This window comes from Emydura macquarii, unplaced genomic scaffold (genome assembly GCF_026122565.2).
Source record: "Emydura macquarii macquarii isolate MOO-44397 ecotype Brisbane River unplaced genomic scaffold, CSIRO-AGI_Emac_v2 contig_3220, whole genome shotgun sequence".
Taxonomy (NCBI): Eukaryota; Metazoa; Chordata; order Testudines; family Chelidae; genus Emydura; species Emydura macquarii.
Window position 1 is genome coordinate 7,474,094 of NW_027133357.1, and position 287,574 is coordinate 7,761,667.

The window sequence follows — 287,574 nt, forward strand, 5'->3', positions numbered from 1 at the left end:
ATTTTATTCATTAATCACATTTCCTTCATGGATTTTATTTCAGGGTTTTTTTAACTCAGGGGGTTGATCATGAACAGTTGGCTGTGAGAATTAGATATTCAATTTTCACCGTGCCAGCTGTGTGGTCGGTTATGATGTGTAGGCTAAGTCACATGGCATTGTATTTCTCTGCCTGATTGGATGAGAATACTAGTTTAACCCACACTAAGAACACGTGGCTCTTTGTCCCCCTCTAGTGTCTAGTCCTAGACATTTAAAATTTGGTGTTTGCAAATACTTGTGCATACAGCTTTGAAATTTGCTTTCTGCCAAAGTTTGTGCCATTGAAACGCCATGTCTGAAATGCTGGCAAGATGAAGCACAAAAATAGATAAACCAGCTTGGTTTATAAATACAAGCAAATATTTGTGGAAATGTTTCTGCAGTAGAAATTTTGCTCTAGTGATCATAACAGAGAGCTTTAGTGATAAAACTTCTCTAGTGATCGTAATAGTGAGCTCGAGTGATACATATACTCTAGATGTAATAATATCTCGCTGTCAGGGATGTTGTGAGCTTTCCTTTGGTCACGTTTGTAAAGTGGCGTGAGATGCCCTGATGAAAGGCTGAATGTTATTAGACGTTGATTCCTCTCTGACCAAAACTTATTCAGCTTCACTAAGGACATCTCCATTACTGGGAGAGCTGGTCTTTGAGCGCCAGAGACCATGCTCTGTGCTAGTCTCCACGGCCATCATTCTGCAGTGACGCCCATCTTGGGCTCGCAGAGCTAGCAGTCACTGGCTCCAGCTGACCGGGTGAAATCATATTGTGAGTATTTCAATTGCATATATTTAAATTAGCCATGCTGGGGTGCCCGGGGCAGGGATCCACCGTATCCTGGTTGCAGAGAGACACAGCTGATGTTATATCCTGCTCCCCAAGTTTGAAGGTTGGAGCATGGCATCTGACTGTGTATCTTTCATATCACACCTGCCACCCCATCAGTTAAAGCTGTCACTTGGCTTCAGGCTCGGTATCCCTTATATATTGTGCTCAGCGCCTCATGTTTGAAGGCTTTTGCATGGCACCAGGCTGGGTGACCCTTCTATTCTGTCCGACAACCTAGGTCTTGAGGTTGTCACATTCCGACAGGTTTGGGGACTCCTTGCCTCATAACCTACATCACATGTTTTAGGTCTGTTGCATGGCACGGGGCCGGGCACCCCGGCGTTGTGCCCGTGTTTTTTAGGCTGTTGTGTGCCTTTGCCCGGCTCTCATCTGTGGCTCCTCTATTCAACACTTGAGCTCATTGAGAGATGCCTGCAGCATTTTAAGACCAGGGCCTGAACCCTGTTTCTCTTCTAAGGCCATGGGGAGCCCATGCTGGCTGGCCAGCTTCCCAGAGAACTCCCTCTTCCATCTCTGGAGCTGGTGACCCAGGGCATCCGTCCCACATGCCTCTTCTTCCTTCCTTCCTTCCCTTCCCCCTCCTCCCCACCCCAAAGAGCTGTCTGCAAAGCGCGTGTTTGTGAGCTCACAGGGAACGGCGGGACACGGGCCTTTCTCTCGGCTCTAATGAAACCCTTTAATCATATTCAAATAGGTTACTGTTCAGGGGGAAAATAGAAATATGGATTTGATAGCAATAAATTTCCCTGGCTGGCTAAGCCCAGTTCTTAATTGTCCTGTCCCAGGGCTCGCACATTTCATTGTTCGTTAGGTGCTTAAGTCCCTGCTCTCATTTTGTGGCGGTGACATTACCGCTGATGGCTCTAATACTCTCATAATTTGAAAGGGGATTTGCATGATAGAACGCAGAGTATTAAAAGAAAAAGAAAAAAGGAGAGTTAAAAAAAAGGAGGGAGGGGGCGAAGAACGAGTGTGGGGAGGCGGGGGAGGACTGGTTCCAGCTTTCACTTAAAAAAAAAAGTCACTTTCTTCAAAGTCAAATCATTGTTTTCATTAAAGTGAAAAAAAAGAAAGAAAGAAAGTGTCTCCTCTGCACAGTGAGTCCGTCCGGCCGCTGGTATTATCCTTATTGTTGCTAATGGTTATTAATTATTATTATCCTGCTGCACAGTGCACTGCGGACGTGATGTCCCCAATGTCCTTGGGACTAAGGGAAAAAAAAAGGAAGGGTGTCCGGACTGGGGAGGGCTCTTCGCAGCGGGTGACGTGGAGCAGAAAGGGTTTGGTCATCTTTTTCAGTACGTGCTGGTTCCGAACCAGCGGAGGATCTTATAGGTGCGATGGGGAATGCGACCTCATTCTTAGTGGGTTTATTTCTCTTTGGTCAGTCTCATTGTGCTCCCTTTCTGCGAGTACCAGTTGATGTCCTGGGTTGGAGGAGTGTTTGCTGGAGGGTGGGCAAAAAAATTGGATCAGTTTATCCCCTCATGCCGCTTCTTTGCCCCCCAGTTCAGATAGAATTTAGAGATGAGCACAAATAAATAATCAGGAAAATTGAACAGCTCCCACACTTCCAGGGAGATTCAGAATCCAAACTCAGACCCCAACTACTACTACTGTAGCATCTATCATGAGCCGGGCCAAAATATTACATCCAAACACGTGGAGGTGGTTGAAAACCCAAACCCAAATCCAGATCTGAATTTTCAGTTTTTAAGGCCAAAAGCGGTCGTCTGAATTTTGTAAATAGGTCTGGATCCAAACACCTTAAACAGCTGAGGTGTTAGAAATCCTGATCTGGATTTTGTGTCCTTGAGCACATCACTGGATAAATATAGGACACAGATCCCCTAGGTGCGGTTTCGTAACAGAAAGCTTTTTGGAGCAGGCACTACGGTCTTTGTTACTTGTCTGTGTGTCACCAAACACAATGGGGCCCTGAACCTTGACTGGAGTTCCGGGGGGCTGCTACAATACAGATACATAGTAATAACAATAATATCAAATCAACCTCTGGGTTTGCCAGCTAGTTTTACCAAGAGATTAGGGAAATAATCCAATTCATGATGGTAACTCTATGGTTAATTGCCTGAAAATCCTTCGGAGCCACACAGGACGTCCCCCCTTCCGCCTGCCTTCTGGCTGGGCCCTTTAAGAAAAAAAATTAATGAATCTAGAACCAAGACTCTCTCTTACATACTGGAAATTGTCCTATTCTTCCTGAATCCCCAGTTGCCTCCAACTGTATTTACGGTTCGAGAATGTTCAGCTGGAAATCCTTGGCTAGTAAAGATGGACTCCAGCCCTGAAATTTGGATCCAGATTTTGAACCAACACCTAAGTTTGGATCTGGAGATTTGGTTCAGGCCTATATCTGCTAATTGCCTTGAAAGAAGACTCCTTCTTGCTCCCATCATAACATCTCCAGTGCCCCTTTCGCTTCCAGTCTAATTCACTTGATGGATATGACACCAGACTCCCCAGGCTACGAACTAACTTGAGGTCTCCAAATCACCAGCAGGAAAAGCCCCCTTACAGGATCTTTTCATAGACACAATAGTTATATCCTGTGCTTGGCCAGGAACTATATAGCTATGCACTGATACATGGAGACTTACATTCTTAGCCTACCCTCCATAGGAATCTTTATCTATCAGTCATTTATTTTCTAACTGATAAAGGTATGAGGAAATGTATTCATTGTTAGAACATAACGTAAGAATGGCCATGTTGGTTCAGACCAATGGTCTCTTTAGCCTAGTATCCTGTCTTCTGACAGTGGCCGGTGCCAGATGCTTCAGAAGGAATGAGCAGAAGAGGGCAAGTCCAAGTGATCTATCCCCTGTCATCCAGTCCCAGCTTCTGGCAGTCGGAGGTTTAGAGACACCCTAAGAATCGCGTCCCTGACCATCTTGGCTAGTAGCCATTGATGGACCTGTCCTCCATGAACTTAGCTAATTCTTTGCTGAATCCAGTTATACGTTAGGCCTCCACAATTTCTCCTGGCAACAAGTTGCGTAGGTTGACTATACGTTGTGTGAAGAAGTAGACTCACAGACTATAAGGCAGGACGGGACCATTGTGATCATCTAGTCACGTGATCATCATCTGTACATCATGAGCCACAGAACTTCCCCCACCTTCTGTAATAGACCAAATTACAGAGAATCCACCATTTACTCCAGTTTAAACCAGCAAGTGACCCATGCCCCATCTGCAGAGAAAGACAAAAAAAAAAACCCTGACCCCTGGGTCTCTGCCAATCTGACCTGGGGGAAAATTCCTTCCCGAACCTCATATATGGTGATGAGTTGAACCCTGTGCACGTTGGCAAGACCCACCAGCCAGACACCTGGGAAAGAATCCTCTATAGTAACTCAGAGCCCTCCCCATCTTGGGCCGTTGAGGATTTTTGCTACTAGCAGTCACAGATGGACCACATGCCATTGTACTTCCTTTTGTTTGTTTAAAACCTGCTGCCTATTAATTTCATTAGGTGACGCCTGGTTCTTGTGTTATGTGAAGGGGTAAATAACATTTCCCTTTTCACTTTTTCCAAACCACTCATGATTTTAGAGACCTCAATCATATCTTCCACTAGTTCTCTCTTTTCTAAGAGCAGAATAGCCTTAGTCTTTTTAATCTCTCTTTGTATGGAAAGTTGTTCCATACCCTAATCACTTTTGTTGCCCTTTGCCTGTACATTTTCCAATTCTAATATATCTTTTTTGAGATGGGGCGACCAGATCTGCATGCGCTATTCAAGGTGTGTGCGTACCATGGATTTATATAGTGGCATTATGATATTTTCTGTTTTATTTTCTCTCTCTTTCCTAATGGCTTCTAGCATTCTGTTAGCTTTGTTGACCGCCGCTGATGTTTTCAGAGAACTATCCACAATGATCCAAGATCTTTTCTGAGTGGTAACAGCTAACTTAGACCCCGTCACTTTACATGTATAGCTGGGATTATGTTTTCCAATGTGCATCACTTGGAACTTATCAGCATTGAATATCATTTACCATTTTTCATCCCCTCTTTCTTTTTATTTAATATTTTTAATAAATTCTGGATTGTGAGTGGATCTAAGGAGTGATTTATTCAGCACATTTAGCCCCTTTTCTGTTCATGCTTTGTCTGTGAACACACTTGACTTTCTCAGCATCCATTCATGATTTGAAATGGTTCCACAAACTGTTAATGTGAATGAATTTCAGCCTCAGACCACACACTGATGAGGCACCATGACTGTAGCCAGAGGGACGTTGCTATTTGCACCTGTGTGCACTTGGTCGCTTAAGTCACATGGTGTTGCCTCTGCTCCCTGACTGGATGAATGTTAAACCTACTGAGAGCTTTTCAGAAGGACACATGAACATCTGAGGTGTGAGGACCCAGGCAAATACATGTTCACAACAGCATTTGTAACCCTGTCTCTGAATGTCTCAGCAAACAACATTTCACTCATACTGCATGTGAAAAGTGAAGAAAAGGGCTCCTGAACAATCAAGAAGAGAATTAATATTTTTATTGCAGTCGGGCTGAGAGGGCCACAATGTGCTAGGTGCTGTACAAAGACACAGTCCCTTTCCAAAAGATTCTAATTCCCAAATCCTATTCAGATGAATGTTTGCTGATGTTATTCGGCACTGTTCACTCAGCTCTAATTGTAAGTAAATCCCCTACCAAAGAGTTTTCTTACCCTTCTCATCCTACGGGCTTGTCTACACTTGAAATGTAACAGCAGCACAGCTGCGCTACTGTAGTGCTTCAGTTGTAGACCCCACCTACACTGCCCATTGGCACAGGTAATCCATCATCCCAAGAGGTGGTACCTAGATTGACAGAAGAATTTTTCCGTCAACCTAGTGATGTCTACACAGGAATTTAGGTCGGCTTAACTATGCCACTCCGTGGTGTGCATTTTTCACACCCCTGAGCGACGTAGTTATGCTGACCTAATTTTCTAGTGTAGTCAAGGCCTCAGAATAGAAGTATAGCAGAATGTGAACAGGGTCAAATCCAGAATGGGGAAGGAGGTGGTGTGGGGGGCTATCCCAAAGCCAGCCAAGACGAGAGAGAGGGACAAACCACAGAGTCCCAGAGAGAGGGACAAACCACAGCCTTGGCTTTGAACCTTTCCTGAACTTTGTGGGCCAGGTGGAAAAGAATCTGAATGCAGAGCTGAATGTTGTAGATGGCCCCAGGCTGAAACGAAACCACAGATTGGAAGGAGCACCTCCAGGCTTTTGGGGGATTTTCATATAGTGAGACTAATCAGAATTCTGTGGCTTGGGCTTCTATTCTGTTCTATTCTATTCAGGTTCTTATTCTGTGCCCATCACCATAATATCAGGCCACCTTCCGGTAATGTATTTATTATGCAGTGTGACTAGCATCTGTCAGTTCTCTGTTTAAAAAGCCCCTTGATTTTCATGAGCCCTTCTCCTTGGCAATAGAAAGAAAGGAAGGAAGTCAGTTTAAGAGAGGACCTGGAAATGGGTCACACCCTCCAGGAAAGTTCTCAGACCCTACAAAGTGGAGCACTCCGAGAGTCCGGGGACTTGGCGTTTTGGATTCAGCTGCACAAATGATCCTGAGGCATTTTCTGCCGATAGCAGCAGTTTCAATCAGCACCATGTTTGCGGCCAGCCCCACCGTGCAGCAACCTTGGTTTCAGCTAAAACAATACTGCAAATTAGCTAAACGTGTGCTCCTGCCCCCCACCGCCCAATCTTCTAAGGAACAGGGGCTGCCTGGTTCAGATGAGGAGGGCAGGTTGAAATTAGACCTGCTCCAAGGTTCAGGGGATTAAGTCACTGAATCCGATTTTGTGGGATTTACAAAAACACCCATTTCTTTTGGGCAGGAAAAAAACCCCTTTGAAAACAAGACCCACCACAAGAGGCATTCAGAGCAGTTGGCATGCACTAGGGAGGACCTGCAGTCCCAGCACCTCCAACCTCCTGCACCTTCCCAACCCGCAGACCCCATTGCCCTGCACTGCAGGATCCTGCATCTGTCCTGCAGTCCCAGTGCTTCTGGCTTCCCAAGACCCCTGCTCTTTCCATCCAGGAGATCCAGTGCCCTCCCCGCCAGGATCCCTACATTTTTCCATCAGGCCCTGTGCCCACAGCCCCCTGCACCTCCCAGGCAGCAGGATCAGTGCTCTGTACCTGAAAATCTCCATCCGTCCTGCACTGCCAGTTCCCCTAGCGTCCCAAGCCTCCTGCACCTGCTCTTCCATCAGAGCCAGTGCTCTGCATGCCAAGACCTCTGCATTTCTCTTGCAGTCCCAATGTCCTCCCGTCTCAAGGCACACTCCCCACACACACACACCTCCCCACTCAGCAGACCCCCTCATTGCAGGATCTCTGCACCCTGCATTAGAACCAGTTCTCCCCACTCTGCATTCCAGGACCCTTCTACCTTGTCCATCTCGCTGGCCCAGTGCCCATACCTCAGGGGCCACCAACCCCTTCCAGAGGACCCGAAGCCACCCTTCCCCGCCATCCCAACTCCTTCCTACCCCGCCAAGCCCGACAAAACTCCAAGGCAATACAAGGCCAAAGCAAAGCTTAAATATTTTTGTTCTCTCCGTTCACTTGGGGAAGCGGGGTGGGGGAAGCGAGAAAAAAGGGGAGGGGGGACAAAGGGGGTTTAATAGGCTTCAGTGACAGCACAATGTCCACATTGGGAAAAGATTAATGATGAAAATTAATCGCATGACCTTTCTTTCGAGGAGCTGGAGGTGAGGCGAGCCATTAAAGCCTCTTATGTTGTAATTAACGTTTGAGGGGAGAAAAGACTGGCTTCAGAATGGATGTGATCATTTAATTAGGGTTATGCGTCAGTGCCACAACAGGTTCAGAGAAGTCATAATTTAACTATAGCTTTAAATTACCCAGTCAGAATGCGGATGGCAGGGTTTAATGGCAGAAGAGCCGTGCCACCGAGGAGTAGGGAAAACAATTAAATAAACACCTCAAATGGGAGAGGGCAAGGGGGGACAGACGCAGAGGCAGAGAGGGGATTCTGGGCAGGAAAATCACCAGGATGACAGCGTGGGTTTGTTTTAAAGAGAATAGTATAAAATCAGAGCGTGAGAAATCCTCAGTCCTCCCGCATCCAGATACACCGTCAGCCTGATGTGTTCCCACCAATGCTGGCATAAGCCAGGGGCTCCAATGGGCCCCATGGTCCTCTCCTTCTCCCCGATGTAAATCAGGAGTAACTCCACCGACATCAGTTTTGTACTAGTGTGAAGCTGGTGCAATTGCAAAATCAGGCTCTTTGGAACTACCTGGGCTCTGTGATGAGCCCCCTGCTAAATATTTATAAACCAGAATATGGAAATTGCCACACTGGATCAGAACAATGATCCATCTCCTTCGCTATTCTGTTTCTGACGGTGGCCAGTATCAGATGCTTGTGTGAAAGGTGCAAGACTCCTGATAGCACACAATTGTGAAATAAACGAATACCTTCCCAGTGATCAGAGCGTTGTAATCCCATACAGACAGCCTGTGCATACTGGTGAATGGTTACTCCCATAAATCATCCCATGACTGTAAATGTGCATGAGTAACTGCTAACCAAGGTGAGTAAAAGGGGCACAATCTACCCCATAATGCACTGCAACAGAACCTTTAAAATCTCAGCAGTCCTCAAATGTCCTTTTGAAGGAACTCAGAGCTATTCAATGGAATTCACCCAGTGGAATTTTTAGGCACCAGGGCTACTTTTCAATCTCAAAGGCATTTAGGGATAGAGTTTATATGTAGGATGCTCTGCAAAAAATGACCAGAAAGCTGAGGCAGAATTGCCATATATGGTACATATATTCTACAGATAAAAAATATATTTTCATGGTTGTTCATTGTCTTGTGCTTAAATGATTCAAGAACATTAGAAAAGAGTAGTTATGTTTAAATATATATAATACTAGAGGTTAGGATGGGTACTAACTTTAGAAAAGAAAAAATAAATGAAAAAATATAGACAAAGAGAGACGTGAGCTTTTTTTCTCCCAAACATGCAGAAATGTCCACATGGCAAGTGCACCAGCAGTTTAAACGCCACTGAAGAAAGCACCTCTTTTCAGTCAATGAAACAGGAATTGAGTCCTGCAGGCCTGCTAACAACAATGCAAGGTTCTGTTGCAAAAGCCCGACATGCTGACAGAGGCAGGCGCTCTGAGCTCTGTCAGGCTCTACTGTGGGGATTCTAAAGAAAAAGTTGTGTTCCGTTGGATTTTGGTACATTTAACAGATTTATCAGCTCTTTGGTCTAGTATGGATAGGCCTATATGGTGGATGGGAAGCAGAGGTGGATGTATAGAATCTAAGGAAACTATATATGAAAAATATATATAATGCAAAAGAAAAAACCTCTATATGTTTAATGGGTTGTTAAAGGTCAAAATTAAAACGTGCGCGATATTACCGAGCATGCAAAAATCATGAGTTAGGTCTCCCCATATCAAGAGATTGCCTTAAAAATAATGAGATTTTTAAAACTAACACATTGGAGGGGGGGGGTTCATATGCCTTCTGGTTTTGGAGCCTTGAGGGAGCACGTTTTTAAGTTTTTCTCTGCAACCACAAGGGCTAGATACTTACCATTTATTTCTGAAATGAAAGCTGAGATTCTCATGTAATTCCGTGGCTCTGTGAGCTGAGGCTTTAAGATAAACGCCAAATATTATGAGAGAGAAAATCACAAGAGTTGGCAACCCCATGATTCAGAAGTAAGGAAATTGAAAAATTAAGATTGCCCGGCAACAATGCTAAATCAGACACATTGCATAGACTGTAAAATTAAAAAAGACAATGTCGGGTTAAATATTGCAGGTCAGATTCTGTTCTCATTTAGATTGATATAAATCTGAAATAACTATATTGACTAATTCAGTGGAGTTACACGGAAGTAAAATTGGAGTAAATTAAGATCAGCATCTAGCTCCATATTTCAAAAATATCCTTATTAATAATAACAGCTGAGATTGGTGAAAGTGAAAGAATTTTAAAACTTTCCTTTACTTTTCACCATTTACTTTGTTTTTCATTTCATTTCATTTCAGCCCTGGGGACTTAAAAAAGATGTCTGAGTTTCACTTTGGTTTCTTGTCAGCTTCACTTTCTGGTTCTCCAGTCCTAGTGTAGTGCCGCAAATAAAGATGGGAGGAAAAAAGATCTCCCGTCCTGCAAATATTTTCAAGAATTCAAATTTTTCTTCTTTCTCAGATCGGGATAAAACATCAAAATATTTAAAATATGTATATATACATATATATGTTGTTTTTAATTTTGGGCCAATCAGAATGTTTAATTTCAATTTCAAACTTTTTAAAACGCTTTTTTCAGTCTATGTAGCTTAAATTTTGAAACAAAAATGTCATTTCAATCCGGAAAACCAGATTTTTTTCATTTTTAAAATGTTGAAACTGAAATGTTTTGACAATTTCAAAACTCTTTTCATGGTTTTTTTTTTTTTTGAATCAGGAAACTCATTGCCCCCTGATTCTGTTTCACAAACAGGTTCGGTTTTGACAAATTGGTGTTTTCTGGACCAAAAAAATAATTCATCAAAAAATTCCTAAGCAGCTCTAGCTGGACGGTCTGGGTTGCAGACTGCAAGGGAAAACACTGGCATTTGAACAGAATAATCAATACAATTATTTAAACAAGGTAACCATCTGAGAAAAAAATCTTATTAACAAGCTATAAACATTAATATTAGGCTTTGGAAAACATTTTTTTTTTAGAAGAAGAAAAGCTAATCCGATAATCCGAGTGTGTCCTTTTAACATACTATACATGTGCTTTGGGAATAAGTTACTGTTCTTGGAAACTTCTGGATGTACTGTGCTACTACTCATGCTACTTTAGATTAATTGATTCCAAGGCCAGGAGGGACCATTGTGATCATGTAATCTAGCCTGCTGTATAACACAGGCCAGAGAACGCCTGCAAAAGACTTCAGAGGTTCTACTGATTTACATCCGTGTGAGAGGGGATTAAACCCCTTGTCTTTTCTGCATTGTGGTGCCATTAAAGTCAATGGAAACTTTTCCCCTGACTTCAGTGGAAACAGTATCAAGTCCTAGCCTCAATGTTGCTTCAATATAGGATTTGCTGGGGGAGGGCACATTTGCATTTGTGTTTTGCTTGGTTTTCCTAGAAGGCAAATGAAATAGAGAAAAAGATGCATTTGAACCATGGTCCGTGTTGGCTCCAGCCATTCTGCACTCTCAACGTTTTTATGCGAAAGCAGGAATGCAGCCACTTTGCCCCTGACCTCCAATCTAGGTAGTTCTAGGTTTTTGCAAGATTTGCTCCCAACCTGGAAGCATTCATTTTAATCACTCTGCAATATTGCATTTCCTCGCCCCACCCCATATCTAATTAGCGGCAGTCTTGCTGTAGTTCCAAACTGCTTCTGCGCAGAACTGCCTCTGCTAGTCTGAGGCAAAACCTTGCACGTAGTAATCAGAGCTGCGTTGGGAGGAGTGGAAGCAATGGGATGCTGCCAGCTGTATGACAGGATCAGAGGCACCCTGTGATAGAAGGATGTGTTCTGATGTTGGCGTGAGAGCAGAGCTGCATGTTTCATGTCACCATCACAGACCAGAGATGGGTGGCTAGATGTCCCACACTGGTTTCCATGGCCCCAATTCAGCAAAGCACTTAAGCACATGCTTTACTTTAGGTATGTGCTCCAGTCCATCCCTGTTCGGTGAAGCACTTAAGTGTTTTGTTGAATCTGAGCCGAATGCATACACAGAGGCATCCAGTAATCAAAGTGACTGCTCAGATGCTTAAAGTGAAGTACATGCTTAAGTGCTATGCTGAATCAGGGCCTATATGTGAAAGACAATCAGTATTGCTCACCATTGCGTCTCAGTGGTTTGGTTTAATTAGCAATCTGGGACACCAGCGGTGAAAAACAGCTCCATTTATCTGATTCTACTTTGGCTTTGGGTCAGATGTGAAAGAATCCAGGATTCATCCCTTAAAAGACCTATTTGTGGTCTGCCCATGATTTTTAGCTCTTGCATGGTCTCATAACCATGACATACAACTGTTTTTTTCTCTACTAGCTGAAAGAGGGTTTGGGTTTTTTTCCCTAACTCTTTCTCTGCTATTAAATCGATACAGAATAAGTAACAAGCAGGTATAAATTACAGGCTATAATCCCATCATGGGGTCTTGAGGATATTGGAAGCTGTGGGAGTGACAAGCGAGTGGCTTTCATAATCATCCCATTTATAATAGACAAGCATGAGAGAGGTTGCATGATGTAGTGGGTTGAACAGGAGGCTGGGTACCAGGGCATTTCGGTTCTGTTTCTGCCACTGTGTTGGGGTGAGTCACTGCTCCTGGCTGTGCTTCAGTTTTCCCACCTGTAAAAGGAGGATAATGAGGCTCATTTCAGGGGAGCAGCAGACTAGGAGGCGTCTCCTGTTCAAATATTTTAAGATCATGAAAAAGAAGCACTTTCTTCAGCCAGGATTTGGGCCTGCATCATGCAGAAATTGAGTACTAGGTGGGTAAGCGCAGAGGACCCCAGCCCTGCTTTGCTGCATGATTGCCAAGTTCCTCCTGTCTCCCAACAGGGTTGTGACCTAAGCCAGGTGCGGATAGCTCAATGCCTTTGTTATTATTGTTTGTATAACAGCAGCACCTTTAAAGGCCCCAAATGGAAATCAGGGCCCCATTGTGCTCGTAATCTAAATAGACAAGAGGGACAAAGGGTGGGAGGGGAAACTGAGGCACGGAGTGGGGAAGTGGTTTGCCCAAGGTCACCTAGCAGTCAGCGGTGTAGCCAGGAATAGTGCCCAGGTCTCCTGAGTCCAGTGCCCCACCCACAGGACCAGACTAGCTCTGGGTTAGGAGAATGGGGATCCCACTGAGGGCCCTGAACCAGCGCACCATGCAAACAGTCTCACTGACATCAGGCGGGCTGCTCACATGCTAACAGCTGAGCACATGTTTAAATACTTTGCCCTCATCTCCTCAGATCTCCACACCCTGACCCATGGGTGACAGTAGCAACCGGGGCTGAACCAATCCGCCCACCCCCAGAATTCCTCGCGCCCTCATGGCTGCAAGAGGATTCGGGTCTTGAGCAGACACATGCTCAGAAAGCCCTTCTCCCTTCCCTGCCCTCCAAGATTCATGCTGCCAAGGCCAGCTTTATGGGTCCACATGCCTGCAAGTGGAAACCTCGTCAATCTTCGCCGCTGACTGCCCCATAAACCCTGACGCCCTCAAAAACTGAAAAAAAGGAAACTACTTCTCTCCTTCACGGAGGTCTCGTGGCCTTAAAACTTAATAGTCTCTCAAATGCCGTAATGCAAGAAGGGACTTTTATGGACTCGACAAGGGATAACATTATTAAGGTGTGTTATTATCTTGATTCTGGTATTTCACAAGTTTTAGGGGGGGGAGAGGGAAATAAAAGCCTTTGGCTGGGGAGTTCTAAGTTCCTGCCTTTTTCACCTACTCTGAGCACCGCGGAGGTGTTCCAGGGTTGTTCTCTCCAGCCAGGCTGGACCTATTCGGCCAGCTTTATCATGCCATCATCGTCACCAAACGATCCCCCTTGTTTTTAAAACAGATGGTCAGGGTCCTGGTGGGAGGTACAGCCCTGGGGCAGCTCTGCCACGTTTGAAGCGTGACGGGTTCAGACGAGGAGGTTGGGTAAATAGCCTGGTGACTAATGACCAACAATTTAAAGCTTGTGATTGAGTCAATGGAGAGCAGATGGAGGGGCTGGGGGTGGAGGAACTTCGCAGCAGTATCAGGAGGAGCTGCAGGCACGTTGGGGAAGAGAGAGGAAGAGATTTTCCTCATCGGTGCCATGATTTTCTCCTTGGCGATGGGCACTGGCAGCTCCTCATGTGTACTTAGGGTCTCTGAAAATCTGTTCCCAAGAGAGAAAGATCTAGGTAGGCTTCACATTGCTACACAAGTGTAGACAGCTATGGGGCAACAAGAAACATACACTTTAAGCAGGGGCCTGAGCGTCAGAACTCTGGAGTTTTATTCTCAACTCTGCTATTGATTTGTCCTGTGATGCTGCATGAGTCTTTTCTCCTTGTGACTGTCCTCTGTAAAAATGTGGATCATGCTTTTCGCAAAATGCTCTGAGATCCTTAGATGAAGGACACTATTATTTTAATCGCAAAGATGTACAGGTGAGAGAGAACAAACACACAAGTATCTATCAATCTATCTATCCTACATTAAGACACTAGATTGGAAGCAAAGGCAGCCCCAGCAATTTCCTACTGCCCTGTTCACACTTTGAACTCGCACCTCTCTGTTGCTTCCTTTTCCATCTGTTTCTTTTGCTCTGCCTTATTTTCCCCCTTTCTCTCTCTTTTACCTCTCTGAGCCAAAGTGCCTGCCAGGAAGGAACTGGGATGTTGGAGTCCAGCCACTGCCCAGCTTTCAGCGTGTGTGGGCAACACCAAACAAACAGTCTGTAAATAAAATACCCTCTCTCTCACATGCATATTTTCTCCATTACCTCTGCTAATACTGTCTTTCTTCCATCTTGAGTTCAATGTTGTTTTTTGTCTCTTTCAAACCCCTCCTCCCTCCCCGCACCCCTCAATTTATTCCAGCTGTGAAAACCTTTTTGCCATCTCCTCTGTCACACAGGCAGATAGGTGAGTGGCAGGGAGAGAAGCCTCTTTAAGCCACTGTGGATAATCTATTCCACATGTGCATGCTGGCAGGCGTTCCACCACCAGCGCTAGGCTGGATTGCATGGCCCCTGCTGAAATCATCTTGGCCGTTAACAGGCGCTGGCCCAGACGCTTCGCCTCTCGTGCTGGAGGAAAGCAGAAGCATCTTCCAACATTTTATTTCATGTCTCTATTATTATTTCATTTCATTAATAAGGCTTCTTGCTTTGAGGGGTAACACACAACAACTTCAGGGAACCCGAGGAATGGAGGAGAACAGGCAGGGCTGCAAAATTGAGAGAGAGAAAGAATGAAAAAGGAGGCATAATGTGAGGTTATAGTTGGGAGATTAGCCAAATGCCCAGCCCTGACCACCCCCAAATTTTGTGGGTTCATACGTTGAACCTGGATCTGTATTCTGCAGCCAGGTTCCATCTCTGTTTCATAGATTTCATAGAGTTGAAGGCTAGCATGGACCAGTACAGCACATAAGCAGACCTCCTGCATAACACAGGCCAGTGCATTTCACCCAGATATGTTGAGCCCAATCATTTTAGTTAGACTAAGAAATGTCAGTTCTTAGGAGATTGAACTGTTGTGTGCTACAGGCAGAGACCAGGGGAGACTGAGATGCACCAATGCTGAGGCCCCTGCAATGGTAGGGAATTGTCAAGGCGAGATATACCCAGGTGATTCATGCCCTGTTCTTCAGTGGAAGGTGAAGTATTCTTTGTCCTTTTGCAGCACCTGCCACACACAGATATCAAAGCACTTTAGAATTAATCCTCACAAGGGCCTGCTGTGAGATAGGTGTATTCTTCCCTGTTTTACAACAGAGGGGCAAAGAGATGAAGTGGCTTCTTCAAGGTCAAACATAACACATCAGTGGCAACAGAACCCAGCATCCTGACACCCTGGCGCCTGCTCCACCCACCAGGGAACACATCCTCAGAGAGCTGGGCACAGAACCCAGGCGTCCTGACTCGCAGGCATTATGTGCTAACCCACTCGGTCCCTTTGGGGCTGACAGAGATACAAGAGAAATAAACCACATACACTATTACAGTCACATGATGCTACATGAGTCAGTAACGTGTCCTTGATCATAAGAACAGATATGCGGAGAAAGTTCAGACAGTCAAATCCAGCCCTTCTCTCTCTCTCTCGTTTGAAATATATTTTGAGGTTTTTGAAAAATAAAATGAAAGCATTTTTGGCAGTTGGCAGGGCTTTGTGCACGAGCCAACGTGAACTCCTGCCAGCCAGATTTATTTGTCCATTGCTCTGAGCTGCCAGTCAAAGAGGTCCAGGGGACGGATCACTTGGTGATGGCCTGTTCTTTACATTCCCTCTGAAGCACCTGGCATTGGCCACTGTCAGAAGACAGGATGCTGGGCTAGATGGACCACTGGTCCTGACCCAGTGTGGCCGTTCTTATATTCCCCGGAAGAAGGCTGACAAAACAGGCCCTGGAGATTGCTGGTGAGGTTGGGAGTGGGTGGAAGTGAGTTAAAGCTTTTAGTAAGGGTTCACTTTATTTAAGGGATTGTTTCTATCAGTCTGTTTATATGGCTCCCATTAGCATGGTTTCGGAGCACCTTACAAGCATACATGAATTTACCTTCACAGTCTCCCTGTGGGCAGGGCAGGACTATTATCCCCATTGTACAGATGAGGAACTGAGGCCCAGAGAGATTAAAGGACTCGCTCTTGGCACACAGGGAGTTGATAGAAGATCTAAGACTCAAATCAAGACCTCCTCATCCAGTGCCTTTAGCTACAAAACCCTCCCTCTGTATTTATACCCCTGTATTTATACCCTACACACTGTTGTAATAATCTTTGTAGGAAATATGCCTTGCTTGGTATCATTTGAAAACTAATAACTCTCCGGTCAATAATAACATAGTGAAATGTATGTAGCAACATCACATGTAAAGTTATGAAATCCCCCGGTATGAAATTATTAACACAGGTTCAAAACCATATAGCCCTGCCTACGCAAAAGTTGTCAAACAGGTCTATCCTAAACAGAAGAATGTGTGTTTACCTCAATTTACATATAAGCAGTAAACAGGGGCCTCAAGACAGCAGGGGGAGGAAATGGCAGGAGACAAAGCAAATTTGCATTTCAGCAAACGCAGGCAAGAAGAAAGAACATAGAGTCTCCTTCATCATCAGACTCCATGTTGCCTTCCTCACCCTCTGAATAAATTTTGCTTTGAGAGGTAATCTTCAGAAAAATCCACTTTCAAGTCTCACTGGACTATAAAAGAAAGGGGCAGAGAACCCCAAGTTGTCTCTCTCTTTCACCTAAGAAGACAAAGGCACCAGCACCTTTGGGCCTCTGGGCTTTCTTCCAACTCAGGATGGAAGAAAGAGAGTATTAGCAGAGGTAATGACCAAGAAAAGGGTCTGTCACCATCTTGCTAGAAGACTGTGGGTGAAGAAGACCATCTTGAACAAAACCTTAAACCAAAACCTGCTAGATTAAGTTTTAGACTTTTAGATGCGGGCTTTCACTTTTATTTGCTTGTAACCATTTCTAACTTCATCTCTTATACTTGAATTCACTTAAAAGCCTATCTCCTTTGGTTATTAAACTTGTTTGATGTATTAATCTAAACTAATCTAAACCAATCCAGGGCTGTGTTTAAACTGAACTGTTTGGTAACTCCAGTTCAAGTAGCAAACTGCTGCATATTGACTCTGAATGGGGGCAAGGAACCTTAATATCTGGACTGTCAAGGAGAGGGCTGGACATTGCAGAATACACATTTTTGGGGAAAATTCAGGACTGGGACTGGGGCTGAGCTGGAGTCACCCTGCAATTAGTAACCAAGACTGCTGGAAGCCAGAGGTTGGCTAGCGTTTGCTCTCACAGGCTGCTGGGGTCAGAGCTGCTGGCCCAGGGCTGCAGCTATACAGCGATGCTCAGGGTGTGATCTGCCTGCTGGGAGGCTGTTGTGAGTGGTCCAGGGAGGAAGCTTCCACAGCGAAGCATTGTGAGGTACCCAAGGTTACGGGGTGGGTGGTGACACAACCTCTCACTGGTCTGGACTGCACACTGGAATGCAACACCCTCCCATGCAGTTCTAGCCTGCTTCTGTTCCGTGTCAACTGGGAACGTGAATCCACCAGAGCTATTATTGTAGTAGCTGATCACCTCTTAATGTATGTAGGCTCACAACATCTCTGGGAGGCAGGGCAGGGCTATTATCCCCATTGTACAGATGCGAAACTGAGGCTCAGAGAGTCTGTGATGGGAATCTGTGATGAAGCAGGGAACTGAACCCAAGTTTCTGGCTAATGCCGAAACCCCTGGCCCCCTGCCCCTCCAGCCCAGAAAGGATGCTGAAGGTAAATGCATCCTCAGTGCCCCATGGGAATGTTTTACATTGCTACAACACCTTCTATGCAAAGACCTCAACACGCTTTGCAAGCACCACGAGATGAAGGAGTCTGGGCGTAGTGTTGGGAGCAGGTGAGTGAGAGGAGGCAATCCTCAGTACAGCCAGGAAGGTGGTGCTGATTGAGTGAGTTGGGGAAGTCTCACTGGGGAGCTGGTGGGTGAGGAGCAGTCCTCACAGGGAAGCCCGTTGCAGGTGAGGATTGTGCATCGGTTTCCCTGTCTGTGAAAGGGAGGCGTGTGCTTTGCACACCCAATTGGCACGCATCACTCCACTCTGACACTAACGCACCTGTTTTCTGACCAAATACCACCTGATGTGTTGCTTGCACCCATGTTAACCGTGGCGCTGAGTGTGGTCTGGTGGTGTCCGTGAGAGTTTACCCAGTCTGCTTGACTGACCTAGTTGGCCTAGTGAGTTTACACGCATGCCCTGAACCCCTTTTGCCCTTTATTCTTGGTTGAGACCCCAAGAGTGGAAATAGTGAGATCCTCCGAGAAGGTGTTTTCTAGCTCTATTTCCAGCTGAACAAGGGGGTCTGCAGGCTGAAGAGGGTTTGATGCCAGATGAGTTTGGAGGAGCAGATGAAGTTCAGAACGCTTACCTAAACTAAAGTGAACCGCAAACTTTTGACAATTACTAGCAAAGATAGAGCCTCCTGCCAAACACACACACACATAACTTGCAAGATGCACTTTCTAGATACATGCATCTGTCTAATCATCAGTTAAGGCAACTCATTTATCTCCACACACACAAAGGAGAACAAACTCAGCTCTATCTATCTACCTCTCTGCCTATCTATCACACACACATTTCTCTGGTGTCCTGTTCAGTTCATTCCCTCTGAAGCATCTGGCACCAGCCATTGTCAGAAGACAGGATACTGGGCTGGATGGGCTACTGTCTGATTCAGTATGGCCATTCTTATGGTTTATCTCTAACCCGACTTTAATGGATCCCTTCCTGTTTCTCTCCCTTCTCTGTGCCATGGATTCCAAGCAGGAGCCAAGGTGGGGAGGCGGTGGTGAAGAAAGTAACAGAGAGCAAATGAAATGGTGGGACCATAAATTACCAGCCAGACTCTTTCCTCCTTCTTGGCCTCCCATTTTGTTGCCCATCCTTCTGTCTCTCGTTGCCAGCTCTCCTTGACAATCTCTAGGTGCAGACCCCCGTCCATTCTCATCTCTCTCTTTCTCGATCTAGCGTTTTGTATTGCCCAGCAGTGACCCCTCTGGTCATTCCAAAGAGCAGCAGTGATGGCTCTGAGAGAAATCCCAACCTGCCCCAGGGATGTGAAAGCCCCCCTGATTAGAAAAGACTGCTGGGGGATTTTTTTTCCTTAATTTTTTAAAGTGTATTTAGTGCCAGGGAAAGGTGCTGGCCTGTTTGAGCCTGGTATTAGGGGTTGGACCTGTCAAAGCAACAGAAGGACTGCCCATCAAGAGGCCAAAGAATCTAGGCATCAATCTAAGACTGGGGACAATAAAATTATGGGGATACAGGTTCAAAATAAGGGAGACAGAGGAGGGATAGAACCGGCAGTGCGTGACAAGATGAGCTTCCTGTATGTGGCCTGGATACTGATTTGGATGATCCCTCTAGTGGAGAGAGAACAGTTGTTTCCAAGCTCATACAGCCTCCCTGGACCAGCTTCTGAGATTACAACAAGGCACTGTCGTATGTGGTGCTGGTGCATTTTTTGACATGGGTGCTGGGGAACTGGGCCAAGACAGATGCTCATTTATGGGCTACCAAAGAGCCATGAGGTGGTGGCAGCTTTTGTTTCAAATACTGTTGGGCCTGGGTTGATTTCCAACCTGCGGTCTAGGTTTGAATGTAATGTGGGGAGGTGCAAAGCACAGAGAAATCAATGTGTCTAGGGGGCAGCTTCACAGCTCTAGCAGGACTGCATAGCGTCCATGGGAGGAGAGGAAAGCTACTCAACTGCTGTTGCAGTACTCCACATTGGGATGTGGTCTACAGAGTTACACAGAGACCCTGAGGCGGAGAGAAGAGAGGAGGATAATCTCCCTGGATTTCCCCCAGATGTGTGGTGGGCTCACATGATTGATGGCATCTGTCTTCTGCTTTATTAAATTTGTGCAGCCATGTTCGGCCCCGGATTTGCAAGTGGCTTAATGAGCATTAGGGAGGAATCTTTGGCAGGATGGAGTGATTTCAGGGGCTGGCCGAGGCAGTGGCAGGAAATGTCCTGTACAGCATAGTGCGTCCTGTGGGAGAGCTCTAACCAGGACATTGGGAGGAAAGGCCAGGGCAGGAGATGGGGGTGACATCTCACATTCTGCACTCTAGGGTCCTGATCTGTAGCTCGTGGCAATCAGTGGAAAGATTTCTAGTGCACTTTGAAGCAGTTCCTATGCAGGGAGCTCCAGATGGCAAAGTTAAAAAGTTTGGAATAGGTTTGAAGCCTTTTCAACCCAGCCAGCAGGGATGAGTGAATGAGCCAGGGCATTGGCAAGAACTGATGATGATGCCTTTTTACTTCCCTTCTGGCATCCCGGTTCAACCCAATAGGATCAGTAGTGACTAGCATCTGTTACAATTCAGTAGCCTCGATGGAACGAGTTGGTGCCTCCGTCCATTTTCCAGTGGACTCGAAAGCCGTGGTTGTGGCTGGCTGCCTGTCTGCAGTCTCAACACAGAGGCCAAGGACTGGGCTCAGACTCATCTCTGCTTGCTGCTGTTAAGCCTGATCTTCCAGCTTCACTCACACTTAGCAGTCCCTCACTGTGCAAGCCAGCTGGTGACTTGGACTGCCAACACAGGAGAGCATGAGGAAGTCAGAACCCCCTCCGCTCCATAGACCCATACAACATCGATTCCCCCGACCTTGGGGACGGGCATCCGGGATTCATCCTGGAGTAAGTAGGATGTGAAGAGGTAGAACTTTGAGTCCGCCCCCTGCAGTGACCAATGGGGCCGCTGCAATTCGCAGCTGATGTAGGCCAGCAGGAAACAATTACCACTTGACTAGAGCAAAGAGGAAGTGGGGAGGGAAATGCATCCGAGAGGGGCATCCCTATAGCACAGCGCCTCCTGGGGTGGTGCGCCTTACATGGATCCCTTGTTCGGGGCTCTGCCTAAACAAAATGTATAGCCCATTTATTTCGGCGGTAAGGTACCACTTAGCCTCCCACCCATCCTCCCCGTTCACACTATCTCTAATATGTTTTCTATATATATATCATCCCTTTCTAGCCTTCCCTCCTTACTCCTTGACTCCGGCTGAGAAAACGTTTCTGTGTGTGCGCATATAGGTGTAGATATATCACTTTTCATATGGAAACATTCATTCATTCATTAAAAAGCTAATTAACCGTAAAACTTGCTCAGCTAAAAAAGTATGTTTTGCTTCCCCCCCCACCTCAGCTGCATCCATGGGAAATTACTTCAGGATGTTTCTAAAAAGAGGGCTTGACACATCTCCCGGCATAGAACGCGATGTAAAACTTACACATGCCAGATCCACCCCTCGTCTATGTTCACTGAGTGAAATTCAGCCATCTGCAGAGGGTCTGGCACAAGACCCATGCAAAACTAGGCCCAAACAAGACCTCAAAGTAAGCAGGGCATAGACTTTGGGCTAGATCTCTGCATTCAAGGTGAACTGCACCCATTGGTCATAGCTCCTTCACGAGTGATTCACCTTCCTCTTTTCCTATCTGTTCTCCTTCCAGGGACTCTTCTATTTGTCTTTCGACTGTTCTCTTCCTAAGCTTACTCCCTGAGCTTGCACTGTCTGTTCCCAATCCTGCAAGCTTTCTCTTGCTCCTTTTTTATTATATTTTTTAGTATAATTATTTTTATTATTATTTGCAGTACCATAGTGCATAGGAGGCCTAGTCATGGACTGCAACCCCTTTTGCTAGGTACTGTTCTTCTTCTACCTCTGCTAGTCTTTTGCCTTCAATCCTGTTCCGACGCCATACTCTCTGCCTTCTATCAACAGTATAGCCAACCCTCAATGTCGAAAAATCATGACTCAAGCTCCTCACCCCACAAAATCACAAGATTGACATAAAAATCACGAGATTTTTTTTTTTTAAAGAAATACATTTGGAGGGGGGTTCATTCACTTTCTGCTGTATGCATGTTTAGGGGTTATGTTTTCAAGCTTTTCTCTGCACATCACAAGGGCTAGACACTCTTTCTTATTAAATGAAAGCCAAGAGTCTTGGGTGATAACATGATTCTATCAGCTGGGGATTTAAAAACCGCCTCAGTCCCCCTCTCTCCCCGTCTCACACACACCCCAAATATCACAACAAAACTGTGAGGACTGGCAACATTACCATCCATCAGCTTGGTTGGCACCTCTCTCATCTCTGTGCCAGAAGGCTGTGGCTGGATTCAAGACCCAGGCCTACGGGGCGCAGGCTCATCTTTGACAACATAGGGCAGCGTTTGGGGCATCTTGCAGTGCCTGGAATCTGCAAGGAGCCACGTTAACAGAAGTCCCAGCTCTGTCCCAGCTCTGAAATTCAAGTGACTTTGAAATTTACCATTGGCCTGTCTCTCTCCATTTCCTTTTTTGGCATCTGTGTTTCCTCTCTTCTTTCCTGGCCATCTTGTTCTCTTCCTCTGCTTTTAAGTGCCTCCCCACCTTGCTTTCTGTCTCTTGTTTTTTTTTTTGTGCCTCCCTTTGTTGGAATTAGTCAGGGCTCAACTGCCTCCACTCCCCAAGGAGACCCTATTTCACCCTGCCTAAAGTTCACCGCCTTGTCAAACCAAGCTAATCTCCTGCAGGGGAGGAAAAAGCCTTATTTCAAACTGCTACACATTTGGGGAAGGGGATGGGGGTGGAGGAGGAGGAGGAGGTCTTCCTGGCTGCAGCCTGAAAAGACCCAGGACAATAATGCTTCTTTTGTTCTAAGCCAGTGGGGGGGGGAGGCGGTAGAAATGAAAGATGGGGAATATTAAAGGAGCAGGTGAAAGACATGTGTCTTCAGCAGTCACAGATAAGAACCTACCCCCTTCTAATCTGACTGAAGCTTATTATCTTACTGCCACAGTCATTACTATTAATATTAAATACAAAAAAGAAAACGGCGTGAGACAACAATGTTAAAGGGCTGGCTTAAGACACCAGCAGATTCAGAGGTAAAGCTGGCAACTCAGGCCAAATTCACCACTGGGGTAAACAGGGCCTGGCTCCATTGATGATAATGGAGTTATGCCTGCCTGTAAATGAGCTATTTGGTCCCCAGCCATAACTCGCTCTATATATTTGAGACTGCAAGCTCTTGGAATCAGGGACTGTTTGTTACTTCTCTGTCCTGTGCCTAGCACAATGAGGGTCTGATCCTTGATTGGGGTTCCTAGGCATATACTGGGATACCAAAATATAATATAGGATCAAATCCTGACATTGTTTCTTGGGCAGAATCCTCTCGAGGAGTTGGACTGAGAGAAGACCATGTTAGGCGTTCTGAATCTGACCCTGAATCTGTATGTAAGACCAACCTTCTCCAAGGCAAGCGCTTTTCTGAGCAAATCAGAAAAAAGGTAACAGGGCCTAGTGTCTTGAGCATTCCCTGGAAGTTACACATTCTAATCCTACCACTCCCATTTCTTCTAGCCTCAAACAAGCCACTCATTGTTAGAGCTGTGCAAATAACTGATTTTTTTTGGTTCTCAGGCCAAAGCAAAAATTCAGGGAGGAAAAAAATTGATTCGGGTCAACCTAAACATTTTGTTTTATTTTTGAGTTTTAAAATAGAAATAGAAAGACACATTTCTTGCCCAGAAGAGCTCACATGCTGAATCTCTTTGCCTCCATTCCTCTGTCTGCAGAGTGGACATAACAATGCTTACTGGTGCATTTTGAAATTTCAACAAAAATTTGAAATTCAAAATTTAATGTACAAAAAAACGGGAACATTTCTGACAACATTTTCACCCCCGTGAATTTTTCAACCAACTATCAAGCAGATTGGAAATTTGTACCTTTCAAAATTTTGTTAAAATTTCCAGTTGCAAAATTTTGAATGGAGGGGGAAAAAATCTAGAAAAATAATAGAAATGTTTGCAAACTTTCTGCCATTTTCTTTTTCAGCTATGCCTGCTCCCTCTTCAGGAGGCAGGTCATGAAGATTATTCCATTAAAGGGGACTAGCCCCATTGTAACACCACGGACATCAAGAGAGTTACAGGAAGGAGGAATCTGGCCCATAGTTTGTGGATTGTTTTACGGTTGCTGGAAAGGAAGAGTGGTTTTGCAGTTAATACCCTGGTTTAGGATGCCAGAAATCTTTATTCAATGCCTGGCGCTGCCCCGACTCAATGGATGACCTTGGGCAAGTCACTGCATCTCTCTGTGACTCATCTCCCCATTTGTAAATTGGGGGAAATAACATTTCTTTTGTCTATTTAGAATATAAGCGCTTCAGGGCAAAGACTGTCTGTCTCTGTATATTTGTGCAGCGCTTTGCACAGTGGGACCCTGATCTCAACTGAGGTGCTCTAGGTGCTATGGCAATACAAAATAATACTAATTAAGTGCTAAGAATCTGTAGAGGAGGCCATTTGATATTAGGAGTCATGGCCTGGGCAAGTTGTTGGAGGTGAATCTCAGCTATCATGGCTCTGGTTAGTCCGCAACGTCCCCTCCTCCCCAAGCAGAGCTGGGTGCACAAACAATGAATAAAAGGAGCTGTCTAGCAACGAGAGGGTTTGTTTTTGTAGTTGTTTGACAGACCATGTTTCTGGAATGCGTGTTGCCTGTGGCTAATGCTTTCTGTGCACTGGGGCATGAGCCGGTGGACATCCAGTAACGAGGGTGAGTTTGGGAGCCTGGTCCCATTGTGCATGTGTGTTTTCCGAACACGGGAGGGGCGAGAATGGCCAGCCACTTCTGGTGGGAGGCATCTAGGAAAGGGGGGGGAGGGAAGATGAATGTGGGGCAAGCAGGACTGAATTAATCATTGCCCTTCCCCAGCCAATTCTTGCTCCTCTCTAAAACCGTATAAGCCGGGCACTGACTTGGAGCGGTCTTGAGGAACTCGCTGGTAGGAGAACTGATAGCAGCAGGCCTAGTGCAATTAGGCTGCACCGAAATTTTGCAGCACATCTGAGCCCTGGCGTGCAGTGCCCCCTGCTACTCCAGGATCTTCACTCTGCCCACGCAGCTCTGCCCTCACCCAGCAGCACCTTTGGCTTTCCCACAGCCTTAAACCCTCTTATCCCATTTCCCCGCTCTGCCAAGGTACCTCTACCCTGCTTCAATGGGCCCCATGGGTCTTTGTAAGGATAAACCAGTCACACCTACCCGTTCCCCACTGCAGCCTGGTCTCATCCCGAGTCTTCCTTCTCCCTCTTCCAGCCTGTCCCCGTCCCACCGTGGGCTGTCTCCACACCTGGAGTTGCTGCACAGGTCGCACACAGCTGATTGAACTGGCTCTGCACCACACTCGTGGGCTTCCTGAAGTGGGGGGTATTCTCTGAGTCTGGGGGTGTGGGGGGGCTAATGTCTACTGTAAGTCCCCTTTCGCACCAACCTAACTCCCCCAAAGGGGCCCAAGGGCCTAGGTTAACTGGGCCCTCGCTGTTTCCCTGCAGCACACCCTCCTCCCCCGCGCCAGCAGAGTTGCTGAAGTCTTTCGGGAAACGGCGGGGTGAAGGTGATGACGACGAAGGCCCACCCTCTCCCTCTGCGCTTCCAGCACGCCAAAAGCAAATGAGGTCGGGGTGCTGAAGAGGGAGTTCTCGAGGAGAGACCTCTCGCTGCATTCCTGGCTCTCGAGACCGACCCAGGAGCTAAGCAGACACCAGCCCCTCGAGACTCCTCTCAGCACAATTCCTCCTGCCACAACTCCAGCGTGGCAAGCTGCTGAAAAGGAAGATAATGAACTTGACTCCTGAGTGAGCTCTTTGTTGCAAAGGCTGAAGCTCAAACAAGCGGCGTTTCTGGCACAAATGGGACGTTTGCTCCCCCCGCTGACCTTTCCGTTCCTTCTTGCGTCCTCCCTGCTCCATTCCCAGCTTGTCCAAGGGGGGGAGGAAGGGGAAGCAGGGAATGGGGGCCTCCCTGCCAAATGTACTCAAGCAATGGGTTTCCCTGCTCGATGACATCAGGCAGACCTTGACTGCAGCTGCGCTGGAGCTGGGAGAGGATCCTGAGAGTGGAGTAGCAGTGCTGTGATGAGCGGTGTTCCCTGATGTGTTAGGGTCCCTGTTCATCACTTACACAGGGCCACATTGTGCCCTGTCTGACTCAGTCGAAAGGGGAAAGAAGGTCCTTTTCACACACACCCAGCTCGGCCAAGTGCGGTCTTGGGACCAGCTCTAATTCACAGGACGGCCCCCTACTCCACTGCCGGAAAGTGAGGAGTGGGGAGAGGATAGAGGCTTGACTAGTCACCGGCCAGGTGACCTTTTCCAAGGCTGTTGCAACTTGCCACTTACCTCCCGTGAGCAAGAGAGGAGCAAGGGAGGAATTGCGACTCTGGCGCGCCTCTACCTTATTCAGGGCTCAGCCTAGAGGCTGAGTCTAATCCACAGGGCTCGTGGTGCTTTCTCTCCCATCTAAGGTCCTGATCCTGCAAATACTTCCAGTCTCATTCCTGCTGGAGAGGTAACAAAATGCCCCCTGCTGCCAGCAGCCACCTGGGGGGTCAGTGCCGGCCTTGGCTTCCTTGCACCTGGATAACTGAGGGCAGAACTGGGTCTGTAGATTTCAGCCTCGCCAGGCAGCCGTTCCCAGGGATACCGGGGCTGTCGGACTCAGTGGGAGGGCCGGAGTGAGGGTGAGGCAGCAACGTGGAATGTTTGAAAGCGGCCTCCTTCTCGTACAATAAACATGAACAGATGACCCCAGAGCAGCATGCGAGGGTTTGAAATAGTCTGTCTGTGCACTGCAGAGGCGTGGGAATGCAAGAGCCGGTTATGTCATGCTGGGGACACAGGGCAGGCTCAGGGACCACATTTGTAAGTGTGGCCTGCGAGTCAGAGCTACAGCTCTTCTCTCTGCACCGGCAGGGTCTGTGATTCACCCAAGTGCCTCTCCCGCACCGCACCACAACTATGATCCACGCATACTAGACATATTTGTGTGCAAACAGACTAAATAGATCTGAATCAGAACCTTGGGCCCATCCCCTGATCTGGATGCAAACTTTACCACTTGGGCCCTTCTCCTTTGGGAGCCCACATCAAAGTCCCAAATCCATTCAATCTTCAACTATAGGAGTCAGGGCCAAATCTTCTTGAATTGGGCTCGTTTCAAATCTATAGTCAATGGGAGTCGATCTGATACTATATTAAAAGCACAATCTTTAATACAGATGCCAATTAGTGATAAATGCAGCAGATCTTAATGTTCGGTGTTTGAATTCTATCGGGGTAAATACCCAAGGCTTTGTCTTCCCTACCCAAAATGGAGTGTTTATTAACCCCAACCAGATAATACATATTAAAATCACAACTGCCTTGTCTGCACTAGGATAATAACATGTTAGCAAACACCTGTTAAAATACCCGTTTCTCCAAATGGCCCGAAAGACTTATCCAAAAAACTCTACAAACTTGTTTGGTCTGCAAAACTGGCCTGACTATTTCAGGAGAATAGGTTTGCTCATGGCTATTTGATGTTCTTGGTTCTAGTCCCAGATGGAAATTTGAAACAATTGGGGGGACCCATATCCAAACAGTTCTGAACCTTTAAACTTCAGAATTTGGTTAAACTGCATTTTAGAACAAGTGAAGTTTCAGAGAGGGAACACAGCCTTGTAGTTAACATGCAGGTCAGAAGGCAAGAGAGCTGTGTTCTGACTCTGTTATGGTAATATACTATTTTATGTGTTTTTCAAAAATCTGATCTGGGCTTCTCCTGGCTTCTGGACTGCTATTTTTATTTCATAGAAAAAGAGCAACCCAATAATTTCATTCTGAATTAATTTTATTTTAGATTAATCAAAGCAACAAACAAGAAAGAACAACTATAATGTCTCCATGAAAGAGCACACTGTGTGTGTCTCTTGTTTGACAGTCTGCATAGAACTGAACCTAAAATGGTTGCCTGCCATATGAGCAGAAGGGTAGAGCTTTAAAGATGCAGTACACAGAAAAGAAAAGGCATGACAGTTCTCATCCATGACCAAACAATACCTCAAATGGCTCAATTTCAATTTTATAACCTTATCTGCTTCAGATTGAGGAAATTCATCAAATTAGTATTATGAGACTCAAACTAGAATCTGGACACTTTTCTGTAACCAGTATGGATGACTCAAAAGATCATCAAATTTTATGGTTCTCATTAAGTTGCATGTTGAAAGATGACTTGCTTAGTTTAGCATCCATCGAAGTGGGTTTCTGCCCACGAAAGCTTATGCCCAAATAAATTTGTTAGTCTTTAAGGTGCCACAGGACTCTTGCTGTTTAGTTTAAAACAGATGTATGCTTTCACAAACTCAGTCCGTTTAAGCAATGATAGAGACCAAAATAATATGCATTCCGGCAGTTTTCCACTCCTGTTTTTCAAAGCTAGGTACATTTTTTTTTTCTCTAGACAGTCTGAATGTGCTGTTTCTTATCTAATCTTGTATTGATGTGTTTGTTAGACAAGGTATGCAGCATGTGTCACTTCTGAATGCTGGCATTCAGGATTGGTGAACCAGTCTGGATAAGCTATTAATACTTTGCACTTCTGCCACATAAAAGTTTCTATTTGCAGATCTTAAAGCACTGAGTTAGTTAATTAGTTAGTTAGTCTTTAGATTTATAAAACAGTAACAAAACGTGCCTATCTACACACAGTAGATGCCTCTGACATGTACATGAAACCACATCAAATCAAGGAAATAGACAGCAACACCATACACATAACAATGCTAAAGAATCAGACAAGCACAAAAAATAAACCAAATTCCCCATATTACATTAAACATTGCCCAGCAACGTTTGCTTCTTCCATAGCTCTCCTCAGAAGATAGAAAGTGCCTGAAGGTCAGCAGGTTGGGGCTATTTTGGACTTAACAAGCATTAATTAAGACTCCTGAGGTAGGTATTGGCTGTGGCTTTTGGTCTTTCTACAACAAAAACAATATGAAGAAACCACACAGACGCATTTGCGTCCCAAATAACCATGTTTGCTACATACACACAAACATGAAGACCTGGCTACATACATATTGTTGCTTTGGCTGGTTTCATCTGATGGATTCTAAAACCCAGAACATGGTGAACCCGGGTAGACAGCTCATAAACTATTTCAAGGGATGCTACCGTAAGTCCCCAGGCTACTGCATTAGCTCTGTTTTACAGATATGGAAACTGAGGCCCAAAAACAGTTAAAAGCCAACATTTTCAAAAGTGGCCTCTGATTCCAGTTGCCTCAGTTTTGAGGGCACCTGCAGCTTGACTTTCCGAGATTCTCCCATTGACTTCAGTGGGAATTCATGGGTTCGCAGTCCCACAATGCCTTAAACTAGGCTCTGAGATGCAGAGTCCATGCTTCGGCATGTATATTTTTACTGATTCATTGATATTTTACTCTTCTCGCCCAGAGGAGGGATGCCAGGCATTGAGTCTGATTTGAAACATCGCAGGGCCGGTGTCGATCTGTTTCTGTTGTACATTGTCCCTGCATATGTGTCCTATCCCAGCTCAGCTCATGCAGCTAGGCATCTTTTCAACACGAGTATTTCCACTCTTGTCCCTACTCTGGGCCTAACTTGGGAGACATCAGGCTAAATTCACTCCTGGCAGTTACTGACTTCATTGGAGCTGTGTGTCTTATTCCAATAGCAATTAACATGAGCATCACCTATTCACAGAAGTCTTTCTCCCACACTGGTTCGGATCTCCTGTGCTTGTGTGTTCTGTCTGTATGATGTCTAAGTATGTTTGTGTGTAGGTTTGTGATGCTAATGCAAGTGTGTGTGTGTGTTATGTATCTTTACATGTGCTTCTGAGCATGTGCTGCGTGTGTGGCTTGCTAAATGCCATGGGTGAAATGCTGACCCCACTAAAATCAATGCAAAACTCCCATTAATTTCACCCCTGGACCTTCAAATAAGTTAAACTACTGGTATTTGGATCAAAAAAAACCTCCCCCTTCTATGTGATCTTCAGCACTTCTGTTTGTATAGATATGTGCTCCATTATTGTGTTGGTATTATTATTTAGTATTATCAGCACCAACATACTAACAGTGCGTTAGGAGTAGACAGTAGGAGGGCAAAGTCTTCATTTCATGTACTGCGGCTTAGATAATAACATGAGAGGACATCATGTTTCTAAAACTAAACTGCCTCTAATTAAGAGAACTGTTTATAGAACTACTACAGTGGCATGGAAGCCAGCACTGCGGACATGTGCATGTAGACTTGCTTCTGGGTGCCTCCTGCAAACTCTTCCCTTCTGCAACCTGTATTTCTCCCTCCCCATTCCATATAGGTTGCTAGATTCTCTGCCCTGAGGAGTTTGAAAGTTACATCAACAATAAATCACAAGAACGATGAGATTGCAGGCGTGTATACGCGTGGGAGTGAATTCTGTACTTCCACTCTGTGTTTACAATAGTGCTGGTCATAAAATGGTGGGAAGTTTTGGAAAATGTTGACTTTTGAGCAAAAATATCTAGATCTGAAATAGTTCAGCTGAAAACAGAAATATTTCAATTCCCAAATGGTGCCACAGTGTCTCATGGGAGTGGTATTTCAGGTGCTTCATGCTCCCATCCTCTACTGTAGGACAGACTCGCTGGTCAGACTACATCTCCCATGGTGCACTACAGTCACCATTTTTGGTAGAGGAGCCAGTGTGTCTTAGCAGATGCTTGGCCACAGTGCATCATGGGAGATAATGTCTGGCTGGGGAGCCCAACCCATAGAGCTCAGCAAACTACAGCTAAGCTCCTATGGTGGTATTTCAGATTCAAACTATTTCTCTTTTTCAGGCATTGGTTTTTTTGACAAGAAATTGAAATTTTCCACTGAAAGCAGACATGCTTCACAAAAAGCATTTAGTTGAAAACCAATTTTCCATTGAAAAACAGTTTTGACTGGTCCTAGCCGACAGTCAGTCTGGGCTGAGTGCTATGTTTATGTGCATATACATTTATGCATCTATGAGCTGAATGGCCAAAACTTTCCAATCAGAGTGCCTAAACTTAAGCACCTAAATCCATATTTAGGAAGCTAAATAAGAAGCCTGATTTTCAGAGCCATTGAGCACCCACAGATACCACTGAAGTTAATGAGAGCGGTGCCTTCATATGCCAGGGCTGAAATCAAACCTCTGTGTTTGTGCATGTGTCTGAGTGGGCACGGATAGCATACTCTGTGTTTGCCTATACGTCTGAAGGCCTGTGCGGGCTGGGTGTTGGTCTCTGTGGGCTATGCATATTGCATATGCCATGCTATTCACCGGAGCCTCAAACAGAGCCTAGCAAAAGAAAAAAAGAAGCGGAATTAATAAAAAGTGGGATTTTTTTTTTAAATACAGAAGTAAAAAAGCTCAAAAGGAAAAGTAGCTTCACAAAGTGACACTTAATTCAAAGCTTTTACTTTGGTTTTTCCACCTCAGAAGCATGAAAGCAGCTAAATTAGCAAAACAGAAGTAAACTGTTGACTGCTTCATTGCAGGATTAAGTGTGATAAATGGGGGTTTTGTTCAGCCTCTGTCCAGATGTTGTGTCTACGTTGTGGTTTTTTTTTCTTTTTTTTTTTTTTTTACATTCTTGGCCCAGGGCCCATATATATTTTGGATACTGCAGGGAGTATATAATATCATTGGAAAATGATGTGGTCTGGTAACCTTTTAAATAACATTTCCTCCCTCCTCTCTTTTCTAATAGTTTGTTTTTCTTTCCATGTTTTCCTTTTATTGGGGGAAATTTTTTTTGGAAATTAATGAGGCCAAAGTTTTAAAACAAAACAAAAAAGTTTGCTATTTTCCTCCCTTAAAAAGAGAGAGAGTAAAGGGACTCATAAGGATGCTGGCTAAGGATGAGTTTAAGGCTTCTTTTTTTTTTTTTTTCTGTCTAGAAAACTTTCCTGATTATTTTTGAACATTCACAGAAAATCAGCCCATCAAGAACAGTAGGGATTTCTGCAAAGATTTCAGGTTTTTCTCACCTTTCCCCTTCTGTTTGCATTCTAAAATCTCCAGGCATGCTGCTTTGAGTTTTGAAGGAAGTACCTGCCCCACTGCTGGAAGCTTCATGTGAAAAGGGGAAGTTGACGGGTCTTTCACAAGTTTAAAAATATGGTATCCAGCAGAAATTCAGACCTCCCAATTTTAAGAAAAACAAACAAAGCAAAGATTATCAGAGCAGGCCCCAAAGAGGTGGCCTGGCCTGCCACCATGCAAGTCACTCTCTGCATTCTTTTAAACCTGGATCTGACAATGCCCATTTTCCCGACATTCAACTCCAGCATCCTGTGAGTAGCATCCAAAGGGGAGAAGGTCAGAGATGTTTTTTCTGTGTCCATAACAGAGGTACAGGGGTCAGAGGCCTGGAAAGTGCCTCCTGGTTTTGCACTTTCTCCCCTTATTTCAATGTCCCATTAGGCAAAGTGACAGTTCTGTATTTCTGCTGCATTTTTCCACAACAGGTGGGCTGCAGGGAACCACATTACCTAGCCTGGTTCACTTTCCACAATGGGGGCCGCAGAGGGCCTGGTGAGCATTTCTCTGATTAATTTATTGTATAAATATTCAGACTTTTCAGAAGCATTGTGCACTTGTGATCACGTGAGCCTTCCAAGACCTCAGATTGCAGTACAGCGACCAAGACATCCTACAAACTTCTTATAACCCAGTCCACTTTCCAAACTCCACCATGTCCGTCGACCCAGCTGTAACGTAAGAGTGCCCAAGTTAGCTAAAGTACCTTTTGATTTCACTTATGGAGATGAGACCAGCCCGTGCTAAAATCAGGCTACAAAGGCTGTTTACACTACAGAGACTATGTCGGTACGGCTATGCCTGCATAGCCCTGTAGCACAGATGCAGCCTACACCAACAGATGGTATTTTTCGATTCAGATAGGAACGTCCCCAAACCAAGTTAGCTATGTCAAGAGAAACATTCTTCCATCAACATAACTACATCTACACTGGGAGTTAGGTTGGCATAGCTGTGTCGGTCATGGGGATAGCTTTGTAAACCGTGCCTGAATCGCATGTCTGCACTGAACCTTGCAAGACCATCACACAACTTGTTCTGACAGTTCAACCCCATTTGGGTCCATCTACACTCCAAGACCATGCTGTACTGCATGGAGTCAAGGTCCCCTGATGAGACCAAGGACCTTTGCTCTTGTCTGTACGGTGTTAGGAACTGGTCAATGATTAATCACAGTTTCTAACACAGTTTGGATAGCCAGTATGGACAGGGCCAAAGTGTATTACAAGAATCTGATTTAACTCAATTCCAGTCAGCTGAACAATGTTAGTAACCAATTTATCCCAAATCAGATTTGAAGCAACTTTAACAATACTTAGCATTTTCATAGCACTTGGTGTGTCCAAAGCATTGTACAAAGGATAATAATACTCCCACTCGCTCACTGTTTGTTTGTCTTGGCTGTTTAGGTTGTATACCCTTCAGGGCAAGGACAGTCTGTTACTAAGTATATGTACAGCACCTAGCACAATGGGTCTCTGATCTGACTTGGGGCTTCTAGGTGCTACCATAATACAAATAATACATGAACATCCTACTAGAACATCCTCCCAGCACCCTAATGAGGTGGATTTACAGACGACACCTTCCTACCATGGGGTAAAATGTTAGCACAGAGAGCGCCTGGGGTCTTTATCACTGATCCCAGTTCCAAACCATCCACAATGAGCTAGTGCAGTGGTCCTCAGCCTTTTCCATTCCAGAACCATGTCCTCGGGGATCTCATCCCACCAAGGTGAGTTCTAGCCAGGACCCACCTCCCAGTACGGGGACAACTAGGTGCTTGCAACCTCCTGACACCTCTTTGAGTCCCCCAGCTTGAGAGCCCCTCACACTTTAGCGTGTAACCCAGACTCATAGGTCAGGTCTCCTTTTTCTTCCCATGTAAGATTCAGGCCTTGTTTGCACTGGGCATTTGCCCCAGTTTCAGCACCCAGCATAGCTGCACCAGTTGCAAACCCCTTGATGTAGACTGGGCAAAGCTACCACAAGCTGCAGTTTGCACTGATGCTGTTTCAAGCAGGGGTGAGCTGTGCCAGCAATAACAGCAGCTTTCCCTGCCTGCACCAGAGGTTTGCACTGATGCAACTACACTGGTGGCTGGAATCGAGGCGAAACCCCAGTGACGGGCAAGGCCTCATGTGCTGTTTATTCAGGTTTGGGGGGGAATATAAAAAGGTGAGAATTTCAGAAGATAAAACTGAAAAGCAGCAGCCGTTCGCAGCAGTAAACACCTTGGAAATGTGCTCCCAGTTTTTCTTCCCCCCTCCCCGCCCTTCTCTCTTAAGGTAGCAGCATGGGAGCTATGCCAAAACATTGCGGTCCCGTGGGGAAGCTTTCCTCTCACTGAAAGAGTTCTTGCGCCTGCCAGCCCAATTAAAACAACGTGAAAGGAAAGCAGCATCTGGAATTGCGCTGCCTCTCACAGCCAAGTCACAATTGTTTAGTCTGAAAGTCGTTTCAGGGAGAGCTGGGCTGGCTGGCTGGCTGCGCAGCGGCCCCCACATCTGGATCTGCGGCTAGACGGCCTCTTTGGCTGCCGTCCTGTGTGCATGTGCATTTTTAACTTTTAGGATATGCTGACAAGTTAAGAAGTCAGAAAGTCAGTCACAGTAACAGCCTCAGTGGCCCCTTCCTCCCTCCTCCCCTTTCTAACACACACCCACAGAGTTGACTAAATACAATTTTCTGACATCCTTTCATCTGGAGAGAGTTTCTTCCCATTCCAGCCTGGAGCTCTGGTCCCATCTGAGTTATTTGAGCCAAGCCAACACATATGAACAAAAGTCCTCTCTTTGGTTTGCGCTCGGAGCTCTGTCCAAGCTACTCATGTTCCAACTAAAGTGGGCTTCCATCACGCTTCTTGCGTACCTAGGTTTCCTTGAGGAGGGCAGGCAGGAATTCTCTGTCTGAGACTCACCTTAGAACTATATTATAGATGACCTAAGAGGTGTTGCTCATTGCTTGATTGTCTAGCATGGTCCTCAGGGAAGCTATGGTAGCAGTGATCATGATTTGCTAGGATTGTAGCCTCCCATGTACCAGAGCCAGGGATTCACGTGACACCCCATGGCTTCTCAGCAAGAAGGGAGGCCATCCTGGTACCTCATGGGAGATGTAGTCTGGCCCAGGGCCCAGCACACAGAAGAAAGTGGGGGCACATGGCACTAGACCTGCAACTGCCATGAGGTACCACAGTGACATTTCCACATTGACATTTTTGCTTTTTTCCATAAGGTTTTTGCCAAAAAAATTTTTGGTTTTCAATATTTTGCTGAAAAGTCAATTTGTTCCTCATTTTCTGACCTGTTCTAATAGACAAGACCAGAGAGGACCTTTTGATCATGTTTGTCACTAGGTTATCAATTAATTAATTAATATATGCGTGTTTATTTTTACAGCACCCAAAAACATACCAAGTCCTTTACCAGTATGGGTCCTCTTGCCCTCTCAAGACTCAAGACCTGCCCGAAGCACATGGGAACTTGCCCAGATTTTCCCAGAATGCATCTCTCACAAATGCAGCCATGACAGCCTGGTAGGTGTGAGCAGGCCAACTTGGCTGCTGTGAGATGTACTCACAAAAACCATGACAGATGAGCACATCAGACGCTGATTACACTTCCCACAGTTCTGCAGGATCGGTTGTGTAGTGAGAAGCCTAAGAGAAATCCCTTCTTATGACTGAAATTCTTCCCTTTGTGCTACCGAAAATATCACCGCAATCTAGCTAGCGGCTCCTTGCCAGCCTTTCACTTGTATCCTTCTCTTTGCCAAGCTGTGCTTCTGTGGCATTAATCCGCATGCTGTTTCAGAGCAGTAAAAAGACAATAAAATAAGGGAAAGTTTCCATTTTAAGAGATGCAGTTGTAACAGACTGGAAGGCCCTGTCTGCCATCTGCACCCTTTACTTAGCAGCATTTTAGTCTCAGATCCAAGTATGGCTGCCTAAGATTTCTCAGCGTATTCATTAAGACCACACATTTTCAGAAATGCCCACTGATTTTGGGATGCCCAACCCGGGATATCTTGGTCTTGATTTCCCGTTGCAGCATGCGTTCAGCCCCCCCTGTCTCCAACCAAGTCGCCCCCGCTAATCTCATCAGAGGAAACGCAGTGACTGCAGGATCTGAACACTAGAGGCTCCAAAGCTCTGGGGCGTCCCTTTGTGTTTGATATGTTTGTATCATTTTCATTTCCGGGTCACGTTGGGAACCTACCCGCATCCTCGTGAGTTCCGCTTTGAGTTTTAGGTTCAAATGGACAATAAAACTCAAATAGACCCTCAGGTGATATCACGCCATTTTGCTGGATTTCAGGTTCAAACTCTCTGTGGCCACCATATGTTGCTTTGTTTCCATCTAGTACCATACATTATCCCCCAGCTACCCAAACCTCAACCCAAATTCACTCAAACCATTGGCCCAGATTCACTCCACACTCGTTCCAGGTTCATTGAAATGTCCAGGAATCTGGCCCAAGTTCTGGGTTTGTAACAACAGGTTTGCTCAGCTCTCACAAAGGCTTGCTGTTTACACAGATGGGCCTCCGTAGGCTGCAAGAGAAAGCCTGTAGCCCCAACAGGTTTGGGTTTAGTTGTTTTTATTCTGATCAGTGCATTTATTTTAAAATGTTCCTTGTGTGTGTTTGCGTATATGGCTGTGTCTACACTATAAACTATTCCCCTTGTCATGTACACACTGTCGCACTAGTGCTCATCCCATTAGCACAGGTATAAATAGCAGGGTAGCCGAGGTAGAACAGGTAGCAGCAGCGGAGATGTGCCGAGTACACACCACTGGTTTCAGTCAGGTTTGTACTCAATGTGGCTTGACTGTGACTCCGCTGTCACTGCCTGTGCTACATTGTTATTTACACTTGCTTGATAACAGCTAGTGCCAGTAGGGGTACATGAGGAGGGGACTCACACCCCTAGGTCGTGGTGTAGCTATAACTATGTGAGTGTGCTCATGTGTATATGTGCATGGTTGTTATATGTGTGTGTCTGTGTATATTTTTTGTGTGACTCTGGTATACATGCATGTGTGCACAGAGCTAGATGTGTGTGTGTGTGTGTGTGTGTGTGTGTGTGTGTGTGTGTGTGTGTGTGTGTGTGTGTGTGTGTGTGTGTGTGTGTGTGTGTGTGTGTGTGTGTGTGTGTACACCAAACAGGTTTAACAGCTCTTTATGTTGTTTCCAAAGTCTCACAAAATATATGTTGTTCACCAAGGTCTCCTGTATAAATAAATACCCAGCATTTTCTCTTCTGACCTTTACTCTCTTGCCAGATTTCTTGTAAGTGCAGAGCATACAAAATAACCTTTTATCATTAAAGAAGCCTGAGATACTGCACCACTCTATTTTTTGCATGCGATTATAATGCAGGGTAGTTGCGGGATCCAGTCTTTCTTCACCTAGTGTCCTCAGTATTTAGAACACTAAGTTTAACAAAGGTGAGAAAGAACCTGGTGGGCCATGTCAGATGCTGTTCCTGGGCCATGGGAAGAAAGGTTTTGGAGTATTGTCAACCCCAGCATTCAAAAATCATGAGTCAGGCCTCCAAAAATCCAGAGATTGGGTTAAAAATCATGAGATTAAAATAAAATAATAATAGTCATCAAGTCCAGCCCCCTGTGCTGAGGCAGGACCAGGTAAACATAGGCCATCCCTGACAGGTGTTTATCTAACCTGTTCTTAAAGCCCTTCATTGACGGGAGTTTCACAACCTCCCTTGGAAATCTATTACACAGTTTAAGTACCCTTGCAGTTTGAAAGTTTTTCCTAATCTCTAACCTAAAAATCTCTCTTGCTGCCCATTATGGCTCAACCTACCTCAAGAAGTAAAGATCCAGCAACCGGGATGGGAAGGGACGCAAATACATCACATAAACTTCTTAAAAGACTAGAAAGCCCACGAAGGCCTGGTTATAGCCCCATACCCACCAGAGTCCAAACTGGGGTCCTAAGTGACATGCAGGGAACTACAAATGCATTGTTTATAAAACCTCAGGATTTTTAAGCCAATCTCATGATTTTAGGGGCCTGATTCAAGATTATGGAATGCCTGGGAATTCATCTCCTGTGACACAGTCGTCATGTGACTGCTATGATACACCAAGAGAGGAGACCAGGGCACATTATGGGAGATGTAGTCTGACTACAGAACCCAGCCTACGGGGGAGAATAGGAGCATAAGGCACCTGAACTACAACTCCCATGAGGCACCACAGCAGCATTTTAGAATCAAACTATTTCAGTTTTGGGCCAAAATATTTTACCAAAAACTTGAAATTTTCTGTTCAGTGACCCTCCTCCACCAATTTCTGGCCAACTCTAGAACAAACTGTGTGACGTAACCCCACCCCCTCATTGGTGCCTCCATTTTCCTATCTGTAAAACGGGGAATAAAAATGACTCTACTCATGAAAAGTGCTATGCAAGAGCAAGGCATTATTATTACAATGATTTAAGTGCCCCCGAGGGAGTGTTCACTGATTAACTAAACTTATTTAAAAAAAATTTTTAGCTAAACCAGTGCAACGTTGTTTGTAGACCAGACCTTCGGTCACAAATTTGCCATGGGATGCTAAATGTAACTCTGAGATCTCTGAGCCAGTTGCTGAAATGAAAAACTTCACAGGAAGAGTGGAAGCTGGAGTTGCGGCATAATGACATGGGATGCATTAGCCAAGGAGGAGGCATGTCATGTGCAAAACTAACGAGAACCAAACTTTTCACTCCCCCCAAACCCCCACCCACACACACAGTTTCTGGGTTTATTTTATATTTTTCCTCATAAAGGTTTGGGCCTGTGTTACTCTCCTATCAAAGCCAGTGGCGGCCCCTAGAATAAACATGTGGTCAGAAGATAGAAAACTCCAGGCTAAAACACTGTTCATTTCACCCATAGCTGCATAAACTGAGAGGCTTTTAAGAAGGGCGAATGGTTTTCAGTAAATCTCTCATATCAGCAGAAACCTTTGAAAGCGTTTGTTTAAAGGCTGTGGAGATAAACAGCCCAGCCAAGTGTTTGTTTAAGATGTATGTACTCTGTGTCGACTGGTAGGCTGGTATTTATATCAATGGGGGCAGGAAGGAGAGCCGGGATCCTTTTGACCCTTTGCTAGCTCCAACTGCATGAGCTGGGTGTTCTAAGAGCTGGAGGGACACCAGCCTTCTGGCATATTGCCACGGGCAGTCTCATCGGGGTGTTGTGAAGGGAAACCTGGATGCAGCTGTGGGTAAAATGAGGCAGCAGGCTCAGAGCCTGTGAAAAGAACTGAAAGGTTTTATGGAATCACTCTTATTTCTTTGTCCTGCAGTTGTGCCTAAAGGTCCCATCTGAATCTGGGGCCCCACTGAGCTGGATGCAAGCAAGTGCATGGTAAAGACTCCCTGCTTTGCAAAGCTTGCAATCTAAATAGACAAGAAGACAGGAGAACGAAGGGATCTTTCACTCCATTTAACAGAGTGGGAATTGAGGCACAGACTTGCACAAAGGGAGTTCGTGTCAGAGCTAGGAGTTGACCCCAAATCTCCTGAGTGCTGGTCCTGCGCTTTAACCATGAGACCATCTTCATTACAGTGAAAGCAAATGGCGATGCCGAGGCTAACAGGATTAAGGTTCATACAAGATTATTCCATTTTGAGTGAAACAGATGGTTGGGAAGGAGATGCTAGATGGGACTAGACGTAGCCTAGCGGCAAGCTGGCCTAGCTTGCTTTTATGGCCAGATGTGATTCCAGAGGGAAAATACCAGGATAATGGATGAGGTACAGAACCCGAATAGAACGGAGAGAGGCCAGAGCACAGCATAGTAATTATGGAGGAGCAGCAACATCACAAAATGGACAGGCAATCAAAGAGAGGACAGACACCATAATCTAGGGAGAGTGAGAACATGGTAGAAGATTTTCTTATTATATGTAGTGCAGTAGAATGAACGCGCCCCAGTCATGGACCAAGACCCTATGGTGCTAGGCACTTACAAAAGAACAAAAAGCCTTGCTCCAGGTGCCTGTTCAGAAGAGATTAATGCAGTGAGAGGGATGAGCGATGAGATGATAAATTAGCAAAGATTCCATCATTCTAGCCATGAAATCCACAACAGCAGAGCACTGACTGACAAGCAAAGCAGTTCAAAAAAGTGTAATTGCATTCCCCGGAAAAGTTTGGAAATCTATTTTGTTAAAAATTGTCACAGATTCTTTTTATGAAAAAAAAGTCGTTTGGGATTGTTTCAAAACACCAGAAAAGTTGGCAGAAGGGGAGAGAGAGACAATTTTTTTGCACCCAAAAAAAAAAAAAAAAAAAAATCCAAAAAAGGCCTTTTTTATCCCAAAATTATTTTCACCAGCTTTACTTGTATCACAAATCAGGTGAAGAGGAAGGCATTTGAGAATCATGAGTAGGGCAAGCCCAGAGCTGCCTTTGAGTCATATTTCTAGCTTTCCTTCCATTGCCTGCTAAATTGTGTGCATGTGTGTCACACACATACAGCCTGGACATGGCAGAGAAAGTTGCTGGTCACAGCCAGCTCAGCACCTGATCCTGTAAGTTACTTGCTCTGAATCTCTGTGCAGCACAGGTTTGGGAGGTCAAATTGCCCTAGTCTGACAAGTTGGGAAAGCCCAGTCAGCCAAGACAAAAGGATTTCAGCCTCTCCGGGCGACACGCCTGTTCTGTCACCCTCCCTCCCGTACCTTCCCCTGCAAATTGTCGTGATTGCTGTTGTAAAAACAGGAATATAGACCAGGAAGGAACCTCCTGGGCCACTAAGTCCACTGCCCCGCTATCACAGACAAACCAGTCATAAACTTCATCCCCTTCATAAACTTATCAAGCTCTGTCTTAAAACTAGTTCTCCCACAACTTCTATTGGGAGACTGTTCCAGAGTCTCAGTCCCCGGTGGCTAGAAACCTTCTAATTCCTAGCACTAACTGATTTATCCCCATTTGTTCTTGGGCCAACATTTTTCTTTAGCTTCAGCAGCTCTTATTCCTCTCTTGTGTTTGCTCTCTCTAGATACATCAGAGAGGTAATCATCAATACCGGCCAGTCTGTTTCCTAATGATTCACTGCCAAATTGTGCTCTCAGGGCAGGTCTAAGCTTAAAGCACTGCAGCAGTGCAGATGTGAAGATGCTATTATTCCAACAGGAGATCTTCCCCCATTGGCGTAGTTAATCCACCTCCATGAGAGGTGGTAGCTATGTTGATGGGAAAAGACCTCCCATTGATATAGAGCTGTCTACACCAGGGGCTGAGGTTAGTATAACTGTGTCACTCATGGGTGTAGTTTTTCACACCCCTGAGCGACATCATTATCCTGATGTAAGTGTATAGTGTAGACCTGTCCTCAGCTGAGTGTAACCTCAATGGAGTTACTCTGGATTTACACTGGTGTAACTAGGAGCAGAATTTGGCCCACTTCCTGTGATTGGGTGGTATGTGGAGTTCCATATGGCTGTGTTAGGTACATTAACAGTTGTAATCTCTTGTAACACCAACGCCCCTACGTGAGTTGTCAGCAGCGGAGATGTGATTTGGGACCTCTAGAGCTTAAGACATGAGCCTCTACTACCTGAGCTAAAAAGCCAGCTGTGTTAACCAAGGCTGTAGCCAGCTAGCCAAATCTCTAGTTGGCCTAGCCACCACTAGAGGGGACAGAATGCCACACCAAGCAGGTATGACTTATGTTATCTTATCTTTCATCCTAAAGCGTCCCTAAAGCTCTTTAGGAAGATTAAAATATACAGGCACTACTACATGAACCGCTACTGGGGTGTGCAATGGTATCTATTTAATAGCATATAGCAACACTGTGCAACGGCTTAGGATAGGAAGCAAAGGAAAACACTATATGCAGGTGAAACTGTAGGATGGAATTTAGACACCGTGGGCCAGATCCTTAGCTGATGTAAATCAGCATAATTCCACTGACTTCAACGAAGCTAAATCAATTGACATCAACCAAAGAATGTAATTACCCAAAATGGAATCTAGCTAGGACGCCAGGGTTCACCCGCTTGCCAAACCTGCCATGGGATTTCCAATGGCGCCAAAGGGTCACAACTGTGGATTTAAGTCTCATCAGGAAGACAGAACCCCCAGCAGACAAGAGACACTAACACCAGCCAGGGACACGAGGGTGATATGGTTTTTGTCTCGGTACGTAGCTTGCCTTATACCTATAACTCCTCTTAGAATTAGTGAGTTATTCCTGTGGCTTCCTGGATGCAAAGCCATCCTTGAAATAAGTGACCTGGATGATGTAATTCTATTAATGTGCAGAGCCCCAAATGCCCTGCATGGGAAAGAAAAGTCACCACTGTAATTATACCTGGAGCTTTACAACCAGTAAAACATCCTCCACAAATTCCTCTGCCTTACTCTGAAGATTATTATTTGTTTATATTGCAGTAGTATCTGGAAGCATCAACTAAGCTCCAGCCCCATTGTCACAGGCATTGTACACACCTCAGTAAATGACTGTTTCTCATTCGAGCCCAATAAGAATAACCAGGAACAAGGGGAGACTGAGCTTAGAATGTCTGCAGGGGCAGAATCCCAGTAGCCACCCTTTGGATCTCAACACCATGGTAGAATATGTCTAGGAAGGAACAGAAGGCTTCTGCCAAAGACGAGAATGGGAATAGAGAGAAGCTGGTGGGTTTGCCCTGCTGCTGCCCTGCTGAAGATAAAAGCTTTTGAAACTAAAAGCAGCATAGCAGAATTAGGCTCAATTGCTTATCTAGCTGTGGCATTATCTAGCCTCCATTACTGTAGTATCTGAGTGCCTCACATCTTTAATGTATTTATCCTTGCAATACTGCTGTGAAATAAGAAAGTGTTACTATTCCCAGAGTACGGAGCAAGTACAGTATGGCCTAAATTTAGATCTTTAGGTTCCTAAATGTCTTTGAGGCTCTGGGCATAAGTAATGTGCCCAAGGTCACACAAAGAATCTGTGGCAGAGCCAGGAATTGAATGTGGGTTTCCCAAGTCCCAGACTGGTGGTCTAACCACTGGGACATCCTACCTCACTAAGGCTGCCTTGTGAGCATCCAGATCTATAATGACAAATCACATGTCCACCGAAGTAATTGTGGGTGTTGTCACTGTGGTCATTTAATCACCGTTTCCATATTTAAACGTTCAAACCGAGTTTGGGGCTGGCAAAAGGTGGTGGTTTGAAAGACTGAAGGTGAAGGCTGAAGACCTTCATTTATTCACGGAACAGGTACAGCAGAGGAAGAAACAATGCAAGCTTCTCCAGCACCGCTGTGACTTAGGCGTGAGGAGAGTCAGTCTGTATGGTCCATTTGATCCTTAGCCTGTAATATGTAACCTATCATTTAAATTAGCTTCTGTACCTGATGACTGGAGGATAGCTAATGTGATACCAATTATTAAAAAAGGCTCCAGAAGCTATCCTGGCAATTACAGGCCGGTAAGCCTAACTTCAGTACCAGGCAAACCGGTTGAAACAATAGTAAAGAACAGAATTATCAGACACCTAGATTAAAACAATTTATTGGGGAACAGTCAACCTGGTTTTTCTAAAGGGAAATCATGCCTCACCAATCTCCTAGAATTCTTTGAGGGGGTCAACAAGCATGTGGACAAGGGTGATCCAGTGTATAGAGTGTACTTAGATTTTGAGAGAGCCTTGGACAAGGTCCCTCACCAAAGGCTCTTAAGCAAAGTAAGAGGTTATGGGATAAGAAGGAAGGTCCTCTCTTTGACTGGTAACTGGTTAAAAGATAGGAAACAAAGGGTAGGATTAAATGGTCCAATCTCAGAATGGAGAGAGGTAAATGGTGTCTGCCGGGGGTGTGTACTGGGACCAGTACTATTCAATATATTCATAAATGATCTAGAAAAAGGGTAAAAAGTGAGGTGGCAAAATTTGCAGATGATGGAAAACTATTCAAGATAGTGGATAGTTCTATTCATTATGGATAGTTCTCTGAAAACATCCACTCAATGTGCAGTGGCAGCCAACAAAAAAGTAATGATGTTGGGAATCATTAGGAAAGGGAGAGATAATAAGACAAAAAATATTGTATTGCCTCTTTATAAATCCGTGGTACGCTCACATCTTGAATACTGTGTGCAGATCTGGTCGCCCCATCTCAAAAAGATATATTGGAATTGGAAAAGGTACAGAAAAGGGCAACTAAAATTATTATGAGTATGGAAAAGTTTCCATATGAGGTGAGATTAATAAGACTGAGACGTTTCAGCTTGGAAAAGAGATGACTAAAGGGGGATATGATAGAGGTCTATAAAATCATGACTGGTGTGGAGAAAGTAAATAAGGAAGTGTTATCTACTCCTCATAACACAAGAACTAGGAGTCACCAAATGAAATGAATGGGCATCAGGTCTAAAACAAACAAAAGGAAGTACTTCTTCACATAACACATTGTTAACCTGTGGAACTCGTTGCCAGAGGATGTTGTCAAGGCCAAGACTATAACAGGGTCCAAAAAAAGAACTAGGTAAGTTCAAGGAGGTTAGGTCCATCAACGGCTATTAGCCAGGATAGACAGGGATTGCTGTTTGATAGAAGCTGGGAATGGTTCATGGGATGCATCACTTGATGATGAACTGTTCTATTCATTCCTTCTAAAGCACCTGGCATTGTCCACTGTCAGAAAGACAGGATACTGGGCTAGATGGATCATTGGTCTTACCCAGTATGGCCATTCTTATGTTCTCTGCTGATGATGGCTAGGAGCTTAGTTAATAAGGTGGTGAAGGCCATGTGAGCATTTAGATAGCAATGGGTTTTGTGGTGATGGCAGTTGTCAACTAGGATAAGGGTAGAGACCCACCAAACTTATTTCTAGCCGGCCACTTTAAAGGGTGGTGGCCCCATCTCTGGTCTTTGTCATGCTCCTCTTCTAATTGTATATTTATTTAAGATGATACTTCCTGAGAAGCAGCTTTCCCCATGCAACTGGAATTCATATCTCCAGGGTTCTTATTGCAGTTCACAAAACGCCCATTTCCCCCCACTAATTTCTGTACAAAGGAAAACCCTGTGTTAGAAATTGATTTAAAACCTAGAAGCTGATACTTTACTTTTCAAGCCTCTGCATTTCATCTTTCCCCTAAGAAGGGAGGAAGCCCCTTCTGTTGAGTATACAACCTGTAATTTCCCTGTCAGATCCCAGCCAGGAGGTCAGTGTTGTGACTGACTGTGTGAGAATAGCTCCCTTAAGGGTAATTATACTAAATTCCCTTTTGAAGGACAGCTTTCTCTGGATATGATACAAGGAACCTGCTTTTTCCATTCACTTAAATTCATGGATTCAGCATCTGTCACTAGGAACCCAGCAGTTAGAGACTTACATCTATTCCAACTTCAAGGTGAGTCCTGAAGAGGAGATAATGACAGTACTGGGGACTGTGGGGCTAATAATTTAACACTGGATATGTTGCTTGGAGGAGAAAAAGGGACCAGAAAGCATGGAGAAGGGAAACATCTTCTCAGGTCTGTCGGCAAGTGTGGAGAATGGTAATGTTTTGATTTCCAGGACATCCTGTATTGAGAATGTGGATGGTGGAAAGCCGTTGACTCTCGGATGTCCTGAGATGATGTGTGGAGAATGGCTATGACTTGACCCTGGAAGCATTTTCAAATGGAAAGTGAGGGAATGAAAACGCCTTTCTTCCAGGAGACTCCGTAAAAGAGAGCCAAAAGCTAAGGCTTTCTTTCCTCTAACTACCCAAGTGGAGAGGCTGTGAAATTTGAAAGAAAGATGCATCAGATTGGATATACTTGAGGAACTATGGTAAAAGTCTTGGATCTGGAGCCAAGTGAACCAGGGGACTATCTCAGTCCTGAAATGGTCTAGAATGGAGACTCCAAAAAAGGGATGGGGAGTGCAGAGAATTGGAAGGTTATGCCAGAGCCGAGTACACCCAGCTTAGAGACAGCATAGAGCTGAGATTTCTAATTCCTGGAAGAAATTGATGAGGATGGAAGAAAGCTGGGAAATGGATCCAAGAACAGTCCCTGTACATATATGAACTTCTTTCTTCCCAAGGCTTCATTCCTTATTTCTCTGAATCCAGATAGTTCCTGGGGGTGCACCCAGTCCCTCGCCAGGCGTCCAGGAGTCGCTCATCAACAACAAACAGTTAAAAGGAAGAAAATAGGCTGGAAATATCAATGCACTTTGGTAACAATAAACCCTGCTTTTAATTTATGCTAATATGTAGGGTTGTGGTGACAGTAAGAACAAAATTACAGAGTGGCTTTCTAGCTGGTAATTATCCCCCCATTTTCGTTGCTTGGGAAGATGGACACACAATTATGTGCTCTTGCTGTATATTAATACGGATTCTTGACATCTTCAGCAGACCTGGAGCTGTCATCAGGCTTTTTGTCTACTTTAATTGAAAATTAATGGTTACTGTGTTACCACGGAAACCGTGGCAATGGACGCCAATAGCGCTCACATATCAAACAGGCACTGGTGGCATTATCTGTCCTTGTTGACCTTGAAAGTTAAAAGAAAAACTTAAATAAAAAAGGGGGGGCAACCCACCCTGAAAACAGAGGGTTGAATGTTGTATATCGAGGGGGGGGAAGAGGGCAGGGAAGAGAGAATAAATTTGGTGTCTTTTGTATCTTGAAGGGGAAAAGGGGGGGGGCCCTAAAATGAAAGTGTCAGAGTGGCGAAGCGGAGAATTATGTTTGAGTACAAAAGCATTACGGCCCATCTTGTGAGCAGCTCTTGGTGCAATATTGATGTTCTGATGGGGCTGTGAGGTGTATGTATTATACCATCAAAATGCAAGGGATAGGCCCAGGCTAAAGAGTCACTGTGGAACTGACATAACATTGCGCAGACAGTAATGATGGAGTGAAAGAGTTGTGTCTGCCGGGCCATCAGTTTGAAGACCTAACAAAAGAGCTCAAATGAGTCGGGATGAGGTTGGGGGATGGAGTTAAGAGGGGTGTGTGGGAAGGATGGGGGGAAAGGGTTAATGGTTGGTATGAAGATAAGAGACTTTAAAAAAAGAGAGAGAGAGAGAGAGAGAAAGAAAAACTAGAGGGAAGAGAGTCCAGATTTGCTTTGAATGCAAAGGTTGCCTGAATGAAAGGTGGCTGCAGCAGCGTTTAGTTAGGAGGGGCCAGTAACAGCTCTGGAAAGGGTGTTTGGACTGTCCTACCTTCCAGTGCTTAATTTGTAATGAAAGAGGTGCTAGAGCTCAAGCCATTTTTTTTTTAAACTTTCATAACTGATGCGGCAAGTCCAGAGATGCCAGGACTATGAACTGCCAAGTCTAGATGTGCTGGGACTCAGCCCTGGCACAAATTAAACGCTGCTACCCTCCCTGTTTTGTAAGACACAGCAGCTGGGACTCTGAAACACTCCATGCCCACAGGCCAGAGGGACTCAGAGACTCAGCTTGCCGGGGCACAGATAGCTCAAGACCTCTGCTAGGGAAAGCTGCCTTTCTTTGCAACAAGACTGGATGTGAGGGCCGCGATGATTAATGATAATTTGCGGGTCTGACCTTGCTCCTATTACAGTCAAGGGGTGCTTTGGCGTTGAAGTCAATGGGTGAAAGACCAGAGTCACTGGAATTCAAGATTTAAGCTCTGTGGCTAGATAAGGCCCTGACACAGCTTTGGTCAGAAGACAGAAGGCGATGTGGTGCATGGCCAGCAGTGGGTGCTTGTGAGGGAGCCCATGGTCTCATTGCAGCCACCCTGTAGTTCCCATGACTTGAAGGAAAGGGGAGATGGCAGAGGAGTGATGGGATTCTGTATCTGCCACCTTACACAGTGCCCACCTCTTCTCTCTGTCTTGAGAAAGGATTGTCCAGTGATTAGGGCACCAGCCTGGGACATGAAAGCAAAGCTGGTTGGAATTTTTTTTTGAGAAAACCATTTTTTGTTGTTGTTGAATTGTTTGAAACCAGAACTTTTTGCGGGAAAGGGGTTGGTTTCAACCAATTTTTGTTGAGAAAGATTCAAGATGGGATTTCTTGTCAAAACAGAAAGAACCTGATTTGGAGTGAGGACTTCAATCTGAGTCTCCACATCCCAGGCGCGTGCCCTCATCAATTGGTTATTCTAGGCCTGGTCCATACTTACCGGCAAATTCAGTGGCAGTCGACGGGAGTTATGCAAGCTACATAGAGTCGCTTGCATAACTTACGTCAACTTCCTAAATTCTGTTCTGTGTGCCGTCTCCACTGCACTGCGCTGACGGGAAAAATGGAGGTGGTTTTACTAAATCGACTTCTAGATCAATTGAGCGGAAGTGAAGACCCGCTCAATCGATCTGGATAAATCGATCTGATGGTGGTGAATTTGCCATCGTTTATGATCTAGTTTGTATCCACACACAATAATCCTTGGTTTGTAACCATGACCGCTAACCATTGCTTAATTTGTGCCAGGGGTGAGCCCCAGCACCTCTAGGTTTGCCAGTTCATAGCCCTGGTACCCCTGGGCTTGCTGCATCAGTTATGAAAGTAAAAAAAATGGCATGAGCCCCAGTACCTCTTTCATTGCAAATTAAACACTGCAGCTAACGATTGACTTTTGACTTTGCCCACAACCTTGCCCAGGGCTGTCTCCCTGTACCCAGTTCTTGCACTATAGATGGGACCACCTAAACACGCCTATATAGTTGTTTTGGCCTAGCTTCTTCATTCTTGCTCCCTTTGAGGTAGGACATCCCAGTGCATTGGTCCATGTGTTGCTGAGGCTGCTCTGTACGCATGTTTTCCTGGCACTCCATCCCCTGCTCAGGCACTAAGAGACAGCTGCCCATGTCTTCCCAGAATGCATGGTGAAGCAGAGTGGACCCACAAATGTGACTGACAAATGTTCACGGTTATGAAAAAAGCTTCTATGTGAAAACAATTGAACTGTGCTTGTTATACGCAGGTTGGGTGAGGAGGTCATGACTCGTGATTTAGCTATAAAATATGGTTGTACTTATAGAGATCTGCTGATGAAAAGTGCTATATAAAAGCTAAGGGTTATTATTCGTGCACGTGAGACTTAAGGAAACCTAGATGGGTGCACTTTACATGCCGAGGGGCTGGAAAAAGATATAAATTACACCAGTTTTAGACACCAGCGGCCAAATTCACCCCTGGTGGGGCTGTACCAGGAATGGCTTAGACCTCTTCCACATCATCTCTGGATTTTGGTCCAGAGAGAATCATTTCTCAAGACATTGTCCAGCCCAGTTATCCAGACCCAGGAGGTTTGGGTGGGTTGAGAGAAACAGCTGGGAGTTAGGTGCTTATCCTGAGGTCTGAACCTTCAGAGTTTGCCTGCCACGTACTTGTTATGTTAACAGAAGTCTTTGGAGGCGGTAGCATCTAAGTGTTGCTGAGGTGAACACAGGGTCTTTCAGGAAGGTGATCTGGGGCCTTTTAAAGTCGAATGCCCAGGGAGTCCATCTTCCTTTAAGAACAAACAAGAAGACAAACACAATAGAAGCACGCCTGAAAGCCAGAATCTGTTTTCATTTTCCCTGCATCCCTGATCCTAACCTTAATCCCTGCTCAGAATCCTGTCAGCCCGATTGTTCTAGAACTGACATTGCTGCAGGCATCTTCTCTGCCGACTTCCCTCAGATCTGCCTCCTCCTGGGATGTCTAAAGAGGACTCAGAGATTTGTGTGTTACCGGATGATTCACTCAGTGCCCTCAAGCAAAGCGCTCAGGGTCCCTGGAGGGAAGAAGCAGTTTGGGGAGGGGGGGGGAAGAGAGGGAGGGGAAGGAGGGGTGTACTGCCATCCCCTGCTAAGGGGATATGGGTTATGCAGCGTAGTACGCGAGATGCCTGATTGCAGAAGTTGATCAGAGCTGGCTCTGCAGCACAAGCGGCTGCTGTGTTCTCTTTCCAGTCTCGCAACTGACTTGTGGCCTGCCCATAGGGGCAGGTCCGTTTTGGAACAATCAATACCTGATTCTGAGAGAAGGTTTGGGAGGTGAAACTGTCCTAATGGAGACACTTTACCAATGTGGCTGTCCGGCAATGATAACTATGATCCTCTGCCCTTCTCCAGAGTCTTTTAATCTGATGCTGTATATGTTCAATGGTAGATAGGCATACGATCATGCTAGAAATTAGAACTAGACAGCAGATCCCAAAGCGCTTCATAAACATTTATTTATCATCGGGTCTCACAACGCCCATGAGGTAGATGAGTGTTATCATCCCCATGTTACAGACGGAGGTGGGGGATGAGCGCTGGAAAGGCAAAGTGACTTGTCCATGGTATGTGGTGAGTCAGTAATGAAGTCAGGAATAGAAACCAGGAGTCCTGTCTCCCAACCCTGTATTCAAACAGATGGATACCACTGACTGCCATAAGGAAGGAGAGTCTTGTAGTTAAGGCATGGAAGCAGGGAATGGGAGGGGCTTCAGGGTTTGGTCCCTGGCTTTGCCGCAGACTCCCTCTTTGACTTTGGGCAAGTCACTCAGTCTCTTTGCTGCCGGTCCCCACCTGTAAAATGGGGCTAGTTACCCTGCCTTGCAGTGACGCTGTCCTCAGGGAGCCCAGTGCCATAAGCCACGGTGTTACCTCTCTGCCTCTGCAAGAGTGAGCTTTGCTGGAGTTTAAACAGCGCGACAGCTCCCTGCTGCACTAATCTGTCTAACTTGCCAGCGAACTCCTGGAGACTGCCAGGTTCATCTTGCCTTGCAAGTCACATCCAGGGAACCCAAGTGCCCCAGAGGCATCTTTCTGCAGTGTCCAGGCCCTCACTGGACATTCACAGACAATATTCAAGTTTGTTGTCTTCAACCAGACACCATACACACTAGCCTGTTGCTTCAGTTGGGATGCACAGCTTATTTCAATAGAACAGCACTGAGATAGCTTATCATAAAACTAGTGTATTAGTAAAGAATACAGATTTAAGTGATACTAAGCAAGAGAAAAAGAGACAGGCCTGGTTACAAACAAAAATACCCCACTTTCTAGTGTCTGAAACTTAATGCTAGCAAGCTATAGCTTTGCCTGAAAGAGTTTCTCACTTACAAGAAGCCATCAGCATGTCCAGGTAGGAGGATCTGCTTTTCACAGAATCCAAGGGTGCTGTTCTTTGTACCCTATGTGATGGGTAACTAAGCGGTTCTCTTTCTTCCCTCTGAGAGTCCAGAAAACCTTTGACAGGTGTTCTTTGAAAAGGAAACCCAGACAAAGTTCCTCTACCCTGCAGCTTGTTCTTCCGAGTGCAGGCATCAAGCTCCTTCATCCTCAGGCAAAGTTTTTTTGCTTGGCTTAATCACTTTGTTTACCTTATATGTAAATATACTTTCCTTGTCATTTGCTGTAAAGCCAGGCAGCTCTGTAACTCCATGTTCCTTTGTCTAGGACAGGCTTGTTTATTTACGGCATCCCCAGTATATTTTAAAGAGCATATTTCCTCCGCGCATAACTCTTTATACGCAACCCATACATACATCACATAATGCTATTTGTGACCAGCGTGCCATTGGTTTTTATGCACCTGGTAAGTGCACAGATCTTATAGTGATAAAGTGCAGCATGCTGGGTCTGGGCTGCAGATAACACTGGGATGGAGCTGATTGTGTAGACATAATGGAAAGAAGCATAATGTTGGCCCCAGAGCTGCATCTTGCGTACACTGAACTGTAGCATTGGTTCCATATTAGGAGGAAACTCATTGGTCAATATAAAGAGATGTTCTAGAGAGCTGGTGAGGTATTGCAACACCCAAAGTAACACCTTGGCCTGACTCTCAGGAATGGGAACAAAAAATTAAAGAAATCTTTTACTTGAAACCACCTAACAATGGGGGTTCAGGTTGCAGCCAGAAAGTTGAGCCAAACTTTCCAAAGTCTGGGATTGTCTGTATACGCAGGGGGCAGTTGGAGACCAGGCGGAATGAAAAGCTGGATCCACAGCATCCCTTTGGTTTGAAGACTGGAAACTCCAAATCATTCTATAGCTACAAGAAGTAACAGGCCTGCAGTTTAAGCAAGTTTCCTCAACAAAAGCCAGCCAAGCTGAGCCTGCAAACTCGGCAGTAAACACTCCTACTGCAGCTTTAGAATGACATGAATATTTTTCACATCCACTCCTGAGCTCCAGGCGTTCTTTCCTCTTTCACTCTGAAGCCCTCTGTGGATGGATGGCCCGGGACTGAGGCCATTTCTGGGTGCACCGAAAATGGATGGGTGCCAAAAATGACTAGGGGAATGATGAGACCTTAAACATACAAAAAACAGAGCCCCCTCTGTAATTGATTGGGGATGTGACATGTGACCTATAGCATCCCTCATGGTAGAGAATGGGGGTTGGACTATCTGTTTCTTCCATGTTTGTACAGCACCTATCATCCTGGAGCCCTGGTCCATGACTAGGGTTCCCAGAAAAGACAGAGCTCAGTTATAATGAAAAATAAAGAGGATTCTGCATTGAGGCTGCTGGTCAGAGACAGACCCTGTTGTTCTCTCTGGCTTTCTAGCGGCCAGCTTGTGCTGCCTGCTGTCCTCACACCGTGTCTCCCTGTGTCCCAGCCTGAACAATGCAGTCATGGAAGGCGCTGGGGATCCCACTACAGAATCAAGACTTTGGAAAACTTGAAGTGCTAATCACTAGGAAGTTAATTTCAGCCGTAGAGTGGTGCTCCCAGATCCCAGCATGTGGTGAGGATTTGATCCCTGAGATACTGAGCCTTGAAAGGTTTTCTGTGAAGGATAAATGTGCAGGGAAGGCATGCTACATGTGAAATCAAAAACCCTTGCAAACGGTTATTATCATATGCTCTGGTTCTCCTGCTTTGCTCGGATTGCGACGGTTTGTCTTGATCTCATGGGCCTGCCCCACTTCAGTCCACTAAAGCCTGAGGCAGGGGAATCTATTTATTCTTCCCTTAAAACACACTCAGGGAGGCTAACCAAAGCAAATTAGGAAGTGCTTTTGCTTCTGAGCTGCTGATGCTTTGCAGTCTGGAGAACCAAATTCAGCCTGATGTAAGCAGGTGTAATTACACAGGAGTTGAATTTGACCCTAGAACTCTGACAATGAAAGGAAGGGGATAATAAGGGACTATACAGACTAGTAGAGGGATCTGAGGCCTTTTAGGCTGGGATTTTCAAAGGACCTAAGGTAATTAGGTGCTCAGATCTGGAATCAGGCACCTTTTAGGCCTTTTACTCACCAGTCAACTGTTCAAATGCAGTCCAGGCCAGTAGTAGTTCCCATCAACTGATGGATGTTCAGTTATCTGTGGGAAATTGCACTACCACAATACAAATAAGAACCATGATAATGCAAAATTACCGCTCAATTAATGATTGATTGATCTGCAAGTTTGCAGATGACACTATGCATAACTTTGCGGATGGCATTAAGCTGGGGGGAGTGGTAGATAGGCTGGAAGGTAGGGATAGGATACAGAGTGACTTACACAAATTGAAGGATTGGGCCAAAAGAAATCTGATGAGGTTCAGCAAGGACAAGTGCAGAGTCATGCACTTAGGACATAAGAATCCCATGAACTGCTACAGACTGGAGATCGACTGGCTAGGCAGCAGTTCTGCAGAAAAGGACCTGGGGGTTACAGTGGACAGCTTGATATGAGTCAACAGTGTACCCTTGTTGCTAAGAAGGCTAACAGCATATTGTGCTGCATTAATAGGAACATTGCCAGCAGATCAAGGGAAATGATTATTCACTTCTATTTGGCACTGGTGAGGCCACATAAGGAGTATTGTGTCCAGTTTTGGGCCCCCTATTACAGAAAGACTGTGGACAAATTGGAAAGAGTCCAGCAGAGGGCAATGAAAATGATGAGAAAGTTGGAGCACATGATTTATGAGGAGAGACTGAGTGAACTAGGCTTGTTTAGTCTGCAGAAGAGAAGAGTGAGGGGGATTAGATAGCAGCCTTCAACTACCTGAAGGGGGATTCCAGGGAGGATGGAGCTAGGCTGTTCTCAGTGGTGACAGAACAGGGAGCAATGGTTTCAAGTTGCAGTGCAGTGGAGGAGGTCAAGGTTGGATATTAGGGAAATCTTTTCCATTAGGGGGGTGGTGAAGTACTGGACTGGGTTACCTAGAGAGATGGTGGAATCTCCATCCTTAGAGGTTTTTAAAGCCTGGCTTGACAAAGCCCTGGCTGGGATGGTGTAGTTGGAGTTGGTCCTGCTTTGAGCAGGAGGTTGGACTAGATAACCTCCTGAAGTTCCTTCCAATGCTAATCTTCTATGATAGTCATTTTTGTGTAAATGCTGAAATGAACTGATGGTCTCAGACCAGATCTTAATGTTCAAGGGCCCTCATCTCAAAACCACCACTAGGGCTGGTGCTGACTGTTGATCTCAGCATCGAGACCAAGGACTGAATGGATATGGAGACTGAGACCTTCTCACCCTAAGAGATGGTCCTACCATGACTGGCTTGATGGGCATATTTGTGGGAGATGTACAGCTTGCTCTATGCCTAAATAGAGGCTGAAGCATGGTATGCAACTAAAAGGAAGACTGATAGCACTGGAAACTGAAATCTGGCACTAAATTCTCTTTTTTAAAAGAAATGATGATAAAGGAGATGGCACATAGGTAATTGGATTTATAGCTACTCTTTTAAATTATGGTTCTATTCTAGTCTGTTCAGGTTTTTGTACTGTGCCTAACACCACGATATCTGAGCACCTAAGAGAGCACTCTTAAAAATTGCCATTGTTGGATTCCGTGCTTATTTGATCTTGGTGATTTTGAGTTCAGATCTGCTTAGCTTACAAGTGATAAGATGCTTTTTGTCTGCCAAGGCCCACTGGGATCTGTGAGTCAAACTGGGTTCTTTCCTTCTAATGGACCGTAAGCAGTAGTACAAATTCAACAGACTAAATTCTGCCCTAATGCCTTGGCAACCCTCTTGCCTTTAGTGTGGTGGCACAGGAGTAACTGAGGGCCAAATTGGACCCTACACATGGAAGTTAATTGACAGTTCTATGGATGATGTATCATCCAGAATGGAAAACAGCTCCCTCTCCAGGGAGCATCTTGATTCAGCAATGTATTAGTAAGAGGAAAAAGCAGTGGCCAACTTGCTTTTGTTTCTAAGTCAGCAGATCTGACTCATGGTACAGACAGGGAGAGGAGCAGTTCTGTGAGGTCAGAAACTGAGGCCCATTGGAAGTTGCACAAAAAGTCCAATGTTGCACATTGAATAAAGGAGTGGCACTGTGACTGGGACCCAGGAACTACCTTCTCCCACTGCAGTGTTCAAGTTAATCAGTCTCCAGTAGGAGTGACCTGAAGAACCTCCACTGTTTGGTAGGGTAGTGGAGTAACAGGAGGAATAATAGTCAGGAGTCTTGTCTGATGAAATGCTATACCTCATCCTGGGTTTGCTGGTGTGTTGGACATACCAGACAGATGCTTAGCTGGTGGTGCATATGTGATTACAGCTTTTGTTGACCATCAACGGTTGTAGGATGACTTTGGCAGATGGAGAACTAGCAATGTAATCAGGTCCTGTTCAGATTTGCCTCTGATTTTCAAATACCAAAGATCCCCTACACTGCTAAAAGACACTTGAAGTGCTTGAATCTAAGCACAAAGGGACTAATATATTGGGGTCTTAAACCATGGCCCTGGCCTTCCTGGAATAGTGCAGAACTCATAATAGAAGGCAGAGAAGTCCAGAGCAGAGGAACACAAGAATTAAAATGTAAAATGTGTGTATGTGGGGTGCGGGAGACTGGTTATGTTCTCACCAGACACTTCAAGATTAATATACATGAAATCACTGGAGAAATGTCTTTCATACCTTTTAAAAATTTGATCAGCCATATGAGGAGGTGTGTTTGCTAGATTTAATTGATGTAATTCAAACACAGCAGACGCTTTCAAATTATGGTTATACAGAGTAGGTGTCATAGCTAGCATCATGTAAAAGGTATGATTAAATGCTAAGTAACAGGACCTGGACCTCAGTCTAAGGTGGACCGTGTGATGGGTCAGTGAGTCTGATTTCAAGAGGCGTATGTGATGGAGACATGACACTTAAAGCTATTTCATGACAATGGCTCACTTTTGGCCCTAGTGTAATTCTAGTGAAGTCCATGAAATTACATCAGAGAGTGATTCCTCCCCCTCCCCCCCCACACACACACCCCTACTCAGCCCAGGTTCTTACACAGTTCCCATCACTATGGTATCTGAGTGCCCGGCATCTAATTTGAACCTAGAACTATGTACTGATGCCCTGACTGTTTACTCAGCAGTGGAATTGAGCTCCAAAGCAACAAGTCAAGATGCATGGGGATGGAACAACTGATTCAAGCTCATTGGCACACATCACAGGGAGCTACCTAGGTGCAAACTACCTGTAAACAATGGTTACCTCATCTGTAGAGAGGTCTGATGTCCCCAGGTAATTGCTTTCCCAGAACTATGTGTCCTGTAGGAAAAGGGTGTGTGGAGTTGGAGAACTTGCTAAGACAAAAATGTGCTGAGTGCTGCTAGGGAAAACAATCAGAAAGGCATAACAGGACTTCTGTACCATAGACTGTGGCCCTGTACTCAAGGAGCATCACAGAAAAGAAACCAGTGACTGCAAAGGGATGGAGGTTGGCCGAATCTAGAGGGACAATTCTATTAGAGAGACTAACGTGGTGCATTCACAGCATTGGCAGACAGACACACAGATCGAAAATGATAAAAGTAGCTTCCACTGAAGAATAGGAGCATGACTGAGCCCGAAGTCTGTAAAGTGCTCTTGGGTATTTCAGAGCGAAAGGAGCTATATACATGGGAGATTTTTCTTCCTTCTACAGCACCACTACCACCCCTCCTCACTACCCCTGCTCCTCCTCTTCCTCTGCTTGACACCATCACTCTTCCTCATTTTAGTGCTAGAATGCAGATTCCCCCCACACACACCCTGACAAGGGTTCTCTGGGAGTCCGAGGGAGATCTAGGTGTTGTTGGAGTTCTTTGCTTCTCTTAGTACGCTCTAACGAGCAACAGTGAAGTAGCCAGGGGCTAGGTCCTGGGACCAGGAGCCAGCAGACTTGCCCACCTCTGCCACTGAGTTACTGGATGAGTTACTGGGACGTTGGTTAAGTCATTTGACCATTGTGCCTCCACTTCCCTACCTGTAGAATGGAGATAATGATACTGATCGGCCTTTATACGTCACTTTCAGATCCTTGGATGAAAAATGTTGTAGAAGTACAGCTGTTATTATCTACTCTCACCTACTCAGGCCAGATACTTCTCTCATGCTGGTGTAAACCAAGAGTAATCTCATTGAAGTCAACCAAGTGTAAAACGAGTGTAAACTGATAGAGGATCAGGCCCTCTATCTCTGAGCAGCTCATCGCTTGCAGTGTCTGAATGCCCGTTTTCCAACTGGATTTCTTCTCCATAGAGCCATGTAGCCGGAAGGATGCCCCCAGCTATTGGGTTGGAGGAATCCAACCCCCAAAACTTTTGTCACGGGACCAAAAAAATAGCCCAGTGTATGGAAAAAATCAACTCTTCCCTGAAAAAAGCATTAGAAAAAATGCCGGCGTATTGAGCTGTGACATATGGTTACACAAATAGAAACCACAGAGGGGAAAATCATGTTTTGTCTTTCATTATTTATCACTCTCTAACCATCTCCAGCTGGGTGAGTAAACAGCCTCATTGGTCTGTAATGAGAACAGCCTGCTGCCACTGTGCGCTCAGCTGCTGGATTCCAATGGTGTGAGGTGTGTGTGTGTGTGTGTGTGTGTGAGAGAGACCGACCTCGCCTAGCCACTGTCTTAGAAAGTAAACATGGTCCACAGCAGCAAATCTCCAGGCTGTTTCCTCCCACTCAGTGCTACTGCTGTCCATTGTTTCTCTTTTTCACTCCCTCTCCCATCTCCCTCCATCCCTCCATCCTGTTTGCTCTTTGCCATCCCCAGTGCAAGGAGGACTGACACCATTGCTGTCGCAAGCAGGATGGGTGCATCGCAAGCTGCACCATGCAGCCCTGTGCAGTATGCCTTCGGCATTCTCCTCCGATCAGCTGCTAACTCACTGCCGACTTGGCGTGAAATTAACCACGCAACTCCCTGTTATTGTTCAGGGGAATTATGTGCCCAATTTCCCCCCTGCACTGCATTGCAAATTGACTCCTAAGTGTCCCGTGAAATGGCTGCATAATTCGCCATTTAGGAACTGGTGGCACAAATGTGTTCCAAGCTGGGAGATGAGGGAGAGCCAGATGCTTTATTTTATTTTATCTTTTTTGTAGCTGTCTCACTCACTTTAACCCGTCTCTTTTTAAACTGATCGCTCATTATTCTAGAAATTAGATATGAGGGGAAGGCACCCACTCCCCTTGCCCTATAGCACCTTCCATCTCAGTATCTCAAAGGGCTTTAAACACCTTAACAAATTAAGCTTCACAACCCTCCCTGTCCTGTGATGTAAGGAAATATTATCATCCCCATTTTACTGTGGGGTTGAGAGCTGAAGGGATTGACTGAAGGTAACAAAATAAGCTGAGACCAGTTTCCACTCTTTAAACCCCCCTGTGCGACCCCAGAGACTCAGAGCTAGGAATAGACCTCACGTGCCCTGGTTTCCATTACTGTATTTTAACCACTAGACCGTGCTTCCCTGGCTATGAGCCTGATCCCGCTCCCATTGGAATTAACAGAAAATCTCTACTGAGTTCCAGAGGAGCTGGATCAGGTCCTATCAGTTCATGAGCGTTTTAGCATTGTCTTTACTGGGAGCAGGATTAACGTCTAAGGGCCTCATCCAAAGCCCACTGCATCCAGGGAGAATTTTTCCACGGGCTACAATAGGCTTTGGATCAGGCCCTTAATTGGGTCAGAATCTTGTGGTGCTTCATCCTTTTGCCCCTCGCTGCATTCCTATTTTACACCTATATCTCTCCTATGGTCAATACCAAAAATGGCTCAACTCCAGCAGGACCAAGTTCTGTGGCTTTACTCACCAATAGGCAACTCACTCAAGTAAGCCCAAGAACATGAGCCATAACACCAACAAGCCACTGACAACATAGGGCAACTAAACACTCTTGCAAAAAAGCAGCTTCAGCTAAGAAGAATGATGCACAATCCGTAGCGTGAAAAGTGATGAGGAGAGAAGTGCAAAGTCACAGACTCCCAGCAGAGACATCTCTTCTTCCTAGCTTCTCTAAACTGTACTTAGGGGCAGGCAGTCTCCTAGCCTCTGGGTTGCCCAGTAACAGAGTCAGGCCTATTATCATAAGCAAATAACTGTGAACATTTTGCATCTTGTTGAAACATTGAAAATTGCCCGAATTTGGTGTGAAAAGTGCACCAAAAATTAATGAAAATAGGCCACTTTTAGTGAAAATTGACCCATTTTTCAAGTCAAGAAGGGCAAAACTTCCATTTAAAATGGCCAGTGTTTTGAATGAAATTTTAGTCATTTATGAAATGTATTTGTAAACAGATTAATCTGAGTGAAAATTGACCCAATATTTCCAGTCAAACAAGGGCAACATTTCCAACAAAAATGGGCCATATTTTGATTGAAATTAGGTCAGTTTGGAGCAAAGACCAGGAAAATGTGGGAAATGTTTTGTGGGTGTCTTTTTTTCGACAGGAAAATTCTGGTTTTGTGACTTTTAATGGAAATCTCCCAAAACAAAATTATAAATAAAGTTGCAAAAATGGTGTGAAAGCAAATCTGTTAATGTATTTACCCACCATGCCCAGTAGGGAATTGTCTTTTTAAAAAAAAACAAAAAAAACCAACCAATTACAAAGTTCATTAGTGCTGGCCCTGGTGTATATTTTCCAGTGGTTTTGGAGAAAGGCACTAAAATTATCCCCGGTGGAAATGTTTAAATCAGATCTGATTTTTCAGACCAATATGTGACTCCTTTTGTACACAGTTAGCCAGGCCATGATTATACAAATCTGGTGGTATACTGTAATTATATTCACTTTAAGGCTCCTTTATTTTAGTAGCACAGCATAAAGCACATTTCATGTAACTGAGAATCAGGGATCTTATCTAAGGTTAGGCACCCAAAATTACCAGCACCATCCCCAAGTGAAAGGTCAGTTTAGAAAGTTTGGCCTTGGCTCTGATTCAGCAAAATGCTTAAGCACATGGTTAACTTTAAACACACATTTATGTCCCATTGACATGGCACTTAAGCATGTGCTTTGCTGCATGGGGGCCTTTACACAGTAAATATTCACATATTTATCATATTAGGCCTGATCTCTGCAGATTTTCCTCTAAGCTGATTGCTCATATATGGTCTTACGCAGCTCATTGCTTTTGAAATCAGCTGAGGTTAGAGGAGCAGCAAGTTTGAAAACAGGGAAGAAAAATTAAAACAAAACCAAAGGTAGGTTGGATTTAGAGTCTTCGGGGTTTTGAAAGGAAGATCTAAAAATAATGTTTTAAAACTTCCAAAAGGGACACTTGAGAGGGACACTTCTAGGGATGAGAGCCCTGAAGTGTTTGTATTACATTTCATATTCTTGGGTGACAAGCTGTTAGATTGGAAGTCATGTCATCAGTGATTTCTGCCCTGCTACTCTTCTCATTTTGATGAGTGGAGACAAAAGAACCTGATTTCCCCCCTTTTCCTTATGCAGTGTGTCATCATTCACTCCTGGACAATGTGGATGTGAAGCGTTACTCTCCTAATAATGCAGCATTTTATCCTCTGCACAAGTGTAAATGCCGGCACATGGTGCAAAGAGAGAGCGAATCAGGCGGAGAAACTCCGTTTTGCCCTTGGTGGAGGAGAGAGGAGACAGGGAGATTTGGTTAATTCCAGGGTGAAAATAGCTCTGATCCACTCTGCTAGAATGAATCCCTATTAACATCTATTTATTTCAAAATTTTCCTCTTTTTCTTCTGATTGTAACAAATAAATAAAAATCCAAAACTTTATTGTGTATGTGCTTTCCCACATGCTTAAATGGAGTCGTGGACTTATGTCAAATTTGACACACACTGGGAGGGCTCAGTAGCTGAATTGTTTTATTCTGCACTGCAGCTCAGGATATTTGTCTTTGCTTCCCAGTCTTGTCTTCAGTTTGCTTGAGTCAGCAATGGGCTTCTTCAGCCCCAGCAGCCCATCCCTCCTCATGCACTTAAGCACATGCCTAACTTTAAGCAAGTACGTAGGCTGCACTGAGGACAATAGGATTTAAGCATTTGTTAAGGTGCTGTGCTAAACGGGGATGGATTTAAGCATGTGCCTAAAGGTTTTGCTGCATGGGAGCCTAAAAACGCTGTCATGTACAGGGCATTTTTGTCAGAACAGACTTCCACTAGAAAATGCCATTTTGATCAAATCGAAATTTTTTGTGAAATCAATTATGATTTCGACCTGCGAAAAAAGTTGCCAAAATGTCCTCTTCTGACATTTTCAGAATGAAGAGTTTTTCTTTTTCTTTTTGAAATGACTCTTCGTTTTTTAAATTGCCTTTATTTTCTATTTCAAAGCACTGAAATAGAAATGAAATGTTATGAATGTATTGAAGCAAAACACTTCAGCTGATCTGTGATTTTATTTTATTTTTTACCAGATCTACTGCCAGAAAAGTCACTGGGACGGGGTGTGTTTTGTCCTATGTAACCTGCCTTTATATTGACACTGCCTATAAGAATATAGAGCATGGCCCTGATTCTGACCTCAGCGCGGTATAAATCTGGAGTAGTGCAATAGAAGCCAATGGAGTTACAGCAATGTAAAATCAGAGGGAGAGAAGAATCAGGTCCCATCCATCTTGTACAGTAAATAGATGAACTCCAGTTATGGAACAAAGCATTCTTGTGTCACCCCATAACTGTAAGCTTTATGATTGCTTCCTGTCACAATGGTGTTTTAGAATGTCTCCGTTTGGGGAGGGATTGTTTCTGGTTTTTTTGTTTTTGTTTTTTTTTCCAGAGCAAACTCATGTCCCGCTGCTGTAACTTCGGGGACATTAGTTGGTCCCATAATAACTTTCAAGGGCCACAAGAACCTACGATGTCTAACACCGTGCTGTGATGACGTTCTGACAAAAACATGCTTTGACATAATGTCGTTGCGCTGCGCTGCCATGTGAGGATGCGAAGAAATGATGTGACAATGGTACACTGTCAGGCTGGGTCATGGTCAATCCATGTGTACCACTAGAAAAATCTCACATCTAGGGAGGAGGCAATGTGGGCCAGGGTAGGGCACTGAATTGGAAGCCAAGAGATGGGGATTCTATTTCTGGCCCTGACACTGATCCTGGACCAGATTTTGAAATATGTTTAGTCACCTAAAGACGCACATAGGACCCTACTGGGATTTTCATTGGTTCCAATGGGAATTAGGAACCTTGGGGTTTTTGAAAATTTCACTAGGAGCCTATTTGTATCCTGAGCCAATCTTTGAAAATTTGGCCCTCTGACTCAGTTTCCCCACCTCCAAAATAAAGACAATGGCATTGGCCTTCCTTTGTAATGTATTTTGTATAAGAACTGAGTATTATTACTAAATAACAATCCTATTTTTTAAAAACTGCCTGTGTTATACGCAGTGTTGTTACAGCCATGGTGGTCCCAGGATATCAGAGAGGCAAGGTGGATGAGAGAGACAAGATTTTGAGCTACATGGAGCCCAGACCTGAAGAAGAGCTCTGTTTAAGCTCAAAAGCTTGTCACTTTCACCAGCAGAAGTTGACCCAATAAAAGGTATTACTTCACCCACCTTGTCTGTCTGTTATAAGAAGTTTTGTGAACTCCGTATTCCCAAGCAAATCCTTCCCCACCTTTTCACTCCATGGGGACAGATGCTGATCTCAGTCACACTGGAGTAACTCCATCAACTCAGGATTTATACCTTGGCATCACAGATCAGAACCTGGCTCCCATGCATCTCACCAAGCCAGACTGCTGAGAGTGTTATAACTGTCTCTTTTAGCTTTGCTGACTTTTTTCTTTTTCCCCATTTCTCTTCGTTACACTGTTAACATTCTCTCCATGTAAACTTTAATGAACTGTCGTCAGACAAAAGTAATCACCAATCAGCAAAACTTAATTTTACAAAAAGACAAAAAGAGGCTTCGCTCTAATTGATGGAAAATTGGTCGTTTCTTGTCAGGTTATTGTTCATTTCCTGGTCGTTAATGACTGTTTTCCACCAATCAGGGTGCTGAACAGGGATCCCATAAAATAGCTCTTAGTTTCTTATGCCACTGAATTGTACATTACTTGCTGCCCTTTAAAGTAACCTTGTCAGGTCAAATTTGGTCCTAAATGTAGTTGTTACAAAATCTAAAACCAACAGAAGTATTTCCACTACTAAACTTTTAATGAAAATTCCAATGGAAATATATATTTTTAAATAAATATATTTCCTACCCCACACCAGCAGTCAAAACCTTACTGCATCTCCTTGCTAGTGTATGAAAACCCAACAGTGAAACTGACAAGGAACAAAATGAAGACGACTAATCTATATCATGGCAAAAAAACAAAATTAAAAAAAAGCAAACATCAAAAAGGAAGAATCAATTTGATTTTTTTAAAAATTCTTTTCTGTTTTAATAATCAAAGGCAATTTTTCTCAAATGGGGGATCCTGACCCGAAAGGGGGTTGCGAGATCACAAAAAATTTTGTGAGAACTTTTAGATCCTTTGCATTTCATTACAGTGCTTAAATAGTTAACTTAACTAGAGTTACCATATGTCCAGGTTTTCCCGGACATGACCTCTTTTTTGGTCCTCTGATCTCCGTGTGGATGGATTTTTGAAATATGAACAAATGTCCATGATTTTGAACTGGGCGGCCGGAGAGCAGCGGCTGCTGGCCAGTTGCCCAGATCTGAAGGCAGTACCGACGCCAGCAGCAGTGCAGAAGGAAGAGTGGCATGGTATAGGTATTGGGGGCGGAGGGGAAAGGGAGGATTGTCAGCCTGAAATATTTTCAAAGGGGGCCCAGAAAAAGAAGTTTGAGACCCCCTGATCTACTGTGTTACAGGGGATATAGGTAAATGAGATTTCAGGTCCAATTCTGATCTCACTTGTAAATCAAGAGTAACTCCCCTGGCCTGAACACAATGGAATTACAATAACAGTATAAAGCTGACATCAGAGCAGAACTGGTTTTGAAAAGATGGGGTTTTTTTTAACTACCCATTGTCCTTTATCGTGCTCTTCTTGGGGAAAAATAAGGCACCCACCGTTTTCTTTTCCTTCAAATATTGCCACTTGAAATTTTCCCAGAACTGCCTCACACTATCCTAACCACTATTATCCATTATCTGTGGTGCAGTGGTGCCCAGAGGCCATGATGGGCCCCATTTTGCTAAATACTGTACAAATAAATATAGATCAGTCAGTCTCTGTTGCTGCTATGATCGGTCCAAAACTGGAGTAGTTATAGACCAGGGATGGGGTAAGCGTGGGAAATGGGAGAGAGAGAATAACTATGAGACATCACGTCCGCTGAGCCATCTCTGTTGCCCCCTCCACAAATACACACACCAACCCTCAGAAGCTGCTCTGGAAAAATGCATGTTCTACACAGGCTATTACGGTAATTTGATAAACCCATTCTTCGTGATATGAATCTTCGCCTTCGTTAAAGGCAGGAAAAAATAAAACCATTGCATTTTGATGGCTCACAGGGACAGTTCATTAAGCAATCACCTCTTTTAATGAAATATTTCTTTGTTAAAATATTCATTGATCTGCTGCAGTTTTGCATGGAGAAAGGAAAAGGCTGTGTCCCAAATGCTTTTCCATCGGAATCCTCCCAAGCACGCACTTAAAACCAGAGGATTGTGCCCGCGCATTGGAAACATGGTAATTCATACATCAGACCTTGTCAGGCAACCTTCAGGGAGTCCAGCTAAGACCCCAGGGTGAAGCAAAGTTCCCCCCCCCCCCCTCTGTCTCACCATTATGCCTAATGATCACTGAGATTTTACACACCATGCCCCTGGTCGTCTTCTGAGCAAAACAGCCGTCAGATAGACAGCAGCAGACGGAAAGTGGGATGGGCAACTGGCCTATATTGCAGGGGAACGACAGCCCCGGTTTAGATGGTGTAAAGTGAGGATGCAGGGGCCGGCTGCTCCGCTGGCATAGCTTGTTGGCAGAGCTACAGCGAAGTCAGTTTACACCAACGGAGCAATCAGCCCTGGCTGTCTGTTGCTACGTGGTCACGGGGAGAAAGTTGAATTGAGAGTAAGGAAAAACAGCTGGACATAGGGTGAAGAAGAAAGCGCTGGCCTGAGGAGCAGGGCTAGCAGCAGAGAGAAGGAGAGAGCAGGAGGACGTAAGAATGGCCATACCAGGTCAGACCAATGGTCCATCTAGCCCAGTATCCTATAATCATCAGGTAATCATCAAGTGATCCATCCCGTAGCCCATTCCTAGCTTCTGGCAAACAAAGGCAGGAGAACAATGGGCAGAGGGTGGCGTAAGGAGAGAGAGAGAGGCAGAGAAATAGACAGAGGGCCTGATTCTCTTCTCTGACTGGTGCAAATCAGGAGGCGCTCCTTCAAAGTCAACGGGCCTAATCCCCAGTAGGTGTAAATCGGACAGCGCAGTTCCATGTGAAGTCAGTGGGCCCAATCCTCAGCTGACATGCATGAGGCCAGGGGTGCTATGCCAGTTTACTCCCAAGGGAGATGTGTCCCAGCGCAGTGACGTGAGTGTAAACAAGAAGAGAATCAGGCTCAGAAAGCAGGAAGGCAACAGAATGAAGAAAATCTTGGAGGGAGAGAGAGAAAGAAAAGGAGGGAGGGATATTAAAATTCCCAGCCAGAAGGATGAATTCTGCCCCCCTTTACTCATGCTGACTAGGGCTGAGCACTATGAGTAACCCCCCTGCTTTTAAAAGGGGGGGGGGCACTCAGAGTGATGTACCGCTCCCTGTGTGAAAAGCTCTCTCCCTAAGGAAACCATGCAGACAAACACCATGAGTGGTACGTACTGGCGTCCTGATCTGTATGAGTAACATTATTTGAAAAGCAGACAAATGAAAAAAAAAAAAAAAACAACAAAAAAACCCAACCCAGGCACACAGTGTCTAAATGAGGGAGTGATAAAGCATTCACAGCTTCAGGCAAGTGGTACTACAACCCTTGGTCCCGTTCCACCTGACACGCCATCAGCATTAAGCACAGATCAGCTGTACATAGTTCTGGAATAACTTTTTGTTCTCTTGAGTTCAGACGCAGCCCCCTTAAACACATCAGTTTTTCTTCTTTCGGTCAGGGAAGCAAACTCCCCTGCTGATTTAAGCCTCCGTTCCAGGGATGAGGATTCTCACATGAAGCAGGGATGTTTAGAGAGTAACATCCCAGTCCCGGAGAGCCCAGGGCTAGTGTCCTTTGGGAGCATGGGAGAAATGGCTATCACTGGAGCTATAGGGCAGAAAAAGAGAAACCAAAGAGGGTTTATTTTTAAAGGGATAATCCTTTTAGGAACATTTCCCTCTGCCCTCCTCTGTCTAAACTTGGTTGCAAACCAGTTACCTTGACACCAATTGACTTCCCCCACTCCCTCAGTTATAAGTAGCACTTAAAAGCCTTCTCCAGGTTAATTAAATGTCACAACCACCCTCCTCTCTCCCAAGGCAGGTCACTATTAACAGACTCATTTTACTGAAGGGGAAACAGAGGCACAGAGCGGTGAAGGGATTTACCCAAGCTCCCAGAGGGAGTCAGTGTCAGTGCTGCATTCGAATCCATGTGCCAGTTTGCAGTCCTGCGCGTGGGGAGCTACGTAACCCTATGTATTTATCCCGTATTCCGGGGGGGGGGGGGCAGGTAAAATACAGCTCCCAGCGCTGCTCACACTGGATTCTCCCTGCCCCCACGTTCCTAGGTTCAGAGCTAGTAAGGGGAACTGCATCACTTGAGGATCTTAGCTTGGGGAAATGCGATAGAACCTTTTGTTGCCTAATGCCAGTGGAAGGCCAGCCGGGTGGGATGGGGCAGTGGTGCAGGGGCGCGAGATCTGCTTTGAACTCACAGCAAATAGGTGCCTGTTGCTTTAAATGTGGAGCCAGGAACCTTCTCATCACTTACAGTAAATGCATCACATCATTTCACTGCCTTACGCAACATGAGCTCAGTGTCCAAGCGGCAAAGCACTGGCCACAAACCCGACCCGCAGACCCCAGGCAAATGCAAGGATTTCACACTGATTACACAGAGCTCGCAGAGGCAGCCACACACTAGGGGGATGCGTGAGCCAGGGACATAGGCATGTCTGGCGAAGACACCAGCCACCTTTGCTCTCCCAGAGTCCCAGGAAATCTGAGAAGACCCTGACTTCAAACCACCCCTTGTTTCTCCTCAGTCCCGTGATTCTGGCCCTCCCCACGCATGTCCCAAGATCCAGTGGGACCACAGGCCCCATACTTCTCCTGGGCTCCCGTGTTCTTCCCCTCGCCTCTACTGGGACCAAGGAGATTCTGCCAGTTCTTTAATCCTCCTGAGAATTCATGATGCTGGTTTCCTCAGGTGAAAGCAGCGCTCCTTTTCCAGTCAAAATTCAAAGGAGTCAAGCCTCCTACATTGGACAAACGTCTGTCTCCTGAAGACACAGCAAAGCAGGGACGGGGCCCAAGCAGGATGGATTTGGGTTGTGCAAAAGTAAAGCAGTGGTGGTTTGAATCCAGGTCACAATAATATCCAAACCACCAAAGTTGATGGCAAGGAATTGGGATAAAAGGTTCTGGGTTTTAGCCCAAACCCACGAGAAAACACCCAGGATGACTGTGGGAATCAAAGGAAGAGCAGGACATCTCAAAAGGCAGAAAGCAGCTGTTGTGCAAAGTGACTCTTGCAGGTCGAGGGCACACAGGACTTGACTCTGTGGCAATTTCAGGAGTTAATATTACAGCTGCTCAAAAACTGGGGAGTGTGATTTGTGAAAAAAGGAATTATCATTTACATGAAATTTTTATTTACAAAAATTGAAGTTTTCTGATTTTTCTATCAACTCCCACTCCCCAAAAGAAACAAAATGCTTTGGTTTTCAAAACCAAAAAAGAAAAGTTTGGTAATTATCCATTCCCCCCCCCCCCCCTTCCCTTTCTCTGTCTTTTTCCATTCCTCAGTGATTTTTATTTTCCTTTCCACCTTTCTGGGGTTGTTGTTGTTTTTTTTTTTTTGTTTTTTGTTTTTTCCATTTTGCCACTGAAAAAAGGTTAGAAAGAGAAAGAACTGGAGGCAGAAACCAGGAAACTGAAAATTTGGGGGTGGGGGGGGAGGGTTTGGATTTTATCTTTTTGTCAAATAATCAGAAATTTAACATTTTTAATGAATTTTTATCTGAAAAAAAGGCCATTTTTAATAAAAAGAAAAAGTTTTGAATGAAAAACTTGGACCAGCTGTAGCTCATATGCTCTGTACAGCACGTTAGAGTCACAACCCAGTGAAATTTGTCCACCCCCTACAGCTGGCACGTGATTGCCACACTTTCTTTGGTGCCATAGTCTGCTACCCTGTCATCCTGTGCACATGCTGGGTCATCAGTGGGAACTGAATTGGGACCTCTCTGTCCAAAGCACAGGCATTCTCACCACTTGAGCAAAAGAGCTATATCTGCTAGCTGGGAGCAGTAGTTCTGTGGAGCAACCATAGAAAGGAGCAAAGACACACTGGGCCAGTGTGTTACTGTGAGGCTTTCTTGGGGTGGCCGGACAGATGAGTGACCTTGTTATCCCTCTGCCTCAGCATAAAAGAGATCTGCTGGTGCTAAATGAGTGATGATTCCTTGCCACGCCAGTTTGTGAATCAGATTCCTTAGGTCTCTGCCAGTCCTAACTTTGCATTGCAGGGCGCCCAGCTCCCAAACCCCCGGGAAGAGCATTCTCCTGCAGTGCCTAGTCCCTGTCCCTGGACACTCACAGACATTACCAAGTCCGCTGTCTACAAAAGGACAGAATACACACACCTGTCTGCTGGCTCAGCTGTGTAGCGCACCTCACTCTAATGTAGCAGCGCTGAGGTGAATTTAAAAGAAGCATAAATGCATTAATAAAGAACAGAGCTTTAAGTGACACTAAGTAGAGCTAATAGAAACAGAAAATGGTTACAAATAAAATAAAACAAAAGCATAACATGCTTTCCAGTGATTAAAATGTTTCCCAACAGGTTACAATCCTTTTCTAAGATACGTTTCTCACCTAAAGCAACCTTTCAGCATCATGCACCCCCATGGCTGGGGATCCACCATTCATGGAGCGCAAAAAGCACTGACCTCTTTATTCCCTCAGTGATGGACACCAGAGCGGTTCTTTCCCCCTCTTACACGCCAGTAAACCTTTGAGCTGTGTTCTTTTGAAGTGTATCCTCACAGAAAGTTCTTCTCCCCCGCTGTATATGTTCTAGGAGCAGACACCAGGCTGTTTTCTCATCCTCTAGATAACTCACTCTTCTGTTGACTTAAAATGCAAATACAGAATCCTTTGTGCTGGTTTCACAATACTTGATTCACAACCGGTGTCTTGGCAGACAGGTAAATCAACTTTCCTTGGTCTGAGGAAGACTTGTTTATCAACCCTGCTTGGTGGCATGGTTGAAACATATTTTTAGTATACGCAGACAATTTTTTAATTAACATCCATCCACACATCATGCAACGCCTATGATGACCAGTACAACATATGTTTTCACTTAATATCTTACATGAAAATTCTTCATAGATAAATACCCTGAAAACAATGTGTTCGGTGTAGCGAGTTTGTCAGGCTTGGTAGGAGTTGCTATGACATGCAGTGGGCACTGAGGGGCTGTTATGGTCACAGTTACCTTTATGATGCCATCACATATATGAGTCACTAACCCTCAGAGAGCTGGAGACTGAATTCAGGATGCTCTCTGTCTTCTCTGATTGTGCGCTACCCAGAAACGTTATGCTCACTGCTCTTAGTTTTCCCCACTTCGAAGCGCTGCCTTATTGGCTGAGAACAAATAAACCTCCCAGGAGCCAGCACGAGGGGATTGATCTAGAGCCCATGGACTTCCATTAACTTCAGTGGGTTTTGACTTTGGTGCCAGATTAAAACTGTCCTGAAGAGTGAAGGGCGCTCCTGTTTGTAGCGGCTTTGCCCCAAGTGGTGTTTGATGCTGATCTGAAAATGGAGGGTTTTCTCCACGGACAATTTCAACATTTTGTCGAAGAAAAACCTCAAAAGCTGAATGCTGAAAGATTCGAAATGCTAAAAGACAAAAAATCTTTAGGGCCAAAACTGCTGAAAACAGCAACAACAAAATGTGATTTGGGCAGAAATCTTTTGGGGTTTGAATTTTCACTTTTTTTTTTTTTTTTTTCGTGAAAAATGAACATTTTCAAGCTTAGTGGAAAACCCAATTTTCCACTGAAAATTTGAATGGAAAAATGTGACCAGCCCTAGTGCTGTTGCCTAAAAGAGGCTCAGGTGTCATGACCCACAGTCCACAAGAGCAGCCGTGCTTCAACCCTCCATTTGTCAACTTGCTGGCAACTGGCGACCTGAAGCCCAGCTCCATTTTGAGGCTCCACCCTGATATCTTGTTGGCAGAGTCCCAGAGCAGCCGATTGGCCCTCTGGCCCTATTTAAGCCAGCAAAGAACAGGAAGCTGTCCGAACAACTGGAATCCTGGACTGCGTACCTTGTGCCTTCTTTTCCCCCAGCTTACTTCCCGGCATCCCTCCCAACCTGGCTTAGCTCCTGATCTCTGACTTGTGGTTCTGGTCTCTAGTTAGTCCATTGCCTCTGACCTCCTGGTATCCTGACCTGGCCTGACTGTGATTACTGACTCGTGGTTTCAATCCCAAGTTTGGCTCCTTCTTCTGATCTCCTGGTATCCTGACCCAGATGAGTCTTGACTCCTGACTGTGGACTCTGGCTCTGACCACTAGGGATGGCTGCCTGTGACCCAGTCCTGACATCAGGCAACAGAAGAAGTTTGTCTCTGTGGAAAGGGCTCAAACTGAGATAAGCAACTTTTCTGAAAAACCAAAAGACTGTGACTGTATTTGGGACGAGCCTCCTTCTCCTGCAGCTAAAACTATACGAACTCTTTGCCCTTCCAGCTGAGGATCTCGAAGTACTTTATCACCATTAGTAAATGAAACCGCACAACATCCCTGGGTGGTACATTAAGTAATTAGCATTCAATTTGTTTCATGGAGGAGTGAAGTGAAGCATAGAGGGATGGAGTGAGTTGCCCCAGGTCTTACCAAAACTCTGTGACAGAGGCCTGAACCAGCGTCCATGGAAGGCAATGAAAAAGTCATGTTATTGTTTTCTGTCTACCAGCTGTAAAGCCCACTATGTGTCTAAACATCTTCACGGACTTCCTGTAAGGGGAGATGAAACATGGCTAAATATTTGCACACCACAGTGAAAATATCTTTCTTTCTTTCTTTGGTTCATCACTGTGATATCTGAGCACGTATAATGGCCCTGCTAGAACACTGGGCATGTCCACACTGCCATTGGAGGAGTAATTGCAGCTCAGGAACACATACACGTGCTAGCTTTAATATAGCTAGCACGGATAAAAATAACAGTGAAGACATGATGATGTGGGCTTAAGAGAGGGCTAAGGATGTAATAGGCTGTGACACTCTCCGCAGGGGCCCAGTAACCTAAGACACTGTGTTACCTCTGTGCCTCAGCAAGAGTGAGCTTTGGTGGACCTTTAACGGTGTGACAGCTCCTTTGCCTTGCCAGCAGACTCCTCGAGACTCGGCCAGTCTAAACTTTGTCTTGTAGGTAACATCCAGGGAACCCCAGTTCCCAGGTTCCACAGAGGTGTCTTTCTGTAGCGTCCAGTCCCTCTCACTGGACATTCACAGACATTAACCAAGTCCACTGTCTCCAAACAAACAGAACGCAACACCAGTCTGTGGGTTGAACTGGGACTGCACATCTTTTTAAATAGAACAGCACTGAGATGTAAAACGAAGTTTCTTAATAAAGAATATAGACATAAGTGATACTAAGCAAGAGAAAGAGAGATGGATCTGGTTACAAACAAAACAAACATAACCTTCTTTCTATTGTCTATAACTTAATGCTAGCAAGCTATATCTTTGCCTAAAGCAGTTTCTCATTTACCTGAAGCCATCCGCATGTCCAACTTTTCACAGAATCAGAAGGTACTGTTCTTTGTTCCCTAAGTGATGGGTAACTAAGCGGTTCTCTTTCTTGCCTTTTAGAGTCCAGAAAACCTTTGATAGATATTCTTTGAAAATAAACCCAGACAAAGTTCCTCTCCCCTGCTGCTTGTTCATCAGAGTGCAGGCACCAAGCTCCTTCTTCATCCTCAGGGCAAACTGCCTTTTCAATTGGCTTAATCACTTTGTTTACCTTATACGAAAATACACTTTCCTTGTCATTTGCCTGTAAAGCCAAGTGGACCAGTAACTTCACATTCCTTTGTCTAGGGCAGGCTTGTTTACCCACTATTTCCCCAAGATATTTTAAGAACGTATTACCAGCACAAATAAATAACTCTTTATACACAACCCATGCTTTCATCACGTAATGACAGTCATGACCAGCGTGTCATCAGTTTTTATATGATACCTTATAAGACATTGTTTGGCTAAGTATTTTAACAACAGTGTGTTAGTGTGCTCTTTGCCAGTTGGCATAAAGATGCTCTTAAGTAACACAGGTACTCTTAGAACCCTAGACACGTAGGCCTGGAAAGGACCTCTAGAAGTCACCAAGTCCAGTGCCCTGTGCTGAGACAGGACCAAGTAAATCTAGACCATGCCTGGCAGCTGTTTGTCCAACCTGTTCTTAACAACCCTCAATGATGGGGTTTCCACGTGGTTCTCCCTTGGAAGCCTATTCCAGAACTCAACTGTCCTTATAGTTGTAAGGTTTTTCCTAATATCTGACCTAAATCTCCCTTGCTGCAGATTAGGGGATTACTTCCTGTCCTACCTTTAGTGGACATGGGGAACAATTGATCACAGTCCTCTTTATAACAGACCTTTACATATTTGATGACAGTTATCAGGTCCCCCCGCCTCAGTCTTCTTTTCTCAAGACTAAACATGCCCAGTTTTTTTAAGATTTCCTCAAAGGTTTTCTAAACCTTTCATCATTTCTGTTGCTCTCCTCTGGACTCTCTCTAGTTTGCCCACATCTTTCCTAAAATGTGGCATCCAGGACTGGGCACAGTACTCCAGCCTCACCAGTGCCGAGTGGGACAATTATCTCCCGTGTTTTACATACAACTCTCCTTTTAGTACATCCCAGAATTATATTGGCCTTTTTCGCAACTGCACTACCTTGTTGACTCATATTCAATTTGTAATCTACTATAACCCCCCCAGATCCATTTCAGCCGAACTACCACCCAGCCAGTTATTCCCCTTTATGTGGTTGTGCCTTTGATTTTTCCTTCGTAAGTGAAGTCCTTTGCCTTTGTCTTTACTGAATTTCATCTTGCTGAGATCAGACCAATAACCAGTTCTCTAATTTGGTAAGATTGTTTTTAATTCTAATCCTGTCCACCAAACTGCTTGCAAGCCCTCCCAGCTTGGTGTCATCTGCAAAATGTATAAGCATGTTCTCCATTCCATTATCCAAGTCGTGAATGAAAATACTGAATAGTACCGGACCCAGGACTGACAGCTGTTGGACTCCACTGGATATACACCCTCCCAGTTTGACGTCATTCTGGGCAGGCTTGTACAACCTGTGCTGAAGCCCGTGCCACCACGTCTTCACTGCTATTGTCTGGAGTAATATTAGAATGAGTACGTCTACCCAAGCCGCAATTGTTCCTCCAAATGACGTGGAGGCATACCCAACCTCTGGAATCTTCTTGGTGTTACTGTGGCCAGCCTTAAGGTCCTACGAGTGATGGCAGTATTGTGTAGCACCTTGGAGCCCTAGGTGGAATCCATTGTGCTTGATGCTGTACAAACAGAACAAACAATATGACCCCTGCCCCAAAGAGCTTACAATCTAGGCGGCTAAGCAAGTTTTAGCTCATCCAAATACCTTTTAATTAATGTTTTCCCTCACTGTCATATGGATCATGGCTAGACCCTTGGCCTATGCCAAATTCATTATGCCTGAAAGCTCTCCCAGCTGCCTGTCAGGTGGTTCCTTCCTGCCTCTGACCTCCAAAGTAATGTTATTTAATATGTCACCAAAGTGGTTAAGTATCTGTTGAGAAATGGGGGCAAACGTGTGTTTTGATGGGGATCTTCACTCAAAGAGGGGTTATTTTCATTCAGAAACGGGGCTCGTTTTGAATTAAAAATTCAGCCTCTTTTCACGGGAAACCAGGGCAATATTTGGTCAAATAATTCACAAAATATCACCTTTTATTCAGACACAGGTTCCTTTACCAGAGCATGAAACTGTGAAAAATCTTCAATTCTGCACTGGTTTGCATATTGTTAGGAATACTTCACACCCCTCTTTAAAAAAACCCACTCAGCGCTGCGGATGAGACAGCTCTCCGGATAGGATTAAAATGGGACTTGGGTAGGAATTTCAATTGGAATTATACAAAATAGTACTAGGAACATGCACAAAGCAACTGTCTTTAGGGGGCGGACGATGGTTCTTGGTTCTTTAAAGGGATTGGACCTGGCCTTCACCTGTGACTCATCAGCTGCCTCTCATGTAAATAATGTGAGGTGCAGGTGACCTGGTCCTTAGATAAAAGGCCTATATGCAGTTCAGTTGAGAGTGAGATCTGCAGGGAGGCTTATGTAGGAGATCTTGGGTCAGGGGTCAGTCAGCAGGACCTGGTTTACCTCTTTAATATGTTGCGTGGTTTTGTTTTGTTTTGTTTTGTTGTTGTTGAGAAATAAGCCCTTCCATAAAGGCAGGGAAGGAAATTCTGCCAATGTTGGGAGTTTTATTGGGTGTCCTGGCTGATGGGATGGCCCCTCTGGCTTATACCAATCCTCTGGCAATGTTCTATCTCAATGGTGCCTTCACCCAGTGGCACAAAGCAGTGATTAGTGGAGGTGGTTCCAAGGAGAACCCAGTTCCCCAGCTTTTCCTAGGGATTGTCTTCTCTGGGGTTGGCTCTGCATTTGCTAAGCAGCAGAGGTGTCTCCCAGGCTCTTGAGAACCGTCCCAGGTGTTCAGTTTCCACTCTGCAGAAAAGAAAAGGTCAGCGAGGAAAGGGCCTGAAGATGATCCTTGTTCTGTCCTACAGACTGCAGTGTGAGGCTTGAACTGTGATACTGCGATGGAAGGTGGGGGCAATGGGGTATGGAGCCTTTGGAGCAAAGGTGATGAAGGCCATATAAGCAGGTACTTCTCCAGGAAGCTGCTGCTATGAATCCAGCTTTCAGCAGGGATTGAAGATTATTACCACCTTGTGGCTGTTGGACTAGTGAAATGAGTTTGGATACTGTCCCTCTCCTAGCAGTGAAGAGTCCATGTTGAAAACTATGGATATTAACCAGCAGTGTCAGCAGAAAGGTCACGGACTGGCAGGATGTGAATGATGAGCTACGCCCTTACCCCTAGAAGCAGTGCGTTCCCGCCAGGTCACGTCTGAGGCAGGGGAAGCAGGCGCTGCCATGTCTTGGATTGTCCATGCTCTGTGGCTCACTGGAGGCCTTCGGTCCCCAGGGCAGAGTATTGAGCGCCTTTTGCCAGCTTGGAATTCGCTAGGAACATTGTGAAAGTGCCAGAGAGATTTGCAGATCTCAGGTCTGACCCAGCGTATGCTCACTAATGGGTGGGGGTGCTCATGGAACTGGCCAAAGTTCTCATCAACGCTTCTTTCAATGGCAAAATGACCCCCCCCCCCCCCACACACACACACACACACACACACACACAAAACAGAAAAAGCTGGGTGGGGAATTCCAGGGTATTTTTCCAAATATTTTTGAAAACTTCTTTCTCTCTCTTTTGCAACACCTCCCCTGCTGATTTTTGGGTTTTCAGCAACATGAAAACATGTCTGCCTTTCATCAAAAGATTTTGGGGGCAGCCATTTGCCCAATCCGCTCTCATGCTCGCTAGCTGGAGTAGTCCCACTGACGCCTCGGGCTGTTATAACTTGCGTTAGCAGGTAATGGCTCTCAAGGGGCTGCTTTACCACCCAGGATTGCTGGAGCACATCGGACTTCAGCCCTGTGCTATTCTGCACCTGAAATGCCCCCTTTGTAGAGGCCCTGGGAATAGGAGGCGGTGGCTGCTTCTTACTCTTCCTGGAGAATCCTTAGTTGCTGTCTTAAGGCACTAAGTTCCCTTTGCACTGCCCGACCCACACAGAGGGGATTCAAGAAGGCGTGAGGATCTGGCCCATTATATGAATGGCACAACCCCACACTTCCAAATGATCAACTAGGGCCCCTTACTGCGAGCAAGAGTGCCTCTTGCAAATGGCTAACGTGCCCTCCCCTCCTGGTTTGAAGGGGAGGGGAGGGCATTCAGCCCCTTGCAGTACCAGACCATTAAATGATACGTGAACCTGATGACTGAATGAATATTATCTGCTAAGTAATATTTCTAGAAGCTCCCCAAGCTCAGGGATGCAGATGGTTCCCATCGGGTGGGCGGGGTTGCTAGGAATTTCCTGACACCTGCTCTGGACAACTTCACTCCAGGCACCTACAGGAATCACTTCTCCTGCAATAGAACACAGAAATTGAGGCAATCAAATAATAGGATGCCAGGGAGTCGAGGGCTTTGAAGAGCCCAACCAGTGCCTTGAACTGTCCCCAGAAGCCTAGAGGTAATAATACATAGTTCTTGTATAACACTTTTTGTCTGCAGATCTCAAAGTACTTTACAAAGGAGGTCAGTAGCCTTATCCCCATTTTACTGATGGGGAAACTGAGGCACAGACCAGTGCAATGATTTGCCCAAGGTCACCCAGCAGGCCAGTGTTAGAGCTGGGAATAGAATCCAGGTCTCCTGAGTCCCAGTCCAGTGCTCTAGCCACTCACAGCTCCCCAGTGGGAAAGCAGAGCTGAGCCAACACCCTGGGCCCGGCTGAAGCAGAAGGGCAGAGTGGAGTCACAATGTGAACTGAGACTCTGCTCCAGATGGACAGGGCCGCAGGAATAAGGCATGAAGGTGAGGGTGGGGAAAAGAAATGAAGGGGTGGTAAGGACGGAGCATAGGAAGGGAGCTGAGGGGCAAAAGGAGGGATATAAGGGGAAGCAGAATTGTGCAGGGACTAGAACATGTTGACAAGGCTCCTGGACTCCATCCCTAGGGAAGCACAGCGCTGCCTGGAGGGCCATTATGTCATGGTGATGGGGTGCAGAGAGCTCTACTGTGTTCCATCCAAACAGTATCTCGTTCTCCCTGCCCACGCTCTGTGGAAAGGGGAGGAGCAACAGGTTTCATGAGCAAATGTTTCCACTGTCAGGGAACACCTTGTACTGGGAGCTCCTTTAGCTAAATGCTGACTGGGCCGCACCCATGCCCTGCCCGAGAGTAACATTCACCCTCCACAGGGAGGAAGATAGCTGTGCATTCCGCATCTTTCATCCCAAAGCACTTTACAAGCATTTCATCCACAGGCATCGTTTCTCCCATCATGAAAGTGCAGCCACGTCTGAGATGAGCTTTTAAACAAGGCACCACAACGCTACACGCCATTTCAGGAGAGGGGGTGAAGAAGGCTCCCATATGCAATTGAAACTGCACATATGCTAGTCTGATTTCTCCTTCTGTCTCCTTGCTGGTGCCACAGTGGGATGATGTTCTGAGCACACCGTGATGGTCATGCTTCCAACCTTTGGGGGGGCTAAGCCGTGCCCCCAGATTCCCAGCTATCATCCCATATTCTCTTGCAGCACCCTTCAAGATGTATTTGGGGAGAGTTCCTTTCCCACTTGCTCCCTGAGCATAATAGACAAACAGCACCATCTTATAACTGAGTGCCTCTTACAAGATGCTGAAGTCTGTCATGCAGCAACCCAGAGGCACTCAGTACCTGGCAGGATCAGTCCCAAAATTAGCCCTGGAAATGGGATGTCCATGACTCCCTAAAACCCCAAGTGTGTGAAGAGTCTTGAATTTTTTCCTGTTCCTTTTAATTAGTTAATTAAAATCTTCCCCTAAATTACGATGGGATTTTAAAAAATTGTTATTTTTAAATCCTTTAAAATCAGATCCTTGGGCACCAAAAGGTCGAGGCCCGCTAGCTCAGAGGCTTCACTATGGGAAGACAGAACCAGAGCACGCCTCCCACCTCAACCGCCGCTGGTGCCGTGCCTTCCAAAAGACAGCCAGCCCTATTCACAACAGCACTTAGCACTGTTCATCTGCAACCTGCTTTAAACACAGTCATTGATGCACATGTTCAGTAGGGAGGCAGGTATTATAGCCCCACAGGGGAGCAGAAACTAAGAGGTTAAGCACCTGATTTTCCTCTGAGTACCCAGAGTTGGTGCTGGGGAAATGGGTTCTGTGACACACTCAGTTCCCAAGCTGTATCAGCTTCCAAGGGTTTGAAATGGGCCGATTTTCCATTTTTTATTATACTTGTTCCTGGGGTTTTTATTGCAATGACCTTTGAAATGTTTTGTTTACTGAAAGTCCGGTTTGCAGTAAGAAAACATGGCTGGTGACAAACAAGGGCTTTCGATGGAATCCATCATAAAACAGTGTGAGTCAATGTCTGACTATTAGAGATCAGGTGAGACCTAACGGAGGGGGCAGATTATCTCACATCTGCCATTGTAGGGTCCTTACTCTTTGGTCTGACGCTGGCCATGGTTGGAGAAAGGATACTGGGCTAGGTGACCACTGGGTTTGATCCAGCCTGACAATTCCTATTTCCTATCATGGAATGTGTTGTAAAAAAATGGGAAATTTGGATAATGTCAGCAATTTTTTTGAAGACAGATTCTGTTTTGAAAAAAAGGCTATTTTTTGACCCAAAAGAATACAGTGCCAAAATGTAGTTCTGGGCCTACCTGCAGCCTTCATCTGGAGCCAGAGGCGCCCAGCTCTTCTGAAAGTTGGGCCATCAGGGCTACATTTTCAGAAGGGCTCAGTTGCCACAATTTAAGCCAAATGTTCAGAAGTGGGAGCATGTTGGGTGTTAAGTTCTTTGGGAAATCTGGACCTGATTCAGGAGTCCAAAGAGCTGAACTCTTTTGAAAATCTGACCCTATATGCCTGGCCATAAGTCACAGGGGAATCAATATAAGTGCTGGGTTTAGATCTCTGACTCCCACTTCTGTGGTGCAGACCACGAGTCTATGTCTCTGTCTCTGCAACACCCACATGTCATTGCCCAGTTGCTGATGATCCCTCACAGCTATTACTACTGCAGAGATGCCTTTTTCCCACTCATTTTGTAAGGCAGAGGTTTGGGGATAACAAAACTGCCCTACCAGGGACCTAGAGAAAGGCAGAACTGACACTTAAAGTTGTGTGGGAACCGAATTTTCTGATTTGCAGGAAATTCTGTGATTTTGAAAAATGTTCCACTCCAAACCAGACTGAAAAGAACAAAAACAGAACTTTCCTGTGAAATGAAATTCTGACAAAATCTGTTTCAGGTCGATCGAATTGTTTCATGTTAGACAAAACCGAACTAGTTCATTCCAATTCTGAACTTTGAAAATGTTTTCTAATGTCCATTTTATTACCAAAACAAAACAAAAAGAGTCAATTGATTTCATGTCACAACATTATTTCAGAAGAAAAAATTGACATGCTCAGTTCTGAAAATGTCAAAACAGGACTTTATTAAAATGCTTTGTTTTGTTTATTTCTAAACAAAATTTTGTCGAAATTGACACATTTTTCTAAACATTTTGATTGGACACAAATGGCATTTTTTTTAATTGAAAAAATGTCTTGATGAAATATTTCTCAGTAGCCCCACTGAGCCCCAGCACTGTGAATACAGCCAATGGAGCATTTAGCCTGGCTTTCCGTGTATGGATCAGCTGATGGCTGGCTGTTTGTTCCTCTCCCCCAGAGACTTTCCCTCCTTCCTTTCCCCAGTGTGGGGATAAAGGAGATTCAGGAATAATGCAGACAAATGTGGGAGGTGGGGAAATAGATTGGCTGCAGGGATAATGAAGAGCAGACATGGAAAGGGGAGAATTTGGATACAAGGAGCAATAGTTCATACAGTAACCAGTTCTCACTTAATCTCGCTGGCCCTTAATGGACACTGGCAAAGGGTTCAGTGCCATGTAATGGCAACTCTTATCAAGCCTGACAAACTCACTACACCTAACATTGCTGTCACAGTATTTATCGGTAAAGGGTGTCGTGAGACATGTCAAATGAAAGCTGGTGACACACAGATGATGAATATCATTGCATGATGTATGGATGAATGGTGTGAAAAGAGTTTTGTATGTGTGCTGGAAATGTGTTCCTAAAATATGCTTGGAGGCCGGATTCATAAACAAGTTGCTAAAGTTGCTGGGTTCATAAACAAAGGCATGTTGCTTTACCTGTCTGGCTTGGAATCTGTTGTGAATCAAGTATTATGAAACCAGCAGGGGAGAAAAACTTTATCTGGGGATACACTTCAAAAGAACACATCTCAAAGGTTTATTGGATCATAAGAAGAAGGGAATGGCGAATCCACAGCCATATGGATGGGTGATGCTGAAAGGTCATAGGCCCGATCCATAAAGGGTATTAACTTCTCAAACTTCTAATTAAATCAGTGGAATTTAGGAGCCTAAATATCTTGATGGATCTGGGCCTTTGGACCTTAGTTTTCCTATCTGTAAAATGGGGATAGTAATCCTTTTTCTCAGCCTTTGTCTGTCTTGCCTATTTAAATTGTAAACTCTTTGGGACAGGGACTCTTTCTTGCTATGTGTTTGCGTCTAGGAGATCTGGGTTCAGTTCCTCGCTCTGCTACAGATTCCCTGTAGGACCTTGGGCAAATCACTTAATCTTCATGCCTCGGTTTCCGGATTCTGTAAAATGGGGATAATAACCCTTCCTTTCTTTCATCCTTTGTCTATCTATTTGGATTATAGTTTCTGGGAGACAGGAACTGCACGTTCCCAGGCACCTTTGTACAGGACAGAATGGCCTGGATATCAGCCTAGGTGCTACTACAGGAGAAGTCATTATTATTAATCAAAATAATAATAATGGAACAGTTGGGAAGAGAAATGAAACCACTGCACAGACTCCCCCCCCCCCCCAAGTTGATTCCCATGCTATCTCTATTTAGTATGATCCAACCCGCCGGATCCCGCACACATTAAAAGGAGAGATCCGTTTCATTTCCTTTCATTTCAAAAGCATCCCTCAATCACTTCTTCATTCCCATGCGGCGCCTTCTTCCTCCCTCCCGGAGGCCTGGGGCTGGAAATGAGCTGCACCTGCTTTAGATGGATTATGGTAGAAGTGGAAGTAACTCTCTCTCTCACCCCTCCCCTCCCCGATCTCAAGTCACATCTCCAGTGCAGGCGCAGCCCCGCTGATTAGCGCCTGCTCTCCCCGTGTGAACGGGACAGGCGGAGGAGGGCGCGGACTGACCCCCCCACCCACCACTGAGCCGGGGAGGAAGAGGAGCAGGGGGTGGGGGGAGGAAGACCCACCATCAGCCCACGGGGGGAGAAGAAGAAGAAGAAGCAGCAGCAGGCAGCAAACCCGGGGCCAGTGCGACCATGCCCGGAGGGGTCTAGGGCTCTCTCCCCGAGCCGGCTAACTTTGGGGGACCCCCCCCCCCGGGACCTGGGAAGGTTTCTCAGCCGCCAGCGAAGATCTGGACCAGGAGCCGGCCGCCTCCCATGCCCCAGGCGGGGGGCTGAAGTTGAACCTTGATTCCCGCAGCGCTAGCTCCGAACAGGTTGGTGGGTTGCTGGGATTTATTCCAACTCTCCCGATTCCCAGAGTTTCAGCCTCTAGCTTCTCTTCCCCCCCCCTCCCCCCCACTTACACATGTGCAAAGGGCGCCTGTTTACACTGGGACTCGGATTCCCCCCCTTGAAATATTTCCAGCCGCTCGCCCCAGAAAGTTGCTAAACAGGCTGCCCGGCTGTTTTCTGTCTTTCCTCCTTTCTTCTCTGCACAGGGCTTTTTTTTAAAAAAACAAACCCCCACAGGTGGGGGGCGGAGAGACCCGCTGGCTTTGGGGTGCCTCATTTCGCGTTTTGTAAAGGGACGGGGGGGGGGGGGGAGGAAAATTGCAAAGACTTTTTAAAAAATGGGGGTTGTGGGTTTGTGTGTGTGTGTGTGTGTGCTCGTTTGGTTGTTTTGAATTGTGCAACCTGCCGAGCGGAACTGTCTGTGGAGTAGGAAGCAGAGGAATCTCCGTGCGTCCAGGGAGGCTCCGCAGTACTTTTTCGGGGCTGTGCTGGTTTTCCCTTCGGGGACGGGGAAGGAAGCGGGCTGAAGCGAAAGGATTTACAGCCCGAGTCCCACCCCCGTGCCCTCGGCCCCTTCCCGATCGCTTAGCGTGTGTGGGGAGAGGGATCGCTAAGTTGTATCGAGGAGCTTTCAGACAAAGAGAAGGCTCTGGGAGAAGGAACTTTTCCGCCGAGAGTTTGCCTGGAAGTGGCGTGAAATCCCCTGTGATTGGGGGAACAGAGGATTTGGGAGGGGGTGATTTGTTTATATTGGGGAGAAGGGACTGAAATTCAGGGCTTGGGCTAGGGAACTGAACTGGGGAAGTGTGTGTGTGTGCGCGCATGGGGGGAGGGTTGGAGGTATTGATCTGCCTTATTTTGTGTGTGTGTTTCTTTTGGGTGCGTGGAGAGGGGGGTTATAGGACATTTGCTCCTGGGGTGTGTGTAGGTCAATCAGCCCTGGGTGTGGGGGAAGCTGTTTGGGGGGTGGTGGGTGTGAATCCCACAATTTGCTGTGATTGACAGGATGGGCAGATTCAAAATGTATTCACATGTGTGGCGCTTTTGTAGAAAGTGTTGGGGGGTGGGCAGATAATGTGGGGGCAGCTGTATTCTACCCACTTCTCTCTCAGCCTCACAAAGCAACTTTCCCTGTCAGGCCTGGAAATGAACAGGAAACTTCCAACAAGAAAACCTGCTTTCTGGCAGTCTCTTTCCTGATGGATTCTAGACTTCAAGGAAACTTTTGCTGGCAATTTTTTTCCTTTCTCTTGAGTCCCAGAACTCCTGTTATTTTTAATGTTTGCTATGGGAGTTGGGGAAACCTCTTTGGCAATTAAGAAATTGCTTTCAGTTTCCTAAATTAACTGATTTTTTTTTAAAATTTAACCTTGAGAAATAGGTGTTTAAATTGGCCGTCTTTCTGCTTAGGAGAAACAATGTTGAATGCCCTCTATAGCTACAGTAGTTCAGTATGCTTTGTAGAGACATGTTGCATTTGGTCTTCCTTTGTTGGTACCTGTCTCTTCTTTTCCTCCCCCCTTCCCCCATAGGCCGTTTTATTTTAATGCCAATTGCTGAGTGTTTAAAAATAATTTCAACATAAAGCCTGCTGATCTGTGCTGTGCAATGTGCCAACAAAGTAAATTGCCCAATATTTAGAAATATAACATAAAATCAAAAACAAACCCATGTTTTAAAATCTCTGCAAATTCCCTAAAGAAGCAAACTCACCTCAAACTAACTAACAAACTTTAAACAACCGGCAGAAAAATGGTTCTGTTAATTAATACCCTGATTGGTGAAAGATTAAAATTCAAATATATAAAATATTTATGTAGTTATATAATAGAGAAGACAAAAAATAAGAGACTAAAAATAAAATGATTTATATTGATTAACTTGCAGGGTAAGGCTGTACAGTGAAATTCGACATTGTGATTTGCTTGTGCATATCTTTCCCCTAATTGCGCAGTTTGTGAGCCTTTCTGTATTTCTTTGTTTTTAAAAGTGTGATGAGGGCTTTTTTGGGGGGTGGGAGGATCCCTAAAACTTTCATACAATGCATGTAGCCTGTGTGAGATTTGATCCATTTCTCTGTCTAGCTGAACCCTGTAAACTATCGTGAATAACAATAATTTGGAAAGAGTTGATTATTAAGTAGAATTCTTCACGGAGTTCAGAAATCCCAAGCATTACTTGTTTTAAAATTGATGGCTAGTTGGTGAGGGATATGAGGACAATTCTGATCCGCTTCTTTCATCAGATCCCCAACACGGCGAATAGCTTCATTTGAGAAAAATTCCCAGTGCAAATCTTGGCAAAGTTAATGATTTTTCTGTTCAATCAGAAATTGTCTTCCTTGTCTGTGCTATGAACAGACAGGCTTCTGTCTCTCCCCTCTGTATCTCTCCCCTCTCTCTCCCCCCCCCCCACCCCCCCCAAAAAAAGTTTAGGAAGTGCTGTGTTAGCAGGAAATTACTCTGAATATTTCTTGTGGGGATAGGAAACTCTTTTGAGTTGGCAAGCACGTTTCTAAGGTGTGTATGGAAGAGAACAAGGGAAGTGTAATTTTAGTTTACCTTGCCATTTGGAAATGGCATTTTTTGTTTTTTTAATAAGAAAGTTTCATCACTCGTCTTTCTCCCTCCCCACCTTCTTTTTTAATTCAAATAAAAATGTTAATAGGAGAGAGCAGGAATAATACATGAGCATCTAAAAACTAAACTTAGTTTGCATTGTTACTCAGAGCAACGGTAAAAAGCACACATATGTAGAAAACATAAACTACGATTTCTCTATTCCTAATATAGTGCTAAGGAATTAGAGAGGAATTTCAGCACAGTTTCCTATCCAGGATCTGTTGCCGGCTTTAAGTAACTGCTCAGCCCACATCAGTTTTGCTTTGGAGACTAAAAATATACATACATTTGTCATTTACCACAGTCAAAACCAACTTAGCATCCGATTAAGACCTCACTTTACAATGCTTTTGGAAAGGCTGTTGGGTACACAATAAAAATGTTATTAGTTTCTCTATTAAAAGGTTGGGCTTTTAACCTAAACTAGAAGCAGGATTTTCTAATGAGTGAAAATTCTCCTTGTGAGTTTAAAAATTTACACAAGAAGTGTGTTATGCTGGAGAACAGGCAGTTTGGTGTCACATCAACACGTCTTATATAGGCAGTATGAGCCTGGCAGTTGTGTATTTGCGAGTGTTTCATGCTGGACTGTATTGTTGACTAAATTTAAGTACATTTAAGATTTTAATGAAATCAAACTCACCTTTTGATTTATTTTGAGGAAAGTTTGTTTTTATAATCAGGCTTATGTGGATGCAAAAATTATTTGTAAAATTTAGCCACCCCCTCCCTTTTTTTTTTGGTAAGCTTCTAAACCAAAACCTTTAAGAGTTCAGGGTGGAATATAGTGAACATAAGGAAGAAAATGTTATGTGCTGACTGAGTCGGGGAGCTTTTGTCAGTTCTGCGGAGCAGTCAGATGGTTCTAATTCCAGTCTTTATTCTTTACTCCTTGTGGAGCGGAGGTTGAGAGGGGAGACTTTCTAAGCCCCCCACATTCCCTGTATTTTAAAACATTTGGGATAATATTCTTAAGGTGCTATTTATTTATTTATTTTATTTTATTTTAAAAAACCCAAAGACAAAACTTTTTTCCCTTCTCTCTTTACTTGTGTGTTGAACGTGGGATTCTAAAGTGAAGAAGAGGAAACCCTCTGGTTAAAACCTGATGCAAATAATTTGATTTATGCTTTAAACTGGTGAGGATACTAAAAGCAAAACCACTTCTATCATATGGGCCCCATTTCAGAAGAGAAAGTTTGACTGGTCTTGGCTGTAGGGGAAATAATCTGATCATCATGGACTATCGAAAATGCACTCAAACCCCATCCAACCTGTCTACCCTATTAAGTGTCTAAATGGAAAGCACAAAATGCATCTCTTCATCCCTCAAGGTTCTGCAAGCACCAACTGTTGGTGGTAGGTGAAAATATTCCGTTGGCAGCAAGATGCACCCAGTGGACTGATCTTTCCCAGCGCTGTTGTGTGTGCACTTGTAAAGGAGGCTAGCAATTCCTTCTGCTGATCCCCCAACCCGATGGCTTCATGAAAAGCAGTAAAAAAGAGTGTGCACAATACATTTACTATTTGGAATGTCGTGGCTCAGTGAATCTAAGTAGAAAAGTTGTTTGTTTGAATCTCTTTTGGGGAGGGGAGAAGAAAATGAGATGCTGAGGGAAAATGTTTGGGCTGAGTAGATTTAAAAAAAAAAAAAATTATTCCTGGGAGGTTTACCTGGAGCAGAGGATTTTAAAATAAAATCTATTAAACGGCATGTTTTGCATGGGGAATTAAAACAAATAATCCAAAAAAATAAAAATAAAAATCCAGCAATGCAACACCAGAGTCATCTGGTCAATTTCTAATTCAGATGCTCTCTTCTGAAAGAAAGGGAAGAGTTTATTTAAAAATCTACATGATCTATAAAATCAAGTGATGCTAAAATATCTACTTCAGGCGCTTTTTTCTTTATTTTCTAATAACCAAGCTGGAATCGAAGTGCGCTCAGTTGTGAAGTTCTTGCCCAGAGAACCCTAAGAGCTTTTCTTTCCTCATGGTGGATCGGGGATGCTTTGAATCTGTTAATGCCTGTCTCGCTGGAGGCAGGCTTTGAGTCTTGGGGAGGGCACAGGGGGTTGTTTTTGTTTGGGTGGGTGGTTTTTTGTTTTTTGGTTGTTTTTTTGCTGGGGTGGGTGAAAGGCAGCAAAGGGAAATTCGTGGGGAGCGGGAGAGGTGCAGCAACAATTTTTGCCTTTGTAGCAACAAGGTGTGGAGTGGGAGGGACAGTTCTCCCTCCTAAAGAAAGGAAGGATAATGCAGATGTCTGCAGCTTTTCCCCTTCTTCTGCATTTTTTTTTTTTTTTTTTTTGCGGTCTTGTTTTCCGACATGGAGTGGGATTTCATAGCGTGGCTCATACATTTAGGAAAAGTCTCTTATTTTCAGCCCAAACAGTGACCATCCCCCCACCCTCTGCTATCTGTATTTCAGTGGAGTTAAAAGACATCTCTCTCGTTCTCTCCCCACCCCAAAGTCCCTATTTCTAGCTGGCAGATGTGTTGGGTAGCTAATAAATACACCCTTTGCAGCAGGATTATGGGAGGGCTTCACGCCAGGCTGGATTTCCTTGCCCTGTGTTAACAAGGCAACTTACTGCCATGTATATACCTGGTGCTGTTACTTGATGGAATTTGTCCGAGTCCGATGGGGGAATCTGTCTCTGCCTGTGTTTTGGCCTTCCGTTCAGAAGGGACTCTTATCCTTTTGCCCCCCCCACCCTCAAAAAAAAAAAAAAAAAAAAAAAAATTGCTACGCCCCAAGTGTCATTTGTCTGTTAATGTGGTTTATCTCTATCACCTGCCCCTTCTTAAAGTGATCACTTTAAAATCCCGGTCCTGTCCTCTTTGATTTTAATCTCTGTCCATTTGGCACCGTGGCATGGTTAAACATGCCACCTTTCCCTCGCACCCCGGGAGAAATTGCCACCTGGGGGGTTAAATACACACTTCCAGAGCTGTGTTTCAAAGAGAAGAGGCATTCAGTGGTACCCGGGGGAGGGACACTATAGATGCACTCCAAGCTGGGAAATGCGGCAGAAGAGAGAGAACACTAGTGTCTGTGACTGGAAAAAAACCAAAACCTACCCAAACTCGCCCTTAAACACATACGGGATTAACTATGTGCTTGCAAAGTGCTCTTAAAAATATTTGAGATGACATCAGCCTCACAAAATTAGTTGTCATTTTATGTTACTTTCTCCTAGATCTGATCTTGTTTTTTTCCCCTCCTACCCTACACCCAACATTAGGGTCATTCTTTTGAACAAGCTTACCCACCAGGGTGGTGGTTCTTTTGGTGTCCAGTAAGCAATCCCCTTTGCTCATTGAAGATAGAATTCTTATTTTATAAAAGTGGGGAGAAAAGGTTTTGCAAGGAGGAGGGGGTGTGTTTTTAGCATTGGGAAAATCCTATTTCTGTATCTTTTTTTTTTTTTTTTTCCTTAGAGTGAAATTTACCTTCTAGAAAAGAGAGGAGCTAGGGGAATGTAAAGAGTTGTTGATTCTAAAAAGTTACTTGTAATTTTTTTTAACCCAAAAGAATAATTGGTGATATAAAATGCAGGGGGAGGGTGCTGAGTCTGGTTTTATTACATCCACTTTCCCTTTCTGAATGAAGCCGCTTCAGGGGATTGAGCTACCGGTGCGAACGACACAGCATAACTTTATAGGGTGCAGCATCTTTCTCATAATCCACACTTCTTCCCCTCTACTCCCTAAACATGTTTTAAAGAGTCAGACAGCAGCAGGGGGGAGGGAAAAATCAGTGGTACAAGCAGTGGAGAAAAAGGTGATTTCATCAGAGACCTGGAGTGAGATGGAGTATAGGGCATAGTTCCCTTCCCCCCCTCCCCATTTTATTTTATAAAGTTCTTGCTTCCCTGATTGAAGAGAGATTATAGCTAGGGACAGGATAGAAGTTGTTAAAGGATTATAATAGAAGTATTGCATTGGGACGCTTAGGTCCCACATAGCTGTGCTCGTATGTAGATAGAGAAACAAACAAGCCCAGTGTTCATTAAGCGGCATGCACAGTAGGTCTAAAATTGTGCCTAAAATCTGCTTTGCCGGGTTGTGAGCTTATCCTTCCTTTTCATTGAAACTGGGATCAGTGTTTACCCTCGGCTGCAAGTGCCTCCCATGTTTCATGCCCCAGCAAGTTGGCAGAGCGAGATCCTTTCGCTCCGCTCTCGACCAGAAACCCTCCCGGTAGGTTGTCGGATCCAGAGGAGCAGTAGCAATTTTTTTTTAAATTTATTTTCAAGAAGGGGGTTTTGCAAAGTGGGAGGAAATTTTTGCTGCCCTGCCGGTTCGTGCTGAAGCCGAAAGCTCTGGTTCCAGTTATATGGATCCTGTATGTGTTTGTCTTAAGTGAAAGATGGAATAATAAAACTTTTTTTCTTCTAATAAGAGTACTTCGAAAAACACAGGCAGCTGTGAAAACACGTGAGGGACTTTTTTTTTTAAGGGATACTTTGGGGGCAGGGGAGAGGAATCGGCCCTGTTTTGGAGGTAATTTGAAAGCTGTTGGTTCTGCCTCATGGGCAAACCTCACTCACGTGACCTCAGCTGGGTAGAGAGTTGGCATGCTCTGGGGGTTAAATTGCTCATCTGGGAGCCAGGACCTCGGTTCTGTTTTGGTAAGTCCCTTCAGCTTGCTTTGCCAGCCCGCATAGGGGGTGAAGGCTGCTGAGCCATTGGATTGGAAGGAACAATGGAGTTCCAAGGGCGAGGGAAAATTCTTATTCACAGAGAGAAGGAGAGAATCTGGAATGTGAGGGGTTTATGTACACTGTGTTACATAGATAAGGGAAGTACTTGAGTGGACCAGATGCTATTCTCGCACTATTGAGATCAATGGCATTATTCTAGACTTGCACTGGTGTAACTTGGAGCGAGATTTAGCTCTGGTTCTCTGTATCTAAATAACAACTATGAGAGGGGCTAGAATCACACAGTAAATGCATGTGTGTGGATGGATGTTTTGTAGGAGGCACGGGGTATATATTCTGTGTATGAGGCAGGGAGGTTTGGATGGGCAATGTGGCCAAGGGTAGGATTAGGGGCGGTGGGGGGGTGTACTGGGTTTCAAGCACTGGTTCGGGATCTGTTTGCATGTGTTATGGCTCACGCGTGCCCGAGGGAACAAAGCAACTTAAGCACACATGAGTGAGGAAATTCCATCTCCACAGTTCTCGGCGTGTGTGTTTTGTTCAGGCCCCAGCACCTCCGTTCAAACAAGCAGAGGGAGAGGCCAGCTTCTTAAAAACTGTCAGGAAGCAGCGTCTGCGGCAGGGATCCCCAAGGCACAGGCAGTTTGGGACGAGATGAGCTGCTCTCTTGTTGCAGTCGGTGTTGAAATAACGAATTTCAACACAACTCGGGTCCCTTGCAGAATAAGTAGATTTGTCTAGTGGGGTTTAATTGCACTGGGGTTAATCAATACATAAAGCCCTGGCATTACACACACCCAGCTCTGATTGAACACCTTCCCTTTTCTCTCCCCACCCTTCCAAACCCTTTGCCCTCATCTGATTCAAACACAGTGGGAAGTAATGCAAGACTAGAGTTCTCTAACTGCTCTCCCTGATCGGAACGCTGCATCGGCTCCCCTTCCTGGCTGGCTGGGGGTTGTGACTTCATGCTGCAGGACCTTATAAGAAAATAAAAGGAGATGTGGCCTTGTGATGAAGGTACTGGAGTGGGACTACGTGTGAGGACAATGGGGTGCTACCGTAATGCACGTAATAACAGGTGATGGGGTGCTACCGTAATGCACGTAATAACAGGTGATGCTCACCTTTGCTGGGCGGGGAGAATGGAGCGCAGACACCACAGAATCTAGGCCAAGATGTGCACAAGTGTGTTGGAGCTGAGGGAGGTGTGGGTTCAGATTCTGTCTCTCTAGGTATTTATCTCGTGAGCCTCATTGAGATTTTCTGCCTGGGAGCCGTCTACCAGCACAGGCAACTTTGCTCAGACATACTTATTATTCAGAATCCATTTGCCCAGTGAATTTCCGCAAATCATTCTTGGCCTGTGTGGCTTGTTTGCAAGTAGGTTGAAATTCAGGCTCGGTTGGTGGGTTTCAGTGGGATGTGGAGAAGTCACGTGGCATTGTCCCTGCTCTCTGATTGGATGAGAGCCGCTCATGGGGTCGGGTTTCTGGGATGAACGTTCCTGGTTTTTTTTACAAGTTGGTCATTGGCTCTTGGCAAAGCTTCTCGGGTTCCATGAATGTTCCTGCTCGGGAAAGGCAGTTGCTGGGATGTTGGAGGAAAGGGGTGCCCAGCTCTGAAACGTGGCTAGACCGTGGTTTCATGGCATGGTCTTTGGAGAGGTGGACTTGCTGGCTTTGAGTACAGTGTGCCTCGTGCTCTGTAACTTGGCCTAAAAGTGGTGGCAGCAAGCGGTCATCAGCTGTGTAAATCTACCGGCTCCTGCTGGAGAGTTGATCCAGGGCCGGTGAAAGCAGCACATCTCCCCGGTGACAGGAGCTCTCTCCGTCTCCTAGTGGAAGGGCATTGTCTGGCTGAACGGAGTGCGACAATCCCACTCCTGTTCCTTTTATTTTACCATCCTGCCCCTGCCAAGGGCAGGCTGAGCAGAATGCAGCACTGCCACTACCCACTGGCAGAAGATCCTGGGGCCTTTACCTCACAACTCGTATGTGGGGCCCTGGCATGGGCCCTGGCCGTCTCCTGCCCATTTGAGTACCCTTTGCTGGGCGGTGTTTGTCCCTGAAAGAGTTAACGTAGGCACCCGCCTGCGTGAGGACAGTGGGGGGGCCCACCAGGCCTCTCTGGCGGGTGGGCTGACTTGTGGCGAGAAATGTCAGGCAGAACAGTTTCTTGTCAAGTGTCAGTGGAGCCTTCGCCTCCTCCGGACCCGGCTCCTGGGAATGAGAGCCTGATGTGGGGGGAAGCGAGGCAGGCTGGAGGAGCGCGTGGGTGGTGGTGGATGAGAGGAGACCCGACGATGCTGAGGGAGGCCGGGGGGGGGGGGGGATGCAGTTTCTCAGACTCCATGGCAAACATGCTAGGAATATCCCAAGTGTTGGTCTGGCCCTGCCCTGCCCAGCCTAGCCATGGCCTTTCCCAGGCTCTCCCATTGCATCAGGGGCCCCGTCTCCCTCCTGGGGTCTTTGTTTCAAAGTGGGGGGGCTCGTGACGTGCTTGCTGGGGCGGGCGGCATATGCCAAGGCTCCCTTTTCCTCCACTTATCTCACACAGTCCTGACTCCACCATAAAACTCCAGCAGCCGTCCAGGCCCACGGAGAGATGCCTGTCTTGGTCTTCCTATACGTCGGCCAAAGGAAGGGGAAGGCATTCCTCTGCTTATATCCCTTAACTTTTTTTTTTTTTTTTTTTTTTAAATTCCTATCTGAGCTTCGAAGTGAGCAGGAGCCAGATGGTGGCTTAAAAAAAAAAAAAAAAAAAAAAAAAAAAACCAACAGCAACACTAAATATTTCCTTGTTGCAGCCCCATCCTTTCCAAAGGCAGCAGTGACTGGCCATGGGACCCAACAGGTTGCTCATTAGAATACAGAGTCCTGCTGTCTGTTTTTTTCCACCCGCACTCCTGTTCTTTGCTGGGGGAGTTTTACTGACGCGGGGAGGAGGTGCTTTGTGACATCAAGATGTCTTCCAATTGGTAGCCTTAACCTTGTCGTTTTTTTTTTTTGTTTTTAAATTCTGAACAAAGTCTCCCAAATGATCCCCTTCTAAGTGGCAAGATGGTGGGGGAGGGGGGAAGAAATCCCTGAAACAAGTAATAATCCATAAAAATGAAAGCAAATCAATCCAGTAAAAAAAAAAACACCCTCTAACTTTTGTGGCTAATGAGGCAGGAAATGTGGATTTTTAAAACACGCTGCGCCAAACGCCGCCACAATAAACACTTATCTTGGTGAGATGGGCTCGAGTTGGGGGGAAGCCACAGACTTTTAACATTAAGATGCACTCCTTGCCTTTCATCAGCTTGATTTCCAGCTTGATATTCTCACTTTCTCTTCTCCCCGCTTCTCAGCTTCCCTTGGCCTCTGACAGAAAATAGCTTTCACTTCCGAGAGGAGAAACTTTTTATTCTATATATTTTATTTTTACTTCCATGAGTTAAAATTAAAAAAAAAAATTAATTAATTAAAAAAAATCTTGAATGGGGTTTTTTAATGGTGGTAGGTGGAAGTCTGACACCCCCCTCCCTCCCCCCCCCCCACACACACACGCCCATCCAGCAAAAGGAGCCTATGTTTGGACCCAGATTCATACATAAGCAAAGAAAAATTGATCTGAGATTTTGCTTCTTGATGAGGCCCAGATGTTCGCCATTAATAAATTAAAACCTCCAATATAAACGACTTCTGGTTTAAAAAACAAAAGGCGCATTTGTTTCCTATCATGCTAGTAAATCTGGTTTGGAGGGTTGTGTTCAGTATCGAGGGGGGGTGGGTTGAGAGAGGGGGAGGCATTCATCAGTGACTTCTTGGTGTTGTTTGGGGAGCGTTGTGTATTTCCTGTTTCTCTGACTTCATTTCAGCACCACTGTGCCTCTCTAGAGTTTCCCCCGCCCCCTCCGGGTTGTCTTGGTTTATAGTCCTTCAGATTCCGCCCCTCACTCCCCCGCTTTAAAAATTAGTGGACTGATTGTGATTGTATTTTTGGAAGCCTCTTGTTTAAGCGATGAGATGGCTCAAGCGGACGTGCCTGGCACTCTGATGCAGAACACAAGAGACTGGGGACTGGGTCTGTTGGAAACCTTCAGACAGATAAACAAATAGGTGAGCGATGTCCCAGTGGTGCTTAGATACCGTGGGCTAAACTGCCTGCGGGTGTGAACACTAGGGTTGCACCATCGACGTCGGTGGAGCTGTGCCCACTGACTCCAGTAGAGAATTCGGCCCATGGAGGAGGAGCCGGTTGGAAGAGCCTAAAATAGATGCTGTATTGAGTTCCAGCAGAAAACTCTCCATGCTTCCAGGCTACTTCCGAAATATCAGACCCAAGTATTTATCAACCCCCGGATACACTTTACCGAGTCAAAATGCTTGTGCGGGTGCGTGGGGGGGGAGATAGGATCCCAACCTGCAGACAATGTTGGCAATATTTCACTCTCTGTGATAGAGAAATGTCCCAAGGCCGCCTTGCTCTGGGTGCAGCATTTCAGGCTGGGACAGCTGAGCTATCCTTGGTGAATAGGGCACAGGGGCAGAGCTCTGGGTTTGTAATGGTGAGGGAGCTAGTGAATTCCACTTAGAGACGCCCCCTTTCCCCCCACTGACTTGTATTCAGCTTGGGGAGATGATCTGCGGGGTCTGAGTCGGTTGAAACCGACCCCTTCCACCGCCACGTGTTCGGATCTGTTGTCTGAAAGCTTGAGCGTCGCAGTGCGGCAGCGGGATGAGACTTGGGGTGGGGGTGGATTTCAGGTCCCTCGGGTGCTGAAATAGGACTTTGCAATCGCCCCTCCGAAACATCCCCGTGGAGCACGTGTCTTGTCCGCAAGGGGACGGGTCATTCGGCCCTGTCCTGGTGGCTGGAGTTTGAGTGGGGGAAGGAGTCAGGGTTGGGGGACGTCCTGCCACGTTCAGCATTGCCCTGCCCTTGACCGCATTGCCTGTGACTCATACCCAATAAAGAAGTGGCGATTTTCCCCCATCTCCCAGCAGCAAGAGAAGTGTGGTCTTCTGTCCAGCCAGGCAGAAAGGACTTGTCAGCACCGTTGTATGCCAGAAGGGGAAATACTCTGCTTTGGAGACGTTCCTAATCTAAGACTTCCGTTAGCCTCCTACAGCGAGCCCCGGTGGAGGAGGAGAATATCTCCAGGATAAAGGGTTACCCAGTGGGCTGCGATTACACTGACTTGGGAAAGGCTCAGACCAGAACCTCAGATCTAAATTACTCTGTGCTATTTCCCCCGCCCTCCCGCAAAAAGAGCGTAACACCTTTTATCGGGGGAGGAGGGGTATTCCTTTGTAGCAGCATTTCAATGGGCACAAAGTGGGCAGAGGTGGATACAGCTGGAGGCTGAAGGTGGGTAGGTGTGTGGGGGCTGAGCATGTATCTGTCTACACTGTGGCTAGGGTAGGGATTCTCCGGCTTTCCCTCTCACCCCATTTGCTTAATGTTTGTGCCCTGTTAAGTTCAGCACGTTTAGGAGTTTTTCTTTCTCGGGAGGCAGACTGGCCCAATGGGTAGGGGGCTAGGCAAGGCCTGGGAGATCTAGGTTTAAATCCTTGCTCTGCCACAGACTGCCTGACAAGTCACTTAGTCTCTCTCTGCCTCAGTTTCCCATATGTAAAATGTGACTGATATTTCCCCCTAGTTCACAGGGGTGTTGTGAAGATAATTCCCATTAAAGACTGTGCCGTCTTTGAAAACAGGGGACGTATAAGTAACTGAGACCAACAGCGAGGCAGCATCACACTGTGAACTGAGATGGCTTAAATGGCCTTTATGACTTTGGCGTCTCTAAATGGCTGAACTTTGCAAGGGAGACTAAAGGAGGAGATGCCTTTTTACCCAACTCTGCATCCTATACCTAGCAATTTATGTAGTATGTTGTAGCAGCCAGTAAAGGATCCCGGTGCCCACCCTTTGACCTGGAGCGGAGATGCCACAATGCAGTTACTAGGGGGAGGAGGAGAGGATAGATGAATCATGATCAGTACGTCTTCAGCATCTTTTAGCTATGGATCTCGGAGTACTTCACAGAGAGGGATGAAGTAAGCATTGCAGTTCTCTTGGGGCTGAGCTATTTCAGCCCCATTTTAAAGGCTGGGGAGAGGGAAGGGGGGGGGGGGGAAGAAGGAGGGGCGTGGACTGAGAAATGGAAGTTGAATGACTTCCCCTAAGGTCTCATGTTGTGTCACTGGCAGAGCTGGGGAAGGAACCTAGGAGGCCTGGCTCCCATTCCCTGGGTCTAATCACCAGACCACCCTCCATCAGTGAAAAAGGTGACGCAGACTGGGACTGAAAGCTTTTGCCACCTAGCTGCCCAGAGGCCCCTCTGAAATGAGTTGAATGGCCATCCTCAGCCCACCCTCAGGAGAATCATGTCCACATCTCGCACACCTCTAGCTGACTGGCACTAATCAGCACCTTCCTCTGCTTTGTGTAGCGTCAGCTAGAGGCCAAAAATCGGATGGGCTGTGGAGACCAAATTCCCCTCATCCCTCCATGGCAGGGAGAGTCACGCCGGCAAGAAGCAGTGGGAGGGAAGCTTGTTCTGTCTGTGCTCTGTGACTGGAGGGGAGGTCTGCAAGTTGTGGGGCTGTTGATTTTGGCCCCCTTCTCTCTCCCTCATGCGCGCGCACAGTGGAAATGGGCAGGAGAAGTGCCCGACTCCGGCAGGATCGGTTGCCTGGCAGGCAAGCCCTGCTGTGGCAAACGGGTCGGTAAAGCGCACGGGGTAGAACAAACGGCTGGGAGGGAAAGGGTTGTTAAAGACACTCAGCCAAATTCAGCCTCGGCACCAGGAAACCCAGCTCCACACAGGTCGGCAGCCCCTAAATCTGGCGCTGTACTTGCCTTGGCTCCATCTTGGCCAATCTGTTCTCTAGGCGGTGGGGCTCCGTGGTCCCAGCTCTTTGCTGTTATCGGAGCAGGGGAGGAAGGCGCCCACTCGTGGCAGAGTTAACCCCTTGGTTGCTGCTCGGATGGAGACTGGGTCCAGATTTTCAGGGAAGAGCTGGGAATGCTGTAGTAGGTCTGAGTGAGACGCTGGAACTTCAGATCGTGTGTGCGTGTGCGCTGCCATTCGCCAGCCCCCGCTCCCATGCGTGGCTGCCTCCCACTGCTGCCAGCAGCCCGGGAATGGGTCCCATGAATCCTCGGCCACAATCGCTTAGCTTGTTACTGAGCTGCAGACAGAGCTAGTGCCTCTGGTACCAGCGACTGGTAGCAACGAGTGTTACCTCTTGCCTCCCCCCAAAAAGGTACCACTAAAAAAATGAAGCGCTCTCCCTTTTCCCCAACCCCATCCGGTAGATACTCACATTATCTAAACCCCCTGGACAGGCTCTCTGTCTCCTAGCTGAGACTTAGCCCCTTTTTGGAACTCCTCTTCCGTTCTCCCGTACTGCAGCCTTTAGACCGTACAAGGGGTGAACCTGTTCCCTGTGTCCTCCCTTTCGCCCTCTGAGTAATTACCACTGATAGATGCTGTAGTTCTCCCTGTTGGTTATTAAAGGGTGACCAGGAGAGTGGGGAGGGAAACATAGTAAATTTACAAAGCACTTTGCATCTCAAAGTTCTTTGCTGCCGTCACAAATACCTACCCGTAAACTGCTTCCCCCAGCTACTGAAATGCAGCCACCCCTGTAGCAGAATACGACAGCTGTTTTGACAATGCACAGCGACATACAACAGAGCAGGAAAAGAGAGAATCCCTGGGATCCAGCTGAAACTCCCGAGGCAATTTCAGGGAGACGGAATGCAGGTAGAGAGAGACTTCAAGCTGGATACCGGAGGCCTAAATCTCACTTGTATTTATCCTCTCTTTTTGGCTGCTGGTAGTTGTGCACAGCTGTCCCCCCATTTGGCCGTGTGGTTGGCTGGATGATATAATATTTGAATGTCATAAAGCTTAGGGAAATTCTTGTCTTCTCTATGCTATATGTGGGATCTTGCAGGTTTTTACAAAAAGCCCTTCTGGCAGAAAAGGTGCTCAGTGCAACAGCAGGGCTTTTTTTTGTTTTGTTTTTTTGTTTTTTTAAGAGGCCCTAGCTTGACTTGTTTGGGAACGTACAGCTTCTTCAGTGGCCACACGACACTGCCTTGGTGTTAAAGCTAGAAGGTTGGTGCATGGATGCTGATGGTAGAAATGGGCAAATAATAAATTTTTCGCTCCACTGGCAATTTTGGAACGTTGCAGGGACGGAAATTGTTTCAGGTTGGAGGGAAACTATTTTTTTTTTTTTTGTCAAATCAAAAAGTTAAAAAAATTTTCTTCCTGGGTCCAACAAAGCATTTCTTTCTGTTTTGACCACTTTTTTTTAAATATGTTTTTGAATTTTTAAAAGAAGCTGAAAGGAAATTTTGATACAAAATGGTTTCAAACCAAAAAATAGAAACGTTTTGTTTTTAAAAGATTAAAATATTTTGATTTGTTTTGGAATATTTTGGTGGGTGTTTTCAAAACAACTTTGTGAAATCAACATGCATCGTTGAGACCTTTTGGTGTTGCCAAACCTGCATCTCATGCCAAAAAAGTTCTGGCTGAAAAATTTCTCTTGGCTCTCAGTGGAGGTTGAGCACGTTTTGTGTCAGATTGTATTGCCTGCAAAGACCAACACGAGTGCTACTTATTAATACAGATAACTGGGGCTGTATGACATCATTAGTCTCATTTTGGGTGTTTTTCCCATTTGTAAAATTTGTCTTGGGACATTTGGTGAGATGCGGCCCAGGAGTCCAACCTTCCGAAGCCCGGATACAAAAAATGACTTTTGAGCAAAATCTCCCAATTAAAAGTGGTGAAAATGTTAAGGCTTTCTTTTGCTCAAAGAGTGTCCTTTTGGTATTCAAGGGGGGCCCTTGCTGCAGAGAAAGGATCAAGGGTTTGTGGTGCAAACCAGCAAAATGTTTCTGGAGTGTTCCTTGTTTGTCAGGTTTTTGATAAATCAATGCCACTCTGTTAAAAAATTCAACAGATTCTGAAAAACCTCTGGAGTTGGAGCTTGGCCTTTTTATTTCATAGCTGCAGTGCGTGCGTGCGTGCGTGCGTTTTAAAGCCAGGAGGGGCCTTTTTAGTTGTCAGCTGGTGTGATCTACTGCTTAACGCAGTAGAAATCTCACGGAGTGATTCTTGCATTGAGCCCACAACTTCTGACTGAGCTAGTGTGTATCTTAGGAAGCCATCAGCCTGGCACAGGGTTGGATGGAGCGGTGTACTTCAGCTTGTGTTCTTGGTTGTGCGCAGAAGCCCAGCTTCCCGCACCTTTCCCAAGGCTGTAAGTTTTCTGTGTTTTGTGTTCTTAGATGTTCAATGCTGGTGGCTCAGTGCTTCCACTGGCTTTAGGCATCTTTCCTCTGCTGCCCGCGCCTGTCCTCTCTCTCTTTCCCTGCTCTTGGGGTGGGGTCTGGGCCCTTGGGGACCAGACTTGCCAAGGTATTCAGCACCAAGCAGAGATCACTGTGGCATTTAACATCTGGATTTCTCCCAAGAGCTCGTCACCCAAATGCTGGGCTCTCCTGAAACTCCACGTGCTAGTCCAACAGCTGCTGCCCTGAACGGGAGGGATGGCTGGTCCCTTCCATCAGGGGCCTCCTACAGATAGTGAGCCTGTGTGTAGGCATGATCTTCCCAAGGCATGACCCACCAGGGCCGCCCCAAAACTTTAGAATTGAGGTAGATGATATTTTTCAAATGGTGACATGATGACCTGTCCTCAAGTGGATCAGCTTCTTTGCCTACAGTGGAGTTGCTTCCACTTAGGACGAGACTGAATTTAATTGATGTCACTGTGACTAAAGCATGCAATTGAAGGTAAACGTGTTTTAAGCGCTTTGCTGAATCTGGGCCCTATCCAAAGCCTGCATCAGTGCAATGAAAAGACTTTATGGGACTGGATCAGACATGTAGAAATCAATATTCTCTGGAATACGCATGTGTCACTGATAACTGAGTAACCATGCAGGACATGTGTTGTGCATACATCCAAAACTGTTTAAACCTGAGTCCGGACAGACCCGCTAGCAAAGAACCTTCACAGAAGTTGTTGTGATATCGGCTGTAATGGTGACATGAGTATCACTGTAACGAACGATGAACAGAATGAGCTGTGGATTTTAAACAGTAGCGCCCACCAGGGCAATTAGAAACTTTTTTAAGAAAAAGTTTTGAGAAGGACACACTTGTCGTTGTAGAGAGTATTTTTTTTATGCCGATCATTTCAAACCAACTTTCAAGTAAAATTTTGAGAGAGACCTCTTCAGTGCATGACAAACTAAATGAAAACATCCCCTCTGATTCAGATCTTGTGTGGTCCACAATAAGCAAGAAATACGCTAGAGAAAAGAGCTTAATGCGGCCGTGTCCGTGGGTCTGACAAAGTGATAAAACCGCCAACCTTTGCTCTTGTGGCTCCAAGCCCTGAATTCGGACTGCACTGACGTGTTTGCCCTATAGCTGATGGTTATTTGCTGTGCAATTCATGTGCAACATACACATAGGATACACGCACGCACGCTGGCTGTATTCTCGGCTTTCTGTTTAGCCATGAAATTCCTATTAATCCTCCCCTGGAGTAAATCCTCTCTCAGCTGAGAATACTTACCCTTAAAATGTAAGTGCTAAAACTGGAATGGAAAAAGAAGTTTCCTTTTATTTTTCAGGGGACTGTACATGTTTCATGTCCCATTCCTTGTGCAAATGGAAATAGCAACTCACTGCAACTGTGATCCTTGGGCATCTCTGGTTAGCGGCCTATGCTGGGAGAACTCTATTGTTTTTTCCTGGAGTTTGGATTTTTGTTCCTTATGATTTTTTGTCATTCTCTCATTCATTATTATTTTTGTTAATTAGGTTGTGATGGGAAACTGTCTCTATTCAAAAACAAAACCGTTGAGAATTCACCCCCCTCCCAACCCCCCAGTATATGAGCGCACGCGTTAGAAGAGAGATGCTTGGGAGGAGGCTTTTTTTTAATATAATTTCTTCATAAAGCTCCTTAAAAGAGAAACCCAGTCTTCCCCCTCAGCCATGGCCACCTCCCCTCCCACCTCCCTAATTAAACGATTTGAATTTTCACGTTAACCGCTTGGCGCTTCCCCAGCGCCTCAGATGATTAGAAAAGGATATTCATTTATGCCTTTTAAACGCCGCCCCGATTAAAATCAGAGAGATTTTTTCCTTCATCAAAATCTAACATCCTTGAAAAATTAATTTGATGCCTCTTGTTATCAATTAATTGAATCTCGTTGGGAAAGAGGCTTGTACAGCGGGTGGTTAAAGTTGTCCCTTCTGTTCTTAGCGGCTTCCCCCCACCCCCTTCCCTTTTTCCCTTCTGCTGCTTTTTCCAAACACTGTGACATTATAAAACTGTCTTCTTTTTTTTTATTTTACTCATCTCATAAAATAAAATAAATGAATAAAACTTGGTCTTTTTTCCCCCACCCTTCATCCCCACTCGCTTGAGTTCTTGTATGAAAGGAAAAACCTCTTCTTTTTCTCATCCTCCTTTCCTATACCTTAAAGGGGGCGGGCGGGGGGAAGGAGAAATAAAGTTAGTGCTTTAGCAATTCCTCGGCGTAGCAAAGAAGCCGGGGTCTGTCTGTCTCTTCCTTTCTTTAAACGGGGATATTGGATATTTCATTCGAATCTCCCTCTTTTCAATTAAAAGCGCACGGCTCCTTCTCTTAAACCCACTCCATTCTCCTCCTCTGTCTCTGCAGCCTGAGAAGCGATTTTCCTTTCTTTAATATTTCAGCTCTTCCCCCGAGACGGGCTGGCTGCACTTTTTTTTTTTTTTAATAGACTCTCTCTCTCTCTCTCTCTGTATTAAACTTTTCCAATCTTTGCCCTCCCCTTCCCCCGCCACCTCCTTAAACAAAAAATGGAAAAAGTTAGAAAATTAAAAACTCTGTTTTCACAAGTTATTTAAATAATAATTAAAAAGTAGAAGAACTTGCTTTGTGTCAACTTTCTTTCTCCTTACTATGAATTTACCAGGTTATTTCAAACTTGGATGTCTCTCGGGTTAATATACTCCTTGTTAATACACTCTTGTGAATTGGAGGTGGTTAGTCGGGGAATTTTAAACTGATTCTAACCGTGTAAGAGCATAATGGCCACACTGGGTCAGACCGATGGTCCATCTAGCCCGGTTGCCTGTCTTCCGACAGTGGCCACTGCCTGATGCTTCAGCGAAAATGAACAGACAGGGTAATTTCAAGAGGGCTTTGTTGTCCAGTCCCAGCTTCTGGCAGTCAGAGGTTTAGGGACATTCAGTGCATGGGGTTGTGTCCCTGACCATGTTGGCTAATGGCCATTGATGGACCTATCCTCCATGAACTTGGCTAGTTCTTTTCTGAACTGCATTAATACTTTACAACATCCTCTGGCAACAAGTTCCATAGGTTGACTGTGCGTTGTATGAAGAAGTACTTAGGTTTGTTTTAAACCTGTTGCCTATTAATTTCATTGGGTGACCCCTAGTTCTTGTGTTACGTGATGGGGTAAATACACTTCCTTATTCACTTTCTCTATACCATTCATGAGTCAATAGACCTCTATCATATCCCCCCTTAGTCATCTCTTTTCTAAGCTGAACAGTTCCAGTCTTTTAAATTTCTCATCAAATGGAAGCTGTTGCATACCCCTAAAATTTTTTGTTGCCCTTCTCTGTACTTTTCCCAATTCTAATGCATCTTTTTTGAGATTGGCCGATCGGAACGGCACACAGTAGTCAAGGTGTGGGCGGTGCTATGGATTTTGAAAATACCATAATGCCACTATATATCTTAACTATCCCTTTCCTAATGTTTCCTAATATTCTCTTTGCTTTCTTTTTACTGCTGCTGCGCACTGAGCCGCCATCTTCAGAGAACTAGCCACGATGTCTCCCAGATCTCTTTCTTGAGGGGAAATCGCTAATTTAGACCTCATTTAGACTCTGTTCTCTCATAGACACCCTAGTCCCGTTCAAAATAACTGAAGTGAGAAATCCCTGGGGTATTAACTTCAGTATGAACTACAGCTCACTGCGCTTGTTCAGCCCCATTGCCCTTCTGCTGACTGGCCCATCTTCCTCTTGTATAGCCGACTCTGGTGTATGGTTTTTTTTGTTTTGTTTTTTTTAAAAGGAGTCTGGCTATAACTTGAATGAGCCTCCCCTTTACAGCATTAAAAAAAAAAATCCTTTAAATTCTACATATTGTCCCGTTTGCTCGAGTCTCTGTAGTTGGCATGAATTTGTGCATAGACTCGAATGCTGGCAAACTGTAACTGAGAGTCCTGAAGTTTGGAGTTGTTCATTTATCTGCAGAGCAAGCTCAGTTTTTCTCCAAACTGCCTGCCCAGAGCCTGCCTGCGTCGCTACCCCTGCTGGAATGTGCCCGTGAGAATGGTGGCTTTTGTGATTATTCTTGTGGTAGCAGCTAGGAGCCCCACCCAGGATAAGGGCCCCATTGTGCTAGGTGCTGTACGTACACGTAGAATGAGAGAGTCCCTGTCCTAAAGAGATTATCGCCTACGTAGACAGGACTGGGAAACGGCACACAGCAGAAGGAAGTGACTGGCCTGTTATCTCACAGCAGGTCAGTGGCAGAGTGGGAATAGAATCTAGCTCTCCTGGCTCCCCACGGTGCCCTACCCCCTGGCCCACACTGCTGTCTGTACAATATGGATTTTGCTCCCATAAGGGCTGGAGTGAGATGACCAAACTTGCTTTGTAGCTTTACTGAATGATCTTCAGACGGTAGCAGTCTTCGTTCACTGGAGTTAAACTAGGGTCCTAGAGGTGAAAGGCACTGTCTTCCATTACCAACCTGCCGTGGGCTGGTGGGCCTCTATTTTTTGTCTCCCTTTTCATTGTAAGGGGGCTTGAACGTTGCCTTGCAGCAGAGGGTTGGGAAGATCCAGTGGCAACCCTGCCTCGCTAGAAGCGTGAGGGCAGCAGGGCTGTATCCTGTAGCTTTGTGGCTTTTTGTTGATTTGAATTTCCATTTGCACTTCCTCAGGGGGAGAAGAGCAAGTGGTTATTTCAAAAACAAACAGCCGGGGCCTCCTGTCAGCTCCTCCCATTTGATATTGCAGAGCACTGTGAGCCCGATGCTTAGGCGGTGTAAATTAGCATAGCCCCATGGAAGTCGGTGGAGAGACCACCAACTATGACGCCCCACCATTTCCCTCCCTGCTTCTCTGGATCCCGTGCCCTAGGAACTTGCTGGCATTTGGAGTTTGAGGCCTTGCTCAGCTGCTTCCTGCCCAGAGCACGGGACCCCTCTGGACTCAGGAAGGGGTAAAGATGGGTCACTAGAGCGTTGGTCTCTAGTGGTAGGAGGAGAGTTAGCCTCTGCTTAGAAGGGGAGAGGGTTGGTAGCAAATGGTGTGTCATCGGCACTAGTCTGTCTACAATGAGAGAGATGGAGGACCGAGCTCGCATGAAGCTGGTTCCCTCTGCCCTGCTCTTAGCTGTGTACCATAAATAGCCCTTAGGTGCAGATGATAGTTGCAGTATCTCAAAGGTGGGACAGTAGCATTTACACCCCCTTGACCGATGAGGAAATTGAGGCACTGGGAAGGGAAAAGGATTTGCCCAAGACCGTGCAGTGGGGTCAATGGCTGCCTCTAGACAGATGATAAACGAACAATAGAGTGTTCTAGTGCAGCCTTTGGGTGAGGTGAAACTGGGCAGGAGATGACTAAACTCCTCCTGTTTCTGCCATTGCCAGTAGATTGAAACGTCTGCTGCGGATTGACAGGTGGCTTTGCGTTTCCCAGCTTTCTCCAGCACCCCCAAACATTTAAAAAAGAAAAATAAATAAGCAGCGGTTTTGTGAGAGAGGGAAAGGGGTAGCGTTCCTAATGCCGTGAAGTCCGATGGTCTTTGGAACATGCCTACCTGTGAATGGGCCTGGGACACTTTCTCAGGGTGTCCAGCAGTGACAACAGCCCCGTTACCTTTCTGCCGCTGCAAACAAGGTACTGTGTGGGGAGTTCCCTGCCACCCTTGGATGTTAGTCAGCCCAATACACTCCCTAGGACTCTGCCAGTCCTGGCAGGTTAAGCCGTGGTGTACTTCAGTTCCCGAGCTCTCCAAGTGTTTCCCTGCAGCATCCAGCCCCTGTCCCTGGGTGCCTGCAGAAATCCTGAGTCCGCTGTCTCCAGAGAGACCGAATACACACACCAGCCTGTTGGCTCAGCTGAGCATGCGCGCCTCACTCGGATAGAACAGTGCTGAGATGGGTTTATAATAAAACGAGCGCATGTTTATTAACGATGAAAGGAGCTTTAGGTGATAGTGCACAGAGATCATAGCAGCAGGAAATGGTTACAAATAAAACAAAAGTGGAATCATGCTTTTTAGTGACTAAATCTTAACCCAACAGGTTACAGTCCTTGCCTAAAATAGGTTGCATCACCCCACTCCCACGTGGCTGGGGCTGATGGAGTGCAAAGAGCATGACCTCTGTTCTCTCAGTGATGGGGTTTCTCTCCCCTTCGCCTTATAGTCTATTCAACCTTTGAGATGTGTTCTTTTGAAATGTGTCCCTAGATAAAATTTTCCTCCCCTGCTGTTTGCGCTCCAGGGAGCGGATGCCAGGCTGTTTTCTTCTTCTGTTGACTTAAAATGCAGCTGCATCATCCTTGGTGCTGGTTTCACCGTACTTGATTCGCAACAGGTCCTTAGGCAGAGGAGTGAAGCAGCTTTCCTGGGTCTGGGCTTTAGCAGCCCTGCTTGGTGGCATGGTTTGAGACACATTTTTAGTATACACAGACAGCTTTTTAATGAGCGCCCATAGGTGCATCACACAACACCTTTGACCTGTATGATGTGAGTTTTCATTTGATATCTTACACAACGTTCTTTATAGACCAATATCATGACAGCCCTGGGTTAGGTGTAGTGCGTTTCTCAGGCTTGATAGGGCTTGCTATTATGTGGCAGTGAACCCTTTGCTAGCATCACAGGGCCAGTCCTTCCTCATAGGGCAGTTGGCGTTGTACTGCTTGCTAGAGTCTTGTGCTTTGGGCTTGGTGCCTTCAGGAAGGGTGTTGGGAAGAAGTTGGCAAGCTCTTTGGAGCAGGCGCCGTCTCTTTGTTTGTACAGCACCTAGCACAATGGAGTCTTGGATATTATAATTTTGTACTGGTGCCCCATGTATTGCGTGGCTCTGGTTTGTTTGCTACTTTACAGCTCTGCTGCCCTGCATACTGGTTCTTCTGCCTCACGTAGGCAGTCAAAGAGTTTTGGTTAAGAAGAATGGTCTAGTGGACTGGAATGCAGGAGATCGGGGTCCTAGTCTCCACTCTGCCTCTGACCTGCTGAGTCATCTTGGGCAAGTCACATCCCCACTCTGTGCCCCAGTTTCCCCTCCCCTTTGCAAATGTTGAGGTATGTGTTGTCTCTGTGTGTTTGTACAGCACCTAGCACAAGGAAGCCTCGGTCTCAATGTGGGCCTCTAGGTGCTATTGAAATACAAATGATATTGGGGCGTCTAAATTCTGCTCCCAGGCAATTGGGTGCATGGCTTGCAGCTTTTGTGTGGTGTGGTTCCAGCGAGCTCCTGGTCTTGTTTAGAATTGGCACTAGTTAGATAAGACGTTTGGCTTTACAGAGGTGGGCACAAATCGGAATCCCATCTCCCACTGAGCTTTGAGAGACCTTGGTTGGGTCTGTATCCCATAAGTGTAGCTCATGCCCATCTCTGCAATGGACTCAAATTCTGAGCCTGACTCTGAATACTCCCTAACTTGGTCAATTCGGAACCAGATCTGTGTATTCCAGCTGGGATTTGTGTCCAGTTTATCTCCCCTCCTCTTTTCTCCCCCCCAGTCTTCACAGGGATAGGCCTCCTCCCAGACACCTGCAGCGCTGGACAGATAGCTTATTTTAGCTCTGTAGCAGTAGCTGGATCCGTGGGAAGGCAGCACATTCAAACCAGATGCGTTCATTGCATCAAGTGCCCATGGGAGCGGGGTACAAAACAAAGAGAATTCTGGGAACTGCAGTCCTGTCCTTAATGAACTCCTGCTACCGAGCACCCTTGCTATCCAGCAGGCTGCTGCTAGCAACCATCCCTCGTGCAGACTCCGGCATCCCTCCAGTCACTACATGTGGCTCGGAGACAGGAGCCCCTGTGTGCGACGTCACTATTTAATTAGACGTCCCTGATTAACAAAACTTGGCGTTCAGCTTCCTCCTGCCCTCATCTTTCCTGGCTCCGAATCAATGGCTTTGATATGCTAATTAGGGAGTAATTTAATTTCAAAAGGCCGCAATTAACAAGGGTGTTGTGGACATGCTGTAGTTAAGCGGCGTAATCTAATTTGCATTAGTAACAAGCAGGGACTAATTAGAAGCTTAATTAGACACTTAGCTGGCTCTTGTGTTTACTTTCTTAATGAGATGGAGTGGGGCTCTTTTTTTTTTTTAATCTTTTCAAGAGCTCAGCAGAAGGAAGCGGTGGGCAAAGCTGCGGTCCCAGCGCCTGGCACGTGCCCCGCACCCTCGCTGGCTTTGTCCCCGCAGGGAGTTGGGCTGATGGCCTTAACCCATAGCCCCTGCATTGGCAGAAGAGCCTCTGAGGCCGGACCTGGAGTGCCCCACGGTGTGCAGCTCGGCTCCGATATCAGGAGGGTTTTTTAAAGTTGGATGAGCAGCTCCTGTTGCTGATGGAAGGGAAGGGAAGGGGGGGAGGGATTAATTTAATAATCCATTTGAACAGTGTTTCCTGGAGCACCTTGCGTCCAGACTGATCTACAAGCTCCGGATGGCCTCGAGACAGGAGTGCACCTGTCTCTGGGGTGGAAGGTGGCAGCTTGTTAAACGGTTCACTTCCTGTCCCGAACGGACATGAAGGAGGAAGCTGAATCGTACTGAAGATGCATCACGGGGATGTGGACTCAGGCACGCTGCAGTGGTCCAGGAGGTGCTCTGGCCAGGATGCTACTCTTGTGAAACGTGCCCAGGAGATCTAATTGGCCCTGAGCTGTTCAGTGGCCTCATCCAACACGAGGGCACTTCCTGCAGCATGGCATCCGGGGGACTTGTGGAGGAGAGCCAGCGTTGCTTCCTGACTCTCCGGCACCAGGGCCTTCCCCATCTTGGCCTGCTGGGGCAGTGGCTCAGTGCTGGCTCGGTGGGAAAAGTGCCCCCTTCTAAATTCTCACCACCTTGAAACCTGGGAGATACAGGGACAATCCCCACTGACCCCTCTGCTGGGCAGGGTGAATCGGAGAGCGCTACCGAAGCACGGAGCGGCTCATTTTGGAGAGATGCCTCCGTTCCCTCCAGCGCTCTGTGCAGGGAGAGATGAGAATCCCCAGCCTCGCTCGTTTGTTCGTTAGCTTCTCCAGCTTGACAGTGGCTAGGCATGTCGAATCCTGGCTAGCTAGCAGTTTCTGGGGGCATATCTCTGCTGCTTTCAACAGCCGATTTCCAGCCGTACTCTCTGCAGTGCCAACAGAGAAGGACCCAGCTACATAGGGGACGCTCTTCTGCAGATTTTCCCTGACTTCACTTCTTCCTTTATAGAAGGGAATACTAATTGCGCCATTTGAAACATGCGTACGCGGCCTCTTCTCACCTGCTCTTGCCTGTAGAAGGACTGCAGCCCTGTGTTCCCTTGCTAGATGTCTCTAAAGCAAAGGATTAAAAGCAAGGTCCCTCTGAGTTGGGCTTAGACGTTGGAAGTTTGCCCCTCACTTTGAGAGGGGCCCTGTTGTTGGGGGTTGTAAGCATCCTCCACCGGGGTGGGGAGTGGCGGGGGGTATACGCTTCAGGGCCTGCTTGACGTCTTCTGGATGCTTCAATGAAATTCTTCCACTGGAAGCAGCTAAAGGCTAGCGAAATAGCTGAGCACCTGAGTGCTTGAGGCGGGAAGGGGTTTATCTTCAGTGTACTTTCACGGGGCAGGGTGGGGGCGCCTCAGAGGTTGACTCCTTCCAAAATACGTTGCTAGGAGCCAGATGAAAGTGGGAGATGAAAGTGCCCGTAGGTGCAATTCCCATTAAAGTGGGAGCCTGGATTTAGCCAGTCCCTGGTTCCTTAAATCTCTTCTAATTTACTGTAATGCTTTAAACTCATTTTAGCTCTCCCAGACTTTTATTCTAATCCCCTCTCCATGTTTCCATGTGTTTGTGTGTTAATTAAAGGGTAAAAAGCCACTCTCTGAGCAATCCTGGCTTCTTTTTCCCCTCCTGAACCCAGAGCCTTTTAAGATTAGCGAATCACTTCCTAAAGAGTTCATCGTGCCCAGAACCAAGGAGGCAGGCTGGCTCCACTTTCTATGGCTCAGAGCAGATCTGTCTGTCTGTCTTAGCGGGTAAGAGAAATTCCAGCAGCCTCTCTCACTTTGCATGGGGCTTTTCTCTCCTGTTGTAAGAATTATAAAGTGTTCCCTAGAGGCAGTGGTATCGTGAGTTGTGGGGCTATAGGTCTTCAGTGCATCTAGATACTCTTAGATGTAATCTTCCTTCCCCCACACCAGTGTGCTTCCTGTCCAGCGTTCGCCTCTGTGCGAAGGTTGGTTCCCCCTAGTGCCGTCAGCCCATGCCAAAGCAGCAAGCATCCTGAGTAACTGCAATAAGATGTACTCGCTCTCTGGAAACCAGCGCTTCAGGGAAAGGGGGCTCAAGGAGGCAGTGACCCAGGCACGACGCCTAGCCTCACTCTCCTCCTGTCTGCCTTGCCTACGAGCTCAAAGAATGCATTAGGCAACCTGGTTTGGTTAAAGCTAGGGCAAAGCTTGAGCTGCGGAGATGGGGTGTGGATGGGCCGCTCTCCAGGCAGCGTTTTGGATCTGGGACATTTTGGTTTAGCGCCCATCTTGAGTTAGAATCGCTCACAAGAGCCTATTGCTGCTTCTGGCCTGGCCAGAAATAATCTCTCATGAGTCACAGCAACAGGCATGTTGCAAATACTTGGCCAACCCGCGTTTAAATTTTCAGCTCACTTTTGCAGACCCACAAGGTACAAATTGTTCAGAGGAGCATCTGAAATGCCAGGTACTTCCTGAACTTTGCAAGCCTAGACTCTAGACCCCTTTGCTTGGGAGCTGGGGAGGGAAGAGGAAGAGACGCGCACACACACTACTAGCCTCCGCGGCACACGCACACACACACCCCCAAATGCTTGTTTTACAAGATTCTTCCTTTTTTGATGGCGCCAGTTTTGCATTCTCCTTGGTCCCTATGGAAGGGAGCTCATTGTGATGACAAGACAGGTGTTGGGTTTGGTTTTCCCTGCACTGAACTACCTTTCTTCTCCCCTCTCTTCTACCACCCCCTTCCCCCAGGCGTGGAAATTTAACTGCTGACAATACTTAGCATTGCTGTAGTGCTTTTCCTCCTTAGTTCGCAGTGCTTTTCCAGCATCCTTATCCTTACTTGACAGGAGGGGTAAAAGTGACTTGCTCCACATAGTGGACAGTTGCTGTTTTCACTATTGCATCCCTCCTGCTGCTGTATTTATAATAGTAGGGAGGGAGGGATTCAGATGATGAGCAAAAGGGTGTTGGAAGTGACTCTAAGTGGGCAGAATCCTCTAAATGAGAACCACATGGTGATTGAGAGGGAGAAGATTTTAAATCAGTTCATGCACTTTACTCTGGTTTCTCCCTACAAGGGGGTGGTGTCACACATCTCATAGTAACAGAATTTATCTACCTAGGGGATTGCAGAGGCTGGGGGAGGGAGCTACTGAGGTGGTAGCGGTAGATGCATGTATTTGAATTGCTGTAATCTCCGTACCTACGAGAGGCCGTGTTTACAGGGGTATCACAAATGTTGCTGTCCTGCCTGTGTTAGCGAGGAGGAGAAATGCTGCAGATGGGCACCCTCTCGTACAAAGCAACAGTGCACAGCTCGGCATAGGGTCTGCTCTTGGGCCACTGATCGGAACTGTCAGCAGAGAGCGGGGGAGCAAGCTCCAAGCTCTGCCATGCCAAATACCTTCTTGCATGGGGTGAGGAGGGAGAAGAAGACTGTGTTGGCATGGAAGATGACAACTCCATTGCCAGCTCCTTGTTGCCGCTGCACATAGAGGGGAGGGAATAATTGGCTGTCGCTGTGGGCAAGGTGGGGAGGGGAACACAGTGGGTGGACTGGCTGATCTCCATGTCAGACGCTCCAAATGCGACTGGCCTTAGATCCTGGATCTACCCCTGGTTCCAGGGTCCCGGCACATCCTGCAGTTTCTGTGCAGTTTAGACTACATAGTTTCTGGGGGAGGGAGGAGGAATTGTTGCACTGCAATTTCCGCTCTCCCTGTGTAAATAATACCCTGTGGCTTCCACTCCTGGATAATCTGCTCCTGCCCTGTCACACACTGTTCTTAAAAATATCAACACTGATGTATGAATCATTCCATAGATAACGTGAGCCTGTATTTGTGCATTTTGAGTCCTTAACTTTCTCTCTCTTCAATTCCGTATTTGGTCTAACTGCGTTTGTAAAATCTTCGGAGCAGGTCTCTTCTGTGTCCGCACAGCGCTTAGCATGTTGGGGCCCTACTCTCAGGCAATGTACACAGTGACGGCGTGCAAATTTGGATTTTTTTTTTCTGGATCAATGGAGTGAGCGGATCTTCACTGCCGATCAATCCGGAAGTCGATCTATTAAGACCACTTCCAAAAAAAGCCTAGCACTGCGTCAACAGGAACACATTTCCCATCAGCACAGCGCAGTGGAGACGCCATGCTAAAGGGAAGTTACGAAGTTGACGGGAGATACGCAAGCTACTCTGCTCCCGTTGACTGCCCCGAATTTTGCCAGCAGTGTAGACCTGCCCTCTGTTGGGGCCTGTATACCATAACCGAAGTAGTAATCTCTGTAAAATGCAATGCAAAGTTACAGCCCCTCTAGGAATCACTGTAATAAAAACAGGAGATGGATGAAGACAAAGAGCTAAAACAAGTACTTAGTTTACCAAGAACCTCACAATCTTTACTGTATTTATCCTCCCAACCTCCTTGTGTGGCATGGCAGTGCTGTTATCACCATTGTAGAGTTGAGGGACTGAGACACAGAGAGACTAAGTGGCTTCCCCAAGGTCACACAGGAAGTTTGTGGCAGAGCAGAGAATTAAACCCAAGTGTCCTAAAGTCCCACGTTAGTGCTCTAAGTCATCTTTCCCTTCCTTTCTCTGTATAGATGCATATAAATGCTTGATGATGATAAACATTGCAACACTATGATGTGTGTGTATATTAAAAGCCTAGCACTACACATGTGCATTCTATATGCGTTCTCTTTTTAAATTGTGGAGGAGATGTGTTTTGTGCATGTGTGCACTCAGCGGGAGATCTGTCCCTATAGCAAAAAGAGCTGATCTGCTCTCTCTCTCTCCCAGGGAAACTCTGGGCATCCATCAGTCTGTTAATTGTGCTAATTAGAGAGTGTGGAGGTGTTAATTGGAAAAGCCTGGTATTGTGCCTGTTTGGGGGAAGAAAATGTCAATAAAAATTAATTGATGACTTGGCACGGCACATGTGCTTTACAGGTTAGCAGCAAGTCAGAAGATGTCAAGGCAAATGTTACTGCTCCGATTAAGCAATTGTTAATTAAAAAGCAATGGTAATTAATACTCTTTCTGCCATATGGTACTACTAAAGACAGAGGGCTCTCTCTTTGCCCTTTTTAGTAATTCTCTTTTGTTTCTCTTTCCCTTTTGTTGTCATATGAAAGGTGTATGTTAAAGCAGGCAAATATAGAAAGTAAAAGGGAAGGGCAATTGTTAAAACAAAATTTATTTTGATTCTGGCTGCAGGGAAATGGTAATCAGTGATCCACTCACAGTGTCTAAGTGCAGTAAAAGAGTGTTGAGTTTTTTCTCCCAAACCCCACTGTTTATATTGCATGTCCAAAGAGTGCCTGTCAGGAGGGGTCCCTCATCCTGACTGTCCCCTTTTGGTGCTGCTGTAATAAAATATTTAACGAGAAGAGATGCACGAGGGGAGAAACCTAAAACAGGTGAAAGACTAAGGCTTCGATCCCGCACATACTTCTGCTTGCTCAAATAAAGTTAGGCTTGGGCTTAACTTAAACACTTGTTCAAGTATTTGTTGACTTAGGGCCTGAGTGTGCATGTTGGTAAAGAGTGAGTTTTCTTTTTCTCTCTCTCTCTCAACCTTCAGCTTCATATATGGATTCAACAGCCCCAATTCAGCCGAGATTCAAAATAGCTTCTGATTCATGATTTTAAAGCAAGGCTGTTACAGTTGATACACACACCATCAGTTTAATCTTCTTAAGGTTTTACAAATCCTTAATGTGACGAGAAAGATTTTCATTGTTGTTTATTATTTTTAAATACAATTTTTAAAATAACATTTAAGGCTTTCCTGGCAGTGTTAGGAAACCAACACAGCACTAGGGTTTGACAGCAGAAAAGTGAAATTTACTTACCGTCTGTGAAACTGACCAGCCTTTTGTCATTGATGACCGGGATTGCCAGATTGGACCAAACCAGTGGCCTGTCTAGTCCAGTATCCTGTCTCTGATAGTGGCTAGTGTCTGATGCTTCAGAGGAAGGGGCAAGAAATGTCATATTTATGTGATAAACTACCTAGAGGGAAAGATTTCCTCCTTCTCTTCATACTTTTTTCATATTCCGTAGTATAACTCTGGATATTCTTGCTATCCATATAAAAGTCTAATCCAATTTTGAGCCTTTTGAGTTCTTGGCCCCAAAGATAGCTTCTAGCTTCTGGACACAGATTGTGATTCTCTCTCTGCTTCTCCCATTGAAACTATTCCATGTGCTTAAAGTTGGAGCTGGTTGGAAAATAGTATTATTTGTGGGGGAGGGAGAGACATGGGGGAAAATGTGTGTTCTGAAACTTTTTGGTTTTTCTGGACCGAAAAGTTCTTATTTATTTATTTTTTTAAAAAAGCCTGAAGACTGTCTAAAAGAAATGAAAATTCTCATTTTCAGGGAGAATTATTATTATTATTTTTTTTAAAGCGAAAAATGGTGACTTGCTCTGCCTTAACATGCTTGGCTGGAGTGCTTGGCTGCTACAGGCTTTAATGCAGAGTAGAAGCGAACTGGGAATGTGGGGGAAACCGCCCACACTCCAGCCATGCCCAAATGTCTGGACTACAATTTTTAGCCCCGTGAACCTGAGTCAGCAGACCTGAGCCAGCTGTGCCATGTGTCTCTTACTGCCCTGTATAAACTACCCTAAGTCACTTAATGTCTGTGCCTCAGTTCCCCTCTGTAGAATGGGGGTAATCGCACTTCCATTCCTCTCAGTGGGGTGGTGAGGATAAATACATTAGGTTTGTGGCTATAGTAATGAGGTCATGTAAGAACATAGCTGTCATCTTTGGAAGGCACTCGGTTGCTACGCTGATGAGCATGGGTTAAGAATCCATATAGGCTAGAAGAATGCAAGTGAATTGAATGAAAAAATAGGGGGGGAAAGAAACTGAGACACAGTGTGCAGGTGGGTGGGTGGGGGGAGGGACCGCATGAACCAGTGTTTAGAGGTTATAAAGCAATGTACCTTTCTATTCTCTACATGACTCTGTAAGAAGGAGTTGATCTCATGGTAGAGTGGAGGACTTGGAGCCAGAACTTCTGGGTTCTTTTCCTTGCTTTGTTTTTTAGGCCAGACTTTTTTATGGGGACCAGTTGCTTCACTGCTCTGTACTTTGCACTCCCTATCTCCAATATAGGTGCATTAGCCATGCTTCTACCTACCAAAGGGTGGATGCATGGATTAAATTGTTTGGAAAGCGCTTTGAGACCAACGCACAGCACTGAGCACAATTGTGGGGGTTGGATCCAATTGGCACGTAGATCTGAAAGCTGAATTATGTCCCCCCTCCCCAGTCTTTCCCTTCTTGCCTACATTTTGCCCACAATGTCTGTAGGCAAACGTCTCTTTTTTTTTCTGGTAATATCTGTGATCCCTTCTAGGAAAGTCTCAGTCCTTGGAGCAACATTCCTTGATTTCACCCTTGTGCCCTAGCATCCCTACAAGTGGCTTTTATATAGTTTAAAGAAAAATAAAACACAGTGATCCCTTTAACCTTGAATTCTCTCATAGCTCCAAGTATGTCACTTATTGCGCGCGCACGTGTGTGTGTGTGTGTGTGTGTGTGTGTGTGTCTGTGTGTTTTTGATAGTACGAGGACTACAGGAGGGAGCCGACAACTCCACATGGGAATTAATGTCATTCATACACCCTGCGGAAATGACTTTTGAAATGCATATAATCTCAAACATGCAAATGAGAAGCTTGCTTCACCCTGTTTAATATGAATGATCAGCTTCTGAATAGCTATTATTACACGCCACATTTCAGCAATTATGTTGTTCGTGGTTTGCCTTTCTATCTTGCAAAAAGAAAAAAGAGACAAAAAAGAAAGATGATAGGAGGAGAAAAAAAGAAAAGAAACTGCTTTTTTTTTTTTTTCCTCCCCTCCCTTTTCTTCTTTCCGTGTTTCAAACTTGCTGACCATCTCTGATCAGCAATTGACAAACACTGTTTGTATTTCAGTTCTCCACTTGGCCAGGAAAGGAGCTGGCTTGAATGAAGCAAAACTTCTGCCTTCCTTGTACAAAAGCCAAAGAATCAGTTTTTCTATCATGGTACCACATGCCTGTAGTCTCCTTCGTATGTCCGTGTCAGGGATCCCAGTTGAAGCCTTCAGGCAAGGGGACTGCAGTGTTACGCTCAACCCCTCCTCATCTACATCAGTAGGTTGGATTAATACTTTTCAGGCCAGAAGAGGCCAGTATGACCATCTACTCTAACGGTTTGTCACAGACCAGAGAATTTCATCCACTGATGACTGCTTCAAGCCACTAACTTGTGGTTTAACTAAAGTTTTATCTTATCAGGCTTGATTTATCGATTTTAGAGACACCAACTTGTAGCATCTTAGCGCTACGTGTGGCAACAGCAGTTCCTATAGGAACCCCCACCCCCAGCTTCGTCAATCACGTATTGATAGAGCGCACCTGTCAATAACACCACCAAGCAGGAGCTCCTGTCTCTTTTCACACCATGAGCTCCGTGCCCAGCCCCTCTTTTTAAACCTGTCCTCGATCATTAAGAATACTCTGCTCTTACCTAGGAACCTCTTGTCTGTAGATTTCAAAGCATCTGAGAGAGCATGATAAATTTTATAGATGGTGAAACTGAGGAACCAGAGAGAGAAGTAATTTGCCTAAGTCAGGATCGGGAGTAGGACCCAGGAGTCCTGGCAACCTGTTTTCTGATTTGATCATAACGCCTTCCCCCACGCACATATGGAATAGGAAGTTCAGTTGCAGTTTCGCTGTGGTCTGTAACATACAGTACAAGACACCTGTCCAGATTTAATGCATGCACCCAGACTGTGTACAGATATATTTCTTTATTGGAGGACCTATAGCTATTTAATCAGGCACATCTGTGAAGGGAGGTAATTTTATACAAACACACGTCCTGTGGTTTGAAAGAGAACCCTCCATTACAGCTAACAAGTCACTCACTGCTAAAGCCCAATTGCGTAAAGATTATTAGTCTGATCTCTTTGAAACCAGCACGTGTAACTTTTCAGAACTCCCAGGTTGCCCATCTGTGTAAATGTAAGGGATAGAGGAAAACTGGGCTAGTGGCTAAGGCACTGGACTGGGAATCAGGAGCTCTGACTTCAGTTCCCATCTCTGCAGATTTGCTGTGACCTTGGGCAAGTTATATGTCCCCAGATTTTCAAGAGCTCAGCTGTCTTTTAAGCCTCTGAAATTTGAAGACTAGATCTTGAAGCACTCGGCATCCAGCAGCTCCTCTTGTGACCCTTCTGGGCAGATTCTCAACAGAGATCTGCACCCAATGTGCTTGGCTCCTCTCAAAATCTGTCCACCTATTTTGGTGTCCTAAATGGGAGCTGAGCTCTTTAGACTATCTGGCCCCTAATCCCTCTGTGCCTCAGTTTCCCCATCAGTGAAATGGGAATAATAATCCTTCCCTGTCTCCTAGGGGTGCTGTGAAGATAAAATCCCTTAATGTTTTCAGGGTGCTCAGATGCTATGATAATGAAGGCCATAGAGAAGCCTCTAGCTAGACAAAATAAAGTCTTCTGGGATGGAAAGCTCTGTCACAACAGCTCATTCATTGCCAAGGTGTCGAAGAGAATGAAAAATTGGTAACTCATCTTCTAGTGAATTCTGTCTAATGCAATTCTAATTCCGTCCCAGCGGTGGTGGTGCCGACTGCAAACAAAAAGCCTGGGAAATCTCACAAGGAGTGTTTGTCGATCTCTCCTCTTTTCCTGGAGGGAGCTCCGAAGCACAAATGAATCCAGGCTGCACAGTTCAGATCCAGTTCTGAACTTCTTTATAATTCAGGAGGGCCGAGGGTAGGCTGTTAAATTCTGTCCTAAATTTTGATGTGCTCAGATGCAAGAGGGTTTTTTGGGCCCAGCTCTGCTCTTAAAGCCTCACCCCAGCCCCTCCCTTCTCCAAGGACACGCCAATACTTTTTACCTTAATTACACTGACCGTGAGTTGGAGTCTCCACATGCTGTGTTCACACAGGTGTTTAGTAATGCCCACCACTGTGTAGGCAGCATTGTCTTCTGGGCACTGTTGCAAAGGGGTGGGGCATTGTGAATGATTGAGCCTGGCCTTCTTGGAGATCTAGGGGTGCCCAGGGAGAGCAGGGTTCCTATAACCCCTTCCCTTCCCCCAGAAAATCCCATGATTTCTGGAGAGAGTGTAGGGCACCTTGGAGGCGGGTGGGAGGTCACACTGCACAAGAGAACCCTACCATGCTAGAGATGGGTACTGAAACTGGATGAGGAGCGCTCCCTTCTCTGCCAATAACAAACCTGCAAAAGCTCTTCTCCTTTCTCCTCTGCTCTTGCTGAAAGGCTGATGAGTTCTGTACAGATTGAATTGAAGTGCCAAGTTCATAGACTCGAAAGCTAGCAGGGACCGTTCGTGATCGTCTCGTCTGACCTCCTGTGTAACACGGGCCCGAGAACTTCCCCCAAATAATTCCTAGAGCAGATTTTTTTTTAGAAAAACATCCAATTTTGATTTAGAAATTATCAGTGATGGACGCTCCACCGTGACCTTTAGTAAATTGTTCCAATGGTTAATTGCTCTGTTAAAAATGTACAACTTATTTCCACTCTGAATTTGTCTAGCTTCAATTTCCAGCTGTTAGCTCACGTTCTTCCTTTCGCTGCTAGACTGAAGAGCCCATTATCAAATATTTGTTCCCCAGGTAGGTTACTTCCAGACTGTAATCAGGTCACCACTTAGCCTTCTCTCTGTTAAGCTCAAGGGGCTCAATTTATCAATATAAGGCAGGTTTTCGAATCTCTTCATCTTTTTCATAGCTCTTCTCCGAACCCGCTCCAATGTATCAACATCCTTCTTGAGCTCTGCCTACCAGAACTGGACACAGTATCCCAGCAGTGGTCCCACCAGTGCCAAATATAGAGGTAAAATAGCCTCTCCACTCCTACTTGTTTTAGCCCTTTTGCCCCAGGATCACTCTGGGAGCTCATGTTCAGCTGATTTTTTCCATCCACCCTCAAATCTTTTTCAGTGTCACAGCTTTTCAGGATCAAGTCCCCTATTGTGTGAGAGTGTCTGATGTTCTTTGTTCCTAGATGTCTTCGTTTACATTTAGCCATATTTAACACACACTGATTGTTCTGCGGCAGTGACTTATCCTCTTTATTATTTACCACCCCTCCAATTTTTGTGTCAACTGTAAACTTTATCTGTGATGATTTTACGTTTTCTTCCAGGTCATTAATAAAAATGTTGAATCGTGTCAGGCCCAGAACTGATCCTTGTGGAAACCTCCCAGAAACACATTTTGTTCGATGATGGTAGCCTTTGGAAACCATTCTGTTAGCCGGTTCTGATATGTTTCATCTCACTGTGTTTAGCCTGGAGTCCTCACCCCCTGCTTACCACAGTGGACTTGAGCATGTTCTGCTTTTGCATGGTGCTGGTGTATTTGCTTTCCTTGGCAGTAAAACAAAACTGGGAGGCTGGAGTTGCACCTCCCATGGCGGTGATTAAAACTCATTGCTGGAACTAAGGAAATTACGGGCTGGGATATTTTTAAAAGTCTCTCCAAGCCTTTAGTGTGTGTGTGTGGGGGGGGCAAGTGGACGGTCTGGTTTTCAGGTAGAGGGGATGTGTGGCTCCATCTACTATGGATATTTCTGATAGACCTATTCTAGAGCCCGTCCAGGATGACAAATTCCAGCTTCCTTACTCTTGTGGTGTGAAAGATCCATCAGTAGGTTCTTATTATGTAATTGCCCCTAAGAAAGAAAGCATTTTGTCTCCCCTCCCCCTCCCATCTGAGTATTTATCCATGAATTGTTTGTGGGGTGATGGGGGGGGGGGGGGGGGAGGGGAATGAGAAGAGAGGGGAGGGTGAGAGAGAAGCTGCATGGGAGATGGTGATGCTGGAGCCAGTTTGAGGAGGTGAGCAACAAGTCAGCACTACAGCCCCCCAACCTGCAAAACTCGTGCATCAGGCCCCAAAAATCATTTCCAGTGTGACTTTTTTTTCAATTGGAAAATCCTAATTTGAGAGAATTGAAATGTTTCTGGAATATATCGATTTTTTTTGTCCAAAATTTTCAACAGGAAATTATCAAAATGTTCTTCAACTTTTTTAAAGACTTTATTTGAAATGATAAAGTCAAAATGAAATGTTTTGACCTCCATGAAAGACAAAAAACTTTGGACCATTTTGTTTTTGCCGCCCCCCCCCCCCCCCAAAAAAAAAAAAAAAAAAAAAAAAAGCCAAGGTTTCTACTTTTTGTCCTAATTCAGGATGAAAGAAATAAAATGTCAAAATCTTGGAATTTCCCACTGGACAGAGATTCTGCTTTTTGGCCAGCCCTCCTCTTAGTAATATAATAAATACACGTCTTGCCCAGTCATGGCGCTGGAGATGTACGAGGTAATTCACAAGCCATTGGGGCTATTTGGGTGCCAATTTGCATGTAATCTACCCACAGACCCCTGTGTAGACACTCTGTTGTTTCAATTTAAGGGTGGCTTATCTTGGCTTAGCTCAAACTGCTTTCTACTCAACTAGAATTTAAGGGAAATAAACCACTCTTCAACCAACAGCAGAAGGTCACACCCACAACCTCTTGGAGCAGCTTAATTCAATCAGTTTAAAATCACAGCTGTAGCTGAACCAATGCATCTGTGTGTGTAGACAGGCTCACAGGTTAAAGCAGCTTCACAGAGTTCAGGTGTGAATGCAGGTGAGAGAAAGGACTTGACAATGGTTCAGCTGTGGGAGAGGCCGGGCTAGGAAGGATTAATAATTTCATAACGTTTAAGGCCAGAAGGAATCACCAGATCACCTAGTCTGACCTGTATGTCACAGGCCACCTAATTTCACCCAGATGGCCCCTAAGGATCCCAAAGCTCTAATTAGATTAAAGCATTTCAGTCCTCAGGCGCCTAGACTACATGCCACTGGCAGAGCACAGGAGAGGCCAAGGTGCTACTAATGCCTGAAGTCCTTGCATGGAAAGGGAATGATGAGATGATCCCAGCAGGCGATCCAGTCCCCATGCTGCAGAAGAAGTCAAAAACACCCCAAGATCCCTGCCAGTCTGACCTGGCAGAAAATTCCTTCCCAGCCCCAAATCTGGGGATCAGTTGGACCCTGAGCATGTGAGCAAGATCCGCCAGCCAGGCACCCAGAGAGAGGATTTATTTGTGAGGAGGAGTGGTGGGGTTAAAGGAAGAAAGGAAGGGCACTCTTCCATGTCGGTGGCGGAGATGGCGTTGGGCTGGGGAGACATGAGATGCTGGAGTGGTGGAGGTGTGTCATGGGGAGACGATGCCCCAAGTGGATCTTGGCAGGCGGGATGGTTGGGTGTTGGGGGAGGAAATGGTGTGTGGCCCTGCCAGGCCTGAGTTTGCCGCTCAAGGGAAAGGCCCATTGAAATACTCCTACAGCTCCTGCTAACCAGCTGCCTCATGCATTATGTTGGGGGCTGTAGAAAGGGCAGATGCAAGAAAGGCAGGGGAACTGGTGAGGCCAGGGTAGCCTATACAGGCAATACACAGTGGAGGGGCTGCTCTCCCCCTGGGCCCACACCACATAGAGGATACGACCAGCCAACACTTCCAATAAGGCCCTGCTCAGGGATGCTGCTGCTTCTCATTGCTCACTCAGGTCCTGCTAGCAAGTCATGATGGTTGAATCTGCCTCGGAGACAATACGCTCCACTCCCTCCAGCCAGAACGGGGTCAGCAGCCTCACCAACCAGACAGATGGAGGAGGAGGCGGTGGCGGCGGTGGTGGAGGAGGAGGAGGAAGGGAAGGAGGAGGCGGCGGCGAAACCAATGGGGAAATGAGCCCGGTGGAACTCCTGCATTTTCAGCAGCAGCAGGTAGGAAAGAGTCTTTCTTCTCCACCCTTTCTGTCCGTCCGTCTGTCTGTCTCTCTTGTGCGCTCGCTCGCTCTTTCTCTCTCTCACTCTATTCCCCCAGTCTTCTGGCTTTTGGGAATCTGGAGACCTGAACTAGAAAGCCATAGAAATGTCGGGCTGGAAGGGACCTTGAGACATCATCAAGTCCAACCCCTGCTCTGACGCAGGACCAAGTAAACCTAGACCATTCCTGACACGAGTTTGTCCAACCTGTTCTTAAAAACCTCCCACGGTGGGAATTCCACAGCCTCCCTTGGAAACTTATTCTAGAGTATACCTACCCTTACACTTAGTTTTTCCTGATATTTAACCTAAGTCTCCCTTGCTGTAGATTAAGTCGAATACTTCTTGTCTGCCCCTTCAGTGGACATGAAGAGCCATTGATCAGTTCTCTTTATAACAACAGCCTTCAAATATGTTAAGGGCTATCAGTTCACCCCTCAGTTGTCTTTTTCTCAAGGTTAAATGTGCCCAGTTTTATTTAAGCATTCCTCAGAGACCAGCTTTTCTAAACCTTTTCTCCTTTTTATTGTTCTCTTCTGGACGCTCCAATTTGTCCGCCTCTGTCCTAGATTTTGGCACTCAGAATTGGGCACACTGGTCCTGCTGAGGTCTCAGCATTGAGAGTAGAATGGGACAGTTACCTCCCATGTCTTACACACAGCACTCCTGTTAATACACGCCAGAATGATGTTCGCCTGTTTTGCAACTGCATCACATTCTTGACTCATTTCAGTTTATGATCTACTATAAACCAAAGCTCCGTTCCGTAAGAACTGCCACCTAGCCAGTTACTCCCCATTTTGTAGTTGTGCATTTGATTTTTTTTTCTTTTTCCTTTCCATGTGAAGTAATTTGTACTTAGCTTTTATTGAACTTCATCTGGTTGATTTCAAACCAATTCTCCAATTTGTCAAGATGGTTTTGAATTCTGATTGTGTCCTTCAAAGTGCTTGCAACCCCTCCCAGCTTGTCATCGGTAGACTTTTTTTTTTTTTTTTTTTTAAACATAGTCTCCGCTCTATTATTCAAGTCATTTAATGAAAATATTGAATAGTACCGAAACCAGGACTGGCCCCTGCAGGACCCCACTTGATACATTCTCCCAGTTTGACAGTGATCCATTGATAACTACTTTTTGAATGCCATCTTTCAAATGAGGCTGCTCTCCGTTGGATCCCTCTCAAGTATTGTCTGCAGCAGTATATGGGAGGACACAATAGCCGCATCTGCTCTGTCTGATCAAGGCACGCCATGAAAGACAAGGCATGTGGGGTGAGGCTGCAGCTCTCAATACTTCAGTAAGCTTCTACTGTCCAGCAGACCCTACTTCAGTGTGCATGTCCTGCCCTGGACAAACAAATCTTTTTCACTCACCTTGAGCAAGAGTGTAAGTCTCCAAGGGTGCCATGCTGCTGGAGGTGCTATCTCATCGATAGGGAGTGCAGGCCAAGGACCTTGCTTTCTGCTCCCTTAAAGATCCCTTTGGCACACTCCTCACCTTTGTTTTGGGATGTTAACTCCAATGCCTGGGCCAAATTCCAGCCTGGCTAATTGCACCCCATCTCCCTCCGTTCTCCTGCAGTTTCAGTTGGAGATGGTGTTCTGCATTTCCAACCGTTGTGTTGCAGAGCTGTTGGAATGGTTGATGTCCTCTGCTACAAGGTGGTTGCATTTCAGGACTTTCAGAGTGACCCCTGTGTTGATGTAGTCCATATGGTTCTGGGATCCTTTCATATGAAAGGTGGGAAATGGTGTCAAAACCTTCAATGCGTTTTGTTGGGACGTCAAGGGAGGGAAAAGGCTGTGAGTTCCAAATGACTGTAAAGACTTGGGGGCATAAAATAGGTAGTTGCTTCTCTCTCTGTTTCATGGGCTTTTCCCCTTTACTCTTTGAGCAGACCACAGTAATCTCCATCTCTTCCATGTTTTGGGGCTCATAGCACTGTAAGGAGGGGTGCACTGGTGAGCGTGTTTGCCTGCCTGTGTGCATCTCTGTCTGTGCATGCCTGTCTCCGTACAGATGTCTTTCTGCAAACCTATTTGTGTGTACATGGCTACATGTTCATGTATCTTGGGCTGTGTGTGTCTGTCAACTTCTGTGTGCATACGTCTGAAGCTGTGTGTGCACGCGTGTATTTCTGTGTGTGCATCTCTGTGCTCGTGCGTGTACATCCCTTGGCACGTGCCTAGCTCCACGGGGGTGCATTTGCACCCCTGTAGTTTGATCTTTGTATGTGTGCGTGCACGCACATGTAATTTGGGGGTACATTAACACGATTTACACACATGCCCCCCGAATATGCATATGCATATGTGCAGCCGTGTGTGTAGTTTGAGTGTGTCCCCCGAGTGTGTGTGCAGCCATGTAACTCGCACTCAAGCACAGTGAGAGAAACTTGGGGCGGGGGGGGGGGTAAATGTGTGTGGCTTAGGCGGAGGAGTGGGGGTGCATGCCTGCAGGTTACCTTTTCAAAACAAACTTCTGAGAAAACATAAATTTTCCTCCTCGGATACTAAATAAGGCAATGATCCCAGCCTCATATGGAGATCGCCTCCCCGAGCCATAAATTCCAGCGTGAAAGCTGTAAAAAATTGCTGTGTCTGATACTTTAGTAGCGAGCGCTGTAAATCCATTACCTGAATAACAGCCGTTTCTCACGCAGTTAAGCCACTGTTCCCCTGATCTGAAGGGTAATCATGCATGTAATGCTTCTCCAAGTCCCCCCTGCCAAACGAGAAGCAGCTTGTTCTCTCTTCTCCCCGAGAGGGGTGGGGGGTGTGTGTGTGTGTGCAGTTGCCTTTGCAGTGCCCTGCGGAGCGGGCGCTGAAATTCACTTAGCGTCAGCGTGGGCTTCGGACTCGCCTAGTTGTGGTGAATAGAAGACGCTTGTTCGTTCACAGCCAGGACAAGGCAAATGGGATGGCGGGCTGTGTGCTTGGAAAGCACAAGTGACTCTGCCACCCCAGCGGCTTTTGGCTCAGGCTGCGGGGGAATGGGTAAAGTCTGTTTATTCCCATAGGGCCTGGCATTCCTGTCACACCTGCTGTCTGCTGCCACCCCTGTGAAGACTCACTCGCCCTCTAGCATGCACCAGGTTGCTCGCTTCCCTTCACATGTCCCCGGGAGCTGCAGGCCAGGCCGCTGGCTCTCTCTGCCTGACCCCTATGTATTTACACCAGAGGCTCATGAAGTATGTCGGAAAGGTTAGTGAATACAAGGCTTGCAGGGCCGCACCTCTGGAGGCAGAAAAGTGCTGCTGGTATTCCATGGGGTAGGGAAGAGGAGGGCAAGTCACTGGACCAAGGTCACGTGGTGAGTCAGTGGCAGAGCCCTAATCCCAAGTCCTGTTCTCTAGTCACTTGACTGCCCTCCCCTCTCAGAGTTGGGGAGTGGGAAGCCAGCAGTCCTGGCAGCCAATCCTTGCTCTCCGTTTTCGGCAACCCTCTGCTTTCAGAGCTGGGAACGGAACCCATGACCCACTAAACCAGACGTTGCCCCTGACCAGGTCAGTGTATCTAGATCGGTGATCCTTAACCTTTCCACACCTGGGTCTTCTTTCCCCATACCAGGCACCCCTTCTGTTTAGCAATTTGAGGTGAGTGGGGTGGTCACCTGCGTAGTGAAGCTATGTTTTATGGAGGGTGATTCAGATATTCGTCAGACACGGCGGTGGGGAGAGCCACCCGTGTAGCGGAGAGGGGATTTTGGGCTGTGGATTTAAAATCTTCTCGGAATCTTTTTCAGCCGTTGTGGCCATCTGGTCTCTGAAGCACTGAATGCGTTACAAAGTGCTCCTTTAGGACTGGGTTGTGACTGAGGTGGAGAATAGACCCTCCCATTCGCTCTTGTCCGCCTAATTGCTATCCCTGATTCTGCACTTTCTTGGCCTTAGCAAACTCTCTCTATCCTGACATTCCAGTGGGGTCGGTGCCCCAGCCCTGGGGCACCATCGCCTATCTGGCGCGCTAGTAGCGAGCAAAGAGGCTTTTGGAGATGTGCATGCAGGCTTCCTAAACTGCTTGGGAAGGGGCATCTAAAATGTAGCTTGCGTCCCCCTCCCTCTGGAGGTGAGAGAAGGGTTTGTCCACCCAATACCGTGTGAGCAGGGTAACTAGCTGCACACATGCAAAGAGAGCCACATCGCAGGGTGAAGAGTGCCAAGAGAAAGGAGAAACCAGCAGGGAAACTTCCTGTGTCCTCTGATGCCAAGAACTCCAGTTGAACGCAAACTATTCCCCCCCCCCCCCCACCACCACTCATCATATAACCCAGGAACAAGGGAGAGCTGGGTGATGATTTTTTAACTGTGTGTGTAGTTCCCCTGTGGAACTCTCTGGCACTAGGTTTTACTCGATAAGCTTCCAAACATGAATGACCTCTGCAGTGACAGTAGCTTGAATAGAAATGCCTAAGGCCCATCAATCTTTGTGCTTCAGGGAACAAGCTGAGCACCAGCTGAGGTCAGGATTAAATGTCCCCATAGATAGTTTTGCACAATTAGGTGCTTTATGAAGGTTTTACACTTCCTCAGACGCATCTGGCATTTACCCCTGTCGAAAGCAGGATACTGGACCATTGGACTGTTCCTGTCTGCTGGTTTCCATGTCCCTGTTTGTGCTGCAGTTTCTGAAATGTCTCGTTTTTGTTTTTTAACTATGTGAATTCCCTGGGGAGTTTAGAAAAATCGTGTATGAGCCATTGAGGCCTGTGGGGAAAAAATCACTGGATTGATGCCATCCCTAGTAGGGGATTGCAAACACACAATCATCTCATGTTTAAATGCTGGGGAGTTTCTGCAAAATTGTCCCCAGCCTAACGCAATGTGCGTTCCTTATTGACACTTAGTTTTGCAAGCCTGGTTTAAATAAACCCCTGGGAGGGAGGGAAGAGATGAAGTGAATTGCCCAAGGCCGGAAGAGAAGTCAGAACTAGGATTAGAACTGGGGACTTCCTGGCTTCCGGTGCTGTGCTCACACCACTAGACCTTACTCTGTGGCTCTCCAGAGAGGGCATGTGGCTTTGGGACTGATCGTGGAGTGAGAGAGAGGTCATGGGGAAGATCCTGCACAGAAGTTCCTCTTTTATTGAGGTGGGTTCAAGCCCCAGAATTGGGCTGCTTGTGGGTCTGCATTTTGAAGACCCTGGCAGAGGATCTGCTCCTGGCCAGCATGAGCTTTCCATTACAGTCTTTCCGATTGCCTCCAGTACAGTGCCTTCTCTTCCCGTGCAGAGCAAGTGCCCATCTCCTGGAGCTCAGGGTAAACAAGGCCTGGAAACGTGAGCCGGGCTGTGGAGTAATGAGGTGACAGAAGGAGAGAGAGATAAACAGAGAGTCAAAAGTCAGGCATCTGACAGGAGTTTAGACTGAAACAAACAGCGCTGGAGAGAGAGTGCACGTCATTTTTGAACAAGACGGAGTGTCTGTTTCCACGCAACGGGCAGAGCTGAAGAGCTTGTTTAAACAGAGATGAAAGGAATGAGGTGGCTGCACGACCTGCAGCCTGCCTTCGGTCCCGGGAAGCTTGGGGTGATAAGATGCAGGGGGGTTGCCGAACTTGAGTGCAGGAAAGGAGGGGGTTGGTCTCTGTCGGGGAGATCTTGGACGGTCTGCTAGGAAACTCGTCTGTCATTCCCGGGAGACTCTTAACCCTTGGTGACTGCAGATGCATTCCAAAGGTTTATGACGAGATCCCAGTCAGGAGGTGAGTTCTGGCTTCCCTTAGCCCTGTTCTCACCAGAGCTTTTGGCCCACGGTCACCGTGTTGTACGTGTCATGCTATATGCTGTGGTTTAGGAGGGGAAGGGAGGAAGAGCTGTTTGAATTGAAACTGCCATGGCAAGGTTAGAGTCCAGCAGACTGGCCAGGATCCTCAGCCCTACTGCCTCCATAAAGAACAGAAACAGCCGTTCCCATGCAAGGGGCAGCTCCAGTTATTTCCAGGATGGGCATTTGCTTGGTGGGGTGAATCTCGTGTCCTAATAGGTGCATCTGATGGGGCCTGAAAAGGAGCCAAACACCATTTTGGGGCCCATGAAAGTCCTTGCACTGCACTGTGTACGAGACAGTCTCTACACAAGCGTGTCCCATCAGCTTGGGGGTCCCCTTGAGCTTAACTAAGCTGATTCTCCAGCACCATCTTCCCAATGTGTGCAGGTAGGGACAGATGGCTTGGCTTCCCTGCCGTCAGATTTGATCTCTCCTGTGGAGCTTTAACTGCATCTGATTCTTCCCCCTCCTCGTCCAATATGACTTGAAAACAGCCCGGTGCCAGGAGAAGCTCGAGGGAAGGCAGAATAATAGAGGAGCCCTGTGCTCTGCTTCCTTTTGAGGATCTCAAAGCACAGTGGAATTGTCAGTCAGGCCTTTCCTGCCACCCCTATGCCTCAGGGTAGGTAAGGATTATCCATGTTTTACAGATAGAGAAACCTGCAGGAGGAGGAATGGAACCCAGGAGTCCTGATTCCCAGCCCCATTCTGTAACCACTATTCCACGGTCTTGGTTCTTTCAAACCTAGGATTTGCTAGACTGGATCAGACCAGGGGTCAATCTAGTTTCATGCCTTTTCTCTGGCAGTGGCTAACTTGACCTGCTTCGGAGGAAGGTACAGGAAAACCCCATCATGAACAGTTATGGAATAACCTGTCCATAGGCAAAATCTCTCTTCCTGACCTCAGGCAGTTAGTTAGTGGTTGGTTTATGCCCTGAGACATGAGGATTAACAAAGCCTTGTGTATGGTCTAATTGAACTGTGGATGTTCTTATTTTTTGTACATGTGTGGTGCTTGAGCTGAACCCATTAAACATGTGAGTACAAGTTGCACACTTGGTTGTGCAAAATGGGCAATTGCCATGCTAAGAGGGGCTGTGTGTGCAGTGATGCCCAATTTGCATGCCCAGTGGGATGTGCACATACCCTGCAGCAGCTGCAACCAGGTGCCAATGGTTTTAGAGACGGTCTGAATGTAATTGCTCTGATGTCTCTTGTTTTCCAATCTCACACCAGTCTCAGTACCTGGCGTGCTGTCCCATGGCTTGTGCAGCTTAATATCCGTGTTAACCTAACAGGTCTAACCAAGATCCAGATCTAACCCTTGGAGTCTGGCTGCAAGCGTCCTCGGCGTCCAAGGGCTAGATTCCATTGCTGTCAGTGGATTCACTCTGGATTTACATTGGGGTAGCAGGAATCGAAATCCAGCCCCTAGACAACAGCCCCCAGCCTTCTCGGACTGGAGTGGATGGCTTCCTGCATGGCTTGAACAGAGTGGAAGGAGGGGAGGGGGTCTTTCTCCTCCCCATCCCCCAGGCAAAGGTGATGGCGTTAGGGTTAAATCCCTGGATTTCAATGGTGGGGCCCAGTTGAAAAGCGTCCTAGGATTCAATAGCGCGCGCTTACATTGTGCCTGGGGTCGCTGGAGGGGAAAGGCCAGCCGGGGTCATGGGAGGGTTGCCTAGCATCTGGGAACTCCCACAGTGGTTGCTGTGGGAACGTCAAGAGACCTCCAGCGTGCTAACATCCTGTAACGAGTTTCAAAAGGGCCCGGGTCTTTGCACATTAATGAGTTTTTAACTTGGGGGCTAGTCCCCGCTCTGCCCCCACCCAATAAGACGGCCAGTCAGGTGGGGAAGCTTGGAGGATGGTTGGAATTCCTCCCCTTCCATAATCCTCAGAGGGGAAGTTTTGGGATGGAAACTGGGGACCAAGGCGGTGAGTAGAGAAGAATCGTCTGTAGCAGGATGAGTGGCGGGGGGGGGAATGTGCCAGATACCACGGCAACGGGCCTGCTCTGCCTCCCTGCTGCCCTCTGACTGCCGCTGACTTCATGAGGGGCAGGAACCACTCCTGAGAGCACAGGCGGTCTGCAGAGATGCCCACTCCAGCTTTTCTCTCAGCCGCTTGGTCAGGTGACCGCCTGGGCAATGGTGGCACGAACTGGTTGAAAAGCCCTATGTAGGACGGGTCCCATCGGAGCCCAAGCCACTCATTCTGCCTTCCTTGTGTTCCTTCGTGTTCAGTGTGTTGTCCTCATTAACCTCATTTTGGATCTTTACATTTCTGCTGGGGCTGTGCTCCCTGGACACTCCTGTCCCTCTCCGAATGGTGTAGGGTAACATCTCTCTAGCATGCGGTATTGATCGTAGGCCCAAAAACTGTGCGGGACTGGGCTGGCCCTTAGCTCTTCCCACACCTAACAGGCCAGAAGGCCGGGATTTGCACTAGTGATTCTGGATGTCTCACTGTCTCTCCTCCTGGCTGCCCAAATTGATGTGCCTTAAATTTGACCTGGCTTCCAGCATGTGCTGAACCCACCCTCTGAAAATCTGAATATTCTCTCCACTTGAGCACCTAAAATAAAGAACACCACATGTCTTCTAACAATCTTGGATCCAGAGATTCCCTCTTAAAATGGGGTTTAAGCCTCCTGTTTTATGAGAGCCTGGAGGCCAGGCTTTGTCTTCAGAATGAATCATAAAAGTGATCATCATGGCACTTTTCCCCAAAAGAAGGGATGCTGGCTCTAGTGCCTTGGCCAGACTTGATTCAGTCCGTTCTGCCTCCTGCAATTTCCCTCACCTCTCCCTGCAGTTTGAGCCGGTTAGGGTATAATCTTCCTATTGAAACAAGTTGTGAGCTGTTTAAAGAGTTGCCAGCCCCTACTCCAGAGGTGGCTGCATTCCAGTGATGGGTAATTGGTGCGTGTATCTAATGTAAAACATATATGGAAAGGGGGGGGGGGGTTGCAATCCCTCAGGATAGAAGGTGCTAGTGGAATGTTATGTATTGTTCACAATCTTCCAGTGGAGAATGCAGACCGATGGGCAGCAAGCGCATTTCATCTCTAGAAGTGGCCACTAGCGACCCAGCCTTTGGAATAGGTGAACTCCCTGTGTCCAAGGCTGTGTTAATCTTTTGCTTCCCAGCTAGGTCTGGATGGAGTGACGTTCATGCAGCCAGACGCTGTCTCATGCCTCCATTTAAAAAAGCCAGCATCCAGTCGCAATTGTCTGTGCAGGAGTTCTTTGGGGCTCTGGCATTGGCTTAGTGGGGGATTGTCCGGGACAATTGGAGACTAATGGGGCCAGCTCCCCCCTTGGGGGGCTTTGCTTGCTTCCCCTCCCCATGCTCTCCTTTGCCATTCCACAGAAGAGCTACTCAAACTCACGAGTAGGGGGAATAACGCTGCAGGGGAAGAGGGCCGGATTTGTCTCTAGGCAACAATTGAGGATAGTCGAGGGAGCTCCTCGGCCCTACGCAGTCTGGTGTATTTCAGCACTTCTGGAGCTCCATGGGCCTCGATTGTCTCTAGCCCCAAAGGGCTTCAGCCTACTTGCCCCAGCCAGGCAAGTCCAGCTCCTCCTAGACATGACGCCCAAAGTATATTCTGGCCAAGATGGAGGTGGGGGTGTCTGCAGCCATGGCTTGGGAGGGACAGTGTCCCCCGGGGGAGGAGAGGGGACAGGTGCCTAGAACCCTCGTCTCCAAGCTGCACCGGCACTCTGCCGTTGCCCTAGAGGAGCTAGGGAAAACTTGGTCTCCTTGAAGTCGCTTTGTTGCAGGGCTTTGAGGGAGGAGGGCGTCTCTGCCATCCAACGGGCAGGCGCGTCTTTTGTGTTTTGACTCGCACCAGACAAGGGAACCTTCTAACTTCAGGCAGCTGGGAGAAGGGGGAGGGAGCAGGGGAGTCAGAAAGGGGAAGCAGTGAGCCAGAAAGGGAGAAGGGGGGGTAGGTGGAAGGAGAAGGGAAGGGAGGTTCAAGACAAGGAGGAGGAGGTTTGGGGGGGAGGGAAGCAGGGAGGCAGGAAAGGATTAGGAGGTGTTGGGATGGGAAACAGGGAGTAATGGGGGGATTGGAAGTGGGGCATAAGGAGGGAGGTGGGTGGGTAAGGAGGGAGGGTTTTATCTTGGACAAGCCCTCCGAAAACCTGCCGTTTTAATTAAATTGTGACGTGATACCCAGGAGGCTTTTCAAAAATGACTTTTTAAAGGGCAGCCTACCCCAAAACCCAATAATCTCCTGGAAGATAAACTTCCCAGCCAACAACTAGAGCTCACTCCATGGCAAGCCATACAAGAGATTAGAGATCACGAACCCGTAGTCCGAATTGAAGGCTTGGGTTTTCGGAGCAGGTAGGTGCCTGATGCCCATGGGAATCTCCTAACTCCCAGTGAATTTCATGGGGTCTTGAGCACCTAACTCCACTTATGCTCCTTTGGAAAATTCCAGCTTCAAACTGCACAGTGTTGCCTTCCATCCCCCAAATCAGCACCTCCCTTTGTCTCTGAACCCGTTCAGCCTGAGGCCTCTTGGTAGCCCACTTTCCAAATGGCAGTTATATAGAAAGGGCCCATCTGGAAAAGCTATCCCATCCGTCTGCTGTAATATTTGCTCTGTTTTTTTTTTTTTTTTTTAAATACAATTTATTGCAGACCTATGTAAAATAAATGTTAAGGTATTAAACAAAAACAAGACACTAAAATTATAACCAAATCAGCTGTTTTTCATATTTAAAAGGGGTTGGAGGTGAAGGGGGGGGACTCTCTGGTATGAATGACATTATACTATAAAAGCATGTGATCGCATTTCAAATGTATTAAGTAATATGCTATTATTAGGGTATTTAAGATAAAAATGAGACCAGAGCACTTAAGTGAAGCTCATCTCTCTGTTAGGTTACCTGATTTATATTTCATATATGACTGAGCATACATGCTGATTTCCTCCCCCCAGCGTGAAGAGGTTTGTTGGGAGCTATGGTCAGACTTGTTCCTTGTGTTCTCCATTAGCGAAAATGGATTTAATCCCCTTAGCCAAGGAGGTTCCAAGTGCAGAAGCGTTAGGGTGTGTGTGGTAAAAGAGAGAACAGCTGGGGCAGAGAGAGAGTTGCAAAAGATTTTTCCTTTTGTAAAGAATTCTGTCGTTTTATTAATTTTTGATCTCTTGGAGTCATTTGGTTTTGATTATATGAGAATGGGGATGGAGGAGTGGTTTTCAATATGGCATCATTTACAGTTAATATCCATCTAAAAATATCTGTGTGTTTTATTTTAATAGTTCTAATTCTGGAATGTGACGATGTCATTTTTATGAGGGTAGTGTAAAAAAAATTTATAATCTTTTTATTCCCAAAAAGCTCTTTTGGGGTAAAAGGAGATGGCGATGGGGAGGAAGGTGTATCATTTTTATAGTCCCCTCTCTCCCTTTTTCTTTCCCCTTTCTCTGTTTAATATAATTTTTATGGTGGGTTTTTTGTCATTGGAGGATCAAAGCTTTGATCCTGTCCAGGTGGAAATTTCCTTAGTTATTTTCAGCCAATGTTTCATATCTCCCCTCCCTCCCACGCTGTATGGACACTCTTGGTGTCGTAGAGAGCAGTTGGTCCTTTGGCTTCTGCTGCTGTAGTGTCTCGATGGCTACTGATGATTAAAAATGTGCCCTTTTGGGACGGGGGAGAGGGGGGAGACCTTTACAGAATAAAAGCATAAAAATATTTGGGCCAGGATTTTTTTTTTCCCAAGTGACCTTGTGATTTTTGGAACCCCAGCTCCAAAGGAACCTGGTACCTTCAAGGAACCTGATATTTTTTCAAGTGCTTGAGCACCCACCCCTTGGAAAATCATGGCCCTTTTTGGGGTGTCTCTTGTTGGGTATCCCTAATCACAAGTCACTTCTGAAAAGTAGCCTTGTTCTCTTGGAGCGTCCAAAGTACTCTCCCTCTGGGTTCTGTATGTACCAGTATCCTTAATCTAGCAACTGAGTTCTTAAGCACTCCTGTTAGCCCAGTGGCTACCTTAGCTGGCTGGTAAGATCCTCCCTCCCCCAGTTCAGAAATTCATTTAACAACCCACGTACATGCTTTATGCTGGTTCTGAAGAACCAGTTCTGAAGAACACAAAGAACAGAGTTCCTTAAGGAGAGAGCCTCTATGGAAAATGCCTTGTCGTCCACTCCTGGCCTCCACTCCAAGTGATCATCCCATCTAATCCAGTCGTGACTTGGATGTGCGACTCTTCTGTTTCCATGCTGGTTAGTTTTGGGGGCTTTTTTGTACAAAGGAGGTCAGTATCATTATCCCCATTTTACAGCTTGGGGAAGCTGAGACACAATGAAGTGCAGCGCGGGGAGAGGGAGTGACTTGTCCAAGGTCACCCAGCAGGCCAGGGGTAGGAATGGAACCCAGGTTTCCTGAGTCACAGGCTCAAAGGAATCAGGCGCTCAGGTGAAAAGAGACCAGCCTCTCCAGACTCATTACCCGATAGAGCTGTCATTATTCCGTTTTTCCAGTGTGTTCTGGTGAGGAATTCTTCACAACAGCAGAAGCTCTTATTTCTTCTTTGGATCGGATACTAGCATAACATTTCTGTTGTCCGGACATAGCGTTCGCCACACCCGGGATTAATCTGAGACTCTCTTTTTCCTAGTAGTTCTTGTTGCTCTGGGACAAAGAAACAGATGAAAATCAAACATGAAGCATACACAAAGAAATGTAGCTGAGACCTAATCCAGACACTCTGGTCCAGAAAGCCCTGAGTTTTGGGGTAGCTTGGAATCTGGATCTAGATGAGTTTAGAAATTGGAGGAGCCTCTTTTTCCAGGGAACTAAAGCTTTTATACATTTTTGATATTACTTCAACTATATCTGTTTAGAAACCGGTGGTGGTGAGTGGTATGACCTGCTAATGTGGACCCAGTTACATCTGTGTAAAGGGGCTTAAGCAGTACCCACTGTACCAGTATAGTGGTATAGCGGTATCCACACTTGGGATCTTCCTGATCTTAAGTATGTTGGGTAAAAAGCCACCCTGAACGGAAAGAGTTAAATCAGCACAAAACCACTACATAAATCAGGCTTCCTGTGCTTCTGCCACCTCCGCATTTGCACCCCCTCTGCTCACTAACAGTTACTGCCCCTGGTCTTGTGAATGGGGAAGCCAGACGTTGTCAGCTGTTGATGTGAGCATCTTAGCTCTTACAAACATCTTTTTAAAACGGGATAATTTACTGATGAAAGACAGTCATCCAGGAACGCGACAATTGGACGCAAACGATTCGTTGCTAATTGGATATCGCGCTAATGACTCTTGAATAGCTCCAAGGATACAATTTAAGAAAAACCCAAAACTCCCCCCACCCCCATTTCTTAGATCATTAGCAGGAGGGGCAATTTCTCTTCTAAGTGGGACCTTTTTTTGTTTCCTTTTTCGCATGTGCACAAAAGTAAATAGTGAAGGATTACGAGTAACTCCATGCTTTCTAGCTTTAAGGGAAGGTTCCATATGGCTAACTTCAAGTGTTGCTTTTTGAAGTTAATCTTCTGGCTGTTGAAAGATGTTAACAAGTGCAGGTGACCTGTCCAGAATGCTTCCCTTTCATCTCTACTCCTATCGAAAGGTTTTCCTGGCTCTGCTGGGAGTCCCAAGTTTGAATCGGGTAGAGACCGCACCCATCGTAAATCAAGATTTTTTGTAAGCACAGCTTCATTGTTTCCTGAGAAAAGATGGGCAAAGGACTGAGATCATCCATGGGTGGCAATGAATATCTCATGACGACCTGCTTTCTTTGCTTGGGGAATGACTCCCAAGGGGTTTGTTAGAGATGGGTGAGAGCTGCGAAGTTCTGCTCCCTCAAGTTTCTGCGGTGTGCAGAACCAGGATTAGGAGTTGAGCCTGGCTCTGGGCCTTTCGTGCACTGGCAAAATGGGGCATCTGGGGATCAAGATGAATAATCTTCCCTCTCTGATCATGTCTTTATTTACTCCTGCTTACCAGTGGTGGAGGTGAAAGTGCTGGTTTTCCCCCATGCAACTATGCCAATGCTTTTTGATTCTGGCCGGCAGCCGTTCTAGATCTGAGCAGCCTCTCCTGAGTAGTGGCTGTGGCTTCAATGCCCATTTGCTCCGTGATGATGGAGTAGCTGAATCGAAGACTAAGCCCTGAATCCTGTTAATTTTTTTTTGGTCCTGGGAAGGATGAAAGGCTAACGCAGTGGATTCCCATCCTCCTGGATGGCTGCCTCAGAGAACCAGGTGAAGACCTTGAGTTTTGCTAGCGATCTCCTATTCAATTCTAACCCACTGGGCTGAGCCCTGGCTCTGTGATGACTTGAATCTTGCACAGGTGGGCTGTAGGGGCACTGGGCTCGTCACTGATGTGGAAGGGGGAGATCAGAATGCAAATTCCTAAAATCACGCAGGTCTGCATGGGGGGTGGGGGGATGGTAGAAGGAAAATTTCCTTGGTGGCAGGTAATCCAATCACTGCAGTGGCACCTTCACCAGTTGCTAGCCCCAGCTGCTTCAGTGGGAGACAGCATGCTGGAGTAGATGGCACCCGGGTCTGGTCCAGGCTGGCTATCCCTGTGTAGTGTGAACGTTTCAGTGACCTTGAGCCGCCGGGTGAGCGCACTGACCGTGTAACGCTAGTCCCCCACCTAACTGACTTGGGAGGTAGCACCTCAGCCTCTCAGCCCCGTGCCTGCGTGCCGCTGGCTGTCTCAGATTGAAAAATGCTTGCCTCTCAACTGGACCAGAACAAAACTAGTGCCAGTCGCCTTAGCAGCAGGTGGTTGGAATAAAAAGCTGTGCGCCCCCCTCCCCTCCCGCACCCTCACCCAATGGATCTCTCTTTGTAACTCTTCTGCTGGTTTCCCTGCCGTCCCTGGACATCTGGCAGGGCCGGTGAGGGGGAGGGAGGGAGGACCTCCTCTGGGCAAGCTGCACGGCTGTCATGGGGAGGCCACTGTGTGAGATTGTAAGGCCATGTCATTTTTTCCTGTAAATCTTGTAATTTCGTGCTTCAGAGCACAACAAAGTGAGAGAGTCAGCAGGGAGTGAATTAAATTCCCCCATGAGATGGGCCGCCTGCATTCCATCCGCGCCTCCTTGCCTCCCTCGGTGCTCGTGTGCCCGCATGTCGTGGGCGTCCCCGTCTCCAAGCGGCGGGGGTTTCGTCCCGTCTCCTCCGGATCAACCTGGCTCAGTGTCCTTTTGACACACGGTCTGTCGTTGGCACGAGCCGTATTCTTCTTGCTCAAGTAATTTGCCATCTTAATAAACCCATGCAGACTTTACAGGGTTCCCAAAGCCTCATAAAATCAGGGGCTGTCCCTGCACCCTCCTCTCCCAGCGAACAAAGCTCCTCTTGTGTGGCTTATGCAGTTAAAACCGGGTATCTTGGAGACCTCTATTCCTGGCTACAACAGCACCGGCTGCTTTCACGAGCTGAGCTTCCGATCAGCTCGGCATTCACGCTGCAGCATTCCCTTCTTCGCTCCGTCTCTCTCCTTTTGTGTGTCGGCCTTTTTCCTCTCGGTCTCCTGCTTAACTTCTGAAGAGCTGTTGGGAAAACAATTGGGAGAGTTTAGAGAGAGAGAATTCTGGGCAGGCAGCATTACCTAGTGATCAGATCAGGAGAGGTCTCTGACACTCATGGATTCTTCTCTGGACTCTGACCTGCTGTGTGACCTGGGGCAGGCCACTTCCTCCTCACTCTGTCTCTTTATATTTTTCCTGTCTGCAAAATGATCTCAAAGCACTCTTTGCCAAGCTCAACTAATTTAGCCTTGCAGCTTCCCCTGTGAGGTCAGTGATGCTGTCCCCATTAACAGAGAGGGAAACTGAGGCTGGGAAGGGGGCGGTTAATGTATTTGCTTAAGTTCGCACAGTAGGCCGGCAAAGTTGGGAATAAACCCAAGGTGTCTCGCTGCAAACCAAAATCTGCCCTTCCTCTCACAAAGATTCAGTGAAGTGTTGAGGTCCGTGGGCAGAAGTGGCTACAGCAGAACCTCACTGTGGGATACCAGTGAGGGAGATAGTTAAAGGTGACACAGCTGATCTTTACCCCCATAATGTATCTGGGGAGCAGGCGGAGGGGCAGCCACGAGGGTGTGCAAGTCTGCTTGTGCCGCTGCAAAGACGTGCATGTTGCTGTCCTGTGCTACATACGTGCTTGCTGGCAAGTCCCTGATTGTGTTTGCCTGAGCATCTTTGGAGTTCCTCCTGGGGTTACGCTGAGTTATGAGTTATCAGGTCAGAGTAAAGGCTATATGGGAGAGCGTAGGGTTTGCTTTGACGTGCTCACACACGTGGAAACACACTGCCTTGTCTTCGCTAGATAACACGTGGAACAAACATGAGGTAAAATCCTAACATGACGTAAGAAAATACCATCTTTCCTGGTGAAGACGTGCCCTTGGCAGTTTTGTTTTTTGGTTTTTTTTTCTGATGACGAAACCAGGTGAATTCTGGGCGTGATTTCATTGTGGTCATTTTGCACTGGTTGCCTACTGTTGTCCTGGTTCCCACCTGCCCTGCAAAGCCCTCTGATGAATTTCCTGCCTTTCCCCACTCCCGGCATTGGCCTAGAATACTCCATTAATGCCCAGCAGCACACACACGTAGATGGGTGAATTGTTCATTATTCTGTTGTCTTGTGTTTTCCAAAGTGCTGGTAGTCCATCAGTGCCTGTGGATTTACTTACGTGCCTAAATACGGTCCTAAGGGACTCATTTTAGCCTCTTCCCCCCAATGTGTTTTGAAGATCTTGGGTTTTTGACTTTCATAGATTTCATAGAGAGTAACCCAAATGGACAACTAGATCTGATCTGACCTCCTGTATATCACAGGTTATACATTTCCACCAGTTACCCTGGTGTTGAGCCCAATAACTTGGGTTAGACTAAAGCATTTTGATCTTCAGGAGTCTAAATTGTAGCGTGTCACAAACAGAGGATGAGAGACATGGGGTGCCACTCTCCTGGGCTGTTGCATGAATCACAAACGCAGCTAAAAATACAGCTTGGTTCCTGTCTGAGATGCCAAACTGACAGAGCTTTTAGCTGTGTTTGGGGCACAACTCTTCTGCTTGCGACCCTTGATGTGGTATATTCTTACAGTGTAGCTGGAACCGCACCATACCGAGTTGTACTGTGTGTGTGTGTGTGTGTGTGTGTGTGTGTGTGTGTGTGCGCGCGCGTGCGCGCTAATCTAGCTGCTCTCTTATGTAAATTCAGCTGCGCCTCCAAACAGAGTGTACGGTACAGTATATAATGTATAAATGCCTGACGGAAAGTAACTTTGTTCTTTATAGCTGGAAATGTGGAAAATTAACAAGCGGCTCTTTCTTTGGGACACACCCTGCAAGTGCCTCCGCCGACTAGGAGCGCACAGCCGCCTCTTGGAAGCCAGAGCCTTGATTTACGGCCGTGGCGTTGACAGCTCAGTGGAACCCACATGCTGTTTGCAGCACTGCCAAGCTGGGCTATGACCCTCCGACCTCTCCCCTGTCTCTCCCCCCTCCCGTCTCTGCACTGTAATAAAAACCTGTCTTGCAGGCAGGACTACAATGACTTTGTTGTTCAGAAAGGTACTCTTCCCCCCCCCCCCCCCCCCCCAAAAAAAAAAAAAATTCTTTAAAAGCAAAAATAAGGAACGTATGAGGAAATGGACCTGGGAGCAGCAGGACTGTTTGTGTTAGAATGTATTCCCGTCTCTGCCTGCTCTCAGCTCCTGAATGAAACCTCTCTCCCGTGTTTCTCTCTCTCTCTCTTTTTGCAGGCCCTCTGTTTCTTTCACACGTTTGCAGTCTTTCACCAACTCTTGTGGACGCTTTTGCTCCTCTGCACATTTGTGCACGTGCTTTCTCTTGTGCATTCCTTGTGCTCGCACACATTCTCACTGCTGCGCTCTTACTTGTGCCCTGGTGCATGCTCTTGATTGGGCTTGCACTTGTTTTCACCCAACTTTTCTCCTGCTTGCTCTCACAGTTTGTTTTGCATGCGCCTTGACTGACAATCTCAACTATTTGTGTTTTTTCTCTAACTCCAGGACTACAGTTAAAAACCTGTATCCTTCCCTTTGGTTGGTCTGTTCCACCATATCTACCTCACCATACCCTTGTGAGGTAGGCAAAGATGAGATTCCCCATTGTATAGATGGGGAACTGAGGCACAGACAGGCAAAGTGACTTGCCCGAAGTCACACAGCAAGAGTCTGTGGCGTAGGTGAGAATAGAACCTGCCTCTCCGGAGTCCGTCCAAGATCTCACCCCCATTACCATCTTGTTGCCAAGGATAGTTCCTATAAGTCAGCTGCTTTCTTTGGGTGCTGTTCCTTGCATTGTTCTTCTGTCTGTCCCACCCAGTTAATCTTACAGATATGTCTACACTACAGTTAAAAACCTGCTGCTGGCCTGAGCCAACTGGCTGAGGCTAAAGGGCTATTTAATGGCAGCGTACACATTCAGGCTCAGGTTGGAGCCTGGCCTCACGGACTCTGCGTGGTGGGAGGGTCTCAGCGCTTTGCTGTAGCCGGAGTCCGAACGTACACACCGCAGTTAAACAGCTCCTCTGCGTCAGTGCCGAGCGCCCGAGTCAGCTGGCACCGGCCAGCCGTGGGTGTCTAAGGGCAGTGAAGACGTTCCCTTAAGATTAACTGGGCTCACTTTGTCCTGCTGTCTGTACCAGTAAGTGGGTCTGTCTCCAGTTGGGTAGTGTACAGGTAGTGAGCATATACAGAAGGAGCGGGAGAGCTGAGCTTGAAAAGAAAAATTAAGTGTCCTTCTCCCCCCACCCTGTTGGCTTTTTTTTTTTTTCTTTCCAGGCTCTTCAAGTGGCAAGACAGTTCCTTCTGCAGCAAGCCACGGGGCTGACCTCTCCTAGCAGCAATGAGAACAAGCAGCCCGCAGTCCAGGTGAGGCAGGGAAGGACCTTCACCCAAACCTTTACGGGAAGAGAGTTCTGCTAGCAGAGAGAGAACGCCTCTGCTGGGGTGGGGAACAACCTCCAGAAATTAATTTCTGTGTTGTGGGTGGGCTTCCTGAGATGGGCTCCGCCGCTTAGGAGGAATTGCCTTTCAGACCAATGGCGCTCCTGGATCCTTGTAGGTGCTTTTGGACAGATCGTCGCCTTGCAAACGCACGTGTGCAGACTCTCCTGCTTCCTGCCAGAGACTCTAGGTCTTACAGATGCTTTCAGAAAGGCGCTCATGCTCCATTACGACTCCATAAGGTTTTTGTAGAGTCCCTGTCCATATCCTTTGGGCTTCACCAGAAGGGAAGGCAACGGGGGAAGGAGGGAGACCGTGTCTCTGATGTTTTGGATACAAGCTAAATTTCAGGAGAGGAGTTCCCCCTCTGTTTGTCCCCTGGTTTGGGTTGTTGGTGCCCGGCGGTGAGTGCTTAGAGTGGAGGGTTATGACCGCTATTGCAAATCCATCTAATTTGTGGCTTCTTCATTTTGCCCAAGGAGAAGTTCTCCTTCGTATGTGGGTTCTGGGGGCCTGACTGTGGCAGAGGCTGCGTTCTGGGAGTGGGAGGTGTGTATTTATGAGCTGTGCTAAGGTAGCTGTGTATTTATGCTGGGAGAGGGTTGTTGGGAGTGTGATGTTAGTGAATGTGGGAGGTTTGGATTTGGTGTGGGCATGTGAGAGCGAGAGGGGAAGCTATTTATGTGATGGGACCACATGGAAGGATGTCACCCTTTGAATGTTTATCGTGAAGAGGCTTGCATCAGGGTGGAGTGGCAGGAACAGTTTGTTTTACAGTCTGACCCAGGATGACGAGCAAGGGCCCAGGAGGGAGGTGTGGGTGTTGCCAGGTTAGAGAGAGAGGTGGCGTTAATGACCTAGCCTTTCCTCTCTGCAGATCTGGCTTTAAATCCTGGCTCAGATCAGCATGAGTGGAGTTGAATTTGGTGGCCTCCCATAAGGCCCCATTTTCCTGCATCATAAAACCCCCGGTGCATCTTGGTTGCAAACAGCCGGTGGTGGGTTCAGCGGGAGCCCCGCGTTGGAATCCCAAGCAGGGGAGCGGGATGCTGTGGGTCAGGAACGAGGGATGTTGGCACATCTGGGGAGCGAGAGAACAACAGCTGCCTTCAGTATCCCTGGCTCAGGCCAGTCCAGTTCATCCCTCATTTTCCTGAGCACAAAACTGGTGCACAAATTAAGCATGCGGAAATGTGCTGGGACTTCCCCCTTTCCCCAATGAGTGGTCCTGCTGCTCTGTAGCTGTCAGGACGCAACCCTGGATTTGGCGACCAAGGACATAGCGGGAGAGATGGAAGCAGACTCCTGTAGGACACTGGACCCAATGGAAGGACCGGTCAAATCTGTCTTGTACTGTCAGTAGGAGGGTACAGAGCTTCCCTCCCAAGAGCCTGTGACATCCTGCACATTGGGGAGAGTCCCCTGGAAAGCATTCTCGGGACCAGCAGACATATATGCTGGGGTGAGATGCTGGGACAGCTCATGCCCATGGCTCTGGGGAGGCGGGGGGGTGATAGGCTGGCTTTTCCCTGGAGGTATCGCTACTAGTGGCAGAGCGCTGCCTGCTAGAGGAAGCTTGCTGGGATCACTGGTACTACTGGGGGGAAGGTATTGGCAGTGGGGTTTAAACCTGAGACCTGCAGCACTGAAAGCATGAGCTAAAGGAGTGAGTCATGAGATAGTAGCAGTAGTAGGTCTTTATCCTTTCACATGGACCGGCCACTAGAGGGAGAGAAATGCCAGGATGGTTTACACTGGCATTGACAGGGCACTACTGAGAGGGGAAACTTGGTGCTTCCAAAAAGGATGGCTGGCAGGGAGAGTAAAATTGCTGCATGAGAGAGGGAAGAGGGCTGAAACCTAGGGCCCCCCCCTCAATCTCTACAAGGGGGTGCCCAAGGCCCTGGCCCCACCCTGTTACCCATTCACAGGCAATGTCCTTCCCTGGCCTCAGCCAGTTGACTGGCAGCTTCAACCAGGCTCCGGCAGGTTCCTTCCACAGAAGGGGCCAGAAAAGGGGGCACGATTCCAAAAAAAGAAGTGGGGAGAGAAGCAAGACCCAAGCGAATGTAAAGTGACAATTTAAATAGCGGTGCGGAGGGGCTCTCCCTTCAGGCTAATTAAATTTATCGGCGAACAGCAGGTTACCTTATTAGAGCCACATGGGTTTAATTAACAAAGGAAAGTAATTAGCACGAGTTTTCTCGGAGCTGGAGGTCCTTCCTATACCAGGCAGAGCTGGCTCCGAAGCCTGCTAGAGGTGGGAGAGGGAACCTAGGACAGGAGGGAAAGGAAGGTCGGTTTCTGCTCATCCGGATGCCCTAGAGAGCAGGATCCGCAGGACAGTTTTGTCACCGTTTGTTCTCCTCCCTCTGCCTGGCGACACGCATCTGGAATGAAACAGGGATTAAATTCCCGCCCTCCTCCTCACCTCGCTTTTTATTATTATTTTTCCTTCCTCCCCCTCTTTTGTTCCAAGCTGTATAATTGCATCCTGATCTCAAGCAAAAGTTTTTCCCCCGTCTCTCTCTCCGTCAGGTCTGTCTCGTTTTCGCCTTCCCTCGGCCCTACACCAACAGCATTATCACCGGAGATGGGTGGGGGGTGGGGCTCTGAGTGGCTGGGAGTTTCCACCTCCCTCTTTGTCTCTTGGCAAACCTGATATCGAGCGCATTACAAATTGAGGTGGTTTGCCCCACCTCATGCCTTAGCTCCACTCACACCAATCTCTGCGTAGGGCCTTGCAGAGAAGTGGGTGGAAAACGATCCCAGTGACCTCAGCGTGCTTCAGATCAGGCCTGTCGAGTGTTGTGGGTTGGAATAGCCTCTCTGCAGAACGAGTGGAAGCCCCATTCCTTGAAACTTTTAAAAATGTTTAGATGGGACAAAGCAGTACGAGAAGGAATCCCACCTTGGCAGAGACGGGAGACCAGGCTGGATGACCTAACAGATTGTTCCCGTCTCTGATTGTTGCAGGCTTGGAACTCTCCCATAAAACCTCTATCCCTTAGCGGGAGGGAGGGATGGGATAGAGTCTAGAGCCACCCTGAAACAGGTTCCCCTTTGCCGTTTTTGGCCCCCCTCTCCCTTCCGCCCGGGAGGCAGGGATAGCAGATCTGCTGCCGTTGCCTCTCCTTAATGGGCTTGAAAGTGAAAAGGGAACAGAGGAGGGGAAATCACAGCTGCGATATTAACAGTAATAATTAGTCAGGGCTTCTCTCGCGCAAGCAGGCAGCTTTTTCCAATAGTGTTTTCAGGAAGGAAATGCAGTCATTGGATGGAAAATATTTTGAAAAAGCAAAGACAGTAAGAGTGAAGTCAGATTCCTGTTATATATATCTCTGGGGTGTGTGTCCATTTCTCTTTCACGTTCTGTTTTCCCACCCTCTGTTTCTTCTCCATAATGTGTGTGTCTCATTCTGTCACTGCCTGTTTATCTTCCCTTTCACCCTCTGTCCTTCGTGATCTGCTTTCTCTCTGCTTTTCCTCCATGCCTCCCCTCCCTTTCGCCGCTGTCTGTCCATCCGTCTGTCTGGCTCATTCAGAGTTCAGAGTCCGGCTTTCTTCCCCCTCCCCTTTTTGTGTTGCAAAAGAACTTGTGAAAGTTGTAGGCAATGAGTCAGGAATAGCTCAGCTCCCCGGTCAGCCGTCACTCTCCCTGCCTCCTCCTTCCCATCTTGCCCCTGCCCAGCAGCTGGAGGAGGATCTGAAGGAGGGGGAGATAGAGGATTAAGCAGAACTCCTTTGAAAGGAAGTTTATCTAAGGGGGGAATGGTGTGGATGAGATTGACCAGGAGGGTTTCTTCAGCCTGGAGGGGATGGAGAGGGGGGCTACTGTATGGTGAGAAGGCGGCAGGCGTGGAGCAGGGTTTCTCAACCAGATGGAGGGCGGGAGGGGCTGGCGGGTGGGGAGGGGGTAGGGGCAGAGAGCATAGAATGACTGGGGAAGCAGGCAGCTCTTGGAGTGTGCTGTGGAATCAGTGGCTGGGGGAAACTTTTCTGAGTGAGGTTTCTAAGCACCCATCACTCCCATTGACTTCAGTCGATGCCGCAGGTGATCAGCGCCTGTACAGGATTAGGCCCTGAAGGGACCAATCCTGCAATCCTTGTGATGTCTCTCACTTTTGTGTGACAGAAGTTAGGGCCCTTGGGGGCGTGGGCTGGCTCCCCAGGTGGCTTTTTCCCTGGCTAGAGGCCTGATTCTGCAATAGGCTGCTGAGCGCCCATTGACATCCAGGGGAGCTAAGTGTCCTCAGACCTGCTCAGTACCTTCTTGTAGATCTACAGTCTGAGCCGGCTGTAGAAACTGATCTCTCCTGCACTCCTAGTGCAGTGATCTGACTGTGGTGAGCAGAGCACTGCCTGTCCTTTTCATGCAGTGTCTAGCCAACACCATTAGGCTTCATTTCAGCCTCTTTCCCCCCTTGGCCGTGACCCGCAGCATCGTTTAATATGGGACTAGATGAAACAGACTCTGGGGGTCCAGTACAAACCCGGCCTGACTTCCAGCGCTCGGCTAAATCCAAATAAAAAGCTCCCCTCTTTCAGCTGAGTTTCACTTTGAGATTTTTGGAGTTTGCTCAAAAAGCCAAATGAAGGGGGCACAATCCTCTGTTCAGACTGACACCAGTCCCCAAACCCACTGCTGGTGTTTGAGGCCCTGATTCAGAGCGCTGTGGACCCTGCCGCTCCCATGGATGCCGGCGGGAGTGGTGGGTGCTCAGCATTTCCTGCAAAACCAGGCCCTAATTGTCTCAAGTTGGGCACCTAAGAATGGAGGCACCCGAAATCAACTGCCAGCTGTGAGCCTCGGTGTGTAAGGATCCAGCCTCCCCAAGGTTCCTTGCTGATAGGGGAACAGCTGCGGCATCAAGCCCCCTGTGATAGTGATGATGCTGAGTGCAGTGCATCGTTGACGCTGCTGCTGCAGCAGGGTTTTAAAAGAACAAAAAAAGTTTGGAACGTGGCAAAAAGTTGCTTTGCGCCATTAAAACAAAAGCTCCCTCTTTCCCTCCTAAAATGAAATTGCATCTGCATGGTTACCAGCTCTAAGTGGTTTCTTCCCTCGGCATGGCATGGTTTGTATCCCTACATTTCCGACCCCCCAGGAACTGAATAATGGAACTGCCTGCAGAGCTCCTAGTTCCAGCAGCACTAGATGATGAGGTAGGAAGAATCCGTTCAAGAAGTGTTGGTAAAAAACAAAATGCACAGTCCTCTCCAGCCTCATGGGGCTGGTGTTTTCTGGGGAGATTGCATGAGCTGGGGATTGTTTGGTTCCCATCTCCATGCTACTGCTCTGGTTTTCAAGCCTGCCGAGTCTTAGCTTGTTGATCGTGAAAGGGGCAGAGCACCTGCAATCCTAGCTGACCTGACCCGGAGTCTCAGGTTTGGTCTCACAGCTTAAAGGGTAGGTGGCTCTGAATGAAATCTCCAGATCCAAACTCTCCTGACCTTGGTGCCTTGGGTCTCCCTCTAACACTGACCATTCCCAATGAACTGCTACGGCTATTAAGAGGCTGGGGATCAGGCATGCGCTATTAGAGCCAAGTCGCTGGTTCAAATCCAGCCCAGGGCGCCAAGTGGATGAAACGGAACGTTTGATGGCAGTTCGTCAGCTTCGTGTGAGATGAGTCGGGGACGTCTCGGTCTGTATCCCAGCAGGTGTGACTGGGGATACTGGAAGCAAACATCTGTGACTTTCTTTTAAAAGCGAATTTCGTGCTGACGAGACTTGGTGAGAGTGGTGGAGCTGGAGACTGAAATCTCTGTTGACCCTTAGAACAGATGTAAGAGAGAGATTGACAACTGCCCCACCAATGTGCCTTAAAAGGGACACCCTCTAGAGGTAAGAAACGGGGTTTGATCCCTATTCCCACTCACTCTTTGGCCTGCCATCAAGCGCCAGTTGTGATGGGGCCAGCTTGTGATATGGACACCTGCCTGCTGGGATCTGCACTGAGACCCACCGAACTCACTTCACGTCAGCTGGGAAACAGCCATTCGGCGGGAAGTACTTTGGGTCGTTGTCACCCTCGGCGAGTTTTGAACTCGAGCCCTGGGAGCGTCAAGCTATAATAGTCTATTTTCAGTCCCTTTTGGAGACTAGGCAGCTGGGATCACCGTAATGCCACTGTCCCATGCTGCATCTGCTCTGCGGATGAGTAGAGGCCATCAACCTCCAGGCAAAAAGGTAGCAAATTCAGTCACAAATCACCTCCTTTCCTGTCAGCCTAGAAGCCAGAGGATGGATCAGCAGGCGGCCAGCTACAAGGTAACATCCCATCCTGCTCTCTGCCTGCTTGAGGGGCTCCTATCACTTCGGGGGAGTGACTGCAAGGAGGTGTCTTGGGGTAGAAATGTGTCTGTCATGGAAGAGGGAAGAAGGGAGCCGAGGAAAGAGTGGAGAGTTTGGAGCAAAATGCAGGAAATTGCTTTTCTTTTGTCTGCTGTGGCAGAGAGGGCGCTGGAGCGGAAAAGTGTATTTTGTTGATTTGAAACTTGAGTGAAATGGGTAATGAAGACAGATCAATACTGGCCCCTCCATGTTCCCTCTCGAGTTAAAATAGAACAGCCACTTTCAACAATGCTGGTGCAGCACAGAGATTTTTCCACTTGAACCTGCAGCACCCAGGTCTAGTCCCTTTCCTCCAGTATCCCCTTCCCTTTGGCTGGCTGGCCCTGGCCAAATAGTGATGCCAAACCACTGGCTTGGTTCACACCTTGCCAACTACAGTCCAGGATCCCAGCTGCTCCAAAGAGAGCAACAGTGTTTGGATAGCAGATGACCAAGAAGTCACCTCAATTCTGTAAGACGTGGTTGGTCTGACAATCTAGACAAGCATTGCCCAAGGGTAAGGAATAGACAGCCCCACTCAGGTATCTGTCAGAAGGAGATAAGATCCACCCTGGATAGATGCCTGCCTTTGGGGTTTGATCCTCTGCATCCGTTTTGCCAGCGATGTTCATTCCCAAGGCGATGGCAGCCTGGGACATTGTGTGATGCCTTTCCTCCCTAGGGTGTGGCATGAGCGTAAGGAGATGGAATTTTAAATAGGCTGTCAGCCATGGGAAATATTCGAACAAGGCGCGCTCTTCCCTGCAGTAGGGATACGCGAGCCATCTCCGTTTAACTCATAGTGATGTTCAGCCCAGTTGGTTACTATTAGTTTCTACCTACTGGGGTGCATGGCGCTGGTAAGGATGAATGCAGGTGAGATCATACAGCATATTCATAGCTTTAACATGTGACTAAACCATCACACACCTGCTCTTCTCTGCCTAGGTGCAGACACTTGCTCACATTCACAGATGCTTCCTCCTGCCCTCCGTTTTACTCAGAAATGATCCCTCACACCCCACCTCTCCTGGGTGCGCTCCACAGACTCACACTGGCTCACTTCCCAGCTGCTGCTGCACCTTAGGAAGTCATTCACGCCAGTGCAGGGCGAATGCACAATGTGTGTAAAACACAACCAGAAAGAGGAAAGGCTACTAGCTTGGGAATGGGGTTCAGGTCCCTGCTCTTCCCCAGACTGCCTGTGTGGTTGTGGCTAGCTGATTTAGTGTCTCACGCCCAGCTTTGTTAAGGTATTTAGGCGTTGAGGTCCTCAGCATTGCAATGCTGAAGTCTCATTTTAAAGTGATTTAGGCATTTCCGGGCCTAACTCCCATTAGTTCTCTATGGGATTTTTGTCTCCTAAGTGCTTAAACCCCTTTTGAAAATGAGATTTGAGCTCCTAAGTCAGTCACGTGTCGCAATGCTGAGCGCAGCAGGGCCTCCATACCTTGAAAAATCTGGGCCTCGGATCCCCATCAATAAAATGGGCTAACGGTTCTCCCCGACCTCACGGGGCTGCTGTGAGGATAAATAAACAGATGATTGTGAGGCGCTCAGATACTGTGGTGGTAGGGGCCGTATAAATACCCAAGATATCTATCCAGAGAGACCATTCTGAATTTGTAGCAGTTCAGACACCCACCAGCTACACATGGTGTAAGGTAACAGAGAATCAGTCTCATGCTGTCTCATCTATACACAAAGTTCACTCTCTCTCTTCTTCGGATTCTCCATGGCAGGTGTATGTTACTCGACTCTTTGTGAGCCTAATCTTGTTTCTGTTGAGTTTTGCTGTTGACTTGAAGCAGGATTTGGCCCTATAGAAACTAGCAGAGTGTTTCCAATCTGACTCGGTTTGTCGTGAATTAGGAGTAGCTCTACAGAAGTCAGTGGAGTTACACTGGTGTGATACCTGAATGTGGCTGTGAGTGTTCAAAGTCCTTGCTGTTGCCTTTAAAAACAGAGTGGAGACCAAATAACCCCAGGGCCTGAAATTCAGGTAGCAGCTGGAGATGTGCGAGCCTGCATGGCCGGATGCTTTCCTGAGAGTCAGCAAGTGAGGGGGACTTGGGCCGAGTCCAGCTCTTTGGTGCGGTGGGGTGGGTGTGTCTGGTGGGGATTCGTAATTACTGTCGGTGGTTGTTTTAGTCCAAATGCGAAGTATAGAGCTTTGGGCCATCCACCTGCGTGGAGCAGTGTCCCATGTGGAGAGTGGACTAAAATGCATGCACTAAGGGGGAGGTGAGAGGCTATGCCTTGTGTGTCTGTCGTGGTCCATCCACTTAAACTGAAGCAAAGCCATTCTAAAGGTGGGTATTGGCCAGGTATTCCCTTTCCCCTTCTAGTTCTCTCCTCCCGCCATCCCCGCAGTAGAGCTGCTTCATGTGTTTCGCTGATGTCCATTTCAGAAAGGATATTCTTAAAGTTATGTTCATTTTTATTGCCTTAATCACGGTTTCTGAGTTCATATTGTATGGTGCCCTGAGCTCTGTGGCCAGCAAAAGTGATTTCAAATGGTGTGATGTGGTGTGTAGTGTAGTGTAAATACATACATGCATACCTTGATTCTGCAGCCAGATACACACAGGAGGACCCATGTGCTGTTATGTGGTCCCACTAAAGTAAATGGGATTCTGATGTCTTCCTGCATGTATCAAGTTACAGGATCAGGGCCGTAGCTGTGCCGCTGGGTGGGCGGTTCGGTTCAGTTTGGTTTGCTCTTCTGTTATCTTTTAGACTGGGATATGTGGGGAATGGTTTAGTTGAGCAAGAGAAGTTATTAAAGACCTTTCTCTTCAAACACAGTAACGTACTGTTCCTAGCTTGCTCATTATTACGCCTGACCCTTTCTGCTTGATGTAGTTTCCCAGCCTCTTGGAAACATGCTCCTATGATTAACATGGTTTCACACTCAAGCTGAAGATCTGCCCATTAACTCTTGGATGCTGAGCAAGTTGTGAGTTTTCTAATATGCTGTGTACTAGTGGGTAATGCCCCCAGCCCTCACTTGTGAAGATAAATTGCATCTTTCAAGCTTCAAACTTGTGTGTCTCCTGGAATAATGAGTGTTCACTCCCTACAATCATGGAATCATGGGTCTCCACCTTCCCCACTCCCCCCGTCCATTCTTCTCCATGACTGCAAGGTTCCTGGGTGGGATATCAACTCCAGAAATGAAGGGGGTCTTTAATCTCCTCCTTCACTGAGTTTCGGACTTCCTTACCCTGTTCCAGTAAGTCAGAATCCAAGCAAGAAGGCAGTTCAGCCAGCATAGTCCCTTCAGTCTGTGGCTTTCCCGTGTTCCGCTTCACTAATGAACCTCAATCCTGATCTGGAAGGAACATTCTCTTCTGGGTTACAAGGGAAGCTTTATTTTTCACAATGCTCATTCAGTCCTGAAATCTCATTCCCAGAAAAATTCTCACAACCAAATTCTGCTCTCTGACACTGGTGTGGTAAATCCCATTGAACTCCACTGGCTTCCCTGAAGTTGCTTCAGTTTTATCCTCAGAGCAGAGCATCCCCTTTAACATGAGGCTTGTTTTCCACCCAAAGACTGATTTTCCCCTGCCCCATCTCTGGCACAGTGGGATTACAGCCAAGACAGCACAGATAATCACCCCTCTCATGCGCCCCTCCCCCCAAGATTCTGTTCTCAAATCAGACACAAAACGTCAAGGCATTTGTTAAACGGCCAAAGCTGTTAGTAAGCAGTTTAGTGGAATGGCAGCAGGCCAAGGAGTGCGTCATTACCTTCTTTAGTTCGCGTCTGGCAGATGCCAGCTATGACACATAATACAGACCATTCTTGGAGAGAAGTCCGGGGTGTCTGGGCAAAGCTTTTGTTGTGGTGGTGGTTCTTGGAGAGTTAATTTTCGGAGCGAGGAAGAAATTCAGCTCTCGTGGAAGTGAGGAACTAGAATGGCTGGAGATGCCCTGAGTAGAAAGAGGCTATGGTGTAAGCAGTCGAGTGTCATGTAAGCTTCCAGATGGCCATGCTGATTCCTTCACCTCGATTTGGACCTGCCACATATTACCATGATGCACAGTTGCTTTTCTGTACCACCCGTGCTGTGCACGGTGCTGTACAAAGAATAAAACCCAATAGCTGTCTCATTAATCACTCTGTAAACATTCACCGCTATTTAGATGCAGGATAAAGGAACGGCAGCTATTGCTAAATGGCACTCTGCCTTTATGTGATGAGAGAACCGTTCAACCTAGCTCGGATTTGAGCTCATGGCGTGAGCATTAACCCATTGGGCCACTGGGAGTACACGCTTTATTTTTCCTCCATGCCTGCCTTTCTGTCAAGAGGTGATCTCTGGTTTGAATGCTGTTGATGGCTCATTAAAAGCGCTGGGCCTAGATCATCAGCAGCCCAATGGTCAAGATTCTGGTCTCACGGCATCCCTAGATATAGGTCGTGGCCTTTGCAAATGAATGCCCAAACGAGCGGTGCATTGCAACAGCTGCACGACCGAGTGAGACATGCTTTGGCGATATGGCTCATGTGACTCTCTCGCTAAGCCTGTCCCAAGCACAGCAGCCACTGGTGGTGTGATAAAGGACTCCTGGTTAAGTACGCTGTTGGGCATCCATGTTTTTAGACATCCCAGGGGTACGTGCTGTTCAGTTCGCTTTCCTCTTGATCATATCAGACGCCATTCGGCACCTCAGCCTGGCTGTTACCAGGCCTGTGGAGGTAGATGGCTCAGCAGTATCTCCTGTGCATGGATAGTAGTGGCAACCAGGGTTTAAGTAGCTGGGAATCTAACTAGGCCTCTGAGCCAGGAACTGTGGTTACCATATGATGGAGGACGGAGAGGGTGATGTAACCTCCGCCAGTGCTTGTTTGTTTCTCCCCACACACCACGATCTCGGCATTGATTCTGAGCCAGTGCATTCTCATGCATGGCCCCGATCTCTCCCAGACACTTGGACTCATTCTCAGGCACAGAGAGAGAGCTGAACATCACCAGCGAACTGAAAACCCTTCATGTCTCTTTACTGACTCTCCCGATGGCCTCACGTACGCGCTGGCTAAGACTAGATGCTCACAGCGCCCGTCACAAGAGAGTCCTGCAACTGAGCCCTTTCGGCCCATCCCACATCTCTTGTCTGCCTCCAGGTTTAACAGGAGGATCATTGTTTCCTGGGGAAATCTCGGCTGCTGTGTGAAGTAACCCTAGTGGACAAGCCTGTTGACCTGCCTAGCTTTCCTTTTGTGATTGATGCCTCAGTTCCCCATCTGTGAAATGGGGATATGCCCCCACCTTTCAGGGGCACTCTGAACCTTATAAGCTGCTCAGTTACTGAACTAAGACGGACAATTGGGTCTTCGACTAAACTACAGCTTTCGGTGGAAATTTTCCACTTTTCATAGACAATTTTGACTTTTTGTCAATAAACCGAAAACTTCTGGTTTTCACCTGAAAATTTGCAGGGAAAGGAAATCTCCATTTTCCAACCAGCTGTAGTGCCCAGACAGAAGGTGCCCCAAAAATAGATAGCCTGAGCCAATGGGGCAGCAAGATCAGAACCTTTTTTCTCCCCATAGGGTAAGACCTGGCACAAAGCAAACAAAAAATCTTCAGCCTCAAACACCCACTTTGCGAGAACCAAAGCCAAGATACCTGGCTTTTCTCCTCTCTGTCCCCATTTCTCAAGAAGCCACAAGAACCGTTTCCCTGTGTCAGCTTGGCATCTTAGCGCAAAGGGGAAAGCCATTTAATGCAGACAAAGGTTGTATGAAAATATAATTCTGCTTTTGTTAGCAGCCATCAAACTCTAAAAGGCGCCGCTTTTGTTTTCTTGTAACGTTGTGAAAACCTCATGTCGGATCGAGAGCTGCGGTCCTCACGACTAATCGCCTCTCCTTTGTGTTTTTAGATTATAGGGGCAATTAGTGTTGTCAAAACCTCTGGCAATTCTCTTTGCTCTTGACAGGGTGTCAGTCCGCCGGGCGAGAAATGGAAGGTGTTATAACTCTCCGGTAATTAGAATGCCTCCGATTTGAAAATGCCAGCAAACGTGTATCAAATAGGACGCGCTGCGTGGTGGTTGGGGCGGGGGAAGAAGTTTGGATGGGGGATGCAGATGAGCGATTAATTACAGGCTCTCATTCCGAGCACGTTGCCAGCTGATGAATGGTAAAGGGAAATTAGCGTGAAGCTTAGCTCCCAGTGAGCGGGTGCGGACCCTGCTCTCTTGCTTTCCTGGTGCCGCCATTGTGTGGATTTGTCTCTCTAAATCTCCGGATGTCTCCTGCTCTCCCTGCTGGGTGAGAGAATGCCCAACTGGTCAGATAATCTAGGGAAAGTGGTGACGACAGCTTATCAAACTGGTCATCTCATTTAATTCTCTCAGTGCACAAATAGTGGAGGCTCTTGAATGGCTGCTTTGCCCTGGTAGCCAAAGAGTCGAGACTGTCCACTGCAAGGCAATGGCTTTGTCATGGTGCATATTTAGCCACCCCACTGATAGGTTTCGTCTTGTGAACAGTTTTCACAGGTGTCCCCATGTCAGGAGGGCTGTGCAACTATTGGCAGGGGCTAATTTAGCACTTCTTATTTCTTGTGTAATGCTGTATCACTTAGAAGCCCCAGTCAAGAACCAGGACCCCATTGTTCTAGGTGCTGTCCAGACACAGAACCAAAAGATGGTCCCTGTCCCGCAGAGTCTGCACTCTTCTCCTCAGAGTGAGGAGAGCAAGCAGTCTGGCTTCTGCCCAGATGATTTAGCTGAGGTTGGCCCTGCTTTGAGCAGGGGGTTGGACTAGATGACCTCTTGAAGTCCCTTCCAACTTTCATCTTCTATCATTCTATGAAGTGCTCCTGTGGCCTTGACTTCCCAGACTGATTTTCATCCACAATGCCCCAGTAGCAGCCTCTGGGTGAGCATGGAACAATTAATAAATAAATTTGCAAGAAGTCGACGGAGAGAGAGAGATCTGAAATGACAAAGAAAACATGGGACACCTCCCTCAAGCAAAAAGCCTGAGTAAATAAATAAGCCTTGCAACCTTTCTCAAAGGTCAGCAAAGTCTGGCTCACGTGGACCAAGGGGGTAGAAGGGGAGCAAATTCCATGGAGGATGCCCCCTGCCATGAGCTCTGCTCCCTCCGGAGTTTGGCTCTGGGGATGGCTTGCAAGGGAACCCCCAGCTCAGCCTAGCTGCTGAGATGACCCTTAAGAGAAGAAGCAGGTCTCTTAAGTAGTTGTGATCCAAATTGTGGAGAATCAGATATGAATAGGGACTCCAGGGTTCTGTCTCTAGCTCTGGGAAGGAATGTGCTAGAGTGAGAAGAGCAGGGACTTGAGAGTCAGGACTCCTGGGTTCTATTCCCAGCTGTGTGGTGAAGGGACCATAAGGCAAGATGCTTTACCTCTCTCTGTGTCTGTCAAATGGGCCTGGCGATTACCTATCCTTGATCGCAGACCACTCCGTGAATGCAAAGTGTTACACTCCTAGATCCAAGCAATACTTTGTTACACCTGGAAACAGAAAACGGGTCACATGTCACATAAAAGAAGCACCGTTGCTGTGAATAAGCAAGCCACCTTGCTCTCCAAATTTGAGCCCTTCCTGCTCTGGGCATGATGGGTTTGTTGCTCTTGATGGCACAAATCCTAATTAACAGATGCCCTGCGATGTTGGAAGAGGAGGCGTGGCAGCTGAGAGAGGGCGCTCTCCCTGGAAGGCTGCCGGAAAAGCCTACTAGTGTTGGCATTAGGAGCAGCTTCTTAGAGGTCAGTCTTGAGCTTCATTTGAGCAGCTCCCTTCCCAGCTCAAAGTAGGAGGTAACTCACCACCAGCTCCAATTGAGCTCTTCTCTCTCCATGCCCCCCACACACTCTGCCTCCAGCAGGACCTGAGAGCAAGGAAAATCCTCTGCCTGATTTTTTCCCCCTCATAATCGGGGCCTCCGTTATCTCAATGTCACTCCAGCTCAAACCAGTCTAGTGTGGAGTCTGCAAGGCGGGCTCCCCTGCTCTGGGCCAGCCAAGGTTACCTGCTTTCACAGTAAGAAAGAGCATCTAGGAAAGTTTAATGGGTGGAAGAGATTTTCTGCAGATGTCCAGGGAGGGCTTGTGCTACATGCAGTTCCACTTAGGGGTGAACGTTGCAGGGTTACCATGGCACCTGCCCTGGGGAGCCCTCTGTAGAGTGATAGCTATACATTGCATTCCCAGGTGCTGACTTCATCTGTTCCCCTGGGCCAGGATTAGAGGGTCAAACCCCTATTCTGGAGTGATTTCTGCCCTCTGCGTGGATATGGGAGAGGTTGACAGGGGGACTCTGAAGTTTACAGACCTCGCTGTTTTTTTTCTGGCTCCTGAACTTGTCCTGGAAATGGGTTTTTCTGCCAAGAGCAAATGCCCAGGATTCGCCATCCAACATTTCCCCAAATCACGGGAGGCGCATACGCACGCGCGCTAACATAACAGACGTCAGATTGGCAAGCTCCCCTAGCCCACCCACTCCTTGGCATGGTAATTGCATGGATTACTAATGTCAGCGAGAAATAACGGTTTGAGAGAGATGATGGATACGTTCTTCCTGTCGGTGCAAAGCCCGATAGCTTCTCCGCAGGCTGAATTTTTTAGAAGTATTTTGGCCACCCGCGTCCTCTCCCCTCCCCCTTTCTCCTTCTAGCTCTCTTTCACTCCCTCCAAGTTTAGATCAATACCTAGAGAAGAGGAACAAGACTCTGTCCCTGCTCTGTGAAGCCCTGTGCCTGCTGTGAGTGAGACGAGTTAGGACTGTGGTCTGTGGAGCGCTTCAGTGCGGCTTATGGAGAGCTGGTTGGCCTGAATGGTGCTGGCTCTTCCTCGTTATCCAGCAGCTAAATCACATTAAAGAAAGCTTTGGAAAAGATCACCAGTGGGGAGAAGAGGGAGGGATCTGTGTGGCAGCCAGTGGGTAAGGAGAGAGAGCCACGAGCCGGCCTCTAAAGATGTGGCCCATGCTATGGATAAAGCCCCATGTAAATCACCGTTCCACAGAAATCAGGAAATTAGCCCAATGCTGCGCTGAGCGTAGGGCCCCAATACCTGCTCTGGGCTGGGGTAAGCCTAGACCGATGGCACCGTGTGGTGAGATACACACTCCCCCTGGGATAGGACTGGCTAGCCACCTCCTTACCGCAATCGGCATGGAGTCAGCCCAGCAACCCCCCATGAGCAGCCACGGCCTAAACGTGTGTTGCAAAAATCGCAGCAGTTCCGGAAGGGACTCACATGCATATCCTGTGAAATTCAAACTATTTGAAGCTGCTGTGAATTAAAACAAAAAAACTTTTTTTTTTTGGGCAAGGTCTTAACTGTGTCCCGTAGCCTGTGAGCTAGTCCCAGGGGATTTTGCTGCTAGGAGGGACTGCTCAGGAATGCCAGTCTGTTCTGCACAGACTGTTACAGTGCACCCATCGCTGTGGTGTCGGAGCACTTCTGTATTCTTCTTCACCCACACCCGGGGACGTCGGGGGGGGGAAGGAAAGCCGTTTTTCCCTTCTGCCTCCCCACGAGCAACTCCGCTCAGGCACCCCCAGGGGGCGTGCTCGCTGAAGGTCGGTCCCGGGCTTCTTCCAACCCACTTCCAAGCTCCCATGAGTGACGACGACCCGGTTTGGGAGCCGCAGCTGGTCTATTTCACTAGTTCTGGAGGCCGCCCGGACAGCGGTGCCAGTCGGAGGCATCCAGAACTGGCATTTCTTGATACTTTCAGCACTGGGATCTGCTGGGCAGAGCTTGCAAGCCCAATCCGTTGCCCTTTTCTTCTTTTCTCTCCCACCTCCTTCGTCTTCATCCCCAGGAATACTTCTGTTTCCCTGGGGGGTCAGCACTGCCCCCGCTGCAGCGTGCTCTCTGTCATCTGACCTGTGTCCAACCGGCTCTGTGTTAATGCAGCTGCTAGAGCCAGTTTGGAAGGTGAAGAGGTGACATTTGATTGACGTGCCCAAATGCCTCCCCTGTCGCCTTCCTAACATTTCTTCTGGGGCCCTGAGCTTGTTAGGTGTGTCTTGTCTTAGAAGAGAATGTGAGCAAATAAGGAAAGGGGCGGGGAGGGGGAGGAGGAGGTGGCCTTGAACTCACCCTAGAGCTATTGTGAAAGATGTGGGTTGTGCTTGAGTTTTTCCCCCCAGCTGTTGCCGCCACCTCCCCTGAATGCTGCAGCTCAAAGGCAGGGTGGGCAAAGAGAAGGTTGAGGCTGGTGAAGTCCCAGCTGGACACTGGAATGGGATGTAGGGGACTCAGAGCAGTTCACATGGAAATGGCCATGGATGTCCCAGGCCTCCCTCCCCATTTTTCAGCGCCATCCTGTCCTTTGATGGCCCTGCAGGCAGCCCCTTGCCTTGGTTTCCCTCTTCTGGGCACTTGCAGTTCCCCTCTTCCAGGGGCTGATCGCCTGCCCGCATTCTGCACTGTATGTGGTAAGGCAGCCCCCACTTGGAACGCCTTCCAGCGGCAGGCTGTGGCGTGACAAGCATGCCTGCCTCAGTTTCCCCTTTCTTCCACAGACCCTAGTAACTCCACATAAGCTTTCCCAATAGAGCCCTTTTGGGGGGAGGTGGTGGTAATTTATTACAAGAAGTCCTGCGACCATAATCCAGATTTCCCCAGCACAGACCAAACAGCGCATTTTCTCATTCACAAGTCCCAACAGTCCATCGGGATGTCAGGTGCAGCTCCGGCGTCTCTCACCGTACCCCAGCTCTCTGGTACAGCTCCGGCATTTCTCACCATTCCTCACCCTCGCCCCTCTAACTGGGCTTCTTCTCTGCCCTGTTTCATTCTCGGGCCTGGCTCCAGCTCTGACCTGGAGACATTGGGGAGGCTCACCCCGCCTGCATTCCCCACCCTTTGCCCTCTCTGGTCGTGGGCTTCAGCTTTTCGGCTCAGAGAGCCACAAGGCCCTCTGTTACTTTCAGCCTTCTCTAATGGTAGCTTTCTGGGCTGGGGAAACTTGGAGGGGACCCCCTTCTGCTTTCATCAGCCTGACCTGGCTACACCGGGCTCCCCTGCAGGGCCATCTCCTCCCTGAAGCTCTCAGCCCAGCTCTGCTCTTTCTCTGAGCTTGCTCGTGCTCTCTGTGGACTCAGGGTTCTGGAGTCTCCTTCCTGAGGATGTGAACTCTCTTGCTTTCAGGCTGTCTCACTTGTAACTCTCAAACAGCCTTGTCCACCTCATTACATCAAATGGGGGCACATCAGGACTGGAAGAGAACAGCTCGGCCCAATTTCATCACAGGGGTCAGCTGCCGCAGAACACTTCCCCAAACCTAGGCCGATTGAAAGCACACCAGCACAGCTGGTCCATGCTCAGAATGGGGCAGGCTGGGGAGCTTTAGTTTACCCCAGGGAGGGGCAAAATGCTACCTGCAATGTCCTAAAATAAAAGACCTGGGCAAGGTTCTGAGTACACACAACTTCCTTTGGCTTGATGGGAGTTGAGGTTCCCGGAAGGTGCTCAGTATCTCACAGGATTGGGCCCACCGTGTGCTCCACATGTTCTCTTGCAGATCAAGAATCTCTGTCTCCACCTTCACAATGCAGCTACCTCCAAGTTAACATATGCTGCATAGCTGCAGTGGGTCAGAGAAGTTCTGGATACCATTCTTAGCAAAAAGTGCCATGGGGACCCTAGAGATGGGCTAAGCTCCTGACCCCACCTCTCTGCCCCATGGCTTTTGGAGTTCAGATACAAAGGAATCCGGATCCAAACCATACATGGTTTTGCTTTTGCAAAACCTAACCTTTGCTGGTTCGCAGGTCAGGCAGGGGTTTTATGGCCTGATTTTAAAGATACAGAGCATTGAATTGTTTTTCTTTTTTAAATTGGATGTATGGGTATGCAGTGCCTCTGAAAATCGACCCCTTAAGCAATGTCATCAGTTCTTGCAATTTTATCTGGAGACTCGTGCTGTTTAACACCTCGGCTCCTGGAGTCATGTGATTTACGTGAGACTCTCCGCTTTCATTTAAAAGACAAGTAGGTTTGTAGCCTTCATGGTTGTGGAGAAAAGATCCCCTAAAGGCTCAAAACCAAGAAGCTAAATACCCCCTCCCGACCACAAAAAAATTGTATACTTAAAAAAAAAACAACCAAAAAAAAAAAAAACCAAAAAACCTCCTGGCTCTTTTAGCCTAACACTCGACTTTTGTATGCTTGGTCTTGGCCACGCTGTGTTTTCAAATCCTCTCCACTAGTGGTGGAGCAATGGGACCAAAGTAAGTTTGAAGGTTTATTTAGAGCCGGGCTTACCAGCCCTATTTTGAGGGGGCCGTCCATCATTTCGGGAAGCCCATGCCTGATCTGATTTCAAAGTGGGGAGGACCTTTCTACCCCAGCCTACCTTGGATGAGACGAATTTGGGGGAGGATTTTTTTTTTTTTTTTAAGGGCCTAAAACACAGGAACAGCCTTAACGAGGGAGCCATCCTCAATGCACCTTCATGTGAATCCCAATGGAGCTTCTAGCGGTAGTTGATAACGTCCTCCTGCCATCTCAGAATGGGGTTCTGTTTAACACTCTCTCGTTCTGTCTCCGCAGGTCCCCGTGTCCGTAGCTATGATGTCCCCTCAGATGATCACTCCACAGCACATGCAGCAGATCCTGTCTCCTCCCCAGCTCCAAGCTCTGCTGCAGCAGCAGCAGGCAATTATGCTGCAACAGGTAGGGGGGCCCAGGCTGCCCTTTCCTTATGTGCCCTGTCCTATGAGGCCAGCTCATTGAGCTGTGCCTCTTTGCCCCATGGATGCTATTGCGGTCAGCACTGGCCTGCACATCACACCGTTCTCTCCAGTGACGTTGGCCTCCGTGTAGGGTGAGCCTGGAACCTCTATCAGGCTGTCTCCCGCCTCCCTCGTCCTGGGGATCCCCACCCTGTCGGCACCAGAACGGGAAGAATTGTAATTGATAAATAATTCCCATGAGGCTGGGTTCTGCTGCAGACAGTGAAAATCCCTACCCCATGGCCTGTATTAAAACCTGCTCAGGATTTGGTTTTCAATGGGGAGAGGCCTGGGCCAAAGCACTACAGGTGGGGATATTTGGATTGGGATTCAGGCTTCATGGCTCGCCCTTGTCTCTCTAATGGGCCCCGAACATCAACCTCGTATCTGAACTCTCCCTGATTTGGGGCAGGTGTTTGGATCCAAACCCAGATTTAGCAGCTCGGCTTCAGCTTTCTAGCATTCCAGAACATACACACTCAGTGCAGAATGAGTGAGGGGGAAGGGGGGGCAGACTCCAAAGCAAAACACCAGGGCTTGGGTAAACCTCTCCAGCTGGGGTGGGGGAGGGGAGGAAGAGAAATCCCACAAGCATCTTCCACACCCTTCTCTTGCCTTTAGGACCTGTTTACTCCAAACATGCTGATAAGGATTCAAGGTTGGCCCTAGGGAAAGAACAAAGGGTAAACACTAACCTGGGTGGGGTTCTTCTCAGCGTCTCTTTGGAGCCGGATAAAGAAACACATAATACTGCAAACAAAAAAAACAAAAAAAAAAAAACAACCCAGGCCGGAATAGCTTGCATTCTCCACCAGAAGAAAACCAAACATCACACCTCTCACCTCTTGACCCAATGTTCTCAGAACCCTGTTCAACCAAGTTACAGAAACCTGGTTTTGATTGGCTTTCAGGTAAACAGCTTGGCTTTCCAAACCTGTTCTGCTGACAGAAAAAGCAAAGTTGCTGCTGTCGGCGCTGTCAATCCTTGAGCTGATAAAGGTTTCCCAGCATCCAAAGGGGCATTCTGCAAAAGCCAAGTTTTTCCTGAGTTTGTGAATGCCTCTTTGTGGCTTTTGTGGAAAACAAATCCATCGGGAACAGTTTATTTGCGAGAGGCGGAGAGAATCTTAGAACTGGAATTTACTCCTGCCTTAAAATCCAAAGTATTGCCCGTATGGAACAAGAGCACCTTTTGTTTGATGGTCTCAAAGAGCTCTACAAGCATTAAATAAGCTTCCTGTGTAGTTGATGATATTGTCCCCGTTTCACAGATGGGTAAACTGAAGCACTGAGTGGAAGTCGCTTGCTAGGGAGAGACCCCAGGAGTCCTGATTCCCACTCTCCTGCCCCAACCGCTGCTAGACCACGGTTCCTTCCAAAGTGAGAGCAGCCAGTCTAATTTGCAGGAGAAAAACCAGTGCTCAGTAGAAATACTACACAGAAAGCATTCTCGAGGCTTACACCAGCCAGAGGAAATGGGGAAGAGACTTTCCTGTAGCCCCTCTCCCATCATCGTTGTAGTGTTTCAGCTTCTCCCCTGTAATGCTAGCCATTATGAGTGAGTCATCTTTGCTCATGTTGCTGTTTGTTCTGGGAACACGTCTCATCCGTGTTGATGCTGTTTTAATTTGACTGACCCTGGGGCCAGCACGTCAGTCTTGGCAACGCCCCTTGGCAAAGAGCTAGAACAGAGGGTTGAGAGTCAGAACTCCTGGGTTCTATTCCCTACAGTGTCACTCGCTCCCGGTGAGACCTTGGCTAAGTCACTCCACCTTCTCGCATCTCACTGTGCCCCTGTAAAACACAGATAATTAATAATGGCTAATCTAGATGATAACATTTAATTAATTACACGTTTGTTACTGTGCCTAGCACGACGGGGCCCTGACCTGGGTGAGGCGTCTAGGCCATACCCTACTACAAATGATGATTAACAATAAGTGAGCCTTAATTAGTATATGTAAAGGGCTTTGAGAGCGTCAAGTGGAAGATGCTTGAGAAGGGTGAGAATTATTATTATTAATTGTGCATTTTAATTATCCCAGGGAGTCAATAACTTGATGATGAGCCTCAATTCTTTAGCTGGGCAGAGAGCACCAGACTGCTGGGGCTGTGCTTTTCAGTAGCTGAAATGTTCTTTTTCCCTATAACACAAGCCAGCAAGAAGCAACGAAGACCTGGGCCTGCTTCTTGCTCAGGTGCCCTATCTATGGCAGTATTGCCAATCCCCAGCCTTCAAAACGCCGTCAGATTGGCTTCACGACCATAATTTTTTTTATTTGTTTTTTAATTTTTATTTTTTAAAGCACCGTTCGGGTTGGTTTTATTTTGCCTTCGGGCTTCTGAGCCTTTAGTCTGTGCTCAGGTCACATTTCCAAATGCCTTTTGCAGCCACGAGAGCTAGACATGTACATCTTCCTTTTCAGTGAAAGCCGAGAGTTTTACCCCGTCACTTGAGTGCCAGAGCTGGGTATTTAAACAAAACAACAAATCAGGAGCCTTGCGATAAAACCGCAGCTTTGTGCGGGACACAGTCTAAGAACCAAAGTGGTTAGGCAGGGACAGGATCTTCCAGCTGCCTTCCTGATGTGTGCTGCTTTCTGCTCCCCCTCCCCTTAGCTGCAGGAATACTACAAGAAGCAACAGGAGCAGCTTCACCTACAGCTATTGACACAGCAGCAAGCCGGAAAGCAGCAACCCAAAGAGGTGAGCTCGCCCGAACAGGTTCAGGGCAAGGACGCCGGCACAGATCGGAACTGGTGCAAGCCAAAGGGGAGGAAAAGGCCTGGCATGTGTAAATCCTAGCACTTGGTACAGGCATGTTGGTGGAAGGAGGGGCCCAAGGGATAGGGGCATATGGCTTTCAAGGTGGAGTGGGTAAATGAGATACTATGGGGCTGGGAGGGTGGGGCACCTATGACACCTTTTCTTGTGGTTACCCTATCATAAACTTCATCCATAACTGTGAAGCTCTCAGTGCAGCATCCCTGTCTGAGGCATCTCTAAAATATGCATGGAGGGTAGGCGGTGATGAGGTCACTGGGCGTGAGAGCAGCGGTGTCCATAAGCCATCTCCAACGTAGGAATGTCCCTCCCCTCGGGGAGCTCTCTCTACTGCCCAGTGTCCTCTGCCCCCAAAGTCAATGTTCTGCTGGAGGCTTCTGTGCCGAGTGGGTTCTCAGCAGAACCAGTTTCTGCTCTCTGTGGAATTCTGCAAGTGTGTGGCTATGAATCCCAGACGCTGCGTGTGCATGTGTGCTTTTGCGCAGGTGGAATATGTTCAAGGGCTGTTAGCGTTATGCCTCCGCCCCGTCGTCTGGGACCTTTTCCAGAGGAGGAGGAGAGGAAAAATCCTTTCTTTCTCCTCTCCCCCATGTGCCTCTAAGAGTCAAGAGCTGTGAACCTCTAGAGTTGGAGACCATGAGGCTGTAATTCAGTGTGTTTGAGAGATGCCCTGTCAAACGTATCCAAGACGCACAGGATTTTTGACCTGTGTCCACACTGCACCTTGCGTGTTAGCAGCGTGTGAGCTTTAGCTTTACACAAGTGAAAAGCACCACCGCACTCGGGCAAGGACTCAGGAGTGACACTTGAGTGAAAGGTGCAATGCCTTGATGGGGTGAGGGTAGCATCTGGAGGTCGTGATATCCTAGCCCAGGGAAAGAGACTGGAGAAGTAATGGAATACCACTGGAGGAATAAAAATCCTGCTGGAGGCAGAAAATACTGGATTTCTGGCATGGGAAACCTGTTCTGCTATCCCCTGCCCAGTTTTGCAGTTTCTGATTAGTGAGGCTCAGCCAATTGAGAGTGAATTACTGAATCTCTTGAGATTTCGTGCATGGCTAGTGAATGTGTCTCCATCTCCTACGTTCTTCTGCACAATGGCTTGTGTCAGTGTGAAAGGGACCAGAAACATGGCGGATGAGGTTGCAGGCAGCTCTGGATTTCCCCTGACCTATGGCACAAGCTCCCACAGGAAACTACCTTTCCAACTCCTTTTCCTTGTTCTGTATTTGGGAACTGGGGGTGTTTTGTTCCTTGATTATGGCTGTCCACTTAAGTAGCCTTGTTAAGGCTTGTCTAGACAGGGAATTTTCACTGGTGTATCTGCTATTTTTAATGTGCTGTAATGCAAAGGGAGGCAGTGTGGCCTAGTGAATAGGGCACTGGATTGTGCCTGAAGTGATCTGGCTTCTATTCCTACTCTCTGCCTGCTGGGCAGCCTTGGGCAAATTGCTTCATCTGTCTGTCTGTTTCCCCATCTGTAAAATGGGAGTAAAGATTCATATATAGCATTTTGAGATGTGCAGATGAAAAATGCAACGTAAATGCTCGGTAGGTATTAAACAGCCATGGTGCACTATTGAAAAATGGCTTTTGCACTAGTGTGGTTAAAATCCAGTAGGTTAGCAGGGTAAGTCACATCAGTACAGCACACCTATCCTGGGCGTTTGCACCAGTATTACAACACCATTACTACAAACAAACCCAGTACAGACGACACTTTGAACGTTTTGATGATTAGATGCAGTTTCGACAGAACATCTGCAGTTTCATCTTCCACCTCTTGTGAGTAAATGTACAGTGATGCCAAAAAAAAACCCCCAACCAAACAGAAAAACAACAACATACCCACAGCAGAGAGTCTCAGAGTCCAGGTCAGCTGACTCAGGCTCAGGGGGCTTGCATTACAGGGCTAAAAATAGCCGTGTAGATATTCCCACTTGGGCTGGAGCTGGGTCTCAGAGCCTGAACTGGAACATCTATGCTGCTATTTTTAGCCCCATAGCCAAAACCCACGAGCTGGAGTTGGGTGACCTGGGCTCTGAGGCTCTCTGCCACGGTGGGCGGGGAAGTTGGCAGTGTAAATATACCCTATGAGACTAAGGGCCCCTCAACACCCCCATGTCTCTTCTCTCCTACACTAGGCCATGCCATTCTTCCTAATTTTGGATCCCTGCTGTAGCTCAGGTTCGCAAGGACCTGGATGTTAACAAGGGCTGTTAAGGAATATTGTGAGTCAGCCTTTAACCAAAGAGTAAAACTGGGAATTGACCAATCCTTTGGATAGAAAAATATAGCGGGGTGGAGAGGTTTTTGTTCAGATAATTTTTGGAATGAAACTGTTTTTAGCGATTTTTTTTCCCCCCCCTTAAAACTTCCAGAGTATTTTTTCCCCCAATTTCTTTAAACTTTTAAAACTTGGATTTTTCAGTTTGTGAAATCGAGTTTTCATTTTTCAATTTTTTTGGGGGGGAAGAAAAGCTATCACATGATTTCAACTGAGCAGTTGAAATTGGCATTACGAAAAGAAAAACATTAAATAACCCCCAACCATCAAATAACAGTAAATGAAAGCAGATAAACACCAATAATTGTACATGAAAATTTTTGCTGCGAAATGGAAAATATTGATTTAAAATCAGAAATTTTGCGTGGAAAAAAAAATCATTTTAAAAAACAGGGTGTTTCACAGGGAGGGGGATCAGAAATTTTGTTCAAAAAATTTCCACTAGCTCTAAACCTGCATCTTTGTTGTATCTGATAAGAAAGCATCTGAAATGTAATTGCAACATAACTGTGTCACCAGGACCAGTGGGGTCCTGTGTGGGGATAAGAATCCCAGTTGTCTTCATTCTTAGAATTCCCCCATCTATCTGGACTCCCTCAACCTACCCCCTTCTGGGGTGACAGCGGACCTCACTTCTCTCGTTTACGTCAGTTTATGCTTTAATCCATCAAAAGGCCCCTATCTGTTCTAGCTTGAGGGCCCCATTCTCCAAGAGTGGAAGCAGTGGAGAGAGAACAATAGTCCGAGATGTAGGAAGGTGTCCATGCTAACCTAGTTCCATTGAGCCAAAAGCATCTTCAGAATAATATCATTGATGTCCTCCCCCTGGAGTCAATTGCCCTGTTGCCTTCTGTGAACTGGGCTCTTCGATGTAGATTCTTGGTGAGGCCAGGTACCACCGTCCTACGCGCGCAATGGTAACTCTATAAGCACTAACTCATGAGACTGGGCAGAGGTCCAGGAAAAGCTGATCTGCTTCTCAGTAAGGTGTTGGTGACAGCTGGCACGGGCCCCACTTTAGCAGTGATCTTCCTGGAGTTGAAAATGTAGAGCTGCGTATTCCTGTCTGAATGAAAACGTGGGGAAAGATTGATCTGCCGAGAAACCAGTGGGACAAAAGGGCAGCAGAGTTAACATGTGGACATGCCAGCGAGTTTCCAGCACCGGCATAGCTACAAACACTTCTGAGAGCGCCAGTGTGGGCACCTCACTGCTGAAGAAGCGAAGCTTGTGTGCAATCATAGACCACCACCGAGAGCTTATTTCTGCTTCTTGGAATGTGCAACGAAGCCCACCCTAAGTGCAGATGGTGCTTGTGTGCTCAGGAATCCACTGAAGTCTGAATATCCTCCCCACTCCGAGATGTCAGCCTGTTGTGACTTAGGCCTTGTCTACACTAGGAGGGTTTTGCCAATATGGTCACACCAGTATAGCAATAATGGCACAACTCTCAAGTGTGGATGCTGTTAGATCAGCATAAAAAAGATCATGCTGGTACAGCTTATATCGATCTGTTATGACTGTCTACACTAGGGTTTCTACTCACTAATCTAGTAAAAAATCACATGTGTAACTGACATGGCTATGTCAGTAAAACTTTATCCCGGAAGCAAGACCTAGCCTAATGTTTTCTTAGCACGGTGTGATGTCAAATGCTAGTGATGTAGCAAGTTGCTAGGTTAGTTGCTGGGCCCATCAGTCAAGTGTTGCTATTCTATTTATTCCTTTACATGGCCATTAGTCCCTGCCTCTCATTTCATCTATCACTATTATTGTAGGGTATGTTTCTCTGCATATGCTGCTTTTATTCTATTGAGCATTTGCCTACTCCATAAGCTGCCGGGGGGGGGAATAAACTTTCTCAGCGTGTCATATTTGAAATAAGGCCAACATTATCAACCCACTCAGATCTGCCTGGCACCTTTAAACCATTATTTCTATTGCAATAGCTCCAAAGAATCCCAAGCAGGTGTTGGGCTCCCATTGTACTAGGTTCGGTGCAAACAAACACCACACACTGTCCCTGCCCCAGAGAGCTCAGAATCCAAGATATGGGCCAGATGCAATGGAGGTGAGGCCTTTCAAAGGCACACAGAGAGCAGTCCGGTGCCTAACTCCCCAGATCTACCCCTCCCGCCCCCACACACACCCGGTGAATAAAAAGACAAGTGAAGAGTTAAGTTAATGGTAGAGGTTTGTTTGTGCATCCTACGCTGCCATAGCATTTTATTCCAGAAGGCTCCTTTGAAGGTGGTCTCAGAATGGCTGAAGTATTAATTGATCTCATGCTTCAGTTTGTGATCATTTCTGAGGTTTGTTTCTCTTTTTAAAAAGAAAATGCAATAAGCAAAGAAAGAAAAAGTTTCTTTCTGTCGTATGGAACAACATTTTGTTTCTGGACTCCTCCCACTTTTCTTGGACTGGACAACAGGAGATGGATCATTTGATAAATGGCCCTGTTCTGTTCACTCCCTCTGAAGCCTCTGGCATTAGCTGCTGCTGGAAGACAGGATACTGAGCAAGATGGACCTGACCCAGTACAGCCATTCTTACTTTCTTCTGATATGTACAAGCCACATCTCCATTGGCATCTGTGGCCGGAGCTTTTTGTCGTTCTCCTGCATGGGGACTGCTTTTGTGCTGTTTCTCGGCATGGCAAAGCCATGCAAATATATGGCCCAGAGGTCCCTGTTCAACAGCCCCTCCCTGTTCAGCAAAGCACCCACTTAACTTTGGGCATCTACTCATGTCCCATTGACTTAAGCAAGACTCAGAAGTGAAAAGTGTGGCTGAGTGCCTTACGGAATGAGGAGGGACTTAAGTATGTGTCTAAATACTTTGCTGAATTGAGGCCTTGGGGCCTGAGCCAATGCCTAATCAAATCTATGGAAAGACTTCCATTGATGTCAGTAGGCTTTGAATCAAGCCCTTAATGCAGAATAGTAGAAATGCATGGCTGAAAGCGAGCTTGAGGTCATCTAGTCCATCCCCTGGTAACATTGACCTACAAGGTGGAGGGGTCAGACTTGATCCAGACTGTGTCTTGGAGATAGAAATATCCAGATAGTCTCAAGAAACCCAAGAGGCTTAAATCTGCATTTCCCCGAGCACCTTTTCCCCTTGGCCACAGACATTATATTGCAGCGACTCTATTGATTTTATTGAGCTTGGCAAAGGGCTCACATGGGCATTCACTCAGTTTAAAAACTACTTATTGATTATTAATTAACGATACAACAGGAATCAATGTCTTGTTGTTTTCTAAGGATTCCTTAAAATTAATACTGTGTTTTGGGGAGATTATTCAGTATCTGATAAGTAATCAAAGCTGTGGGGGTGGGAGGGGAAACTCCCATAAACACCACTAAAGTACAGCCATGAAACATGTCTTAAGTCTGGGTTCTCAAACTGGGGGTTGTGACCTTCATGGCGGTCGTACGCAGGTCTCAGGAGGGCATGACCACCCTGCCCTTACTTAAATGGGAAGGGGAGTCCCAGCAAAGAGGTTTCCAAGCGGATCCCAACACGGAAAAGGGAGCTGCAGCATGGAAAAGGCTCCGAACCAGATCCCTGAGTGACCAACAAAACCAAGTTGGGTGGTAAAGGAAGAGCTTGGGAGTTGAGGGCAAAGCAGATGGGCATTAGGAATACTTTGAAGTGGTCGGAGCACAAGGAATCGTAGCCTGGAAGTGGGCCTTGGGAGCTGTTCCACTATAAATATACCATCTGGAATGGTGCAGTTCACTTTTGTGCGTAGGGCCAGCACTAGTTTTATGCATCACTTATTATGGCAGGCATCTGTTGTCATAGAGCTTAAATGGTGCATAGGCCTCGGGATGACCCTTCTGAATTAAGGATCAGTTTCACTAAGTGAATTAGGGTGGTTGCCATTAAAAAGCCAACATTTGCCAACAGGAAGCGGTTGGTGGTACACTGTGATAACATTGTTTGCCAAAAGGAATGGGGAATAAATAACTGCATTATCACTGATGCCATCATGGTGGCAGCTGTTGGCAAGTGCTGTCTCCTTAATGGCAACTCCGGGTAGTTAAATTACGAACCGCTACAACGTGTAAACTGAGCGATTTCTTTTTCTTCTTTTGAGTTCATGTTCAACTGTAAGTTACCAACTCATCTTCGGGTGTTGGGGATCAGCGGGTGGGCATCTTTCTGCCAATGTCTTTGGACTGTACAATGAGGTTCTGAGCAGATGGCAGCCTGCCATGCAGGAGAGTTTCAAATCTTTCCAGGTGGAACAGTGAAACCAGAGCATAATTGGAAACCTCCTGAGGCATGCGGGAAGAACAGAAAAAGAGGGAGAAAGGATGGAGAGTGTGGGAAAGCATGTAGGACTGTATCCTGTCCAGGGAGATAGTGACGTGCTATGTATATCTCTTCTAGAGGTCACTCACTGAGGCGGGGGACGGATATTGGGATTTCGAGATTGGAACAAAGCAGAGTCTGCAGTCTCAACTTCCTTGTTCTGTACCCCTGGAGTGTGAGCGAGGAAAGAGGCGTGTATTTGTGTGTGCGCACACGAGAGTGACCATGTGTGCACATGGGAGGAAGTCATGAGATGACCCTAATATCCAGTTGAGTCAGGAGTTGGGCTGGATTTTCCACCTGTCGCACTGAAACAAGACTGAGTTGTCGTCTTATAATGCTGACCCTCTCAGCAAAGCTCTGCCAGCCCAGCATGAGTAACTTTATTTTCATGCAGTGGGCAAGTTACATCATTATTATTCTTGCCATTTTCCTCTTCCACTTGATAAGTGTAGGCAAAGCAGAAGTGATGTCCAGGCGGGTGTAATATTCTTGCTGATGTCTCCTGAAGCAAGGCTTCTCTAAAGAGAGCCAGGGTAAGGGTAAATCCGGCAGTCCCTATTGTTGCAAGTTTGATCTCATTGTGCTTCCAAAGAGCACGGGAGGGAGAGGGGGATTTTTAAAAAAAAGCATCTCCTCTCCAGCAGTGGCCCCTGTATAGCGGCTGATATTGTACAGCTTGGTGGGGGAAGAGGGAGTAGTGCACGGGGATTGGCTGGCAAGTAACCTAGGCGTCAGATTAATGAAGTGCTCCTGTCAGTCCAGAGTGTCACGCCGAAACTCCTCTTGATGTGCTCATAAATCAAAGTGACGGCGCCTGTTACCCCAGTAGCTGCACCCACTCAGCTGCGTCTAATGTAAACAGAGTGCAGACAAAATGCGTTAAGGAACTCGAACCCCGTGGCTGGGGAAGAGCACAGAGATCACGGGGGCGAGGGGGAGGGACTGGATTGTTCCCTACTAGCCCCCCCCCCCTCCCCATCTTCCCACCCCCACAAGACAAGAGAACGGAGCGCCCCAATGGGCACTGGTGACTGGCAGAGTGCGGCTCAGGAATTACTTTCTTTGTGTTTGAAGATTTTTATCTGTGGGCAGATAAGCTTCATACTTCATTGGTTCTATCAAAAGCACGCGGCGGCCGACCTCTGAAAGTGAAAGTGTCCAGAGAAACCCACAGACTATGGCAGCCGCGCATCTCGTGGTGGGGGAGGGGAGGATACAAAGGGCTAGGCAACGCCAGAAGGAAACTTTATTTTCCCTGGCAGAATGTATTACCTCCTCCCAGCTGCTCTAGGAAGGCGTTGGAGGGATGTGGCTTGCTGGAGGGCAAAAGGGTAGGGACAGAGGGTATTACTGGGTGTGGGGTGATTTCTTTTTTTCTTTTTCTTTTTTTTTTTTGTGTGGCCTTTTTGCAGAATTTGTGCTATATAGAACATGATTTTTGGGAGGAGGCTGGGCTGTTAGAAACCCTAAAACCATCCAAGACTCTCAAAGCATTTTGGGACAGATGTGGCCCAAAGCCCTATGGGATTATTCATTTTGAATGGCATTGAAGCCAGAAAAAGATCCTGTGATTTTTTTTGACCCCCAAGCTCAGCTGCGTGATGATTAAATTCGAACTTGGAGCTCAGTGTGAACGGCCACGAAAAAGGCTGTGACGCCTTTCTCAAAGGGTGAAGGCTAGTATTTATTCAGTGCAGCTGTGGTTTTCAGAGCAGGAGACAGGGAGGCAGGACTCCGGGGTTCTGCTCCCAGCTCCATTTGTGATCTTCTCTTGAGCAAGTCACTTCTCTGTGTAGCCATCTGTAAAATGGGTCTGGTCCTCCATGCCTTGCACAGGGTTGTAGAGTCTGAAGTGCTTTGAGATCCCCTGCCGCAGAGAGGTGGTCTCACCCTGCTGGTACTCTGCACTCGTCTTTGCTGCTGGCGCTCTCTTGCCTGCGTGTGCACTCTAGCGGGGTAGGAGGTGGCGGAGCTGCTGCAGCTGCCACCGCCGGGGCTCCTAGGACTCTGGAGCAGGTAGATGGAAAAGATCAAGAACCCCGTTGAGTTATGAGGTGAAAGTGGTGTGCCCCGGGGATCCTAATGACTTAATCCGCTCCCAATTTCCTTCTGTTTTACAGCCTGGAAGTTGAGTGAATGAGGCAGTGTTCAGCCGGCCTGATGTGACAGGCAGGAACCTGCGTTTTTGCCGAAAGGCCCATTGGGAGGGGAGAAAGTAAACTCTGGCTGCTGTTGGTAACAAAGGCGAGGGCGAGGCTCCCCCACCCTCCTCTCCAGGCCTTTGTGTGTGCGTCTCACACCCCCATAAAACCTTTCCCAACACAAATGAGTGCCTGGTAACCAATGCGTGGGACTTCTGCCCTCCTCTGGAGCCCTCAGTGATCCACTCTCCTCACAACTTTTCCCCACCAAAGTGCTGTGAAGACAGGCCTCTCTGGTCCCAGGGCTAGGAGTCTCTCTCGCCCCCAACATTACTAGCTTTGCCTTAGAGTGCGCTGGCTACCCTAGCATGTGCTCTCTGCCAGGCGTCAGAAGATGAAGGGTTTCTCTTCTCCAAAGGGAGATCACTGTAGTCTGTGGCACCTTTGTCACAGAGAGCCCCAGGAATTGGGGGGGATAAAGCCTTGCCAATTTTCTCCTTTGGGAACTATCGTGGCCAGGAGATGTTCAAGACGGGGTCTCGTCCATCTCTGGCTCAGCATTTGAGAACCAAAGGTCTAAATACCCTCCTCTCCTTCAAGGGAACCCATGAGCTGACCTTGCTTTACAGACGCTGATGATTAACCCTCACAGCCCAGCACTGAGGTGAGTCATCATCATTATCCCCATTTCAGATGGGGAAACTGAGGCACAGTGAAGTGAGTTTCTGGTCCAGAGAGATATGGTGAGTTGGTGACAGAGCCCAGGTCTCTTGGTTCCCAACTTTGCTGTTTAACCACCTTCCTGCTTGTGGTCAGACGCATCTGTATTCAGCCCAGCCTTGTCCAAAATGGTCCAAACCTCTTGGGCCTGCTGAGAATTTTCCAGGGACAGTCTATCATTCCCCTCCCCAGATTTCTCACACATCTTGGCTCCTGATTAAAAGCTCAGGGTTGAGTTCAGCTTTCATGGGCAGAGGTTCAGCCTGGGTCTTATTTTATCCAGACCAGTTTTTCGTGCTCCATACGAGGCAGGGATGGATGACTGTTCCATGATGGCTCCAAGCTGTGAACACTCACCCAACATTATGATGATAATAGTTTATTATCCGTATTACCTCAGCACTTAGGACTCGGGCACGCTTGTGCTGGGTGCTATACAAACGCAGAACAAAGAGATGGTCCCCGCCCTCAGAGCGCTTAAAACCTAAGTGAGAACATCGACCATAAAAAAAGCCTTTTTCAACGGGCCAGCCAACGTAGGTGAAAAGTGCGAGGTATCTGTGTGTGGACTCACGTTAGGGGCAACACTCGAATGAACTGTGCAGCGACGACAAGGCCTTGTGGGCTTTTTACTTCTCCAAGAGGTCCCTGTCCTAGCTTAATGTGTGTCTGAGATGAGAGACGATGCCTGAAGTAGGAACTGGAAGTTTCCCAGCTTTCCCTGACTTCATAGAGTCCCGCCTCCTTAACACCTGATATTGGCCTGCCTGTCTGCTGGCAACAGGTTGAAGTATCCTTACAGATATCATCAGGGAATCCAGGATTCGAAGGATTACACACCACTGCCATGATGAGAATGGGCAGGTACTGACAGGCTTCCTCTCTCCCACCTTGCCAAAAAGCAGCAGCTGCCCTCCCCCCCAACGTTCAAACCTCTCCCCCTCCAGTTAAGTCTCATCTGTTTCTTGTTCCTTGCCACCTCTCCAGACATGGTTCCAGCCGAACAGGTTTAGAGCCGGTTATACCAGTGAGAGTGTAGTCAGTTGATGGGGGTGTATGTCTTATCTGAGCGGCACAGTCTGCGGTCTTCCATGCCACTGTCTTATCTTTCTTGTGTTGGCTTCTGCACCCGTGGGCTGGGAATTAGGGGCCTAGGTCCCTTCTCTGTGATGTAAAATGAAAGGCTGGGGAGTGGGGCGGTCAAAGACTGGCGATGAGCGTGGCTAGGTGCTTGGAAACACTCCGATCTGAACAGCAGCAATTGCCTGCTTTACAGAGGATATAAACAGTCTTTGTTCTGGGGGGTCCTTGTCCAGGACTGGGGCTCTAGGCACTGCTGCAGTGCAAACAGTAGCACACAGAATGAATGGGTGACCTAGAGAAGGGAGATCGGGAATGTCCATTTCCTCTGTCTCATCAGTCAAGAACACGGGAACGTTTGAAACGGAGAGGTGGCAAGTTTGAAAACCGAGCAAAGGGCATGTAATTACACCTGGAGCCTGAGGAACTCGTTGCCACTAATGATCATTGAGGCCAGTGAGCTGAGCAAGGTTCAAGAAAAGGTTAAACACTTATGTGAACAGCAAGACTACCCAGAGTTACAGCAGTAAATACTCAAAATAAAGAGGAGGGGGAGAAATCAGTTTAGCAAGGAATACAAACTGTCCTGTTACAGGGCATAATAAAACAACTGTTAACCACAGGGAGATTAGGTGGAAATTTCCTTGTGGGCAAGTTCTTATGCATTATCTCTATGGTAGTGCATAGGCCCCAGCCAGAATGGGGCCCCATTGAGCCAGGTTCTGTACAAATTCTCCAACAAATACCCTGTTCCTTTTCTGAGTGCTTGCTCATGGCCATTCCCAATTTAGGTGTGTGTGCACGCCACATGCACTGGTGCCGGAAAACGTTTTCCCCTAGTGGTACCCGTGCAAGCCGATTCTAGCACCCCCTGCAGCGGCGTGCACATGCGCCCACATATAGGTGCCACCGGCTCCCCCTCCCTCTCAGTTCCTTCTTGCCGCCAGTGATGATGGTGGAACATCTCTTGACTTCACAAGTTTCCTTTGTTAATCCTAGTGGTTTATTCATCGTTTTAGTGTATATAGTTACTTGTTTGGTTACAGTTAGCTCTAGTTTGTTAGTTGTTAGAATCCCAGGGTCGGGACGTGCCCGTTCCCTGGGGTTTAAACCCTGTGCTTCGTATGAAGCCCAAGGACAAGAGCCAGTCCCATCACACTCACCATTCAGGCTCCTCATACCATTCACTGGAGCATCAACAACACGCTTCGCATGACACCGTGAGGTATTTGGAGACGGCACCACCCTGGCTGTCGGATAGTGGCACCTCATCCTCGGACAGCAAGGAAGTTGTCCATGCTAGACAAGCCCCAGCTCCAATGCCCAGTTTCCCCACGGTGCCACCAGTGGGAGCGTGGCCACAAGGTCAATGGCCTGGACCGTGGCCTTACTGGTGGGGGTTTCCCTCTGGGATTCCACAGGCCTGTTCCATGAGAGGAACATCGGTACCGCAGTCTTCCATTCCTCAGAGCGCGGCACTGGACCTGGACATGGACTCAGACCACAAAGGTTCGCGTGTTTCAGGCGTGGGGGGTTCCACCCCGCCCACAGCAGAGGCCCTTCCCACAGCTCAGATACCGGCCTCTTCTTCATTGTCACCAGACAAGGCAGTCATGGGACCCTCATCTGCGGTGCCGATGGACGATTTTAAGGTGCAGCAGAACTTATTGAAAAGGGTCACCTCTAACTTGGGCCTCAAAATAGAGGAGCTGCACAAGCTATTTGGAGTATTGGCTTTGGTGGCTCCTAGAAGAGTGGCCCTCCCAGTCCATGAGGGGGGTTGTTAAACTGGCCAAGGCTTTAGCAAACCCCAGCCTCCCTGCCCCCCACATCTAAGAAGGCAGAAAGAAAATATTCTGTACCATCAAAGGGGTTTGAATATCTTTATACCCACCCTGCGCCGGGATCCCTGGTGCTCACGGCCACCAACGAAAGGGACAGATAGGAGAAAGTCAGCTCGACCCCTATACATAAAGCGCCAAGAGACTCGACTTGTTCGGTCGAAAAATTTATTCCAAGGCCAGCGTGCAGCTGCAAGTGGCCAACCAACAGGTACTGCTTGGTAGATATCACTTTAATATCTGGCAGTCGCTGGACAAGTTTGCAGACTCATTGCCCCCCTCCTCCAAACAGGAGTTCAAGACTATCTTAAAGAGGGGAGATCGGTAGCCAGGGCATCTCTGCAAGCAGCTTCCGACGCAGTGGACTCTGCAACATTGATGAGGCAGGTGTCATGGCTACAATCCTGGGGTCTCCTGTCAGAGAGCAGACGGACTCCAGGCTGCATGGCATGAAGGATTCAAGGGCTACGTTGAGGTCCCTCCGCCTTTATACACTACCCTCTTCTAAGAGGCACTTCAAGCCCCAGCGTGAACTGCGGTCTGGGGATCACCTTGGAGAGTGTTTCATGGTCAGGATATTCACGGTCCCTCCAAAAATACTTACCTCCTTGGTATGGTGATCGAGTTCGGGTCATGTCCTCTTGAGAATGCCCTACAAAGCATCCCAGCCATCGGTAACGCTGATTTTCCGATGCCTCGGACCTGGGATGGGGAGCTCCCATTGGTTCCCTTAAGACTCAGGGCACATGGGCCTCAGGGGAACTGGGGTTACACATCAATATCAAAGAACGCAGGGCAATTCTTCTAGCCTGTGCAGTTTTTCAACCACATCTTGCCAACAAGATTCTCATGGGCAATACGGTCTCCGTGTATTATATCAACAGGCAAGGGGGCCCCAATCCCCTGCCCTATGTGAAGAGGCCATGCACTTCTGGGACTTTTTTGCATCAGTCACAATATTCACCCAATAGCAGTTAGTCTGCCAAAGAGTTGTTGACCCCTGGGAGACTATCTCAGCGGGTCTTTCTGCTCTCGCCACTAGTAGTCCCTCCATCCGGAGGTAGGCTCGATCTTCCAAAGGTGGGACAATCCCCAAGTGGACCTCTTTTCCAACAGGAAGTGCTGTCGCTTCTGTTCCTGTCAGGGCCTCAGTGTGGTCTCCATCACCGATGCCTTTCTCCTCTCCTGGTAGGGGAGCCTCCTGTGCACCTTCCCGCTGATACCTCTGATCCACAAGGTCCTCCTGAAAGTGAAGAGAGAGAAGGCACAGGTCATCCTTGTAGCATCAACGTGGCCGCAACAACATTGATTCGGGCTGCTTGTAGAGCTGGCAGGACCCAGGCATTGGACCCTGCCACTGCGCCCAGACCTTCTGTCCCAAGATCAAGGTCGCCTGCTCCACCTGGAGCTGGCCTCCCTCCATCTGATGGCTTGGATGCTCCATGGCTGAGCCAGGAAGAGCGAGCCTGCTCAATCCAAGTTCAGCGCGTGCTCCTGGAAAGCAGGAAGCCATCGACTGAACGTGGCATGTCCCCAACAGAGGTGTAGATCCCGACAATCTTGGAGTATCTGCTCCATCTGAAACCAGAGGGATTGGCCTTCTCATCAGTCAAGGTCCATCTGGCGGCCATATCTGCTTTCCATCCTTTGGTGGAAGGTAGAACAGTCTTTTCACATGAAATGATGACTAGGTTTCTTAAGGGACTGGAAAGACTTTTCCTTCTGATAAGAGATCCTTCTCCTCAGTGGATTTGAACTGAGTCCTATCCAGGCTCACTGGGCCACCTTTTGAATTCATGGCCTCATGCTCCCTCACGTACCTGTCCTGGAAAGTCGCCTTCCTGGTTGCTATCATGTCCACCCGGCGAGTGTTGGAGATCAGGGCATCAACATCAAAACCACTAGGGGAAAAAGTTTTCCGGCACCGGTGCATGTGACGCATGCACACACCTACATTGGGAATGGACATGAGCAACACATCTCGAAGAACAACAGTTACAAGGTAAGTAACTGTTCTTTTTCCTGACCTGACAGGGCTTGTGCTCATTCTTTTTACCAAATAATTAGCTATCTGTAAAGGGGGGCTGTTCTTTACCCATCATGGCCTCTTCCTAGCCCCGGGGAACGCTGCTTGGAACCCCTGTCTTACTTCCCTGTTTGTAGGATAGGATTAATGATCACTTTGCCTTCTTGGCAGGCAGCTCAACGGGCTCATGTGGGTAAAATGTTTGTAGAGCCTCAGACAGGCACTGAGTAGTAGCACAAAGCAGCTGTGGTGTTCTTTATCGCCCTGCGTGATCCCAATGCACAGACGTTGGAAACACACATCGAACAGATGGAGCTGGCTCTCTCAGTGCTCTAAGCAAACACGCACACTCTCTCCTCCCTCTTTTTCTTTTTTTTTTTTTTTTTTCCCCTCTTCCTTCTCCTCCTCTTCCGATAGATCAAAGAGTCTGTCTGGGCTAGGTGCTGAGCAGCTACGGAGGACCAGCGATTTAGGAAAGAGGTCAGTGCTGACCAGGCGTTGGGCTGATGCCGGGATCCAGCACTCTGTGCTGCTCTGTGAGGCTCTTATTCCCTGCAAGGCCTCGGCTGCAGTGTTGAAAATGTTTTGATTTTTTTTTTTTCCTCCTTTTGTCTCCTAGCAGCCATTAGGGAATAAACAGCTGGCGTTCCAGCAGCAGCTACTGCAGATGCAGCAGCTGCAACAGCAGCACTTGTTAAACCTTCAACGCCAAGGGCTGGTCAGCCTTCAGCCGGGACAAGGCACCGTTCCCCTGCAAACCCTTCCACAAGGTAAAGCGCATGGCAAACCTCCTTGCTGTATGCTCTCTGCTTTAAAACCTGATCTCTCTGCTGCAGTCGGCCTGGTGAGCGTTACCCATGCAGAGCAGCTACAGACTCAGCCTCCAAGCTCTTACGCTTTTAGTAGTGGTGGGTGTTTTCAGTGCCCTTTAGGCCTACTTAAGTCCATCTCTTTCCTGCACGACCATGGGCTATACAGGAGCTGGAGCAGTGAGTCTTGGAGTAGATAGCAGTAAAATGGCCTAGGAGCAGTTGAGGTTAATTTTTGTAAGTTCAGTCCTGCTACACTGTCCTGCTGCCAGTGGAGGAAACTGTGTGAGTTTTGCTTTTTGACATTAGTGGGAACAGGATTGGGCCCAAAGCTTACACATGTGATTCCTGTTGTTGAATGGCCTTGCAGACAGGGACTCCTGTGCGGGGCTGGTGGTACAGGCAGAAGTCCGGAACAAGGGATGCATGCCCAGAAGGCAGATGTGTTATGCGTGGAGAATGAATACCCTGTCAGCCTATGGAGGGGTGGCCCTTCTGGTGAAGGGCAGAGGCCAGAGAAAGGCACGACTTCCCTCAGATACAGTCAGGACTCTCCTTGGAAACTCCTCCCTGTTCATTCTGTGAGCTTCATGATCCTTCTGAAATCAGCCTGGGGCCAGCTCCCAAGGACTCGGGTGTCTGTATTTACAGCTGCCTGTTGAAAGTGTGCGGATCTGGCAGGTGGGACAGAATGCCGGGTTGAAACTGGGCTGCTTCCACTGATTCCTTGGACCCTGACACTCAGAACAAATCTTGGAGGGCAGGGGGAGTCCAGGTGACTTGTGGCTCCAAGCCTGAAAGGAAGGTTCCCCCACAGGCCTGCAAACCAGACCCACCAAATTTTCCGTGGCTGTAGGTGAGGCAGCAAGAGGGGAAGCAGCGGCTGCTGCTGCTTGCTTCGTGGCTAGCTAGTGTTCAGGTCTCCAGAGCTGTCAGGCTGGCATTCTTCACCCACCCTTGATTAAACTAAAAGCCGCCCTTCACGGGTGAGATCTTGGGTTCTTCTCAGCACAGGTCACTGCTGGGCAGCGGTGGTTCTCCCATCTATATCTTCACCTTTGTCTCCGTGTGTGTTTTGACTTTTCTCTCCCTTGACCCCGTTTCGCCTCTAGCTGTGTGCCCCTCAGACCTGCAGCAGCTCTGGAAAGAGGTCACTGCTACCCAGCCCGTAGAAGACAGCATCAAGCAAGAGGGCCTCGACCTCACCACCAACACTTCCAACTCTACCTCGTTTTCGGCCGCCAAGGTCTCGCCCCCCATTTCCCATCACTCTCTCCCGAATGGACAGAGCACCATGCTCACGCCAAGGAGGGACAGGTAGAACCAAGCTGGGCCAGCCTTTTGTTTTGTCCCGTAGAACTACGGAAAGGATAGATGGCTAATGGATCCATTGTTTGTCATGGGGGAGCACGAGCAGTGTTGTCCAGTGGATAAGGACTTGAGGGAGTTGGGCTCTTTCCCCAGCTCTGTGGCTGCGTAGGCAGGTCACTTAACCTTTATGCGTCTCTGCTTACCCACCTGGAAAATGAGCTGTGATAATGCTCACCAGCCTCATCAGGCTTGAATGATGCATCTGAGAGGCTTGGATGAAAGGTGCTAGGAGATGCATTAATACTTTGGGGTGGTCCTGCTCTGGAATCGTCTTTGGCATTGCAGTAGCCAGCATGTCCTATTTAAGATCCCCAGTGCAATGGTTTATTCCTTCTCCCCCGTCTAACTCTGGCTCTTGTTCTCTCAGCAGCTCTTCTCACGAAGAGAACCCCGGCTCCCACCCTCTGTACGGACACGGAGAATGCAAGTGGCCTGGTTGCGAAACCCTCTGTGAGGACTTGGGACAGTTTGTCAAGTAGGTCGCCCTCCTGCTGTGTCTTTTCAGCACGCTCCTTTCGTTCCTGACTCCCAGCCAGGCTGTGGAGCTGATAGGGTGGATTGCAAGTTGCCCTGTGCTCGGGAGCCATCCAGACCCTAGCCTTGGCTAGCATCCTGTACGTCAGTACTGCTTTGGGCAGGATGGGGAAGGGTTGATCCTCGCACCTGTACCCTGGGCTGAGGGCAGTAGAGGTAGGTCAGAAAAGCCACAAGTTCTAAGCGTCTGTGGTTATGCTGAGCTCATTGTCTCTTCAGAGACTGCAGCTGTGACTTTAAAATCTCTGGCTATGATTTTCCACAAGTGGCCAGTGATATTTTTTTTTGGGTCACCCAACTTACCGCCTTGTCGAGGTTTGAATTCCAGAGGGCTGGGTGCTCAGCACTGGCTGAAAGTCAGGCCTCTTTGAGGGGTCTCGGAGTGAAGCCCCCAAAATCACTAGTCACTTTTGAGGACATCTTGGCCTTTGTCCCTCTGTGCCCAGGTTCGCCATCTGTACAATAGGGAAGATAGCACTCCCTGTGTCTTGGAGTTGGAAACCCCTAAATTCAGCCAGCGGGTGGACTGTAGATTAAATTTAATAGCCAAATTGGGCCTCCCCCCATCCCAAAACAAGGGGATTAAGCTGTACACACAGGAGCATGTGAGAGGGATGGGGAGAGAGCATGTGCTAGAGGAGAAGAGACTGAAAGAGACGTAGAGAAATCACAGGATTTGGGCAGGGGTGGGGGAGGCAGAGAAGACAAACAAGGAAAGTTAGCAGCTCACCCTCTGTAAGGAAAAAAAAAAGAGAGAGAGAGAGAGCGAGAGCGCGCAAGAGAGAAGAGAAAGAAACAGATGGCAGTGCGGCGCCTGCTGACACTGCTTGTGGGCTCTGTCACTGACTGATTAACTCCACTGTCTAAGAGCCCTCCGCAAGCGTCAGGGTCAAACAAATTGTTTTCACGCTTCGTCAGAGGTTTACTTAATTAGTTCATTTGCAATTAGATCTCTTTGTAGCCGGGATTTTTAGCAAAGACATCAGAAGAAACTGACGGGTTTTCTTCCCTCCCCCCCCCACCCTCCTTTCTGCACTGAAGGGAATGGTGTGGGAGTTGGGACTGAGATGCAATGTGCATGTGTGTGTCTATTTGTGTCTGAAAGACTTCTGTTTTACAAACAGCGCATCAGCTGGTCTCCCCAGCCATGTGCCTGCCTCCCCACTTTGTTCAGCCCAGGGGAGGAGGTACTGGATAGTGGAACAGGTGCCAGCTGCAGTGAATACCAAAGCAGGCTCAGTCAGGTGTTAGGGCAGAATGACTGCTGTGTGTGGGGGCAGATGGGTAAAGAAAGGGAAAGCATCTTTATTCAAAGGAAGGCGCCATCCTCCTCCGCGTACCACCACCCTCAGTTGATGAAGCCAGGAGGAGAGGATACCGGGGCATTTTCCTATTGCAAGAGGATGTTTTGCTCAGCTAATGAAGTAAGGAAGGAAGAGGAGCCAGAGAGGGGTGCCACCTAGTGGTTAGAGCAAGGGGGTTGGTGAGTCAGTACTCTTGGGTTCTGTTCCCTTCTCTGCCTCTGGCTTGCTACACGGCCTTCGGTCAGATTTCGCCTCTCCGCTCCTCAGTTTCTCCATCAGTACAATGGGTCTAATGCTTAACCGACCTCACAAGCAGATTGCAAGTGGGAATGGGCCCAAGGCACCAATACTGAAACTGTCTCAGGAGCTCAGCAGCGTTTGGCTCTCTGGTTTTGGTTTGACTGGTTGCAGAGAGGCACCATCTGAAGTACTGGTATGAATCCTGAGCTTCTCCAATGTTTTGGGTAGAGACTGTTGAAAGAGGGGGAAGAATTTTTGCCAAAATGTTTGTGTAAAAAGAAAAAAAAAGAAAGAAATTGTCTCCATTTCTAAATTTGAAATGTTTCGACCAACTTGAATTTTGGGTACATCTGAATCCAAAGGGTCAATTGGTTCCCATCTCTAGCAAAGAGTTAACCAGTTATTGGGCTTCTTTATACGTGCTAGAGCAGTTTGAGAAACTCCACCACTGACACTGAGATGAAAGAATGAGAGCGCTTTCTGGCTAAGACTGTTCCAATTTTATACTTTCCTTCTTCGGCAGAGAATGCCAAAACTCTTGACAGTTTATTCTTTGCAGAAGTACCCATGTCTTCATCCCATCATGCAGAGGAGCAAGGAGTAGAGATCCCTAGTCCATCTCCAGCTAGATAGGTAGTTGTGATGAAAGAAACTCAGATGCTTTGTTGGTTTAGTTCAGAAACAAGTTGGTTCCATCATGGATAGAAACATTGCCTTTACACCAAGGAGTATGCATGCTGAATCCGACCTAAATGGTCCAGGGCCAGATTTTCAAACAATTTAGGCATGTATTGCATGCTCGTAATTCACAGCTAATTTGCTTGCACAGTTAATGAGGCTGCGCTCTCAAATGTCACCCTGCACACGCAATTATCTGATTTGTGTATATGGTAATCACACCTGTAGGTTAGGCATGCATTTTGCCATGTGATCGTACACCTAATTTATGTGAAAATCTAGCCCATAATGTGAAATTGACCCATAGTGCCCCAGATGAACCACCTTTTCCAAAACTGTGTGTGTCTTGGAAAGTGTAGAGAGATCAACCATCCAGACCCTGGTGGGTTATTATAGCAAGGCCTCCTGGAAGAAGTGAGTTTTAAATGCCTTTGAAGACAGGGAGGGTGCTTGGCATAGCATGCAGAGACATTCAAACATAAGGGACGGTGCGGAAGTTGTTGAGGAAGTTGAGAGAAACGAAATATTGTTATCTGCACATACATATGACCCTGGGGGAGATTTACGGGGGCTTCTACAGGAAGAATGCCCTGCTGGTTAGAGCACAGCACTTAGGAGCCTGACCCTTTTTTTAAACAACTTACCAAGGGTTATGATGGAGAATCCACCACTGGCAATTTTCAAATCAAGTGGATATTTTCCTAAAAGATCTGTTCTAGTTCACTCAGGAATTAATTCATAGAGGTTCTCTGGCCTGTGTTATGCAGGAGATCAGACTAGATGATCACAATGGTCCCTTTTGGCTTCTGTAATCTACTAAACTATTCCTGGAACTGCCATAGACTCTCCCATGTGATCTTGAGCAACTGCTTCCCCTCTCTGTGCCTCAGTTTCCCCATCTGTAAAAATAATTATACTGACTTCCTGTGGATGGAGAGTGGAAGCTAATTCATGTCTGTAAAGGCTTTTGAGGACTCTAATATTAATATTTAGCTCTGACATAGCATTTTTCATCAATGGCTCTTAGAAATGCTTTACAAAGGAGGTCAGTATCCCTACCTCTGATTTACAGAAACTGAGGCACAGAGAGATGAAAGGACTTGCCCAAGGTCGTGCAGCAGGCCAGCAACAGACCTGGGAACAGAAACCAAGTTTCTAAAGACCTGTGTCGTATTCATTGGGCCACACCGCCCTAGACGAAAGGAAATGTGGAGGGGGTCAAACAGCAATTCGGTGAAAATCAGAGCGAGGCAAGGTGATTTATTTATTCCTGACCTGATTCGCCTGCCCCTAGAGAGACTTTAAGTAATGGAGCAATAAAGGAGATGACAAACGTCACCCCTCTGAAGTAAAATCCAAGATCCTGCAAAGCAGGGCTCTCCTATCACTTGCCGTCTGAGTCATATTACAACAGGGCAATTCTATTGCAAGTCGGAGCTCGGGTGACTGTGGGCCAGATCCTTAGCTGGTTCCAGTAAGCCAATTGAGCTAGGCTGACTTGACAGCAGCTGAGGATACTGCCTCATTTGTACCATGTGTGTGATGGGAGGAGAAGGAAAATCCAGAGCATGTGGAAGGGGAGAGCAGGGAATGGAACTGACAGGGACAGGAAGACCGGAGAGAGAGAGGCCAAAGGGGGATGAATGGGCAAGAGGGAGGCGTGTGCAGCATAGCATCACTGGGGAGCATGAGACACGCAGCTCCCAGCTTTGATATTGCTGTTGGCCTGTGATCAGCAGCCCCCCGCAGCTCAAGGGGCTCGGTTTCCACAGCACCCAGGGAGGCGGGCTCTCTGCTGTTCTGTTGTGTGGCGTTGGTTGCTGTTAGAAGGAGAGGTTTGATAGCAGGGATCTGTCGAGCGGTGGAGTCGGGGAGGGGGAACAGAGAAGCGGAGGAGCGGCACGGCTTGAGATGAAGGGGAAGAAGGGGGACGCAGAGCTCAGGAAAAAGGGGTGAGCGGGGAGAGGAGAGGCCGATGGCAGACTGCTGACAGAGCAGAGCGCTTGTCGCACGGGGCTAGGGAGACAGAGCGTTGGCTGTGCACGTTTAGTCAGCGCGGCTGACAGGCGCTGAAGGGGATCCTCCTGGTGTGTCTTTATCAAATCCCCTCACCTGTGGCAACGCCTGTGGATGAGTCTGAACCAAGGGGTGCCCACAGTTGCCAGACCAAGAACTGCTTTATAAAGCACCGTCCTGGCACATGTATTTAAACATCAAAACTTAATGCAGCTGTCTTTTTTTTTTCTTGTGCCTTGAATTCACCCAGGTGGAGAATTACTGCTGCTCGTTCTGAGCTCACCAGTGTCTTGTGTGAGCTTTCGTCCTGTGCCGTGGTTTCAGGGAGAGGCAGGACTTAGGCTGTGTTGTCAGGCTCAGAAGGCCACGTTCACCTTAGCTTTGAGCGTCCATGCTTTAGTGAGATGGGGTGTGGAGGAGGGATGTTCACAGAGCTGTGTGGGTCAGGATTGATTCCTGGCTGGCGGATGATCCTAATCTGCACTGCAGAGAAGAGCAAGGCATCCCCCTATTCCAGAGAGAGTCCAGAGCCTGGCACCTCTCGCTGAGATATCTCCACTTTCCCTGGATTCCAGACTAGGGGATAACTCCTCCTGTCCTGATGTGCGAGTCCACGCTCATGGCTGGGACCTCTGGTTGGTTGAGTGAGCTGCCTGGGAGCATCGAATCTGGAACGCTTTGGCTTTTCACAGGTGGCATGTTCATGACTGACGTGTCCTGTATGTTCTTCTGTGAAAGCGAGCACGAACCGTTTGGAGGCCGTACACACGTCCCAACAAGAGCCCTAACTTTGTAAGGAGAAGGCTCTGCCGTTGAAGGGGCCAGGAGGTTATTGTTTTGGTTGCAAAGAGAGGAAAGAGAGCCTTGTGGTTAAGGCACAGAACCTTGAGTCGGGAGACTTGGGTTCTATTCCCAGCTCTGCCACCACCCTGGGGCAAGTCACATCCCCTACTTGGCCTCTGTTGCCCCATCTGTAAAATGGAGGTGCCAATATTTACCTATCTGGGCGAGGGTGTTTGCAAGGCTTCATGCATTAATGTTCGCAAGGCACTAAGAGACTAGGATGCCGAGCACCTTAGAAATTCTACCTCCTGCCTGGGGGGAGTTCCTTATGGAATGCAAATGACTTCCCATAATGCTCCCTCTGTCTACCTGGAATCGTGCTCCTCTGGTAGTGTCAGTCGTACCAGGTTCATCCTGGAAATGGGATTCTCCAGTTGAGCTTAAGGTGCCATCTGTTGAACCGTACTCGCACCTTGTCAGGCATGTCCTCTGCCGCTCCCAGATGTTTGTCTTGTATTTCAATGGACTCTGTTGCAAACTACCACTGAAAAGATCCAAGTGCTGTTGAGGAAGGGCTTGAGAGACGGTGTGGTCCAGTGGGTAGGGCATTGACCTGGGAGGTGAAAGACCAGCTGTTCTGTTCCTAGCTCTGCCAGTGACCTTGGTCAGGTCACATCTCTGCTCTGTACTTCACTATCCCCTCTCACACTTTGTCTCCTCTGTTTACATTGCAAACTCACCAGGGCAGGGACTGCCGTGTAATATAACTAGCAGATTAGGGCCTCCAGTGCTACTGTAATGCAAATAAGAGGTGCCCCCAACAGCGCTCGCAGGCCATAGGTAGGTGCGGACATGGGTCGATAGGAAATGCTGTGTTTCATGGCAGGCTCTGGAACTGTCACTATAAAATGCGTCGTTCTCTGTCTAGACACCTCAATATGGAACACGCGCTTGACGACCGGAGCACGGCCCAGTGTCGAGTTCAAATGCAAGTGGTGCAGCAGCTGGAAATACAGGTAGGTGCAAAGCAAAGAGACTTGAAGGGTGGTGGTGAGTGATGCTCTTGACCTGCCCTGGATGTCAATGGCAGAACTAAGCTGCCCTCCATAGGGAGGCACTAGTTGGGTCAAAGGGTCGGTAACAAGATAACCGGCTTGTGGTGTATTCAGGTCACTGTTGGCCGTAAGTCACTGATGTGATGGGTGCATCTCAGTTTGGGTGCTTAGCTCATTAAAGACGAGGTATGTTTGCAGTAGAGGTGGTGTCAGGGAAGGCCACCCTGCCTCCGCTCACACGGTGTCTGGCGTGGCACAAACGAAAACCGCCTCCGGGCCTGTCAGCGCAGCACCTTTTATGGGTGCTAAATTAATCTGAGAAAGAAAAGGAGCCAATCCACAAATCAGGGTGACATGGCTGGGCAAGTGCCACGTCTGCAGAGGGACACTTGAGCTTGCCTCAGCGCTCATTGCATTTGGATAGTCGTCATCTTAGCAGAGATGTAGACTTACCAGGAACCAGGAAATGTGATGTTTGACAAAGTATTCTCAGACCTCCTAGGTCTGCTCCCCTGGTCCTTAGCTGCAACAATGTGCCATCTTGTGTGACTGACTCTGGGGCGGGCTCTTATTACCCAGATTACTTTGGCTGCTACATCATACGTGCGCTGAGGTTGGGAGGGTAAAAGGAGTAGCCTTACACTGTAACAGAGGTATCAATGGCAGAGGAGGCTGTGCTCCAGGGGAGCCAGCTGGTATAATTTTGGACGCTGGCAGCTTCTGGCAAGAGTTAAAGCAACAGAGGATGAAGCTGATGGCGGGGAGGGGGCGAGGGATGGAAAGGAGGTGGACACAAGCAAAAGAAAATTAGAGAAAAAAATTCCCGAGAGCGCTGGTTGGAAAGTGAAGTTGAGATTCTAAAGCAGCCTGAGTCAAACCGTGTGACTCCATCCTGTTCCCAAACACTCACTAAAGCAAGAGGTTGAAAGCAATTACTGGAACTTAAAGAGAGAGGGAAGCGAGGGAGGGGGAGGAAAAAAAAAAAAAACCTGAAGGGATAGCATAAAGCTCCGTGCGCGCAGAGGAGAAGCTGCCACCAGAGCTACCAATTATAAAGTTTTCAGCGCGGAGCTCCCGCTGTGTCGGTGGAGAGTGTCTGCATCACGAGGGTAGATCTGTCAGCTCTAATGAGAGCCACGACAGCGCAAGAGCGTCACAGCCGCTCAAACTTCCAGCCAACTCGGCTTCGGCTACAGCTTTTAACTCTTTCCTCGCCTGGCTCACCTCCTCCACTCCCTGCTAAGGCCTCTGATCTTATCGGCATGGGTGGAGGCCAGGGGGAGGGGGAGGTAGCTTCTTTGGGTGTCTCCGGGATTGTGCGCGGGGCCCTTCAACCAACCCAGAGCATGAGGGGATGAGGCAGAAAGGGAAGGTGACACGAAGGGATACGGTGTCAGATCCCATTGCCTCTCCAGAGTTCAGAATCTCTTCTTGTGCCACAGTGAATATTTCACCCTTCTCCGCACTCTGAGAAACAAACACTCACGCAGGAGTACACAATTAAAGCAATGTTGCACATCTGGGTGGATGGCTGGGTGTGTGAGGGGTAGGTCGGGAGGGGAGAACAGAAGGAGGGTGATGGTGGTGGGGAGGATAAAGAAGTAGGATCTGATGCATTGACGGGTGGGCAGGGGAAATACAGGCACACGGGTAGAGAACACAGAGGATTGGCAGAAGAGACTGATGGGAAGGCGAGAGCAAGAGGGATGGATGGGGAGAAGTGGACAGACTCCTCAGATGGAAGAGGGAGGCATGAATACAGAGCAGAGCGACAGGCACGTGGGAAGCGGAGAGTGACAAACCCAGAGAACAGAAGAGTGGGGAGCGGAAGGGGATGATGGATGGATGGATAGGAGAGGGGAGGTCTTGGTGGATCTAGAACAGGGGTTCTCTAACTTTTTTTCCTGTGACCCCCTTTGAAAATATTTCAGGCTGTGATGGCCCCGTCCCCCTCCCCACACAAAATTGATGACCCCCCGCCATGCCATGCCATCTTTACCGGCATGCACGGGGGCTGACAGCTTGCAACCCTCCCCCTCATAATAACCTTGCAACCCCCCCCCCCAAGGGGTCACAACCCCCGGTTTGAGAACCCCTGACCTAGAGGTAAAGATGCATGGAATTCCTCCATTTCACAATAGATTTTTCATCCCGGCACACAGAGCGGCGCCTTTACAGCGAGCGGGCCGGAGCCGCTGCATTCCTGTGCCGTCGGAGGCATGGGGATGGCAGGCAGACATCCCGGGAGCCATCAGCACACGTCCAGCTCTTGCTCCCCCAACAGGACACGGCAGTTCTGTAGAGGGCCAGAAAAGTGGTACCGTAGCCAACTTCATGGCTCTCAGGAACATTCTGTATTACCAGAGAGATGCTGGTGCGGGGGGGAAGGTTGTAGACCACAACACCAGCAGCCTCTCACCACTCTGAGCACCAGGGGGAACGAACGCCCCAGGACTGAAGAGAACAGCCCCGCTCTGTCACATGCCGCACGCAGGGAACGTTGGCCAGACCGTGCCAGGCCTATGGGTGCCAGGCGAGGGGTGGGAAGGGAGCTCAAATCACCTTGCAGCAGAAGCACGTGGCAGCGAGCGCTGCCTGGGGGGCTGGATGCCAGGGAGCCCTAGCCGTTCTCGTGCGGCAACAAGTGACCTCTTCCCTTCTGCTTCGCCTCACAGCTGGCGAAAGAAAGCGAGCGTCTCCAAGCAATGATGGCCCACCTCCACATGAGACCTTCGGAGCCTAAGCCCTTCAGTCAACCTGTAAGCACCAGCCCGCCTTCCCCATCTGCCGCTCATCCCCTCGCGTCTCCTCTTTCTCTGTCTCTTCATCCCCGTCCCATCTGTCTGCCCAGCTCCCCCGAAGCCCGTTCCCAGTGCCTTACCGCCCTCCTGCTCTCTGGTCTCACCCGGTGGTTTGGGCCCAGCACGTGCAGACCGGCGGGTCCCTGTTAGTGACGCAGCGGCAATCCAAGCCAGGCAGGGTCTCTGATGTGCTCCCTGCCTCAAGCCCCGTTATGATGTCTTTGTAGCAGTGATCCCTGAGTGATGTGCTGCTGGTTGTCTCCGCCCTAGAGGGTCTGTGCTTGGCTCCAGTCCATGCCACTCCCCTTACTAGCCATCTAGTGCTTTAGCAGAACGCACCTCCCGTACCGCTCAGGTGCTGACTTGCTCTGTGTTAGAGGCCCCTGGGAATGCTGGGTCCCCCCTCCCCCGCATGGTGCCAGGACCCCATCCTCCTGCAGGAGTTCGTTCATTAGAAGGTCGGCCTTTCTTTCCAGCTCGGACGCCTGCTCCCACCCTGTCTCCATGGCTCTTCTGTCCCTGTTGACTAGTGAGCCTGGCTAGGGGCATGAGCCAGTGTAACCCCATCCGTGCCCCCCGAACTGCTCTGCTTCCCTCCCCTGTCCCCCTGAAAAACTCACCAATGGGATGGTTGTGCCTATCCCCCACAAACCGGATGCAGCGCCCTTAATATCTCAGTACCTGATCCCGCCCAACCTCCTCTCTCCGCTCTCGCGAGGGGCAGGGCAGGGCCAGGGTCAGACACTTCCAAGGACCATCTGTGCGCTGCAGAGGGGTAGTGCCGATGGCGTTGCATTTCCTCCCGAGTCGGCGCTGAGCCGGTGCCCCTGCGTGATGTTCTAGTCGTGCCCTCTCTAAGATGAGCTGTAGCTCCAAGGCCCTGACCCCCGACCTCGTGCACGGTTTGAAATGGCAATTGTCCTGTCCGATGTCTGTCTGGGTGATGACTCCTGAATTCCACCTGCTGTTTCGGTGGGATGCAGGATTCTCCGCTTCCTGCTCATAAAGCTTCACTTCCCGTCCTGTTCAGCAGCTGTCCCGAGTTCCATCCCAGAGCTGGCTGCATTTCAGCAGGGCGGGAAGTGATGCCTGTGTCCAGCTGGTATGTCAGCTTGCAAAGTGCTTCAGGATTAAGGCACTTGGGGCTGGACCTAAGTTGCACTGAAGCCAGCGGGAGCCTTTCTAATGACTCCAGTGACTAGACTTTCTAGTGACTCCACAAGGATCAGGCCCACGTGAGGCTGTGATGTGTTGGTAACAGAGTTTTCCTGCAGCTGGTTTGATCCATGAAAGCTCCACTGTCATGTCCATCCCCTGGTTAAGAGGGCCCTGTGTGCTCTCCTGTGTCTCACGGGGGGAACCTAAACACTCTCCTGAGACCATCTCCATGCACGTTCCCAACTGCTCTCAATTTCTTCCGCCCTGTCTGTGCAGCTGAACCTGGTCTCGAGCGCCACCCTCTCCAAGAGCACTTCAGATACCTTCCCAGACGGCTTACCTCATCCCCCCACCTCTGCCACTGCCCCCATCACCCCCTTGCGGCAGGGCCCGTCCGTCATCAGCTCCTCCACCTTACAGACCATGGGCGCCATTCGCAGGAGAAACCCTGAAAAATTCTGTCCCCCAATATCTTCAGGTAAGAGTGCTGGTGGGTGGGGGCAAGTCCTCAGGGCATCCTGTGTCATTGATGGTCATGTGGATTCGATTCCTTCATGTTCTCTCTCTCTCTCTCTCTCTCTCTCTCTCTCTCTCTCTCTCTCTCTCCAGAGCTTGCACAGAATCACGAGTTTTATAAAAACACAGATGTCCGGCCGCCCTTCACGTATGCGTCACTCATCCGGCAGGTGAGGAACCCCTTTCAGCTCCAGGGGGCTGGAAAGCAGTTGTCCGTCCCCCCATGTGGCAGTCGGGTCACGATCAGGGCTGAGAACTGGGAGGCCGGACTCCATCCCCAGCTCTGCTTTGCGATCTCGGTGTCCCTCGTTATCAAATCAGGATAACAACTCCAGGGGGGAGGCATGGAAAGGGTTAATGCCTTAGGGGCCAGATCCTCAGCTGGTGTAAACAGGTGTAGTTCCATTGCTCTGGTTGTGTGCAGATGACGTGGAGATCCTCAGGTAAAAGGCACTTCAGTCAAGTGAATTATTGTTGTTACCATTTTCGTGAAATATTGACTGTGCATTTAAAGATCTGCCCCTGGGGGTGGGCTCCCAGTGGGTGGGCACTGATTGCCTCTGCTGGTGGGAGTCGCATCAGAGAGGCAGAAGAACTGGTCCGTGAAAGTGGCGATCCCTAGCGGTGATCCCTCCAGCTCAGGATCCTGAACCGGCGCTGGGAGGGAAGCTGGCCTTGCGTGTGCTCTACCGACTCGATGGATAATTGGAAAAACCCCGTCTCCAGAGTCATCAACCAGCACCATGGAATCCACATCTTAAAACTCGGGAGAGGCAGGGCGTAGTGGGACTGGCCAGGGATGGCCATTTGTGTGATGTTCAGAGCGCAGGCACCATGTCCCATGGAGCAAATCCAAGGGCAGGCGCTGGGGCTTTGGGTATAGACAGTTCCACTCCATCAGTATCTCTCAACCCTTCCAGCCCCTTTTTCCTGGATGGACCAAATGTGTGAGCCTTTGATTTGCATATGCAAATATGCTTATGAAAAAAATGCAAATTGGAGCACTCCTATTGTTCGGTCTTTGGCTCTAGGGAGGTCTTCAAAAGCCCATGCCTGACGCAAACTAGGTTAGTTTAGAAGGGTGATCTCTGCCACTGTCACTCCATTTAACTCCTCTTTGGACAGTAAGACTAGCTGTACTTTCTTTGGGGTTAATTTGACTAGCACACACAACTTTTTGGCAGCACGGCCCAGTGGGTAGTGCACTGGAGTGGGAGTCGGCAGTCCACCCTGAACTGCTGAATGATTCCGGTGCAAGACACTCGCCCTGCATCTGTATAGCAGGGTTTGCAGTGCTCGTGTGCTTTGAGATCTATGGATGAGGCCCCATCGTGATCCAACCGGAACCCCTGGATCTCCTGCAGCCCCATCATTGGTGACAGGCATGATTGGTGATACAGACTCTTGGGATTGATGTTTTATGAGTACTTCTTTCTTTTTGCCCCCACCCCACTCTGAATTCCAGGCCATCCTGGAGACTCCAGACAGGCAGCTAACACTGAATGAAATCTACAACTGGTTCACACGGATGTTTGCCTACTTCAGGAGGAACACTGCCACCTGGAAGGTAAAGCCCAGCCTGGGATTTAATTCTTCACCTCCTCTCCTTAAGCTGCAGAGCTCTGCTCGGAGTGCTGGCGGTACATGGCAGGATTTGCTGCAGGGGCGGCTTTCGTTAGCGGTGGGCTCCAGCTCACAGCTAGGGATGTTGGAGAAGTACTTTTTCCTTTGACTCCTGCCTATTGAAGTGGTACTTTGGGGGCTTGTCAGCACTGGAATATGGGGTCGTTGGAGGACTGGGGGGGTGTTTGCCATAGATTTTAGCTAGGCCGTACATGCGAGAATGGCCTTAACCTGTCCCCCAGTTCCACAGTCTCCAGCGAATCACTGTCTGGTAATGTTCTCCCATTGCCTCGTGAGTCCTTCTTCACGGCACCTTCAGTCAGTGACATTTCTCACCACCTCATTGCATCGCCCGGCAGCGCCGGGCAAAGCCGTGACACAGACCGGTCCGTCTGTCTGAGCCGAGCGTCTCGGGGTGGCAGGAGTGAGTGGAAGGCTGTTGTGTTTCTCTGAGCAGTTGGAGCATGACCTGAGATGGGCGCAGTTCCCCTCCCAGCACAAGGCCAGTGAGCCCCAGGGGTCCCTCTGAAGCCCTAAGGTGTAAATGGTGCACTCCCGTGCAAAGGAGCAAATGTCACCTTGTGTCCCTTGGTTAACAGAGAAACTCGCATTTCCAAGTGTGCTGGGATGTCACCATTCCCCAGCGTTACAGGGCAAAGCAACCTCGCAGGACTTCCCAGCTGTGCTTTGCCCCCAGGCAGGCGAACGCCCGACGTGCCAGAGAGATGGGCTCGACTCAGCAGCTGGCAGAGTTGGCTTTTCATTGTCTGGCCTTGTATAAAGGCAGAACTCAACCGAGCTACACCTTTTTTGCGAGCCGCTGGATTGTGTGACACGGTGCCAGCTGGGGGGAGGATGATGGGATAACAGTGGTGAATTGTGGGGTTTCTGAAAGGGGGTTATGGACCAGCTAGCGTGTGAGCACCCAGCTGACCCCTCCCTATCTGCCTTAGGGCTTTCTGTAATGCCCGTAGCTATAGCATCTTGAGCACCGACCGACTGACTGATCCCCAGGCTGACTGGGCACCCATAGGTCATAATGAAGTCAGTGGTTAAGACGAATGCTCGGTTCTGCTGCAAAATCAGGCTCTTTTATCTAAGCATTTATTTATCTCCCCTCTTCCCCCTCCCCCACCAACCTCCAAATGTGTCATCCAACTCCAGGGAAGGTCAGATGTGAATGAAACCTACATTCTGCCGCTCACTAGGGTTTACGCTCTAAGGTAGGGGCTGTCCAGTGTAGCCCCCAAGGCATGGGTGCACGAGTGAACAGCTCCCTCGGAAAGGCTCAGGAACTAGGGCTGGAGCTAAACCTGTACATCTCGCCTACAGGAGAAGGGTATTTAAAAAAAAAAAAAAAAAAAAAAAAAAAAAGAGAGAGAGGCACTAGAAATAGAAAATAAGGTTAATGATAACCCGGGGGCTGGTGTCTCACTGCGTGCGGCAAAAAGAGACGCCTCAGCCGAGCTGTGAAAGGCTCCAACTGGGTCTCCAGAGCAGCCGTGGCTCTTGCTGGGATGCAGATGCTCATCTAAGGGGAGGAGGAGATGCTGTGAGAGCTGGCTGCAGCCCGTCGTTCACCTTGGCGAAAAAGCGGGTGAAAGTCAGGCTTGTGTAGAGAGAGCAAGAGAGGATGGTGAGAGTCACTGGCATGTGGCTCAGGAGGCCTGGCTTCAGCACTCGGCCGCAGACTGGCTCTGTGACCTTGAGCAAGTCTCTTCATTTTGCTTTGCCTCAGCTTCCCCTCTCCCTGCTTTTGTCTTGTCTGTTGAGACTGTAAGCTCTTGGGGGTAGAGGGACTGTTTTACTTTGTATGTACAGCACCTTGCACAATAGATTCCTGATGTCAATTTGGGCCTCTAGGTGCTGTCAAACTGCCTATAGTAATAAATTTCCCCTCCCCATTTGCTGGGGTTCATGGCACCAGGGCAAGACGGGGTTCCCCAGGCAGGGCCATGGGGCTGTGATCTCTGGGTGCAGCGTAAGTCGAGTCTGCATAGGAGCTGAGTCCCCCAAAACCTGAGCTGGGTGCAAGCAGGACCAACCCCTGTGACGTCAGTAGATGTGCACCCACTTACCTCAGGCCTGAAGTTGGCCTCTTGTGTCTCTGGTTCACCGTGCATGTCCCCTCTGTAGAACAGACTCCGCTTATTCTTGGTGCCTTTTCCATTCAACGGTTCTAATCTAGATCTGGAGAGACCCTGGCAGGGCGGCTTCAAGGAAGGGGCTGGGGACCACTATCTCCAGTGGGGAAGGCAAGGGTCGTGTTCTTGCTTCTAGGCATTGCTGCCTTCCAGTCAGCCTCCCGATAAGATCCCACCCTCCAGACGTGACATAATTCTGCCAGCGTCACAGGCAGATCTTGATACAATCACTCCCTCAGACAGGAAGCCAGAGTCATTGTGTAGCCCGTCAAACCCTGATAAGAGCTCGGCCGAGCCAGCTGCCTGTTAACTGAACTGAGAGGACGACGGGGTAGGTGGATGAATTGAAGGGAATCATCCTCTCCAGTGGAAACTGGAATCCCAGACTCACCTGCAAGCACCGTATTTGTATTTATTATGTGAATTATAGTAGTGCTGCGAGACACCCCCAGCTCAAATCGGGGTCCTCCTTGTGCTTGCTGTTGTGCATAACCGTAGTATGAAGCAGCCCCTACCCCAAAGAGTGTACAACCCAAATACAACAAGGGGAGACAGAGGCAGCGAGCGGGGAAGTGTCTTGGCCCAGGTCAGCAGCAGAGCCCGGTCTCCTGACTCCCAGGCCATCGTCATGTCCTCTAGAGCAGCATACCTCTCGGGGACCTGAGCCCGGTCTGGCGGGAAGGGTCCCATTGCTGACTCTTCCCACCCATAGCATAGGGTGTTGGAGGACCTCACTGCACAAGCCTCGCAAGCCTAGTGAACCTCCGTGTTCAGGATTGTGGCTCTTTGGTTTTCACCTTTCCCCTTTCGCCCTTTATAGGTTGATCCTTCTTTGCCCCTTCGCCCACTGATGGTCCTCATCCTCTCTGGCTTGCTTGTGTTATTATTATTATTGATCTCTTGTTTGACTTGTACCAGGACTTCCTTGGGCTAGGTGCTGCATAACAAGGACAGTCCCTGCCCCTAATGAATTTACAGCCCGAGTAAAGTGCCCATGACGTCGTCACACACTAATGCCAGTGGGCTTGAGCAGTTCACCAAGCTGGCACCTCCATGGCCCAGACAGCAGGGCAGTAAGTGGGCCCCGGTTTAGCACTTGTGCGGCAGGGGCAGTCAAAGTTTAGAAGGTTCATTTCGGGTCAGTGTCCGGAAGTCTAGAAGCCTGTCTGACATACCCAGCCTTGAAGGGTGCCAGGCAGGAATTCTCAAGTAGGTGTTGGGGTAGTGGGGTTGGTTCTTCCCGTTGGATTGGAAGTCCCCTCAGAGCTGTCTCTCGCAGCTTTGATTGCGTCCCGCTCTGGAACTGAGAAGTTCAGAGGCTGCTGAGAGAGTGGGTGTGGGAGGTACAGTGGGGGAATGCTACATAAGAACAGCCAGACTGGGTCAGACCAGTGGCCCATCTACCCCAGTATCCTGCCTTCTGACAGGGGCCAGTGCCAGGTGCTTCAGAGGGAATGAACAGAACAGGTGATCATCAAGTGATCCATCCCATCAGCCATTCCCAGCCTTTGGCAAACAGTGACCCCTGCCCATCCTGGCTACTAGTCATTGATGGACATATCCTCCATGAACTTATCTAGTTCTTTTTTTGGACCCTGTTATAGTCTTGGCCTTCACAACATCCTCAGGCAAAGAGTTCCACAGGTTAACTATGTGTTGTGTGAAGAAATACTGCCTTTTGTTTGTTTTTAAACCTGTTGCATATTAATTTCATTTGGTGACACCCCCCCCCCCCCCAGTTCTTGTGTTTATGAGAAGTAAATTACACTTTATTTACTTTCTCTACACCAGTCATGATTTTATTAGACCTCTGTCATATCCCCCTTAGTCATCTCTTTTCCAAGTTAAGTCTCTGTTTTATTAATCTCTCCTCATATGGAAGTTGTTCCATACCCCTGATCATTTTATTTGCCTTTTTCTGTACCTTTTCCAATTCCAACATATCATCTTTGAGATGCGGTGACCAGATCTGCACACACTATTCAAGATGTGGGCGTACCATGGATTTATAAAGAGGCAATATGATATTTCCTGTTTTATTATCTATCCCTTTCCTAATGATTCCCAACATCATTAGTTTGTTTGGTTTTTTTTGGCTGCCGCTGCACATTGAGTGGATATTTTCAGAGAACTACCCACAATAACTCCAAAATTTCCTTCTTGAGTGGTAACAGCTAATTTAGACCCCATCATTTTATATGTATAGTTGGGATTGTGTATTTCAATGTGCATTACTTTGCATTTATCAACATTGAATTTCATCTGCCATTTTGTTGCCCAGTTTCGTGAGGTCCCTTTGTAATTCTTCACAGTCTGCTTTGGACTTAACTATCTTGAGTAGCTTTGTATCAGCTGCAAATTTTGCCATGTTAAAGTTCAAAAGAGGGTTGATTGGCAGGGGATGAGAGCTTCTTATTCGAGCCAGTCCAGTTCACTCCTTCTCAGTTGGCACGTGCCTTTTGCAGTGAACAGTTTGCTGCAGGTTGTACCGCTAGCTAGCTGTGGTTTGTATATGAAGCCATGCATGGATATAAAAGGAGAACAGATGTTCCAATGGTTAAAGCATTGAAGTGGGACTCAGTTCCCTGCTCTGACACAGGCTCCCTGTGTGCCCTGGGGCACAGGTAATCGCTTTGGGCCCCAGTTCCCACATCTGTAAAACTGGTTTAATAACCCATTCTTTATCTGCCTTGTCGTCTTTGACTGGGAGCTGTCCGGGGCAGGAACTGTCTTATACTATATGTCTGTGCAGAGCCCAGCAAAATGAGTCCCTGATCTCAATTTGGGGCCACACTGCCACAACGGGAATAATTAATGAGAGACTTGTTAATGTTGCAGTGGAATGAGCACTCACTCACAATCAGTATGAAGAGCCGTCTCTTTGGTTTTCAGGTTCTCTGTTAGTATTCTTTAGAAACCCCACTGGGTTGAGATCAGTAAGGGCCCATCATTTCCCACTGATGCAAGGTCCCAGCACTGTACTGTCTTGCTGGCAAAGTAACTTGGAAAGCTTTGACATGGACAATTCACTCATAACTGCTCTGAGCTCCATCCACAGACAGAGGTGAATAGCTGATCTGTTTGAGGACAAAATGTGAGCTTGGGAAAGATTTCCATTCTTGTTTGTTTAGGGATTTATAAAATCTTAGATGACAGAGACAGAAAAATATCTATTAGGTGACATCTACTCCATCCACTTGCCAAGCCAGAGTTTTTTTCCCTGGTGTATATTTACTTATAATACAACAAAATTCAACTCCGTTTAACTCAAAGTTGGATCAGAGCACTTAAAGGGACACTATGAATATAAAACTTGGGGGGGGAATCTTTATCCATGATTCAAATAACATCTTTTAGGGTCACTTTTATATTAATGTTGCATTCATGAAAGTTTAATAAATGATCGCTAGATATTTTAATTATTATAGATTCCAACAGCTCAATACGTCACTTATAACTATGATTTATGACTCGATCTTATTACAATGGCTTTTTTAATTGTGTGGAAAATTTTGACTTTTCATTGGGGAAAAAAAAATTGATTTCAAAATGTCACCACAGCACCTCATGGGATTTGTAGCTCAAATTTCTCATGCCCCCGTTCTCCTCTGTAGGCTGGGTTCCCTCAGGCCTGCCGATTGGGGGGGGGGGCAGCAAAGGGGGCAATTGCCCAGAGGCACAGTGATTTAAAAGGGCCCAGGCTATGGCCAGCAGGTGAAGCTTCCCCTTGGGAAGGCTAGATCCCCATCCCGCCTCTTCTGCCTGCAGGCCCGCCCACACTCTGCCCCAGGCCCTGCCCCCTCCCCATTTTGGCCCTCTCCCTGCTCACAGGGTGCATCCTTCCTGCTGCCACCCTCCATCCTCCTCCCCCCCCCCCCCCCCGCACACCCCGCCTTCCTCCAAGGATCCTGCAGCTCACACTCTCTGCCCCTCCCCTGAGCTGAGCTTATTTATTATGCACCATGCAGGTTCCTGGGTGGCGCAGGAGGTGGTATCTGCTACTCAGCTTCCCAGGTTCATCAGCAATCTCCCTGCGGAGTCCAAGGACCTGGAAAGCAGATACCACCTCCTCAGCCGCCCGGGAATATGCATAGCACATAATAAATAAACATAAACTTCCGGTAGAAGCCCACTCCAATTTGTTTAATATTGGTGCAGTAAAGGGGGGGGGGTAGTTAACTGGATCAAGCAATGCCACAACTTGTACAGAGTGGGTTCTAATGTGTTATCAAAAGGATAAAAAGTAGTGTCGTAAACCTTCAGCCTCCCTTTCTCTAGGGGGCCATTGACTGTTCTGCCCTGGGGCCCGGAATTGCCATGGGCAGGCCTGGGCTCCCTAATCAGACTGCCTCTCCCATGATGCACCACTGTCTCCCTTCTGGGGACAGAGATGGCAGAGTATCGTGGGAGTCGCCCAACCCTGGTGCATCATCGGGGATGAAGTCAGTCATGGGAGCCTAGCCCATAGAGGAGAGTGGGAGCATGAAGTCAGACTATAAGTCCTGTGAGACACTGGTATGTCATTTCTAAATCAAAGTATTTCCATTTCTAGGTGGTTGGGGTATTTTAAATTAACAAATTGCTATTTTCTGCAGAAATAGCACATGTGTACGTACACACACACAGAGTTTTATCAAAAACCCAATTTTCCACTGAAAAACAGTTCGTTCAGCCCTGCTTACACCACCATATGCTGACATGCTTCTATCCGTCTAGAACACAAATTACTCATGTCTATAACTGGTTTCAAACAGCTATTATTAACCTTTTATAAACTTTCTATCAGAGCACTATGAACATTCAGAGTGAAAGTATTTTAAAAGTCTCTCTCACTTTCAGCTATTTATTCCATTTTATTTTTCAAGCACTTGGCAGGGATAGTGGAGAATAGTTTGGTTAATTTCGCTTTATGGCCTGTTTTTGTTTTTTTTATTTATAACAATTTATTGTCAAGGGAATCTCCGAGGCGCCATGTGCACATTATATTTTTTAAAAAGCATGAATTCGTACAAGTCAAACAGGGATTCCCCTCAACACTGCCACATCCTCTTGGACAAAAAGAGTTCATGGATGAGTTAACAATTCCGAAGTGATGAAACAGAATCAAAGGCAGCTGTCCAATTGGCATGGACATCTGGTCTTAGTTTATGACAAGAAAGAGATCGGTGACCGAGACCAGGCATGTTTTCATGCCATAGTCCCGTTAGCCTGATTTCTGGCAATCTGAGGACTTCAGGCAATACCAGACGTGTGTCGCCCCGGCCGTCTCTGAATGACTTCGTGCCTGCAGAATTAAAGGCCCCGTTCCTTAGCTGGCATAGATCAGTGTGGCATCACTGAATTCAGCAGAGCTCCTCTGATTTACATCAGGCGAGAATCTGGCCAGAGACTTCAACGCCAGAAGGGACCGTTGTGCTTGTCTCGTCTGGCCTCCTGCATAACATAGGTCGTAGAACTTTACTGACAGAAAAAAGCCCGGAAGCCTTTCATATAAAGTTTTCTGCATCTCCCTCTCTCTCATGCATGTGCGTGCGCACACACTTGTATGTTAAAATGAAATCTAAAGGTCAGGCCCAAAACTAGCTGACAAGTGTCTCCTTTCCCAAATCAGTGGGTTTGCCGCTGGAATGTGGCAGCTGTGCCTGGATGACTGACCGTGAATAATGGTGTCGGGGAAGAGGAATGCAGAGTCTAGGCCACCCCCTGTGTGCATGTCCCGCAGTATGGGCACCGTGCATTACAGTTCAGCATTCGGGACGTGCGATGCTGCGGGCTGGCAAAGCAAACTTGCAGGGCCCTTTTTGGGGCTGTGGGGCCTGATTTCAACTTCCCTGAAATCTTCTGAGCTTCTGTTGACTGTTTTATGCTGTGATCGTGCATCACAAAGGGCTTGTTTCAACGATTAGTCCCCTTCACTCACTCACACATGTAGGCATCAGTCCTGGTGCTACCTTGCTAACTAGAGTAGGGTCATTGGGCTTCCAGCTCTGCTTTGTTCAGACATCCCTGCTCTCTATCTTTCCAGCTGCACACCTCTCTCTCTCTCTCTCCCCTTTGTTTCCTTTGCTATCACTAGCACTCTCCTCTGTTGTCTCCCCCCTTCATTTCGCCCATCTCCTCCTTGGCATCTGACAGCCCCGAGAGGACAGCCTGGTGTCAGGGTAGTGTGAATTTAGGACCCACCCTCCCGCAATTGGAGATAAAGTGTTATAAAGTTAATTGCTTCTGCTCAATTAGGCCTTTGTGCGTGGACAATCCATCTCTGCCCTTGTGGTGCAAGTGTACCAAGAACATCTTCTGTGGGGGGAGAAGAGGGGATATCCCCTCCAGTGGAAGGGAGAAAGTGGCATGTAGAACTGTGCTCCCTGTTTAGCTGCCCCATTAATTCCCCTCCAGAACACAGAGAGCGAGCTGTAGTATTAAGCAGCTCCGTGTGTAAGAGGTCAGTTAAACAAGCCCAGGAAGGACTCCAGTTGTTTTAACGGCTCCGTTGAGTTCCTGCACCAATCATCGAGTCCCCCTGATGGCTTGTGTGGAGCATTGCACTCACAGGGGAGCAGCTCTTTGCCAACCAGGCCAGTTCCGTGTGATGAGCGCTTCTGCCAACACTGCCCTGCACGGGGTGCATTTGGGGTCCCACGGGAGCGATCGCAGCCCCAGAGCCAGCAGATTGTTTCTGTCTTGGGGCAACACCAGGCTGGCACCTGTCGCTCTCATTTGACTCTGGCATCATTCACAGAGGGTAAATAATGGTGAGAATAAGGACTTCTGGATTCTATTCCTGGCTCGGGGAGGGAGAGGAGTGATGTCCAGGGTTTAGGGCGTGGGAGTCAAAACACCTGGGCTCTCTTCCTAATTCTGGGAGTGGCGTAGGACTAGCGGGGAGGATGAGAACCAATACTCCAGGGTTCTATTTCTGGTTCTGTCACTGTTCTACTTCCCCTGTTTGCCTCAGTTTCCCCATCCGTAAAACAGAAATATTAATATTTTGCAGAGCTGGCCAAAATTTTTCATGCAAAAACATTTGAGGATGGAAAAATTGCCTTTTTTTTCCTCCCCAAAAATGAAATTTTTTGCAGAAAACTTTAATTTTTCTCCTAAATTTTCAATTTTTTTTAATGAAAAACCAAAATGTTAGTATTGGCAGGGGCTTCCCCCCTTCAACCTCCGGCTTTTGTCCCTTTTATTCTCTCCCTTTTTCCATTTTGCCACTGAAAAGAATTGGGGGAAGGATATGGAAAAAAGTATGTCTTGAAAAACAAAAAGCTGATGTGGGGGACCCTTAAAAATCCCCCCTCCCCTCCCCACCACCACCACTGTTTCTCAACTAGCTCTGACATTTTGCCACCTTCCTTGAATCACTTGTGATCGGCAGGTGGGAGGTGCTGGGGAAGTGCAAAGCACCCAGAGAAGGAAGGAAGTGAGAGAAGAGGAAGGGGTAATGGCGTGTGTTGGTGTGACAGTGCATGCTGCAGGCACAGCAGAAAAATACCGAGTGCGATGGGGCGGGTGCAGGGGTTGGGAGGGAAAGCAGGGCCGGGACATAAAGCAAACATCATTAGACAAGACAAAGATGAGAGGCAAACAGAGCAGCCAAGTCTGGCACTAAATAAATACTCTGTCGAAATGCAAAAGCCATGTTAAAATAAGACAGGGAGGCCGCCTGAGAGCAGAGGAGCTGAGACGAGGCGGGAGAGTCTCCCCATAAGCTGCACCCCACGCCATTGGTTAAGAGGCAAGCAACCTTGCCTCGTGATGAGTCCACTCAAAACACTGGGTGGTTTAGCCTCTTCTAGTAGCCCATTCAGGGGACCCCTGACGCTGCCCTAGGCACTGAAACGCATGGAACTGCAGCTTTATAGGTGATGGGGTTTGGATCCTTGTCCAGTGGAAGACAAAAGAGAGTTCCAGCAGTGAACGGTGCCTAGATAGATGAGGTAGACTTGCCGACGAGAGGATCTACCAGTTAATGGGCAGGTCACGTCGTTCCTGCCCTAGGGTGTTGCATGTAAATGTATTTCAATTAAAGTTGGTGTCTAAGGAGCTGCTTCTCTTGAGAAACAGGCTGGTCTAGTGCTTCGGATGCTGGTCTAGGAGACAGGCAATCTGGGTTTTAGTCCCAGCTCTTCTGCTGACCAAACCATGTTTCATTTCTGTGGCTGTTCCCCCTCCTGCCTTGTCTCATTAGGTTTTAGGCTCTTTGGGGCAGAGACTCTCTCTCACTATGGGTGTATTTACACTTAAAAAAAACACACACACACACACAGATCAGTGAGTCTTTTAGAGGCCAGATCCACGGATGTAGGCTTGCACTACAGTGTCAATGTACAGGCTCGGGCTGGAATCCGAGCTCTCAAATCTAGTGAGGAGGGAATGGATCTGAGCGCCCAGGCCCAATCAGCTACACTGCTATTTTTAGCTCATAAGCGAGGCCAAATCAGTTGACCTGGCTTCTAAGACTTGCTGCTTGCAAGGGTGTTTTTTTACATACCTTAGGTATTTGTACAGCACCTAGCACAATGGCAGCCTAATCTCTGGTCGGAACCCTAGGCACCATTCGACTCTCAGCCAGTGAGCTGGGTACTCCATTGACTTCAGTGGATTTACATCCACATCATCGAGAGCAGAGTTTCCTCTGTGGAAAAGCCCCTATTGAATTCAGTAGGAGTGAAACCATTCTACTCTAAAATCCCCTCGAACTGAATGGAGAATATGATCCTTTCTGTAGGTATTTTGAGCGCTCCTGTCAAATTTGACAGCAATGAAGAGAATTCTCTATTAAGCTATATAGAATAGTTTTAATAAACAAAACAAAATCCTTCACCTTTTTCTCTCTTCCTCCCCCCCCCCCCCCCCCATATTTTGACTGATTTTTTTCCTCCACTTTTTGCCTCTCCTAATATGTTTGTGTATACGCCCATGGCAGCACTCTACGGTGATAGTGGGGTGTTGCTTACAGTTGAGTTACTGAATCATTACTGTACAGTGTGGTGGTATTATTTTTTAATAAGGGTTGTGGCCTTGCTGTGCCTCACTCCTTTAATCAGGTCTTTGTTTGAAGGAGGAATCCCGTATGCACACAGGAAGGGAGGGAGGTGGGAGCCATCCAGGAGATTTATTTCACTCTGCTTGTGTGCTAAAGGAGGAACTGCGCAGGTTCAAGGACAGCGGGATCCGGAACAGGTCCCATCTGTCAGGTGACAGGAAACGATCCCCTTCCGAACATCCAAACTCCTGAGAGAATAAACCCAAACTCCTCTTCATCAAAGCCATCTGGCCCAAGGCTTTGTCCATGGGACGTGCCACCATACAGAAGAGCTGAGGGCAAGAAGTTCCCGAAGCGACGTCTTGTAGCTCCTGAACCAGTAGGGAGACCTGGGCTCGCTGCAGGAGCGCAGGGCCGATGGAGTCCAGAGTTGAGCCCCTTGCATGGTGGCAGTGGCAAAGGCATTGAGTGTGGGGGAGGAATCCCAGTGAAAGTCCTCCCTCCACCGCACCCCCACCCCCCAAATTGTTTTTAAGGAGAATGGCAAAGCTTTGCTTTTCCAGTGGCTCGTGCCCCCTGTTTGTGAGAGCAGCAGCATGGGACCTCAGGAGCACCAGTGGGAACCATCTCCCGTGCGTGTTGGCACCGCTGCAGACGGGGATGGGGAAGGAGCATGGATCGTTCTACACATTGAACATGAAGTGCAGGGCCTACACCTCTGTAGAGATAGGGGAGCTTGTGGCTAAGTCACTGGACTGGGCCTCTGGTTTTGATGCCTTGCACTGCCACGGACTCCCTGTGTGACCTTGGACTAGTAGTCACTTAGGCACTTACCCAAAGTGACTTAGGAGCCTAAGCCGCACTTTCAAAAGTCACCAAGAATCTTAAGTCCCACCAACTCTCTCCGAAAAGCCTAAGTCTGATTTTTCCCAAAGGGAAGGCTGCTGGATCGTTACCGGTACGTCTACACTGCACTCCAAAACCCGCAGGGGCAAGTCTCCCAGCCCAGGTCGACAGCTAAAAACAGCTGTGTAGACATGGCAGCTTGGGCTCAGAAACCACCCCCCTTCCTAAGCTTCAGAGCCCCAGCCTCGGTGTCTACACAGCTGTTTCTATCACTGACGTGCGTTTGTAGACACAGGCTCTGAGACTCGCTGGCACAGGGTTTCAAACCGAGTGTAGACGCACCCGGTGCTTTTGAAAATGTTACCCTTAGTCTCTCTGTGCCTCAGTTCCCCCTCTGTAAAGTGGAGAAAGTAATCCTTCTGGGGCAGGCTCTGTCTCGCTAGCTGTATGTACAGCACCTAGCACAGTGAGGCCATGATCTGACGTGGAGCCCATAGGCACTGCTGCAGTAGAAACAGGAATAATTCAGAGAGGCTGCTGACCCAACACCCATACTGGATGTACCGGGTCATGGCATTACTTTGGCAGGAACAGATGCATTGGTGCAGGGCGGAGTAGCACTTTTTTGTTTTTTTAGTTTTTCTGAATGAAAAAAGGAGGAAAATGTCCAATTGGATGAGTTTTGGGGAACTGTAACACTTTCCAGCGCGGGGGTTTTGGTCCCTGTCCCTGTCTCTCCTTTTGCCATGTTGTCTTGGCTGGCTCTTTTGTTTATACGGCCCCCGTTCGACCTTTTAAATTGCTGTTAATGTTTTAGCGTAACGAATTAGTCTCTCATCACGAATCAGGACTCGAAATAAAAAAAAAAAAAAAAAAAACCCTCCGAGGCCAACTTCCTGAAATTGGGGTCATTCTCATTTGCAAAGCAGAGAATCTGAGAACCTTAATGCAAGGAAATTTATTCAAAGGCAGAGCCCCGGCGTGATTAGGCCCTTTGTAATTATAGCTCAGAGAGATTCCACTCCAGCCTCCTGCCTCCCTCATGGATTAGCAAGTGAGTCGGAAAAATACACAGGATTTAATTAGAGGCAAATTAAAATTGGTAATGAAATAGGGGCAGTAGCAAATGGCAGGGAGTGGGGAAGGGAAAGAGGGAGCTGGTATCTCTTGGGGCTGCGCCGTCTGCCTACGTGTGTGTCTCTTTATTTTACATTTAGAAATGTAAAGATGGGCGACGGAAAGAATAAAGGGAAGGAACGGACCAAAAAAAAACAAAAAAACAAAAGCCCGCTGGGCCCAGCGTCTCTGAGCTAAGAAGGGTGAGGAGTGCATCTCTGCTCCTCGGCCGCCTTTCTGATGGAGTTCCCCCCTCCCCTGTCCTCCTCTCTCCTCTGCCTTCCACCAAAAGCTCAAGATTTGGCTGAGCAAGACTCACGGAGGGCCCCAACTGGCCATCAGCTGAGCGCCCTCAGCTCTTCTTGCTGCTAGTGGGAGTTCAGAGCGGCCACTCTCCTCCGGAAGGGAGGGGGAATCTCACAGGATTGAGTTGCTGGGCCTTGGGAAGGGAAAAAATGGGGGTTCTGCTCATAACAAGAGGCTGTTTTATCCCCAGACTGATTGGGGATGGCGGAGAGGAGGTTGCTTCTGTAGGACCCTGCCTGCCATCTCTCCTTCTCCTCTCCCTGGCAGGGATAAGATGCAGCAATTGCTTTTATTAAGGCGGCTGCAGGGATCATCTATTTCCCTCTAAGGGATGTTAATAGAGGTCAGTGCTGAGTAGAAGGATGGTGTGCTGGTTACGGCGTTAGCCGGGGACTGAGAAGACTCCAGTTCAGTTCCCTGCTTCTTGATTCACTTCCTGTGTGACCTTGGGCAGGTCAATTAGTTTCTCTATGCCTCAGTTTCCCCACCTTCTGAATGGGGATTCTAGCCCTGCCCTGTCTCACGGGTGTGGTGAGAAGTGCATTAAGGACCGTGAGATGCCATGCTCACAGGGGCCGGATAAGGACCTAAGATGGATATCTGGGCAGCGTATCAGAAAGGGTGCTGCCTGCCTGCCTTGGAGGGGTGGGAGATGGGATAAGATCCTGTCCTCAAACCCACTCCTCACCTCAGCATGAAGGCTCCAGAGGGGGATGCTGCTCTCCGTCGGCAGAGGCAGAGAGCGATGGCCGAAGCAGCTTGAGACGCTCCTTGTCACAAATGGCTAGCAAAGCACAGCGCATCAGGCTCAGGGATCAGCAGTGGGCTATGGTGGGCATTGGTGACTAAAGTTTACCATCCTCGGGGGGCTCTCACGCAGGTCTCAGTCCAGACGCTGGTGGGGAGGGGCCCACACAGACTGGCATGAAGCAGCATCCCGAAATTCCTCAAGTAGCCGTGAGGACTTAACCCCTCCCTGCCACATCCTTGGAGTTGAAGATGACGTCCCAAGGAGTGAAATGCAGCCTGGGTGGGAAGCCGGCGCAGCCATTGGCCAAGCCATGCCTGGAGGGCTTTCATCTGTGGGGCTGCCAGTCCCACCCTATTCACCAGTGCTACTGGCACTTAAAGCCCACCTTTCGCCCCCTAGATCAGCCCTGCATGCGGCTGAGGTGACCCACGTCCCAGGGTTAAGGACGATCCCGGTGGTAGGACTGTGTCTAGCCCAGCGAGTACCACGAGTTACCGTCTGCCCTACTTATAAATTGGGAGTCAGCTGCTTCCAGAGGAGCCTCTGCGCGGTTCTCCGCCATCGCCGTAGGGCGGGGAGGTGTGTGCGCTGCTGCGTGTTTCTTTCCCTGCTTTGATTTTTCCCTCTGTCCCCTCTGCAGAATGCCGTGCGCCACAACCTGAGCCTGCACAAGTGCTTTGTGCGAGTGGAGAACGTCAAGGGAGCTGTCTGGACAGTTGACGAACACGAGTACCAAAAGCGAAGGCCACCAAAGATGACAGGGTGGGTTTTTCTTCTCACCCTCCTGCCCCTAAGCGCCTCCTCCATGGGGCGCTCAGCCGGGATGCCAGGATCCTAGCTCGCCTGCTGGGCGCTGGCAAGGAGGCATGGTAGATAAACCCAGTCTCACAGGAATCATTTCAATGTGCTGCCCGTGATCTCGATGACACGCCCCACCTAGTGTGTTGTCCTTCGGCGAGCCGCCTGTTCGCATCTGTGGTAACCCCTGAGATGGGCCTGAGCTGCGAAGTCTGGATCAGAAATACCCCCCCCCCCCCACGGCTTGGAAATCGTCAGACCCTGGCTTTGGTTCTAATCCACGTCCCTGCCACGTGCCTCTTGCACCCACATGCGCCCAGCTTCTGAGGCAAAACCCCAGGCACTGCCCGGCATCCTACCCAGCCCCTCGTGCATTCACAGCCAGGCACATATGCACAACGCTCCCCTGGCGTGCACACGCTTGCTGACATGCATCTTGAGTGTTCGCCAGCATGGGCATGTGCTTAGCCACGCTCACCTGTAGAAGCCCATGGGTGCGCATGCAGCGTGCAGAGATCCCCGGCCACGGGAAGGCATTGCTGCCAGCACCGTCGGTGAAAAGCTGCTGCACAGCAGCATGGGAGTGAATGCTGATCTCCTTCTGCCTCTGGCAGCCTCCTGGAGGGTTGGATGGAGAAGGGCAGAAACTGAGAGGAAGGGGAAGGGGGAAGAGAAGTAAGGGGTGGAAAAGAGCAATACAGATTAAAAAAGGGGTTGGAAAGACGCTGAAACCTATGAGGGAGGGAAGGAGATGAAAATGTAAAGGACATGCTGTTGGTGACTGGATCTGGGCCTTCTAGCCTGCCCTTTAAAACTATCTCCAAGCCCCTTTCCCCATCTGAAAGTTTGGGTGGGAAATCCCCCACCCACCCACAACAGGAACGAAGCCATGAGCACGTCCAGGTTTGCTCATACACGCTTCCCTGTACATCCTGGCCGGTCTATTGCCCAGCATGGATCAAAGGAGAGATGGTAAAATGGTGAGACATCTAACGGCCATCCTCCATTCCTTCCCTGTCTCCGTCTACTGATGGCAGGGCATGTGTCCAGGTGGGCTGGTGAGTGGAGCGGCGCCACGGGGAAATTGAAGTGCTGGGTGTCTGCTATTGCTTTGCCCTCCACAGTGGAGCTCCGTCTCTGATCCTGCCATTCCCTGAGCCGGGAGCCTGAGAGATGCTTCTTTTTGTTTCTCATTTGCAGGAGTCCGACTTTAGTCAAAAATATGATTTCAGGACTCAGTTACGGAGCACTTAATGCCAGTTACCAGGTAAGGTCCCTCCCCTGATGCCAGCCAACCAGCCAGCTTGAGTTTGCCCTTTGCTCCTACCAGATCCTCCCCTTCTTACCAGCGCTCTTCCACGGTACGACGGCCCAAACCGAACCAGGAGAGAGGCGCTCCACGAGCCCCACCACTTTTCTCAGCCAGAGAAAATCTTGGAGTACAGCCATTAAATGCGCCTAAATAACCTGGGATTATTAACACGTTACCCTGTTGGCCAAGCTTCTGGGGAGCTGACACTAGTCCCATAACCCTTCAGCCTTCAAGAACGCCTATCCTGTTGAACACCTAGTTCTTTAATACCAGTAATTTGAGAGCCCTAATCCCAGTGATCAATAACCCCCTGATTGGTTACTCTTTGATTCAGGAGCACTAACCCCAGTGATTCCCTACTCCTTGGCTACCAATAAACTGGGCATCCTAGCCTACCCAGTGTTGAGATATTAACCTCTTGGGGTCTTGCTCTCCCCTTCCTGGGCTCATGATAGGTTGGGGGGCAGTTGAGATTGGATGGCGGGCAGGGCAGGGCATGGCAGAGCCAGTTTCTACGTAGCCTTTGTCTAGCTGTTCTCCAAACGGTGCCCAAACTCGTGTAATTGGCCGATGCCGCGCTGACGCTGTCACCCAGGTGCATCTGTGATCTGTCCATCTGTTGCAGGCGGCCCTGGCAGAGAGCAACTTCCCCCTCCTGAACAGCCCCACCATGATCAACACCAGCTCCACCAGTGGCATGCTACACATCGGCCATGACGACGTCAGCAGCACCGTGGAACAAGTCAACAGCAACGGCAGCAGCAGCCCCCGGCTTTCCCCGCAGCAGTACAGGTGAGCTCCAGTGGTGGCCGTTCAGAGCTGCTGTGCTCTAGGCTAGGGGCGGGAAGAGAGTGGGAATGCAAAGCTGGGGGGGGGGAAGGGGAGAGACGGTAGCTTTTATGAAACGCTGTAAGCCAAGAGGACAGGAGGCAGAGCAGGGCGTCAACGGATACAGCAATAGGGCCTATGCCCCAGGACTTGGCGTTGTCACACATGAGCCCAGGAGGGGTCAGAGGATAGGGCTGTGGTTTGGACCCGTATCTAGGGTTAAAGAGCAGAGCCAGGATCCGAGCGTAGAGTTCTGATGGACTCTAAGTGAAAGTAGGGCTGGTGGACAGTGCTGGATTGACCGCTCTGGGTATCCACAGAGCTCACTCAGCCCGGGCAATGGCAGGGCATGCTTCTGTCGCATGCTGCCCCAACTCGGAGGGACACCTGTTGCAGCTGGGGGGAGAGCAGCCTCCACGTCCGGAGAATGACAGGAATGGTGCCAGTTGACAGAGTTTTGGGGGGGTTGCCACCTCATCTCATATGGGCCATGGAACAATAGCTGGAGGGTACCTGACAGGTCCTGTACTCCACCCCCCAATACCTCATCCCACTCTCTCAGCATAGGCTTTAAGCTTCATCTCCCCTTGGTTCCCTTCAGCCATCAAGTCCACGTGAAGGAAGAACCAGCTGAGGCTGAGGACGACAGCAGGCCCATCTCTCTCATGGCTACCACCAATCAGAATGTGACGATCCCAGAGGACAGGGACCTAGAGGAGGAGCTGCCGGTGGAAGACTTGTCTTAAGGGCTCTCCCTCCTCACCTGGGGGCAAGCACTTCGCCCCCGCCCCAGTCGGAGACACAGCAACGGCTCCCATCTCCTCAAGGTGACCTTCAGCGTTAACCAGACAATGCAAAAGGATTTCTTCGGTGCAACCTGTTGCTGAAGGCACATCCCTCCTCCCCCACATCTCCCCATCCCCGTCCCAGTGACTATTAAGACTCCCACAACAGGGGACATGCAGAGAAAAACAATCCCTCCCCTTTGGTTAGTGATTGGTGAACGAGGATGGTAGGTTGTTTCTGTCCGAAATTTTGTCCTTACTCCCCGTTTTCCAACTTCATGGCAAAAGGAAGGCGCCTCCTGTCCCGTCACGTTGGTTTTCTCAGTATTTTGGTGGGTCTCAGTCCATGCTCTGGGCTTTTCCAGTGGTGAGGTGACTACTCTGTTCCATGTGAGGTTCTCCCCAAGCAACGGGGACTTCTGCCCAACAGGGACAATGTGCAAGCTACACGACTCCATGAACATGCCCTCCCCCTCCCATTACCGCCTCCCTTTTGGAAGAAATCATCTGTGACTCGGGGAACCCACCAGTCATTCTGCCCTCAGTGGATTTTGCACTAGGAGAAACTTTTCACCCCACAGACCCCCATCTCCAGATATCCGACCAGCAGTTGGAAACAAGATCTCCACGATGGCCTGGAAGTTCAGCTCATTCTTATCTTGGTTCCTTTCCTGGCTGTGGAGGAAAAGAACCAGTTGCGTCCATGGGAGCCTGAGCTTGGCGTCGCCTTACGCAGACCCCTCACGCTGTTCCCTCCCGTGGGTCTTACTGCCAAATGCTAAACCACTTGGAGAACAGAATAGCCAACCTGTGTTTATCCCCCTCCTTCCTCACTCCTGTTCCCTCTCCTGCCCTGCTCTAGAGAGGCACAGTAGCATCGCAGTGGTGGTCCACTTTATCCAGTCAAATGCAAACACTCAACAGCAGGAGTGGATGCTCTGCCTGTGTGCTTTGGTGCCCTTGAAAATGAAGAAAAGGCATCTCTCCCACCCTGTCTCATGCTGTGGAAGTGTTGGAAGGACAGCAGCGGCCCAGTCAGAAGTTAGCACCTGGCATCAGAGATGAAAACGAGGACCGAATGCGAGTTTGAATTCAGGGAAAGACTCGAGCCCTTCTCTGCAGAACATTGTATCCAGATCCTTCTCCTTCTCCCAGCTCCCCTTCCATCCCCCTTCTCTGTGTCGATGAAAAGTTCTCATGGGGTGAAATATTGAGCAGGGTCTGTGCCTGCTTTTTGAAGCCTCCTTCTTTCCTTCCTAGGTGCAGGGCGTTTAAGGAAGGGCTTGTTAATGGAAGACTCATCCACTAAGCCATCCTGGCTTGGGTTTTTGCGTGTTCTGGTTCGTATTAGTGAAGCTGAGCGGGACGAGACAGCAGAATCGAAAGGAGGGGGCGTGGGGTCTGGCTTGACTCTGAATCAAAACAGGAGCTCAGCCACCTGAGGTGACCGGGACAATCCTAAAGCAATACGTACTGTAAGGTCACTGTGGGGCCCTTCCTCTGCTGTGGCCGGACAGAGCTGAGCTAGACCCAAGCACTTGGCTCCCGTTCGCCCACAGCGCGCAGCCCGGGGTCCCGCCACCCTGGCTGACATCAGTCTTGGGCCCAGAGTACATGTCACAGCAAACTGGGTGCAAGCTATTTCTTGTCAAGACAGGAAGATACCAAAAGATTTTTAGGGATAGAAGGTCCATAGTTCAGGTGAACAGACGGTGTTAATGCCAAAAAAAAAAAAAAAAAAAAAAAAATCCAAACACCAAACCCCTTCTCTCCCTTCTTGATTTTTGTTGGTTGTGTATTTGTTACCTCACGTCACACTGCCCAAGGGCTTTTCTCTTTGCAGAAAGCAGCAAACTTCCAAAGGTTCCTCTGTCCAGCCTCCCGGATGGGACATTGATACCCACCCCCCAGCACCTATGAGACTTTGGCAAGCTGAACGGTTTGGTTATAGGATTGGATCCTGTATGGGAGTGTTGGGAGATGGAGGCAGGTGCGTGTGTCTTGAGAGGGTTTATTCTCCTGGTGTGTGTCTCTGGAACAGACCCACTTCTCTGGGACTTTCTCCATGTCCTTCCAAGGCTGTGGATTTACCTCGAGGAGGTTATCTCCACAGAGGTGCTTGAACTCATCGCTGAAGCCAGCACAGCAACCCCTTCCGGTTCTCACCTCACCTCAGCATTTCTTTTCCTTCACCACCCAACCCTCCCCTCCCTCCCCTCCATCTCCTAAAGGCAAATTGCAAAAGCCAAGATGAATGCAGAATTAAGCGCAGCTCCAGACGCTCAGTGGCTCCCACTGATGCAGGACGCAAGGGACAGCCAGCATGGCAACGCGTGTTTTTAACTTGTTCCGAAGTTCCTCTTAGTGCTGGTTCACCTACGCTCTCCTGTCGCAGACACCATGTGCTGTTGAGGGATGTCACAGAATGATGCATTCTGTGTGATGAAGGGTCCCAGCTGCTCACAGTTTGGATCCAGATCCAACTTGCCCAAAAATCTCCCCTCCCCACCCTCTGCCCCTCCAATAACTCTCCCACTCCAGGATATCTGTATGGAGCTAAAAGCCCTGTCTCTCTCTTTATATCCCCATTTCAAAGATTGGCAGGTACGACTGAAAGTGATTTCGGTGTTGAATCAATCCTCTCACACCCAACCCTGCTCCAGGGGATGGTGGCAAATAACGCGGTGCTCTCTGGAACTCAGTTTTCATCTCACGTTGCAGTTCCCCTTTAACAATGCAAGATGGAGTTATCGTTCACAAGGGAAGTGCCCTGGCATGGGACAAGCAGGGTCAGGGCTGAGGAGGATGCTGGGATCACATGAAAAAGGGCTGGGCAGAGTTACACCCCCTCCCACCTGCCTCCCCCCAGCTCCTTAATATCAGCTGGTGCCTTTGGATCTCGGGGGTCACATGGCACCTCCTTCTCCACCCACTCACAAGGGGTATTTGCTTCTATATGATGTGTTTTGTGTTTGAATTGTCTGGGGCAGCGTGCACAGAAATGGGCACTTGTTAACCAAGAGTGTACGAAGACCCCTCCTCTACAGCCTGCTTCCAAACGCCAGGCCCTTTTCTTCTCCTGAAGTAGGTGGGTAGCCGCTAGCGCTCCGTCCCTCCATACAGCCCAGACTGAGTAAGCCTCCGGATTAGGTGTCACAAATCCTACCGTCTGTCTGTCTTCTGTGTCAAATCCCTTTTGAGAGTCTCCTTCCACCAACAGCTGGGACCCAAAATTCTCTCTCCCCCCAGCCGCCCACCCACACCTTAGTAGAACAACAGCTGACCTTCCAACTGAGCAAAAAACTCTTCCCAGAACCCATCAGGGTGATTCCAGTATTGACCAGAGGGCTCACTGGAGAGTGACACTCGCAATTCCCACCCACTGTATTCCTTGCCCATTCATGAGCGAGGGACTAGAGTCTAGAACTCCGATTTCCCCCTCCTCCCCTTTTGGCCCCCTGCTAACTTGTTTTGCTACTGCTGCTTTTGGAGACCCTAAAACGGGAAGATGCCGTATAACTGCGAAGTGTTATGTGCTTCACACCGCTGGCCCCGGGGCCAGTGCTTTTTAAAAGCACTTGTTGCACATCAGCCAGTAGATAACCCAGCTTTTTTTGTCACCTTTGCACTCCTGCTCCCAGGTTCTCAAAGTCTTGAATGGCTATTTAAGATCAGAGAGCAGCTGTATTGCCCATAGTAACGGATGAAATGTATCCTCCTTGCACCAAAGTTTCCCTTCTCCTTATCCTCTCTCTTTGTTATCCCAGAGATCTGTGCCCTAACTGCTTTACAATGGAGATTTATCCAGTCTAGACAAAGTCTGGGGTGGGGGGGAGTGAAGAACAGTCTCTTACTTTATGCTTGTGGCTGGAATTTGTGAAAGAAATGCCACAGTCCCCGATCAGAATTGCTGCCAGCATTCCCCAGAGCCCACACTAGATGTCTCCATTGAACATGCGTCTTTTCCCTGGTTCCACTGCTTCCCGGTCATATCTCTCCAAAGCTGCAGAGCGATTGGAAAATTCTGTCTGGGGGCGGTAAAGTGGGGAGAAGCTGCCTTAAAGAGAGAGTCCTTCACGCCTTTGGGGAAAGAGGAGAGTGGGAGCAGTCCCAGAAGGGTTGTAGTTATTGGAAGAAGGCAGTAGAATTCCTAATGCTACTCAGTCTCCGGCTACTTGTTTGGAGCCCTCCATGGAGAGTGGAATAGCCATGCAAAGCAGTGAAGGCAAGCTTGATCCCCAGTATCCCCCCCCCCCACCCCCACCCCCTTGGAAAAATACAAAGATGACCAAGTTTGATAGACAGCCTGCTGATGAAGTGTAGAAAGTGAGACTAAAAACCTCTGCTTCTCTCTGGGGCGTCTCTGCATTTCTGGGGACACAATTCAATTCCAGAGACCTTTTGAGCATCTAACCCTCCCACACACATACACACCTGGCCTATCTTCTTCAGCTTGAGACCACACTTAAATCCCTCCCCAGCTCCTTCTACAGACTGTTTTGCAATTGGCTTAACTGTTGACCAAAGACCTTTTCCTAGGCCAGAAGCATAAACCAAAACTTTTCCTTTCAACTTCTTTTGTGTGCGTGTGCTTTCACTTTGCTCCGTCCCCCGTGCCAGCCAAAAAAGAAATGCCTGCAGAGTTTTTCTTCTCATCAGTCATTTGCTTTCTTTTGACTTTTAAGTTATTGTTTTAAACCAAAGTTTACAGATGCTGTTTGTACGCATTTATGAAGGTAGACCGGAATTGTGCATTACTGCTTTACTGCTCTGTGTTCTCAACAAAGGATATGCTAGAGAGAAGGAGGGATGACTACCATTTCATCTCTCTCCAGGGTGCGATCTCTTGCTTTAGTCTCGTGTCTCTCTGACCCTTGTCTGTTATAGATCTTCTTAACCCACTTCTTTCAACCTCAAGCCCCTCAGCAGTTGCCTTTGCTGCATAAATCCAGATTTTCACTGAAGATTTTATTTCACTTTCAGGGAATGTAACATTTTTTTATTTCAAAAAAGTCTTTTTCTTTTTTTGTCTTTTTCTTTTTTTGGTCCCCAAAAGTATTAGGGATCCTTTCCCTCTCTTCCTTTGCTCTCTAGCAGAGATTCCTGTTAGCTTTGGGCAGTGAGTTTCACTGAAAGCTCATGGTAGCTTCTCTTGAGGATACAGCTAGCATCATCGGTACTTGAGATCCTTCAGAATGGGTGCTAGCCAAGGTCTATGAGACACGCTGCTGTTCTGCTAGAATGCGTCCTGCATTGGATTAGTTGGCCAGCTGGTTCCTTTGTAAATGGACCGCACCAGGTTTGGGAGCTTAAACTTCAGCACTGTTCTCTTCCAGGATAATCATTTTTTTTCCCTCTCTCTGCCACCACAATTGTTTTATTAGTCTCTGAAGTCAAAACCACACACCTGGCGTGTTCACCTCTGTCTCCACTTGTGTCCATTTTTTTTGAACATGCTGCCTGGCATGATATCCATTCTGGGCACCCACAGCTGGTTCTGTGGGGCCCAGTAAAGATGTGCTCTGCCAGTATTAATGTGGTGTCTCTTGGTACTATACAGTTAGGATGATGAGGATTTGAACTGTAACCTCTCCACTCAAGGAAGTCCTTTCTCTTTAGCAATAGAATTGCCTCTGTTTAAACCAAAGCCTCTGCCACACTGTCTGAGTTTGTTCACCTTGAACCGGTTAAACCAAAAGGGCAAGAGGAAGGGAGAGTGCTAACACTAATATTGCAAGCCAGGCAGGAGAGGTTTGGGCAAGGATGGATTGTTGCGCTCCCAGCTGCACTCCAGAGCAGCAGTGCCTGACTTCTGCCCAACAGAGTGGGGTCACGTTGGCATTATATCAGGAGCCTTTGGACATGATCCAAAGCCCATTGAAGTTAATGGGAAAAGTCCTGTTAATGTAAACAAGCTTCGGATGAGACCCTTCACGTGACTAAAATGGAAACAGGCTCCAGTCACTTTCAATATATAGAGGTGTACATGGAGAGCACAGGTCCCAGCATGCATTGCTGCAGCTCCAGCCAGGCTGCCTTGCCCCGTCATGAAAGTCTAAATAGGGCAGCTCTCTAGCATCAGATCAGATCCCATATGCAACCATTTCTGATGGTCCTGATCTTGCTTCACTTGAAATCAATGGGGACACTTCCATTGTCCTTAATAAGACTAGGGTCAGACCCTTAATGGGGTTTGTGTTTGAAAATATTACTTGTGCAGGTATTCCCAAAAGGCCTCTGTGTGTGGTGATGGATCACAGAGAAATTCTATAAAAAGCTCAGTTCTTAGGGCGATCCTTGGTGCACTGCGGATCCAAAGCCAGAGAAGCATCTCTTCCTTCTTTGCAACTGTCTGTAGCTTTAAAACAGAACATCAAAGGTTAAAAAAAATCCTCTAACTGCCTCAGAGACGGGCGTGTGTATGTGTGAGAGAGAGAGGGAGAGTGTAAGTAAGTTTAAAAAAAAAAAAAAAAAAAATCCCTGCGCTTGGGCTCTCCTGGGAACTCAGCTTACATGGAAGGCACATGGTGGAACGTCTTTGTGTGGAATCAGAAGAGGCTGGTGTGTGACATGGGGAAAACCCACCCGAAAGCGGATGTGTTCTGTGAGCGTGAGGTATTTTTCCCAGCTCCGGCAGAACAATCTTTCCTTTCTTTTTCATTTGTTTGCTTTAATTTTAAAAAACCACATCTCCCCAATGAGTGCCTATCATGCCTCTTCTCATGGTACTGTCTGAGTCTCACGTCACTCCCTGTAACGTTTGGATGTGTCACCAACACCGTGCTGTCCCTGCGGAGGGAGGATGCCCTGGAACAAGCATGACTTTTGATGTTTCTCCAAGGAGCAGATTTTGCAGCTGGGTCTGCACAGGCAACCTCTGGGCCATAAGGAAATTAACAAGGTTTCACATGACCTTGTGGGTTTGTCTGCACAGCTCAAGTGGCAAGATCTAGCCTCCAAACAGGCTCTTGTTTATTAAGATGCTGATGCTGTAGATGAAGAGATTCCTTGTCTCCTAACTTCAGAATCTCAAGTTGCAATTGGACTTTAAAAAGCCATGTCTCTCTCTTATGGGCTACAAATTTGCTAAGTAAGAGTTTGTGGCTTTCATGCCACTTCATTGGAATGTGAGCATATTTCTGAAAGGGTAGCTGTTGAGAATGTTCCCATGTATGGATTCCTATGTGTCTAATTAGCCTGTCCCCGTCCCTCCTCCCCTCACCTTTGATTCAATTTTGAAAGGGAGTTTCAAAATCTGGTACACTTTCCTCCTCATCGATGTTGTTCGTTTATATATATATATATATTTTTGGCACTTGATTCGGCTTGGAGGGTGAAACTGGCCTCTGCTCTCTCTTACTTTCTGTTTATGGTCCATTTCACTTTCTCATGCTCTTTGAACTTTTTTTTTTTTTTAAACCAATGTATGAATACCATTTTGATGCTCCCTTTAGTGAAATTCCAAACCCCCCTTGAAAAAAGCACGCCTGAAACTGGCTAGCACTAAACTACATGCTCGTTTCCACTCGATATTTAGGATCTGAGTATTTTTAGAGGCATGGAGCCACCCTGAAAACTCTCTATCTGGAGCCAATGGGAGCTGCAGCACCTCTGAAAATCTGATGTGCAATTGAACAAAAAGGCGCTTCCCAACTGAGATGCTAGCTGCCAACGGAGATGTGAACTCCTAGAACTGAGGTATCCACCTTAAGGTTTGTTTGTCTGCCCTGAGAAACTGCACCATGTTAGAACATGCATTAACTCACATGATTTAGCACTCAGGTAGCCAAAGATTGTTGGGTCCCAGGAGTCAGTGGAGCTATGCCGATGTACAGCTTCTGAGGATCTGGCTCAATGTGTTTTTGTCTACACTGAGGGCCAGATGCTGATATTGGTGACACTGGTGTAAATTCAAAGTAACTCCCCTAAAGTCTGCACAGTTACATCAACGTGAGAGAGAGGAGACAACCCTGAGGCTTACTCTCATGTTAGCAATAATGAAATTTGATTTCCCCCCCCCCCCCCCCCCCAGTGTAGACAAGCAGAAATCACTTTGGGGGTGGGCAGCACTCCCTCCTTATCAGACCCATATCGCGCTATAAAGATGGGGCAAAATGTGTTCGTGTATTCTTTGGAATAAATGACACTCACCCAAAGATGTGCGCACAGAACAGGGAACACACCTTGTCCAACGTCTCTGCGACACAATGGGTACCAAAGCTGTCACTTCCTCCCCAAGACCACCCTCATCTACCTGATGGCGTTGTCCTTGTGTTACAGCCTCGCCAAAGCATTAGTCTGGTCTTGAAATTTGCTGGCCCATTGCCACCTCTTACCATTCTTGATAAGTTCAATTGCATTATTATTTAGTAGTTTGATGTTACTTAAAAAAAAAAAAAAAAAAAACCAACCAAAAAACACTGTATGCAAAACACACGCAGCCGTCCGTAGGATGCCCACAAGAACTGCGTTACAAAAAAGCAACTGGCTTATGCCACCTTCTTTCCTGCTCGTCAACTATAATGTGTGTCTTTGTATGTTGTTATGCCATGATCTGGCTCAGAAGAGCACTATATAAATTATATATAAATATATATAAATATAAAGGGTTTTTTAAACTGTGCGGATTTGGAATATCATACAGCTCCAAGCTCTCCTGGTTTTTGTTTACCCTAGTCGTTCAAGCAACATTGTGTTCATGCCACATTAAATGTGTCCAGTTTGATACTCAGGGGTAATTTTATTTCATTCTCATACCCCTCGTTGCCTGGCCCAGCCTCTTTCCAGAGTTATGTATAATTAAGGTACAATACTACACAAGCCTTCTCTTGCATTTCACCCAAACGACGTACAGTACTTAAGTGGTGGTGGTTTACTTTTGCCCATTGAATTTTTAAAATTCTTTTACCTCAAAACTCGTTTAATACGGGCGTGGGAGGGTTAAAGGACCAAAAACAACGTGTGGCAGAATCGTGTATGTCTGTATATATTGAGATATATATATACTGGTTTTAAACCTACTACCATGAGTTGTTTTTTGTTGTTGTTGTTGGTTCCTTTTCCTCTAATGGCATTATTCTGGGCAGGGGAATAGCCCAGGAAGTTTAGAATCCCTTTCTGTAAATTAGGAAGCTCTTCTGGTATCTCTTATTGACTTTGCTTGGAGATTATTCCATTTTTCTATGTTGTCTTGGATTTTATTTTTTGTTGGTTTTTGGTTTTGGCTTTTTGGGACTGGCTAGTAGTGGTAGAGAGGTGAGGGGGCAGAGAAACCTTCCCAGGTCAAACCATGTCCAGTCAGTGTTTACTGGGAATTAGAGGAGGTGGAAGTCAAGAGAGAAACAGCAGAAGTTTAATTCAACCAAAGGTTTTTTTGTTTACATAAATATCCAGTGTCACCAGTTTGTTTGGTTTTTTTGGGAAGTTTTAAAGAAATTAGAGATGGGGCACAGCTGCAGGATTGTGTGCCCTGGATTCTGACTGACCCCAAAGTTTTCAGATCCTCGTAGTAAACATAGGCACTATCTGCGAAATATGGACCTCCCACGGGAGCTGAGATTTGGAACACCCCAAAGAGTGTTTGGATCTGCAGGGGCTGGTTATTCCTAGCAAAAGTGGGGTAACCCTCTGCCTTTAGGAGTGAGAAACAGGGATGGGGGTTGGCCAAGGGGATTTGCAACCCAGCCCTTCTCCCAACCCTTTTAGAATTTCTGCCAAACTTACAACAGAAGAACCATTAGCCAGTTGTCACTTCCCCTTCCCCCCCCCCTTCCACAACAGTCAGAGCTCTGCCTCTCGGTCCTCCACGCAATGCTGGCAACAGTCTTCCAAAACCCCTCAGTGAATCTCAGGTGGTGGGAATACCCAAAAACCAATGACTAGTGACTTCCAATCCATATCTGTTTAGCCCTTCCGCACAAACCACCAAGCCCGACCTTCACGTGGCTTGTTGGTGTCAGTGGGTGGAAGAAGGGGGGAGCATGAAATGGGTCGGCTGAGCTGACCTGAATCAACCTGACCCAACTTGCCCTTCTCAGACCCCTGGTGGTCACTGCAGGCCCCTTTTTCTAGGCACGCTCAGTTGCGAAGGGACTTTGTTCTCCCTAGTCACAATCCCCAGCCTTTGGAAAAGGTGGCACTGTAGTGTAAGGAGAAACCAACCCCGCTTTCCAAGTTTCACCCCAACTATAGTTCCAGCTGCCTGCTCAGTCACCTCCCCACCTGCGCGTCCCACCGGGAAGCCTGCATTTCCCTTCGCTCTTGAGTCGAAGGAAGGTGAGGCGGGAGGGTTTAGACCTGCAGTGACAGTAACTTTAATATTTTTTTTCCTCCTCCTCGGCGTTGGTCAGGGTGGTGATATGATCCTTCAGGAGGTGGGAACTGGGAGGTAGGGGAGGGGGACAGGGAAGGTGGCGGGAGAATGTGTATAAACCTTGACCCTTCTTCTCCCGCCATCCCCATCACTGCCATAAGCCCATGCTGTATAAAGGAAATAGCATTGCTGTGTATTTGTACTCTGAACTTCCGTGTGTCTGCTTTGGCAGACAGTAAACCCTTGTACAGTAGATCTAGCTGCATGTAATCTGTATGGACAACGGCATTATAAAATGCAATAAAATAAATTACCTATGCTGCTGTGTTGGCTGCTCTTTTCTGCTATCTTGCTCCTTTTCAGTTTGGGTGGGTGTGGCAGGGGGTGTAACTGTCCGTCGTTCGTGGCAGGGGGAAACGATTCTTTCAGACCTTGGTGTTTACAGGGGTTTATGGCTCTTTTTGGTTGGATGGTCGTAGCGGTGCCTTAAAAACACGATTGGTCATCACCTCTGCTGTTTAACATGCCAATCAATATTGCCAGACGGACCTGGGAATTCTGCTAAAAATACCCATGTCCCCAGTCCAGCTACACCACAGAACCAGAGAGGTTGGAGATGGAAAAAGAGCTATTGGATCATCCAGTCCATTTCTGGGGGGGGGGGATTATTAGTTGTATTACTCTAGTGCCTGGGCATCCCCGTCATGGCCCAGGACTTCACTGTGCTAGGTACTGTACAAACACTGAACGCTGTCCAGTCGAGTTTTTGAGCTCTCACCACTCCTCTAGCGAGATTCCTCACTGGCCTGTTGAATCTCTCTGTTAAAATTCTTCCTGATACTATTTTTTGCATTACAGTAGCACCTAGAGACCCGGACCCTGCCAGCTGTTGTACAAACATATAATAGAGACTGGCCATGCCCCAAACAGCTTCCCTCCCAAGTGTGAGATGAGAAACAACAGGTAGGTACCACAGACCGATGGGGAAGCACAAGGAGATAACACTTACCTCTTGAATCGTGTGCAGAGTATAATCATCCCTGTTTTGAAGGTGGGTAAACAGAGGCACAAAGAGAGGGGAAACTACTTGCTCCAGGTCACACACCAGGTTTGTGGCAGACTTGAGACTAGAATGCAGATCTCCTGGATCCTAATCCAGCACACTAGACCACACTGCCTCTATCTTCTTTTCCTTAGTTTCATTGCCTGACTCCATGTATGACATGAAGTTTCTCTCCAGCCCTTGGGGCCCACACCCTCTGTGCCACTGGTAGATGAGCAAACATCTCTCCTTCCTAGTTATCTCCTAGCCAAGCTCTATGCAGTTAGCGCTGTTAATCTTTCTTTGTTAGCCAAACCTCCAACCCTCTCGTAGCTTTCAGCGAGGGATGACCCTCATGGCAATGGGGCTGCACAGCTGAGGTGCAGAACCAGTAGGGGAAGGAGTCCCACGTTTGATGGCTCATCTACAAGACTCTGAATTGACTATGCGGTACAAATCGGGCTCTCCTACACTAGGCTAACCCCATGGGGTGGAGGAGTTATAGCTCAAAGGCATTCACTGCCAGCCGCAGGAAACATTTAGAAGGGGAGGGGCTTTAAAAGAGAGATGAAAAATATTCCCCGCATGCTGAAATTTGGTGATAACAATGATTCTAAAGCTCCAGTTGTGAATCAGCAACGTATGTTTGTTACAGTGACGCCTGCCTGCCTGTCCTACCTGAACTGAAAAATAGCTTCTTCACTTCACGTCGCTGCTTATCAGGGATGGTGCTGAGCTATCAATGGTCGCTGGAAAAACATACCAATATAAAACGGGGGGACATTTCTCCTCTACCTTATTCTCCCAACACACCAGAAAAGAGTTTGGAGGGAGCTTTTCAAAGGCAATCATAGCACTTGGGCTCCTATCTCCTATTAAAAGTTAATGAGAGTTAGGCACCCAATTACAAAAATGTCAATGAAAAATGGCAGCAATTTTTTTCTGCTATTTTTAAAAGCAGCTCTGCTATTAAAGCATCTTCATCAATTGTGGAGCATTTCTAGAAACTGAACGACACTTTCAATAAACTCCATTTTGTTTTGTTGGGGGTGACCCAAGTTCAGATAAAATAAGAATTGACCCAAACCAACTTTCACCCTAAAAGTTGGATCAAAACTTTATTGGCGTTAGGAAAAGTTGGGTTCACTCCCCCTGTTATTTTTAAAGATGGGATCTCAGAAGACAGAGCTGCAAAAGATTAGATCAATAAGTTCATGTCTCTGCTCTTGTGGGATTGCTGTCTATGGACCCTTTTTTTAATCTGTCCAATCTAGGGGCCAAATTTCCAGCGGCTCAGCACCTAGAAGCAGGGCTGGATTTTCAAAAGAGGTTGACTCCCCTTGAGGCTCTGAAAATAAGGGTCAGAATTGCAAAAGCACCCACCACTCAACAGGCTGAGCACTTTGAAAGCCTGCCTGCGAATAGTAAAGTCCTAAGCATCGGGGCTTCCACCATGCCCCGTGGGGAACCCATTCCACAGCTTAACATCTCACGGTTGGGAACTTTTACCTAATATGGAATTTTCTGAATTTCGTCCCATTAGCCGTGGTTACACCCTGTCTGTTGCATGCTCGCCCCTTCCAGTATTAGGAAACTGTTATGACTCCTTCCACACTCAGTTGTCCCTTCACCAAGCTGCGTCTATTCAGCTCTTTCAATCCTTCTTCCTAAATCAACCCCGCCATCCCAATGGTTGTTTTTAGATCTCTCCAATTCGCCAATATCTTCCTGTTGGTTGTTGGAATTGAACGCACTATTCCAGGTGCTGTTACTAGACCCATTCACCCTGGGTCCCTTGATTCAAACATGCAGACACCGAGAGTTTTCCTAAACACGCGCCCTGTGCGGCCGCAGACCTGTTAAAAGATTTCGACTCAGCAAAGTCTCACGTTGGTTCCCTGTCTCCGTGCATACCATTCAGCATAGCACCCTGATGGCTCACGTGGCAAAGGGGGTGGATCTTTGCACCATACAGACTGTCAGTTGTGGGAAATGTATGACTTGGATTGATTTAACACTTGGAGAAAGAGCTTTTAACTGTTAAACCATAAACCTTTTCCTTAGACGTGAAAGCTCTTTTTGTCTGTTTTTGCTAAACCAGTATCCAGCTCAGGAAGGAGACTGGTGTACAGCCTCCGGTCAGCTCCTCTACCACCACCTAGGCCAGAATGAAATCAGGAGCTGGCAAAATGGCAGCAGGAGGCCCCCAGCCCCCCTTTTTCTATTTTAGATGCCTTTTGGATTCTCATGATGCCGTGATCAGATGAATCTTAAAGGCCAAGGTCCTGTCTGCATGGATATTCAAATACTCTGCCCTGTGGGATGGACTTTCAAAAACATCAGTGTTGCTCTAATTCTGTTCCCACTGAAATCAATGGAAGTGTGAACCATTGACTTCAGTGGGAGCATAGCTGGGCCTGTGCTGACCACCTGTGACAATCCCAGTCTGTATGTACAAATATGGGGTTTGCCCCTGTAACCTTAGGCAAAATCTCTCCTCCCCATATTTTTATACAGCCCTGTTATTTAGTTACTGCTTTCCACCCCAACAGTGGCTGTGTTTTAGAGACTCAGCATATACTTTGAGAAGCACTTTGGGAAGAAAGGCAACCTAGTGATGATAGGATTTATTTTTTTTAAACCCTGCGAAAGAAAAGTTAGACTTGGGATCAGAGCACAGAATTGGGGGGTTGGGTCTTATTTTATCTGAGCTGGCAAATTCACCCTTCTGTTTGTCACGACCCCGGTCTCGTTTTCCTAGTACATTTCACTGTGATTGCTCAATTAAAAGATTAAGCCTGTGGTAACAAATGGTTGTCACCCAGGACACCTCCCTCTTCAGATGAACTCTTTGCTTCTTGAGCAAGCATCATTTCTCACTGGAAGTTCATTTACAGTCAAAGGGTAATTTATTCCAACTCTCTGCTGATTTATTGACCACCTATGGCTCTGAGTACTGAGGATGGTTTTATATATGTATATTACAGTTGTTGGTCTTAAACAGTGCTGCTACAAGAGGCAGTGAGCATAGCCCGGGGGTGGGTCTGGGCAAGGCTTGATTGTTGCAGTGAGTTTCTCTGTAAAAGAAAGCAGTATCTTGGTTCAAGATTTCACATAGTAACACTTTTTTTAATGGATGTTAAAGAACTACAATGACCACATCAGAGCAAGGGCATTTACCTCTGATCTGTAGATATTTCAGGGTGAAGTCAACTTAAGGGTGTCACACTGGGGATAGTTCTAAAGTTTTCCCTCTCTCCCGCTCTGGCTGGGCTGTTGAGGGGAGTGAGATGGGGGATACACATGGGGCCAGTTCTTGGCTGATGTAAATCAATGCAGCAGCATTGAGATCAATGAGGCTGTTATGACGGGAGGCACCAGATGGCACACAAAGTCTTACACATTTCTTTTGGTAGCCTGCAAACAGTGCAGTCTTTGAAGACCTATTGTTGCTAGTTTTGTGAAGTGATTCTTTTGGAGGAGATACTGCAAACAACAAGAGGGTTTGTTCTCTGGCTTAATCCCTCGAACTAGGGTGACCATATGTCCTGATTTTAGAGGGGCAGACCCAATATTTGGGCTTTTTTCTTATATAGGTGCCTATTACCCAGCTCCCCCCATCATGATTCTTCACATTTGCTATCTGGTCACCCTGTCTCTAGCTAGAGTCAATTCTTGGGGCCTGGGAAATGGGCATTGTCTGGTTTGCAATTTCAGAAGGAGGGGATTGCCTGTGTGCCCTTCATGATCACTTCTCTTCAAGGACTGGTGTATCTAGTGACACGTAACGTGAACTCCCCTAAGAATATACCCAGATTCCATGCCTCTGATTTTCCCTTCACTGGAAAGCAGATCTGCAAGGCCCTGAAATGTTGCTACCGCTTGGCAGAGAGTTGACATGGGCTAAGCCAATTCATGCCACCTGTGGATCTGGCCGGTGTTTCCATGGAGGGATGGAGCTATTTTTGTTGCACCTAGAGTTGGATGGGCTCAGTATACCAAGGACTGAGGACTTCACAGTAGGCACTGACTTGTGGATAAGCACGCGATGTGTGGATGTACAGTGATGAGGGTACGTGCTGGCTGTGTCTGGCTCTTTGCATTCAATGATGAGTTTACCGTGGATGAGGGTCTCTGAGTGGCAAAGTGAACTGAAGATTAATATCACTGTGTGCAAGAGGGAGAAATGAAGGATTCATGGAATCTTGCATTTGGACCAAATTCTGCTTTCAACTGCACTATGGCGGTGCAGCCCATCCTGACTGATTTACAAGGAAATCCCTTCGTTTGGATTTACGCTGATGAAGCCGAGAGGCAAAATTTGGTCTGCAAAACCAATTCCCCCCCCTCCCCCCCTTTGATTTAATGAGCCCTTTTAAGAAAATGAAAAAATTCATGTGTATAAATGCTTAATTTACCCCCACAGCCTGCCACTCCATGCCCCCAAATAATAACCAAACACCTTATAAGAAACCCATACTGTTAACCAAAAACCCTTGCAGCTCCCTTGTGATGCATGAAGCCCCGAGCGAGGAGAAGTGAGGGGTGTCTCATCTGTGATGCAAACGTGCAGAGCTCAGACTAGATTTGCAGGATCCGCCTCGCAGCGAGCAGCTCAGCCCTTCCAGCCGGCTGTGCTGTTAATGTGCTCCTAGATACCGGCTATGGTGGGGGGCAGAGCAGATGGAGCGGTGCGCTGGGTAACAGAGGTGGAGGGTGGGGTGGGCCGGGGAGATTTGGTTGCAGGCTCACTTTGTTATGCCCCACACCTGACTGGGTTTCGCTTTGATCCTCCTATTTCATTTGTAGCAAGGTCTCGTAATTCCTGTTTTCTGAACTGGGAAACAGGCTGGAGAGTAACTGTGAGCTTCACACAGCCAGTGATTCTCTATCAGCTACTAATTCCCTGCAGCTGGCTGAAGCTGGGAGTAGAGTAGCTGATAGCTGCCCACATACCCACTCCTCTTACACCAGTTTCTGATTTGTTACAGTACCTTCTGCTAGAAGAGGTCGGGGCTGGGTTAGCTGTGAGCTCCCCACACCCCCAGTCGTCTTCTATCGGTTCTTGGCTCTGTCATTTCGTGCTGGTACAGGCTGGGCCTGGAGCAGATGCGAGTTCCCACCCAAAGCCAGTGCTCCTATTTTGGTCTGTAGTAGATGTGGGCAATAATAGTGGCAATGGAAGTCCAAGTGTTGTAAAATTGATCACTTTTATATCGCTTTGCACAGGTGCATCAGTTTTCAGGAAAAATGGGCTCGGTCATTTTTTCCCCCCACTCTGAAAACATCAGAAATGTCTTCATTTTGAAGCCAAATTGTTGAGGGGTGTGGTGTGTGTGTGTTTTGACAACCTGGGGAGAAGGTAAAAACCATTGAAAATCCATCTGCAATTATTGCCTATGGGTGATTCTTGCTGGGCATGAAGTAACCCAGAATTCCTGTGCAACCAGTTCCTTACAGTGCCTCCTGCTTGTGTAGGCAAGGGCTGGAGTAGGAAAGCGTCCCCCCATGAAGTTCACTTCCTGCACCATTTTTCCACAGTGACACCTGTTGTGAGAAATTGGCACTGGAGTACTTGGACAGTGTCAATACTTGACGGGTTGGTCTTGTGGTTAATATACTAAAGTATCAGTCAGGACCACCTGGGTTCAGTTCTACCATAGGTTTCCTGGTTGGCTTGGGGCAAATCACTTAATTTCTCTGTGCCTCAGTTTCCCATCTGTAAAAGGAAATCATCATTCTTTCTTTTCCTCGCCCTTCTCTGTCTTATTCATTTAGACTTGAAAGTTCTTTGGGGCAGGGGCTGTCTCTTACCACTTGTCTGTGGAGCTGTACCTGAATGGAGCCCGTAGGCCCTATTATAATATTCTCTATAGTGCTTCCAGCTTGAGCACTCCTCCCACACCTAGTCATCTTCACCATTTTCCCACAATGACTCTGACTGACGAGGAGAAACTGAGTAGCTGTGAGGTGTTCCTACATCATCGGGCACAATACTTGGTCCTCTTTCCATACGGCTCGCTCTTTCCCCTCCAACAAGGAAGATTCCACACAAAGCCAAAAGAGGCAAAGTAATTTTCTCAATTGAGAAAAGAGGATTTTTTTTTAATTATTCATTTTTCTTTTAAAAAAAAAAAAAAAAAAAAAAAAAAAAACCATTTACGGACATAGCTCGTGACTCATCAAAATATTTTCGCTGCAAATGTGAAACAGTGGGGTCATTCACTCAAAATCTTGCAAACCAGCTTCCCTCCCCTTCCCACTCCGAACAGAATGATTTGAGAGTGTAATTTTGTTTAGAGAGTTTGTGTGCACGCAGAGAACGGTAATTATGCTAGACCGATCAGTTATGGCATTGACCCTACTCAAACACGACTCAGTCTGTTACAACTCCTCTCTGTATAGAATGTACGGCACCATTCATGGGAGGTTAACCACGTTGCTGCAGTGTGGTTTTTCAGATGGCATGGTTTTTGTTTGGTTTTTTTCTCTCTCTCTCTTTAAGCCGAGAAGAATTGGCCTATGGTTAGATTTAGAGCCGGTTGCAAAACATCCTGTAAAATGAAAAGTCAAATCCTGTTGCTAAATCCTTGTGAAAAATGAAAGGGTCAGATTCTCAGCTCGTGTAAATCTTTACTCATGCAATGACTCTGAGGGAGCAGCACTGATTTATACCAGCTGAGGATGTGGTCCTGAGGAGCAAATCTTCCAGGATAAGTTACAAAAAACACTCCTGAAGGATCCTGGTGCAGAAGGGAAGGACGGCCTCATGACTAACTCACAGCTGTGCTCAATTTAGCTCTGCCACAGACTTCCTGTGTGGACTTAGGCAAGTCGCTTATGCCAAAATTTGCAAACCTGAGTCGCTAAAGTAGCTCACCTCTTAAATAAGAGGCCTGGTTTTCAGAGGTGCTAGCACCTGCAGCTTCCACTAGTTTCAGTAGGATTTATTGGGACGTTTTTGTGGGAACTCTCTTCACTGCAGACTTAACTTAGCTCGTACACAGGTGTTGCCCCGAGCCCGCCTCTGACCTGAGTTAAGTGTCACTTTCTACCCCAGCTAGCTGGCTCAGCTGGGACTCTAGGCCGGCCACTCCCAAGTGAGTCTTTCACTTGAGCTGGTAACACACCCACTGGGAAAGAATTCTAGAGCAGCTCAGCTTACTACAGCACAAAGAACTATGCGATGTGCCCCCAGAAGTCCTAGTGACACACACAGGGGAGCATAGCATCAGTGAGGACAAAGTAACTCAGACGAGGTTGTGCAGTGTGACTGCTCACACCCAGCCTAAGCTAACCCGGGTGCTCAGCCCTGGGGGCCGGTCACCGCACGTTAATTCTGCAGTGAAGACAGATCCCTGGAAAATCCCACTACTTATTTAGACAACTGAGTATGACGTAGGAGTCTAACATTACTTACCCAAGGTTACAACTTTTTTTCCTTCACATTTTTGCCCCTTAATTTTCCCACCTGTAAAATGGGGATAATAATACTCACCACCTAGGGTTGCCAAAAGTCCCTTATTTCTTCATCTATACAAGATTGGGAGTTGGTGAGGGCTGCAAAAAGCAGCAAGAAGTACTCCTTGTGAATGTAGGTGAGTACGGCTTATTAATTATTCTTATTAATAATAATAATATCAGGAGGATGGGTAGGGCAGGGCTGCTAACAAAACAGTCCCTTATTTTTTAAATGCAGTGTTGGCAAGCATAGCCGCCTGCCACAATTGCCAGGGAATGCACAGAGGCCTCGTTTAAACGTGGGTGCAGCGAGCACAGTTCAGCTTCCAGAGAGACAGGGCCTCTTTAGAATGTGCAAAACTGCAATAAAGGAACGTCCCAGGTTGTCCTCTATATTAAACAGGTACAGGACACCGATATTTACCCTCTATGACCACTTCAAGTGTTTGGGATTTAAACCCCTCCCAGTAGTAGCGGAGTAGGTGTCCGTGTCATTACAAGAGTGCTCTATGTTCAGACCTCGGTAAATAGCCAGTGGTAGGAAAAGCGCCAGTAGATGGCGCTCAAGAACACACAGCACTGGTCATGGGTTTTGTAGGCCCAATCAAGTTTGTTCTTGCTGTGCACAGTGCTGCAGATGGCTCACCTTGGGCCAAGTGTCATACACCTCACTAAGCCACCAGGTGCACTGCTACCAATTAGCTCCTCTGTGCAGGCAGCGACAAACACCACAAGCAGCAAGTGCAGACTCCCCGTGGCAGAACCGCCTCTGAATAGGCTATTGCAGAAGGAGCTGTGTTAAGACCCAGAAGCGGGTGTTCGATCAAGACGTTACTGACAGATAGGGTGACCAGACATCCCAATATTAGGGGCTTAATCTTATATAGGATCCTAACATCACACCAGCCCCACCTGTCCCAATTTTTCACACTTGCTATCTGGTCACCCTACTGATAGATGTCCAAAAATAAAGTCCTCTCAACTGACAAGGAGCAGTGATTTAAATTAATCTAGCCTGACTTCCATCTTTAAGGTCTTTATTTATGTGTGTTGTTTAATTGGCTGAATTAGTTTGGGTTGATACTGTGTTTTATTTGAACTTGATTTTATCTTATTTTTAATAAGGGAAGATGTAACCATAGCCCCTGGGAAGGGAAGATCCTGACCCTAGTCATGGTCTGTAACACTGGTCCATACCAGGTGACGAGGGCCAGGACACCAAGTGTAGTCTCTTTCCAGCATTCCTATGTATCACTCCTTTGTTACAGGTTTTGGTGTTGAGAAGGAAACAAACCCAAAGTATCGACTTGGATTTCTTAAGAAAATGCTTAAATGTTATCGATTAGAGCTGGTTTTAAAAAAAAAAAATGTAATCAGCTCTGAAAATTCTGGAGATCATTTTAGTTCTCGTTTTCTGAATGGAACGGATTTATTTCTTTAATTTTGTTATTGTTTAAAAAAATCTGTGGCATATTTTTATTTGATTTTTTTAAAATCTAATTTTGTTTTTGTTTTGAAAATATTCAGTTTAAGCCCACCCCAGGCCCATATAACTAAATCAATCAAAATTAACAGTTGGGTAGGGGGACTACGAAAAAGGAAGGAAGGAAGGAAATTGCTAACAAAGGCTGGTAAATTAAAACTGAAAATGACCAGCCACAATTTTCATCAGAAAACATCAAACATTTTCAAGAAAATTTTCATTTTTTAAAAAAGGCCCTTTTCATTTGAAAAATTTCAATCCCTCTATTATTCAACATAGGAAAGAAATGGTAACAAATGAGACAGCTAAATTGTCTAACTGGCTTCCATTTGTTCATTCGAGTTGCTGTTCTGCATCCAGAATAATCAGACACAAGTGCAGGCTAGAACATGGTTTGCAACAATGCTATTGCCTTTTCCTCTTCTCAGAAACTTCTAGCTAATACAAACAGACCCAACATCTGGTACTGTCATTAACACACATGTGAGGTATTCAGATAATTAACCCTCTAACTGCCAAGTTAAAATATGAGGCCTGAGCCACATCAGAGCCAATACGTGTTACAGCAGGTAGGTTTAGATGTGCTAGTCACTCCCAGGTAAGCATAATAATAATACTTAGCATTTTTATGAGACTTTTCTAGCGTAATCTTCCACTAACGCTGGGACTGTAGCTTTTTATTTTAATACCATGGCTTAGTGTGTTAACAAGAGGCTCCTGTGAATCTGGGATGCAATGCTCAGTGTGTATGGGCTTGATGTGTTTCACTGCCTGCTTCTGATTGCAGTGGAGATAAGGAAGAAAGCTCTGAATCCCAAATGCCTGTGTGCAGATATTAGGAGAAGTGTGGGTGGGAGGAGAAGGTTAGGTAAGGTCTAAGACCGCGTTGAGGATGCAAAGTGGACTCTGGTGTGGAACATAGGAAACAAAGCGGATTTTGGTTTTTACTTGCCCTGGCTCACACTGCTCCACCCCTAGAGCTGAGATTTTCAGCCTCCTTTGACATTGTCACGTGCCTGGATAAGCAGCTTGTCTACAGATGGGGTGCGTCGTGCAGAGGGGAGTAGCTGGTGTGGGGAGCTCACCCCAACTGTAATGTGAGGCTACTCCCTGCTTTGCTGGATGCCCTGTCTCATTCTTTGTGTGTCTTACTGAATCTCCAATCTGTCCCACCCTTATCATTTATGTATTATAGCAGCATCTAGAGGCCCCAGCTGAAATCAGGGCCCCATTGTGCTCGGGGCTGTATGTTCATAGGGAGACAGCTCTTGCCTTAAATCGCTAACAGTCTAAATAGACAAGCCAGACAAAGGGTGGGAGAGGAAACTGAGGCACAGAGCAGGGAAGTGACTTGCCCAAGGTCACCCAGCAGATTAGTGCCAGAGCCCAAGTCTCCTGATTCCCAGTCCATTGCTCTATCCCCAGGACCACTCTCCCTGCCTCCACCCCAGCACCTGCAGTCCTTTCCCGTCCACACTTGTCCGTTTTACCTTCGGTGACGGATTTATTCATTTCCTCTCAGTTAGTGCCTCTGCTTTGATGTGGCAGAGTGATTTCCAACCGCCGCCGTGCAGGCATGATTTTTACTACGGGAAACCCACTGGAAATGTCGGGGCTGGAGTGAGGTGGCTGTTTCCCAGGCTGGGTTTCCATTTGGGGGGAATGTATGGGAGAAAAGCTCCACGCTCCAGAACTTTGCTCTGACCTCCAAGCTTTACACAAACTGTGAAGCTGGCATGCCCTGCAAATTCCTTCCTCCCCTTCCCCGTCCCCTCGAAGCCAGACCTTTAGCTGTGTGAGGTTATCGGCTGGGCCAACATCGCTTTGTCTGTTCCTGCTCCTGTCCCACTGCCTGGGCTTTCCCAAGCTCTCCATTGTTCAGTGACGTGTTCCGGATGTGCCCCTCGGGGCAGAGGGAGCGTGCTGTGCTTCCTGCTGGAGTTGAGAGCAGCATTTAGATCAGATACCACAGTGACAGGTGCTTTAGATTAGATTAGATGGAATGAGAGTGGAATGAAGGGCTGGCTTAAACATGTCAAAGGAGCAAATCCTGCCCTCGGCTACACCTTTGCATTCCTATTCAATTGACCTAGGGTCGTTGGGAAAAAATCAGGAGAGAGATCATTTGGAGTGACTGGGGAAAATCATTGGAAGATCAATGGGGAAATCATCTGAGATCAGTGGAAAAATCACTGGGAATCTGTGGGCTGGCTTAGATGTAACTGAGGGTAGAACTGGCCTGTGATGTTTTTAAACCTGAAGAAAACTAGTTTGGGTCTTTTTCTCACAGCAGTGCAAACTGCAAAGAATGAACAGGGAGCTGCTATCTGCAGAGGGTAAGCCATTTGGGGGTTCGAGGCAGATGCTCAACAGAGTAGCTTTCAGAATAATATTGTTTTCCTTATTCAAAAAAGTTTCTTGTACAGGTTTTGAAGAGAGCATTTCTTTCTGGTAGTCAGGTTCTTGTACCAGTCATAGGACCCCTCTATAATACTATCTTCCATTTATACAGCACTTTCGTCCCAAAGTATCCTGAAACGCCAGAGTTTATGTACAACATTCAAGGATCAGTTCACCACCACTGCAGGCAGCATGGGTCCTGTGACATAGGACAGGATGTGAGAAATGCAGCTCCCCATTGCAATGGATGACAAAGAAGGAGATTTTCAAAGTCACTGCAAGGTAACAAAATTGTCATTCCATTTCAATGTAGCCTCCAGGATTTTTTGAGGGCTGCATCACGATGCTGGGCTTTCTGGTGGGAAGGCAATACCGCTATTAAAGAACTGACAGTGGAGTCCAATGATTGGAACAGAGAACTTGCCGTCTGGACTCTCAGGAAGTGTAGTCTTCCAGTTCCAGCAGGGGCACTGGGAATCAGGACGCCTGGTTCTTTCCCCAGCTGTTGGGAAAGAGCAGATTTTGCTAATTAAAGCAGAGGACTGGGAATCAGGAGTTGGGGGGTCCTATTCCCAATTTGGGGTGGGTATGTTGTCTGGTATTTAAAGCAAAAGGATAAGAGTCAGGTCTCTCATGTCCTATTCCCAGCCCTGCCACTGATCTGCTGTGTGACCTTGGATAGATGGGTTAACCTCGCCGCGCTTCAGTTTATCCATCTGTGAAACTGGGATCATAACACTTAGCTACCTCACCGGAGGGCTGTGAGGGCTTAATTAATGGTTATAAAGTGCTCGGATGAAAGGCGTTGGATAGCTGCGAAGTATCATTATAAAGAAGCTGAGCGCACCCAGATTCCTCTTGGCATAAATAAAGAACAGTCAGGGCCAAAGAAAAAAACCCAGTGGAATCGCCTGCTTGTCAGCATGAATCTTACGGATGGATGAAAGTGCAGAGCTGACATTTCATCATCAAAGCGTCTGCCTTCGTTCTCAGGGCCTGGGCCACTTCCCATCTGTAGCTATCAGGAAGCAGGAAGGTGGAGCGAGGGTCCCATACAGCCCCGCTGGGACTATCGGGGGGAGGGGGGCTAAAGGGGAAACTTGTGCCCTCTGTCTGTCATGAAGCACCCCCCTCTCCCTCCCCCGCCCCCAACACACGCCCCTGGCAGAATCCAGAGGGAAGCAGTGGGTGTTAAGCCACAGCGGCACAGGTAAACAAACAGGACTGTGCGGCTGCCAGAGAGCAGGGCTGACATGTTCCTAGGCTGAATCAGAGAGGCACTGCCGCGTAGTCAGGATATCCAGGGCACACCCAACGAGACAGGCTCATACATCCCAGCTCCCCACCAGCCAGGCCAGCTCCTCTGTTGTAGCTGTTTGAAATGAGCCCTAGTGGAAAACTGGCTGCGTCTTTATGGGGACTGTGGTGTCTGGTGGGAGCAGAGTCAGGTGAGAAGAATAACACAGCCACGGTCTCAAGCACCGGGCATTTCTTAGCTCCGTTTGGTTACCTGCAACCATTCTGCAGGGAAATCTGCAGAGGAGAAATGTCCACCATGTCGGAGTCAACCAGATGCATTATTCATAATCAATAAGTAATTATTATTAATAACAAGGAGCATGCCTTGTATAAATAAACCTGCGCCACGACATGGCCTAAATACTCCGCTGTAGCACTGTCTCCGAACGCAGGGAACGCTAACAAAGGCAATGCTTTGGCAGACCCTGTGCTTGCTTCTCAATGGTACACGCTGCTATATTGCAGCTACTGGGCCCAGATCCTCAGCTGGTGTAAACGGATGTAGGTCCACTGACCACACTAGAGCTCAGCTGTGCCCATTGATGTCCGTGGAGAATCCGGCCCATTAGCCCGCTGTGGCAGTCTAGTAGGTAGAGCAGGGAAGTCTAGAGGCCTGGGATTTATTCCTTGCTGCTCCTTTGGACAAATCGTTTACTCTGCCTGGGTGAATTTTGATCCTACTGAAATCAATGGTCAGTGCGTGCAAAGGAACTTCTAAATGCGCGGTAGCAGGAGCCACATAGGCAGTTAGTGTGTGGATTTACACCCCAGCTTGCCGTTCACTAACTCGTTGTCTAAATAAGCTCTTCATCTCTCTGGGCCTCATCTCCCCATCTGTAAAGAGGGATCATAATCTTTTTCTTGCGTGGCTTGTCTGTTTAGATGGTGATCTTTTCAGGGGATGGACTGGCTCTGACTCCGAGTTTGTACAGCACCTAGCACAACGGGGTGCTGACTTGGCCGGTGTGTTGGGAACTACTCCAATACCATTTATAAAGTGGGACTCTCCAGTTAGGATAGATTACTAAGGAGTGATCAACTTTTGGTAGATTTTTTTTTTATGAACCGTCTTGTAGAATCTAATAAAGAATTCTATCCCCACCAAGGATAGTTCAAAAACCCCGACAGAGAGGTTCTCATTCTCTCTTAGCTCCTGTTAGATTTGAGAGTAATTTCATACCCCTATTTAAATTTCTATACATGGCTGGAAGTCACACAGAGCCTCAATGAGTAAATTGCCTTTCAAAACCCCAGCCTCCATCCCGACTCAATTCTCTACAATTCTTGCCCCTTCTGCTTTACATGCTTGCCTCTTCAGTGCTGCTTCAGACCCTTCCTCCACCAGGATGTCTCTCCCATGGCTTGTGTGCCTGAATTCGATCTTACAAAGAGCTGGGGTTCCAATCCAAACACTCCCGACCATTGGGCTGGTTGCCATCTGGATCTAGAGCTGAGTTTGGGCAGTGTCAGCTCCCCTGTGACATTGAGCTCTTCGGGCAGGACCGTAGCCTGACTGTTTTCATACTGGGCACATCAGTTATTAGTGGCTGTATTTCAGCAATGGCTAGAGGTGCTAACAGCAGTTGGGCCTCACTGTGCTAGATGCTATATATACACGTAGTAAGAGACAGCCATTGTCTCAGAGAGCTTACAGGCCAAACACACAAGAAAAAGGGTGGGAAGGGAATGAAGAGTGTAGAGAGGAGACGTGACTCACTCATGGTGACGGAAGGGCAGTGGCTGAGGTCCTGAGTCCAGGCCAGCATCTTATCCACTGGATCACACTGATGACTCTCTGTGAATTACAAATCTTTGCAAGCCACGACATGCCCATTCACACTTACAGATACTGAATCAATTCTGATCTAATTTACACCGGTTTAAATCCGGAATAACTCCACTGATATCAGTAGAGTCACTCCAGATTTACACCAGTGGAGAATCTGGCCTATTTAATATACTTGGAAATATTGGATTGTCCGGTTCTAGTAAAAAGCAAGCCGTGTAAAAAGCAGTCTTGAAAAAGAATGTGTCAGTACCTATTTTATCTAAAAACATTACGAAATCAGTTCCATTAAAGCAAGATACAAAGTAATATCACGCGTGAGTGTGGAAAGAGTGAATCCAGATGTAAACCACTCCTGTAATTAAAATATTACACTAGAAAGGGGAATTTGAGACCTGGCCTTCATGCTGTCACTTTAAACAGTGATACTGATAAATGTGATTGTATTTTGCCATCCGAGTATCTCAAAACCAATGAATTAAACTTGAAAACTGATGTTGTCCTCATTTGGCGAATGGGGAAACCGAGGCACAAAGAGGGGATAGTGATTGTTCAATGACAGACAGTGAGTTAGTAGCAGAGTCAGGAATAAAATTTCTCTCTTGACTTCTGGTCCTGTGTCATAGTTACATGACAAGCCTACACACAATGAAGAATATGTAATAATAAGTAATATTGCACCACACTGGCAGCTGGGATAAATCAGTCTTTGGGAGCGTCACCGCTAGAAGACACAGGCCATTGTTTCTGTTCATACAACACAAGGGAGGTTTTGATTATTTTTCAGGTTAGGCTTGCTGTCCTTTTTGCTCGCTTGCTGCTGTTTGAAAATTGATCTTTGAGTTTAAAGAAAAACAAATTACAATTAATTTGGATTTAAAAAATGTATAGATTAGAGACTTGACCATTGGCAGAGGGCTATATTAAACCGCTGCCCGTCCCATATTTCCCTCTCCCCCACCATGCTTTTACTGTTTGGCTCCAATCCCGCAAAAGAGAAACCAACTTTTTTTTTCTTTCTTTCTTTCTTTTTAAAGTGGTTTGGTGGATTTTTGTGGGGGGGGGTTGTTTTGTTTTGTTTTTTTGTTTGTTTGTTAGTTCTCACTGCTTTTTTTAAACCTTAGTGCCAACCAGCTTATTATAGGTTGCATGAACTCCAAATATCTCTAGCTTGAAGGAAACTGGGTAATCAGCCCTGAATGCAATTTCCTGTGTGACAGACGGGAGGCAGAGCTTAGTCTGGAGATAGATTGCAGAAACTTGTCCAGTTGTAACCAAACACTCTGCAATAAAGAGAGAGCTACAAAGATAAAGAAGTAAAGTGTCCTCTTTATTTCAAACTGCGGGACATTCCTGACAGAGACCGGGCACCAAGCAGGACGCTTTTAAGGAATATGTAAAGACAAAAAAAGACAAGTTGAAGAAATCTAGTCAAAAAGGCCTGGAGGAGTGTGGTGTTTTGGAGAAAGGAGCAGTTGCAGAGACCTGAAGTTTCACATGGAGAAGACAATAAGATGACCCTCAAGTTGTGGGAGCTCCATTAAAGTGTAAAAAAGTAAGTTTCTCCAATGTGTCTTTGTATTCTGGGGGGTGGGAGTTGGTTGATCACAGGATTCCTCAGGGCTGCCGGGAATTAAATGTGTCTGGAGGGAAACTTATGCAGAGCTGGAGTTTCTTGCAGCTAAACAATGGAGTAAACTTCTATGCATGTGAACGCTGCAGCTTGGGGAGAGGTGTCCTATCCCGGTTAATTAGAAATCTTTTATTGGTGTTTTGTGGTTTCCTTCTTGTTTCCCCACATTAAGTCCTCCTCCTGATTCATTCCATGTGAGTGTTCCTCATGGCTGGGGCTGTTTAGCAATCTTCAATGAGCTTCTCTCTCTCTGTCTTGCTCTGTGTGTGTGCTGTCTGGCAGGTCCCAGTCAGATGTCCCAGGTGAGAAGTGATCTTTCAAGCCGTTCTGACTCAGTCAATGGAGACCCCACACCGGATCAGACACCCCTCCTGTCCCCTAGCACAGGTAAGCACAAGAGGCTTTTGTCTCTCTCGCTTGAAACTTACAGGGACTTTTCTCTCTCTGGTCATTCACAGGAGCCCTAGGCTTCCCAGGTCTTTGTATTTTTGAAGCCTAATTCTTTGTCCAATTTTCTGGTTTATAAAGAGAATTGTAGCTCTTCATGGCTGCACTCAATGTGAGCCAGATCCTCAGTTGGTGGAAATCAGCATAGCTCTGTTGAACTTAAAATAGCTGTGCTGCTTTACGCCCGCTGAAGGTCGAACCTCATCTGCCTGTGTATCTAGCCAAACAATGTGGATCAGAACCCCAGCTGGTGAAAAACCCCCATAGATCTAGTGAAGCTAATGGAGGTACACCGTGGGATGATCTGGCTGTGGGGGTGTGCCACTAAGACAAGAAAGTTTGTGTGAAACTTTCCCGCAAAGTTGCTGTAACTTTCCCATTTCTAATGGGACTTCATCCAGAGCCGGGATCGGCTGGAGCAAGGGCACTGGGGATTAAAGGCGCTTGCTGAGTTGTTTTCCTGGCTTGTGAGGGGTGGGGGAGATGTTTGTTCTGCATGAGCTAAAAGAGTTAAAGAGCAGGCAGATGAAATGTTGCAGAGACTTACTGGTGGAGGGGCTCACCTCCAGGCTTAAACCCACCACTTCCTTTCCCATTTGCTCTCTCTCCAAAGACACTATTGTGCTCTCGCATGCTGGCTGTGCAGAATGTGACCGCTCCGGGCGGGGGGGGGAGGAGGAAGGGAGTTTGGGTTTCTTTCTGCTGCCTCCTGCCTGTGTTGCAGACCGTGCAGTGGGAGCCCTGATGCAGCTGCCCTGGAGCTTTAGCTTCTCACAAGAACTTTTGTCTCCATTCAGACGCCGTGTGTTCTTGGGCCTGGGCCAGTTCCTTGCAAGATGCAGCTTCCCCCCTCCTTCGCTCTGGGCCCTGATCCTATTAAATTTAATAACATCCTCCAGCCCCTGCTCTGTACCAGGAGAAAGCTTTCTCCTCCGTCTCCTTTTAATTCCTTCCACAGATCTGGCTTCAAGCCCCACAACTGGAGGGTGGAGGGCTGTGGGTTGCTGTATGTAGGTGGCTCCATCCAATACCCATGGACTGGCCACAGATCAGAGAGGACTGGTGCTCTGATGGCAAACTATTGGGGGACCATCCAGCAGCTAAGAGCCTGATTCTGCCCCCTCAGTGAGTGGCGCTTAGTCCCATTGGTGCCAATAAGATGACTCAGTAAATGCTACCCAAAAGGAGTCAGGGCTGCAGAATCAGGCCCTGCATAAGTGGGTGCCCAGGTTCCCTGGATCCCTGATTGCCTCCATCTCCTCCTCTCACATGGAGCAAATCCAGTGAAATTCCACTACCAGTGAGAGTCCCCATCTGTTTCCATGTATCGTGCTGTGTTAGCTGCAGTACGCTAGCTCTGCGAAAGCCTTCTCTTGGAGTGTGTAGCTATTGTGTGTGGGGAGGGAAATCAATTGGACCATAAGAGGTTTCCAGACTACTAAATGATGACTTTCTGCCAGCTGAGTCTGAGCGAGCTATTGTATACGTAATAAGCTCTCTGCTAATGTAATATTACCTGGTGTGTAACTCTCTACTGTGGGCAGCTACGTGAAAGTTGTCCTGCGGTAGTTATTATGGCAACATGGTAATGCCTTCGCTTGCATTTGCTGTAATGAAAACGTTGATCAGGTCGGAGTCTTTGGCTTTTTTCGGGGGATGTCGTACACAGTCTGAGGACTTCCATTGTCAGTGTAATTGACTTCCACAGCTATTCACGGGCAGAAACTGCATGAAAGGGCTTATTGAGAGGAACGAGTCAAAGCAGGAAACTGACAGCTAAAGGTGAAGCGCGGCCTATTGTGTGTGCTGTCGAATTGAGACACAAAATAGGCCAAATTCATTCCTGGGGTAACGCCACTGATGTACTTAGCCTGGAATGTGCCAGGGCCCAGATTTCAGAGAACACATTCCCTTGTTATGTTCCCCCTACGTTCCCAGCGGGATACTGTGTTCTCCACTTCCTGTCCCAAACTCTTGTCGTGTTGCTGTTAAACTGCTGACGGGTTCCACCTCAGAGAGGTGGCTGCATCACAGGGAAGAATTCCGGGTACCAAGAGCCGTGACTTTCCACCCCCGACGTGGATTCATTTCAGTGGTGGGTGAGCAATCCATAACAACCACTGCGAGGCTGGCTGGATACGTACTCGGATGGTTGCTTGGGACTTTGCCCTAGCTCCAGGTTGCTTCATAGCAGGGCTTTGACAGGGCAAGGGTTCTCCGTTTTCCAAACACCAGAGACTCCTACCACTGTTTGCAAAGGCACCAAGTGCCACTGCTTACCTGGAGATGCTCATGGCCCACGCAGACCCAGACTTGCATCGAGGAGGGTCCAATTCCTGCTCTTTGCTGGGGACTGAATTTTTGAAAACTCAGTGCAGAATTGAGATGTTTGTTTTTTATCCAACAGGGTAAAAGCAGCTGCTTTTTGCAGTCTTTAACTTTGCAGGATTTTCATCCTTGTTTGTGCAGCACCCGGGGGACGACAAATGGACGAGGTCCAGCTTTTCCACACAGTTTTATTTCCTGACCATTCAATGCAGAAGCATCGTCTCTTGGGAAGTTTCATCTGCACTTAGGGTTTCATGATGGGGGTTTGAACCCAATAACCCTTTCAAGTGTAATTAAGGAAGCCACGTCAACTCGGTGAGATTGAGTTGATAAAATAGGTGGGGGAAACTGCGGTGCAATGAGGCTCATAGCGAGCAAATCTGTGGCAGAGCTGGGGACAGAATCCAGATCTTAGTCCAATTCCCTGACCATGGAATCAGGCTGTTTCTACCTTGTGACAAAATGACACGACCCCCATATTTCTTCTGGGATCTGTGTCCCCTCTCTTAGTACCCACCTCGGGAGATAGATCCCAGGTTATCACAACCTTCTTCTCACAGCAAGAAGGGCTGGACATAGCTCCCTCTCAGCACCATCAAAGCAACTCCTTTGAATTACCAGAGGGAGGCACTAGAGAAGGATGAGACTCTTCTGGTTTCATGTCCCATAGAGAATGAGAGAGTACAGGCGGCCTATGCTCAGGTGCCACCTTCATATGGCAGCATGCTGGCCCATATGGGCCAGTCTTTGTATGACCTTACTTTAGCATGACTACCCTACAGACCTCTCTTTCTCCCTCACTTCCCTAGAGCTGGTTGGAAAATTATTTTCTCATGTGGCATTTTGGGGCCCAAAAAAAAAAAATTCTGGGTTTTTTGTTTTGTTTTGTTTAGAGAAATTAAAAAACAAAAAAACAAACAAACAAAAACTAAAACCTATTTTTCACCCAAAAAAATTTCCAGTTTATGATTTTTCATTTCCCTTCCCTTTTCCACTGGCAGAATAGAACGAATGGCAGGGACCACTGAAAATAAGTCTAGGAGAGGTTAAAGAAAAAAGGAAAAATTTAGAAAAGAAATAAATATTTGATTTTTTGGGGTGGGAAAGGGCCATTTTCTGTCAAAAAAAAAAAAAAAAAAATTGGTTTTGATGGAAAAATTTGGGCAAGTTCTACACTCCTCTCTTTCTTACTCCCCTCCCCCGTCTGTCCTCTCTCCAGGGTACACACAAGACCCCTCCTCCTCTCTCTGTCACACACACCCTGGATATTCTCTCTGGCTGCTCCACATGCAGCATCAGTATCCCAGACCCAGAGGCTCAACTCTGCTCCTGTCAGAGGCATGCCCAGCTCCCAGTGACTCCCCAGTGCAACTGGGAGCAGGACTTGGCCCACCGCGCTTCATTTCTTGGCTCCCCCTTAACTTCCCCTCGCTTGCTTGGCTACGGTAGCCAGCAATTCTGCAGCTTCATCAGTCTGGCGGCAGAAGAGGGAGTGTACTTGACTTGTGCACACACACTGGGTTTTGGTTTTTTTTTGACCATTCTCAATGAGTTTGCCCTGAGGTGTAACATGGGGCTGAAAGCAGTTCTTTCTCGGGGCCGCAGCCCAGCTGCGCTGTACTGCAGGCCCAGCCCTTGTGACAGGCCCAGACAATGCATCTTTCACAGAGGGCTCAGCAGATGCTTCCCTCAGAGCTCAGCTTATCTGGAAATGGGAGCTCTGCTGAGCTGGGAGTTGCTGGGCCACCCTCCCCGTCCATTGTCCTGCCCATGCTGCTATCAAGATCAAGGGAGGCCTTGTCCACATAGGAGAGGTTTTCCAGTCTACGTTTTTCCACTAGAGCTCTACCAGTATAATTCTCCCAAAAGAGTGTGCCCGCAACACTTTGCCCTGGTCTACCCTTACCTGGCGATTCGGCGGCAGTCAACGGGAGTTACGCAAGCTGCGCAGAGTAGATGGCGTAACTCCCGTTGACTGCTGTGCTTCCCTTCTGTGCGGCACCTTCACTGCACTGCGCCGACGGGAACCGCGTTCCCATCGACACAGCACTACACAGCTCGAGGGGGTGGTTTTACAGCGTCGACTTCTGGATCGATCGTGCTCACTGGCCGCTCAATATCGATCCAGAAAGGTCGATCTGATGGCGGCGACCTTGCCGCCGTCAGTGTAGACATGCCCTTTGTTTATGCCGGCTTAAGCTGCTTCCCTTGTGAATCGTGCAGTTCTGTACTTTTTCAAAACAACTGCACTCTTGGCGGATATCCCATGATGCCATATTCCACCGCTATGTTCTCTGCCTCCCGGGATTTTTCCTTGTGGTGCACTCTCGGATATCTTCTGGACCCTGCTGGAATCCTGGGACTTGGGGACAAACTAACAAACTTTTGGGATTCCTTTCCTTGGGAACCCCAAATTCATTCAGTTTTAGCAAGCCAGCACCATTTTCAAACTGCGGTCAGGCCGTACGGGGAAAGCACTGCTGCTTGGCGTGATCCTGACCATCAGGAATACACACAGGGTAACCCATACGTACTGGCAGGCAAGAGCATGGCCTAAGAAATGTTTGCTGTAGGGCACCACGTGGGAGAGGCTTGTGTGTTGCCATTGGCTGTCCTGTGCAAAGAACTGTGCACTCAGAAGTGATTAATCGGACAGCTTGTTGGTTGTGTGTCACTGGTTGATCTATGGCCTACGTGCCCCTCCCTCACCTGAGGGGCGGAGCCTTTGGTTGTTCTGGTGGGCTCCTCCCACCGACCCAGAACTCAGATGGGCTGACAGCTGCTCAGCACTGCCAAATTCATACTCAGGGCTCAGCTAACTGTAGAGTTGCACCAATTTAACTCTAGGTGTGACTTTAAACCAATTTAGGCTATGTCTACACGGCAGCTGGAGAGGTAATTTCCAGCTTAGGTAGCTATACCCACGCCCACTCGAATGGCACTCGCTTGTTAAAAATAGCAGCATCACTGCAGCTGCCCAGGCAGCAGGACAGCTAGCGCCCCAAGTATGACTCTATCTGAAAGCTCAGGTGCATCTTAGTGCGGCGAGCCCATCCTACTGCCCTTGTAGCCACAACTCCATTGCTATGTTTAGTGGACTGGCTTGATCAGAGCTGTCACAGGTATAGACTCCTAGATTTCAAGGCCGGAAGGGGCATTTATGATCATCTTGTCTAACCTCATGTATGACACAGGCCAGGGAATGTCTGCAAAATATTTCCTAGAGCAGATCTCTTAGGAAAACATCCAATCTTGGTTTTAAAATTGCCAGTTATGGAGAAACCACCGCAACCCTGGGTAAATTGTTCCAAGGGTTAATTACTCTCACCATTAAAATTTTATGCCTTATTTCCCATCTGAGTTTGTCTAGCTTCAGCTTCCAGCCATTGGATCATGTTCGACCTTTCTCTGTTAGACTGAAGAGCCTATAATTCAATATTTGCATTGCCCATGTAGATACTTGGGCTGTAATCAAGTCACCCCTCAGCCTTCTCTTTGTTATGATGAAGACATTGAGATCTTTGAGTCTGTCATTATAAGGCATGTTTTTTAATCCTTTAATCAATCCTTGTGGCTGTTCTCTGAACCCTCCCCAATTTATCAACATCCTTCTTGAATTGTGGGCCCCAGAACTGGACACAATATTCCAGCTGCAACTGCATCTGTGTCAAATACAGAGGTAAAATAACCTCTCTACTCCTACTAGAGATTGCATTGATACATCCCAAGGTCACATTAGCTCTTTTTGGCCGCACTGTTGCACAGGAAGCTCACGTTCAGCTGATTATCCACCACCATCCCCCAAATGTTTTTCAGGGTCACCGCTTCCCCGGATAGAGTCCCCCACTGTGCAAGTATGGCCGACGATCCTTTTTCCTAAATGTGCACCTTGACGAGTAGCTGTATTAAAATGCATATTGTTTGCATCTGCCCAGTTTGCCAAACCATCCAGATCACTCTGAATCAATGACCTGGTCTCTTCATTATTTACCAACCCCCCCCCCCCCCATTTTTGTTTCGTCTGCAAACTTCATCAGTGATGACTTGATGTTTTCTTCCAAGTCATTGATAAAAATGATAAGCCAAGAACGGATCCCTGCAGAACCCGCCCAGGAAGCGCACCAGTTTGATGATGATGCCTCATTTACAATTACATGTTAACACCGATCAGTTAGCAGTTTTTAATCCGTTTAATGTGTGCCACGTTAATTATATATTCTAGTTTTTTAATCAAAATGTTGTGCCATACCAAGTCACCTCCCATTCCAGTATAGACATAACCTTAAATAAACTGGTACAAACCCGTGTATGGATGATCTTATTTTGATTTTAAATCCAATTTTGATTGATTGATTCAATTCAATTTAATTTAATTGATTGATTGATTTTAAATTATGTTGGAGGAATATGTAGGACCATGTAGAAGGAGTGAAACTAGAGAAAGTGGGCCAGATTTCAGGCGGGACCTAGTTTTGTGTGACACTCGGAGGTTAGGAATGCAAACCAGCGGCCAGGCCTCTCAGTATGTAACCTTGGCCTTTCTGCATGCGCGGTGAAGATCTCTTTCCTACAACTCAGCTTGCCTGCCAGGTCCCTTAGTGCAAAGGAAACAGATCAGGAACAGGTTTAAATTAAGTGAAAATAAACCATTTTTAGACTGAATTAAGAGAGTCCACACAAGAGTTTGCACCAGTTTAACTAGCTTGATTGCAAAATTTGCATGTAAACAGCCTCTAAGAAAAAAAGAAAGTAGAAACAAACAACCACTTTTATTTTCATTTTGACCCCAAAAAACAACAATATACATTCTGCCTCAAAAGCCTGACCTCTATTCTCCACTTCTCCAACTTTCATTGCAATTAGCGAAATGGCTGCATTTGTTTAAAATTAAAAACAAAAAACCCAGTGAAGTGAAAAGAGAAAATAAGAAGAAGCTTTCTGGCATTTTCAAAGATTCCAGTTTCAAAACAAAACAATCCCTCAACTGGGGTCTGCTGTTTGCCACTAGAGCGTCACATTCTTCCTCTAGCTTCTAATTGAATTTCCTTTGAAATCGCCTGCCTAGATTCTATGAGTTTCAGAAACCAAAGCGAGCCCGTTTTGCATTTTCGTGAGTTTTTCATATTTTGCCAGAAGTGTAACAAGCTGTGCATGGCAGCCCTCAGCTGTGATCTTTCCCTCGATGTGCCCCATAGCATGATCTCTCTTTGGGGGATTTTGTCTCGAGGACTGGATCCAACATGGGCCCCATGTACAGGATATCATTCATTGCTTTTCCCTGCTTTGTGTTTGTGCTGTCCTCTCCTTGGCTTCTCAAGGGAGGGTGGAGAAGGCGCTGTCACCAAACGTGGTCTTCTGGTTAATGCACTGCTGTGCCACTTTGGAGCTCTTGGTTCAGTAGCTCACGCTGCCACTAGGTCTCCCAGAGCAAGTCACAGCAGGCAACATTTCAAAAGTGGCTAGTATTTTGAGGTGCTTTCATTTCTGGGGGGGCCAATCAGGCCCCTTTAAAGGCGTCTCTAGCTGGAGACCCAAAATCATTCATCATTTTTTTTGCAAAGTCTTGCCCTAATTTAATGTGTCTGTGTGTGAAAGCCCCCTCTGTGACAATGCTCCCTTTTTCTCATCTTTTGCCTGCCTTATCTAGATTGTGAGCTTTTTGGGGTGGAGACTTTCCTTTACTATTGGCACATCTACACAGCAAAAAACCTACTAAAAAAAACCCCAACCACAAACAGGGCAGTGCAGATGTTAGCCCGGGCCCCGAAACCCAGCAAGGGGAAAGGTCTCGGAGACCAAACGTCTACACTGCTACCATGAGCCTCAGTCAGTTGACCTGGACTCTGAGACTTACTGTTGTGGAGTTTGGGGGTTTGGGGTTTGTTTGTTTTTTTTGCAGTGTAGATACGAGTCTATAGAGCACCTAGCACAATAGGGCCTTGTTCTTGGTTGGGGGTAGGTCCAATACAAATAATAATAAAAGCAGAAACACCCTCTCTCATCTTTGCCAAACCTTCGACCATTCAAACCAAACCTTTGCTGTGGTTCTGAAATGTTCTGCTACTTGTCGGTGTTTGTGGCTTTTTACTGTCACTTTTGATTTCCAGCTAGGTCTTGAGAAAGGCCTGAACCCACGCCCTGAGCCCAGGCTTCAAACTTGCAGACCTCATGGCTGGTCAGACCGGTTGTTTGTTTCAATTCAGAGAGTTAGGGCCAGATCCTCAGCAGGTGAAAATCCTCCTCGCTGCACTGACTACAACAGAGCTGTACTGATTGACGCTCCCTGAAGATCTGGATGATAGTGTCCAGTGGTATGAATTCAGAAGTAGGTGTGGGCTTCCAAACACCTTGAAATCCAGACCCTGATTTTGGGCTCATGCCTGTCTCACGCAACAGGAAACACGCGTGTCCAAAAGAACATGAGAAAAGCTTTACCTGGTCTTTCTCCAGCCAGCAGCAGAAAAATCTGGCTAAAACTGAGCTGCTGCTATCTCTTCAATGAAGGGAGAGAGAAAGGGGCCTCTGCTTTACCTTTGGCCAACACTTTGTAGGGTTTCTTCTCATCCCTCAAACTCTGCATAAGGCACCCTCCCACCTGTATCATTTTGGAATTTTTATTGCCCTCTCTATCCAGGTGTGCACCCTGTCTTGTACATTCCAGGTTTGGTTGTAATGTCTGCTTCTCTCGATAAGGAGGTTGAAGATCAAAGAGAATGTGGTATCAGCAGAGGACATGGGCTGCAGTGTCTGTAGGACAAGGGCCTCTTCTGCTGAGCTTCGGAATTTTGTACCCCGGGTGGGATGTAAAATAACAGCACCAAACTGACCACTGTTTACTGTTGTTTTTGCTGGCGGGCACTCTGTTACATTCTGTTTCAGCTGGAGGGTAAATAATCTAATTAAAAGAGGAATGCAGAGCGATTGGGTAGATTAGGGAATTAACAATGGGGACTGGAACTTCTCACCTTTGGGTCTAAATCTAGCCCTGTTGGGAATGACAGAAAGATGGTATCAAATGATGACTGTTTGGTGGTCTCTGTGTATGGCAGGTCCGGGTTCCTTGTGGGCTGGGGCCCTTACCACGAAATGGCCATGCCAAGTAGCACCGACAGGCATTGCTGGTGACTGAACTGCTGTTTCATCACTATACGTGGCCGCTCCAAGTCAGGACTCAGGCATGTTGTCAGGGAGGGGAAATCTGGCCCTACTACTTCCCATGCTTTACCTGTTTTGTAGATAAACAGATGATTTCAGGTGCCACGGCCGTCAGTCCAGTCTGTCTCGCAATGATGTAAATTCTGATGCACCAAGCAGGAATGTGTTTACCCAGTTTGGCAACTTTCAGTTCCAAGGCTAAGAACCCAGTGCAACGTATTCACAGGAGCAGATGCAAATTTGCACTGAAAGCAAGTCAGGTGATTTACGGCATAAGGGCATAATCATTGGACTGCTTTGAAGTCATTAGTTTAATTCAACAGCTATGCAATTGGTGACCCATAAAGCTTTATGCTGCCTTTTTTAAATGAACTTGTTTCCATCTCGTCCTGACCCCATGTTATGATCCCAGGCTCAGATTGATCTGATTCTCAGTCTATACTCAATACATCCCCAGAAATTCTGGATTCTTTTCTCTGTTTTAGAAGGGCTGTGTTGTCTACTGCTTAGAGCGGAGGAGGAGCTGGGATTCAGGACTGCAAAATTCTATTCTTAGCTCTTCCGCTCTGTTGCCTGGGATGGATTCCTGTCTGGCTTCCCCCTCTCTGTAGAGTGGGAGTAATAATAACTTGGTTTCACAGCATTGTTGAGATGAGATTGTATGAATGTAAAGTGCACTGAGATCAGGTTCTGTAAAGTTGGGCCCTTGTACAAAACCGCAAGATGGCTAGCCAGATCTTAGAATGAAAGGTGCTGTATAAGTGCAAATCATTGTTCATGTTAATAATGTCCACCAGCTCACGTTTTTCTATTCGTCAATTAACTTTTTCTAAAGACTCTTAACAGGTTAGAAAGCCACAGTTTTCCCTGACAGAGCCTATGATATTAGCCTTTTTTGCAACTGCATCAAATTGTTGACTTGCATTCAATCTGTGACCCACTATAACCCCCAGATCCTTTTCAGGCCAAGTGGTGGTGGGTGAGGGATGATGTGGCCGAGTGGATAGGGCACTTGGCTGGCAGTCAGAAGAGCTGCCGTCTCTTCCTGGCTCTGTCGCTGACCTGCTGAGTGACCTTGGGCGACTCATTGTCCTGCTCTGTGCCTCAGTTTCCTTTCCCAGCCTTGGTCATGTCTGTTTAGACTGTCAGGGTGGGATTTTTAAAGACCTTTTGACTCCTAACTGCCATTGATTTCAGTGGGAGTTTGGTGCCTAAATAATTTTTAAAAATCTGGCCGTAAGCTCTTTGGAGCAGGGTTGGTCTCTCGCCATGTTTATGTGCAGTTCTCAGCACAATGGGGCGCTGAGGTACTGCCATAATATAAATAATGACAACAGCTAAGAGGTAAATCTGCATGGATTTCAGGGGTAGTTGAGGTTTGCTCAACACCTTGCAGTATCAGTGTCCCCAGGTCTATTGTGCAAAGGGTTATCGAGCAGATCAGAGTCCCTGGGGCTAAGCAAGCTTCAGTAGAAGCCACTTGTTCACAAACACTGTGCGGGACAGCAAGTGCTGTAAACGTGTGTTTCACAACTTCTCTTCTTAGAGCACCTGATCCGGACGGACGTCCCAGGGCACCAAATCTATAGCTTTGTAGATCATACACGAATGGGCGCCTTGTTATGCCAAGTATTTAGTTCAGTGATGCTTTTTAGAGCAGGAGGTTTGAGAGTTTTATTTAGCGTTATACCTGATGTGCCTGAAATAAGATGTAACACGTGGCTACTTCCTCCAGAAGTTGTATCGTTCCTGAGGTACCTCACCACGGGATGATTAGGAGCCAGGACTCCTGGCTTCTACTCTCAACTCTGCTGATGGTTCGCCATACAAATGGAAGGAGGTTACTTCTCTCTGTGCCCACTTGTACAATGGGGGTAATAATACCTGCCTGTCTGTTTCACAAGGCTTGTTTCTAAAGCACTTTGAGATCCTGAGATGAAAAGCTGCTGTATGAGTGTACGGTATTTAGTTAATAGTACTATTTTCCACTGGGCCTGAATGGGTCTGGAAAGCTCCCAGCAGGGAAGAAGATGCGGAAGAGACATCAAAACCTTTTTACAGGGTCCCCTCAAGCCTGTGATATGTCTGAAGTGAGATCGTGACAGGGCTCTCTCCATGACTGCCTGATACCACTGCAAAGAAATCTGTCGGAGCTCCAGCCAGCAGAGTTGCCCCACGCCCAGGGGATGCTGAGCTGTTAACGAGGAGGAGACGCAGGCGCTGACTTCACCCCATGCCAGTCACAGAACCACAGAGAGCAGGAGCAACTCCTGCCTCTGTCTCAGTGCCAGGAGAGGCCCTGCGCTTGGTTTTGGGCTGCTGCGGCGGCTCACGTGCTCTGCGGAACACTTGTGAAGCGCCTCATGGCAGCTCTCACGTGGGCATGCCGTAAAGAGATGCCAGGGAGTGAGTCACACAGAGGAGAACCAACTTGTCCAATTTCGCTCCTGCTGTACAGTTCTGCCTGTTGTCTGGCCTGTTGGTTCCAGAGGAAATTAATCTAATGGCCAATTTCCTCTCCCCATCTCTGTTTGTATATGAGACATTGCATTCAGTATAATTAACCACGTATAAATGGTCTGCGGCCCGGTCAGCTAGCTGTTTGTCTATCAATATCGCTTGCGTTGCATTAGTTGTACTGGGCACTGCAGACATCATGAGACACCGTCCCTGCCCCAAAGAGCTGATACCCTAAACAGGCAAAAGGGGTGTTACCATCGCCATTTTATGTTTGAGGCATAGTGACTTGCCCGGGCAGTGTGTTGCAGTGCTGGGAATTGAAACCAGATCTCCCAAGTTCTTGCTCAGGGTCTTAACCCCAAAGCCATCCTTTCTGTCATTGTCTGCTAACCCACCACCACTAGGTGGAAGCCCCCATTTTTCTGGAAGGCTAATTTTTCAGGTGTTGGGTCTCCAGTCACTTGAATTGAGGTAAACCAGGAACGACTTTATTGAAGTCAGTGAAAACCAGCATATGTGACAATCAAGCTCCTGATGATATATTACGTGGTAGGCTTTTCTGACTAGGCATCATGTCTCTTCTGATTTTTAAGTGTTGTGATGTCTATTTAGGGCACCCTATACAAGTGTGTGAATAATAACCTCTGGGTCAGATCCAGCTGCCCGATTGCACTAATGTATGATAGTGTAATTTCATTCCTATCAGCGCTGGGTTTACACAGATGCAGTGGGAACCTTCTGATCACATGGTCTGAAATGTAACCTCAGGATCATGTGTGACTACGGGCTTGATCTAATGCCCACTGAAGTCAATGGGATTTTTGCCACTGGCTTTAGATCAGGCCTATAGGGCAAATTTTGCAAGTCCTATTCAGGCCAAACTTCCCAATGGGGCATGATTGAGCTCAGACAAATGACTGCAGGAATTAGCTCTGTGTGGCCACTATTTTATTTACACCCATGCATTCACCTCTTTCTTCCCTGGTTTGGGGTTTGGAAAGCATTGGAACATTTCCCTCCCTTTTCCCTCTGCTTTGAGAGATTTGCACACTCCTCCTCCCTGCCCCAGCTCATTCTGAGCGTTGGACTCAAATTCTCAATTTAAACCTGGCTGAAGCTGCAGAATTTCTCCTGATTTCATATCAAAACCAGGCAAGAATCACACGCCTATGAGAGAGTCCCATAGAACTGAATAGAGCTGAAACCAAGAGGGTTCTATAAAATTATTCTAACAGCCTAAAAGATTTCAATTGAGAATGAAGGTGGGTTTTTTTTAACCAGCCTACAGAATTCTACAGCAAACAGAGAATTCTCTGCTGGATTCTATAGGGTGGTTTTAAAAACCTCTAGAAAGATCACTGTTTTCAGTTAAATTCTATAGGACTGTTCCATAAGGGGATTTTATCTTGATGTTAGTGTGAAACCATAAACCAGTCCAGATTTGCTGGTATGTGGAAAACAGCTGTGAAGCAAAATCCCCAGCGTGCATACTCCACCACCAGACACTGGAGTGTTTAAATTCTGGAGCTTAAGTCCATCTGAACTTAAAAGTAGGGCTTATATTAAATAGCTTTACGTGTGTGAGGCCCCTCTCTTCCCCTGCTTTTCTCTCCCTCAGCCTCTCGTGATGTGTTTTAGAGTCAGTGCAAAGAGTCCTGCTGACCCCAGCGGACTTGAGATCAGGTCTTCTTCCCTCATGTCATTATGGCCAATATAATTATAAGTGTGAGGTCTGTCTCCCTTCCTCCCCCTCTGCCTCCATGTAAGATCTCTTGTTATATTGAGTATAATGAGGGGTCCAAGGCCTGCCTCTCTCTTCCCGCTTGCCTGCATGTAGGACCTCTTGTTATAGTCAGTGTAATTATGGGGGTTTGGTCTCGCTTTCTTCTCCTAAGGTATAATTTAGTTTTATATAAAGTGCAGTTCCACCCCCGATGCTGCTGCACCTCCAGCCCCTGCTGTGTAAACTGTCGCTATTCTGAGCACCAAGCGGAGCTGGCAAGGGAGAAGGGGTGAGAGCAAGAGGTGGACAGGCCAACTGGGAAGCCTGTAGAAGAAAGTGGGGGGGGCCTTCTCTTCACGTTCCCAGGGTCTCAGGTGGCTTCATCTGCACGAGAGGAATAACCATGCTTAACATCACGCAGTCCCCCTAGCGCTCCCTGCGCCCAGACACCAAAGCCAGCTCAGGTGTGCGGCAAGCCAGGGTCGGCTGCTGTTGGGTTCCCGCTCATCCCCAGGTTAACCGGGACTGAGGCTGACTGGTGTGTCACTGCCGGTGTGGCTGGACATGCGTGTCGTGTTCCAACCACAGAGCTGAATGAAGTCCTCAGTGGGCTGTCCCACAGCGCCGCTCTGGCCATCAGGCTAACCCCGCAGGAGCTCATCTGCAGACGGGGTAAGGAAGAGGCTGCCCAGGGCTTGGATTTTTGGGGGATTCATCTGTCAACTCCACTGCATACCTACCAACACCCCTGCCTGCCCTTGTTCCCCCACCTGGAGAGAGGGACTTGGAGGGCCGCCTCAGAGGCAAGCAGCCTCATCCGAACCCTCTACCAGCGTGGGGCTCTCTGCCTCCCTAGCCCCCAGAGTCCCCTCCCTGAATGGCAAATCTTTCTCCCCCGCTCCCCGCCCCAGATGTGCGGTATGGGTAACTGAGTCCTGCGTCAGGCCTCCATGCACAGAGCCAGCCCCCCCCCAAAATGTAGCGCTAGCACTCCCTTCCCTTCTCTGTGCTGAGGGCTGCGTGTCTGGTTAGCCCATCTCTGGTGGGCCAGGCCCCTCTGCCAGACAAAAGCCAAGCCAAGGGAATTTTATTTCAGGAGCTTGGCAGTCCAGAGGCTTCTAGCTGAAGCTGGGACGTGCACAACCGGTTGCTCAGTCGGCGTGGGTGGGAAAGAGCTGTACCTTTACAGAAGGCTTCGGGAGCACGTGGTCTCCCGGTGCAGCTGTTCAGCTGGTGCATGCAGCTGCCGTGATGGCATTCCCGTGTTTCTCTTGCAGCAGTCTCTCGTCAGTGCCAGCTGAGACGGCAGCAGCATGGGCTGCCTATCGCTCAGTGCCCTCTTTCTCCCAGTTGGGATGACCCTAGTGAGATCCGCCTCAGAGCAATGTCCCTCTCATGCTAGCTAGGATTCCTGTGCACGTCTTCATGGAAGGGCCCGAAGTCCATGCCGGCGAAGGCTCCCACAGCATGGGATTTATTTTATTCACCCTGTGATTGGATCCTTCTCTGAGAAAGCAGGGACAGTCTGCTGGAGTCCCAGTGCAGCGCTATGAGCTTCCCTGTGGCAGTGCCCTACCCCTGCTGGATAGAACCCCTGGCACGGTGATCTTCTCCCCCCCCCCCCCCCCAACAGTGCCCTGGGTGCACCCGTCAGAACCGTGGCACTGTGGGCTTCCTCCCAGCAGTGCCCTGCCCGTACCCAGGTGGGACTCCAGTTGGGTCTGAGTTAACATGCCAAATATTGTTTCCACAAACTTTCCTGGGGAAAAACACCTATATTTCCAATTTCATTCCAGACCACTATGGGTACACCTACACGGCCTGCGGCAGGGAGCCTCCCAGCCCAGGTCGACGGATTCAGGCTCATGCTACCCCACTAAAAATAGCCGTGTAGGCGTCATCTTTTGGGCTACAGCTCGGGCTTTGAAGCCTGGGGCGGGAAATGGGCTTCAGAGCCTTAGCCGCAACTTCCAAGTGCTGGCTGTGCAGCTATTTTTAGAGCACCGGTGCAAGCGCAGCAAGCCCACGTCTTTGGCCCAGGCTGGGAGGTTCACTGCCCCGGGCAATGTATGGGACAGACCAGTTTTGCTTTTCACAAGGTAGCCACTCAGACTGCAGACCTTGTGACCATTTCGAATTGCAGCCCATTCCCAGGAGCCAGCTGACCTCCACACACACGGCCTTTTAACATCGGAAAACAACAGAGGGGTTGATTTTAAACACAACCAGCCACCACAACGGCCTGTTTTTGAGTGGAAAACCCGAGAAATTTTGCATAATGTTTACGTTTGAATTGTGAAAACCTGGTGGTATTTTCACAATGACGTGTACTGAAGTCTTTAAGTCATGATTTGAGGACTTCAGTAACTCAGCCAGAGGTAATGGGTCTATCATGGGACTGGGTGGGTGTGGTTCTGCGGCCTGCAATGTGCAGGAGATCAGACTAGGTGATCATGATGGTCCCTACTGACCTTAAAGTCTATGAGTCTTATTCATTCTTAGTACAGCAGTAGCACCTAAGAGCCCCAGTCACAGAGCAGGGCCCCACTGTGCTAGGTGCTGTACAAACACAGAACACGAAGACAGTCCCTGCCGCCAGAGAATTCACAAGTGCTTAGTGCAAGTGTTCCAGCAAAGTCAAGGAGCATTCTTCCATTAACTGCATGAGGAGCAGAGTCAGACTGTGCTAAGCCCTTCTGAAAATGCTACCCAAAATGGCCAGATCCTCAGCTGGTGTAAATCCAGGGAGCTCCCTTGGCTTCAAGGGAGCTGTGCCCTTTTTACACTCGCTGAAGATCTGGCCTAGGTTTTTTAACTTTCTGTGGGCTATTGTGCTCAGGATAGAATCGGGGGGGGGGCCTGGCTGTCTTTCCACTGTTGAAGGGTTATGAAGACGGAACGGATGATGGAAGATGGGTTTTATTGTTTCCTGGGACTCCCGCTCAGTCTGTCTGTAACCATCTGTTGTCTCTTGTCTTACACTGAAATTGGAAGCTCTTGGGCCAGGGACTGTCTCTGTTCTGTGTTCGTACAGTGCATAGCAACATGGGATCCTGCTCCGTGGTACGGTAACACATGCAGTAATAATAATTAGAACCCGGCTGTCTTTCTCAGATCAGGAGGAGACCTTGTGCCCTTCCTCCGCACAGAATCCAGCGGTAGCACCACCTGCTCCGTGCCACAGCCCAGCCCCTCACCCTCAGACCCCAGCAACGGAGGAGAAGGAGAGACTGCCAGATGACGATAAGTCCCTGAACCTCCTGGCAAATGGAACAGCACCCCTCAAAAGCGAGGCCCAATCAGAGTTCATGGTCGCTACCGAAGCTGTGACACGTAAGTCTCTGCTTCTTTCCCTTGGGTTCTGCTGGAGCAGGGTGGGGGGCTTGGCTCCCTGAAATCACCATGGTACCTCTCCTCTCCCTCCTCGGTTCAAAGAAACCCATAAACCACTGGGGGCAGGCATTGTCTTTTCATTTTCGGTATGTACAGCATCTAGCACGATGGGCCCAATCCAGAGCCGGGGCTGGTAGGAACTACCGTAATATATATATAAAAAAATAATTCCTGAGGCTTCTAGCAAGAATGGGCACTATCCTTATTCTTACAGCTATACTCCCCCCTCCCAGATAAAAGCTGGGAGCTGTATTTTTATCCAGTACACTAGTAGGTGGCTAGAGTCTGGGTGATGAAAGTAGGAGGTAATCGTTGCTGTTGCTGTGGGTAGCGTTGACCTGACCTGCCAAAGTTATACGCAGGGGCATGTGGGAAGAAAAATGAGGGACACACCTTCTAACTCCTGTGAAAGGCACCAGCTGGGAAAAGCTCCCCAGAGGGACAGAAGGGGAAAACGAGAGAGGTTTGGCTAATATTAGAGAATGTCCCTCCAATGCTGGCATGCAGGCGAGTTAAACAGTGAGGGGTTTGGACTCTGAGGGGAAGGAGAACAAAGAAGTGGCAGGACACACCTGCAGGGGATGGTGAGTGTAAGGCTAACGTGTGCATCTCTCCTGACTGCCCCCAAACATGGCTAAGGGCACAGTGGGGCGGTGGATCTGCAGTTCCCACATGAGAGACGAGTCATGTCCTTCAAGAGACCCTGTACCAACAGCTCTGTGGAGGGACAACACAATGACCCTCTGCCTGGCACGAAGCGGGGTCTGTAATGCACCGGTGGGGTCGCTGCATTGGGGTGACAGTGATGCAAGCTATGGTGTAGATAGGCCGAGAGCAGTTCTAGCATCGTGGTGTCTAAAGCTTGCTCCGAGAAGGGTGAGATGACACCGTGGGAAGATGGCCAGAGCTCTGTCTTTCTGTGGCTGTGCTATTGAACTGCAATCGGAGTGTGACTGCCGCTCGGGTAGGCGTACCCCCACTAGCTTTAATCTAGCTCGCGTAGCTACGAATAGCAGCGAAGGCCTGGCTGTCGGCATGTGCTGTTCCAGGTCCCCAGCTCCTCTGGGTGTGTACTCGCGTTGCTAGTCTGTACTGAACCTGTGTGACTGGCTTCTCTGCTGTTTTTAGCGGTGCTAGCTAGGTTTGCAGCGTAGGCATAGCCTCTCTCCACGCTCCTGCTTTTGCTGGGACAGCGCCACAGTTCCATTAGGGGCCCCATTTTTGCCAGTGCAGACAGCCAGCTGTGCCCCCAGTCACTTGAAAACACCAACAGAGGATTAACAGCAGAACCGGAGCCGTGGGCAGGAGGCACCCTCTGTAAGGAGGGGAGGGGAGGTGGGGCTATCCAGTTTGGGAGAAAGCAGGCCGGTCCCTTCCTGCATCATTAGATCAGTTCTCTCCCTGCCCTTGGACTCCACTCCTGGCCCTGAGCCTGGATCCAAGGATCTTGGCCTAAATCTGCCCCTTACGCACACAACAGTAAACCCCCTTTCTTGGATACTTCAGTAGGGTCTTTGCAAGGGGCATGAGATGGACTTAGGCTTCCTATTGGACAGACGGATGGTGGGGGCCAAGGCTCTAAATTAGGTTGACAAACCGCCCGTGGGGCAGACGAGCAGGTAGGAATAAGGGCAGGCAGGGAAAGAACAGCGAAGCCTGGGTGGATCCTGGTGGATGGGCAGGACGAGAGGACGTGGTGTGAAGAGCGCGCTCGCTTCCTGAGCTGTAGCCGGGAACCCTTGCAGGCATCTGTGAACTGGGCCGCTTGCCCACAGACATTCTGCACCTGTGAGTCACTCTGCCGTGCCGTCACGCTGCGCCCTGCATGGGGAGCCAGACGCGCCGCAGCCATGTGGCCCCGTGCTGCGCCGCCCTCCTCTCTCTGCTGGGGATTTGCTCACAGGTGCTGCCTCTGCATCAGCCCCAGTGCGCGCCGCCCTCCAGGGCTTCCCTGGCAAGAGAGCAAGCTCCCTTTTGGAGTGGATGAATGACGAGAGGGCAGTTTGCAGTTACACAGGCAGAGGGGGGGGGGAAACCCAGCCTCAAGCTTCAGGGCAGCGTCTGAGTGCAGCAGGAGTCGGGAAGAATTTTCCCCGCTAAATACAACATTGGTTAACTGCATTAAGAGGAAGTTAAACCTTCCTCCGAATCACCAGGCATGCAACTGGAAGAATGATATTGGACTGGAAGGAACAATGATCTTAGATACTTATCTGGCCCCCGGTACCATAATATCTGACCCCTCACAGTCTTTAATGTATTAATCCTCCCAGCACCCGTGTGAGTAGGGAATGCTAGTATCCCCATTTTACAGGTGGGGAACTGAGATACAGAGAGATGAAGGTTAGGATTTTCAACAATTCCTAAGTGAGTTAGACGCCTAAAACCTGATGACTTTCAATGAGAGTTAGGTGCCTAGCCCACTGAGGTGGCTTTTGAAATCCCACACTAAATGACTTGCCCAAGGTCATCCAGAGAGTCTGTGGTCGATCAGGGAATTGAACCCCAGTTTAGCACCCTGACCACTAGGCCATCCTTCCTCTCTGATCTAATTTGATTTAATGGGTGGGAAAAAACCATAGAACCGGATTTGTGTGTGTAACTTCTCCCCTAGCACCAGGAAACTTTTGCTTCAGCAGCCGGGCTATCAATCAGCCTTAAACCTCAATGAAGGATAGGTAAGCTCTGGAATAGGCTCCATGGGGAGAAGGTGGAATCCCCATCATTGGAGGTTTTTAGGAATTGGACAAACACCTGTCAGGGATGGTCTAGGTTTACTTGGTCCTGCCTCAGTGCAGGGGGTTGGACTTGGTGACTTCTCAAGATTCCATCCAGCCCTACATTTCTTTGATTAATTTGTCTCCGGGCTGACTGTCTCCAACAGCCATGCTTATCCTATGACTCTCCACTCATGCTGCTTTACGGGGCCAGAGTGTGTGACAACCAGCCAGGGTGGACCTTTGAACAGACACTTCACATTTACCATGTGGGGATTCAACATGGTGAAACCTGTTTTACCAGAAGCTGCCATTAAAAAGTCACCATTTTCCAGCAGTTACCCCACTCTGCTCTCCAAGGTACTCATGTCATTCACAGTGACTAGAATAGGAAGTATGTGTGGTATCTCTAGTAAGATGGTGAACATTGACCAGTGTTGGTGTTTTAATGGCCAACCAAAAATCCCTTGTCCAGAAGACGTGGGTCTTTCTCTAAGGATGAAGCAACGCTGAACTGCAAATATCTTCAGGCTTTCAAGACCTGGGCCAAATTTCAAAGAGCCCAAGCTCAGCACCCACAATTGGGGGTCAGATTTTCAGTTCCCATTTAGGTACCTAAGTAAATAGCCAGATTTTTCAGAATTGCTCAGCACCCAATATGCCATGAGTGTCACAATGGGAGCAGGTGGGGGCTGTCTTCCTTTGAAAATCTGATCTTTGGTGCAGGACAAACAGATCCCTGGAGCATCTTGATGTAACCCCCTGTGGCTAATAGCAGCTGGAGGTGAAATGGGGCATTTTGGAGTATAGGAGTGGTTTTGGCTTTGGGATTCTGTAGTTTATGATCTGAGAGGAGGAAGGCAGGGAGCTTTGGGAAAGGGGGCTTTGGTGTTGTCTTCTCAGCATTGTGACAGACTCATGAGAATGACCTTCAGCAAAGTTGATTGTTGTTCCTAAAACTTGGTCTTAGCAGGAAGAGACACTGCTGTGGTCAGATCCTAGATCCACTCATGTTCCTGGTGACATGACTAGAACAGAATCTATGTAGTGCTAGGGGCCACTGAGCTGCTAGAGGTGCCATCTCTTGTATGGGAATTAAAATCAAGGTCCTGGCCACTTTTGGCCATTAAATATCCAATGGCAATTTCCCCAAGAATTGGGGCCACTAGTCCTGGTTTCCTGGAGCATTTCTAAATGGGTTAACTGCATTCTTACTCCCTAAATTCTCCTTGAACTTTCAATTGGATACGAGATCCTTCTTCCCCTTCTGGACTCACCTGTTATGTAGTGTTGCACTGAGCTGTTAAACATCTGTTGCATTCCACCCCAGAGGTGGCTGCATGCAGCGATAGAATGAAACCATTGTTCCATCTCCTTTTGAGTGTTTTGGGATTTTTGTTGTTGAAAACCACCCTATAACTGTAAGATATTATTACTAACTCTGTGGGGAAATGCTGGCCTGGTTTTCTCTGCTGCTCAGAGCTTGTCTGAATCAGGGAATGATTTTGATTTACAAACAATTTAATCTGAGGAATGCAAAGAAATGGAACAAGCCAAACCATGTACACCAGGCTTTTGTAAACCCTGCCATTTAAAAAAAACATTTAACGACTGAAGCTGTAGAATATTTGTGGGGAGTGGCTGGGCGAACATGTCTGAAATTCCTGATCTGTGCTTGTGACTTTCTCTCTGTGAACTGCATCAGATTCATGGGCCTTTTGGAATCATACTGGAACACGCCATGCTAGACCATGCCTACACCAAATGAAGGTGGGGACCTGGTTACAACTGAGCAATAGAGACTATTTCCTCCTAGCTGGGTGACAAGGATGAGTGTAGAGGGGGGAATGTGAGCTAATGGATATGGCATTTCGTTAGGAATTCAGAAAACCTGGGTTCAATTTCCAGCTCTGCCATTAACCTGCTGTCAATTCATTTCCCCTTCCTGTGTTCGGTTTAGATTGTAAGCTCTTCAGGGCAGGAACCCTCTCTTGCTATGGGTGTATACAGCACCTAACACAATGGGGCCTAGATCTTGGCTGGGGGTGTCTCTATGTGCTACCGTAATATAAATGATAGTTTAGTCCAGGTAGGAGGACACAAGTAGGCCCTGCTGTACTTTACAACACGATTCAAAGTTGTAACCGGACCAGGGAACAATCACTGGCTGTACCTGGGTTCCCTGACTCTGGTTTTGAAAGACTTCTGTTGGCTGCTGTGGTTTGGACAGGCTCCTTTTACAGTGGGGACAGACGCCGTTCTAACAGATCCCACCTGTGACCAGTGCATCTGGGGGGAAGAGCGATGAGGCCAGCCTCAGCAAGGAGAGCCTGTTGGGAGAACCGTGGAACTGGTAATGAGCAGCTGGGAGCAAAATTCTTATCAGCGAAGGCCCCACTTGTGATTTTTCTGATCAGGAGATTCACCACTATGTAATTTCATATCCCCCCTCCCCCCCCAAAAAAAATAGTGATTATAATGATTCAGTTAAGGTCATATCGGTGCAAACCCATGTTCTCAGGGGCGGATTTAAAGTCAGCTGTAGAAATTCACTTTGAGCTCATGCTGAGGCTACAACCCAATTCAGGGGGCAGCTGTGTTTAGCAAGTGTATAAATGTATGTACATGTGTAGATATTTTATTATTACTATGCTAGCCCCGAGAGATCCCCGCTGAGACCGGGGGCCCTATCGTACTAGGCATTGGACAGACACGCAGTGCTAGATAGTCCTTGTTCCAAATAGCTTACAATCTAAACAGATAAGGGTGTTATCCCTATTCAGATGGGGGCGGAGGGAAGACAGTTAAGGGCCTGGTTATCAGAAGTGCTGAGAATCCATAGCCCCAACTGAAATTATACCCTTTCAATGACTGGTCTAAGAGGAGCCCTGTCGCAGAAATGGGCATTGAATCTATCCCAGTGCTTTCACCACAAGACCATCCTTCCCCTCAATACAGAGCTCTTGATCTGGTCTGCCATGATTACATAGCATAAGCGAAAAACCATAAGCGGTTTATGCAATTAGGGCTTGTCAGTTCCCTCTTGTACAGACAGTTTGAACATTAAAGAAAGAATTTTGTGGCGTGAGTTAGCCAAGATAACGAGGCCAACGTTTTCAAAAGCAGCCACTGATTCTGAGTGTTCGCTTAGATTCTAAACTCCTTGGGGCACGGACCCTCTTTTTGTTCTGTGTTTGTACAGCCCCTTGCACAGAGGGGTCCTGCTGCGGGACTGGGATTCCGAGATGCTATGATAATGCAGATAATAGGTAATAATCATTGAAACACCATAGGGGCTCTGACAGTCAGAGCAGCCAAGTGCCTTCAGCTCCCAGTGGCGTCAATAGGAAATGTGTGTAACCAGCCCTTCTGGAACCTGGAACCCTAAACGTCTTCAAAAGTGATTCCTTTTGCTTCCCTTGCAAACGTTTTTTCCCAGGCCATTATCTTCGGGGCCACGTGATCTTTGGGGCCGCTCCCAGTTCCACAGGGCTCCATGGGAATTTTTTTTCCCATGGGTTTTACTGGGGTCAGGATCAGACCTTTATTGTGACAGTGGGAGAGCTTCTAAAGTTTTCCCAGTTTGGAGAAGCAGCTGAAAGTTCAGCTCCTGCTTCTCTCCCTTGGTCTGTACATTCAGGCTGAGAATCTCATAAGGACAGACTCTCGTGTGCTTTCAGGCACTTCTCCTCCTAGCTGGAAACTGAAAGTGAAAATCACTGAGGAGAGAACTTCAAATTAGGCACAGGATTGTGGATCCCAGTCTGATTTCATCCCAGCTGAGTTTGTTCTTTGTTCCTGCCCTTCCTTGCTACCCCTCTCTCACCCCTCCTCTATCTATACCCCGCCTCTGAACCACTTCACCTGGTTTCCCAGCATGCTCGGCAGTGGAGCTTTCCACACTAACAGCCTCCTTTAGGATCCGCTTGCTTAAACTTTTCTCCTGCCTTGTTCATGCTCCAAAACCAGCCTTAAGCACTTGCACTGCTATTCTGGGCGGGGGGGACAAATCTCCTTTGCAAGCCCTGCAACTTCCTTGGCAGCCATTTCCCCCTCTCTGCTAGCAGGACCAAGAAGGGAAGGAAGGAAGGAATTCGTGCACAACTGGGCTCCTCTCCCCACCATGCTCTCTGCTAGGAGTTGTCACTTCCTCCAGCTGCGACTCCGTCCCCCTTGTTACACCAGTGGGGGGTCCCTACAAATCACAAGGCCACCCTGTGTGGAGTTCACAGCCCTGCTGGGATACCCAGGCTAGGAAAACAAAATGCTCTTTTCCTACCTCCAGTGATTTTTCTTTCTGCCTGCAAGCAGCCGGGCATCCTCCCTCCCCCCCTCCCCCCCCCCCCCAGCGCGAGACAGAAGCACCTTGTCTTTGGAAGTCTTGCTTGCTGCTTTCAGCATGACGCAGTCCTGGCCCTTCTCGTCCCTGCAGTTCAGGCGCCCTGTCCCCTGACGCCCCAAACAGAAAGCAGCTACTGTTCCCCGGCTTGGCTCTAGGTGCCTTTGCCCTCAAGCCTTTCTGCTGAATCATCACTTGTTTACCGAGGAGAGACAGAGAGAAACTAAAAGTTTGGCAAAGACAACAGCAAGGCAGGGTTTTATTTATTTCTTTATCTTGTGGCTGGTGTGATTTGCTATTTAACCCTTTCTGCTCTGGCTTCCAAATCCTGTCTGTGATCGGTCATCAGGCAAACTAACCGTGCATGGGGGGAAGGCAGGATTAAAATATTCTCCAGATCCCCCCCACCGTGCCTTGTTCAGACAAGCAGTCCTTTGACCCCAGCCAGGGAAATTCGCAGGGTGGGAGGAGGCAAGCCCGTCTTTTTTCTCCAGAACATGAGGACAAGAAGGAGTCGCAGCAAAAGCAGATGTTTCTTTTCCTTCCCCTTAACATCCAACCAAAAGTTGTGGATCCCTTTAATCACGCCACTGATTTGTCTGAAGAGATCCATAGTCCAGCTTTCTGACAGGGCCTCGTCTTCTCAAGTCCCCTTCTGACTTTCAGACCTTGGGAGGGGGGAAACAAGATGGGATTTGCCGCAGGCTTCCCAGTTTGAGCGCATAACTCCTCCCTAGTACTGGCTGCACTGGGGAGGAGCTGTGGCCATCCGAGCCTGTCGGTCAGACAGCCGACTTTCGGGGCTGCGTCCGTGCTAGCCTTGTCTGGGAGATCTGCCTGCGGGGGGGTGGCTGCTCTGAGGGTAGTGCTAGTGTAGTTCCGTCCACAGGAGTTTTTATCCACAATGTCATTTATACCCTCTGTGAGCAGGTGGCATCAACACGGTAGTGGCAGCCTAAAGTCCAACCACGTTTCTGCCACCAATAGAGTTGAACTGAGGGTGGACAGAGCCTCCGCTAAAGAAGTAACTTCGTTCGCTGGTAGCAGCAATAGCCTTGTATCCTTGAGGGATCAGCTTTTCAGAACTGCTCAGCATCTTTGGTGTTAAGCTCTCTTAAAAACCTGCCTTCTGGGCTCTCTGCTTCCTGTTCCTGGTGGCATGAACATCTTGTACAATCCCATCCCCTTACTAACTGAATGCATTACAATCTTGGCTGTGTTTATCCTCACAACCCCCCTCCGAGCGGGGACAGGACTAGTAACCCCATCCCACAGATGGGGAATAGACGCAGAAACACTAAGTGACTTGCCCAAGGTCACACACAGAAGGGAGTTAAACCCAGATCTCCTACATCCCACGTGAGTGTCCGAATCACCTCCCACCCTAGGACTCCACTCCCTTGTCCCTTCATTTTCCATGCCTCCTTCAGCTGGTGGACAGGGGGGAAGCAGTAGATGTGAGAGAGCTTGATTTTAGTAAGACTTTTGACGCAGTCTCACATGACATTCTCACAAGCAAACTAGGGAAATGTGATTGAGATGAAATTACTGTAAAGTGGGAGCACAAATGGTTGAAAGACCACACTCCAAGAGTAGTTATCACTGGTTCGCTGTCTAAATGGGAGGGATTATCTAGTGAAGTCCCACAGGGGTCAGCCCTGGGTCTGGTGCTATTCCGTATTTTCATCAATGACTTGGATAATGGAGTGAAGGGTGCGCTTATAAAATTTGCAGATGACACCAAGCTGGGAGCGGATTGCCAGCACTTTGGAGGACAGGATTAGAATTCCAAATTGCCTGGACACATTGGAGAATTGGTCTGAAATCAACAAGATGAAATTCAATAAAAACAAGTGCAAAGTACTTCATTTAGAAAGGAAAAATCAAATGCACAACTACAAAATGGAGTATAACTGGCTAGGTGGTAGTACTGCCTAAAAGGATCTGGAGGTTATAGAGGATCACAAATTGAATACGAGTCAACAATGTGATTCAGTTGTGAAAAAGGCTAGCACCATTCTAGGGCATATGAGCAGGAGTGTCATATGTAAGGCACAGGAGGTAATGCTCCCCCTCTGCTCAGCACTTTTAAGGCCTCAGCTGCAGTACTGTGTCCAGTTTAGGGTGCCAAACGTTAGGAAAGATGTGGATAAACTGGGCATCAAATGATCAAGGGTTTAGAGAACCTGACCTATGAGGAAAGGTTATTAAAACTGGGCATGTTTAGTCTTGAGAAAAGAAGACTCGGGGGAAATCTGGTAACTGTCTTTCAGTATCTTAAGGGCTGTTACAAAGAGGACGGTGATCAATTGTTCTTAAAGTCCACTGAAAGTAGGTCAAGAAGTAATGGGCTTAATCTGCAGCCAGGGTGATTTAGGTTAGATATTAGGAAAAAACCTTCTAACGCTAAGGGTAGTTAAGATCTAGAACTGCCTTCCAGGGGAGGTGGTGGAATCTCCGTCACTGGAGGCTAAGAACAGAACACCTGTCAGGGATGGTCTAGATTTACTTGGTCCTGCCTCAGCGCAAGGGGCTCGACTTGATGCCGTCTCGAGGTTCCCTCCAGCCCTACGTTTCCATGATTCTATGGAAGGCCTTTGAGCCCAACAGAAGTGGCCTCTCCAGATACCTTCCAGGAAGAACAATAAATGGCTTCATGGCACGGCAGTGTCTCCGGAGTTCAAGTACATTTCTCCCAAATGGTTCCATTGGACAGGGATGTTTAATGTTCTCGTCATAAAAATGCCCCCTAGATGTTCAGAGCCTTCAAGCAAGCCCAGCTGGGCTGTGCTTTCCACTCCAACATGTCTTTGCTGGACTTGGGCCTTGTCTACACACAGGCTTAACTGCATTTCGACGGGCAATGTGTGCAATGGCACCTGTGGCTTAAGGGGGATACGTGACTGGTTGGGGGCCATGTGCGCGCTACACCCCTCTTTTCTGTCCCTTCCAATACTGCTTAGCCCAGGTCAGGACTCAGAAAGACCCAGTGTGGTGGCATTAGGGAATGGGGGGTGGCAGCTACAGAGAACCCCAGACTCTGTCTGGATATGTCTACACCACACTGAGCCAAGGCTCTGACTCAGGTGTGAGCCCAAGTCCCCTTGTGTCCAATCACAAATCAGTCTGACTCGGGTCAACAAGCACTCAGAACCAGGTCCTAGGATGCTGCTAGGGGAGTGGGTCAGAGCCTGAGTCCCACAGTGAGTCGCATCCAATCCCTGTCATTTTGCAGTGTGGACGCAGCTCAGGCCGTAGACCCGAGTCAGAAGATCTACGTAGTACTGTATAGACACGTTAGCGCAGCTGTGAGACCCGGGTCCAGCAATTATCAACCCAGGTTCACAGTGCAGTGTGGACTCTCGAGCACAGGCTTGGAAACACCGAGTTCACAAGCCTGGGTTCCACAGAGCCATGTTTAGAGTGTCGTGTAGACACACCCTCTGTGGCCAGCAGCATGGGTAAGAATCCCCTTTATATCCATTAGAGCCAGGGTCAGTCTTCTCTCTGCCATGCTTGATGCTCCTATGGGTGCAGCTCTCTCTCAAACACTGCTCCCTCTTGCCCACAGGCCAGCCCCAGGTCCGAGGAGCCCTGCGGGGTCTCCAGCCATCCAGCCCCGTGCACTGCACCCCTTTGCTGCAGAACGGCGCTGGGCGTGTCCCGGACCCAGGCGGCACTAGCAGGGATGGAGGGAATGGCGTCCTCGGCTCACTGCCCGGCTCCCAGAGGCCTCACCGGAAGTTGCAGTCGCATTACTCCATCAACAGCCAGGCCAGCAAGAAGAGCAAAGGCAGCTCCAGATCAGCCTCCTCGCAGATCCCTGCTGAGGCGCAGCAAGGTACGGGCTGTCCCTGTTCCCCCTCCCCCCCAAATCCTCCACTTACGCTACTGGGAACAAGCACTACAATGAGAGAGAGAGGGAGAGACGGGTCTGCCTCGGATGATGGGTGAAACCCACGGTTACTTCTTTGTGCAGCCTGCCCCATGCTACCCTGCAAGCCAGGGAGCTGTGTGGATCCTGCTCCGATTCCCCCACATCCTCTCTGCTCTGCTCTGGACTGACCTCACCTCCAGGTCCTCTACCCCATCCCCATGAGCCCCGCGGTCTGCCTGTTACTTCTGGGATCACCTACAACCTCATCCCATGAACCTCACGGCGTCTCAGATCCCCTTCAGTCCCAGTAATGTCCCTCTTAGCTCTCCAGTAATTCCCTTCATTGGGCCTCACTCCTGCCCCATAGATTCCAGCAGCCCAGTTCCCCGTCCCACTGGCCTTACACTGGCCCCATAGATTCCGGGACATGCTCGTCCCTATCCCAGCCCCCATTCTGTTAAAGCTCTGTCTGTTTCTCACTGCTGACCTTTGAAGAGTTCTTCTTTTTCCTTGCCTTCAGGTTTCCATCCGTCTAAGCTTAGGGTTTTTTACTGCTGGCCATCACCATGGTATCTGGGCACCTTCCACACACAATCACCAGCAGTAGCCGAGACCCGAGAAGATTTCATGGAGTCTTTGAGCTCCAAGGGCAGCACTGGTTGGCCCTCTAGTGCCATTCCCGGGCCTCACCCCTGCCTCCATGTCTGCAGAAGCCAGAGGCCCAATAACCAACCACCTTGGTCCCAGCAGCCCTGGGCTGATCTCGGATCTCTGCCCTGAGAGTGAGCGTTTGTTTGTGGTGTTCACTATGGAAGTTGGGAACTAGGGGGCTAAACCTGGAGCCCTAAAATGCCTGTTGGGAACGTTCCCATCAAACCCCTGGGCTGGTGCCGTGCCCAGGCATAGCGCCCATGAATAACCATATCCTTCATTTCTGTCCTCTCCCCCCCACGCTTCCTCCCCTTTGCAGATTGCTGTGTCCACTGCATCCTCTCCTGCCTCTTCTGCGAGTTCCTGACCCTCTGCAACATCGTGCTGGACTGCGCCACCTGCGGCTCCTGCAGCTCCGATGACTCCTGCATCTGCTGCTGCTGCTGCGGCTCCGGGGAGTGCGCCGACTGCGACCTTCCCTGTGACATGGACTGCGGCATCGTGGACGCCTGCTGCGAGTCCGCGGACTGCCTGGAGATCTGCATGGAGTGTTGTGGCCTGTGCTTCTCCTCCTGAAGGGGGATAGGGGCTAGGAACCCAGAGCCAAATCTCCATCCCAGGCATGAACTGGAGGGGACAGGGTGGGGCAGGGGCACCTGGGATTGGGGATCCCCCCGCTCCCCCACCACCACTTTTGCTCTCATTCTTCTCGGAGATGCTACAGCCTGCCCCATATCATGTGTTGAGGATCCTGCAGGTTTCCTGAGCCAACGTTTGAGAAAGCCACGTGGGAGATGGAAAGTGGCCGAGCCCCCATCAGAGCTGGTAACCTGAGGCTGGAAAGCACCCGCTGATGGGGGTCCCTTCCTTAGAGCCATGGGACATCGGAAGATTCATTGATGCCTGCAGGACCGTGGGAGATCTCACATGCTCTCTCGCCCTACCTCCCCCGGTGCTGTCCAGCCAACAGGGCTAGGTGACCCCAAGCAGTTCGCAGAGGACTTGAGACAGCAGCGTGGCTGCTCCCTGCCACCTGAGCCGAGAGCAGGAGAGCCAGTCTTACGCCCTGTCTGGCAGACACGCAGAAATCCTCAGCTGCCTCGTTGGGCCCGCGATCAGACCTGCACCGAGCCGCCTGCTGTCTGAGGGACTCAGCAAACGGTGCCACCCACCTGGCTGGCTGCCCCCCAGGGCCCCGCTGGCTGGCAGCTGGAGTGTTGTAGCGCCCCGAGCGTCGCTTGGCTGGCAGAGAAGAGTGTCCCAGGTGCAAACTGGTGCCAGCTGATTGGCAGCTATCTAAGGAGCAGGCTGAGGTCCCCTGAACAGCAGTTCGGTATCATGGGCCCACAGGAGGATTGCAGCTGGACTGTTAGCACCCAGGGTACAAAGAAGGGGCGTTTTCACAGACTTCCCCCAGGCCCGTCTGTAGCCTCACGCCCTAGGGACTTGGACTGTGGGGCACAAGGGCCCACAAGTGACACAGCCTGCACTGCTGACCCGGCATGCTTGCCCTGGCCTCGTCCTCCGTCCCCGGGCAGGAAGCAGCGGCATGGGCCATCAGGGCCAGGCAGCGGGGCGCTGTGAGCTGCAGGGGGGCTAAAGATCGAATGCCTCTGCCTCCTTTTGCTGTCGGAAGTGGCTCCCCTGCCCCCTTCTCGGTGCTAAGGAAGGCAGGCAAGTGCAATAAACACAGCCAACCCCCACTGGGGGCCCCAGCGCTTTGGCTGTCACACACACACACACACAGACATACACACACAAACACACACACTTACACAGAGCCTTTTCCTTACCTGCCCCTGTGGTGGCTGACAAAGGATGCTCTAAAGAGCCTTCCCTGCAGAGGGGGCTGCATGTCCCAGGCTGGTGGGGAGAGGAGACTCCAGATTCTCCCTACTGCTTCTTTTCCAGCCTTCTAGTGACAGGGAGAGGACAGAGCTCTCTGGGCCTGACTCGAAGGTGCAAGCCACGCAGCAGCGGCTGTGGGACACTGCCTCCCGAAGGCTGGTGGTACAGGAAAGGATTCCGTGGCCTATATTCGCCCGGGAGCAACGGCCGTACCCGCCTGCTCTTCTTGGGCCTTCTGCTGCAGACCGTGACTGCAGGCCAAGGAGGAAACAAGGGCTGTGGGGGTTGTGAGGTTTTGTCCATTTGATTTGCTACTGTAAATAAAGACCTTTCTGCATTTCTGACCCCGAAGGCTCCTGTGTCATGTGCTTGGCCTGTGGCAGCATCAGGGGACCAAGGCTTGGATGTTGGCAAATGTCCCCCAGGACAGCTTTGGCCCCCACCATCCTCAGTGCCTTGGAGCAGTGGTTCTGCCCCTGCTTAGGACAGGGTCAGGGATAGAGCAGGGCCTGAATAGAAATCTGGAGAATATCCTCCTTTAGCTCTTTTAATGGACATGGGGGAGGCTGGATAGAGGAAACCCCCAGGGATTTATCCCTCTGGGTATCATGCTAGGGGTCTATGCCCTCAGGGCACAGAACTGCTGGTATTTGTCCCCCATTTTAGAAGACAGGGAACTGGGGACAAGATGGATGCCTGCTTAGAGATCTCCTGGGGCTCATCCCCATGGTTCTGTCTAGACACTTCCATGGATTGTTCCACTGGATCTGCCTTTGTCTAGAGTTAGGAAGCTGCCCCACAGAAAGGTGAATTGGTTTTACTGAAGTCAGGGAATAGCCATCCATTTCCCCAACCCCTCCAGTCTGCTTCGCACCTCTGGGTTTGGAACGCCACAGCTGTTCTGTGCAGCGGTGCCGCAAAGCCGTGTTTTTCTTCAGGAGGGGAAGCCAAGAACAGTGGCTGCAATTCAATCCAGTTCAAGGGGCACATTGGGAGGCAGGAGATCACAGAATTGCCAACCCTGAGCATTCAAAGAACATGAGTCAATCCCCAAAAATCACGAAATGAGCTTAAAAATCACAAGTTTTCAGTGACACATTTTGGGTTTGTTTTGTTTGCCTTCTGATGTGAAAGCTTTTTAAGTTTCCTGTTTTCGAGCTTTTCACTGAAATCACAAGGACTAGAAAAGGTTCTTTAAGAAAAAAAAAGCTGAATTTCTCACGAACTCACATGACTCCAGGATCTGGGGCTTTAAGAAAAAACAGCAAATATTGCAAGGCTGGCAGTGAAATTGCAAGGGTTTAGCAACACTGATGTGATAGCTCATTTAGAGTTAGGCCAGGACACTGGGCTTAACACCCTGAATTCTTGAGAAAAGATCTTGGGGCTAAAGATCACAAGCATGTTTGAAGACAGTCCCTCGAGCAGCCCCTAGCACCTTGGTAGGGATATTGGATCATTGAGAGAGGCGAGTTGAATGCCCCACACCACTGCCTGCCTGGATATCCCTTGGAGATCTCTGCATTACGTATAGGGAGATGTAGTAAAGTTAATGTCTAAGGGTGGTCTGGTTTCAAGTTCATCTTGGGGAAAAAAACGAGGCCAAATGGGTCAGTTGGCCAGAGTGACGCATGCTGGTTTTGTGCTCCGGGCTGATTGCCCTCTGGGGATAAGGTTTCAGTTCACCAACTTATTTTTAGTGGTGACCTAACGCCGCTCTGAGTCCAAGCCTCGCAAAGTGACTGGCCACAAGTGCACTGAGGGCCATACCCAACGCCCACTGCAGCCAGTGAAAAGCTTGAGTGGGCTTTGCAGCAGGTCGTAGCCCCTGAGTCGGGTCAGAAGTGAGCTAACAACTAGGCTGGGCCCAGAATATAATCCAATCCTGTCTCCGGCGTGGCAGACAGGCTGGGTGCAGTGTGTGTCTGGGCTAGAGAGCCCACTGCAGCCACGTGGTCCAGTGCCGGGGTAGAACCTGGCCTGGAGAGGTGGGAAAGGACTCTGAGAGCCAAAGGCAGTTCTTGCTCCTGGGGGGCCGCTTCCAAAGTCCATTGACGTAAATGGGAGCCTGTCCATTGGGCCCTGAAACTCTGCATCCTTGGCAAGGGGTGCCGGGATAAAGCCCTTTCCCAGCCCCCTAACTCCACTTGTGGTGCTAATTAGCGACTGCTGGCAGCTCCCAAGCTCTCCCCTCAGCAGGCCAGCGTGCCAGCTGTGGTAACGAACTCTGCCAGACGCTAATGGGGAACAGATTTCTGCAGCTGAACCAGGGGCCTGCTGTCAGAAGCACAGTGCATGCTTTTGTCCGACGGATGAGAGGGGAGTGGGAACGAGCACATACCATGCTCTCCCCCGCCCCCACCCACATAAACACACTCACCCCCACCCTCCTGTGTCTCTCTCCCTGTCTCTGCACATCTGCATCGCGTGCTTTGCACCGCCGTGTGCAGAGAGGCACTTGTGGGCTGGCCAGCCCTGCGACGGTGTAGCTGTCGATTCTCAGATGGGCGCTTACCCTGACGGCCCTTGTGTCAAGCCTGCCTCTTCCTGTGCACAGGATTAAAAACCCTGAGCCTGAATTAGTTCGTTTTTTGCTTTTGTTTTTTTTAAAAAGCATGGAGGCCAGCCACACACCCCAACACACGTTAACAAGAAAGGGGCCGGATTTTCAGAAGAGCTCAACATGCTGGGTGCTGTGCGCTGTGAAAAGTACATCACCGATTATAAGTGATGCACCCTTGAAATCCTGTCCCCCAGATATCTCAGATTTTGCTGTGTTAATTAGAAAATAGGATCTTCTCGCAAATTCCTACACATCCACCTTGATTTATCCGCCCCTTAAATAAGTGACTTAAAATTCATGGGTAAAGACGGGGAGTTTGGTTTCGCTGCTTGGTGGGGAATGATGTATTTCTAAATGTATGTGATATTAACACCTACATACACTATAGTGACGGCTGCACTAGAAAACGCAAATAAAAATCACTGCTCACTGAAGCTGAGCCTAATCTAAAGTGAGGTTAAATGCTGAAAAGTGACATCGGGAGCACAACTGGGCAAATAATGGATTTTCTTTGGCTCATTGGCAATTTTGAAAAGTCGAAGAAAAAATTCATTTCAGGCCTAACAGTGTTTTGTTATGACAAAAATGTTTTGCTTGGATTTTTGACCGTTTGTTAAACAATCTTGAACATTTATTTAATAAAGTTGAAGGATATTTTGAAACAAAAAGTGGTTTAAAACCAAAATGTTTCATTTTGAAAACACAGAACATTTTGATTTTTTTTTTCTGATTTTGTTGTTTTGTTTTGTTTTTTGTTGTCCTCCAAACTAATAACTGGGTGAAACTGACACGAATTCACAACACACTGCAGTGTCACAATCTCTGCATTTTTTTGCTGAAAAAAGTTTCCTGTGAAAGATTTCGCCCCTCCCTAATCAGAAGCCTCCAAATTTATTGTGTCTCTGTGACTCCAGATCAAATCTACTTGGCTTACAAGGAAAAATGCTGTTTGTTTCCTACCAGCCAACCCCTGCAAATTCTGAGAGGGAGGCTGGACTCTTTCCTCCTCACTCAGATCCAGCAGTCAAAACTGCTGACAGTGCATGAGCCACGCTAGACTCCAGCTCACCCACCCATAGCTGGGCTGGCTCTGCAGAATTCACAGGAGTAAAAAGCAGCCAACAGCTCTGATCGTGAATGCACGTACAGCTTCACCATTGCAGTGCAACCGATGTCGTCCCTTACAAGTGTGCGAAGTGGGTGTTCAATGCTGCTGCTCTCATTGGGTGGCATTCTAAACCCACCAGTTTACATGGTGACACCAAGCACAGAACAATGCTGAATTAACACCCTGAAGCAGCATTTCGGAGTAAGAAGGTGTTATTTTTAGAGGACAGCCGCACCATAAGGCATAAAACCTGAGAGGACATTCCTCTCGTCAGCTCTTGTGCGCCATTGCAAACTCGGTGTGATTTCTTCCTCTTATCCCAAGTCTCTCCCGCTTGATCTGTGTTATACTCTTTCTGCTCTTCTCTTGCTATCTCTCATCTTGGGTTCTTGCGCCTTTCTTGAGTCATTTTCAGCTGCTTCCCTTCCTCCTCTTCCTCTTTTTAATAACAAGTTGCACTTACCTCGCCCTTTTCAGGAGAAAATTTCAAATTTCTTGATGAAAGAGGGTAATGTGACTGTTTTACAGATGGGGAAACTGAGGTATGGAGCAGTCAAGTGACTTGGCCGAGGTGTGTCAGTGAAACAGTGGCAGAGCCAGACATCCAGACTCCCAGTTCCCCCTGCTCTACCTACCAGACTATGTTCCCTCTTTTTTCCTTTCTCTTCTCATGGTCTCCCTGATCTTTCATCCTTTCTAGGAGCAAGGCTGGCTGCAGAATTGCCCCTCCTACTACTTACACCAGTTATCCTTCCTGGTCTTTCAGCAAACCTGTCCCCATGCATTTCCCTAATCACCCAGCTGAAAGGGAATTCCTGCCTGGGATGGGGCTTATGTCTCCAGAGCTCGCAGAGGAAATGTGGCTCTCATGAATATTAAACAGAAAGCTACAGAGATCTCATTCTTGCTTTTGGCATCAGATCAACAGCTGGGTTCTGGTGTAACTCCCCCCTCGCTCGCTCACTTCAGCCCTGACGGGCTATCCCGGAAATGCCAGAAACCTACCAGGATCTGGAGAGGAACTGTGGGATGGTCCCACTCAGCCGCCTGCCAGGTTCTTCTGGGAAGGCAAGGCTTAAAAATGGGACCTGCTGCAAGGGCGGACACAACAGGCGGGCCCCTTTCCTGCCCAGCAAAGCTGTAGCCTGTTACCCATGCAGTGCTGCAGCTGGCGCTAATCACAGACCTCTGTTCTTCCATCCCAATCTTACCTCCAACCTATGATTTCTCCTTTGGCAGCTGAGGAACCCTGCACAGACCGTCTGGCCCAAGGACTAGAATCCAGGAGGGAAGCCGCAGGTCCTGAACAGAGTGGACATGGAGATAAGCATTCCTGGGATTCATGGGGGATTTACGCTTTCCCAAGCACCGCCTGCCATGGGGTCCCCCCGGCGTCAGAGCTCAGGAAGCAGAAGGTGAGAAATGTCGAATTCAGCACCAAAGCTACATGCCTGCCAAATGGTCATGCAGGAAGGAACCGCAGGGAAAAGCCTGAGCCCTAGAGTTCTCTCTCTTGCTACCCGCTGTTGTGGCAAAGGCTGGTAGCTGTGGGGCCAGCTTTTCAAGTGCTCAGCACCCAGCTTTTCAGAAGAGCGCCACGCTCCGTGTGCTGGGTTCAACTGCAAATCTGGCCATGTCTGCAAGCACTTAAATGGGAGCAGAGCTCTCTGAGAGGCCTTCGAGAGGTGCTGGATGGGGGAACCGTGGAAGGGTCAGAGGGTCTGTTTGCCGAAGACATGGAGTGTAAATTATCTTCCTCAGGCAATAATTTGGGGCTGGGGAGTGGAAAGGATTTGAGAAGTCAATTGCAGCCAGGTGGGTTGAGCAGCAGCAAAGGTAGCAGGAAGCTGCCTGCAGTAGGAGGTCCAGGCCGGCTATTGAGTAGGGGCTAACATCAGCATGTGAGCAGGGGGACAAAGCAGGGGCAAGGAAATGCCAGGTGCATTCTGCCCACCAGTGGGAAAGCAAAGGGCGAAGAGGGGAGGATGGGATGGTTGAAGTCCCCACAGCTTAGCTAAACTTCCCATGCAGTCTTAGAGACTAACGCTTGGCTCAGACCACGTTAGAGTTCCCACCAGGATAATTCCAGATGTTCTGGACCATCTCCCACATGCAGATCAGGCTCGGTTCTTGCCCCCACGCTCAGTTACATGCCCCATGTATCCCTCCTGCATTCGGAACTAACTTTGGGGGTGGAAGAGATGAGAGCCCTCTATCCCCATGACTCCCTAGTCAGCTCCCTCCATTCAGCCCAGCCCCTTCTTTTCCCCTCGTGCTTTCCCCTAAACAACTGCAGTGGGAGCCAAAGGGGCAGAAACCTCCCCTCCGTGCCTGGAAAAGTTGCAAGGCTTCAGGCTTTGAGACTAGCTGGAGCAGGAGAGGAAGGAATTAACTCTGCTGTTTGGGAGTTAATTAACAGATGTGTTCAGTTTCAGTTAATTAATCTCCTGCCAACACTTGGTTTTTATGGTTCCCTTGGAAGCCTCTCCAAGTCAAGGAGCTGTCCGGAGGCCCAGGCAAGTTTGGTGCCTGCAGACCTGGCAGACCACAAGATGCCAGGGTTGCCTGCATGGGCAGCAATGGCAATTCAAGGGGTTTGTTATTCTCCTGTTCCCCATACACCCCAGCTGGCCAGGGCACGCACTCGAGGCCGGGAGCAGTGAGCTGGGATGCGTCTTGACTGGTTGACATGTAGGCTATGGGCTGAGAGCTGCGACCAGCTGGGGGCGTATACACATGGAGGCTAGATGTCCTGCCTGCTCTGGGGCAGAGTTAAGGCTGGCAACGGGTAGCAATGGTGCTGCTGGTCCAGTGAGTGGTGTGGCAGAGTCTTCTGTCTTTCTGCTAACCTCTCTTTGCGTGGCTATCCCATCCTGCCACCCATTCGATGGGTCTGTTCCGATCGCTTGTTGCCCGCTGATACCTCTGAAGCAAGATCTTGTCGGCCGGGGCGGCTAATATATAAAATGTGGACAATTGCTACTTCACTCCCCCGCTGTGGGGGCATGCAAGGATGCATGAGTCAATATCCAGTGGTGCCATTTGGGGCCCAGGCCTAGTTTAAACCAAACACGCACTCAATTCCCACACGCCAGGCCTGCCCTGAAGCCCACCGCAGACAGTGGAGAGACCCCCAGGGAGTCAGTGGTTCTCTCGAGGTCACCGCCTGGGCCACAAACCAGCCCGAGCCAAGGGCTCACTGGCTCCGGCCGGGTGCTCAAGGGGCTCTGCACTCTGGTGTGGTGTGTGTGTGTGTGTGTGTGTGTGTGTGTGTGGAGCAGGGGCGTAGCTACGGGTGGCCGTGGCCCACCCACTTTGAAAGCAGGCCCGTCCAGTCAGATTTTAAGCAATTCAGCCCGTCTTTTTGCCAGCCTCTGTTTCGCTTGTGACACAAGGCTTGTGCCCCCTCCCCTCCCCCCCCCCCCATGTCAACCCGCAGGCCCTGCCAAAAAATCCGTTCTGGCGGCTACGCCTCTGGCGTGGAGTGGGCTGGCCTGGATCTCAGTGTATCTTCTGGAACGCTAGCCAGGCCTACTGATGAATGGACAGCAGAAGGGACAATGGACTCACAGGAAGGCCTTAGCCAGGACCTGCTTTGACTGATTATATTTAGGATTTCAGTTTGTGCCAGGCTCACTGCCAGCGATTTGTTATGGTTGAGATACAGGACATGTTAACAATGGAAGTTCATCATCTAATGGCTAATTTGGCTGCAAGGGAACGATGCTCCCTGGCCTCTGCCTTTGCCGCCAAGCTCACAGGAAGGCATTAAGGCACAGTTCATTCCACCACCCACCTTCGCCTGGAGATTCCTTTTCGCCCCGTGCTCCTCTGTAGGGACCGCTGAGTTCCGGCTGAAGACCTAGACGGAGACGTGCGATGCTCTGGAAAGGTGTGGGGGAGACCTGGCTGGCGGGACCTGGACAATAGTCGTATTCAATCCCACCACTGCTGATAGCGCGTGAGATCCTTTTCTTCTGCGATCCCTCCCAGCTGTAACAGTCTCTGTGCATCTCTCTGCCTCATCGGCTCACTGTCTCATTCCCCATCTCTTCTTCCTCCTCCTCCCCTAGCATGTGGGTAGTTAACCCGGGGTGGGTCTACACTGCAGCTAGCTGCAATCTCACTACGTCTGCGACAGCTCAGCTGACAGTAGCAGTGAAGCCATGCCATGTGGTGTTTGGTGCACACACAGAGGCTAGCCCATGCCACCTCGCTCTTATTGTTGTTGGAGCTAGCTACAGCAAAGCTAACTCAAGTATATCTCTGCCTGCGGCTACCACACTTGATGGCAGTGTAGACGTGCCTGCTCTGCAAAGCATTTTGCAGCTCTACAAAATAACCATATTGGACAGGGTTTGAGCCCCACCATTTGGCTCTGGACCTTCAATCCAGTTCTGAACCTTCCCAGAGTCCAGGGGGTTGAGGATTTGTGGCCCCATCATAGACCGAGAGAGGTCAGCCATGGATATTCGCTCTGAGTCTGGAAGGTCTGGGGGTCTGGATGGATATGACCCCTTGCCAATCCCCGCTGTGACAGGGGCCTCCTTGTCTGGTGGAGGGATGGACTAAGGGCTCTACAGCAGTCCTGCTTCCAACCCCCGGCACGGGAGGACCAGGGACATGGCTGGAGCACACTACGCTATGGAGAGTCTCTGCTTCCCAGGGACCCAGGCTTCTCCATTCCCACCATCCACTGAAGCACAGGACTGGAATAACTGGGAACCAGTCCCCTTATTCCTAGACTGGGGAGTCTATCCCCACACCAAAGAACTCAGAGAGGAAGGACAGTGCATCCTGTCCACCTTTCTCCAGCCAGTGCAATCCTGTTCCCTACAGTAGGCACACCAGGGAGTCCTTGGCACAGGCTGGTATAAAAACCCAGCATGAGTGCAATGTTAGCCTTGCACTCATCTTGCTTTCTTGACGCTGCTCTTCAGCTTGGTGTGAAAGGCTCAGAACGACATGAAGCTGCCCCAGCCTAGATGTATGTTTAGAGCACTGTATGTGTGTTTTGTGGTCTTGGACAATCGGATGGATGAGAGACAACATTTTCAGAAGCACTGAGGTGATGTACTAGGTGAAGTCCCATTTTTGAAGACGACTTAGACTTCTAAGTGACTCAAGTCATTTTTGAAACGTGACGTAAGCACTCAGGAGTCCATGCCAAGTCAATGGGATTTAGAATCCTCAGTGCCTAAGTTATTTTTGAAAATGGGCCTAAGGTTTCTAAGTCCCTTTGACGCTTTTGAAAATTGTACACGACAAAAATATCCTGAGTTATAAGGTGTGCAGCATCGTAGCTGTGTTGGTCCCAGGATATTAGAGAGACACAATGGATGAAGCAATATATTTTATTGTACCTACTTCTGTTGGTGAGAGAGAGAAGTCTTCCTTTCCCACACCTGAAGAAGAGCTCTGTGTAACTTGAAAGCTTGTTTCTCTCACCAACAGAAGTTGGTCCAATAAAATATATTGCCTCACCCACATTGTGTCTCTGTTATAACAGTAAGAATCCAAAAATGACTGAGTTTTGGAAGGGGTGTAATAAATAGAACATCCTGTTTAAAAAAAGAATAATAAAACTGAGATTTCCAATTTTTTTCCATCTCAAATCAGGATGAAAAACCAACATTTTGACATTTTTTGGCAAAGCACGAAAAGATTTATTTCAGGCCAACCAAACTGTTTCCATTTTGATAGATTTGGAATGCTTCATTTTGATTTCAACTCCTTTTTCATTTTTATTTTTCTAATATAAAATAAAGTAAGTTTTGAAATGAAAAGTCAGTCCCAAATGAAAAAATCAAAACTTTTCATTCTGAAAATGTCAGAACATCTCATTTTGATATTTTTAAGCATTTTTCACCATTTTTTTTCCTAAACAAAATTTCATCAGAATCGATACAATTTCACACACACATTCACTTTGGTCGGAAGGGCACTTTCCAACAGAGAGCTGTGGAGATGAAAATTTTCTGACCTGCTCTTACAACAAACTCATCTCCTTCATGGCACCAGTCAACCTCTAATAGGGGCCAGAAAGAAAGTACCCCTGTCAGCTAAGTTATCCTATCACTTCCTTGTCAGAGACTGGGTACGGGACTAGATGGGTCCCATGTCCTATCAAGCCTAGAAGTTCCTTGCTTTCAACAGTGTGTCCTACTTTTTGTCTATAATCAAAATCAATAACAAGTAAGTGAAAGGATTTTTCTCTTTCAACTACAAAGACCTTTCTCGATTCTGTTTCCTGTTTGGCCGCACACCAAAGGTGCAAGCTCGGAGATGGTTCATAAACCCATCAACTTTCTTCTTACTTACAAGTGCCCCACCATTGGTTGAGTCCCACTTGCTTCTGCTGGCTCCTTATTTGCAGTCCTGATGCTGCTTCGTTGGCCTCCTCCCCTTTAATTAATGGCAATTTTAAAGGGCCAGGGAATGGAGAAATAAATAAACTCATTGCACAAAAATCTTTCGAGCCAAAGAGAAAACAAATGGCTGGAAGGCGAAGACGTTTGTTTAATCGTCAAGGTTCTGCGAGCCTGACTCTGCTAAGCGAAGCCAGTGGAGGGATGGGGGCAAGCAGAGAAGCCTGCAGTCTATTAAACGTCCTTTGAGAGCCTGCCAGATTGACAACAGCTGGAAGAAATTAACATTTCAGGTCTGTCAGCCGGTTCGCTGGGTTTCTTTCCCCCCAGAAAACGAACAGCTTGATGGTTGTAGTCTCAGCAGCTTCATCTTCTCCCACTCTCTGAGGTCACAGGCTTCAGACAATTGCTGGCTTCATCGGATTTGGGGGTTTTTTTACCAGCGAAGAGAGTAAGTGAGGAACCAAGTTAGGATTGTTCTCTCAAGCAGGGCTACCATCAGGAGTGATGGTGGCAATGGCATTTTCCTATGCAGCATCGTCCGATTCACGTTCACTGAGAACAGATGCACATTGATTTTCAATTTGGTCTGTCCGAAGGAGTGTTCCGCCGTATACCTCTCAGCATCATGCTGAATAAAGAGCACCGCAAGTTAAAAATCTGACCTCTTCTCATTAGCGGGATGTGATGGGGTGTCCACCCCACACTCGCCCTGAAGGGGCTAGTGGAGGCCTGGTGGGCCAATTAACCTATTAGGCTGAAGGCTTAGGGGAAGCTCGCCTGTGCAGGAACAGGAGGCCATCTATATAACGCCATGGAACTGATAGAAGGGAAGTGGACTGCAGGGAGGGAGTCTGCAGTCACTTCCTGGGAGGTGTGTTTGGGGGCCATAGAGGCAAGTAGCCCATGGCTTCTCCCTGGGAGGAGAGTGTAGAGAAGCCGGCAAACCGCAGACGGGGAAGTGCTGGGGCAGGACTCAGCCCAGAGAGTAAACGGCAAGGTTGGGGACTGAGCAGACCTTGGCTGCGTGTTGTAGGGTCCATGGGCTGGAATCCGGAGTAGAGGGCAGGCCTGGGTTCCTCTACCTGCCAGTGGGGAAGTGGCACCAGTGGGGCAATGGACTGGAAGACTGCCTGAGTCCCTGTGGGAGTGACAGAGACTTTGAAGGACTATACCCCGCAAGGGGGGAACGCCGAGTCACCTGGCCAGAGGGCTGATTCATGGAAAAGGACACTGTGGATCCTGGAGCGAGACCCTAGAGAAAGATGGAGCGATGGCATGCGACCTTGGGAAGGGGTGTTGACCTCACAAGCTAATCCCCAGAGCAGCCAGGAGGAGGCGCCAGCCTAGCAGTGAGAGGAGCATCCCCCCACAAAGGAACTAAAGAATTCAGTTGCCAACGTGCCTAGAGGATGCGACATCCTCTCTTGGCCGTTGCTAGGTGAGTGTCCTGCCTTCAGGATCTCTCATCAGCCAATGGCAGCTGGTTCTTATGACGTCGTGGCTTCTCTTTTGTGTTTCATTGTCTGAGTATGCTGCCACTTAATATCCTGCTGGCTGAGCCGTTCGGAAGCGGCTCAGAGGTGGAATTGCCTCTCACCTGCTCGCGTAGTTGAATTAAGCTGCTCCATGATGCTCTTTGTTTTATCTAGCAATCCTCCCAAGGCTGCTTGGACCCTGGCTTGCACTCCATACACTGCAGCCCTTTGGTTTGCCATTGTTTTTGCAGGGGGAGCTGAGTCAGCTCGGCGTTGCATTGGCCAATAAAGAACACACAGAAAATTATCATGTCTCCTGGGGTCAGAAGCTGTCTGAACTATGCGATATTTGAAGATTGCAGAAAACTGGCAAACCCCATCTGATTTCTATGCCAAACTACAAGCCGCCTGACTTTTTCAGCCAGGCTTTGTACGCTGGGGCCTGATCAGACACCATATATCTCCAGATTCTGCATTGCTACCAAATTGAAGAGGAAAAAAAAAACACGTATCATTTGAGTTAACCCTCTCCTGTGTATGGCAAGGAAAGGGGCCAAAGACCACGAGGAAGGCAGCTCAGAAAATACTATTCTGTAGAGTGTTTTATACCATGTGCCTCACAAATCAGAGCTGCTGGTGGGGATCTGTTCAAGATCTACCAGTCCAGAAGTTTTGAGCCCTTGGTCCCAAGGTGCCACGTCACATACGAGAACTCACACTTGGACCAGCATTGCCAGGAGATCAGCACAATCCCCACAGATGTTTGCTTGAGCCTTGGAAGAGCGTTGAGACAAAGGGCAGCCAAAGAAGTGCGGCATCACCTGGATACCCAAATAGTCCACCACCACGTCAGCAGCAAGTCCATTCTCCCTATACATTGCTCTCTGGTGATTGATCCTGTGACATCAATAGAAAGATTTTCCCATTCACTACCATAGATGTAGGCTAGCCCCCCTAAATGTCCCTCAGTTATTATATAGAGCCTCTTCTGACCTAAGCCTCTGTCCCCCCTCCCAGTCTGTCCAATGCTGATATGTACAGCTCCAAATTCTTCTCTAAAATGTCCTCAATCAATGTGAATGAAGGAAACCTTGCTCCACCTTCACGCTCAGGTTCATTGTCCTGAAACGTAACAAACAAACAAAAGACTCCATTCAATAATGGCATAAGACAGACGGACGCCATCTAACTGCAGAGTGCTTTATTAAAACTAGGCCCTGATCTGCAACCGGTGTAAATCAGCGTAGGTCAATTGAAGTCAACTGAGCCACACCAACGTATGCCGGCTGAGGATATCATCTGGGTGTTGATTGCTCTCCTGTTTCTGCGAGGCGGTGCCTACCAGTTTAAGGGTATCTGGACAAGTCTTTCGTTTGCAGCCTTGCTCAATGGCAGTTTGCGGATATGTAAATTGGCCTTGGTAGAGTGTCATACTAGTAGGTGTTCCCCGTTTTGTAGGTGCTCACTGCTGAAAACCCAAGCGAGGTCTGTTCACGCCTCCAAGAGAGCTGTAGTCAGGGATGTTGACTTCATTGAACACCATTCTTCTTCTCATCCCTGGTAACTAAAACTCGCTTGAAGTCCAGCTGGGCCCAGCTCTAGGCCTACAAGTGAACGTGCAGGCCCTGCATTCATACTGACTTGGCAGTTTAGCACTCCAGGCCTGGCGAGACAATATATCAACACACAACGCTGGCGTCGCTTCTCCAGGCTCAGCTATACCAATGCAAGTGCAGTTAATTTACACAGGTGTATCACAGACCTCTGGCTCCCAAGATTTTATCCTGTGTATTGTCTCTCACTGAAAACAGGTTGTCGATGGAATGAGGTCTTTGCTTTTGGTTGCCCTTAGAGCAGGAGTTCAGATGAACTTTGCCAGCATTGGAGAGGTTAGAAAATCAATCGGGAGAAACAATTGCTACTGAATAAGTTGATGCTCAGCCTAGGTTTTGTACAGTGGCTGTGTGTGGTCTAGTCTTGTTCCATCATCTGCCAGCAGAAGTCCCTGTAGGGAATGGCATAAGTGGACTATTATGGGTGAAACTCACAGCTATTCCTGCAACCCAGCCTAAACCATGCTTGTAGGAGGGGATGGCCATGGTGTGTGGGTTGGAAAAAGGCTCACAGCTCCCCATGTCTTGACCTACCTCAGAAAGAACAGCTGTAAGGGGTGAAATATTATTATTATTCATTACGTGTATTGCAGTAGCACCTAGGAGCCCAGTCATGGATCAGGACTCCACTGTGCTAGGTGCTGTACAAACACAGGACAAGTTATGGTGCTGAGACCAGGTCTACTCTAGAAACTTTTGCCAGCATAGCAAAGTCTTGTAAGAGTGTGATTTTTTTTTTTTTTTTTTAATGAAATTTTTATACTGGCAAAAACATGAGCGTAAGCACAGTTATGCCAGCAAATGTCAGTGCTCCTTTCAGTATAGCTTACTTTGATATAAGCTATACCAACAAAAACACATTGCCAGTGGAACCTGCATCTGCCCTAGGAGATCGCCCATCCTCCCAGGCTGATACTGGCATAGCTATACCAGGGCAAACCTTTTCTAGAGGAGACTAGACTTTATTCTCCAAGCTCCTGTTGTCCAGCTTCTCCCAGCAGGAGTCACTCGGGAAATGGAGCAGCCGTGTCAATCTAGCAAAGGCTTTTCAGAGAGGATGGTCAGGAAGAGGTGCCTCATAAATCCAAACAGTGATTTCCTGCTGCAGTCGATAGGAGTTGTTTTCTTTAAAAACGCAGCTGAAATCGGAGAGGAGCTGGTGTTAGTTTAAATCTCTCAGTGCTGGGGAGTTTGCTGTGCAATTGAGACCGTGCCAGCAGCCAATGCGCACACACGCCCACATTTGAAAGTCATTAATAGGAAGATTTTTGGAGGAGAATTAGGCACATACTTTAACCCACATTGAAATGCACTGAATGGGCTTAAGCCTTTTTGAGTTATGGAGTGCAACTATGGCAAAGATTTTGTTTTAAAACAGAAGGAATAGGGAAAGTCTGGCACATGTTTCGCACACATCCATGTACAGCTCACACGCATTCACATACCTACACCCAGCCTCATGGATTCTCCCACCCGCACGCATTTCCAAATGTACACATTCACGGCTTCACGTGAACTTGACCCGCACAGTATTATTATTTCCATTAGAAAAAAACCTAGAGGCCCCAACTCAGATCAGGGCCAAATGGTGCTAGGCACTGTACGTATACATGTGTACGTACACGGACGCACGCACCTGCACACACAGAAAGCAAGAGCCTGGACCTTGGAAAGCTTACAGTCTACATGGACAAGACAGCCCAAGGGTGCGAGAGGAACCAGATTTACCCAACGTCACATAGCCCAGATCTCCTGAATCAGGCCAGTGCCTTTTCTGCCATCCCATGCTTCCTGCACACTCATCATACCTGGCATTCACACACTTGGTCTCATCTGTGGTGCTGCATGTTCTTCCACGTGTGTGCACAGCCTCACATGTTCTCTTCCTCCCTCCCTCTCCCCTCCGCCGTGAATGCAATCTTGCATGCTGTCTTTCCCATGGTCTTCTGCATTATCACACTGGAGATCTGGAGATCTCGTGCGTGCAGACTCAGCACCCTGCCGTCACATACGCACAGCCCACCGTCCCCATCCGCATTCTCCCTCACACACACTGTCACATCCATACTCTGTCATTTATAACCACAGTCTCACAAGAGATGACCGCTATCTATGATACTTCTCTGAGTCCCAGGACCATAGCACTGAGCAACTCAGTGTTTTTATCTTCACACCCCTTTCATGACATAGAGCAGGGCTGTTATCTCTATTTTACAGATGGGGAAACTGAGGAGCAGAGAGGCGGAGTGACTTGCTCGAGGTCACACAGGGAGTCTATGGCTAAGCAGGGGACTAAACCCCAGTCTTCCACATCCCAAGCAAACACCCTAACCACTGGGAAAGCCTTCCTCTTAAAACAAAATGATATTCAATCAGAAAAATACACAAGGTCTCAAAGGTACGAGCCTTGCAGTGTAAAGTGTCACCGGGCCAGATTTTCAAATGCTCCGCACCCACGGTGGGAGGCAGATTTTTCCAAAAGAACGCCACTCCCATTCAGCCAGCCTAAATGAGGCCAGATTTTCAGAGGAGACCAGGACACTGGCTGTGCGTTGGGCGCTGAGCACATTTGAAAATCTGGCTATTCGTTAGGTCCCTGGGTATTCTCTTGAAAATTCCATCCGAGATGGTTTCCAATCTGTTTTCTCTTAAAAGCACAATGGGATGGAGGGGGAATGCTCAGAAATGGACTGGAACCAGGGACTGTACAGGAGAGTAATTGTTTGCCGTTAGATGGGCTAACTCATTCTCTTTACAGAGGCTGTTTTCTTTCTAAATAATCGATTGCTCTTTTCTCTTTAGTTAACAGTTGTCAGCAGCATTTCTCAGAGAAGCTGGATAATTTACAAGTCTCCCCTGCCCTGATTTTAAACACTACCCCAGCGCATACATTATCCCAGTGCAAACATGCTGTCTGATTATCTTCAGATCCCGGGCAACCTTGCCTCTGGTGACAGGTGAGTTTCACTGCTGCAGAAAGATTTAATACGATAGTTTTACAATAGGCCTGATCCTGCACCTCATGACCACATGTCGGGCAGGGGTCAGAGCCTGGTTACACTGCATTGGTTCCACTGATGTCAATGGCTTTTACAGTGGTGTGAGTTTAGGATAAAACTCTGAGCCATACAACAGGATTTGCTTTACCCACCACTCAGCTGCTACCACCTCTGATTGAAATGCAACAGCTGTTTATTATTATGAATAACCCTTTGCACTTGGAACACTAAAATCATAAATAAGTTTACAAAGGTGAGGAAGGAAGTGTTAATAGCCCTGTTTTATATATGCAGAAACTGAGGCACAGAGAGGTCAAGAGTCTGGTTTTCAGAGGTACTGAGTTCCCCTAGACCTCTGAAAATCAGCCCTTGATGACCTGCCCAACATCAGAGTGAGAGGGTCAATGGAAGAGCATCCAGGTGTCCCAGCTTCCCATCCCCTGCTTTAGTAGATTGTGTTGCCTCTTTGTTTAATAGTTCACAACAGAGCAGCTGAAGTCAGTTGTTTTTGGAGTAAACAGTTAGGTTCTCCACTGCTCTTGGATCCTTTCAGAGCAGCAGGGGGTGGAGGGCATCGGAGTACCAGTTACAGCTGCCTAATTCTCCAGCCAGTTCAGTGTCCGTCCCAGAAATGGGCCTGGTGGATTTTAGAGGAGCCTGGTCGTTGCTCTAAACTCTGCCAGTTAGTAACAATCCAACTAGGAGATGGCTGGAGTACCATGTGCTCTGGCCACTGTCCCCAGCCCAACCATGCCCCTGCATCAGTTTCGGGAAGGGGAGGTGATGTAAGAGGCAGCTGAGAACACCCACATGCCAGGGAGAATTCTCAGGGGCTCTCCTTGTTTTTTCCCATGGAGAGCAGGCTCTTTTCTACACTGTTAACTTTTTTTTGTGCCGTGGAGTGTTAAGGGGAGAGTTTTTTTCCCACCTCTTTGATCCTTTTGAATTGCTTTATGCTGATTTCAGCATGTCTCAACCACCCCCTGACCCTGGCACCATTTGAGTGAGGGAGATTTCAAGCACCTCGCTGAAACACACTGCCGACTCCACCCTGCTTCATAAAGAGCCCCTCAAAAGTGAACCGGCGACTGAATGTGGTGTGTGTTGTTGGGAGCGGAAGGAGCCTGAGGAGTGTGTATTCAGCTGCCTTTGAGGTTTGGATAGGGTCAGTAATTAGCTAGAGCTGTATCTTGCTTACGCAAGGCAGCAAGCCAAATCCTGCCCTCAATTACACCCGTGCAACCACACTGACTTAAACGGACTTTCACAGCTATAACTAAGGGCAGAATTTGGCCTGCTGTATGATATTTATACCTGGAGCCAGCTTGGTTGGGAGGTTCTTTTAATAATGTTTTCACTTGACTTGCGGGTCTGCTTTTTGATACTGCAGTGAACTGGCTTTTGTGTGAGAATCTATTTTGGAGCGGTTGGGGGGGGATATCACTGGCCACTGCTGGATGAATCAGAACTGCTCAACTGTGTGTCAGAGGCCCCAGACTGTTAATGGAGATTCTCCATTAGCTTAAATGATAGTAATAATAATAAAAATAATTAATACCTAGCTCTTATCTAGCACTTTGCAACAGTAGATCTCAAAGTGCTTTACAAAGGAGGTCAGTGTCGTTTTTAATTACTATTATTATTATTTATTAATAGAGGGCTGTGCTTTCCTTCTGCAGCAGGAAGACCAGAGTTCTACCCCTACGAAGCTCTGCATGGTCATGGTGAGTCACAGATCTGCTGCGGCATCCTTTCTTCTCCCTGTTTAAGTGCATTTAGTGTAATTTAGCTCTTCACCCCAGTCGGGGCTCAGTGTTGTCTTGATGCTGCAGTTTTTGGTCTGAGAATATCTGGATTTCATTTGCCAGGCATTGCATGCATTCATGTTGCTGTGATGCTGTTGTTTGTTCTTGTCTCTGAGTGGAACTGAAAAAAGTTCTGTCCTAGGGGATGGATGCATAGATTCCAAGGCCAGAAGGGACCGTTGTGATCATCCAGTCTGACCTCCGGCATAACACAGGTCAGAGAACTCCCGCAAAATAAGTCCTAGAGCAGATCTTTTAGAAAAACATCCATCTTGATTTAAAAATCATCAGTAATGGAGAATCCACCACAACCGTTGGTAATTTGTTCTCACTGTTAAAAATTCCCCATGAAGAGGAGCGACTAGTGGCTTCAATAGGGCAGTAGATTTTCTTCAGTTTGTTGGGATACATCCACATGACTTACATTTGTTGTTACTTATTTGACATGGGGGCCCCATGTGATGAGACTAATGGCAAAATTTTCAAAAGCATCTAAGATCTATTTTCAGAAGAGACTTAGGCCTAAATCCTTTAAGGTGCTTCAGTGCCTCTCTGTCTCTTATGGTGCCCAAATCCAGGCCCCAGATTGCCAATGCCTCCTTTATTTTATGTTCTGTCTAAGTGAATGCAATTGGCCCCCTTACAAAACCAGCCTCGCTGCTGTACTAATTCTGCACACCACGAGGGCTGTGAATATAGTTCCCAAATGGCTTTCAGATGTTAGCAAATCATCATCTCCCTCCCGCAGCCTGTATGTCGTTGGTTCATATAGCGCCATGTGGGTCAGAGCATCTCTCCAGGTGTCTCCGCTGTCCTTCCAGTGTTCAAAAGATGGCCTGGTTTGCTGCTGCTCATTAACTCAGTCTTTCTTAGTTTATAGTGTGAACTAATGAGCCTTGCATTTAAAAGGGGACATTCAGTTGCCAATAATGTGCTCAGCCTGTAACTCTGACGGCAAGGAGGCGATCTGTACCTGTCCCTCTCTATTTGGCAGTGGTGCAACTGTGCCTGGATTTTGGGCCGGAAATTCAGTTGGTGTAAATAGGTGGAGCTAGGAAGCTGCACCCATTTACCCCGGCTGAGGATCAGGACCATTATACACAATGCCTTAGCATCTCAATACCAGATTTACTAAGGTGTGCAATTTAAGGTGTGCAGTTTGAATTCCAGGAACCTCATTGCTTGGGTCATTTTAAACCAGGCTTCACAAAGCCCCACAGAATATTCTACAGGGAACAAACTACACTGACCCCTATAAAATGGGTGGACTCAATGACCTAGTAGGTCCAAACTTTTCAAGGATTATGTATGAGAGCAGGACAATTTCCCAGCCAACAGTGCAATAATTCTGCCATCTGAGTTTCTTCTCTGGTCAATATATTTTTCGGGTGTGTGAGGGAGGGGTATAAAAGCAGGATACCAGGGGTCTGGACTTCCGAGGTGCTGAGCATCCCATTGATGTGAAAAGAAGTATGGTGCGGCCAATCACATTAAGGAGCATTTGAGGGATTTAATCTGAAGTGATTTGTAGTCTGGAAGCACAGAGACATCGCCCCTGAAAAAAATAATTGCGAGTGATTAAAAGAGGTGTCAGAGACAGAAACCAGTGCATTTAGACTCCTTGAGCTCCTCAGGAGGACAAGACCAAGCGAGACATGGAGGAGACAAGGGCTGCATCTGAGACTGGTATTCTACAGGTCCATTCTGACTATAGGCAGGAATATGTCATGAACTTTTGGCCAGAGAATAAGTCCCCTCCCCTCCATTTAGTGGAAGGTACTAATTGAACCAGGTGACATTCTTTGCCTCTTTGGCATAGTTGAGCCCAAATCAAAATCTGGGGTCTAAAATCTGAACCCAGATCCAGATCTTGCAAATGCCCTTCCCCCCACCCCTTTTTTTATAAAGGGTCAAACCAAGATCCTGGATCTGAGTGGCCCTGAATTTTGGAGCACTGGAAATTTGAATTTTGCATCCATCTCTGATGCGCAGGTCTCTTGTGCCTGTCTAGGCTGTTCTTGGGTGACAGGCATGTTCTCACTTCAGCACGGGTTGAGTCTGGGAAGTTTTATCTTTGACTCCCTGAGCAAGTGACCTGAGCAAGAACCCAGGATGCGAGACTTCCAATCCCTGATGAAGGGATGCTGTGAGTTTGGAGTGTAACGGCCCAAATTTCAATCCCAGTCCCTCCTCCTGATTTCCCCTGGTATCTCTGATCATAGTGGCCTGAGCAAACAACAAATCCATGAGACTCAACAGTTCCTGAAAAATCCACGTATACCAGCGATGTCCAGAGTTTGTCCAGCCAATGGGGCTGCACTGACAACTTTGCACTGACAAATTTAATGCAACTTAAATTTCATTAGTAGAATTCCTCTACCAGAGTTAAATCAGCTTTGTTCTAGTGACTCCAATGGAGTGATTACAATTTACACCAGTTGAGGATCTGGGTCATAGACTGCAACAACTCTCGTCTTTAATAAGGGGATGCCCCCCTTGGAAACTACAGGTCCAGCATGCAATGCTTAACCTTGATCTAGTCTGCTGGTTGCTTGGATTGAAGCAGAGCAGTGTATGCTAGGAGATGTCTCTCCAGACCACACCTCCCTATTGGACATGAGCATCTACGAACCCCACTGGAAAATTCCTTGTGTTCCTTGTTGCTCACGGCCGCAGTTTCTGTTATGTGCAACTCCCAAAGGAGGCATTGTGGAGGCGTCTCCCCTCTCATCAGACTATTATTCTTGTTGGTTAGACTTTGTACAGTGGTAGTACGGAGAGGTTACCATCAATGTCCCGTTGTGCTAAGTGCTGGGCACACAAGCACTCAAAAGTCCCTGCC

The 287,574-nt window shown here is 47.8% G+C and overlaps 2 protein-coding genes across 8 annotated transcripts; both read left to right on the forward strand.

Moving 5' to 3' along the window:
* Window positions 1-81,472: 81,472 nt before the first annotated feature.
* FOXP4 (forkhead box P4) lies at window positions 81,473-217,559 on the forward strand. Of its 7 annotated transcripts, none has more exons than XM_067531804.1 (17): window positions 81,473-81,909; window positions 120,384-120,600; window positions 139,240-139,329; window positions 158,296-158,418; window positions 161,097-161,183; window positions 176,304-176,454; window positions 177,606-177,810; window positions 178,232-178,339; window positions 184,348-184,435; window positions 187,150-187,233; window positions 188,710-188,911; window positions 189,043-189,119; window positions 190,415-190,516; window positions 205,362-205,483; window positions 206,720-206,786; window positions 207,457-207,623; window positions 208,261-217,559. In XM_067531804.1, exons 2-17 carry the CDS (start codon window positions 120,400-120,402, stop codon window positions 208,403-208,405), a joined length of 2,019 nt encoding a protein of 672 aa, XP_067387905.1. In that variant the 5' UTR covers window positions 81,473-81,909; window positions 120,384-120,399; the 3' UTR covers window positions 208,406-217,559. The 7 variants fall into 7 exon arrangements, with proteins under 7 accessions (XP_067387905.1, XP_067387908.1, XP_067387909.1 ...); XM_067531807.1 differs by having other exon boundaries at window positions 178,235-178,339; XM_067531808.1 differs by having other exon boundaries at window positions 176,307-176,454.
* Window positions 217,560-235,884: 18,325 nt separating this feature from the next.
* On the forward strand, window positions 235,885-265,526 carry MDFI (MyoD family inhibitor). Its single transcript, XM_067531780.1, is given in 6 exon segments — window positions 235,885-235,938; window positions 235,940-235,973; window positions 236,143-236,247; window positions 253,088-253,306; window positions 263,994-264,263; window positions 265,270-265,526. Coding segments are annotated over 6 exon segments (939 nt in total).
* The last annotated feature ends 22,048 nt before the right edge of the window (window positions 265,527-287,574 follow it).

What these genes read in the sequence shown, in the direction of transcription:
- FOXP4 (XM_067531804.1), top strand. Translation starts at nt 120,400, where the DNA reads ATGATGGTTGAATCTGCCTCGGAGACAATACGCTCCACTCCCTCCAGC. An exon ending in GGAACACTGCCACCTGGAAG is followed by an intron (nt 190,517 to 205,361) that starts GTAAAGCCCAGC and finishes TCCCCTCTGCAG; the next exon opens with AATGCCGTGCGCCACAACCT. An exon ending in CACTTAATGCCAGTTACCAG is followed by an intron (nt 206,787 to 207,456) that starts GTAAGGTCCCTC and finishes CATCTGTTGCAG; the next exon opens with GCGGCCCTGGCAGAGAGCAA.